This window comes from Dama dama, chromosome 5 (assembly GCF_033118175.1).
Source record: "Dama dama isolate Ldn47 chromosome 5, ASM3311817v1, whole genome shotgun sequence".
Lineage (NCBI taxonomy): Eukaryota > Metazoa > Chordata > Mammalia > Artiodactyla > Cervidae > Dama > Dama dama.
Window position 1 is genome coordinate 92,827,639 of NC_083685.1, and position 273,221 is coordinate 93,100,859.

The 273,221-nt window shown below is 47.4% G+C and overlaps 10 protein-coding genes and 2 non-coding genes across 25 annotated transcripts; 4 read left to right on the forward strand and 8 right to left on the reverse strand.

Annotated features, from left to right (window-relative positions):
• Nucleotides 1-565: 565 nt before the first annotated feature.
• On the reverse strand, nt 566-39,626 carry SLC43A2 (solute carrier family 43 member 2). 4 transcript variants are annotated; one of them, XM_061143056.1, is made up of 14 exons: nt 39,541-39,626; nt 38,451-38,664; nt 29,980-30,187; nt 28,136-28,191; nt 26,940-27,016; nt 14,273-14,365; nt 12,690-12,823; nt 12,404-12,606; nt 11,862-12,008; nt 8,945-9,083; nt 7,186-7,315; nt 4,252-4,325; nt 2,918-3,041; nt 566-2,214 (listed from the first exon to the last, which is right to left on the reverse strand). In XM_061143056.1, exons 2-14 carry the CDS (start codon nt 38,608-38,610, stop codon nt 2,053-2,055), a joined length of 1,707 nt encoding a protein of 568 aa, XP_060999039.1. In that variant the 5' UTR covers nt 38,611-38,664; nt 39,541-39,626; the 3' UTR covers nt 566-2,052. The 4 variants fall into 4 exon arrangements, with proteins under 4 accessions (XP_060999039.1, XP_060999040.1, XP_060999038.1 ...); XM_061143057.1 differs by lacking the exon at nt 39,541-39,626 and adding an exon at nt 39,479-39,501; XM_061143055.1 differs by lacking the exon at nt 39,541-39,626 and adding an exon at nt 39,057-39,382.
• Nucleotides 39,627-45,248: 5,622 nt separating this feature from the next.
• SCARF1 (scavenger receptor class F member 1) lies at nt 45,249-55,624 on the reverse strand. The gene is made up of 11 exons (XM_061143054.1): nt 55,492-55,624; nt 55,195-55,256; nt 54,824-54,925; nt 53,446-53,971; nt 51,511-51,729; nt 50,993-51,121; nt 49,992-50,095; nt 49,252-49,372; nt 47,833-47,957; nt 47,602-47,748; nt 45,249-46,939 (listed from the first exon to the last, which is right to left on the reverse strand). Exons 1-11 carry the CDS (start codon nt 55,590-55,592, stop codon nt 46,083-46,085), a joined length of 2,493 nt encoding a protein of 830 aa, XP_060999037.1. The 5' UTR covers nt 55,593-55,624; the 3' UTR covers nt 45,249-46,082.
• Nucleotides 55,625-56,016: 392 nt separating this feature from the next.
• On the reverse strand, nt 56,017-60,202 carry RILP (Rab interacting lysosomal protein). Its single transcript, XM_061143059.1, has 8 exons — nt 59,737-60,202; nt 59,570-59,663; nt 59,377-59,483; nt 59,043-59,288; nt 58,645-58,790; nt 58,151-58,273; nt 57,436-57,525; nt 56,017-57,184 (listed from the first exon to the last, which is right to left on the reverse strand). Exons 1-8 carry the CDS (start codon nt 59,962-59,964, stop codon nt 57,040-57,042), a joined length of 1,179 nt encoding a protein of 392 aa, XP_060999042.1. The 5' UTR covers nt 59,965-60,202; the 3' UTR covers nt 56,017-57,039.
• Nucleotides 60,203-60,743: 541 nt separating this feature from the next.
• PRPF8 (pre-mRNA processing factor 8) lies at nt 60,744-93,944 on the reverse strand. 2 transcript variants are annotated; one of them, XM_061143060.1, is made up of 43 exons: nt 93,840-93,944; nt 93,541-93,651; nt 92,830-92,998; nt 90,490-90,654; nt 90,185-90,403; nt 89,837-90,049; nt 89,499-89,624; nt 89,299-89,404; nt 88,024-88,214; nt 87,776-87,895; nt 87,503-87,692; nt 87,250-87,369; nt 87,005-87,139; nt 86,531-86,660; nt 85,958-86,154; nt 85,653-85,859; nt 85,363-85,526; nt 84,807-84,933; nt 84,513-84,705; nt 84,072-84,259; nt 83,681-83,919; nt 83,324-83,470; nt 82,934-83,144; nt 82,621-82,737; nt 70,369-70,616; nt 70,091-70,270; nt 69,754-69,889; nt 69,502-69,671; nt 69,037-69,166; nt 68,781-68,927; nt 68,425-68,585; nt 67,928-68,119; nt 67,049-67,286; nt 66,784-66,912; nt 65,853-65,966; nt 65,597-65,770; nt 65,153-65,346; nt 63,209-63,448; nt 62,970-63,111; nt 61,821-61,961; nt 61,557-61,696; nt 61,252-61,454; nt 60,744-61,078 (listed from the first exon to the last, which is right to left on the reverse strand). In XM_061143060.1, exons 2-43 carry the CDS (start codon nt 93,638-93,640, stop codon nt 60,924-60,926), a joined length of 7,008 nt encoding a protein of 2,335 aa, XP_060999043.1. In that variant the 5' UTR covers nt 93,641-93,651; nt 93,840-93,944; the 3' UTR covers nt 60,744-60,923. The 2 variants fall into 2 exon arrangements, with proteins under 2 accessions (XP_060999043.1, XP_060999044.1); XM_061143061.1 differs by having other exon boundaries at nt 93,826-93,906.
• A 969-nt stretch (nt 93,945-94,913) lies between these two features.
• TLCD2 (TLC domain containing 2) lies at nt 94,914-118,018 on the reverse strand. 2 transcript variants are annotated; one of them, XR_009692958.1, is made up of 6 exons: nt 117,685-118,018; nt 117,400-117,482; nt 116,621-116,703; nt 115,652-116,057; nt 110,315-110,447; nt 94,914-96,803 (listed from the first exon to the last, which is right to left on the reverse strand). XR_009692958.1 is itself a non-coding variant. In XM_061143062.1 (4 exons), exons 1-4 carry the CDS (start codon nt 117,858-117,860, stop codon nt 115,605-115,607), a joined length of 795 nt encoding a protein of 264 aa, XP_060999045.1. In that variant the 5' UTR covers nt 117,861-118,018; the 3' UTR covers nt 112,380-115,604. The 2 variants fall into 2 exon arrangements, 1 of the variants encoding a protein (XP_060999045.1); XM_061143062.1 differs by lacking the exons at nt 94,914-96,803; nt 110,315-110,447 and having other exon boundaries at nt 112,380-116,057.
• LOC133058158 (small Cajal body-specific RNA 18) lies at nt 99,519-99,601 on the reverse strand. The gene has a single exon (XR_009693266.1). It is a non-coding gene; the product is annotated as a small Cajal body-specific RNA 18 (non-coding RNA).
• LOC133058178 (small Cajal body-specific RNA 17) lies at nt 99,677-99,818 on the reverse strand. Its single transcript, XR_009693286.1, has one exon. It is a non-coding gene; the product is annotated as a small Cajal body-specific RNA 17 (non-coding RNA).
• Nucleotides 118,019-129,902: 11,884 nt separating the features above from the next.
• WDR81 (WD repeat domain 81) lies at nt 129,903-142,059 on the forward strand. Of its 5 annotated transcripts, XM_061143064.1 has the most exons (11): nt 129,903-133,824; nt 134,741-134,848; nt 135,101-135,291; nt 135,401-135,591; nt 135,848-136,013; nt 136,093-136,258; nt 136,948-137,637; nt 138,698-138,843; nt 139,142-139,321; nt 140,675-141,001; nt 141,804-142,059. In XM_061143064.1, the coding sequence occupies exons 1-10, from the start codon at nt 130,143-130,145 to the stop codon at nt 140,993-140,995; spliced, it is 5,841 nt and encodes a 1,946-aa protein (XP_060999047.1). In that variant the 5' UTR covers nt 129,903-130,142; the 3' UTR covers nt 140,996-141,001; nt 141,804-142,059. The 5 variants fall into 5 exon arrangements, 3 of the variants coding, with proteins under 3 accessions (XP_060999047.1, XP_060999046.1, XP_060999048.1); XM_061143063.1 differs by having other exon boundaries at nt 129,904-133,824; nt 140,675-142,059; XR_009692959.1 differs by lacking the exons at nt 140,675-141,001; nt 141,804-142,059 and having other exon boundaries at nt 129,913-133,824; nt 136,948-137,651; nt 139,142-139,275.
• A 767-nt stretch (nt 142,060-142,826) lies between these two features.
• On the forward strand, nt 142,827-150,598 carry SERPINF2 (serpin family F member 2). Of its 2 annotated transcripts, none has more exons than XM_061143066.1 (10): nt 142,827-142,939; nt 144,077-144,143; nt 144,293-144,334; nt 144,453-144,515; nt 144,792-144,993; nt 145,581-145,724; nt 145,880-146,083; nt 146,845-146,987; nt 148,652-148,856; nt 149,481-150,598. In XM_061143066.1, the coding sequence occupies exons 2-10, from the start codon at nt 144,081-144,083 to the stop codon at nt 149,891-149,893; spliced, it is 1,479 nt and encodes a 492-aa protein (XP_060999049.1). In that variant the 5' UTR covers nt 142,827-142,939; nt 144,077-144,080; the 3' UTR covers nt 149,894-150,598. The 2 variants fall into 2 exon arrangements, with proteins under 2 accessions (XP_060999049.1, XP_060999050.1); XM_061143067.1 differs by having other exon boundaries at nt 144,296-144,334.
• Nucleotides 150,599-158,689: 8,091 nt separating this feature from the next.
• On the forward strand, nt 158,690-170,616 carry SERPINF1 (serpin family F member 1). The gene is made up of 8 exons (XM_061143070.1): nt 158,690-158,808; nt 163,297-163,382; nt 164,769-164,967; nt 165,493-165,648; nt 165,988-166,191; nt 167,713-167,855; nt 169,359-169,569; nt 170,232-170,616. Exons 2-8 carry the CDS (start codon nt 163,305-163,307, stop codon nt 170,489-170,491), a joined length of 1,251 nt encoding a protein of 416 aa, XP_060999053.1. The 5' UTR covers nt 158,690-158,808; nt 163,297-163,304; the 3' UTR covers nt 170,492-170,616.
• A 1,701-nt stretch (nt 170,617-172,317) lies between these two features.
• SMYD4 (SET and MYND domain containing 4) lies at nt 172,318-212,443 on the reverse strand. 4 transcript variants are annotated; one of them, XM_061143072.1, is made up of 11 exons: nt 212,192-212,443; nt 211,275-211,420; nt 194,667-194,811; nt 189,785-189,874; nt 187,261-188,425; nt 177,772-177,954; nt 177,075-177,238; nt 175,706-175,838; nt 174,751-174,867; nt 174,423-174,546; nt 172,318-173,158 (listed from the first exon to the last, which is right to left on the reverse strand). In XM_061143072.1, exons 2-11 carry the CDS (start codon nt 211,406-211,408, stop codon nt 173,005-173,007), a joined length of 2,409 nt encoding a protein of 802 aa, XP_060999055.1. In that variant the 5' UTR covers nt 211,409-211,420; nt 212,192-212,443; the 3' UTR covers nt 172,318-173,004. The 4 variants fall into 4 exon arrangements, with proteins under 4 accessions (XP_060999055.1, XP_060999054.1, XP_060999056.1 ...); XM_061143071.1 differs by having other exon boundaries at nt 177,075-177,265; XM_061143073.1 differs by lacking the exon at nt 189,785-189,874 and having other exon boundaries at nt 177,075-177,265.
• A 162-nt stretch (nt 212,444-212,605) lies between these two features.
• RPA1 (replication protein A1) lies at nt 212,606-256,926 on the forward strand. The gene is made up of 17 exons (XM_061143075.1): nt 212,606-212,758; nt 217,040-217,090; nt 218,781-218,859; nt 219,523-219,631; nt 231,264-231,352; nt 238,947-239,039; nt 241,300-241,432; nt 242,856-242,958; nt 244,190-244,258; nt 244,411-244,603; nt 245,097-245,236; nt 245,645-245,793; nt 248,244-248,376; nt 250,652-250,828; nt 251,377-251,484; nt 254,383-254,469; nt 255,924-256,926. Exons 1-17 carry the CDS (start codon nt 212,726-212,728, stop codon nt 256,026-256,028), a joined length of 1,851 nt encoding a protein of 616 aa, XP_060999058.1. The 5' UTR covers nt 212,606-212,725; the 3' UTR covers nt 256,029-256,926.
• Nucleotides 256,927-273,221: the final 16,295 nt, after the last annotated feature.

Consider the following 273,221-nt stretch of genomic DNA (forward strand, 5'->3'; position numbering starts at 1 on the left):
AATGTTCATTTTATGCTCTCTCCTTTTTAAAAAAATTTGTTTAAAACAAATACCTGCGTTTGAGTATTTGAGTGGATGAAGCCTAGGGGGATGAGGTGAATTTCAGGGGCTCAACTGTGACCAGCAGCGCAGGTCGGGGCCTGCGTCTGCCCCTTCCTGTCACCACCCATTCCTCCTGCCACATCCTGCTCCTGCTGTCTTTGAGGCTGCGGCTGGTCTGGGGTCACCCTGCGTCCTGAACCCAGGAGGAATCCCAAGTGTGGCTGAGTGGTGACAGGAAGCCTGAGCAGGGATGACAGGGGGTCAGGATTAGCCTGGCTGGCTGGGATAAGCAGCAGAGGAGGGGGTGGCCACACTTCTAAGGTGTCTGCACAGGCCTGATGTGTTAGGGCTGGAGCAGGGGAAGAAGGTGTTTTCCTGGCCCACTGCCCCCCCAAGACGGCAATCACACCCAGAGAGAGACGGTACCGAGTCGGCAGCTGGGGACAACTGGGGCTGGCCAGTGGCAGAAAACTTTGCCCTGCTTTTTCTTTTCAAGCTCAAAACAGGCACATGGAGTCATGAATTGATATGCTAGAAGGGGGCATCCCTTACCAGTAGGGAAATGGATTTATTGCTTTATAAAAAGGAGTCTGATAAAACTTAAAACAAATAACCTAAAAACCCACCCACCCCTCTCAGAACTCCCAGGAAGCCTCAGACACATTTCTGAGCGCAGTCAAGGTGGGTGAGTTGGTAAGCCAGGCCCGCCTGGCAGAGGAAAGGTGGCCTCGCCCACGTTAACAGCTCCAGGGCCCCTGGGAGAGTCTGCCAGCAGGGGGCACTGTGGCCCTGCAGCCTCAGACAGGCTCTGGGCCCTGAGCGGGGCTGGCTCCCGAGCGCGCTGGGCTTGCTGCGGGCCTGGCCAGCTGGGGGCAGCTCTGGGAGGGTAAGTGCAGACACCCAGGGCCCCACCCTGCCACCTCCCCCCCACACATCTCTCATACACAGCACATGCACACACAGCCCACACATCCACACCCCCAGGCCTCTCACAAATTCACCTCCCCACCCAGGCCTGGACCTCCAGGACTGTCAGCTGCAGCCTCACTTCCACCCCCTACAAAAACAGCTGCGTGTGTGTGTGTGTGTGTGTGTGTGTGTGTGTGTGTGTGTGTGCGCGTGCGCGTGTGTGTGTGTGCGTGCGCGTGTGTGATGCCCAGCTGGTGCCCCCTTAATTCCCTTCAGGTCACAGCCTGGACAGAGGGTGGTGGTGGACACATGCCCCCACTCATGCCCTGAGGGAAGAGGGAAAGGACCGCTCCCCGGCCTTGTCCATGGCTCCCACATGACCATCCCGCCCTCCAGACCCTTCCCAGGCTAAGCCGGGGGGGACAGGGGGTGGGGGGGGCACTTCCCCACAGGCCTCGAACAGGAGGACAGGCCATGGACAGGCCACAGGAGGCTGGAATCACAAAGGAGTTAGCACCAACAACAGGAAGCGGGTCCTTCCTTCCTCAGGCAGCTCAGACTGGCCAGGGGAGGAGGTGAGGGGCCAGGCCGGGGGTGGGGGTGGGGGGTGTGCAGACAGTGCAAGCCTTTGTCCTCAGGCAGGCGTGGTCGGTGGACATGCAGCTGAGGGGCAGGAGGTGGGCAGTGGATGGCAGACCCCTCTGCTTTGGCTAGAGGCAGAATCCGGACACACTTCGGGGGAGAGGGTCTGCCAGCCTGGGGGGGGTCCTCCTGGCTCCTCCCGCAGGCACCACGGAGCCCCGAGGCTCAAGGGCCCCTCGAGGGTGGTGGAGTGAAGTCCAGAGCCTCCCTGCCTCCAGCAGGAGGAGAAGCGCGTGTCTGGGCCCTCTCCCATCTGTCTGTCCACCGCAGAGCTCCGAGGCAGGACCAGGGCCCTGGGAGGGAGCATGGACTCCAACACAGTGAAGGACAGGATCCTGGGGTTGGGGGCCGGCGGGCAGGAGTGCGTGGAGGTCCTCTGCGGGGGCGGGGGGGGGGACGAGGACTCTGCGAGTCACTGAAGCGAGAGGGCGGGAGCCCATGATCCCGAGACGGCAGGCGCTACACAAAAGCCTCCCGGTTGGACGAGCCGTTGAGCTTGAGGAAAAGCTTGTCATCCTCTCTCTTCTGCTCGAGCTGCCTCTCCAGCTGGCGCCGGTAGCAGATGAGGTAGAGGGGGAGGCAGAAGCCCAGCATGCTCAGCACCAGCAGGCCCACGTTCACCTGGGGAGGCAGGAACGAGAGTGGCCGTCATGAGGGGCAGGGACCACAGCACGTGTGGCTGCCGTCCTTGTGGCGCCAGACCCTTCCTCGCTCTCAGGTTTGGGGTTGAGGCGAAGGTCACAGGAGGGGAGAGGAAAAACAAAGGAGGAGTCTCAGGAGGTCCAAGGGCCTGTCATTCCACATTCTCACATCAGGATTCCCCATGGTCCACGGGCCACACCAACGTGCTGATCTGAAGGTCCAGGGGTGTGGTGGGATTGGGACAAGCTCACAGCACCCGGTTATGAATCCCAGCCTCTGGCAGGAGGGGTAGGGACAGCAACTTGGTTCCATTTACCCCAAAATCAGGTCCAGAAAGGACACTCTTGGGAATTCCCTAGCAGGTCCAGTGGTTAAGGCTCGAGCTTCCACTGCAGGAAGTGTGGGTTTGATCCTTGGTTGGGGAACTAAGATCCCATATGCAAATAACATAGCCAAAATAACAACATAGCCAAAATAAATTTTTTTTTAATAAACAGGTAGAAAGGATACTCTTCCTCTCCTGCTCCCCAGTCTATTCACAGGGATCCCTGAACTGACCCTAACCAAAGTTCCAAACTGCCTGTCCTGTGGTCCTGGAACACGTTGTGATGCCTCCTGGCTCCCAGTCAGCAGAGTAGAGTGGATGCCCATAACCCAGCGCCCCGCCCCTGACCCTTCTTACCCATAGAGGGTCTCCCTGGAGGGGACCCATCATAGCCAGAAACAGGGGCTGCTGCAGGAGAGCGAAGAGGGCGCTGATCAGGGACTGCAGGCCTGTGAGGCTGCCAAACTGTGTGGAAGGGTACCTGACAGGACAGGAGAGAGCCTGTCACCGCGGGGGCCGCTCTCCCGCTTCCCAGATGCTCCTCGGCCTCGGCCTGGCCCCAGCTACCGGTGCCCCCAGGCTGCAACTTGCGGTGTCAGAGGAGACATGGGAACAGCTTCAGAGGACAGTCGGGTGTCCATCTTTGGACTGCTTCGTGCTGAGCAGTTCCACGCAGAGAATTTCCCTTTTGACCAGCATGAAGCCCCTGGGGCCCACGGGTGTCTGGCTGAGCCGAGTGGACAAGCTGGCAGGAGTCTGTGGCTCAGGAACTAGGCCCAGGGAGCAGGTGGGAGGCTGGGCCGGGCTTGGCTGCACCCTCATCCAGAGGAGCGTTATATAATCACGGAAACACAGTATCACAGCCCTCGGGCCGACTCCCTCAGACTCTGCCAGTGTGGCCTCAACTTCCTCTAGGCCTTGGGGGGCAGGTGGTGCAGGCAGGGGTGGAGCATGCAGACCTGGAATGACCCCCATGGGATGCTCTTGGGAGCCGGGAGAGAGTTTTGGCATAATCTCAGGACATTAGGCATTGTGGCTTAGCAAGGAATGGCTGCAGGAATGAGCCTGTCTTTGGTCAGAGAGACAGCGGATGGTGTTTGGGTTCTGGTGTTTGAGCCAAGCCCCAGCCTGAGGAAGAGGAACAACTACAGTTCCTTAGGTGTGTGTGGCCTCTTGGAAAAGGAGGCAGGTTTCATTTTAGCCAAGGCCTGTGAAAACTGCGGGCAGGCCAGCCCTTTGAGGCCCTAGGTGGGCTCTGTTAGGTACATTCTGGGCTCAGTTATTTATGTCGCTGCTGCCACTGAAGGCCATTTAAAGGTCAACATTCAGGTGTACACAGCCAGAACTCAGCCCTGCCCTTCCCGTGAGCAGTCAGCGGCAGCCGCAGGACTCAGCTGAGCAGCAGCCCCTGAGGCCATAACGATACCGAGCTGCACCCTGGCCAGGGGAACTGACTTCGTGTTAAACGCCAAGGCTTGTGGGCACCCAACCGTCTGCCCACTGACCCGTTCCCGCTGAGTATGGCCTTCTCCTGACACACCCAACAGAAACCCTAATATCTAAGGCAAGAGGAGGAATCTCAGGTGGACAAGATGGTCCCCTTCAGGCCCTCAGCCCCACCTGGAACCTCCCTCAGGTCATCCATCCTCTCACCCCCGGCCACCAGGCCACCGGCAGCTCCTAGGACTTACACTGCAGCGTACAAGCCCCCGACGGCCGAGTGGATGAATCCTCGCACGATCGTGTGCAGGATGAAGGAGAGGATCTGTGGTGGGGAGAGCAGAGTGTGAGCAGGAGTCATGGAGGGTCTCCCTTTGTACCCCTGCTCCAGAGCTCCCAGGGTCCTGAGTGGTGGGAGCACTGGCCCAGGGAGCCAAGTGTCTGAGTCGTGGAGCTGACACCTGGAGTTGGCTTGGCCAGCTCGCCATGGCCAACTCCTGAATGCCAAGAATTCTGAGCCAATTGCTCAACACAGTCATTACTAACAATTCCACTGCATTAAAGGTACAATTTAATTACAATGGACCCTTGGACAATGTGGGGGATTAGGGGTGCTGACCCTCTATGCATCCATAAATCCACATTAAACTTATAGTCTGCCCTCTATATCCACAGTTTCATATCCTCTGATTCAACCACCCATGGACCATGTGGTAGGTATTTATTATTGAAAACAATCTAAGTACGAGTGGAACCGCACAGTTTAAACTTGTGTTGTTCAAGGATCAACTGTACACTGAAAACAAAGTTCGTGAATACTCAAAGCCCATCACACCTTAATTACTTTATTCTGTTTTACTATTACCTCTAGTCTTAAGGCTTGAGTCTACTGCAGATATTGGGTTGGTTAGGGTTTTCCCCTGAACATCTTAAGGAAAAACTCTAACAAACTTTCTGGCCAATCCAATATATGATGGGCTTCCCAGGTGGCACAGTGGTAAAGAATCCACCTGCCAATGCAGGAGATGCAAGAGACGCGAGTTCGATCCCTGGATCGGGTAGATCCCCTGGAAGACGAAATGGCAACCCATTCCAGTATCTTGCCTGGGAGATTCCATGGACAGAGGAGCGTGGTGGGCTATAGTCCGTGGAGTCTCAGAAGAGAAGGACACGACTTAGCAACCAAGCATGCATAATATACATATGATGGAGTGTTATTGTATGTCTTTCCAACTCCACAGTCAGTGACAATGGACAATGTATTATTTGATACTAGCGATGATGAACGCACTTACACCATGGAAATCGCCAAACGTGACAAACCAAGGCTCCCGCTACCCCACTCCCATCTAGAGTCTGCTATTAAGTGTATGTATGGACACGGCACTAGGCCGTGTGGGTCACTAGGCCGTAGGAAGCACTCATCATCACTCCCGCCTTTTCGGACCCGAGGGCCGTGCCCTGGTCTCCCAGCCTGGTCCTCCAGGCCCTGTTGGCAGATGGCTGTCCCCTCTCCTCTCACTCTGCTTTCCTAAGGAAAGGCCACTGCTGGCAGGCCAAGCAGGCCCTTGTTAACGATTCCTGAGAGCCACGAGCTGTCTACTTTGCTGCTGGGACCCTTTGTTTGTTCTCTGCACACAGCCTGTCATCAGGCGCAGCAGCCAAGCCCTGTTTCTGGGAATGCGGGCGGCGGAGGCAGTGGGACTGCTCTCTGTGGTGCTGTGCGAGGGCTGTGCCCGAAAACACACACATCCTTTACAGGCTCCCCCTTTCCACCCCAAATGCCTTGCTGCCTTTTCACAACTTGCCTTTCAGTAAGAACTGGTTAAAAGAAAAAGCAGATCGCGGTCCTCACTGACCACCACCCCGTGACTGGACAAGGTGGTCAAGGCAAGGGTCTGCCGGTCTTGCAGAGAGGGCCACCACCGCCAGGAGGCTGGGAAGGCACCAGGGGTGTGACGGCACTCCCATCTGGAACCGGCGTCGGTCTCGGGGGTTTACTCCAGCTGCACGCAGTGCGGGCTCAAACACGAGACAGCACCCGTGGGTGGTGCGCACCTGGGGTGCCCTGAACTGCTACGTGTGGCCACTTGCAGCAAGAAAGGGACTCCTGCTTTCCTCCTGGACTTGGTCCAAGACACCACCTGGACTCGGGTCACACCCATCCGGGAGCAATGCCGTCACTTGTATCCCTTCCTTCAAAGTTCATCAGCTTGAGGACTGGAACTAGAACCCTTCTGTGGATCTGAGGGTGGAGCCAGGCAGGTAACACAATCTACCTTTCTTGAGCTCTCTGCCAAAAGTCAGGTTCCAAAAGCATTGGAAATCTTGTGCAAAGGAATTAAACTTTTGAACCCGGATACCAAGAGCTCATCATCAGAGGCTTTCTCTTGTGGCCGTCCTGAACCAGAAGAGCAAACGCTCCCATCAATGCCACAGACTGGCCAGACCTCTTAGGATGTTAGATCACAGCTGTTTGAGCAAAGGCAAAACAATTAGCTACACAAATATACCACATGACCCCAGAAATGGTAAGATGATGGTATTCATGGTGTGTAAGATACCCCAAGACCAAGAAGAATGATACACTTTCATAGGGAAGGGTCTACTGTGAAAGGAAATCTCAGTTCCATTTACAGCTTGCTCTTAGAACTGTGATGCTGGAAAAGATTCTGGAGAGTCCCTTGGACTGCAAGGAGATCAAACCAGTCAATCCGAAAGGAAATCAACACTACATATTCATTGGAAGGACTGATGCTGAAGCTGAAGCTCCAATACCTTGGCCACCTGATGCCACGAGCTGACTCATTGGAAAAGACCCTGATGCTGGGAAAGATTGAGGGCAGGAGGAGAAGGGGGCAGCAGAGGAAGAGATGGTTGGATGGTATCACCGACTCAATGGACATGAGTTTAAGCAAACTCTGGGATATGGTGAAGGACAGGGAAGCCTGCGTGCTGCAATCCATGGGGTCACAGAGAGCTGGACATGACTGAGCAACTGAACAACAACTCCACTTTGCGCACAGAGCCTAGCAGATAGAAGACCCTTGATAAACCAGGGTGGGCTGGTTGACTGGTCTGGCTGGTTGGATTAAATGAATGAAAAGTCACTGTTCTCTTTGCTAATGGCTCCCCCATGAGACATCAGGCCCTCTCTCCCTCATCATCGCATCCCCCACACCCACCTGGAGAGGCAGGTTGGGAATGAGGCAGGTCACCCCGAAACCCACGAGCAGCAGGTTGGTGAAGGCGAAGGCCCGCATGGCATTGGTGATCTTCTGGATCTGCCGGTCCCGCTTCTTCTTCTTCTCACCTCTGTGGGGACACAGAGCACGGAACATAGGAGCTGGGGTGGGCTGAGGGGTGGGGGTCCCTGGAGAACAGACTCTCCCAGGACGTCAGGCCTGGGGAGTCACAGCTTTCGGACAATGTAAGACCTAGACACCACCGCCAAGCAAGTGCTATCTGGGGACTGTGGGGCTAGCCCATCATGAGGAACACTCCCCACAGCGACCCTCTGGACTGAGCGCAGAGTGTGAACCTCAGTGGAGAGGTCAGATATGAGAAGATAGGCATCAGTACCCTGCATTGGAAGGACTGATGTTGAAGCTGAAACTCCAATACTTTGGCCACCTGATGCGAAGAGCTGACTCATTTGAAAAGACCCTGATGCTAGGAAAGATTGAAGGTGGGAGAAGGGGACGACAGAGGATGAGATGGTTGGATGGCATCACCGACTCAATGGACATGAGTTTGGGTAAACTCTGGGAGCTGGTGATGGACAGACAGGCCTGGTGTGCTGCAGTCCATGGGGTTGCAAAGAGTTGGACATGACTGAGTGACTGAACTGAACTGAACCCTGCACTATTTCAGTGAAGACTGAGGTCAGGTCCCCAGTGATGGGGAGGGAGGAGGAGGTGGCGCCCAGGTCAGGATGTGGCAAAGCCTCCTTCACTGTTGGCTCCAGCTTCACCCAAATCCTGCAGGGAGCTGATGCTAAGCCAGAGAATAAGCCAAATAAGGGAGCAAGTGGGGTTCCCCTTGGGGGGCAGGAAGGAGTGAAGAAGAAACGAGCATGCGGCAGATGGAACTGGAATGGGCACCAACCGCCTTCTGGCTATAGGACCTGACCTAGATAACAGAGCATCTATGTAATTATCTCCCTGTGAATTCACTACTACTGATTCCAGTCTCACCACCCACACAGATGCCTGACATCCAAGGGCTCAGAGATGTGCAGGGAGGCCCAGACCCACCACTTTCTCCCTGTGTGACCTCAGGCAAGCCACTCCAATGCCTAGGTTCAGTTCCCTCATCTGTAAAATGGGTATAACTCATCAAGGTGTTGGGAGGCTTCCCTGAGAGATTGTGCATTAAGTGCTTGGCACAAGGCCTGATACAATCAAGAGCAGCTTATTACATTAAGGTGAAGTCAGAGAAGGCAGCATTTAACTCATCCTCTGATCTTACAGCCCAACCCTTCTATAAAGAAAGGGCTCCAGTTCCTCGTTTAATTCTCACAGTCATGAACAAAGCTATTAACACGTCTTAAGGTTATAGCTGTTTACGACTCACGCCCAGTGAAACAGGCCTTGCAGGCAAACTGACCGCTCTAAGCCTCTCTGCCCTTGTGCTAATTGTGCTGAGGATCTGAGTGTGGTCCTAAAGGCAGGTGTTTGATAGTTACCAATCTGGTTTCTCTCCTCTCTTCTAGCTTGGCGCTTCCCAAACTTCTATATACAAAAGACTTTTCCAGATAGAAGCGACAGACCAGTACATCGTGTGATGAGCTGAGCAAGGGCCAAGAGTGGCTTTGAGCACGGCCCCTTCTCGCCTCTCCTCCTGACTTTACAACCCAACGCCCCACCCACCCTGGAGCCGCCTAACACCCGCCCGGTGGGCTGCTCCCTCTGGGGACGCGGGGCACGGGTTCGGCCTACGCACTGGTTGGTGTCTTTCTCCTCGGGCTCCTCGGAGGCATCCTCACACTCCTTCAGCCTCCAGTCCATGATGTAGCCAATGACAGGGGCGGTGAGCAGGCACAGAAGCTGGAGCACCCCGAAGATGGAGGTGTAGAGGCTCACTGAGGAGACAGAAGGGACGGGTCACAGAGCGGAGTGGGGGGCCTGCCCGCTGAGGCCTGGCGAGGGGGCTGGGCAGAGTCTGTGACTCCATAAGCCCTTCTGGGTTTTTTCCCCCCAGAAACCGCTCCCCCCCCCCCCACCGACCCCATCCCTGTCACCATGAGTCATGATGGGAGACAACCTCTGAAATCAAAGTCTGAGAAAGGGGCAGGACACCCTATTCTTCCCTCCGAATCCCTTGCCTATTTCCAAGAAACAGCTACCAAAGTCCAGTATGTCACAATGACCTTCCCCAGAAGCTCCAGGAGGTCTCTATGACTCTGGGAACCACAAGATTACCGAGACCCAGGACAGAGCGAGGCTTCGTGTGTTACCGGCCGGCCGTGTCCTGCCCCTCAACACACTGAGAAGGCCCCACTCACAGGGGCCCTGACGTAAGGGCTCCGGTCATCAGAGAGCCTTAAAATTATGATGAGATTTCTCAAACAGAAGCTGAAGGCTGGCTGAGGGGTGATGTGCGGAGCTCAGGGGGGCGTCTGGAGTTCAAGGACAGGTGCGTCTTAGTGGGGCAAGCTCTGGCCAGGAGCGGACGGCCTGTGTTCCCTGATGACCCCCTCCCCCCGGCCTCCACGGGCTTACCGGTAGCCATCACTGCACCGAGAAAGCAAAAGTGACAAAGCAGAGAGGAGTGAGGTTAGCAGCAGAAATGTCAAAGGTTGTCACAGAGAGAGGGCTGTGGAGGCAGCGAGCTCTGGGCCCAGCACCCACACCACTTCCCACAGAGCCCTGACTCTCAGAGTGCCCTGCATGGGTGTCTGCTGACGGTTTCCTGCCTGCTGGGGCCTCGGTCATGTGCGGCTGGGGCTTCGTCACAGATGGGCTGTGAATCAGGCCTGTGGCACTTGTGGGGGGACCATGATGGGGAAGTGGTGGGGGTGTAGAAGATCCAGCAGCACGAGGGCTGAGAATCCACCCCACACCCAGCCTGAGCGTCTGACCAGCCAGGGCTGCCAGCCCCCTGATCCTGACGTCCAGATGTCCGTGTGTGCGTGTGGGTGTATGTGTGTGAGCTCTCAGGCACAAGTGCTCAGAGAAGCAGGATGGGGAAAACCAATGCCCTGTCAGCTGTGGACTGAATTTCCTGGCCCAACTTCCTCTACTTCTTGAAACTGACTTTTGAAAGAGGGAAACAGAAGGAAAAAAAAAAAATGCCTCTTGGGCAGCAAAAGATTTCTCAGAGAAAGCAAAAGAGAAGGCCATGACTCAGCAGCAGCAGGAAGATTTGCCTTCCAAGGGCCAGTAAGGGCCTTTTCTCTATACTCATCAGGGTCTCTGCCTGTCTGGGCCTCAGGGTTTGTAATAAAGGGCCTTTAGGCAGTCTAGATCAGCTCTCCTCAAAGTACGGTGGACAGATTTTAATGAATGTTACATAATAAAATGGTTCCAGCAGTTGAAATTTAGGGGAATATCATTGAATGAAATGAAGCCAAACAGGGTATTTTTCCTTCCCCCCATCTTTGTGTTTGCTATGAATTTCTGCAAGGACACATAATAGGGATTTTCCATGTTGCTTCATGTCTGAACACCCATTTTCAGAATAGAACCTGCATTGTCTGTGTCCCTTAGTCTCCTTCCCCTTTTGTTACAGCTGAGTTTCTTATCCTTTTTAGAAACATACAGGACTTCCCTGGTGGTCCAGTGGTAATGAATCCATCTGCCAACACAGGGCAAAAGGGTTTGAACCCTGGCCAGGGAAGATCCCACATGCCACAGGGCAATGAAGTCCATGTGCCACAACCATTGAGTCTGCGCTCTAGAGGCCGTGCTCCACAGCAATAGAAACCTCCACAGTGAGAAGCCCCTGCACTGCAAGGAAGAGCAGCTACCGCTTGCCTCAACTAGAGAAAATCCCCATCCAGCAATGAAGACCTAGTGCAGCCAAAAATAAAATTAAAAAGAAAACAACAACAAAAACCCTTACATTGCCTGGAATATCTTTCCATGAAGAAAAACAATTAAGCCAACTCCAAAAGTTGCACACCAATGAGACTGCCAATAAAAAGGATTTACCCAATGTGTTTGTCCTGCTTTTGGATGACTAAAGCTGACTCAGCTCAGGCCCTGAGGAAGTGCCGACTTTCTTTGCAGAATCAAAACCTCTAATCAGCTTGTGTGTTCTTTTGGAAAAGTGGGCAGGTGGGTTATCAGTTGTATTTACCAGAAGTAACAAGCCTGGACCGGATTACATAAGAGGAAGGCTCCACCTGGCCTCGCTTCCCAGTTCAGGGCACAGATCCTGGGAGACCCCGTGTCCAGCCGCAGTGGCCCGGCCCCCACCCCAGTCCCCAGCCTCTCCACGCGCTACCCCTGTGGTTTCCCGGAGGATTCTTGGCATTGGGTTTGACGGATTGTCTTTCAACAGGCTCTCAGGTGGAGTACCGTGTTCTGTGCAGTGTCTTCTCTTATAAACACACACGTCAACCGTCCCCCTCAGGCAACGAAAAACACACCCCACACCCCAAACACACATAGTTATTTCAGTCCTCTCCTCCCTCCTAAACCGGGAAACTCTGGCAGGGACGTGAAAGAACAGTTGGGCCCGGCTGTGATGAAACGGCTCTGACGCACCATCAGGTCCTTGGATTCTGCCATTTCACTGCCCCGCTGGCCCAGCCGAGCCCCACGCCCTCCGGCTGGCCAGGCGGTGGACTTGACCTCAGGCGGGCAGAAGCGACCACTGTGCGTGGGCTGTGCCCCAGGGCTCGGGGGCCACCTACCTACGGCCTGGTCGCCGCTGACCAGGAACTGGAGGATGTTGTTCATGGCGCCCATGTAGAAGATGAGACGCAGCTGCGTGACGCACATGGTGACCAGGCTGAGCAGCAGGATGGGGCTGAACACGCTGTGCATGAAGGAGGGGGCCGCTGCGGGGAGAACCGGGGGTCAGGGAGAAGCGGGCAGTATCCCCAGGGCCCACGGCCCACCTACCATCCAGGGCACGCGTGGGGCCGGGAGGCCCCCGTCACCCCCCACCAGATGAGGCAGACGGCTGGGTGCAGGAGTGGGGTCACCCAGCTGTACGAAACACGCTGGGTGAATCCCTCACCTTCTCTGAGCTTCGTCTATAAGGCAGGATGGATGGTGCTGCCTGCCCTTGTGGGATGACGTGGGGATGAAGGGAGGCGGTACCTAGAGAGCCCTCAGGGGGTGCTGGACCCCATCGGTGGCCCCATCTGGACTGGACGCCCCCTCCTTGTCACTAGGCTGTTGATGGCTCAGGGCAGGCTTGGGAGGTGAGGGGCCACGTGCGGGTGGGTACCTGTGGCATCGGGCTGGCACTTGACCTCCAGGTCGACGGTGGACAGGCACAGCTTGTGGCCCTCCTGCAGGGCCGCCTGCTCCTTGGCACTCCGCATGGAGCTGCCCACGCTGAGGCGGCGTCCCACCGTGGTCACCTGCTTGTAGAACTGCTTCCCTGTGATCTTGTGGTCGAAGCCCAGCCAGCTGAACTTGATCTTCACCCTGGAGGCCACGGGAGAGTGTCTGTCATGCTGCCCAGGCCCCTGGCCGGCGTGGGAGTGGGGGCAGACCGCAGGTCCACTTACGTGTAGTCCATGTCCTCTGGCCCTGGGAAGGGCTCCAGGGGCCAATTAAAGAAGCAGTTGAGGAAAACCAGCCCAGAGCAGCCAGCCCAGACCACGAGGATGACAATGAAGGAGGCGCCAAAGTCATAGATGACCTGAGAGGCACAAAGGGGCAGGGGTCACAGTCAGGGTGGGGCAGTTAGCAGAGAAAAGCTGGAGTGGGCAGGGGGCACCTGGCAGTCCTGGTCTCCCTGTTCTGAGCTTCAAGGGGTGGACACGGCCCGTCAGCCTGGATGTTTGCTTACCAGGCACCTGCATTTTAATTCTCTCCGCTCGCCCTGGACCACATGCCTGCAGTTTGGACCAAACGTCACCTCCTTGGAGAGGCCTCCCCCAACCACCCATCACTGTCACAGTGAACAGTCCTGGCTGAGATTTATTTTTTTTTTCTGGCTAAGATTTTTGACTTATGATTCATTTCCTCATCCATTATCAGTCCAGCTCCCTGGAGATAGGAATCTCTAGATTTGTCCACTGATGTTTCTCTAACACCTTGAAGTGTATACCCGGCAGGTGCCAAAAAAATACTCGGGGAATGAACAGTTCAACGGTTCACTTTGCTCTTCTGTGAAATGGGTCTGACACTGGCATGTACCCTCCTGGTGTTGAGGTGCGGCTCAGTGGATGTGACCCCAGTAGAGGGCCCAGTACAGGGCATGGTAGGTGGGAAGCCTGCCAGACTGTTACTGTAATTTTTGCCATTTATTTCCAGCCCAAGGGTCCCCAGGGCAGTGGCAGACAGCTGCCCAGATCCCCAGGGAGGGGACCAGCAGTCAGACACTGAGATGAGGAAGAGGAGGAACCTGAGGGCTCCTCTGCACTCCAGGAACGTGAGGATCCCTAACATCCAGGGACAGTGGCCCCAGCCTCTCCGGACACCTCCATGCCCGGGTGGCCGGCCCGTGTCTCTGACTCCTCCTCCTGCTCTGCGGCCTCTTCCCCTTGGACCTCAGGAAAGGGAATTTATTGGAGCTGGGGCCACCGCAGAGAAAAGCTGGTTCTGAAGCCCGTTCAGGAACAACAGGATTTAGAGCAGGAACCAGGACTGATGAGCAGTGAGGTGTTTGCTCCATCCTGACCCCGTGTGACTTCCATGGGCTCAGAATCCTGCCTGGGAGGGAAACAGCTGAACCAACTTGGCTTCGAACAGCGCTCTGGCAGTGGGGAGCAACAGCCCAATGACAACAGACCTGGGGGTGGGGGGGGGGACTGGAGCTGGATTCAGGACGGGGGACACTCTCTCAGCCCCTTTCTTCCCCCCCAGCCCTGAAATGCAAAGGCAGCCTGCAGTCACACCTTGCACAGATATGCTTGACTTTACCATCCCCACTCTCACGCCTCCACCCCCACCCCACCCCGCCTTACTCCACCCCACCCCTGGCCCAGCAAGTCTTTTTTCTTACTCCCAGAGGTGCCCAGGTGCATCCTCCCAGGTGTGGGTGGGGGGAAGGGAGGGCCCCAGCACCCACAGTGACTTCCCTCTTCAGGGAGGGCAGAAGAGTCTCCGGAGAGGCCTCTGCTCAGATGCCAGCACACACCCTCACCTTGACTCCTGGGAAGGTGACCGCCGAGGAGGCATAGGATCCAATCATCAGGGCAATAAACGTGGACCGAAGGTCACCAAACATGTTGGGCAGCTGAAAGACAAGAAGCAAGGGAAACTTCTGCTGAAAGAGGGACAGACAGGATGAAGGAGGAAGGGAAGAGAGCATGACGGCATCCTCGGGCACCTCGTCTCATCTGCTCTCCTCCCTGCGTAATTCACGAGGCATCAGTCCAGGGATAATCATTGCTAACTGCACATTTTTTCTTCCCGGACTGTGGGTGATTAAGGAATAAGGGGAGAGTAATACAGAACTCAGACTCTGCACGTGCAGACAGGACTTCCTGGCTGGCAAGCGACCCTCCTCTCTGCTCTGGCACAGGCTAGGGCCTTTGGTCTCTGCAGGGTTATAAGGAGATGCCAGCAAGTGAGGCAACCTTCAAAGGGAGCAAGTCTGTTAAAAATAAGAATCTATTTGAGGATGAAAGAATCATTTTATAAATAAAAATATCAGTGTCCCAGAACGACCAGATGTCAGCAAAAGCTGCTTTTGATTTTGAGAAGAGTAGGTCTCTGGAAGGTGCCAATCAGAATTCTACAGTCTCTGGTGTGGATGAGGAGGCTGGTCTGGGAGTCCTGTTTCTCAATTTCTAGGTTCAAGGAGGGCTTTCTCTTCCCACCTGGAAAGATCAGTGACAAGAAAAGCTCAGGCTTTCTTCCCTGTGAGGCCACTGCTCCCATCTCACAGGAGCTCGTCCTGGGCCCATTCGACATGACTACAAAGCTAAAACCCTCAGTGGGTTCCATACAAATTCAGGCATGGTAAACTATGACCACGAGGTCACGGATTCAGACAGGCATGGGGCGAAGCGCATCCTCCCCTAACTGCAGCCAGCCATGCTCTCGCTAACCTTGGGGGAGCTCACACCACGTGCTCTGAGCTTCCATCCACACCCACACGGCCCCTGGCACCGAGACTCACTCTCTGGATCTGCCAACCTGTTTTATTGAACTCAGGCTGCTTATACGGACCTAAACTACACCCCCCCTCCCCCAAGATGTCTGGACTCATACTGGGGTTTTATCAAACATGGACCACGTGATGGCTGCCTGCAAGTTAATCCGTTTGCTGAACACAGGCAGCGTGAATGTACTTACCTACCTGCCCCTCATCACTTCTGCCTGTTTTGACCACAATTAAAAATGAAAAAGGGACATCATCCAAGTGAAAAATGTTTGCACTTCAAAGGACACCATCAAGTAAATGAAAAGATGATGAGACGAAGAGAGAAAATTTTTATGAATCATGTATTGGATAGGGCACCCATATCTGTAATATATAAATAACTCTGACAACTCAGTAATAAAAACATAATCATTTTTAAAATGGGCAAACAGACATTTCTGAATAGATGTTTCTCCAAAGAAGATATACAAATAGCCAATAACCGTTATGAAAAGATACTCAGTATCATTAATCATAGGGAAATGCAAATCAAACCACAATGAGATGCTGCTTCATACCCCCTGTGCATGCTAAGTGGCTAAAATAACAATTTTTTAAAAAAGAAAACAACAAATGCTGGTGCTGATACAGAGTAATTGGAACCCTCCTACACTACTGGTGAGAATGAAAAATGGTGCAGTCACTTTGCAAAAGAGTCTGGCAGCTCCTCATTTAAACACAAAGCTACCATATGACCCAGACATTTCACTCCTAGGAATAAAAACATATGTTCACACAAAAACATGTATGTACATGACTGTTTACAGCAGCATTCTTTATAATATACAAAAAGTGGAGACAACCTTCATGCCCATCAAAGGATGACTGGATGTGCAAACTGTGGTATATCCACACAATGGAATATTACACAGCCACAGAAAGGAATGAAGAACTGATACATGTTACAACATGAATAAACTTTGCAAAATTATGCTGAGTGAAAGACACCAGTCACAAAAGACCACGTAACTGTACGATTCCATTCATGTGAAATGTCCAGAACAGGCAAATCCCTAGAGACAGAGACTAGACAAGGGGTTGTCTAGGGCTGGGATAGAAGAAGCTGGGAGGGACAGGGAGGAAATGCTCATGGTCCAGAATTGTGATTGGCGTGATACGGTTAATTCTGGTGATGACTTGGTAACTCTATAAATACACTAAAAACCATTGAATTATATAGTTTAGGTGCATTGTATGGTATGTGGATTATGTCTGAGCGTCATTATTAAAGAAAAAAAAACATGAATAAGAGACTTGAGATGTTTTGAGATCCCAGGATTAAAAAGGAGCATGAATAAATCCATAGTGTGCGGCCAACAAAGCCATCTTGTGGCATGAGGCCAGGGTGCCTCTCCAGCTTCGCCACACACAAGGAGCTCTTCTTCCAGCCCCCTCTGCCCACTCAGGCTTCTCAGAGAGGGTCGGAGGGAGACAAGGAGCATACGAAACTTCCCCAGCAGGAGACAGAGGAAAGGTGACCTGCTCATGGGCACCCAAGCACACCCAGGTGAGCATGAAAGCTGCCCAATTTCACCCTTTGCACACCTGCCTCCCAGGTATGCTGTGGTTCAGAGGACACCCCTCGGATCCTGGGCTCACGTGTTTGGGCTGCACCTCACTGGCTATTCCACCAAGGCAGCTTCAGGCATCTCCAGGCCCGTATCTGCCCCAAGGAGAATCCAAAGATTAGTTTTGCTTGTGTGGAAGAAGGAATCTGTTCCAGCCTGGAATGCAGGTGAAGAAAGAAGGGATCAAAGGTGGCTTAGAGGGATTTTTCCTGCCAGCCCCGTGGTTAAGACTCTGTGCTTTCAGCGCAGGGGGCATGGGTTCGATCCCTGATCGGGGAATTAGGATCCCACAGGTAGGGAAGTATGGCCAAAGAAACAAAGCACAAAACAGGAGCAGCAGCAACAAAGAGGGCTGAGAACCCGATCAGAAAAGCAGATGGGGGACAACAGCCACTCGGCAGTCAGGCCAGGAAACGCTTCTGTCATGGTAGTCACCTTTGGGTGCAAAGTGCGTTCCAACTTTTTGACAGGGCGAGGGGATACTTCTGAAAAGCAGACAGCTCGCTTACCAGCCCTTTTCCTTCTTCCCAAACCCAAGCTAGAGGCCAACAGAACCACAGAACTTGGGGCTAGTGGGCAACTCTGACCTCATTTCCCGGAGTCTGCTCCCCAGACTGCATCTGGGACAGGCAAGATGGGAATCTGGGAGAGGGTTCTGACCTTCTATCTGACCCTGGATGAGATCCTCACCCTCATGTCTGAACAAGGGCGGTAGCCTCCCGGCTGCCCTCCTGGCTCCTCTGCCTCTCCCCGCCTGGAACATTCTTTACAACACCCTGAAAATCCTCCCCCTCCTTAACATGTTCTTTTGGTAAGCACTGGTATAGATTCCCAGGGCCTCCCAGCCGCCCTCCTGGCTCCTCTGCCTCTCCCTGCCCGGAACATTCTTTACAACACCCTGAAAATCCTCCCCCTCCTTAATATGTTCTTTTGGTAAGCATTCGGTATACATTCTCAGGGTGTACAGAGCCTCAGGGCAAACGACACTATACAGTCTCCTCAGGAATGTGTACATCTTATACTTTACCTTAGTTATTTTTTGATTAGGAAAGCAATGCATGTTCATTGTAAAATATCTAGAACAAAGTACACATAAAAAATGAAATAAAAATTCCCCTTGGGGAAAAAAGAATTCCCCTGATATAGCCACATTATCATCTTGGTGTAATTGCCTTCAATCATTTTCTTATAAATACCTATAATTTTTAACCAAACTGGAATCAGAGACTACATATTATTTTATAAACTTTTTCTTTTTTTTACTTTGTATATTATAAATACTTCCTAGTTTAGTCCTGTATTCATCTTCACATAATTTGTAACAACTATCTGAATGGCCTATAATTTATGCAACCATTTCTCTATGTTCTCAGATCCTTTTCGATTTTTATCATAAATAAAATTTTTTAATGAACATGCTTGAAGATAAACATATATGCAAATAGCTATTATTTCCTTAAGGTAAATTCCCAAAAGTAGAATCATTTGGCAAAAGGGAATCCATGTTTTGAAGTTTTTTCTGATACTCTGTGACAAACTGCCTTCCAGAAAACTTACACCAATTGGAATTGAAAAAAATTATGTGAAGTAATTAGCCTCCAACTAATAAAAAAATTAAAAAAAAAATTACATTTACTGATTGCTAATGACTTTGAACATTTTTTACCTATAGTTTTTAAAATCAGTCACTTACATTCCTCATTTGTCCTTTCTTCTTAAGAGGAGGTTAATTCGTTCATATTAATTTGGTATAGGTTCTTTATACATTAAAGACCCTCACACACACAAAAATAAAATAAAATAAAATGAAGACCCTCACAGTTTGTTCTTATACAGTAGGTATGTTTCCCCAGTTTGTCCTTTAATGTCATAGTTGATGGTAGGGTTTTTCTGACCAATCTAAGTGTTTAAATAGGTAGTCAAAATATTTCAGCTTTTAGTGACTACCTAACATTCGTGTCAGGGCTTCCCTGGTGGCTCAGTGGTAAAGACTCTGCCTGCCAATGCAGGAGACAGGTTTGATACCAGAGTTGGGAAGCTCCCGTGGAGCAGGCAACGGCAAACCCACTCCAGTATTCTTGCTTGGGAAGTCCCATGAACAGAGAAGCCTGGCAGGCTGCAGTCCATGGGGTTGCAAAAGAATCGGACATGACTTAGAGACTAAACAACAACATCTGTGTCAGATGAAATTTCTCTGAAAACAGTATCAAGGATGACCTTGACCAGAGAAAGCTAAAGCATAAACATCCTGGCAGTGGTCAGTGTGTGGTCACAAAACAGCAAACACAGGCGAAGAGAAGTTCTCCCTGGGGGCACTAATTATTTTTCAAATGTTAACACTAATTGTGTTTTATCCTTTAAGCCACTTCCTTCCCTTCCTCCCAAAGCTGTCATGCCTGCTAGAGGAAATTTCCCCCATTTACTTTACCCAGGAGCAGCTTCATCAGAGGATTTTTCCTGATAATTAAGTTATAATATATGACAGCATACACGGTTATGTTAATACATTAAATAATATAGCAGCATTATTATTATAACAGAAAATATTATTATGCTAAAAACCCTCATAACATCCTTACCAAGAAAGTGTCACTCCTTACCCTCACTTAATGGTTACAAGACTTCAGGATTAGAAAAGTCAAGGGGATGTCCCTGGTGGTCCAGCAGTTTAAGAGTCTGCCTGCCAATGCAGGGTATACAGGTTCGATCCTTGATTCAGGAAGATCCCACATGCCATGGGGCAACTAAGCCTACGTGTGCCCCAACAACTGAGCCCTGTCCTAGAGACTGTGCTCCGCAACAGAAGAAGCCACTGCAAGCGTGGGCCCCGCGTGCCGCAACTCGACAAAGCCTGCACGCAGCAATGAAGACCCAGCGCCACCAAAAATAAATAAAAGCTCTTAAAAAAAAAATAGTCAAGGGATCCCTAAGCTGGTAAGGGTCAAAACTAGAATTCAAAGCAGGTCATGTTGATGTGCATAGCCACTGGGCTACTCTGTCTCCTGGAAAACACACATGTGGCCCCTGAAGGGTCCACACTTGATTTGGAGGATCAAGGCAGTTACCCTTACCTCTCACACCTCTTTCTGTTCCTTATTAAGCATTGTTTGCTCTCCCCACTGGAAATTTCTTACACCCTCTCCAAAGCTGCTTTTAGACCTACCTGCCTCCTCCCTCCCTGACCTCCCCCGGCCGACCTCCCCACAGTCCGGGGCGCACTGTCAGGATGACCTGCCCTTGGCCGCAGACTCTCCTTTCATCTTCTCTGGGTCTCCTCCCCCACTGGTCTTCACATCCCCCTCCTCCCTCACTCCTCCTGCCTCTGCCCGACCTCAGCCGCACATAATGGCCACTCAGAAGCCCTGGTGATGGAGTGAATGGCGGCTGAGGACCGAGCAGAGCGCCTAGTGCCGGCTGGAGGGCCGGGCGGAGGGGGAAGAACCACGACTGCTGCCAAGTAGGAAGCTGCAGCCGAGCTGCAGAGACAGATGCGAGGAAAACACTCAGCAGGGGCGGTTTCCTGACCTTGGGTTCCCAACTGCGCTCGCAGCTTGGGTGTGGGGGGCAGCGCACTGGCCCCCTTCCTGGCTCTGGGGGGCTTCCCACCACCACCACCATTAATGCTGTTGCTGCCCCTGGGGTAGGATGGGGGCTGGAGTGGGCTCAGCCAGGCAGAACCCGTCCTCCGAGCCGGCCTCGGAATGCCATCCCTGCGCGAGCTGTGGTGACTCATTCGCTCAGCCCCTGGGCTGCACTGTAAACAGGCCCTGGCTCTGTGACCTTCCCAGAGGGGAAAACAGCAGCTGCAGACGGCCCCTCCCCTGGAGTGCTGGTCTCAGAGCCGGCTACTGGCCGAAAATCGCCAGAAGCCTAGGCTCCAGCAGTGAGGATGGGTGGCCCTCCTTGGAGGACCCTCTTTAAGATGTCTCTCTTCCCAGGAGCCCCCAGGACAGGCCTGGGGCTTGCTGGCAGGCAGGGACAGAAGAGCCATCTGACACCCGCTTTCCAAATCAGTGATCTCCGGAGCCCACCAGCTAGGGGGCCTCACCCTGGCTCTCGGGGAGATGGCACAGGCCATCCAGGGTGGGGGTGGGGCGCTGGCATTTGGGCCCTCGGGCCCCTTTCAGAGGTGACCCTTGTCCTCAAGTGGTTGGTGCACACACCCAAGAGCCCTGTGCAACCTGAACAGGCCAGGATCCAGGTGCCAGTCTGGACAAGTGGACTCAGCATAGCTGGGCTCTTTTCTAACCCTGCACGACCGGCAGCTCCAAGCATGTGCTGCCAGGTAAAGGCCCTTGTGGTCACCTTTCCGCTTCACTGCTCAAGGGGTGGGGAGGCGGAGCCCCACTTCCCTAGCCACTTCGTCCACTTTCCCAGCCAGGTCCAGCCCTCCCGAGGCCCCAACTACACGTTCAGTCCACCCCTGAACCAGTCACGTGCTGGGGCAACTTCACGGGGTGGAAACCCTCTGATGGGTGGACTTTTCCCGGGCCAGTGGTGATGGGCTGACAGCTTTGGGCTCTCAGAGCACACAGCAGAAACCCAGAGGCAGAGCTGGCTGGGGGCAGCAGGTGAGCCCTGCTTACCTGGCACGTGGGGCACGTGGGATGCCGTGGGGACCCTCTCCTGGCCATAGAAACAGGTCACCAGAGCAGGAATGCAAAACTCCACACACACCCCTGGAGGGGGCCATCTGTTTCACTGCTATATCCCGAATCCTCTCCCTCCCCTCCTTCCAGGTGTTCGAAGATGGACATTTACTCTGTTCTCTTCAAACTCAGATCCCAGCTCCCGTGGGACCATTTCTTCCTCAGGCTCCAAGTAAGACTCCCATGAGTCAGATAGGGAAAGCCCACAGAGAAATTTTTTCATTAAGGAGCCTGGCAGCGCTTTGCAATCACTTTTCTGGGAGGGTTTCAACAGCTCAGAACTCCCTGTCCCGCCCACGCTCACAGGGGTCAGAGTAATGAAGTGGAAAAGACATGTTCACAATGTTGGCGGCATCCACTCCCATCTCTAAGCAACCCCGGCCCCGGATCGTCGGGTGGTGGCCCCCAGACGCCACCTCAGCCGCCGGCCGCTGTTTTCCTCCAGCCGCTGAAGCGAGTTAAAGACTTGAACAAATGCGAGGCAGTGAGCAAACAGACCTGAGTGTGCTGTGCAGATGCCCACGAGGAGGCTGAGGCTTGGCACCTTGGGGTGTGCCCTGACCCCCGGTGACCTGCACCCTCCCCCTCTGATGGTGTTGCATCGCCCAGGACCCTCTGAGGCAGGGACCAGGGAAAGCCAGCCTCTGCTCATAGGGGTAGGATCACCCATGGGTATGCACACCTCCCTGGCTCTGTAAGGGGAAAAGGTGGTGGGGAAAAGGCATTCTACAAAGTCAGGGCCCGTTTGCTAGCACCAATGGGGATAGCAGTTCACAGTCACTGGTCATCCTTATTTATACCACAACCCCTTGGGACTCATAAAGTCCCCCAATTAAGGTTTCCCTGGCAACACAACCCTGCTCCCCCCAGATTTCTAGGTTGTCACGGAGTGATTATCCATGGCCCCAGAGCTGTTGATTTAGGAAGCTCCTAAAGGTGACCCTGAAGACTCCTTTGTCCCCCGAATGAGAGCACGGCTGGGAGACCCAAACAGAAAGTGCCATTCTGCTGCTGGCTTGGCACCTCCGGGAGCTGATCCTGATGCTTCTGCTTTTTAAAAGGTCTGGGCTGTGTCAGGACTAGATTCAGCTCTGCTCAGCAGAAGCCCCCACGGCCCCAGAACATGGCCCAAGAGCCACGGCCTGCCCTCACTGACCTGCGTCTCTGTCCCCTTTCGAGGTCTGATCTAGAAAGGCTCCTTATCTGAAGCCTTGTGGGACAGAGGACTGCCCAAGGAGGTCCCTCGGGCCAGGGCACAGAGGAGGAAGCCGATGACATGGAAAGTGCTTGAGGAGTCGGGTCACATAACTAGAAGGGAGAGGGTCAGCAAGGGCTGGGGGCGGGGTGGGGGGGGGAGCCCCTGCCTTCTGATGGAATCATGACTGAGCAGCTTCTCGGTGCTTCTAGACCTGAAGCTGTCAGACTTCCCCTGCCAAGGGCCAGAGAACCTGCAGGTTTTGCAGGCCATGTGGTCTCCATGCAGTGAGGCTGTCACTGCCATTCCCTCTGCTGCCATCAGTACAAAAGAATCAAGTGGGAGCGGTTCTGTGCCGATAAAACTGTGTGCACAGAAGCCTGCAATGGTCTGGATGTGGCCTGGGGGCAGCAGACTGCTGACCTCTGCTCCAGACCCAAGAATGGGAGCCTTAGAGGGACAAGCCACCAGGCTATCTTACAACAGATGCCTGCTAACCAAATGCTTCAGGTGATGATCAGACGGTTTTCTTGTCTGGTCACCGTCTGGCCTGTGCAGCCTTTACCTCCCTGTGGGAGAGCAAGGAGTTAAGAGAAACACTCCTACTTCAGTGCGTTCAGCTTCACACAGATCTACTAGAAGCTGGTGAAAGCCACGGACCCTCCCCTAGAAAAACGCACCTGTCTGGGCACACACATGCACAATTTGCTTTTGGAGAATTTCAAAGAAATGCCCAGCCCTCCTGAAGCTTACTCATGGACTACACAGGGGCCTAAAAAACTTAGGGTAAGACCACTGTTCACTCAGATAGAGAACTATTTTGTATGTGTGTATGAAAGAGGGCTTACAAAACACAATTTAAAAAAAAGAGAGAGAAACAACCCTGTAGAAAAATAGACAAAAGACACAAAGGAGCAATCCCAGAAGAAATACAAGTGATCATCAAAAGTAGGTGGAGAGATGCCCCATCTCACTAACAATTAAAGAAAGAAATTTTAAATAGTAACATATTATTTTTCACCAGATTGGATTGGCTAATGTTTACAAGAATCTGGACAGGGTGTTGGAAGGGGTGTGGAAGAAAACTTCTCAGATATGGTGGAAGGCCAGCAACTGTGTATACCCTTTTGGGAAGACCATTTGACAGTCTACATTAAAATTTAAAACATGCTGAACTTGGGGCCTGGAATTTATTTTATCGAAATACATGTACAGAGATGTTCACTTCGGCAGAATCATAAAACAGAAAGATTGGAAACCAACCCAAAAGTCCATTAGCAGGAAACTGGTTAAATAAATCATGGCAATCTATATTGGAGAATCACATGGAACTGTCTAATTATGAAGTGGGAGCTCTAGAGTTTAAAATAATAAGGTAGATTTCTAAGGACTGGCAGGAAAAGACATAAGAGATACATTGTCAAGTGAAAAAGGCAAGTTGTAACAGTGTTTCTTTTGAAAAGAACTTCAGTATATGTAGATTCCTTTTTTAAAACTAAAGAGTTACATTTTAAACTGATGAAGTTAGGCTTATAGGATTTTACAGTTCACATTGTACATTTCTCAAATAGTTGACTTTTTAAAATCAAACCTTTTTGTTTTATAATCATTAAGAAGAAAAGAAAACAAAAAGAATCCTTATGACCCTCCCAGCCACCCCAAAAGGATTTGTGGACCACAACTATGATCTTATTTTGAAGACTTCCCTAAAGGGGATTCATGGTGAGGAGGTTTTTAATCTGTTTTAGGCTTATAACAATAGAGCACCTTTCTGTATTTCAGAGCATATACTCAAATTCAAGGACCATCTCTTTCTTTTATCCTGAAATTCAGTCAGAACTGCCATGACATAGACAGTGTGGCCCAAATAATGGGGGTGAGGCCAGATTTTCATTTTTCATTTTGATGAAAGAGTTGGTCATGTTTACGCTGTCAAAGAACAAGCAGAACTGTGGCTCCTGCTTTGCAGTGGACACAGCTGAACAGAATTGGTGCGTTTGACAGTTCTAACATGCTTTGTACAGCTTCAACATGTGTCTTCCCCTGGGAATTTGAGAGGGTGGGAGATACATCCATTAAAAAAAAAAAAATCTATCTGGTTGGGACTTCCCTAGGGGTCCAAGGACTAAGACTCCTTGCTCCCAAAGCAGGGGGCTGGGTTTGATTCCTGGTCAGGGAACTACATCCCATATTCTGCAACAAAGACCTGGTGCAGCCAAAGAAATAAATAATCTACCTGATTAAAAAAATAAATAAAAATGCACAAGAGAGTACAAAGTCAATCTCCTTCACACTACCAGGGCAAGGCAACCAGAGACCCTGGATAGTTGAGTCCCCCACGCTGGAGCACACGATGTATGCAGTCCTGGGCAGTGCCTCTCTCAACCTAACACAGACTCCACTGACTGCTCCATTTCCACGGACTTAGGCCCTGGTAGTTCACCCTTCCCACCTGGATAAAGTTAATAAATTGAGAAAGCACAGGAAGGCTGAGAAGAGGAATTGGACCCAACCGGGCCTCTGGCTCACAGCCTGCAGGCTAGGGGTCACAGGAATGTTAGTACCTCCTCAAGTTCCTTAGAAGAAGACCAACAAGGTTCCAGGGCTCCCTCAAAGCTAAACGAGGGCCCTTCAGCAGCCTGATGCCTGACTCATTACTGGAAAGAGAAAGCAGAAGCCAATGCACTGCAAATAAACAGGGCTGGGAGGCACTGTGTCATTAAAAACTTTCTCGAGGGGAAACTAAGGCAGGCGAGACTTTCCTGTTGGACAGAGAAATCTTTCGGGAAGCCTCGCATTCTCACTACTTTCCCAGGGGCCAGCTCTGAAAGGCACCCCTGCCTGACCAGGTGAACCTGCAGACAACTCCCTTCTTCCTTCTGGGGAAAGATTCTTTGGACTTTTTTGGACTTTCTTTCAACCGAGATCTTCAGGCAGTCTCATTCACTTCCAAAAGAAGCCCATTCTATGGTGTTCTGGGGCTACCATAAGAGAGTGCTCGGCATCCCAAGAAAGGATCTCCCTCCCTTGGGAGATGGGCTCCCTGTGCCTTGGCATTTAGAAAACCAAGCAGGACTTCACTGGTGGCTCAGGAGTAAAGAATCTGCCTGCCAATGCAGGAGACACAGGTTCGATCCCTGATCCGGGAAGATTCCCACATGTGACTGGGCCTGTGTACCACAACTATTGAGCCTGTGCTTAGAGCCCCGGGGGCCACAATTACTAAAGCCTCTGCAGCCTAGAGCCTGTGCTCTGCAACAAGAGAAACCACTGCAATGAGAAGCCCAAGCACTGCAACTAGAGAGTAGCCCCGGCTCGCCACAACTAGAGAAAAGTCTGAGTGGCAATGAAGACCCAGCACAGCCAAAAATAAAATAAATAAATAAAAATTATTTTTAAAAAAAGAAAGAAAGAAAACCAAGCAGAGGGGCAGGCTCTGTGATTCCCCAGAGTTTTTCATTCAGTTCTGAACAAAGCAACAGCTAGAGGGAGGGTGATTCCAACAGAGGTTTGTTTTTAGGTTTCACTGTTAGCCAGAGCTGCCATAGAAAATAAGAGAAAAGAAAGTAGGTGGCAGGTTATTTTTCTTCCACACAGCTACTAAGCTGGCTTCCTCGGCGCCTGAGTCAAGGTCAGGAAGCAGGAGACAGGCTGCTCTGAGACTGACTCTGCTGCCTTCCAGTCTGCCTGCAGGACTTCCCCAGCTTGGGAGCCGGAAATAGACTTTGCTGCCACAACTTCACCAACAACAACCCTCTACTGCTTGGGATACCCCAGCAGATGCAGGTGAATGGAAGGCAAGCAAATTAGAGTCAATAAAAGCTGCCTCAGATTTGCAAAAAGATGACTGAACTAGAAAGTGAAAGTGTTAGTTGCTCAGTCATGTACATCTCTTTGTGACCCTGTGGACTGTAGCCCGCCAGGCTCCTCTGTCCTTGGGAATTCTCCAGGCAAGAACACTTGAATGAGTTGCCATGCCCTTCTCCAGGGAATCTTCCCAACCCTGGGATCGAACCCAGGTCTCCTGCATAGCAAGCAGATTCTTTACCATCTGAGCCATAAAGGGATGTCCACAGAGATCTTCTCAAAAAAACTGGTACTGGGCCTTCTCTGATAGTGCAGTGGCTGAGACTCTGCGCTCCCAGTGCAGGGGGCCTGGGTTACATCCCTGGTCAGGGAACTAGATCCCACATGCCACAACTAAGACCCAGCAGAGCCAAATAAATATCTTTTTAAAAAATGGTACTTACTGTTAATGAGGTAAAAGTCATGCACATCCCACCAAAGCCATTCAGAGCCAGGGCGATGAAGATGAGCACAGAGAGAGCTGGAAGGAAGCAGAAGGCTGGTAAGAGGGGAACCACGCCTGAGCCCAACCCATTGCTGCCGAGGAGCTTGCTCTGAGCAAATGTTGCTAGTGATGACAAGTCATCAGGCATTAGTGCCGGACATCTGGGGAGCTTGCCCAGCCTCTGCCTCATCCTCCTCTTGCCTATTTTATGGAGTTTGGGCTCTTGCAAAAGGTGTATCTCCATACCCCTTTCTTCACTAACCTTACCCACAAGTGGTGGTGTAGTTGCGAAGTCGTGTCCGACTCTTGCAACCCCATGGACTGTAGCCTGCCAGGCTCCTCTGTCCATGGGATTTCCCAGGCAAGAATACTGGAGTGGGTTGCCATTTCCTTCTCCAGGGGATCATCCCGACCCAGAAATCAAACCCAGGTTTCCTGCATTGCAGGCAGATTCTTTACCAACTGAGCTACGAGGGAACCCCTTTACCCACAAGGGAGACGTCTAAAAAAGCTGTTCGCTGAAACCAAAAATACAGGTACCTCCAAATCAGGAGAGGAGCCTGGATAAGAGTCTAGTGAAACACGGGACTCCCCTGGTGGTTAAGACTCTGCACTTCCAATGCAGGAGGCACAAGTTCAATCCCTGGTTGGGGAAATAAGATCCTACATGTGCAGTGCAGCCAAAAAACCTCAAGATTTTGGTGAAAGTCAAGCCCTATTTTGGTGTTTGTTCCAAATGTCCTTGCAGCATCAGCTCCACCTGAGCAGAGTTAGGGACCAGGTGGTTTCTGGGCCATCTTAAAGTGCAGGCCTGGGCTGCTCCGAGCGGTTCAGCTCACGACCTCTGCACACATTCCTGCAGCTGGCCTGGTTCTCAAGTTGGCATCAGTGAGTCCGTCAGGGACTGGCCTGGCTCAGCAATGAGATGGGTGTTTCTCACCCTCTGGGAGCTTCTCTTAGACATTTGTCTGGGGCCATTTGCTTATCCAGCCACCATCTGAATTAAGTCACTGGGTAAAGGTCTAACAAGTGTCCCTCTAACTCGAGTAGTGAGCGCAGGCCTGGCCCAGCTTCCTAGAGCAGGTGGGCCTGCGAGAACGTCTGGGTGCTGTCTCCCCAGTCCCTGACAAAAGGGCAGAGGAAAAGCATACTCACAGTTTGGGTTACTTGCTCCATACGCAATCAGCAAGCAGGAGACAGCAAAGCAGGCACTAAAAAGAAAGAGAAATAGTACATTACTGGTTATTATCATTATTGATAATACTGTTTATATGGAGGTATTTGCTACATGTCAAGACGCTTTCAGAAAATTTACATACATTCTTTTGCTCAACAGTTCTAAGGAGCGTAATTGGCTCTATTTTACTGATGAGAAAAATAAAACTCAAAATAACAAAAATAAAACAACAAGGTCCTACTGTATAGCACAAGGGATTATATTCAATATACCAGGACAAACCATAATGGAAAACAATACAAAAAAGAGTGTATACATACAAATGTGTAACTGAATCACTTTGCTGTATAGTAGAAATTAGTAAACATTGTAAATCAACTACATTTCAATAAAATAAGTTAAAAAAAAAACACACACACAGAGATTCAAATACCTAAAAATAAATAAAATTTTAAAAACCCAACATAGAAACAAAAATGAAATTCTCCAAGGTGTCCTAGCTAGCAGGTGGCTAAGCTGGAATTCAAGCCCCAAAGCCAGACCTGGTAAACACCCCACTGCACTGCCCGCTCCATTCCCCAGACTGGACAGAGTCAAGTCTGTGAAGCGAGAAAGGACACAACCCATCCCCAGGCTCCTGTGTCCGCTCAGTCAGGGGACAGAAAGAACCCCACAGGGCAAGGGGTGATGACTGGCAGCTTTCAAATCCCCTCTACTTGGCTCTGAGCTGGGGACCAAGCCTTTGTAAGCTCCAAAGAATGAATGACACTGATCCCCCACTGATTCCCTTCAGGGCCACGGGCCTTGCTCATGGCCAGCCACTGCCCTGCACAATGCTCATTCCCATTGGGACTGGCTTGGGGAGGACCCTGGCCAGACAGGGCCAGCTGCTTGGCAGACTGACCCTGAGACTGGCAGACTGGAGTTTTATAGCCTAGGAACACACCCTAGGAGGTGCATTAGATGACCCACTAAGGTGCCTGGGGTAGGGAAATACTATTTTACAATTTTAGAAATTTTATAATTTTCCATTTTGTAATTTAAAATCTCAGCCATTTTATCTCTTTTGTATATGTATCACAAAGCAGATAAAACACTATATGAGATGGTAGATGTTCCCTAAGCTCCCTGTGGGATTCATTTCATGATGTATGTAAATATGACCATTATGCTGTACCTCAGTCTTACATAGGGCTGTACATCAATTAATATCTCAATAAAACTGGAAGAAAAAAACTAAGCACATTAAACAGTAAGAATGACATACGTATATGCTCGTGGGCTTAGTTGCTCAGTTATGTCCAACTCTTTGCGACCCCAGGGACTGTAGCCCGCCAGGCTCCTCCGACCATGGGATTCTCTAGGCAAGAATACTGGAGTGGGTTGCATTCCCTTCTCCAAGGGATTTTCTTGACCCCTGGATCGAAGCCTGGTCTCTCATACTGCAGGTGGATTCTTTACCATCTAAGCCACCAGGGAAGCCCAACAGATGTGTATATGATTGATGATTCCATGTGCTTATATTAGAGGTATGTGTTCAAAATCTTTTTATCTCACAGAGGTGGAAGACGAAAAAGACCGGAAATCATAATGACAAGCAGGTCCTCCTAGGCAGGCCTGAGTCCTGTGACTTTTCTATGCAGATCGGAATAACACAATGATCACAGCAGCTATTGATGGGGCAGGAGCCCCATCCTAGGTGAGCATTCAGGGGGCGCCACAGTACACCTCACCACAGGATACCAGGATCCCCTACAGTGGGGAATCTTGGCTCAGGGGCCCCCTGCCCACCCCGCCCACCTGCCTCCCCCCCAGAACTGACCTGCCCAGCAGCCTGAGCTTCCTTGGGCCGTACTTGTCCATGACGATGCCCAGGGGCAGAGTGATGGCACTGAGCAGGAAGGAGCCCACGGTGAAGGCCAAGTTTAGCATCTCATCCTGGGCCTTGCAGCTGAGCCAGCCATTCATCCGGCTCACCTCCTCAGGCTCCGGTTCTGCCGTGGCCCCCACTGTGACGTTGGTGACATTCTCTGTGTGTAGAGGGAGGGGAACCTGATCATAGGGTCATGGCAGGGATCTCCAAAGACCAGAGGGGCAGGTGCCCACCCAGAGTCAGCCCACTGAGGCAGCCAGGGCTAGCTCTGGGCCCCTTCAGAGCTCTGAATACCCCCAGCAGGCTGGGATGTCCATGTGGCCAAAACTCCCTGAAGTGATAATACAGAGATTCTTAACTTTTTTTTGCAGGGGGAGGGGGGAGTCACCTTCCCTTTGAAGAATCCAATACAGAAAGTGCCTCTATTGCTCCTTAGAAAAGTCTTGCCCACAGTCTCAGGGCCTTCTTGTGTCCTTTGCAGCACCCACAAGCCCCAGGTTGGGATTCCCATTTATTTATTTGGCTGCACCAGGTCTTAGTTGCGGCATGTGGGATCTATTTCCCTGATCAAGGATCAAACCTGGGCCCCCTGCATTGAGAGCTCAGACTCTTAGCCGCTGGACCACCAGGGAAGTCCCAGGATTCCAACTCTAGAGTAAGCGACACCTAGAATAGCACACTTTGGGACCCAGCCTGGGCTGTGGGTTCCCCAAGCTGGCTGGAACTCTGCAGCTCTGTCCATGGAAGCAGTCTGTGGCCAGCATACAGGAGGGGGACCCTAGACCACTTGGGAAGGACAAGCTGCTGGTCTCAGCTGCTGTGAGTCAATCGAGGAGAAGGTTTCCTTTAACGCCTAATACATCAGATTTCTCAAAGACACATCCCCTGTGCTAAATTCTCTCTCATGTTCTCATAGCATCAACTACTACATATCCTGAGTCACGGAACCCCCTTGGGAAAGGTTTTTTGTTTAATAAAAGAGTGCCAAATAACTTGCTTTCACTTGTCGAAGGGCACCTATCTTCTTTTTCTCACTGGGGTCACGATGTCACTGTCTCCAGTGGCCACACCTATGCCATAATCTAGTCCTTAATGATCCTCTCCAAAGTCCACCCAGCCCCAACACAGCAAAAAAGAGGGAAGGAAAAAGTGCTGTGGCAGCGAGGGGCGGGAGGGTGGAGGACGGGCTGGCACACAGCGGTGAATGCGCTCTGTTCCTCCTCTTGGGACTGCTAGTTAAGAGATGCTGACTAATCCTGCAGAGAGAGGAGCAGCCTCTGATTAGACGCGAGGAGGTCACGCTGGGAGACTCAAGGAAATACCTCTCAGCAGATAAGTGCTGTCTCCTACATGCGGCCCTCTGGCGCCAGGGCCGTAAAGCTGAGGTCGGCAAGGCCTGCCTGGGCCTCTCTTGTGGGGGGGGGGGCGGTGGTGAGCCAAGGTCACGGAAGAAGATGCATGTTGGGTGAATCATGTTCTGTGCCAACCTCTGACCAACAGGTCCTGGTGGGGGATATGCTGAGGGTGGGGGTGCTGGGATCTGGGCTCTAGGTTCCAATTCTGATTTCTCTACTTGCTATTTTATCACCCTGGAGAAGTGACTTCATCTCTATCTCAGTTTCTTTATCTGTAAAATGGGCATAAGGTAATAAAAATATCTACGTCTCTAGAATTTGGGGTAACAGAGAAAATCCAGATAACATTTTAGTGCTCACAAAAGCATAGGAAGTGTTCATAACCAATAGCTAAAAGTTATTACTATTATTAGGAGCTTACTATGTGGTGCCAATGGTAAAGAACCCACCTGCCAATGCAGGAGGCATAAAAGACATGGGTTCAATCCCTGGATTGGGAAGATCCCCTGGAGGAGGGCATGGCAACCCGCTCCAGTGTTCTTGCCTGGAGAATTCCATGGACAGAGGAGCCTGGTGGGCTACAGTCCACGGAGTCGCAGTCAGACACGACTGAAGCGACTTAGTACTTATTATTGTTGTTACTGTTATTGTTATTGTTACTACTACTATTCTGGTGGGAGACTTGGAACGAGGATAATAATGCAACTGGTGGGGAGCAGAGCGGGATGCTGTAACTGGAAGCAGAATTCCATAACTGATCATTCATCCATAGCATGAATTCATGTCTAGCCTCCCACTGGGCTAGGACAGGGACTGTGTTCCAGTCACCCGCGTCCCCAGCACCTCCCCTTGGTCCTGGCACACCGTCGCTGTTTACTGAATGAATGAAAACAGTGGCATCAGATCACCTTGACCAAAAGGATCCAGAAAGAAGAAATGAAACAGGATGCATGGCACCAACTTGAAGCCAGAGGGCATTGAAGGAGATCACAGCCACAGTGTCACCCCCTGAAGCCACAGAGACAAAACCTAACAAGTCAGATTTCCATCCCCTCGTCCCCGCCACCTTCTCTCAGCTTCCCAAAAGATGTCTGCACACACTGGCAGCCAAAACACATGACAAACAGGGTCATCTGAGCCCAGGAGTTTCCAGCTCAGAACTGTCACACACACGGCCTTGGCCAGCACGCCGGAGCTGCTTGTCCACGGTGGGGCTCACTTCTGGAAGACCAGAGCTGCTTCACAGGTCGCCGCTGGTTTCGGGTGTCAGCTCTGCTAGCAGCAACAGGGACTGAATGTGAAGCGGGAGGGACCAGGCAAAGCAACGGTCACCTCCGGGCTGGTGTGCAGGTGTGCGCAAACCAGCCCAGACGCAACAGAGTGGATGGAGATGGGAGGGGACAGCTGTGGGTCCCAGATCGCTGGCTTGTGAGACCTAACCGTGGCCATGTAGGGTCTGGAGCCCATCAGAGAACACAAAATCACTTAGGGCTGGCAGTGCCGCGGGCTCGGCTGTTCCAAGCAGGGAGCCGTGACCGAATGGGGAGGGAGCGAGGTACTGTCTCTGATCAGAGGCACCAGGGCACCCTGCTCCTGTCTTCCCCAGAGCTGGACCTAAAACCACGGCTATACTTCCCAAGAGAGGGAAGACAAAATCCCAAGGCAACATGTATACTCAAGGCAGACACCCTGGTTCGCTCTTAGTTGAAGATGGGGACAAAAAAAACATCTTGGATTGTTTAGATATCTGGTTACCTTATAACTAGACAGGAGGGGCTCCAGGAGACAGAAGTCAGAGTGGAGAGAAGGGAATCTTCCCTCCCATCTTTCATCCTAGGGCCGCTGCAACAGAGCAGGACCCTTACACTTTGGGCCACCAGCCTTCTCTTAAATCCCTGCCAATGGGGCCACCTGGCCGTCTGCCCTCCGAGCTCCGGGTAGTGATGTCTGGAGACAGATGAGCCGGGGGGTGGGGAGGCCTGAGCGGCCTCTCACCGGCCCAGGGAGCAACGTGAGAGTGCCCCATGCCCCAGACGGAACGAAACCTTCCGTGAGCCCGAAGCTTTGTTGGCAGTAAACAGCCCACACACATAATCACAGATCCAGCAGATGCCCAAACACCGTCACACCCAGGCTGCTCCTCTCATTCTGCTCCCACCTGGGCCACTGTGGGCCGGAGAGACACAAAACAGATAAGCACCCAGGAAGTGCCGAGCCCCTGGGGTGCCCCTCTGCTCCCGGCCTAGAGCTCAGCCCTCCCCCAGCCCAGCCTGCTCTGGGTCTCACCTGCACTTGTTTATCACAGATGCAGCCAGAGCAGCCCAGCCCAACCCGGGAAGGTGAACCAAGAACAAACAGGCAAGGAACTGGTGTGTCCGGAGTGTGCAGGGAACGGGCGTGAGGCTGCTTAGGAGGAGACCCGGGGCAGGGAGCAGGGAACAATGCCTGCTCTGTTCGGCCCCACTCACAGAACCCGGCACTCAAAACCCTTAGCAAGAGAGCAGGGGAGAAAAGAAGGTGCTGTGACCCCACTCAGGCCCCCCTAACCGCCCTGGATCAAGGAGGGGGCTCCCCCTACCGTAGGGCAACAAACCAGAACAGCTGATCAGACGAGGCTTCTTGAGGAGCAAGGGGCTTCAGGCTGGAGGCCCCCCTAAACTTGAGCAGCCCCCTGCCCCACCTGCCCAATACTGGCCCCTGGACTTCCCTGCTGATGGTCACTGCCCCAGGATCTCCTGTCTCTCTCAAATCCTTAGTCTATCCGGCAACAGGAAGCAGCATCTCCGTCTGGCAAGGGGTATGTAGGCGAGAGGTCAGCCTCACACACAGCCAGCCCGAGGCAGGACACAGACAATCAGAGGACCCCGCGCTGGCCAGGCCAGGGCCTGGCCCCCTAGTTGTGGTCACAGAGGGCCGGTGCGCGCTGGCCACTGTGTTCCACGCTAGTGGTTCCTGTGTCACTGAGCACCTCCCCCTCAACTCACTAGTTCACATCTGGATATCTGGAGTATCCAAACAGGTAAGTCACTTCCCCGAGGTCTCACAGGCAGTACATGGGGAAACCGGACTTGAATCCAGGCGGCTGGACCTCAAAGCTCCTCCTGACCTTCAGGCTGTACTGATGCTGTACCAGCTGGGTCAGAGGCAGTTGAGAGAGAAAATGCTTAGAGAATAAAAGACACACGAGGCTGGCAGTGTCAGGGACCACGCCAGGTGGCCCTTCACGTCACCTAGCGAGAACGGGAACTGCCCACGAGATGCTCCCACGAAGTCCCCGAAAGCCAACCAAGCTGGACAGGACCTTCATGGGCCGCCAAGAAGGCAGGTGGGGCAGGCGGCTGTGGAGGAGGAGAATTAGGTCACGGGAAGGAGGAAGGCGGTTGGTGCGGAGGGCCGAGGGCATCAGCTCCTCTGTGACACATCCTGAGGCTGGAGGCCCCTGCCTGCAGGCCTCCCACCCCAAGTATAGAATTAAAAAAAAAAAAATCCAAAATAAATTGGGGTTACAGGGAGGGGGGAGTGAAAACAGGCCTATTCACAGCAATACAAGTGAAAGGACGGGTTTGCAAAAGCTACCACCAGTGACGTCTGAGACATACCACCAGTGGGAGAGACAGAAAAAGGGAGGGCCGTGAAGTGGCAGGGTCCGTCTCAAGTCCACTTCTTCAGCCTCAGCCCAGTCTGGTGGGGACCAGACCTGGCCCTGCCCTCTCACTGTCCCGGGGGCCAGCTTCCTGCTTTGTTTCAGTGAGGGGTACAGCCCCTGGTCACCGAAAGAGAGTCACTGAGGAGGTCAAGAGCACAGAGCTGGGGGCTGCCTTGGGGCCCATGGTTGGGCTGGACCAGAAGCCACGTCTCCCATCTCCAGAGCCGCCCCCCGCCCCCCCATGATCCCACCCAGCACCTGGCATGTGGCAAACCCTCAATAATTCCTAAGAAGCTAATAGGTGAATCTGACCATCTCTTCTGCCTCGGGAGCTTCTTCCTGCCTTGAAAAGGAGATCTAATCTCCCCAAGGCCCTGCAGGCTCCTTCCCATCTCTCCAGTCATCTACCCTTCTGTCCTTTCCCTCCTCTCTTTTAGCACACAGCCTGCTCCAGGGGCTCACTGCCTCTGTCCTCTCCTGACTCACCCCTTCTGGCCCTCCACGCTTCTGCCTAAGCATCAGAGAGCCCCCCACCCAAGCTGAACCAGATCCCCACGGCTGCTCTCCGCCCCCCGGCACCCTGCTCTCTGTTGGGGTCTGACCACCAAGTGGGATCGTGGGATCGCATAGGTCTGTGTGTGGTGACTCTTTGATGCTGGCTGATTGCAGACCCCCCGAGGGCCTGGATTACTCTGCGCCCAGCACAGCATCTCAGAAAATGTTTCCTGAGGGTGTGGGTCAGATAAAAGAGATTAAACATCCACAGGGAGCACCAGTCCCCTAAGCTGAGAGAAAAATGAAGAAAGGGGTTGGGTGGGGGGTGGGGCTGGTGACAGTGGCCATCCAGAGGCCAAAAGGACGCAGGTCTGGGAAAGCCGGGGCTGGGAACCCAGCTGGTCTCCTGCCCACACCAGGGGGACTGGGGAGGCAAAGCCAAGTGCCAGCCCAGGTCCCCAGCCCCTGACGTCCACCCTGACCGTCGGGTGGACAGGGATTAAAGAGCTGAGGGGAAACGGAAAACCCAGCTCTTTGTTTCTTTGTCCCACCTCGCCACGCTGGAACCCGACACTGTGTCTGTGACCGGATCCTGGCTGGAGTCCCGAGCAAGAGTTCTGAGGACCTTTCAACAGGTTCAGGCAAATTTTCTTTCAGGAACAAACCAAAGCATCGGTCCTAAAAGCCACAAAACGCTGACAAATTTGCATCTCAATCAGCTGTAGACTGGTCAGCTTTTCACAAGCCTCATTCAATAAATGTAATAAATGGCCAAACTGCTGCTCTGCAATTCAGCTGTCCCCCAAGTTTGACAATATTAGGCCTAAGCAGAAATCTTGACCCTCAAATCCTCCAGGTACTCCCAGCCAGGCAAGACACGGGGATGCCAGGCCCCGCAAGGCAACAGGCTGCTCAGACTTCCAAGAAACAAGGAGGCCAGAAGAGATAAGCCCTGTGGGATCAGCAGGCCTGCCCGCCATGGATGCTGGGTCAGCGGGTTTGCCAGATAGTCAGAAAAACCAAAATCAGAGGCAGGAACAAAAGGCACAGGATAAGAAGTTGATGTTCAACCCACAATCCTGACCCTTCACCTTCACTTTGGTTTGCAGGAGAGACCAGGCAAGCCTCGGAAGGGCTTAAACACCAACTCAGCACTGTTGTGGGCACAACTGCTGGGACTCCTCCCACTTCAACGAAGGAGGCAGCCAAGGCTGGGGCAGGAATGAAGTGACCAGCCTCGGCGCTGCCAAGACCATAAAATAAATTAAATCAGTGGACAACGTGGGGAGGGGGGAACACCCTAGAATCTGACCTTCTGACGCCACAGTAGGACAAAAAAAAAAATTGACCACCACAGTCCTCCAGTCTGGATGAGATGCTAAAAGCTTCATCTGGAGATGATGGTTTTTTCTGTTCTTTAACCCCTCTATGCAGCCAGAAGGAAGCCGTCAGAGGCAAGTAGGAAGGGTCATGATCCAAAAGAAGAGAGGAGGTGCCAAATGCTCCAACCTGTTCCCTTCCTGTCATTAATCTCCTAACATCTCTTGGGCAAAGCAGAAAGCTTGTTCAAGGAACAAGGTCTGAGTGACTCTCCCATCTCCCAAGGTTTCTTGCTGATGTGGGGAAAGGTCTGCCAAGAACCCTTAGGCTATTAGGAAATATTTCTGAGTGGCTGAAGGCTAAAGGTCATACATAATATACTCTGCCCTCTCTCAGGCAGTCTCAGCATCTCCTCCCTTTCTCCTGTCCTTAACCTCTTTCAGCTGAAGCTTCCCTAGTAACTGGAATGCTCAGCAACCTCCTGGGAAGATCATAGTAGGAAAACAAGGATTCTACACCAGCTTACAAGCAGCATGAGCCGGTCCAAAGCTTTCTCTTCCCTCAAAGTTAGCAGTCTTGGGAGGAAAAAAATGGCAAGCTGGTGGTGTGATGCAGGAGGTCAGACTTGGGTTATCTCCATCCAAGGGAACTGGGGCGGGGGCTGGCTGTCAAAGGTACCGGGGAGAGACTCTACTCACTTCAACCATTAGGAAGTGACAGAGGGCAGAACAAAACATTTATTATCAAGGTTGTTGAGGAAGGGGGATAGAAGGGTAGAAAGTGAGAGCCACTTGGGTCCCACCCTTAGGCTGAGTCCCACTGACCTTCAGCAATCAGAATCCTCAAACAAGGTCATCGGGTGTGACCACAGGGGTGGGGGTGAGATTTCTTGTAAAGCTGACAGGCATCCTCAGCTTTAATTCAGTTACACCAACATGTGGCAAAGGGAGAGGACAGCCCCAGTGCCATTTCCAGAAATACCCCCTTCCCCTCCCCCTCACAGGGGAAGAAGGCCACTGAGATGTTCTCACAGCTTGTGGGAGGAAATGTCCTTTGGAAAATTAGAAAGCAGCAAAAATAGACAAGAAATTGTATCCGACAAGCCCTTTAGAGACTCAAGGCCTGACTGAAAAACATCTAGATTCTAGATGAACCTTCCACGGGGTGGAGGCCAAGCCACTTCCTCTCTCTTGCTGCACCCCAGTCACTGAGTCAGGAGTTCCTCTTTCTTACAGTCAGAGAGCAACATGTTTACTGCAAGGCAAGTGATGTGCCAGGCACTGGGAGGAGAGGAGTCCAGTCATGTTCCCGGGTGGTGGAAAGAACACCCTGGACTTGGGGGTTCTGGATCTATGACAGTCTCCAGCTGTGAGGCCTCATGCAAGTCAGAAGATCTGTCTGAGCCTCAGTGTCTTCAGCCAAAACACAGGGACGATGATCTGTACCCAGCAAAGCTGGAGGGGGGAGGAGGTTTAAACGGGCCTTCTGCTAACTAGGAGGAGTTGCGCAGTGAGGTGGTCTTGCTGGTTGAGTATACACCGCCCTCCGTCCCCTCCCAAAGCCCGCATTCCAGGAACGACCCCCAGCCCGGGTATCCGTCTCACCTGGCTCAGTACACAGGTAGGAGTAAAAGCCCTCCGACTTGAGCATGATGAGCAGCGAGCCCCAGCCCAGGAGGACTGCCGAGAAGAGGAGGTTTTCCACCACGGCCGTGCAGGCCATCCACCAGCGGCGCCGATGGGCAGTGGCCAGGGTGGGAGCCATGGCGAGGCGAGACGCGGCGACCCGGCTCCGGCTCGGGCTCCTCTCTGCAGCCACCTGCGCGCAGACCTCGGCGTCAGCGCCCGGCCCTACCTAGCCGGGGCGGCCAACCCGGGCCGCTGCCGCAGCGCGCGCAGCTTGTCACCCCCTCCGCAGCGCGGGAGGCAAGTGCGCGCAGCAAGGAAGCCCCAGCCCTGCCTCGGCCCTGGGCCACCCTCTCGGCCGCTGGCTCATCCGCCAGCCCGCAGCTCTGGGAGAAGCCGACCCCGGTTAGGCAGGGAGACTTCTCTCTCTCGGCTCACTCGGAGGGAAACTGAGGCACAGAAACACGAAGGGAGAAACGCGTGCTCAGGGACGTGGAACTAATGCAGGCTCCCAGCAGGACTGACGCAGCTTGGGAGCTGTCAGGAGAGGCAGCCGGAGGTTCAGATACCTGGGCAGGGACATACCTTACGGCTGCCACTCCCTGGGACCCTCACCGGAGCCCGCCCGCCCGCGCTCACTGGAGACCCTTCCCCAGATCGGGCTCCCTTAACCACAAGATCAGCGCACGGAGCTCCGGAACGGCCCGCCCGCGGCCCGTTCATTGGCCTGACGGCACAGGAACTGCCACGCCATTGGCCGCTGTCTAGGTCGCTAGGCGCTGCGGCCACGCGAGCCCCACACGGGAGAGGCGAAGCCGGTTCAAACCGGCGGCGCGAGCTCCCGCGCGACCCCCGTCTGGGGTCGTTTCCTCGGCAATTAGCTCGTTTCTATGGAAGCGAACCCTGGTCCTCCATCCCCTAGCTTGCTCCTGGACCTCTCCCCCGGCGGCTCCTCATCCATTCAGTCTCTCGTCCCTTATGCACACATCTTCTCCCTACGCCCTTACTCCTGCGCCTTCCTCTCCCCAGCACTCAAGCTCGGGACCCGGGTCCCCAGGATCCTTCTCACCCGGCTCCTACTGGTGTGTATCGGGCCCGGCCGGCGCCTTTTCTGCCCCCCCCCCCCTTTTATTCCAGCCCTTTTATTCCGACCCCTAGAAGAAAACACTGCCGCACGCTGATTGGCTGAGTCGGGGCTGGAAACAGGCGTTAACCAATCGGCAGCCACCCGCCCTCCCCGCGGCAAGCAGAAGCCGGTTCCGGCCGGACTGGGAGACAAACAAGAGAGCTGGGGGGGCCAGGGGCTGCTTGCGGCTGTGCGGTAGGTCTGCGCTTAAAACTGGAGTCATACTCTGGCTGGGGAGCTCCAGGGGCATTCCCCCATCGCCTCTTACCCGGAAACCCTGTCCCTGAATTGAGCCCTCTGCTCGCTGTTCCGGAGCTCTCGGACTTCCCCTAGCTGCACGCGGGTCTCCCTCCCGAAGCCCGCTTAGCTCCCTGGCTCAGTTCTTCCTCCGGCCCGCTTCGTAGCCCCCAGCTCTCACTGTGTGCTGAGCACCACGCCCGATGCTCTGGCTCCGTGTGGGTCGTTCTGCCTCCCGCCACCTCCCCACGCGATGCTGCCATCCTGTCTTTCTTGGGCTTTGTGTCCTGAATCCTCGCTCTCCTGCCTCCAGTACCCCGTCCAAGCGCTGTCTGCACATTCCGGATCCCCGGAGCTCTGTCCAGGCGTGGTGTGCTTCTTCCCTTCTTTCCTGATTCACGGCCCGCACTTCTGGGTGTCATCTGTCCGGTCCCTGGAAGTTTTCCCTCGGGGTCTCCACGTGGGAGTCTGGGGCTTGTCTGTCTCCTAGGATGTCAGGTACCTCCTCCAGACTCTGACCCCCCAACCCATTCCCACTGCTGGCTGCCACCTCTACTCCCTTTCGCCCTGTTCTCCTTCAGGTTAGAAGCCTCTCTGCAAGGTAACGAGGTGGGCAGAGCAAAACCACTAGCAGAAGTCAGGCCTCCGGGAAGACGCGTGGGGTCGGGAGAGCTCTAGGCTCCTGGTCTGATGAAAGACCTGGACAAGCCCCCAAGGAATTGCCAGGGCAGGGGGATGGAGCCTGGGCCCAGGAGTTTTAGCTCCAGTTGGAGGTTCTCCCCCATCGAAGGCACAACCCGGCGGAGGGCCCTCTGTCTCCCGGCGATTCAGCTTGGTCTCTTTGACACACTGTGGGAGCCCCAGCAGCCTAGTGCTCCTAGACCCTGAGTCCAAGTGCGCCCCCTGCCGCCATCAACCCGCCCCTGGCAACCTTGCTCAGACCAAGCCTGACACTGTGTGGTCTTAGAGGATCCTGGCTGGTTGCCTATCTGGTTGCCCCACCCTGAGAATCTCACCCACTCACTTGACAAACTTCAATCTTTCCCTCTCTCCCTCCCTCCTAGAACCACCTGCTTGAGGGCTGTCTCAGGCAGTTGTTCCATACACATTTCTAAACTGTTTCAAACACACCTGTAAAGTAATTCACTTTCCCCCCCCCAACAAAAAACTGTACCTCCCAGATCATAGCATCACTGCCTACTGAAGTTAGATACCGTGAAACACCCTTTCAGTATTTGTTGGTCACCAGCTGTAATTGTCCCTCGCCATCCCACCGCGACCCCACCCATAGAATCTGTATCTCCTAAGTGTTTATCTGATTTGCCCATGTGTGTCCATAGGACTGCAGCTGCTGTTCATCGAGGTTCTAATCTCAGCCACTCAAATCCATCTCTCCACCCCCATTCCATCCCAGTGAGCTTTGAGAAATGCAAATCTAACCTTGGTAAATCTGACCTCTGCTAAAACACTTCGGAAACTCTTTACCATTGGCACTGCAGGATAAAGTTCAAATTCTCCAAGCTGACCCACACAGGCTCCTCCCCCACGGTGGTTGACCTGCTCTTAGTTGCTCCAATCACATGGAATTGCCTGTAGTTCCTGCAGATGCTGCTCTCTCACCTCTGACCCTCAAACATAGTCCCTCCTGGAACAGCATGTCCTCCAGGAAGTCTTCCCTAACTACTCCCAGTGATTGTCTCCATTATCTTTCCGTTTTGTAATTATCTATTCATCTGTTTGACTTCCATTTTTCCCATTGACTATGAACTCTTTGGGGGCATGAGCCATGCCTTATTCAGCTTGCTATAACCAGCTCTTGATACAGAAGTACAAAGTAGATGCATAATATGAGTTTGTTGAATGAAAACATAAAAAAAATAAATGAAGAGGTGAAAGTTGTCAGCTTCTAGGAATAAAGGACTCAAAGCTGGGAGAATGCTGTAATGCCGATAATAATGACCCTTTTTTGAGGGTCAAAAATTTACTAGGTGCTTGTGTGTGTGTGACACATACTGTGTCATTTAATCCCTACAATAACCCTGGAAGATAGCCACATGCCCATTTTCCAGATGAAAAAACAAGCTTTAAGTAACATTTCCAAACAAGTATGTCAGAACTGAGATTTGAATCCAGGTCTAATTTGAATGAAATTCTGGGTTTTTTCTGTTCGTTTGTATTCTGTGTTTTTTGGGTTTTTTTGGCTGTGTCTTGTGGCTTTAAAGATTTTAGTCCCCCTGTCAGGGATTGAACCTGGGCCAGGGCAATTGTAAGCACCAAGTCCCAACAACTGGACCACCAGGGAATTCCCTGGGTTTGGGTTTTTTTTTCCAGTCTTTTTGTCAGGAGTGTTAAAGACCCCACGTCAGCACTGCTGGCAAATCGTAAACAAATTATTATACCTAAAATAAGCTACAAGGATATGTTACTCAACACCAGGAATATAGCCAATATTTTATAATTATAATTTAAAAATTGTGAGTCATTATAGTGTACACGTGTAACATAAAACATTGTACATCAACTATACTTCAATTAAAAAATCATAAATAAAACCACTGGAAAAAAAAAACCACTGAAGTACTAAAAAAAAATGTAAAAGATTATTTTACTGACTTTAAGGTAAAAAAGGCTTTTCCATCTTTCCATTACACATGACATTAAACCCAGAAGTGAAAAAGAAAAAGACTTGTCTAAATTTAAATTTTTAATTTCTGTAGGGAAAAGGAGAAAGAAACTATAAACAGCATTAGAAGACCAATCACAAACTGGGCAAAGAATTAATATCGTTGATATAAAGTCACTTATAAATCAATGAGAAAAAGATGAACATCTCAACTGAAAATTGGGGAAAGAATATAACCAAATCATTTATAGGAAAAAATACTAATAACTGATAAAGATATGAAAAGAAGTTTGGTCTTAGAATAATCATAGAGATTCACTCTAAAAAAGTTTTTCTAATGTGGGACATTTTTAAAGTCTTTATGGATTTATGGAATCCTTTATGGATTCCTTTATGCTAAGGAAATAGCAACCCACTCCAGTATCCTTGCCTAGAGAATCCCATGGACAGAGGAACCTGGTGGGCTACAGTCCACAGGGTAGCAAAGAGTCGGGCATGACTTAGTGACTAAACAACAATTGAATCTGTTACAGTATTGCTTCTGTTTTGTGTTTTGGCCCCAAAGCATGTGGGATCTTAGCTCCCTGAGCAAGGATAAGACCCACATGCCCTGCCTTGGAAGGTGAAGTCTCAACCACTGGACCACCAGGCAAGTCCCAGAAATTCACATTTTAATGATACTATGTTTTTCATTTTTTTAGTGATTCCATTATATATATGTTTTTGTTTTTTGGGTTTTTTTTGAGTCACGGAGCAAAGCATGTGGGATCTTAGTTCCTTAACCAAGGATCAAACCCATGCCCCATGCAGTAGAAGCATGGAGCCCTAACCACTAGGCCACCAGGAAGCTCCATATATGTATATATGGAGTTATATATATTTCATTGTGGTTTATTACAGTTATATCTTTCTCACTGTAGTTTATTACAAGATATTGAATATAGTTCCCTGTGCTGTATAGTAGGTCCTTGTTTATTATCTATGAATATTTTATATATGTTAATCCCATACTCCTAATTTATTCCTCCCTCCCTCTCCTTTGGTAACCATAATTTTGTTTTTTTAATGTCTGTGAGTCTATTTCTGTTTAGTAGATAAGTTCATTTGTATCATTTTTTTAGATTCTGCATGTAAAGTGATCTCATATATTTGTCTTTGACTTATTTAGTATGATAATCTCTAGATCCATCCATGTTGCTGCAAATGGCAATACTTCATTTCTTTCTTATGGCTGAGTAATATTTCATTGTATGTGTAGACATATCTTTATCCATTCATCTGTTGATGGATACTTATGTTACTTCCATGCCCTGGATATTATAAATAGTGCTGCTATGAACATTGGCTGCATGAATGATAATGTTTTTTATAGCATTCATATCAAAATATCATTTTTTTGAGTTAAAAAACTCAACTTTTATCTGGGGAATTCCCTGATGGTTCAGTGGTTAGGACTTTGTGCTTTCACGGCTGAGGGCCCTGGTTCAGTCTCTGGTTGGGGAACTAACCCACAAGCTGCATGGCATGGCCAAAAAAAAAAAAAAAAAAAACCTCCAAAAACAAAACACTTATCTGTACAAAGAGTTTGACTTTTTAAGAAGCTTTAACATGTTACTGCTTTAGAGATTTTTTTGTGTGCTAAAATAATAATTATACCACCTTTAACCTATCAGATTGGGTGTGGGGAAACAGATACCAATATAATTTATGAGAACACAAAGCCATTCAGCTCTTTTTGGGGGACCATTTGGAGTAAATACTCAAATGTTTAATATTCTCACCCCCTAACCCAGTAATTCCACTTCTAGGAATCTCTTCTACAGAAAAACTAGCACTAATGCAAAAAGAAATGTAGACAGATTTGGCTACTGCATCATTTACTGGATCAAAATAATTAGAAACAACCCACATCCCCATAGGTAGGGGATGGCTTAAATAACCTGTGTTATTTCCCCATGATGGAATCTCATTTTTTATAAAAAGAGGTATTTTTATATTAACTAACATCAAAAGATAGCCAGGATATATTGTTAAGTAAAATAGCAAATTGCAGAATGAGATGCTCTTTTGTTTTCATGTGCACAGAAAAATATCTGAAAGGCAGCATCTAAACTGTTCATGAGCTTCTCTACACACTGGGACAGAAGGGTTTGAGCTTTATTTCCTATCTGGGTAATGCAAATACGTGAGGAAAGAATTCCGGACTAGACCAACAGGCATTCCATGAAAATTAAGTCTGGCCCCTCCCTCATCCCGCAGAATCCCTTGGGGAGAAGGGAAATCTGATTTTTACTCTAGACATGTTTATAATGTTAGTACCTTTTACTTATTTTTAAACTTTTGTTTATTTTTGGCTATGCTAGATCTTCATTGCTGCACAGGCTTTTCTCTAGTGGTGCCGAGTAGGGGCTTCTCTCTAGTTGCTGTGCGCAGGCTTCTCATTGCGGTGGCTTCTCTCGTTGTGGAGCACAGGCTCTAGGGCACGTGAGCTTCAGTAGTTGTGGTGACTGGGCTTCGTTGCTCTGCAGCATGTGGCATCTTCCCAGATCAGTGACTGAACTCGTGTCTCCTGCCTTTGCAGGCAGATTCTTTACCACTGAGCCACTAGGGGAGGCCCAGTACTTTTTAACAAATAACATTGCTTGTTATAATATTAAAAATTCAACCTAGTGAGAAAAGTGAAAAAGAATGTCCACTGTAGGAAATTTGCAAATTATGTCTAAATTTAAGAAAATATCTGCCACACTCTCATCTCCCGGAAAAAAATGCCATTTGATGCCTTCCTCTCAAATGTTTTTTACGCACATCCATCTTTTTTATTTCTTTAAAAAACATTTATTGATTCGGTTATGTCGGGTCTTAGCAGCACATGGAGTCCAGAGTGGGCAGGCTTCAGTAGCTGCTGCACTCGGGCTGTCTAGTTGCGATCCGTGGGCTTAGTTGCTCTGCAGCATGTGGGATCTCATAGGTCTCTGACCAGGAATGGAACCCAAGTCCCCTGCATTGCAAGGTGGATTCTTAACTGCTGGACCACCAGGGAAGTCCCCCTCACATCTTTTTTTTTCTTTTTTAAGTCTATAAAACAGTCACAAAATAAACACAAAATGGAAGAATTCTAAACATGTATTCTGAGGCCAAAAGGAATGAAATTTGTAAAAAGGAAACATGATTTACATGTAGCAGGATAGCATGAACAAGCTCCCATATTCTTACACAACCTGATTTATTTGGTTGGTTAGGAACCTTTCATAAGGAATATCTCTTTAATCTTTTATCATCAGTTAGGTTGTTTCCCATTTCAAAAAAATGTTTTGCAAATGAAGGAAAGAAGAGACTGGGGCTAAACAGAGCCCAGGACAACAGAGAAAAAGTCCCTGCAGTCATCTCTTCCCCCTTCCTGACCCCATCCAGTGGGGTCTCTGCCCAGGCCTTCCAGACCCACTCCCAGACCTCGGCTAGGACCCAGAGCCAACTGGCCTCCAGCACTGACATTTCCCGGTGAAAGCGAAAGGGGGCATGTCTTTCTGGCCCTGGGATCTTTTCCCAGCACAAAACACAATCTGATGGGGGCAATCTGAGGCCCAAGCGCCATCCACAGTCTTACCACTCACAAAATTCAAGATCCTCAGGGTTCCGGTGGCCCAGAGATGGGTACAACATTTTCATACTGGGGCTCCTCCTGCCCTTCCTCGTCAGCCACCTTCTGGGGATCCTGTACTAGGGGACCATCCTCAGGGGCCAGCTCCTGGCCACCCCCCGAGCTCTTGATGCCGCCCCCCAGGCCCCTGGCCCCTTCCTCTGACCCAGTCCCTGCAGACTCCAAGGTCCCAGTCAGTTCCTCCTTCATGGCTGAGCTGGGGCTCTGATTGGCAGAGCCAGAGTCCAGCCTGGGGCTGCCCTTGTTCCGACTCAGGGCCCGACGTGGAGGCTTGGGGATGGCACTCTTGACCTTGGGTTCTGCCTGGCCTTTCTGGAAGCTACCAAAACGGCGGAGGACAGATCGGACGGGGCCCTCAGGTCCCCGGGGTGTCCCTGCCAACATGTAGATCGTGGTGACCGGGCCTGAGCTTTCCTGGACGCTGCCCTCAATGGCTTCCACACGCTCAGCCACTGTCCGGCCACCAAGTGGGAGCCGGCGGCGACCAACAGCTGAATCCCTGGGGCTGGCAGTACCAGGAGGGGCCCCATCTGTTTCCACTTGTGGACCTGTGGACTCCTCAGTCTCCTGGCTTTCGGGACCTGGCTGGGTCCCCCGGGAGAGCCTCTTGGGCTTTCGGAGCGGGCTGGAGAGCTCCCCGGAGCCTCGGCGACTCTGTGGTGCAAACTTGGTGCCTTCAGCAAAGGAGACTGATGGCCGCTTGGCCCTAGCGAGGCTGGATGTGCGCGGGATGGCAAACGGCGTGGAGGCATCCTCGGGGGGAGGGAAGGGACCTCCAGCCAGGCTGGCCTCTGAGGATTCCGCTGGGGCCACAGGGACCATCCCTGGCAGAGGAGACAGAAGTGCTTGACCGAACCTGGGCTGGGCTCTCCAGTCCATCTTACTTACCCAGCTCAGCATCTTTTGGGAGGCTCCCAAGATGGAGCAAGGGAGAGGGTGAGGATGCAGAGAGCCAGGGGAAAGGGCTATTCAGGCAGAGACTACCGCCGGTACCCTCCATTCTCACTGTTCTTCCCAACTTTGTGATAATGCCACACTCCAACCACGCTAACACTCTTTCAGCGCCACATGGCCATGTCCTTCTTACTTACTGCCCTTTGTGTACACCGTCCCCTCTTCCTGGAATGTCATTCCCATCTCTCCCTGTCCCTGGGCTAACTCCTACTGATTCTGCCAGATTCAACTCCGATACCACAAACACCTAGACATCGTCTCTGACCTCTGTCACCCCTGACGTGCTGGATTACGAGCCCCTACTCGCATGTCCCCCGTGAAAGCACGTATCACTCTGTCCTACCACCCACTGTCTCGTAAACTATAAGCTCGGGGAGGGCAGGCGTCTCTCTTGTTCTTGACTGCATCTCACAACCAAGAACCATGACGGGCACAGAGTGGGCGCCTGCTACACGTCTGCTAAAGGAATAAAGAAGAGGGTGTGATGAGCAGGCTGGCTCAGGGGGCGGGGGGGGAGCTGTTTGGGGGCTACCTTCTTGGGGTGGCACGCAGTAGGCAGGACCCTCGTCCTCTTCTCCAGACTCGGAATCGGAAGAAAAGGAGTCGTCCGAAGCCCAGCCGGCGGAGGGCGGCTCGATGAAGCTGTGGTTGAAGGGGATCTCCGGGTCGTGGTGCGAGACTGTGGGGGAGGGGCTCTAGGTCAAGTGTAGCGCCCAAGGGGACACCTCGTCCTGGCGACCCCTGACCCTCAGCACCCACTTACCTGTCACCCAGGGAAGCTTGTGGCTGCCTAGGGTACCGCAGGGCAGCGTAGAGCCCAGGCTGGAGGTCAGGGCCCCCCAGACCTGCAGCTTCATCCTGGACATGGCGGTCCCATCTCTCACTGGCCTGAGGGCAAGGGCATGGGAGAGCAGTCAGTGTGGGAGAGCCCTGACTGAGGCGGGAGAAAAGGGCCAGGACCATTCTGATTCCACGGTTCATGGGACAAAGTGACCATGTCTACTTCAGTGACTCTCTGTGATTACACAGTAAAATCCAAACTGAGATCTGGAGATATATATATATACACATATATAAAATATTGACTTCGAGATCCAAGCCTGACACAGAGGGCAGCGTGGCTCCAGATCACGAGGTGGGCAATCTGGCTCTGAGTTAGCCTCTCTGGGCCTCAACTTCCTCATCTGTAGAATGGGGACAACAACTCCTATCTATCAGAGCTTTTTTTCAGGACCCAGCATAGCACCAGCCACACAGAGGGCTGCCCCCAAATGCAGCGATGTGTGATTATCATCCTCGTTGAGCCCCAGCTCACCGATCTTTCTGGAAGTGACACCACCTCTGGGAATCCCACCCTTGTCCTCACCCCCAAGCTGGAAGCAACTGCTTCACTCATTGCTATTCCTCAGACAGACTGTGCACAAGTCCTGGTTATTGAGTAAGGGGCTTCTCCTTGTCCCCGAGATCTAGGTCCCCAGGGTAGGGCCTCCTAGGTCTGCTGCTCTGACGATGCCCCCACAGACAAGAGTGATATGCTCAAGGGGTAGTGAGTGAACTAATAGCACACCAGATAAAACAGAGTCCAGAAAACTGGGCACGGGCTTCATGCGGGCCAGCGACTATCAGGGTCACCTTGGGTCTGTGTCCTCCTGGGAATTAAGAAGGCAAATCCCCTGCCACCAAGTGCCTTGCTCAAAACCTCCATCCACACTGCTCTGAGCTTCCAAGGGGCCAAGAAGTATGAAGACGTTTCATAAAGGAACAAAGCTCTTGTGCAAAGAGTGTTCTCCGCAGCAGCCCTCAAGCCTCAATCCCTTCTCACCTCTCCTTTTCTCGGAAAACCACGCCCTCTGCTGAACCCTTGCACAGGCTTTCACGGCACTCTCCCTTCTGAGGCCTGGTCTCTTTGCCTCCCCGCCCAGAGCTACCCTGCTGCTGCTTCTGCCTTCTGCCAGCCTGGTGCCTGCTCCCCCACACCCTCCACCCCCAGAAGCATCTGAGGAGGTCAGGTGGCTGACCTGGTGTCTCCAGGCCACGGCCATGGCCAGCTACTTCATTACCTCTGACCTATGCGTGTGACAAGGCCAGCCTATCTCCATCCCAGAAAGGAAACCATAGATACCACCTTGCTTCCACCCACGGCCTGAGCTGTAGGGTCGGGAAGACAGGGGCCTGTGTTCACCTGTCCTTGGGGTCCAGCCGGGCAGCCCAGCAGCAGCAGGCACAGCAGGCGATGGCCAGGAGGAGCAGCAGCAGAGGTACGAGGATGCCCGCGATGAGGGCGGCGTCCTGACTATGAGATCCTAGGGAGGGCGGGTGACGGACACATATTCGGGGCCTTCTTGTCTCCCACACATCATGTCTCATCTCTAGCTCTGCATTGCTTTCTCCCCAGAATCTCCCACCTGTGGGGCCCTCCCCCTCTTCTGAGAGATGTAGACTCAGCTTAGCTTGGAGGCCCCCTCCTCCAGGCAGCCTCCCTACTGGTCTGTCCCTTCCTGATGGTCCCCAGCCTATTCCACAAACTCTTGCCCCAATTCTCAGGCCTGATGAGACACCCCAGTATCCAGCCCTGTGTACCCATCTCCTGGGTGCTAGCTTGTGTTCTCATGGGACCAGTGCTTTGTCATGTCTTTGGGGGGGCCCCATAGCACCCATACAGATTTCAGGTAGACAGAGCATCTCTGAAGTGGGCTTAGCCTTTCTAGCAAGTAAGGAAGCCCCAGAGCCTGTGTCAAGGGCCATTCTTTCATGACTTCCCTGGCAGACCAGTGGTTAAGACTCCAAGCTTCCACTGCATGGGTCATGGGTTCGATCCCTGGTCAGGGAACTAAGATCCCATATATCACGCAGTACAGCCAAAAAAAAAAAAGGCCACCCTTCCCCCAGCTACTTCACCCTGTACTCTTTGTTCCAGCTTACCCAGCTGGCAGGCCCCAGAGACAGGGTCGCAGTTTCCCTCTGGACATTGGCAGGGAACAGAGCAGTTGTTTCCATGGAAGCCAGATGGACATGAAGTGTTGCAGCTTTGGGGAAACAGGAGAGATAAGTGGGAGGGTGGCTGAGAAGGCATGGAGGTGGGCAGGGGAAGGTAGATTTCTGGGCACTGCTCCCTACCCCCTGCCACACAGACTTCCCCTGAAGGGTACCCAGCCAGACTCCTTTGACCTCTGAGCCACATTCTAAGTACCCCACCCCTGGCAGTGTTTACAAGAATCCCTTAGCCCCTAAGCCCATCTTCCAGAGAGACCATCCACAAACTGCCCCCTGGCTCCCAGGCCCCCAGGGTGAAAGACTCAGGCAGGGTCCACTTTTCAAGATCTTCATTCCTTGTCCACTTGGCGCTATCGTTGAACTAAGCAAGATGCCAGTGGAATCCAGAGACACTTCCTCAGAGTCTGGAGGTCTGAGCAAGGCCCACTCCGCCCTAACTCTCTGGGCCTTGGTCCTCTCTTCTGTAAAATGAAATCTCTTCCAGTTAATACTCTCTTCTGTCCCACAGGTGGGAGAACCTGATATTGGCGACACTGACATTTCCAGGTGGCACTGTGGTAAAGAATCTGCCTGCCAAGGCAGGAGGTGCAGGAGATGCAGGTTTGATCCCTGGGTTGGGAAGATCCCTTGGAGATGGAAATCGCAACCTGCTCCAGTGTTCTTGCCTGGGAAATCCATGTTCTTGCCATGGACAGAGGGGTCTGGCAGGCTACATACAGTCCACTGGGTCGCAAAGAGTCAGACACGACTGAGCTGGTTCTACTTCTACCTCTGATCCCCCTTTGGAAGATGCAGACCCCACAACCAGAGGAATAACTTCCTAGTTATGAGGATGCTGGGTGGGTGGGGGAGAAGCCCAGGCGGGGAAGTTTAGGGAGCAGACTGCACAGAGGCCTGACCTAGGCCCCTCCTCCTCCCCCCGTCCTCACCTGGGCCCCCAGTAGCCGATGGTGCAGACACACTCCCCGGTCACAGCATCACAGGCCCCCTGGACACAGGTGGGGCAGGTAGAGCCGCAACCCTCCCCAAAGGTGCCAATCAGGCAGGGGTCTTCGCACCTGAGGTGAGGGGAGACTCAGAATGGAGAGCGAGGCAGGCCTGACCCCCGCCCCCAAATGGGCTCCACCCATCTTCCCCCTATACTTCTAGATTCAGAGACCCCAGCATCTACTCATCCAGCAGTGAAGCTCAGGTGCAAACAGAGCCTTGAATCTGAGGTCAGACCCAATAGGTGACAGACTATAGATCCCTGGAGGGAGGTAAGAGTGGGAAGCCTGAGTAGTGGGGGGGCCTGCCCAGGGCCCCATCATCACCCATTTCTCCTGCCTTGGTTTTCACCCAGAGGTGGGCCCCACGGGGTTGTGTGACTATATGCTTGGGAGAGGGAGCAGCTGGGACAAGCATCTAGAAGGAGGGATGCCCCACCCTGAGCAGGCTGGCCCCTCACCTGGGCCCCCGCCAGCCAGGCTCACAGCGCTGACAGTGCCCGGTGTCTGGCTGACAGGCCTCCCCAAGCCGGCAGTGGGGGCACTGCTGCCTGCAGTTCTCGCCAAAGGTGCCAGGAGGGCAGGGCTGGTGGCACTGGGTCCCGTTCCAGCCCGGCTCGCAGGCCTCGCAGTTGCCTGTGTCTGCAGAGCATGGTTTATTCTGCTTGCAGTGGCCACAGCTGGGAAGAGAAGCAGTCCAGGGAGCCCTGAGAGGCGGACGGATGTCGCATCCACCCAGGCCTCCGGGGTCTAGAGCACATCTTGGTTCCAGCAGGGCCATTCTGGCAGGTTTGAGCCTCAGTTTCCCCATGTTGTACAACAAAGAGGCTGGACAGACCATCTCTGCGGCTCTAGTAGGATTCCAGCCCTTTCTTAACCCCCCATTCTGAACCCCATCCTTCCCTGGATCCCAGGGTCCCCAGGAGTTCCCAGCCCAGCCAGGGAAACCAAGTTACCACCCCTACCTCTGCCTCCCTTCTGCCCAGGGTTTCCTCCCTTCCCCTTTCCCCTTCCTCCCTTCCACCCTTGCCACCTCAGAGGTCTGGCATGAACAGGCCTCAGTAGTTTAGCTCCTATCCCATTTAATGCGTTATAAAAATGCATCAAGTGCGTGTTTTCACCACTAGCATTTTATCTTTAGATTTTTTCAGGTTTACTGAGTTATCATTGACATACAGCACTATTATGAATTCAAAGTGTGCAGCATAATGACCTCATATATATAGTGTGAAATGATTACCAAGTCTAGTTAACACCCATCATCTCATATTGATACCAAAAAATAAAAAGTTTTTTTTTTTCCCTTATGACAGGAACTCTTAGGATCTACTCTTTTAACAACTTTTCCAGTAAGGCTTATCTTATCTTAATATAGCCTTCATCCTTACTTGAACTTTCTCCCTCCAGAGACTTAATTATCTGGGATCACTCGGATCAGACTCGTTAGTGGGAGAAGAGGAGTTCATAAAACCAATTTAACAGATCCTGACTAAAATTTAAAAAGAGAGAACAGAAAACATTTGGGTGTATATATATGCATATGTGCGTGTGCTGTCAGCTTAACTTTTTACTTCAGTTAATATATAGCCCATCATATACATGTATGATATATATGTATATCATACGTATTAATAAAGAAATAAGTGGACCATAAAGAAAGCTGAGAGCCTAAGAATTGATGCTTCTGAATTGTGGTGTTGGAGAAGACTCTTGAGAGTCCCTCAATCCTAAAGGAAATCAGTCCTGAACATTCATTGGAAGGACTGAGGCTGAGGCTGAAGCTCCAAGACTTTATCCACCTGATGCAAAGAACTGACTCATTGGAAAAGACCCTGATTCTGGGGAAGATTGAAGGCAGGAGGAGAAGGGGATGACAGAGGATGAGATGGTTGGATGGCATCACCGAGTCGATGGACATGAGTTTGAACAAGCTCTGAGAGTTGGTGATGGACAGGGAGGCCTGGCATGCTGCAGTCCATGGGGTCGCAAAGAGTCGAACACGACTGAGCACTGAATTGAACGGAATACATACATGATAGAATGTAAAACGTTTCTTAAAGTGGGTGGACCTGGTCAAAGTTTGAAAACCCCTGAGAGTTTGAAAACCCCTCCCTGCAATAGCCTTTTTGCCATGTGATTCCTTGTGTTTCTTTCGTCTTGTTTCTACGGCTTGCTAGGAGTATTTTGTTTAACAGTAACCAGATGAAAGTGGTGGGCGAGGCTGGACTCAGGGGCGTCGAGGGTCTCTTTGCCCCCTTTCACCCCACCCTTGTCTGTTTCTGCGCAACCTTCTTCCAGCGGCCGCCACCTCCCCCACTTGCCCTCTCATTCTCTCCTCCTCCTTCGCTCGCCCTCCTCCCTCCCTTCTCACCCGCACCCCCGTCTTTCCGGCTCACCTGTCGCGGCACTGGAGCCCGTACCGGCCGGCGGGGCAGGGCAGCTCGCAGCGCACGCCGCGGAAGCCGGGCGGGCAGGCGCACTGGCCGGAGGTGGCGCTGCAGCGGCCGCGCACGCACTCGCACGGCTGCCGGCACTCGGGGCCCCACCAGCCCGGCCGGCAGGCGCAGCGGCCCGACTCCTGCGCGCACGGCGAGCCGTGGCAGGCGCAGCGGAAGCTGCAGCGGCGGCCCCACCAGCCCGGCTCGCACAGGCAGGAGCCGGTGGCCTGATCGCACCGCGCCGCCGCGGGGTTGCACTGGCATGGGCGGCGGCACGTGGACGACCACCAGCCGGGCTCACAGCGGCACGCGCCGGTCTCGGGGTTGCAGCGGCCGTGGGGACCGCAGGTGCACGGGAACTCGCAGCGGTCGCCCCAGTGGTCGGGTTGGCAGTGGCACACGCCGGTGGCCGGTTCGCACTGGCCGTGCGGGTGGCAGGTGCAGACCTCCCTGCAGTCGGGGCCCCAATACTGGCCCGGGCAGCCTGTGGCAGGGCAGGGGGGCGACGGAAGAGGGTCAGAGGGCTCGGGGTTGGGCACGGATGCTCGCCGCGCGCCCCCTTGTGTGCCAGGAGGGACCCTGGGACAAGGAAGTGTGTGTGTGGGGGAGCGGGCCCACCCTCCAAGAGCCGGGACGGCCTGTCCCCTGGGGCACAGCTCACTTCCTGCCCCCGGCTCTGAACCACAAGGCTCCTTAGCACTGGCCCAGCCTCCCACTTCCACATTCCAGAACACACTTAAGAGTGGGAAAGGGCCTGTCCAGAGCCACACCGAAGTGGGTGGGCCTGCATTCAGGCCCCTCCTCCCTCTCCTTGGGTTCCCCCCCCCCACCCCCCAACCGTGTCTGTCCAGGCCTGGAGGCTGCCCTTGGGGTCGCGGAAGAAGCCACACCCCCCAGCGTCTCCTCTCAACCCCGACCCCTGGCGGCTGGCTGCCCTCTGGCTAAACTGGCCACCAACCACTTTGCCAAGTCCCTCTTTGTGTCAGAGAAGGTGGACACTCCAGTCACCCTCCAGACTGGCATAAGGTGTATGAGACGAAGAGCGCATTCATTTTGCAGTTAACCGGGATCTCCAGCGTCTTTCAGGAAATTGAAAGGGAAGATGAACAGCCCACAACTGAACCTGTGGGAAGACTTTGAAGATGGGGTAGAAACCAGATGACTCAGGGGATCCCCGGGAGTGCGTCACTTCCTGTCTCCAGACCTCAGTTTCCTCAGCAAAGCTTGGAAGGACTCTGGCCCTGCTCTTGTAAGATTTCTTTGCTACCTGCTTCGCCTCCCCTCTCCCCCAGTCCTGCCCGGCGCCTTCATCCTTCAGGAGACACTCAGGACTCACGGGAGTTGCACTGGGCTCCGAAGAATCCAGGTTTGCATCGACAGAGGCCTGGTTTCACACATACCTCGTCTTCCCGGCAGGCGTCCAGCCCCTCGCAGATGGCTGAAAAACACCCCACCCAGGTTGGAAGGACAGGGGTGCGGCCAGGGGACGCTCAGTCCCTCTCACTGGCTCCTGCTGCCCCTGCCTCCCTCAAGAGCTGTTTCCTTGGGGCCGGGGGGGTTTGGGTCACAGGAGGCACCCTGGCACAAGGACTCAGGAGGGCAAATAGACCCCAGGGTGGGTAGGAAGGAAGGGTCACTGGGCTCTGTCCTCCTTTCTCCTCCAGTGGCGGGTGGGATAGGGTGGGTGGGACCATCCTGGCTACTCACGGATGGTGCATTCTCGATCTTTCTGCCTCCAGCCTGGGCAGCACTGGAGCTCAGCAGAGGGGCTGTGGGGCAGAAAGGGGTCAGCTGGGGGGCAGCCTGGCCCTGCAGCTGGATCACTGTCGCTGGCCTCAGCCCCATCTGGTGGGCCTGGCCAAGGGTCACAGCCCCACGTCTGCAAACCCTTTCCACTGTCCCTGGCCATCCTACCGCCCTCCAGGCTGTCCCCGGACCCCTCTGGCTTTAGCCCCTCTTTCCTCCTGTCCTCCTCCCTCCTCGTCAGACGCCCACAAGACCCACCTGCTGGCATTGCAGACGTGCCGCCCCCCGGCGTCCAGCTCAGACCCCGGGGCCTCCAGAGCCCCAAGCAGCAGCAGAGGGAACAGCAGCCCCGGCCCCATGGCGGCCAGTGCAGCGGGAGGGCTTGGGTCAGTCTGGCCCCCACAGCTCCCAACCCCCTTCCTGCTTCCTCCCCAGGCTTTTCCTGAGGAAACCAGGCTAGAGGGGCGGGCTGCCACGAGGCACCTCCCTGAGGCGCTGAGGCGCAGACACCAGAATACTGAAAGGAAAGGGAAGGCCAATGGGCTCAGTGGAGGCTTCCGGGCAGGTCTGAATCCGGAGAGGGCAGGAAAGTGAGGCTCTAAGTCCTGGGTCCTGGACAGGCCAGTGGGTAAGTCACGGAAATCCATTAGGTCACATTCCCCGAGGAAAGTAGGAGACGGGAGAAGCACCCCCCCCCCCCCACACACACACCAGTGACAACCAAGGGGGCCGTCCTGGCAGAGCTAGGCAGGGGCAGATCCCTGACAGACAGATGTGGAGCCATTTCTGGTATCACGGGCAGTTGCTTTATTCCAATAGCTCAGGCCATCTGTACAAACACCTGGGAGGGGGGAAGTCAGCTCTCCGTGTCACGGATGGGGAAACAAACTCAGAGAAGCAGCACTTTTATCTGGCCCCCGAGGCTTGGCACAGAGGTATAGGAAGGACAGCATATTAAAAAACAGAGACATTACTTTGCCAACAAAGGTCCATCTAGTCAAAGATATGGTTTTTCCAGTAGTCATATATGGATGTAAGAGTTGGACTATAAAGAACTGATGCTTTTTGGAGAAGGAAATGGCAACCCAGTCCGGTATTCTTGCCTGGAAAAGTCCATGGACAGAGGAGCCTGGCGGGCTGCAGTCCATGGGGTTACATGACTGAGCATGTGTGCACGAGGGTGGAGGGAGATGGGTTGGTAGCAATAAAGTGGTAGAACTGAAAAAAAAAAAAAAAAGAATTGATGCTTTTGAACTGTGGTGTTAGAGAAGACTCTTGAGAGTCTGTTGGACTGCAAGGAGATCCAACCAGTCCATTCTAAGGGAAATCAGTCCTGAATATTCATTGGAAGGACCGAGGCTGAAGCTGAAACTCCAATACTTTGGCCACCTGATGGGAAGAACTGACTCAGTGGAAAAGACCCTGATGCTGGGAAAGATTGAAGGCAGGAGGAGAAGAGGACAACAGAGGATGAGATGGTTGGATGGCATCACCAACTCCATGGACATGAGTTTGAGTAAACTCCCGGATGGACAGGGAGGCCTGGTGTGCTGTAGTCCATGGAGTCGCAAAGAGTCGGACACCACTGAGCAACTGAGCTGAACTGATAGGAAGGAAAGTAGGCTGAGCTCCCATCAGACCCCGGCTCGGACCAGGATTAGAGAAGAGCCTGGGAAGGGCAGGGAAGGAGGAAGCCCAGTCCTCATTTGAGGTCACACATCCAACCATAGACAGATTCCAAAGTCAGGCCTCTGGGGCAGCTGAGACCCCAGACAAAGATGTTCACTGAGAGCACAGCAGGACCCGTCAGGAGTTGGGGGCTGTTGGGCTGCCCACCGGCTCCAGGTGGGGTGGCTGCGGGGTCTCCTCTCCTCCCTGTAGCTGGCTGGGAGCCACACTGCTGGTCTCAGTCCCAGGGGCCTCTGCTTCACCCCGATACCACTGGCCAAAGCTGGGGGGAGAGCCAAGAGGTGCTTTGAGCCTGGCTGCCAGGGAGGTCAAGGACAGGGGCTGAGGGTGGCAGGGGGAGCTGTCAAAAGGGGCCCCAGAGCAAGAAAGGGCAGCATGAGGCAGGGGGCGGTAAGGGGCCACCAGAGGAGCAGGAGGGGATGGGCATGCTACTCACTTGGGGCAGCAGGAGGGAAGGTGGGCCCCTCCACCCCCACCCCTACCACATTTGTCCTTCCTCTTCCCTCAACATACAAACTCCGTATTCTGGACTCAGGGGCTGGGGGTTCAGAATGGTCTCCCTTATCGCTGGAGAGCAGGAGCCATGAGCCATCCTCATCGTCACTGAGGCAGAGAAGAGAGAAGAGAGGAGAGGAGACGTGAGGGTCCTTCATCAAGGCCCTGAGGGCCAAGGGGAGTCCACTGTGTTCAGTCTTCCGTGTAGTCCCGAGGAGCAGGAAGGGGAGGACAGAGCGACTTTGGGGCCCCCACAGCTGGAGTGAGGGAAACTGAATCACTTTGCTGTACGCCTGAAACCATCACACAACACTGTTAATCCACTATACGCCAACATAAAAAGTTAAGGAAAGCTAGAGAGAAGGAAAATCTGGGGAGACAGAGGACATCTTGAGGCTTTTATTTTCTAGCCAGATACATAGCAGGCCGCGGACAGGGTCTGCAGCTACAGCCTTACCTTTACCTGTCTGAGAACAAACATGCAGCCAAGACAAGAAACCAAAGAAAGTGAAAACCGACTGTGGAGAAGCAGAGTCAGGATGTGCAGCGAGCAGGGCAGGTGGGAGCACCTGTGATCCAGGGAGAAGGCGGTGGGCTCAGGACAGCAGGCTTGGGGAGGTGACCAGGCCAGGTTAGCAGGTTCCAGAGGTGGCTAAGCTAGGTGACAAGCACAGTCTGAGGCAGTGGGTTCAGAAGGTGACCAGGCTCGGTGGGAACGGAGGCCGGGCCTTACCTGCTCTCAGCTTCCTCTGGAGTCCCTAACATTTTGGCCTTGATCTTCTTCCGCTGCTTCTTGACAGCTACCTTCATGGCTTCAAGCAGAAGCCCAGGGACCCGGTGGTCTGTGAGCAGCTCCCTACAGAGGAGGAGGAAGGGCAGAGACAAAGCAGTGGGGATGCTAAGAATAGGTCTGGACCCAAGTACTGTGCATGTTGTTGCCCCTTTTGGGAACACTCTGCCTTGCCGCCCTAAGCTCAGGTGTCACCTCTCCTCGGAGTTCTTCCTTGACAGCCACTGCTGCTGACCCTCAGCACTGGCCCTCCCCCGTGTGGAAGAAGATCGGGGAGGGCAGGGGCTATATGACTCACGTCCTCCAGTGCCCAGCACGATGGGTGGCACATGACACCCTGGACATATCAACCACTCAAAGAATGAGGCGGGTGAACCGAGGCCAGGGAACAGGTGCACCTGGCGCCCCCGCCTCCGGGCCCTGCCCGGCGGCCTCACCGCTGGAAGTAGGCCAGCTCCTCCTTCAGCAGGAACACGTTGGCTTTGAGCTCATTCCGCTCCTGAAGGATCTGCTGAACCTCCTCTCGACTGAAGCCGCACTGCCCTGCCTTGGCGGGGAGCCCTGGCGGCGGCGGGGCATCCGCCTGTGGAAGGACAGGCTTGGTCAGGGGGCGCCTCGGTTGGACAGCGATGCGAGAGGACTGGCAGGGAGACTTGGGAGGCCAGGGCGCTACCATGGGTGCCAGGCCGGGGCTCTGGCTGAGAGTAGGGGCGGAGGCCGGCTGGCGGCGCACACTAGTAACCACCTTCCAGCTAGCCTGTTGGCCCTGCTACGTACAGCAGAACTTTCCCGAGTGCCCACCGAGAGCCGGACTGGTCCCTCATCGGGCACTCACCGGGTCCTCGGGGGTCCCCGGGGCTCTTGTGCCCGCGGCCGCTCGCTCGGACTCCCGCCTCTGCTCGCACCCGGGCCCCGCGGCCTGGCCCTGCACCGGCTCCGGAGGCGGCTCCATGGCCGCTTCGCGCCGCTGCTCTCGTTCGCTCTCGCGGTCCCGCGCAGCGCGCAGCTGGGCTTGTACCGCGGCCAACTTCTGCCGCAACTCCGCATTCACCAGCAGGAGGCGCTGCAGCTGCTCCTGCAACTGTGGGCGGAGCCAAGGGGCTGGTGGGCGGGGCGCCCGAGGGCCGGCAGGGCCCCGCGCCCCGCACGTTGCCCCGCCCCGCCCTCACCGCCTCGGTCTCCTGGCTTCGCTGCAGCAGGTCGCGGTTGTACGCCCGGAGTTCGTCCCTCTGGCGGTCGGTCACCTCTTTGAGCTGCCGCAGCAGAGCGTGCTCCTCTGAGGAAGGGGAGTTCTCAACAGCGGGCCCGCAGGGGGAAGCCCTGAGCCGCCCCGACCACGGAGCCCCGCAGGCCGGCACTCACCCTGTGGTCTAGAGCGCAGCTCTCTGTGGAGGCGCTCGTTCTCCTCTCGTAGCCGCCGCAGCTCGAGTTCTGCCTGCTGCGCGGATACCTGCAGCTGGGGAGGCGACGCTGTTAAGGTCAGCCCCCGCTGGCCCGGCGGGCGCCTGGGGAAGGGCGCCGTGACTCACCGAGTCTGGGGCGGGCCCCACGGCCGCCTTTTCCAGGAGCTCCAGCGCCTGCACCACCAGCGGCACGAGCCCGGCCGCCGCCTCCGGCCCGAAGCGGCGCGCCAGCTCCTGCAGCTCAGCGCCCAGGGCCCCCGCTAGGTGGTACACGAGCTCCGCGGCCGTCCCCGACCCCGCGGCCACCCGAGACCCCCAGCCATGCGCCCCAGGCACCGCCCTTCTGGGCTCCATGTCCGCCGTAGGCGACCAGGGGTGCGACACCCTCCTCCCTCAACTGGGGCAGGAAAAAGCCAATCAGTCCAGGCCCAGGAAGCAGCTTAGGACAGTCGAGGGCGGGGTAGAAGCGACAAGGGAGGAGCGATTCAGGGAAAATGCTGGAACAGACTCAGGGCTCTGGACCCTGTCCTGTTAAAGCCCCCAAGGTCACAGGAAGTAGGACATTCCGGCCAGGCGTCCAGGAGCTGAGGCCCAGGGCTGTAAGTGGTCACTTCTGTCAAGCCCTCCCCAGTGTCCACACCAGGCTCCACCCCTGTGTCTAGAGTCATGGGGCCTGACTTGGCTGCCAGCTCTCCGCCAAGAGGTGAGTGGTAGGAGGGCTGTCACTGACCTCAGCCAGTGGCAGTCAACTGTCCAGCCACGTGCCTGTTTCCAGGACAGGCTGAGAGTCACACAAAGCTTAAGGGGCTAAGCTGGGCTCTACAGCTACCGAGAACAAGCCAGGAGCTTCTACACTCAAGAGAGTGACTGCTCCAAGAGATGCTGAAAAGCGGTGAGGGTTTACAATGCTGAGGGTTTACAAGTATCTGGGGGAAAACTGGCAAATGTGGTCACAGCAGCAGGGGTGTGAAAACCCAACTCCCCTTCAGCTCACTGAGCTTAGAGGATATTTATGCCCACAGCTCCGAACAGGGGGCCTCAGGGCTCAGTCCAGCAGCTTGCTGTGAACACGTCCAGCCTCTGCCATCCCTACACCCAGAATCTGAGCTCAGGGGAAAAGAAGCTTCAAAACCTCCTATTTATACAAAATTTATTATTATCCTTTTTCACAATTACAAGTCACCAGGAGGTCAACAACATCACAAGCACAAAAGAGAGGAAAAAAGGGCCAAGCTGCTGAATGTCACCAGCTTGTCTGTGGGGTCACAGGCTCTAGCCCTGACCAGAGGCTGGAGCAGGAGATGAGGAGACGACTACGCATAGAGGTCCTCTCGGTCCGCAGAGTAGACCTCGCCCTCCTGCAGGAGAGCGAAGTTAAGGAAGTGGGAGGGCCGGTGCACCTCGTGGTAGAACTCTTTGGGGTTTGCCAGCTGCAGCTCGTACTTCATGTTGGGATCATGCCGGACACCTTGGAGTAGAAGGAAGAGGCCAGCGTTGACAAGGTCCACCTGCCTCACCCAGCCTGGGTCCCTGGGCCATCTCTAAACCAGAATCTGGGCCCAAGTGCTAAGGGTGGTGGCCTAACCTCATCCCCACTTTCCTGTGCACCCCTGCCCCCACCGCACACCCTGGCCCACATACCCATGAAGTTGTAGTTCCACGAGGACTGGGCAGGGACCATAAAGAAGCCAAGGAAGCGATCCGACAGTAGCATCTGGACTCTCTCGTAGTGCGAGGGTAGGTAGCCCTTGGGGTTGTTGCCCTTATCTGTGTTCTGGCGGCCCCATTCATAGCCACTGGGAGTCAGCTTGTAGGCTGTCAGGGTGCAGGACCCTGGTGTGAAGCTGGAAGAGGAATGAGGACAGAGTCAGAGCTAAGGCCACCATTCTGGGCCCTGGCCCGCAATGCCTCCCATCACCCTTCCTCCCAAGGGGGCTCAAGCCCACCTGCAGGTGATGATAATGGTCTTTTCGCCATCCCAAGATGGGTTGTCGGCCATGATCTTGGCATGGGTGGTGACATCCTGGGGTGACAGCTGGGGAGACTCGTTGGGCTGAGTGTGGATCCAACCTAAAGGTTCCATCTCCTATAGGAATAGCGAAGGAAAGCTACTTAGGGCCCAGGAACCCCACCCATGAGAGTAAAACCTCTGCCTTCCCTCCACCACCCTGAGAGCAGGAAGCCGCAGCCCTCCCACTTCCTCCACTAACCTTGAGGTACTCGTGCTGGGGCAGCTGGCCAGGCAGGTGCACCGTCTGGTGCGTGCCCCACTGTGGCACCATCACGATGCAGCGGATCTCCTTTACCTGGGGGTTATCTGGTGGGCTCACCCCATACAGGTATCCTGCAATCTGGAGACAAGGGGGTCAAGAACCAAAGAGATTCTTAGTACCAGCTTTGTGCTTAATTCCCTTCTCCAGGACAAGGACAGAGTTCCTCAAAATGTGGCCAGAATCTCCTGCATTAAAAAAGCCTGGGGGTGCTTATTCAAAATGTTAAACACGGACCTCATCTCAGACTTAATCACATCAGAATCTTGAGTGGGGTCCAGGAATCGGCACTCCTCACACATTCCCCAGTTGATTATTTAAGTATTTAAGTACAGTATCCATAAACAAATGAGCACACAAGCACATAGCTCAGGCATTCAACAAGTTGTACACATCTGTAAATCCACAGCACTGTTTCCACCACCGGTTTCTCTTTAAAACTACCTTGAAACTCTTTGCTCAGTCTTTTAGTTATCTTTTATTTCTTCCTGTTTTTGTCTTTTGTGGTACTCTTTGTCACACACAAGTTAATCATTTTGATGATGCTTTTGTGCTGTGTATCTTATTTAAGATTATTCCATCACTAAAACAATATTTTCTTCTAATACTATACTAGAGTTTAGTATTTTATATCCAGATTTTTATTCCACCTGGATTTTACTTCTGTAAGTGCTACAAAGTAGGGATCAAGTCTCCTTTTGCTGATTATTTCAATGTCATAAAACACAATCCCACAGATGAAGTGGAATCCTCAAATGATACACCTGATTTATTGTATACACATGAATCTTTTTCTGACTATATGATACTTCATTCTGTATACACATTGAATCTGGTTCTGACTATATGATACTTCCTTCCAATAACTTCTAGGCCAATCACACATCATCCTCTCAATTGCCACAGCTTTATAATGCTTTGGTATCTGGTAGGGGCCAAAAGCTTCCTCCCTGTTTTGGCTATCCTTATATATACTTTACTCATCCATGAATTTCAAAACATCACCTCCAGTTCCAGGAAATCTCAGGTGAGTTTTAGGCTCATAAATGCTTAGCACACACTGTGGCCTAGTTGGACAAACATACTCACCTGGGCCCGAAGGTCAGATATGCAGATAAACTTCTTAAGCACGTTCTTGGGAAGGATATAGGTGTACCCAGTCTCCTTGATGTCATCAGATGAAACATAGATGTGATTGGTCCTTAGGTGCAGGTTGGCGGCAGAGATGGCCCTAAAAACAGGCAGGGAATGTTGGCATTTCTCAACTCAAGCACCTCATGCAGCACCGACAGGCCTTCCCATCCCCACCCCTCTGCCCCGTGCACTACCTGACCCTCCATTCAGTCTTAGAGGAGAAAGTCTGGGTCTCGTAGTTGCTGGTGGTAGAGGTGATGATTTCGTCACCATGCTTGTTGACAGTGCGAGTCTGGGTTGCAGTCAGCTGCGACTGTTCCTTGGTCTGCTTCTCAATCTCAGCGATCTGCTGCCGCTGCTGTGATGGTGCTGAGATCTCCATCCCCAGGATGATGTCCCGAATTTCTGACTGTGTCAGCGATGCCACATTCACACTGTGGGGACAGTGTGAGTCACACCACAATGATCCCTTCCCTTGGTCACTTATACCCCTAACTGCAAGCTTGTTAACTGGGTGAGAAACGGAGCCCATACGTACCCTGACCCCAGACAATCCTAAGTGATGCTTATACAGCAAGTGTGAAGTGGAAATACACTAATATGGATCAGATTTGTCACATCCCAAGCTGACCCTATGCCTGTACACCTTTTGATCATGCTCAAACCAGATTTAGCATCCACACCTCCCACTCTACCTCAACAAAAAGTGCCCTGAAACTGGAAAAACTTTCAAAAACGAAAATGCTGGAACAAGTTCTCAGAGTTGACACGTCAGTCACCCTTACCAATGTCTGGAAATCTATGGACATTTTTGGTTGCAAAAATGACAGGGAAAGAGAAAGAAGGAAAGTGTGTGTGTGTTTTATGAGCTGTGGTACTGAGGGGTCTAGGATGTTAGAACTCCCTCTACTGACTGTGTGTGTGTGTGTGTGTGTGTGTGTGTGTGTGTGTTGAGCTGTGGTACTGAGGGGTCTAGGATGTTAGAACTCCCTCTACTGACTGTGTGTGTGTGTGTGTGTGTGTGTGTGTGTTGAGCTGTGGTACTGAGGGGTCTAGGATGTTAGAACTCCCTCTACTGACTGTGTGTGTGTGTGTGTGTGTGTGTGTGTTGAGCTGTGGTACTGAGGGGTCTAGGATGTTAGAACTCCCTCTACTGACTGTGTGTGTGTGTGTGTGTGTGTTGAGCTGTGGTACTGAGGGGTCTAGGATGTTAGAACTCCCTCTACTGACTCTGTGTGTGTGTGTGTGTGTGTGTGTGTGTGTGTGTGTGTGTGTGTGTGTGTGTGTGTTGAGCTGTGGTACTGAGGGGTCTAGGATGTTAGAACTCCCTCTACTGACTGTGTGTGTGTGTGTGTGTGTGTGTGTGTTGAGCTGTGGTACTGAGGGGTCTAGGATGTTAGAACTCCCTCTACTGACTCTGTGTGTGTGTGTGTGTGTGTGTTGAGCTGTGGTACTGAGGGGTCTAGGATGTTAGAACTCCCTCTACTGACTGTGTGTGTGTGTGTGTGTGTGTTGAGCTGTGGTACTGAGGGGTCTAGGATGTTAGAACTCCCTCTACTGACTGTGTGTGTGTGTGTGTGTGTTGAGCTGTGGTACTGAGGGGTCTAGGATGTTAGAACTCCCTCTACTGACTCTGTGTGTGTGTGTGTGTGTGTGTGTGTGTGTGTGTGTGTGTGTTGAGCTGTGGTACTGAGGGGTCTAGGATGTTAGAACTCCCTCTACTGACTGTGTGTGTGTGTGTGTGTGTGTGTGTGTGTGTGTGTGTTGAGCTGTGGTACTGAGGGGTATGGGATGTTAGAACTCCCTCTACTGCATGGACTGTGTGTGTGTCTGTGTGATGAGCTGTGGTACTGAGGGGTCTGGGATATTAGAACTCCCTGGACTGCATGGACAGTAAAGAAACACCCTGCTCAAAATGCCAACAGTGCCTCTGCTAAGGAACAGTGTCCAAGAGTCAGCTTGAGCCCTGAGACATGGACACTTCCTACACCATCAGAAGACACCACCTATAGGCATCTCCATGACAATTTCTTGAGAATCGTCTTGGCTTAAAATGTTTCGAAAATCCCAGAAAGTATATACTGAGCCGCCTATTTCACCCCTTGTGGCTCTCATCGGTAGCCCCCACCACCACTCACTTGTTTTTCTTGCCGTAGTCAGCCAAGATAAGGTCCTTGAGCTGCACCTCCACCTTGATCCACTCCTCGTCAGTCAGAGTGGGCCAGATATGGTGCGGTTCTGTGATCGTAGTCTTGTCTGGCTTCAGGATCACCTTTGCACGGTCGTTGTTCACGTGCAGGGCGCGCAGAATCAGGATGAGGCGGGAAAAGGCCTGGGGAGAGGTATGGTGGCAAGAGAGGTCAGCTACTGGACATTCTTCCCTCTCTGCCAGCCCATCCCTTTGGAGACTCACACCCTAAGGTGTCCCCCTCACCACAGGCAGGGGCACTGGCCCATCCACAGGTGGATGAGGTGAAAATAGCCCCCCAAGAGGCCTGTGGAGAAAGTTAAGGCACAAGACTTTCTTGTGACTCCAAACCCACTCCTCTCAGAGTGGCACTCCTAGCAAGGTGGTTTCATACCGTGTAAGATGAGATAGTCTTGAGCCAGTCATCATAGAGGTTAAAGAGAACCATCTGCGGCTCAGTGGCTTTAAGGATGAGATCCCCAAACTTCTCCACCTTAAGGCAAGCCTGGAAGGGGAGCTGGAGCTCTGATCCTTTAATCACAATATTGGGGAAGTCCAGCAAGTGCACCTGAGACAAGATCAAGTCCAAGTTTAGAAACAGAGCCAGCAGGTCACAGCCCTCTTTCCTTCTACCTCATTCACCACCTCACCTCCAGTGGATCCAGCATGCCTTTCCTAGTGACAATGATCTGCTTGGGCTGCTCCTCCACGGGCAGAGACCGGATCAGGGCAGCCACCTCCTCAGCTGTCTTCCATTTAGCCAACTAATAAACAAGAGAGGAGGACAGAGAAATTGAGTCTCCGCCCTCCCAGGTCAGCTAGAACAGAACATCCCAGTCTTGAAACACTTACCCTATGTCTCTACTGCATGCTACTAACTGTTAGGTGCTCAAGAGCTATAGAAAAATGTCCAATTGTCTTGCCCCAAAGGATGTTTCAACCTAGCTGGCCAGACAAAACTCATACAGCCTAGTGTTTGATTATACACACATTATGTCAGCAACAAAAGAAATTAAGGCTAAAGGTCACAAAAAGCTGCACAAAGAAAGAAGTCTTGAGGAATGAGTAAGACAGTGATTAACAGAGCTAAGAGAAGAGTTCATTCTAGCAAAGCCACAGAGGCGGAGATGTTCACCAGGGTTTGGGATACCAGGATCCTGGACTGACTGCCAGAGGGCACATGCTACAGAGGAAGAGAAACTGTGGCTGGACAAATGACAGCCTACCTAGATATTAAGTATCTAGAAAACCAAAAAGTTAACTTAGTAAGAAGTAAGGGGTTACCAAAGGCTTTGAGGTAGAGAAGAGATTTGGTGAAACCGACATTTTAAGAGTGTGTGTTCCCTTTAGAAAGATGATTTCCCATAGCCTTCTTCAAGATAGGTTAGAGACCAATTATTCTTGGACTTCCTACAAGAAGAACACTTCTCAAGTTAAGTAATTCAGGGGGAAAAGTGTAAATGAGATACCCTCAAATTTGCAAAAAGAGAAATACAGAGATTCTCTCTCACACATCCACCCAATACCAAAGAATAAGAGGCAGCAAGGTTCTACAGCCTCTCTACCCTTTAACAGGCTCACCTGCCCCAAACGCTTCTGTCCAGCCCACACAGATGTGTGAATTATCTTGAGAAACAGCTGCCCTGTGCGTGGGTTGAAGATGAAGATGGCCCCATTGATGGGCTTGGTGGTCAAGTTCCCTTCAAAGGTCTAAAGAATGGTTACATCAGTTAGCACAGTCTAGACACAATCAGCCTGCCTTCCTTCCAGTATGCACACATTTGCCCAGTCACCCTCCCATAGGCATATACAAAGCCCCACACATCCACATGCGTCTAACTCTCACCTTATGGATAGTCACTCTGTAGACATTAGTGTCATCCACAAACCAAATAATCTGGTTGGAGAAGAGCTCACCGTAGTTCTGAGAGGACAGATAGGGCTCAGTGGGCTCAGAAGAATAGAGCTGCAGCCCCTTACGGATCCGTTCACGTAACACATACAAGGCAGGATTTGCCTTCATGATCTTGGCCATGGCCTGCTGTATGAGAGGCTTGCTGCCGGGGAACCAGTTTCCATAGGCACTGTGAAGGGGGAAGAGGCAAGAGAGATTAAGACCAGACGAGAAGTCCCAGGAACAAGGCAAAATGCAACTACTGAGGAAGAAAAGACTGTTCGCCAGGCTGAGATGAAAGTGTCTGCTCATGTACACAGAGGCAAGGAAGAGTCAGTGACCCAGATGAGCAAACCGGCACCTCACCTGGGCAAACCAAAAAGCACATGTATACTGAAGTATGGGGTGGAGGGAGGGACAAATTAGGAAGCTGATGATAACATATATACCCTACTGTACATAAAACAGATAAATAACAAGGACCTACTGTATAGCACAGATAACTCTACTCAAGACTGTAATAACCTATATGGAATCTGAGACTGAAAAAAGCTGACACAGGCGCATGTATAACTAAGTCACCTTGCTGTGTGCCTGACATGAACACAGCACTGTCCATCGACTACAACAGAAAATAGAAATTAATTAATGGGGTGGGAGAGGGGTTCAAGAGGGAGGGGCCACACAATACCCCACGACCAATTCATGTTGATGACGGCAGAAACCAACACAATGTTGTGAAGCAATTACCCATCAACTAAAAATAACTTTTAAAAATTAAAACAAAGTATGGGGCTGATGAAAAACACATGTTTTTGAGCCTCAACTTACCTATGCAGGTTATATGCCAGGTCAATGGCAATGAGCACACCAGTGGGTGAAGGGTAGATACTCATGTTGTCTGTGGTGTAGTCCAAGAACTTGGCCCGGGCATAACGCTCGATGTCATGGGAATCATAGTCCCCCCAGCGCAACTGTATGTCAATCCAATACTTCTGAGTGGTGGTGCTATCCATCACATCCCTGAAAGTGGAGAGGGGTCAGGAGTCTAGGCTTCCAGGAAGACATTGGCACAACCAATATCTCCAGAACATCAAGAACTCTCAATTGCTCCGTCTACATCTTAAAACCAACCCCTCCTATTCCAGATCAGCAAGATGCACCAGACAAGCAGCAGACCTGGCTGAAGGTGTTGACAGAATCAGGGGGTAGCACTGGCTTCTAATTAGAAAGAAAGGCAGCCAGGGACAATTTCAAAAGTAGTGCTGCTAGAAAAACAGTAAAATGAAGGTTCCCAGATGCCCAGCGTTGGGTCAAAAGGCACTTACTTAGAGTCAGCCAGCAATGAGGGCCGGGAGACATTCCACTTATAGGATGCAAACAGCAGGATATCTGCACAGGAAGAATTCATCTTATAGGACTTTCGGGGGTGGATTGTCTCCTTCTGAACTGTCTCAATTTCCAGTGCATCCAGTTCCTGATCAAATACCTGGAGGCGAAGGTGGAAAGGTTATGACTGATTATGGAAGCCCGCTTGGAATGGGGGCTGACAGAACTGAAGATAATGGGGCAGCTGGGACCACAACAGAAGTCTCATCCTTGGAGCTGAGGGTGGATTTCCACACCCAAAAAAGCGAGGAAACTGGACTTTCTGTGGCATCCTTTCTCCTCAATTCGGGCGCACCTGACACAAGTCCATAACGATGCTCTCGTGGATCTTCTGCCACAGGTGAGCTCGGAAGATCTGGATGAGAGAGATCTTCAGCGTGGGGATCTTGCCATGCATAAAGATCCCGGTCAGGTCCAGCTGCACCTGAAAGCCCACGTACACCTGACGCGAGAAAGAGAGGTAGAGACTGAGACTCTGGTTCTCAAGAGGTTGAGGAGGGAGAAACCCCTGCTTTTAGCTTCCCATTCCCATGTCTACCAATCACACTCACGTTGGCTCGGTTGATGGTTGGGGACCACCAGAGGGTGAATCTACGATTGGGAATCTGGTTCAATCCTGATCGCTGAGCATTGGTGAGCTTCTTCCACTTCATGGACTCCTCAAAACCACTGGCCTTCTCCCTGGGAAACAGAAGAGATCAGGTAAAGTGATGTCCTGCCATTCCCCAAGAGCACTGCTGACCTCCTGGGGTCTTTGTCTGGGAAACACCACAGTAGGAAACAAAGGCACACGAGGGATGAACTCAAGAGAGCTGTGACATGTCAGAGATCACTGCAGAGAGAAAAGGGGTTTCCCTGGTGGTCCAGTGGTTAAGACTCCACACTTGCAATGCAGGGGGTGCAGGTTTGATCACTGATCAGAGAACTAAGATCCTGCAAGTCCCGTGGCACTGCCAAAAAATAAATTAACGAATAAAAACCAACTAGCAACTGTAAGGAGAGAACAGAATACTCACCAGAAAAGCCCCTCCCAGGTAGGGAAGTAAGTGCCCTTGAAGAGGGTGTGTTCGAGAATGCCTTCCACACCGCCCAGGGCCTGGATCATGTCAGTACGGTAGTTGTTCAGGTTCCAGAGCTTCCCATCATGCCGCTGGTGTGTCCACCAGAAAGGGTTCTGCTTCAAAACCTATAAGGCAAGGCAGATCCAGTCAAGCTTTCAGGAGCCCACTGCCCCAGGTTCCCAGAACAGCCACAGTCCCCTCCAGTACCTGGTACTGTTTAAAGTCAGTTCGAACACGCCAGCCCTTATCATAAGCCAGTGTGTGCCTGTCCTTCTGGAAGAGAGTGTTGATTCGAGGAATGCCACGATCCCATGAATCTTCCAGATCTTCTAGGGTCAGTCGTCTGCCAAGGAAAAAAGATCAAACTTAAATACATATATGAAAAGTTCAGCATTCTTCCCTAGCCAAGGATAAATATGGTCAGATATAGAACCCACTTCCTTGACTCCACACAATACGGCATGCTCTCCCCTGACCTTTAGGCAGGGCTCAAAGGTCACCCCTCCTCCCCTGACAGAACTGCTATACCCTCGTGGATGCCCACCTGTTCTGGGCAATGGCCTCTTGTCTCTTGAGTGCATACTCAGCCCAGACCCGCTGAGAATCAATGAACTCACTCTCCCATGGCTGTATGTAGCGATACAAATTGGGAATCAGCTGGTCTTCTTCATGGCTCATTCCTGAACGGAAGTGTGTGATACCTACATCTGTCTGCTTGGACCACCTGTTGGGGGGCACAACCAAGATTAGAAGAAAAACAAAGGCTAAAAATAAACATCCCCTTTCCCTCAGGGTCTAGCAAGATTCTTAGCAAAGTCCTACCTGAGGTCAGACTGGGGAATGAGCACATGGCCCATTGAGAGCATGCCAAGTCCACCCAACTCCTTAGGCGTGTAGAAAACGACAGGGGGGAATCGACTCGGCATCTTGGAGTTGAGGCCAATCTTGATTCGTGTCTGGATCTTGTTCTCACACTTCACCAGCAAGTCCAGGAGCTCCTGGGTGTTTACCACAGCCTCTCGAAAGTATGTCATAAGGCCAATAAGAGCTGTGTTCCACTTATTCACAATCTGAAGACAGTGAGAAGAAAGTAAATTATCAATAAGTCATTGCAGGGAGAGGGTGTGTGGCTGGGAACCACCAGATACAATTAGCTATATTCTTTTTAGTTCTCAAGAAAGAGTTGAGCTCAATGTCATTAGGGAAGTGTGTATAAATCAAAATCACTATGAGATATACTTAACACCCACTGGAAAGGCGATGAGTGAGTGACAAGTATTAGCAAGGATGTGGAGAAAATACACTTATCATATACTACTAGTGGGAATGTGAAATAGTATAGCCACACTAAAACAGCCTGGCAGTTCTCAAAAGGTTACACAGAGTAACTGTATGACCCAATAATCCTACTCCCAGGTATATACCCAAGAGAAATAAAAACTTATGTCCACACAAAAATGTGTACATGGACTTCCCTGGTGGTCCAGTGGTTAAGAATCCGCCTGCCAATGCAGGGCCCAAGGGTTTGCTCTCTGGTCCAGGAAGATTCCACATGCCACAGGGCAACTAAGTCCATGCGCCACAACTACTGAGGCTGAGCTCTAGGGCCCAAGCTCTGCAACAAGAGAAGCCTCCGCAATGAGAAGCCACACACAACCAGAGTAGCCCTAACCTGCTCCAACTAGAGAAAGACCATGCACAGCAGTGAAGACCCAGCACAGCCTAAATAAATACATTAATTAAAAAGTCACATTAAAAATGTGTACACAAATTGTTCACAAAGGCATTATTCATAATAGCCAGAAAATAGAAAAACCCCAAATGTCCATCTACTGACAAACAAAATGTGGTACAGCCATATAACGAAATATTATTTATCCATGAAAAGGACTGAAATACTCATACATGCTACAACATGGATAAACCTTGAAAACATGCTAAGTGAAAGAAGCCAGATGAAAAAGGTCATATACATGATCCACTTACATTAAACATCCAGAATAAACAAATCCATATAGACGGAAAATAGAGGGACTTCCCTGGTGGTCCAGTGGTTAAGAATTCACCTAGCAATGCTGCATATGAGGGTCTGAATCCTGATTGGGGAACTAAGATCTCACATGCTGTGGATCAACTAAGTCCCAGTACTACAACTTTTGAGGCCACATGCTCCAGAGCCCACAGAATGTAACTACGTGCACCACACGAAGAGCCCGAATGATGCAACAAATGCCATGTGCCGCAAAAAATGCCATGTGCCGCAACTAAGACCCAGAGCCGTAACTACCAAGCCTGCATGATGCAATACTGAAGCCCACGGGCCCTAGAGCCTGTGCTCCACAAAAGAGAAGACACTGCAGTGAGAAACTCACCCACCTCAACTAGAGTAGCCCGTGCTCACTGCAACTAAACATAGCCTACAGAGCAACGAAGACCCAGCACAGCCAAAAATAAATTAAACAGAAACAGATGATGGAATTAGTAGACAAAGACCTACAGCATTTATAATTATGCTTGAATATATAAGATAAACATGAACATAATGAGGAGAGAAATAGTTGTTAAAGACCCAAATGAAAAAACTTCTAGAGATAAAAATTTCAGTATCTGAAAATTTAAAATATATTGATGGGATTAACAACATTGTAAAGCTTCAGAAGAAAATAATGAAGGCAAAATAAATACTTATCCTGACAAACAAAAGCAGAGCATATTCACTGCCAGTAGACACTTAATACAAGTGATGTTAAAGGAAATTCTTCAAGCGGAAAGAAGTACCAGATGGAAACATGGATCTACATAAAGTTATGAAGAACACCAGAAACAGTATGTGGATAAAAAGCTATTTTTTTCTCATTTTGTAATTTCTATAGAAGATTAAAAGGCTGTTTAAAGCCAAAAGAGCAACAATGTATCACTGTATTTATAATATAGGTACAATTAAAACTACAAAGAATAAGGGGAAAAATGAAAGTAAACTACTGTAAGGTTATCATACAATATGTAATGTAATAGACTAGGGTCATAGTAAGACAGAGGTGTACACCGTAAACCCTAGAGCCACCAAAAAAACCAAAGAACCGTAGCTAATAATCAAAGAGTGGAGATAAATGAAAATCATACCAAAATCCCCACTTAATCCAAAAGAAACTTGGAAAATTAGTTACTCAAGTTTTCCTGGGTCTCTTTCACAGATTTATGTTATGAAACCTTTGTTTTTCTCATGTTTAAAAAATAAGTTAAAAAGAAGGCAGGAAAAGAGGAAAAAACCAGAACAAAGAACAGATGGCAGATTTAAACTCAACCATATGGATAGTTATCTCAAACTTAATTGGAGTGTTTAGACTACTCATATGGCAAAGACTGTTCAAGTAAATTTAAAAAGCAAGAACCAACTAAGTGCAATCTGTAAGAAGTTAACTTTAATTATAATGACATAGGTTAAAAGTAAAAAGATGGAAAAAGACATCCATGTACACACAAAACAAAGCTAAAGGGGTGGTACTGATACCAGACAATGTAGACTTTAGAGCAGAGAATATTACAAGGAATAAAGGACATTTCATGATGATAAAGGAGTCAATTCATTAAGAAGATATGATAATTCTAAACATACTGCATACTTAATAACACAGCCTCAAAATATATGAAGCAAAAAAAATGATGGACCTGTTGAAACATTAAGACTCAAAAAAAAAAACCAAAGCATATAATTATGCCCAAGGGTATGAACTATATATATTCCTTGTGAGAGTGTCAACAGTGCTGTTTCTATCTACTGAAGTGTCTGTGTGCACTAGTTGTTAAGTTAATTTCTAATTCCAGCTGTATCTTCAGGTACATGATAACAGCATTCCACCTGGCACACTCCTTGATCATCACTCATATGCAGGTTTCTGAAGAAAAAAGTCTGTCTCAGTGAGATGGCTCCCTACTCCCCTAAACCTGCTAATCTCCTGATGACTCATTGGTTTTCCATCTGCAAGCCAAGTATGTTTGTCCAACTTTCACTAAATATTTAAAAGATAGCAGAGCAGTATGAATTTTAGACATCCTTTGATGCTCAAAAAAAGTATAAATTTCTGGGAAAATGTCATGTGTCTTTATATTATAAGCTTAGATGAGTTTAATAAAGTGAATGGTATCTCTGAAGCCAAAAATAAAAAGAGGAACCTGGAAGGGAAAATAAATCCACGACTTCCAACACTCTTCTTTCAGTATTGACAGAAATAGACAAAAGAAAAAAAAAAAAAAAAAAGACTAATTAAAGGCCTTGAACAACAGAACTTACAGAACCTAAATGACATCTGTAAAACCCAACAATAGCAGAATACAGATTCTTTTTCAAGTACACAGGAGACAGTCACCATATAGGCTAAACCATAAAACAAGTCTACATTTGAAAAGCTAAGATCATAAAGATCTGACCACAACAGAATTAAACTAGACACTAATAACATAGAAGTACCTGGAAAAACATCTCAATATTTGAAAATTAAACAGCATACTTGTAAGTAACCTATGGGTAAAATAAAAACTCACAAGGGAAATCAGAAAACATTTTTAACTGAATGAAAAGGAAAACCTATCAAAATTTGAGGGATGCAGCTAAAGCAGTGCTTAAAAGGAGATTTTTCAGCACTGAATATGTCCATTAAAATGAAAGGTCCAAAATTGTCATTTAATCTTTACTTTAACAGACTAGAAAATGAAGAGCAAACTAAACCCAAAGTAAGCAAAGAGCAGAACCAATGAAATAGGAAAGAGAAAAATAAAATTAAACAAAATCAAAAGCAATTTTTGAAAAAGATCAATAAAAAAAGAGAATAAACTGCAAAACACCAAAAGATATAATCAAGGTTTTAAGGTAAGGAAAGTTTGTCAGGCAATTGTTGAAGTGAAAGATTACACTGGCTGGAGTTATCATAGGCATCAGCCTTGAGCAAACAGTATTCAGGACAGGCAGTACAAAGTGACCCCAGAGTGAGGTAACAGCCTGAACCAAGTCACAGAAGCAAAACCAAGCATCTGAGCAATAGACCCATTATAGAAGCAGCTGGGGGCCAGAACGAGCTAGATCTGGGAGTAAAGCAAACAGACTTCAACAAGATACCTGAGGCTTAGTAATAAGTTCTCTGACTGTATTTGGCCCTTGGAATCACAAGCTGCACGGTCTGTATCACAGAACACCCCAGTTCTGCTGTAGCTACTAGTGCTGTATTTCCAGTAGGGAATAAGTATGAATTCCCAGACAGTGTCATGTTCCTTTAAGAACAGCAAAAGTTTCCGGGGATGAGAGGAAGCAAAAAGGAAATAACACTGAGTGATTCCATGTTCTATGTACCATGGTTAAGAACTTCACACATATTATGTCTTCATAAATGAAACAAATTCAACGTACATAACCTGCCCATCATAATACATGACCAACTTGGAGTGTAACGGGGAAAAATAAAACTGATGTTAGGACAATGGGATTGTTGGTGTTTTCTGGATTTTGTTAGTATTCAATTTCATTTTCCTGTAAATGAAAACATAACTATTAGAGAAATTAATAACTTTTACTGTATCCTTTTAAACCATGATATAGAAGAGAACAATTTTTTTCTATTTAAAACTAAACATATGGCTGGGGTGGGGACAGGGGAGACAAAGAGGAAGAGAGGGTTTTTTAGGGCATGAAAATTGTATGTTATTTTAGCAATGGATATGTGTTCTTATGGGCTTCCTAAGTGGCACTAGTGGTAAAGAATCCATCTGCAACCCCTGGGTTGGGAAGATTCCCCAGAGGAGGGCATGGCAACCCACCCCAGTATTCTTGCCTGAAGAATTCCACAGACAAAGGAGGGTGGCGGGCTACAGTCCATGGGGCTGCAAAGGGTGAGACACAACTAAGTGACTGAGCACAAGTATTCTTATACACTTTTTCAAACCCAGAGAATATACACCACACCAAGAGTGAACCCTAAGATAAACTTGGGACTTTGGATGGTCACAATATGTCAATGTAGGTTCATCTGTGGTAAATATGTACCACTCTGGTGAGGGATGTTAACAATAGGGAAGGCTCTACATGTACAGGCACAGGGATTTTATGGGAAATGTTGGTACCTTCCTTTTGATTTTATTATAAACCTAGAACTGCCCTAAAAAATGTTTATTAAAAATAAATAATGTAAAATAAAAATCAAAACAAAAAAGAACAGAGAAATACACCTACTGCTGGGCAAAGATGTTTGTTTCTTCTTGGCTTTAGACTTTAAGTCATCTACACATGCTTAAAGGGACTCCCTAGTGAGAGGGAGAGAAGACAGGGAACTCGACAGGAGTTCCTGATGGTCCTCCAGAAGCTAAAGTTAAGTAGGTTGTACCTCATAGGTCAGGTGCTTGAGCATGGTATGTTGCTATTTTCCTTCTGTTATTTCTGGCACTTACCAGTCTTGTTTAAATCTTCCAGTCTTATTTCAAAGCCACTACTAGGATTGAATCAAGGCAAATTGGAAGTGGTCAAACAGGAGATGACAAGCGCGAACATCGACATTCTAAGAATTAGCAAACTAAAATGGACTGAAATGGGTGAATTTAACTCAGATGACCATTATATCTACTACTGTGGGCAGGAACCCCTTAGAAGAAATGGAGTAGCCATCATGGTCAGCAAGAGTCCGAAATGCAGTACTTGGATGCAATCTCAAAAATGACAGAATGACCTCTGTTCGTTTCCAAGGCAAACCATTCAATATCACAGTAATCCAAGCCTATGCCCCAACCAGTAACACTGAAGAAGCTGAAGTTGAATGGTTCTATGAAGACCTATAAGACTTTTTAGAACTAACAGCCAAAAAAGATGTCCTTTTCATTATAAGGGACTGGAATGCAAAAGTAGGAAGTCAAGAAACACCTGGATTAACAGGCAAATTTGGCCTTGGAGTACGGAATGAAGCAGGGCAAAGGCTAATAAGAAGTTTTGCCAAGAGAATGCACTGGTCAAAGCAAACACCCTCTTCCAACAACATAAGAGAAGACTCTAAACATGGACATCAACAGATGGTCAACGCCAAAATCAGACTGATTATATTCTTTGCAGCCAAAGATGGAGAAGCTCTATACAGTCAGCAAAAACAAGACCAGGAGCTGACTGTGGCTCAGATCATGAACTCCTTATTGCCAAATTCAGACTTAAATTGAAGAAAGTAGGGAAAACCACTAGACCATTCAGGAATGACCTAAATCAAATCCCTTATGACTATACAGTGGAAGTGAGAAATAGATTTAAGGGACTAGATATGATAGACAAGAGTGCCTGATGAACTATGGACGGAGGTTCATGACATTGTACAGCAGACAGGGATCAAGACCATCCCCATGGAAAAGAAATGCAAAAAAGCACAATGGCTGTCTGAGAAGGCCTTACAAATAGCTATGAAAAGAAGAGAAGTGAAAAGCAAAGGAGAAAAGGAAAGATATTCCCATTTGAATGCAGTTCCAAAGAATAGCAAGGAGAGATAAGAAAGCATTCCTCAGTGATCAATGCAAAGAAACAGAGGAAAACAACAGAATGGGAAAGACTAGAGATCTCTTCAAGAAAATCAGAGATACCAAGGGAACATTTCATGCAAAGATGGGCTCAATAAAGGACAGAAATGATATGGACCTAACAGAAGCAGAAGATATTAAGAAGAGGTGGCAAGAATACACAGAACTGTACAAAAAAGATCTTCACGACCCAGATAATCACGATGGTGTGATCACTCAGCTAGAGCCAGACACCCTGGAATGTGAAGTCAAGTGGGCCTTAGAAAGCATCACTATGAACAAAGCTAGTGGAGGTGATGGAATTCCAGTTGAGCTCTTTCAAATCCTGAAAGATGATGCTGTGAAAGTGCTGCACTCAATATGCCAGCAAATTTGGAAAATTCAGCAGTGGCCACAGGACTGGAAAAGGTCTGTTTTCATTCCAATCCCTAAGAAAGGCAATGCCAAAGAATGCCCAAACTACCACACAACTGCACTCATCTCACACGCTAGTAAAGTGATGCTCAAAATTCTCCAATCCAGGCTTCAGCAATACATGAACCGTGAACTTCCAGATGTTCAAGCTGGTTTTAGAAAAGGCAGAGAATCGCTTCTCGGCCTTTTGGCTAAGATCAAGTGTAGAAAAGGCAAAGGAACCAGAGATCAAATTGCCAATACCCATTGGACCATCGAAAAAGCAAGAGAGTTCCAGAAAAACATTTATTTCCGCTTTACTGACCATGCCAAAGCCTCTGACTGTGTGGATCACAATAAACTGTGGAAAATTCTGAAAGAGATGGGAATACCAGACCACCTGACCTACCTCTTGACAAACCTATATGCAGGTCAGGAAGCAACAGTTAGAACTGGACATGGAACAACAGACTGGTTCCAAATAGGAAAAGGAGTTGAGTACGTCAAGGCTGTATATTGTCACCCTGCTTATTTAACTTCTATGCAGAGTACATTATGAGAAACGCTGGGTTGGAAGAAGCACAAGCTGGTATCAAGATTGCCGGGAGAAATATCAATAACCTCAGATATGCAGATGATACCACCCTTATGGCAGAAAGTGAAGAGGAACTAAAAAGCCTATTGCTGAAAGTGAAAGAGGAGAGTGAAAAATTTGGCTTAAAGCTCAACATTCAGAAAACTAAGATCATGGCATCTGGTCCCATCACTTCAAGGCAAAGAGATGGGGAAACAGTGTCAGACTTTATTTTTTTAGCTCCAAAATCACTGCGGATGGTGAATGCAGCCATGAAATTAAAAGACGCTTACTCCTTGGAAGGAAAGTTATGACCAACCTAGACAGCATATTAAAAAGCAGAGACATTACTTTGCCAACGAAGGTCCATCTAGTCAAGGCTTTGGTTTTTCCAGTGGTCATGTAGGGATGTGAGAGTTGGACTATAAAGAAAGTTGAGCGCCAAAGAAATGATGCTTTTGAACTGTGGTGTTGGAGAAGACTCTTCAGAGTCCCTTGGACTGCAAGGAGATCCAACCAGTCCATCCTAAAGGAGATCAGTCCTGGGTGTTCATTGGAAGGACTGATGCTGGAGCTGAAACTCCAATACTTTGGCCACCTCATGGGAAGAGTTGACTCATTGGAAAAGACCCCGATGCTGGGAGGGATTGGGGGCAGGAGAGGAAGGGGACGACAGAGGATGAGATGGCTGGATGGCATCACCGACTTGATGGACATGAGTTTGAGTAAACGGTGGGAGTTGGTGATGGACAGGGAGGCCTGGCGTGCTGCAGTTCATGGGGTCGCAAAGAGTCGGACACGACTGAGCGACTGAACTGACTGACTAGGACTAAAGGCGTCCTGGCTCCAAGCTTGGGCGAGCAGACTGCCCGTATATAAAGCAAGAATGAATGGTGCACCTAAAGCTGTAGCATCAGTAATGATTACAAGTGAGTCCCCCATTTTACAGATGAGGGAACTGAGGCCCACAGTGGGTAGGTGACTTAACTCAGATCCCAACTAGTAACATGGGAAAGCTAGGACTGCTGAACCTAGTTTGACTCCCAAACCATTATTCTAACAACTACATCACACTGCCCCCCTGACCTCTGGCTCTAACCTCTCACACATCTATTCCCTCGAACCCTGCCTTTTTCCCCCAGGGCCACCCATCTCTTCTGGTCTCTTCCTTCTCCCCCCTCCCAATATCTAGGATTCCAAAGGGGCCAGCACCTTTGACTCCCTGCATCTGGTCCCTCATAACTCCACAACAGCCCTCTGACAAAGCCCCAATCCTAAATCAGCACTAGAATTGATCTACTTTCTCCAGCCCTTCGCTGAGTGCTTGAATAGCTGAGTCCTTCTGGAAAGATGTACTCACTCACAGTTGTCTTCACTCTCTTAAAACCCTCAGTGCAGTTTCTTCAACAACTGAATCACACCCTCACTGCTGTGCTCAAGTCCAACATCCTATGCCCCTCACTCCAGCCCTGGCAAAACTGAAAAAAGCAAGATTTGTTACAGCTTCCCACTACACTTATCTACGTTCACATCAATACCGACCTCTTTCTACTAGGTTCAGAGGATGCTTCCCTCTTCCTATTCCTGCTAAGCGGACACCACTCCATCACTTATCACACGTCTCTGCTGCGCTCAGAACGCTGCTGGCTCCCTACTGTGCAGACTCCCATCACTGCCATTTAAAATACCTGCCGTGGCTTCTCTCTCCCTCTAGGCGGTGTCTCCTGTCCCTCCTCCTCCAGCTGCTCTGGCAAACTGACAGTCCCTGCTGTCTCCACTCCCTCACTTCCCATAAAGCCTCACCCACTGCAATCTGGCATCTCTCCCCACTATTTCTGAAACAGCTCTCCCTAAGGTCACCAATGACGTCCTGACTGCCAAATCCAATGGCTACTTGTCAGGCCTTATCTGACTGAAACACTTTTAGGCAACTGACACTGTTAAGTGCCTGTCCCGATTCCTGACAGGCTTGGCGCCCAGGGCCCGGCACTCGCCCAGTCTGGCCACACTGCTGCTCCGTGTTTCCTAAGGTTTCAAGCTCATCCCTCTGCTCTTCTCGCTCCTTACACTTTCCCCAGATAATCTTGCTCATCTTGAGCTTTCAACCATCGCCTTTATGCCGACAGGCTTTTTTTTTTTTTAAGTTCTACCACTTTATTGCTACCAACCCATCTCCCTCCACCCTTGTGCACACATGCTCAGTCATGTAACCCCATGGACTTCAGCCCGCCAGGCTCCTCTGGTCCATGGACTTTTCCAGGCAAGAATACTGGAGTGGGCTGCCATTTCCTTCTCCATGCTAACAGGCTCTTAAACCTACACTGCAATCCAGGTATCTTCTCCAAGCTCCAGGCTGCAAAGTTATCTCCACCTGGACATCCTATAGGAACCTCTAAGTTCCCCCTAACCTCTTACTTTCTAGTCTCATTTCTCTCCCTGGAGCTTCAAACCTGTAATACTTTTTTTCATCAAATCTAAGAGATACCACTAAGAGGGACAAAATACATACACTTATATATGGATATATTTACCTTGGAACTGAAGAAATGTGATTTCAGTGTCTGCTGGAACCTCTATCTGGATGTTTTCAAGAACATCAAACTTCTTACACCCTCAACTAAATCCATTTATCTTCTCTCCTAAACACACTCTTCTTCCTGTAGTCTTCCAGTTGGTGGCTCCATCATCCATCCAGTCACCCATACCAAAAACTGAATGTTACTTTGACTTCCTTTCCCTCTGGCATGTCACCACAATGAAGCTTTGCTGACTTTTATCTACTAACTACTTATCAAATCTCTTCCCCCTGTCCCTCTACATTCACTGTTCCCATCATTTTTATCTGGTCTTCAGCAGAGTCCCCAAACCTCATCTTTATTCCTACTCTTCTGAATCCATCTTCCCCACAGCTGCACAAGTGAACCACCTAACACAGAAACCTGAAAGTCACTCCCATGCTCAGGACCCTTATGGGATTAATGAGGTGGTGATGACCTCCATAATTTAGCTCTTGCTTATCTATTCAGCCTCCACCTCTTCCACAATTCTACTGCCCCAAACTTTTTATGGCCCCACAGACACTACGCTTGCTACCTCTTCAGACCTCTGGCTGAAAGAATGCCCTCCCTCACCTGTCTCTCACACGTTATTTCTTTCGGGAAGTCTTTCTCCCTTTCCCAGGCTGGGCTAGAGTCAAGAACTCGAGGACTGTGACTGATCCCCAAACAACACGAGAGCTCTAAAAACATATGGTACTATAGTTCTCTTGACTATGCATGTAGGCAGTGAGCTCTAGGAAGGCAGAGATTCTCTCACAGGCAGTGTGTGTGTATGCCTTGAACACATGGAATGAATGAGTTACATAACTCCTGTCATCTGACTCTAGATGATATAAACCAACCTAAGAAGACAAACAGCTTTACCTTGCACTATACCCCCCAAAAAAATGTATCATGAGGGTTTTGAGATAAGGAGTTATCATTAAAAAAAATGTATCCTTAACAAAACTATTAAAAAAGTATACTAAAAAACTGAAAGCCTTCTTTATTACATATTTAAAGGGATAGGAAAGCCAGAAGGGGAGAAAATGCTACAGCTAAGAGTTATTCTAAGACAAGTCAGGAGGAGGTGATTTTTTTTTTTAATCCACTGGGGCATTTTATTTCTATGTATGTATTATATGCATTGAAAAAGAATCCCAGGTTATCCCCCCATGTTTTTATGTCTTGCTTCTTTGTGGCCCACGATGCCAGCTGAGTTGTCAGTATAATGAATCCAATCTGATGGGGCAAGAGCAGAATATTCTGCCGTCTTTCTAAATTTTTGAGTCGCACAGCAAATCTGGGGCTGATCACGACAGTTGTTTAATCTGCCTGTGAAGTTCCCAATTTTGCCTGCTTTGTGATCACTAGTGATTTCAAATTCACCAGTATCACCCTGCCTCATCCCCACAGTTAGAAACTGGACAGTGACTCTGAAACACAACCTAGTAAGAACCTAGACTTCCCTTTCTTTTTGGTATAACTGATGCTCTTGAGAGCAACAGCCAGGACATTCATGTGCACCATTTCTAGAATGGGAAAACAGCAGAAAGAGCAAGACGACTTTTTAAACCTTGAAAAAACTTAAGCACACACAGTTAAGTAATCTTCAGATTACTCTTTCTCAATTCCAGTTGCCTTCCAAATGGGTGGAGTGGGGGGCTTTGGAAGCAACTGAAGAAGAAATAAACAAAGATACCTTGTTATACTTGCTTTCTAACATGCAAAAGATTAAATGTATGGCCCGGATAACAAGCCTGGGGAAGACGCAAAAATGGTGATTTTTGTCCAAATTTAAAAATCCCACTTCTACTCTCACCTTAATTCAGAAGCATCGCAACTACACAGATGCAGGCTACAGAATTCCTACAGGGAATTCTCAGGACGCCACTGTGAGCTGATCTGACACTTCAAGCTGCTGTACCATGAAGCAGGGAGACTGCACACTGAGCACAGCTGGGAAAGAAGGAGGAGAAAGCAGGGAAGGGCTGAAGGGATGAGACGGACAGAGGACACGACTGCTATGTGTACCTTCGTGAAGGTGGTGGAGCCGGAGGCCATCAGAATTTGACGCACGCGGTTGTGGAAGCGCTGCATTGACTCATCATCCACACGCAGGAAACACTGAGCCGTCCGCTCTTTAGTAACCTAAATCACAAGCTCAAGGTTAACTACCTCTGGAAATGCCAGAGGAATAAGAAACAACTCTGACCACCATTAAGCCCTAGCCTCCCAGTAAGGCCCAGCGGATTGACGATGAAAAGATGTGCCACGTCTCTCACCCCTCATCCGTGAGGATGGAGGTGGGCCTACTCCTACCATCCGGCCCCACTCCAGACTGTACCTCGTTCTGTAGGTTCCAGACCCCATCCTTGTGGGTGAACTCCTCATAGCTGGTTCGGCACTTAGGCAGGATGCGGCACTCAAAGCCACACATGTTGAACAGCAGGTTGGGGTTGTCCTTACTGTACACGGACACGAAGCTGTTCTCCCACTGGACTGTCGTCACTGAGCGTGGCAGGCGGTTCTTGATGTCCCAGAACACTGCCCGACCCCTGCCCACAGAGCGCACAGGGTCACGTCGGAGCTTCCCTTCAAAGGCCAGCCAGACTGATGACGTCCCGACAGAGCACACCCTCCCACCTAGGACACCCCTCATCAGTTCCCTTTAATCGTCCTCTGGGTCCCTCAAGCTGACACTCTTCCAGCTCCCACAGCCCCAACTTAGACTCACAGGTTGACATCATGCTTCATGAGGCGCATGCGGGCGTCTCGGGGCCAGCACTTCTTGTTATTGTAGCCAACGATGTTTTCGTTATTGGGGTCAGGGTGCTCTGTCAGGTAACGCTGGATCAGGTCCCGAGCCTCATCTGCTGTGAACCTACACAGACAAGGTGAGTAGCTGAGGCCCAAGGACACTGGGATCTCGTGAGGCCTATGGCTCCACCCCAATCCCCACCCTACTCACAGGACCTCATCCCATTTCAGAGCGCCAACCCGGCAGCAAGTCAACTAAGGGACAACAGCTGCTTCAGAAGCTGGGCATGGACCTCAACACCCTGTAAGGGTAAGACTCCAGGCAAGCCCTCACCTGAAGAAAATATGGATGCGATCAATGTATCTGCAGAAGAGACGGATGGGGTGGGCAGCCTCAGTGGCTATGTCTTGGAAACTGAGAAAATCATTTGGCATCTGAGGTGGCCCGGCCATCTCACTGGCTCGGTGCAACCCCAACACAAGCAAGTCCATCACCAGGCCATAGTACTGTACAATGAAAGAGGCAAACTGCAGGCCTCTGATGATCCCGTATGAATTTGTATGGTTCATGTCCTAGAAAGAAAGACAATTCTTAACCACAGCCAAGTCTCGGGGTTTTCAGGGCCCATCCTCTTTTGCCTTCCCCCCACCAAGGAAATCCCAACTCAGTGGGCCAGACCATCCCCTGCTTCCATAATTCCTTGCCACCCTGCCCCAAGACACACCTTGTAATTGATAACGACGTTGTTCTTGGCGGTCATGTAGTCAGCTATATTGTGGTCTACAATGAGACGCAGCAGCCTATTGAGCAAGGTCAAGTCAATCTTCTCATACATCTTCTCAAATCGTGACTCCAGCATGACATTGCACTCGCCCTCGCTTGTCTCCCACACATCCTGCAGGTTATTGATGCCTGAGGGGGGAAGAAACACAAAGCTCTAGCAGGTTAGAAGTTCCCTTTCAGGACTAGTGCCTACAGTAGCCATCACATTCCTATCCAGATCTTACGACCACTCCATTCATTCACCTGGACTGCTAGCAGAGTCAAATTGCTCAGTGTAACATCAACACCATTTCTTTGGGATCAGGCATCAAGAGAGTAAACTAATTATGCTATCTGGATGAGAATCTCAATGTAAAAATCAAGGCATCTGCCTTCCTTTTACCTTGGCACCACTTGTAAACAAGCAGAGGTGGCGGTTCTGTGTCTGCAGGCTTGATCCAGGGTGGAAACAGGCGGCGCTTGTCAGCTTCGTACCACAGGTACTGGTCCAGGTAGGCATCAGTGATCTTCTCCAGTGGCTCCACATCATACACTGGCACCAGGTGGCTATATAGGTCCATGAACTCAATGCCCACCTGTGGGACAAGTACGCTGGCTCACACCAACCCATCAAACACCCTGGGTGCCATGAATGAATCACACAGCCAAAGGAAAACATGTGGGGCATCTCACTCACTTCTTTAAAGGCTCTCTGTGTGAGGAGGTGACGCTTGATGCGGGACAGCGCCTCATGGGGGTTGTCATAGGCCTGCTCGATCAGGCCTAGCTCCTCCCTCTGGGACTGGTTTAACCGAGACTTCACACTGACAAGGCAGAAGAAAAGGTGAATGAGGGCACTTCCTTAGCGGTCCAGTGATTAGGAATCCACTTGCCAAAGCAGGGGACATGAGTTCAATCCCTGGCCTGGCCAGGAATATTTCACATGCCATGGGGGTAACTAAACCCATGGACTGTTTACTTCTGAGCCCGAGCTCCAGAGCCCATGCTCCACAAAAGAAACCACCATGATGAGAAACCCACACACTGCAAGTAGAGCAGTCCCTGTTTCCTGAAACAAGAAAAGGCCCAAGGGCAACAAAGAAGACCCAGTGCAGCCAAATATTAAATTTTAAAAGTCTGAATGGGAAAACCAAGAGGAAGCCATCCCCAGAAAGGCCTTCTTTGGACTCTAAAGATGATGCCACTCTGTGTCCATCACCTCCCTACAGGAACCTGTCTACTCTACTCCTCACCTGTAAGCTTCCTTGAGCCGCTCCAAAGCCAAGATCAGCAACTTGGTGTCATGCTTGTAGGAGAGCGGGGGGAAGGGGATGGGCGAGAATCTACGGCTTTCCAGCCAATGCACAGTAGTGGTATACACTGCCACAGCTTCCTCTGCTGTGATGTAAGGACCGTCCTGCAAGGTGGACATGAGAATCAGCTTCCCACTGCAGCCTCATCCCACCAGGGCCAGACATGGTCCCAACTTTAGTCTGACCTCCTGCTCACCCCCGTGCCCCTAGCCCAGCCTACTCCACCTAACCTTTAGGTAGTTGTGCTGCCGCTCCTGTTCTGCCTTCAGGTAGAGCCGAGTCAGGCGGCCCAGGTTCTTTTTGCACACAGTTTTGTCTACAGTGGCCCCGCGGCGGATGCGTTCTCGGTTGTAGTGGGCAGTGTTGGTCCACCAGTCCGCCTTGGCCTTCACATACCGAAGAATCATATTCTCTATCGGTGTTGGCAGCCCAGGGACCTGAAAGAGCAAAGGGCACGATGAAAAAGTGACGGGGGCTAAAACAGTCCAGGGGTGGTAATCTCCAGGCCCCTCCATGAGCCGGGGAGACCACCCACCTTCCAGGGAATGTTGGCCTTCCAGCAGCGCCAGGCCTCGCTGAGGTGCTGCAGGATGGTCCGGGCCTTGTTCTGCTTGATCCCCTCAGGCATCATGTCCAGGATATCATGCATCACAGCGGCCCGAAGTTCAAGGTCAAAATGCGACTCCACTCGCTGCTTTGTTACTGTCTTGGCCACCCCCTTTGAGTGCCGGCCTAGAAGTGAAAGTGGTTAAAAGCAAGACTTGTTGTTCCTACTAAAGTCTCTGCTTTCATGTCCGTTGATAACCATGGTTACAGTGAAATCAGTAAGCATGAATAAAGCCCAGCACATGCAAGACACAATATGTCTGAAAAGATTCACAACAATTCTTCTGAGGCATTTCCAACCTGTAGATGCTCGCTGGCCTTAAGGCCCCACAATGAAGCCCAAGAAAAGAGAACACTAGGTCAGATTCATTAGATACTGGGCCTTAGAGGTGATCCGACAGGAAGGGATGCTCAGTCTCAAACAAGGACAAGAGAAGGATCAGGAGCACACGTGACCTCTATTCTTGAATGGGAGAAGTCAGACATGGAGAAAACCACTCACCTTCAAACTGCCGGGCCAGGAGGTTGCCCAGCCATCGCTCCAGCAAAGGGGTGATGCCACGCATGAAAAACAGCCAGACCCGCCAGCCAGCAGCCCAGAAGCCACAGCCAGGGCCCTTCCCTACAGGACCCTAGGATCCCAAGCAAAAGTCAAGAACACAAGTTAGTACTTCATTCAGACAACAACAGAACACTGGGCAGAGGTGGAGCAAAGAGCACAGGTATGGCAATAAAGGGGGAAAAAAAGCAAACTCTTTTAAGATCTCAATATTTAAAATGGAGTAAATGAGGAAACCAGCAACTGAGATTTTCTATTTAGAACTAAAGGTGGGCTCTGGGGAGAAGTGTTGAGATCTACAGGACAGCAGTAATAACACTCAGAGCCTCTCTCCAAATAGGTCCTTTGAAAGAGCCCTGACCGATGTAAAGACTAAGATGGATCTGAGAATATGAATGCACAAGGGCAGGCTCCTACCGTGTTGAAGCGATAATAGATTAGGTGCTTCAGGTCCTTGCACATACGAATCTGCCGCATCAACTTGTATTTGTAGCGGTACATGCCCGTCAGCTGCCCCACGTGGGCGAAGATATATTGCAACCCATCTGCCAGCTGTAACACAGTGGCCCCAGCAGGCTTTAAGCTAGAGCCAGCTCCATGATCAGCCCAGACTTCACCCAGCTTCCCCACATGGGGCAGGGCCTGGGGATTCCTAGCCTCACCTGGAAGGCATCCACATTGCCCAATCGATACTGCACATGACTGTCCACCACCAGCTTAGTTAAACGCAGAACTTCTCGACACAGATGGAAAGCATTTCCAAAACGAGATTTCTTTCTTTCCTGGAAAAAATGCCAAGGACAGAAACAACACTAGTCAGAAATGCTCTGGACTAGATGCACGCCTTCCCAAGAGGCCAGGGCAAAACCAGTCCATCCCTCAGCCCGGGACCCTCTTAAGGTCCAATGCAGGTACCTTGGTGGTGAGCGTCTTAACAGGTTTGAGGTTGAAGTTGTAATCCAGGTGCAAATAGTTGAGGTTCTTACGGTGAATGAGGAGGTTGAGCATGTTGTAGCCCTGGCGGCAAACCTGTAGCCCCACCTCCACCCAATCCAGCTTGGTAGACTGGAAGAATTTGGTGGCTTTGAAGGATCGGAATAGATACCTGGGATGGGAATAAGGAGTGAGAGTGAGCCTCCTGATCACCTCTGGAACAGAAGGCTGAGCAGGGGCCCAAGGGCACCTCACCTCTTCTTTTGGGCTTTCGGGGGCCGGTGCTTCAGGGCATTCAGCACATAGTACTTAAGCAGCTTCTGGTAGGAAACCCTCACTTTCACAGGCTGCCCAGCAGGACAATGCTCCCGATACCTGAAAAATCACACCCATTAGAGCTTGGCCCACCTCTCCCTCCAGCAGCCCTGCTAAAGGCTGTATGCCCACCCAGCTGGAGTCTTTAATCCTATACATCCACTACTCTCCCCAGGTAGAAGCCTTACCAGTTCTTAACAAGGGGGATGTCTAGGGCCCGGCGAGTGCGACCAGAGCGTAGGTTGAAGGGCCGGGGGGCCCAGAGCAGGGCGATGCCATTGGCTGTATTGTCTGTATAGAGGGGTGTGTCCTTCAGAAAGGGCTCCACAAACTCTGGGAGCTCGAACTCCTCATCATCATCTGGCAATGGTTCCTGGCTCTGAAAGAAGAACCCCCAAGGGTTTAGCTCCCGCTGAATTGGGCAGAGACCTGGGATGAGAGAGAAACTCTCTGGGGCCAAACACAGTGGCTACATCTGCTATGGAAACTAGGCTGCCTGACAAGAGAAGCCCTGAAGAGCCAGAGCAAAGGCGGCCAAGGGAGCAGAGAACAGGGCAGGGCCAACTGGGCAAATAAGCAGCACTCCTCTCACCCCAACTGGCTCTCTACCAACGGCCTCCCAGGGGAGCCCCCAATACCAGGGAGAGGTAAACATGCAATCACCTCCTGTCCGAGCTCCAAAAACTGGGCCTGGGGAAGGAGATCTATTTACGTTAAGAACATGATGGAACATGAATCAACATCAAAAACACTGTGCCAAGTATAAGAGGCCAGCCACAAAAGACCACATACTGTACAATTCTATCTATACGACATGTCCAAAATAGGCAAATCGATAGAGACAAAAAGCAAATTAGCAATTGCCTAGACATGGACAATTCAAGGGAAATAGACACTGACTACCATGGGAAACGAAAATGTCCTAATAACTGTGGTGATGGTTGCACAGCTCTGTGAATAAACTAAAACCACCGAATCATACACTTTAAATGGATGAGTTGTGTGGTAGTGAATTACAGATCAAAAAAAGGATTTAAAAACACACTAGAGAGACTTCCCTGGCGGTCCAGTGGATAAGACTTTACACTTCCAATATAAGGGACGCAGGTGTGATCAGGGAACTAGATCCTGCATGCCACAACTAAGGCCTGGTGCAGCCAAATAAATAATAAACAAAATATTTTGAAAAATAAAAAATTTTTCTAGAAACAGACCAGAATAAGATTAGAGTCCCAGAGGAGAAACAATAAAGCCCAGATGGGTAATCACAGAAACCAAGATAATATCAATTACTTGGTTTGAGTCAAGTGTCAAACTCTCACATTACAGTTCCCCTCTTACAGCTCGAGGGGAACACTTCAGGATGGAAATCATGTCTCCCTCTAGCTGAACTTTCATCTAGTCATGCTTCTGCCCAGTCAGGAAATCTCTCTTCAAGAGCTGAGCATGTCCCTTCCTCTCACCTTGACAGAGTGTCTGTGGGAAATTGGGTTGATCAAAGGGTCAAAGTAGAAAGCTGGCAAATCAGGATCCTCAGTTTTGATGAACACAACATTAGGAGTGTGGTACCTGCAATGAAACAAGAGCCAGCCAAGGTTCTCCTCCCGGGCCCACCTGAAATGCCTGCCACCCCTTTCACCCAGTTGGGCTCCAGCTCTCTCACCAGGTGAGGTGCACGTGGTGCGGCAGGTTGTTGTACAGGTAAGGAAACGCGATCTTGTACTCGGTGCGGATAGGCTGCCGGATGATGATCTTGTTAATGTCATTGAATTCATTCCAGTCTTCATCCCTAGGGCACAGAATCAAGAGTGAACAGCTGGGTTGGGCAGTTTGGAAACTACAATGGGATCTAAAGGATCAAGATTAGATTTTACAATGGCTGTTTCATATTGATGTTGGGCAGAAACCAACACAATTCTGTAAAGCAATTCTCCTTCAATTAAAAAGTAAATTTAAAATTTATTTTTTTAATTTAAAAATACTCTACTCTCTCCAACTTACTGTAGGTTGATGTCTCGGACAAGAGGCTCAAATTTGGGGCCTCCAGGAATGGCCATATTAAGTGCCTTGGATGTAAAAAAGGCCTTCAGATCAAACAGATAGAAGTAATTGTCATCAACCAAGTCTGTCAAGAGCTGATTGGCCAGGCGGTAGAGAGTAGACATCATAGGCAATGTGAACTGCCAGCGCTGATAAGTGGAACCATTTACATACCTAGGGAAAAAAGAGAGGCCCATGTAAGTCCAAGTAGGTGTACTAGCTAACCAGGTCATGCTACCTACTGGTCTCCCAGGACCCCCTCTGGAGTTCCAAACCCTCACAGGAGTGGTAACTCCAACTATCACTTACTTCCGGCTATCCCTTAATGGCTGGTGGTCATAGAACCAGTCCAACACAGGGGCATCCTCCTCAGGGTCCAGCTCTAGCTGAATGGCTTCCAGTGGCTCAACATCGAGGATATTGTCAGCATAGTCCAAAGGTGGCTCCTCATCATCAAAAGGGGGGAAACGCATCCTCTTGAAATGCCTCCTGTCTCTTTTTTCCCGACGCATCATAATCCACATTGACCTGGAAGTCGACAATGTCATGCAACCATTTCTGCATAGTGCCCCCTCAACCACCACCACCAAACCCCACATTCCAGTCCTTCTCACCCCCACTGGGAGATGTAGACAGGTTCAATGACCCAGGGGATCTCATTGACAAAGGAAATGGCTCCGGTAATGTGGTACAGCACAGGCACATCCCGAATCTGCTCCCAAGGCATAGGCATGTTCTCCAGGAGCTTGAGGACTGCATGCGGCATGTACTTGAGGGCACTGTAACAACAGGAAGAGAGATGATTAGAAATGACAAGGTGTTCTGCTACCTGAGCCATGCACAGAAGTAACAAGGTATCACATTCCACACAAAACTGGCCTTACAGTCTAAACTCCTAAACATAGTACACAGGCCCTCTGTCACCAGGAACTCTGCCTCCCCACCTCCAACAGTGCCACCTTTTTTCTTAAACATCATTGTCCCACAATACTGGGTTTCAGTCCCTCTAAATCACCAGCGATCTCCCTAAAAACAACTTTTAAGTTATCTCACATTCTATTCTCTCTGTACCTTTCACTAAGTAATAAAATATTCACTACACTTTATTTTAACCATTTGTCTGTTATGTAAGTAGGCCATAAGCTCCAGAAAGGCCGTTACTTCCTGATCATTGCTATATCCCTGCCACCTAGCACAGTTCGCAAATACTTTTAAAATAAACACAACTTCCATTGCTGTCTTGGACTAGTTCATTAAGTGGCTAACACTTCTGTGTAAAAATGAAAAAGGATCTGCTAAGGTATTTGTACCTGTACTCACCCACCTTGGGAAAACAAAAGGATACAAAAACCTCAGGAAGTAACTACCCTGGAACCTGAAAATTCTTGTCACTTAGGAGTTACAGGCAACAAGAATATACAGGTGTCCTGCTCTGGGCTTTACTTCACTCAAATATAGAGATGTCTTATCATTGTATCAACAGGACAAATTAAAAACTCCTGTCCCAGATCAGGGAAAAGAATCAGAACAACAAAGAACATAACTGAGAACATCCTACATTGTTGGTAGTGACATAAATTGTTAGTCACTAAGGAGATTATGGAGGTTCCTTAAAAAACTAAAGAACAGAGCTACCATATGAGCCAGCACTCCTACTCCGGGCATATATACAGAGAAAACCATAATTTGAAAACAAACATGAAGCCCAGTGTTCACTGCAGTACTACTTGAAACAGCCAGAACATGAAAACAACCTGAATGCAAATCAACAGACAAATGGATAAAGAAGGTGTAGTACATATACATTAATACAGTGGAATATCACTCAGCCATAAAAAAGAAGGAAATAATGCCATTTGTAGCAACAAGATGGACCTAGAGATTGTCATACTGAGTGAAGTCAAAGAAGAAATATCGTATGACATCCCTATATGTGGAATTTAACAACAAATAGAATCTACATTGCTGGGAGAAATATCAACAACCTCAGATACACAGATGACACCACCCTTATGGCAGAAAACAAAGAAGAACTAACTAGCCTCTTGATGAAAGGGAAAGAGGAGAGTGAAAAAGTTGGCTTAAAACTCAACATTCAAAAAAAAATTCAGAAAAAAAAAAACAAAACTCAACATTCAGAAAACTAAGATCATGGCATCTGGTCCCCATCACTTCATGGCAAACAGATGGGGAGACAATGCAAACAGTGAGAGACTTTATTTTCTTGGGCTCCAAAATCACTGCAGATGGTGACTGAAGCCATGAAATTAAAAGATGCTTGCTCCTTGGAAGAAAAGCTATGACCAACCTAAACAGCATATTAAAAAGCAGAGACATTACTTTGCCAACAAAGGTGCACCTAGTCAAGGCTATGGTTTTTCCAGTAGTCATGTACGGATGTGAGAGTTGGACTATAAAGAAAGCTGAGCACAGAAGAATTGATGCTTTTGAACTGTGGTGCTGGAGAAGACTCTCGAGAGTCCCTTGGACTGCAAGGAGATCCAACCAGTCAATTCTAAAGGAAATCAGTCCTGAATAGTCATTGGTCCTGAAGCTGAAACTCCAGTACTTTGGTCACCTGATGTGAAGAACTGACTCACTGAAAAAGACCCTGATGCTGAGAAAGATTGAAGGCAGAAGGAGAAAGGGACGACAGAGGATGAGATGGTTGGATAGCAGCACCAACTCAATGGACGTGAGTTTGAGCAAGCTCTGAGAGTTGGTGATGGACAGAGAAGCCTGGTGTGCTGCAGTCCATGGGGTCACGACTGAGTGACTGAATTAAACAACAAATGATACAAATGAACTTTATTTAAAATGTATAGCCACCCAGATGTGCTGTGTGAGAACATTAAAAGTCCCAAAATGACAGCAGCTCTCCAGGACTGAAATATAAGAGACAAGAAGGAAAAGGGACCAAATTCCAAATGAAATAATTCCAGGATGTTCCTTACCCCAAGTACACCCTTTTATCATGCCGAAACTTCCTGTTGGTCATGTCTCCATGGTCTCGGATGATCTTCCTGACATGTTCTGGAGGCATGTCTTCCTTCTGTGCATCTACAAATCCAAACTTCCGCTTTTCCGCATAGCGCTTGGCCTGCAATTGCTGCCATTTTCGGGCTGCAAAAACACCTCAGTTTCAAGACCTGCACATCATTAGCTTAATCCCACCCCCACCTTTCATCCTAAACTGAGCTTCTGTCAGGATGACTGACAGAGGGTGGGCATCCAGAAGGAACACTCCCTGACAAATTCTCTTGTCAACTTGCTCTGCTTTACTTTTTTTTATCTTTGCCAGCTATTTATCAATACCTAGTATTTTTGGTACAACTAATTAAATCTTTTTTTTTTTAACTATGTTTCTTTGCAATTTAAACCCTGTAAGGGAAAGGGTTTTGTCTGCATCACTATTGTATCCCCATTGTCTGGATCAATGCCTACAAGTAATAGGCACTTAAAAAAAAAAAAAAAAAGGATGGTTTCAGAAACTCGATTCGATGAAAAAATAAATGGAGGCTAATAAGTGCACTAACATCTAATGTTTTGACACCTGACAAAACAGGGAAATGGGGCAAACCCGCTGCGCGCAGGCGCACACCGGCACACCCGCCCCCCCCCCGCCCCCCGCCCCCGCCGGCGCCGCTCCCGTACGCTTTCTTCACCTTTCTCCTGCAGCTTCTCCTCCGACATGTAGTCTGGCAACGGGGCTAGAGGGCCAGGCACCGGGTTGCCCGGCCCTCGGTAAGGAAATACTCCGGCCATGCCCGGAGAACCTGGGGAGCAGCGGAAGAAAAAAAATTAACGAACAAGGCCCAGGCCCACAAGAGGGGCCGCAGAAATACGTCGAAACCCCCGCCTGCAGTTCCGCCTCGCTCAGAGTGCGCCGGCCCAGTCCGTCCGGCCGCTCAACCCCACCCTAACCTCCCCTCCGGCAGCCTGGCCCTTACAGTCCGCCACGCACCCCTACAGCCCCTCACACAGACGGCCGCTTTTCAGCAAGGCAATGGCGGCAAGCCTACGTCCGCTCCGCGTTCCCAAAGCCAGGAAGTACGTAACCCAGGTTCAGCGGTTGACCCAATAGGCGCCAAAGTACTGAGGCGGTTTGGCGAACTCACCAATTAGAGTTGCAATTCGGGCAGGAAGGGGCGGGACCAAGAACGGAAGTATTGAGCGCGAGGGGGTGTGGTCGGAATGGATGCAAGCCCCTCCTTCCGCTTTTTTGGAACAGTTTCTAGGGCTTCAGCGGCTAGTGACCCGAAAGTGAAAGTGTTAGCTGCTCGGCCGTGTCGAATTCTTTGAAACTCCACGGACTGTAGCCCGCCAGACACTTCTGTTCATGGGATTCTCCAGGCAAGAATACTGGAGTGGGTTGCCATTCCCTTCTCCAGGGGCTCTTCCTGACCCAGGGATCGAACCCGGCCTCCTGTATTGCAAGCAGATTCTTTACCGTCAGAACTACCGGGGAAGCAACTTTGCGACTCGTCCGGGGCCACTGGAAACCCAAGCTTCCAGAATTTTAATCAATTTGTCGAAATTTGGGGCTTCCCAGGTGGCTCAGTGGTAAAGAATCCGCCTGCCAATGCAGGATTGGCAGGGGACACGGATTTGATCCCTCGGTTGGGAAGATCCGCTGGATGAGGAAATGGCAACGCACTCCAGTATTCTTACCTGGAGCATCCCATGGTCAGAGAAGCCTGACGGGCTACAGTTCACGGGATCGCAAGGAGTCAGAACGACCGAACAAGCATGCACGTGGAAATTTGAACTTTGCTCTATGTCTCGGCTTCTGTATTTAGACTTGACGTGCAGTATTAGCTCCGAGTCAGGCAGTCTTTTGTTCATGCCTTCCGTCGTTAATTCAGCAATCATTTATTGAAGGCTCACTAATATATCAGGGGGGTGGGGAGAGGGAAAAGCCAACCACAAGGAGCTCAAAGGTAGCCCTGAGGTAGACAAGAACCCAAGCTCTTGTGATGCTCTGTGATAGGAATCCTGGGGGAGGGTATTTAACCCTTTGTTGTCAAGGAGGAGTTAGTCAATGAACCGTCAAAAATAAAAGGTGGTGGGGAACTACATTGCAGAAAAATTTTTCCCCCTCCCTCTTCATTGCTATTTTCTGTCTCTGGCAACCCTATGGAGTGCATAATGAATACCCTATAACTGCTTCTTAACTCAGGCTCTTTAGTTATGTCTTTCTGCTTGAATTGCCCTACATCTTGCCTTCCTTGTTTTATGTTTCATCCCTCTTGCTCCATTTTTGGTAACAACTTTGAATCTGACTTAGATTAGTTTGTTCAAACACTCACCAAGTTTATTGCGGAGGATGCAGAGGACTTGTAATCCTTACAGCTTCTTCATCTAGATGGGAATTTAGGACTCACAGGAGAAAGTGACACCTATGCAAAGGAGAGTCCAGGCCATTGCAGGCTGGTGTGAAGGTTTATGTAGTTCAAAGAAGAGAGGAGCAGTAAGAGACGTGTTGGAGATGGGTGATATAAGGGATTTGAGGAGGTGAAGAAAGAGAAAGGAAAAAGGAATCCCAGGTGGTGGTAATTGCTAAGGTTAGAGTTTGGAAAGAAAGAAACATGGCATTTTATGAAAGCAACCAACAAATCAACCTGGCTGCAATAGAAAGTCCAGTATCATCTTTATTATGTTCTTCATTGTCAGTGTCATGAAGTCCTTAGAACTTGTATAAGGGTCACTGTGTGCCAGGCACTATTCTAAAACCTGCTAAAATTCTAATATCGTCTGCTTTAGTTAATGATATTGTACCAATGTCAGCTTCCTAGTTTCGATTGTCCTACTACTGTTATGTCCTGTTGCTATGTAAGAAGTTCTCAAGTGGGTGAAGTGTATACAGGGACTCACTGTACTATTTTCTAAATGGCATTATTGAGAAATAATTTGCATTCCAATAAGTTCACCTGTTTAAAGTATACAATCCAATGGCTTTTAATATATTTACGGAGTTGTGCAATTATCACTACCTAGTTCTGAAACATTCTCAAAAGAAACCATGTACCTATTAGCATTCACACCCCATTTCTTCCCACCTCCTTCTCCTCAGCCCTTCAATTCAGTCACTCAGTCATGTCCAACTCTTTGAGATCCCATGGACTGAAGCACACCAGGCTTCCCTGTCCATCACCAACTTGCAAAACTTACTCAAACTCATGTCCATCGAGTTGGTGATGACATCCAACCATCTCATCCTTGTAGTCCCCTTCTCCTCCCACATTCAATGTCTCCCAGCATCAGTGTCTTTTCCAATGAGTCAGTTCTTCACATCAGGTGGCCAAAGTAGTGGAGTTTCAGCTTCAGCATCAGTCCTTCCAATGAACACCCAGGACTGATTTCCTTTAGGATTGACTGGTTGGATCTCCTTGTAGTCCAAGGGACTCTCAAGAGTCTTCTCCAACACTACAGTTCAAAAGCATCAATTCTTTGGTGCTCAGCTTTCTTTATGGTCCAACTCTCACATCCATACATGATTACTGGAAAAACCATAGCTTTGACTAGATGGACCTTTGTTGGCAAAATAATGTCTCTACTTTTTAATATGCTGTCTAGGTTGGTCATAACTTTCCTTCCAAGGAGTAAGCGTCTTTTAATTTCATGGCTGCAATCACCATCTACAGTGATTTTGAAGCCCAAAAAATAAAGTCTCTTGCTGTTTCCATTGTTTCCCCATCTGTTTGCCATGAAGTGATGGGACCAGATGCCATGATCTTAGTTTTCTGAATGTTGAGCTTTAAGCCAGCTTTTTCACTCTCCTCTTTCACTTTCATCAAGAGGCTAGTTAGTTCTTTGCTTTCTGTCATAAAGGTGGTGTCATCTGCATATCTGAGGTTATTTATATTTCTCCCAGCAATCTTGATTCCAGCTTGTGCTTCATCCAGCCCAGTATTTCACATGATGTACTCTGCATATAAGTTAAATAAGCAGGGTGACAATATACCCAGTTGTGGATGTGACTGGTGATGGAAATAAAGTCTGACAATGTAAAGAACAATATTGCATAGGAACCTTGAATGTTAGGTCCATGAATCAAGGCAAATTGGAAATGATCAAACAGGAGATGGCAAGAATGAACATCGACATTTTAGGAACCAGTGAACTAACATGAACTGGAATGGGTGAATTTAACTCAGATGATCCATCATATCTACTACTGTGAGCAAGAATCCCTTAGAAGAAATGGAGTAGCTGTAGGGTAAAGGAGTTAGAGAAGGCAAGGTTTGGAAAAAGAATGAGACCAGCACTTTCCAGGAACAGATCACCTTTGATGAGGTGAGAAGAGGCAGCACTCAGATTAGTGAGCTGCTGCACTAACCCAAGAAAAGAGTAAGTATATTAGGCATATATGTGGAACTGTGCTGTCTTAAGGGGGCCTGTTCTTATCCAAGGTTGTTCAGAGTAGTTATCTCTTAAACGGCTGGGGCAAGGAATTCTGGAGATCGGCCAGAGGCTGGACCGGCTGGGAGCTGGGTGTAATCAACCTTAGAGTCCATTTTTTTTCTTTGGGTGAGAGTTCTTTATTTTGCATAGAATGGTGGAGAGGACCTGGAGGGGAGTTTTAACTCCAGGCTATTTTGAGCCATGAAACTTTCCTTCAGTAGCCCTCATAGTAAACAAAAGTCTGAAATGCAGTACTTGGATGCAATCTCAAAAATGACAGAATGATCTCTGTTCGTTTCCAAGGCAAACCATTCAATATCACAGTAATCTAAGTCTGTGCCCTGACCAGTAACGCTGAAGAAGCTGAACAGTTCTATGAAGACCTACAAGACCTTCTAGAACTAACACCCAAAAAAGATATCCTTTTCATTATAGGGGACTAGAATGCAAAAGTAGGAAGTCAAGAGGTACCTGGAGTAACAGACAAATTGGCCTTGGAGTACAAAAGGAAGCAGGTCAAAGGCTAATAGGGTTTTGCCAAAAGAACACACTGGTCATAGCAAACACCCTCTTCCAACAACACAAGAGAAGACTCTACACATGGATATCACCAAATAGTCAATACCAAAATTAGATTGATTATATTCTTTGCAGCCAAAGATAGAGAAGCTCTATACAGTCAGCAAAAACAAGACCAGGAGCTGACTATGGCTCAGATCATGAACTCCTTATTGCCAAATTCAGACTTAAATTGAAGAAAGTAGGGAAAACCACTAGACCATTCAGGTATGACCTAAATCAAATCCCTCCTCAGCCCTAGACAAATACTAATCTACTTTTTGTCTCTATAGATTTGCCTGATCTGGACATTTCATATAAATGGAATCATAAGATAGTGACTTTTAGTGAAACAGATCTCCAGCCCAGGTTGGATGCATGAGACAAGTGCTCAGGGCTGGTGCACTGGGAAGACCCAGAGGGATGGGATGGTGAGGGAGGTGGAAGGGGGATTGGGATGGGGAACACATGTAAATCCATGGCTGATTCATGTCAATGTATGGCAAAAACCACTATAATATTGTAATTAGCCTCCAATTAGCCTTTCATTTATAAAAATAAATGAAAAAAAAAAAGATAGTGACTTTTAAACTTTTATGACTGGCTTCTTTTACTCAGCATGTTTTTGAGTTTCATCCTTATTGTAGCACATATATGTTTTCTTTGGAGAAATGTCCTTTCAGATCCTTTTCCTGTTTTAAAATGGAGCTCTCTCTATGTATTCAAGGTACAAGTTCCCTGTTATATATATGATATGCACAATTTTTCTCCTGTTCTTTGGATTATCTTTTCACTTTCTGGATGATATTCTTTGAAGCACAGACATTTTTAATTTGCATGAAGCCTAACTTATCAAATCTTCTACTGCTTATGATTTCGGTGTCATATCTTAATCATTGCCTAACCCAAGTCACAATAGTGCAATCCTATGTTTTCTTCCAGGAGTTTTATAATTTCAGCTCTTACCTATTTATGATTCACTTTGAATTCATTTTTGCATGTGGTATGAGGTAGGGGTCCAAATTCTTTCTTTTGCATGTAGATATCCAATTGTTTCAGCACCCTTTTTAAAAAAGACTACTCTTTGTTCTTTGTCAAAAATCAACTGACCATTTGTTTGTTTCTGAACTCTCAATTCTGTCCCGTTAAGCTATATGTTTATCTTTATGCTCTCTCTGCTATTTTTGCAACTTCCATGTGAGCCTAAAAAGTATTTCAAAACAGTTAATAAATCAGCTAACTTAATCCTCAAAACAACCTTATGAAATAGATATTATATCTCCATTTTAAAGGTTGAGTAACCTACCTTGGGGCACTTGATTAATTGCATAAACTATGTGTCAGGCTCTCTCTAACTTATATGCAACTGTTCATTTAATTGTCACAATAACTCAGTGAGGTAGGTGCTATTATTTAGCCTCATTTTGTAGATGAACAAACTGAAGCTCAGAGAAACCGAGTTTCTTGCTTAAGGCTGCACAGACAGCAAATAATAGAGATGGTAAATAATGGCTCTGAAGTTTGTGGGGTTTTTTGTTTTTTTTTTTTTGGCTGTGTTGTCAGAATCTTTAGTTGCAGTGTGCAAGCTCAGTAGTTGCTCTGCAGCATGTTGGATCTTGGATCAAACCCGCGTCCCCTACATTACAAGGTGGATTTTTATTTTTTATTTATTTATTTTTTTCGGTCTCAGCCCGTTCTCAGAACATGCTCCATCACCTAGTTCCCAGAACTCAGATTGCGCAGTGGTCACGTCATCATCGACCAGGGCTCGCAGAGCGGCAGGGGCCACCCTAACCTCACCCAAACCTTAGCCTAACTGCCTCCCCCTAACCGCCCAGCCCCCGGGTCCCTGGCCCCATTTCGCCTGACACGTTTTCATAATCCTCTCAGGCTCCAGGCCGGCGGCGCCGCCAGCCACGGGCCCGATCATATAAGGAAAATACTGAGGCCTCATCCGGGGGCTGCATCGTGGACCCGGGGGCGCCCTGTCCCCTACGCCACTCGCTACACCCACAGCTGCCAACCTCCCTGCCCCGCTTCTCGCGCCCGGACCTCCCGGGCGAGTCCAGCCGCCTGGGCCTCCCCCTGGGCTGTTCTAAGGTGGATTTTTAAACACTGGACCACCAGGGAAGTCCCTGGAACTTCTGTTCTTAACCGTACTGCTATATCATCTTCTATGTTCTTCTCAGAAACATAAATGATACAGATGAGAAAACTGGGGCCAAATCAAAGCTAGTCTTGAATTCCATACAGAGTTTTTACCTAATTGCCAACGTTTTCCAAACTTCTTCTTTTAGAGATGAAAAACACTTGTGCCAACAAAATAATTTGCAAATGAAGAAACTAAGACTAAAAGAATTAAGAACTTCTCTTAATGTCTTGTAACTGTTCAAACACAGTGTGTCTTGAGTTAATCTGTGAAGTTCAGTTGAGCAGGAAAGTGACCAACTAGAAACAGATCAGAACAGAAAATATTAGCTGCCATTGTTATTAATTGCAGCCAAACCAGTCTCCTCATTGTTTAAGAAGTTTAAAACTGGACTAGGAGGGAACTATGGGTCATCTAGGTCAGTGGTCCACAGCCTTTTTGGCACCAGGGATCAGTTTCATGGAAAACAATTCTTTCACGACCTGGAGTTGAGGGGAATGGTTTCAGGATAATTCAAGCACATGATATTTATTGTGTGTTATGTGTGTTAGTTGCTCAGTAGCATCTGACTCTTTGCGACCCCCCAACCCCCTGTCGCCCTGCTTTGTGACCCTGTGGGCCATAGCCTGCCAGGCTTCACTGTCCATGGGATTTTACAAGCAAGAATACTGGAGCGGGTCAGTTCAGTTCAGTCACTCAGTCATGTCCGACTCTTTGCAACCCCATGAATCACAGCACGCCAGGCCTCCCTGTCCATCACCGACTCCTGGAGTTTACTCAAACTCATGTCCATCAAGTCGGTAATGCCATACAGCCATCTCATCCTCTGTTGTCCCCTTCTCCTCCTGCCCCCAATCTCTCCTAGCATCAGGGTCTTTTCCAATGAGTCAACTCTTCCCATGAGGTGGCCAAAGTACTGGAGTTTCAGCTTCAGTATCAGTCCTTCCAATGAACACCCAGGACTGATCTCCTTTAGGATGGACTGGTTGGATCTCCTTGCAGTCCAAGGGATTCTCAAGAGTCTTCTCCAACACCACAATTCAAAAGCATCAATTTTTCAGTGCTCAGCATTCTTCACAGTCCAACTCTCACATCCATACACGAGCACTGGAAAAACCATAGCCTTGACTAGGTGGACCTTTAATGGCAATGTAATGTCTCTGCTTTTTAATGTGCTATCTAGGTTGGTCATAACTTTCCTTCCAAGGAGTAAGCGTCTTTTAATTTCATGCCTGCAATCACCATCCGCAGTGATTTTGGAGCTAAAAAAATAAAGTCTGACACTGTTTCCACTGACATCTATTTGCCATGAAGTGATGGGACCAAATGCCATGATCTTAGTTTTCTGAATGTTGAGCTTTAAGCCAAATTTTTCACTCTCCTCTTTCACTTTCAGCAATAGGCTTTTTAGTTCCTCTTCACTTTCTGCCATAAGGGTGGTATCATCTGCATATCTGAGGTTATTGATATTTCTCCCAGCAATCCTGATTCCAGCTTGTGCTTCTTCCAGCCCAGCGATTCTCATAGTGTACTCTGCATAGAAGTTAAATAAGCAGGGTGACAATATACAGCCTTCATGTACTCCTTTTCCTATTTGGAACCAGTCTGTTGTTCCATGTCCAGTTCTAACTCTTGCTTCCTGACCTGCATATAGGTTTGTAAAGAGGCAGGTCAGGTGGTCTGGTATTCCCATCTCTTTCAGAATTTTCCACAGTTTATTGTGATCCACACAGTCAGAGGCTTTGGCATGGTCAATAAAGCAGAAATAAATGTTTTTCTGGAACTCTCTTGCTTTTTCGATGGTCCAGTGGGTATTGGCAATTTGATCTCTGGTTCCTCTGCCTTTTCTAAAACCAGCTTGAACATCTGGAAGTTCATGGTTCACGTATTGTTGAAACCTGGCTTGGAGAATTTTGAGTATTACTTTACTAGCGTGTGAGATGAGTGCAGTTGTGCGGTAGTTTGAGCATTCTTTGGCATTGCCTTTCTTAGAGATTGGAATGAAAACGGGCCTTTTCAGTCCTGTGGCCACTGTTGAGTTTTCCAAATTTGCTGGCATATTGAGTGCAGCACTTTCACAGCATCATCTTTCAGGATTTGAAAGAGCTCAACTGGAATTCCATCACCTCCACTAGCTTTGTTCGTAGTGATGCTTTCTGAGGCCCGCTTGACTTCACATTCCAGGATGTCTGGCTCTAGCTGAGTGATCACACCATCGTGATTATCTGGGTCGTGAAGATCTTTTTTGTACAGTTCTGTGTATTCTTGCCACCTCTTCTTAATATCTTCTGCTTCTATTAGGTCCATACCATTTCTGTCCTTTATCGAACCCATCTTTGCATGGAATGTTCCCTTGGTATCTCTAATTTTCTTGAAGAGATCTCTAGTCTTTCCCATTCTGTTGTTTTTCTCTATTTCTTTGCATTGATTGCTGAGGAAGGCTTTCTTATCTCTCTTTGCTATTCTTTGGAACTCTGCATTCAAGTGGGAGTATCTTTCCTTTTCTCCTTTGCTTTTCGATTCTCTTCTTTTCACAGCTATTTGTAAGTCCTCCTCAGACAACCATTTTGCCTTTTTGCATTTCTTTTCCATGGGGATGGTCTTGATCCCTGTCTGCTGTACAATGTCATGAACCTCCGTCCATAGTTCTTCAGGCTCTCTGTCTATCAGATCTAGTCCTTTAAATCTATTTCTCACTTCCACTGTACAGTCATAAGGGATTTGATTTAGGTCATACCTGCCTGGTCTAGTGGTTTTCCCTACTTTCTTCAATTTAAGTCTGAATCTGGAGTGGGTAGCCATTCTCTTCTCCAGGGAATCTTCCCAACCCAGGGATTGAACCCAGGTCTCCTGCATTGCAGGAAGATTCTTGACCATCTGAACCACCATTAAGCATCAGATCCTGGAGTTTGGGGACCCCTGATATAGGTGAAGGAGTCTTCTGGCTTAAAATACGCAAGTGGCAGTCTAGGAACACAGAGGAGAGGTTGAACCATCAGTTCATGAGAAAACCAGGAGAAAGAATCAGTACATAGAAAAAAGAATAACAGAAAAGTGATGAGGAAGGCTGGAGAAACACATGGTCTGGAATAAGAAAAGGCCTGAAAAACCCAGGGAAGGCACAGCTGGAAAAATTGAAAGAGGCACACAGGAGGGAAAACTTTCAAGAAAAAGAAACCCTCTGTCAGGTTGAACCAGGTTCAATCCCTGGTTGGAGAACTAAAATCCCGCAAACCCACAGAGCAACCACACACACATAAAAAAATGGAGCTCCAACTCTCCCCTTAGCCTCTCATGTGCTTGTATGTGCTTCCCACTACCCCATACTCCCAATATGATTGTAACTTTAGTGAAATGATGTACGAGGTAGAAGACTGAGAAAGGATACAAGATTGATAAGAGTTTTCTGACCTAGGAGAGCAGTGTCATAAAAATAAGGGGAGAGGAAGCTTCTCAGTTGCCAGGGAGGATCATGAAACAATGGAGGAAATGGGAATCCACCATTCATTTGAAAATTTGAACATGAAAAAAGACAAGAATTTAAACCAGAAGCAAGATGGTGAAGAGAAATTGAGATGAGAAAGAAGGTAGATTAGAATCATAGAACCAACAAAGACATCAGAGATTATCGTGCCCAAACTCCTGTTCAATGCAGTATGTCTTTGCAAAGTATGCTTAACACTGAAAAGATTTCATTCTATAAAGGCTTAATGCACACCTCCCGGTGCTGGCCTTGCCAGGGTGCCCAGATATAGAGGAGAGCAGACCAAACAGAGGCCATATGTGGTGGGAGCTTGTATTCTAGATGGGAACACAGATGTTAAATAGCTAGTTATACATTTAAGATTTTCATAGTTTTTGTTGTTGTTGTTGTTCTACCAGTTTATTGCTACCAACCCATCTCCCTCCACCCTCCTCAAGCGTGCATGCTCAGTCATGTGACCCCATGGACTGTAGCCCACCAGATTCCTTTATCCATGGACTTTTCCAAGCAAGAATATTGGAGTAGGTTGCCATTTCCTTCTCCAGGGAAGATTTTTAGTTTTTACGATGTTACAAGAGGCTTATAGAACTTGTTCCAACGGTTTGTTCCAAAGCACAGCCAACAATGCTCCCTCTATTTCTCTCTCCCCAAAAGAAATCACTTTTACCAATTTTAGCTGATTATTTTGGCCTGCTTTTCCATTTCACCAAGCAATAAACTTATATTGCTATTTCTCAACTTTCTACTTTGAGGCATTATCTACTCACTTTCCACTGTAGAAAATGAGGATCCTGGGAATTCTCTGGCCATTCAGTGGTTAGGACTTTGTACTTTCATGCCGGTGAGGGGTGGGGGACAGGTTCAATCCCTGGTTGGAGAACTAAAATCCCGCAAACCCACAGAGCAACCACACACACATAAAAAAATGGAGCTCCAACTCTCCCCTTAGCCTCTCATGTGCTTGTATGTGCTTCCCACTACCCCATACTCCCAATATGATTGTAACTTTAGTGAGATTAATAATCAGGGGTTCCATAACTGTGCATGCAGTAGTAATAGCTAGTCCTTATAGAGAATTTACTCTGTGTCAGGAACTTTTCTAAGCACGTTAACATTAATTCATTTAATTCTCCTGATAATCCTATTACTTGTCCTTCCATTATACAAATAAGGGAACTGGGGCACAGAAAGGTCAAGTAACTTGCCCAAGACCATGTAACTAGTAAGTGGAAAATCTGGGATTTAAATCCAAGTATTCTGGCTGTAGAAGCCAGGACCTATTGTACCCACCCTGGCTTTCTGTGAAGGACTCAGCAGTACTGGAGTGAGTGCCCAGCCTCTGAGATGCTCAACTATTCCCTAAGTTTTCAAGTACAGTCCTACCTCCTAGGCAGACATCGCCCTTTTGCTAAGGATCCAGGCTATAGGGAGGGAAACTGCACCTTCCCTCCCTCTTCCCCAAAGTTGTCCTCTCTCCCTCCCCTCTGTCAAATGCAGTCACTTCCAGCTGGCTTCTATCGTCACTACTATATATGAAGTTAAAATGTAAAACAAACACGGTCCAGTGGTTAGGACTTCACCTTCCAATGCGGTGGGTGTGGGTTCGATCTCTGGTCAGGGAGCTAAGATCCCATGTGACTTGTAGCCAAAAAGCCAAACCAAACCAAAACGTAAAACAGAAGCAATAGTGCCACAATTCAATAAAGACTTTAAAAACGGTCCACATTAAAAAAGTCTTGAAAAAAATAAAAACAGTTACACACAAAAACTTTATTATGCCTCTCTGTTCACAGGCACCCACAGATTTGCAGCTTACTTATTCAAGTAGTAAACTTTGATTACATTTCCTTTTCTAAGCAACTGTTTATTTTTCCCATAGTTAGTAGCTGTATTTGCTTAGTTCTTTGTTGTTTTTTTTAATGGATTCTTTGCCAACTCCTGCTCTGGCTGTTTGTTAGTTTTTAAATCTGTTTTAAAATGTTCAGACATATAAGGTAGTCTATCAATTTCACCTTCCCCTACAAAAAAAGTCTTTCCCAGAGCTTCATCAACTGCTGCAGCATATCCAAGTTTCCCTCTCTATTTGTTGTATAGCTGTCTTCCTAGGATCCCCTTTCACCATCAGCCTGGGAAGTCCTATCTTCTAAGTTGGATCTCCTGTTTTCTATTAATATGTCTGGGTCTTCTTTCTTGGTTGACTTCCTTATTTTGATGGAGTGTATTTTCTAGTGACTTTCTGAGAAGGGTTCATGGTAGATAAATGTTTTTAGACTTTGCATGCCTGAAAATACCTTTATTCTGCCCTCGTACTTGATTGATGGTTTGACTGGATATCTTATTCTATTTCCTTCAAATTTTTGGTGAAGTTGTTTGATTGCCTTTTAGCTTCCAGTGTGGTGTTTAGAAGTATGATGTCATTTTCATTCCTGGTGTTTGTATGTAACATTTCTCTCTTCCCCTCTGAAGCATTTATCTCAATGTTCTGAAATTTAATTCTGTTGTTGCTCAGTGTGAATCTGTTTTCTTTCCCTCTTCTGGGAATTTCAATGACCCATCAGTATGGCAACTCATGTTCTTTGGTTTTGAAATTTTTCTTTCATGATTTCATTTTTCTTTTCTGTCTTTCCTTCCTTTTTCTCAGTCTTCTCTTTCTCGTCATTATTTTGATGTTGGGTGTCTTGGACGGGTACCATGATTGTCTCATTTTTGTCCCTAATATCTTCTTTCTGGGAGATTTTCTCAACTTTATCTTCCAACTCTTCCATGAAGTTTTCATTTCCAATATCACACTTCTAAATACTCTTTTAATTCTGATTGGATTTTAAAAAATTATGGTATCACATTATTTCATGCTTACAATATATTCCCTTATCTCTCTGAGGAACATAATGAGTTTTTCTGAAGTTTTATTTTCCATGAATAGTCTTTGCTGTGTTTTCCCTTGTTTTTCCCATTCTACATTTTTCATGTTAGAGGCTTTCCTCAAGAGCTCATAATCAGTCCTCCTATTAAAGTTGTAATAAGCACTTCCAATGAGAAGTGAGAATGTATAAGATAAAGGGGGTGGAGTAGAAGGAAGGGAGCCAGGAAGACGGAAAGAGGGGAGAATGGAAAGCCTATCAGGCATTGGGCATTGTCTGCACAAGGTCCTGAGAAAGGAAGGAGCATGGCACATTTTATAAACTGAATAAAGCCACACAAAGAGTGACACACAGGGAGTTCCCTGGCAGTCCAACGATTAGGACTCAGCACGTTCACTGCCAGGGCCGGGTTCAAATCCTGGTCAGGAAACTAGGTCTCATGGCAGGGTGGGAAAAAAAGATGCGGGGGGAGTGAAACAAAATACTATGGGGCTTCCTTGATAGTCTAGTGGTTAAGAATCCACCTGCCAACGTAGGGAACATGGATTCGATCCCTGGTCTGGGAGGTTGCGACACACAGAGAGGCAACTAAGCCTGGGTACCGCAATTACTAAAGCCCATGAGCCCTAGATCCTGTGCTCCCCAACAGGAGAGAAACCACTGCAATGAGGAACCTGCACATGGCAACTAGAGAGTAGCCCCCATTCACCGTCACTTGAGAAAGCCTGCCAGTGATGAAGACCCAGCACAGCCAGAAATAAACAAATCTTAAAAAAAAAAAAAAAAGACAGTACCACAAATCTGGACAGTAGACAAGGCTCACCATGCAGAAGCCTACAGGTCATATCATAAATTCTGCCTCTATCTGAAAAAGGAGGAACACTGGATGTATTAAGCAGAGAAGGACATGATCCAATTTGCATTTTAACAACCATAGACTGATCACTATGTGGAAAGCAGTCACCAGGACATCATCATGTCACCTAGGGTAGAGATGATGGTGACTCCAGCCAGGGTGGGATAAAAGAAATGGAAAGGAATGAATGTGAAAGCCATTCTGAACTCAATGATTAATTGGACATGTGTGTGTGTGGGAGTGGGATGACTTGAGGATGATTCTTAAGTTCCTGTCTTAACCAGTGAGTTGATGGCAGTGTTGTGCACAGACCAGGAACACAGCAAAGGGTGCAGGTCCGGGAGGAAACATCTTGGACAAGCCCTTGAATGTCAGAATGCAACAATCCCTTCCTCAACATGTCGTCAGGTCATCCTCAGTCTGTGGATGACCCATTTCTACATCCCTTACCTCTGGTTTCCCTCCTTTGGGTGACTTCTACTTTCTCAATTTCCTACCTTAAAATTTTTTTTTAATTGTTTGGCTGTGCTGGGTCTTAGTTGTGGTATGCGAGATCTTTGATCTTCATTGTAGCATGCGAACTCTTAGTTTCGGCATCTGGGTTCTAGTTCCCTGACTAGGGAGCAAACCTGGGACGCTTGCATTGGGAGTTCAGAGTCTTAGTCCCTGGACCACCAGGGAAGTCCCTCAATTTCCCACTTTAACGATATCCTCCCTGTATCTCCCTGTAGCCTGGTCTCTGTCTTGTTTACTCACTGTTACATCACCTATGTTCCAAACACATAGTAGGACCTTCATAAATACTTGCTGAAAGGAAAAATAGAGTGGTGTGTGCCAATCATAGTCAGAGCCACAAAATAAAATGGCACATTTCCGTGGATCCTAACACCAACAGTTTCACTTGACATTTAGTAAAATTTAAAAAAAAACTTTTTTTCAAGTATTACGACTTTTAAGTGATTTCAAGTGTTATTTTATATTAAAAGAGATGGGGAAAGATTTTGAAGCAGACTGCAAAGTTCACATGAATTTTTAAAATTCAATATATGTCAAGGAAAGCCTGCAGCAGCTACCCTAGGCTAGGCCCCCCTCTCTCCCTCCCCCTGTTTCCTCCATGCTCCCAGCTCCCCACCCCTGCTTGCTGCCAGGGTGGAAACATTTGGATTCTAGGAAGAGCTGGGGTTAAGGAAGGAAGGTCACGAGCGTGAAGAAAACAACGTCTGGACAAGTTGCCTAGGGAAGCTAGGGAAGGGCTGACGGGCAGTATCTTTCTGGGCCAACACGGCAGCAGGAATCTGTGGCATCCTTGTTCCTTGGCTTCTCCGTCCTCTAGTGGTGCCCTGATCTGGGATCTGGGGCACAGCAAGCCTCTGTGCCAGTCTCTCAGCCCCAGGGATTAGCAGTGCCAACGAGTGAAGTTCAAGGAGGTGAAGGAGCCCTTCCAAGGGCACAGGTTGGCAGGTCAGAGTGACAGGACAGAGTTTAATCCAAAGGAATCATTTACCATCCTTTGAATGTCAGCTACTATGCCAGAGCCTGCGTGGGGGTTGGATGGTGACAGGGTGGAAGAATCGTTGCAGGAACCTCTCATTTCACTCTGTGAGAACGACCTCCTAGGAACTTCCCTGGGGATCTGGTGGTTAGGACTCAGTGCTTTGAATGCAGGGGGCACGACTTCCATCCCTAATCAATGAACTAAGGTCCCACATGCCACGCTGCATGACCAAAAAAAAAAAAAAAAGAATGACATCCTATTCTTCTACTCTTAAAGCCCACATGGCCTGCATTCTTATCTCAATGAAAAGAGCTCATTCAGTCTGAGAATCACTTTCATTTCAGCGTCTACTTCCTGTGGAAGATCTGACCAGGGAAGGTCTGTCCCCCATCTGGTTCAGTTCAGTCGCTCAGTCGTGCCCGACTTTTTGCGATCCCCATGAACCGCAGCACGCCAGGCCTCCCTGTCTATCACCAACACCTGGAGTTTACCCAAACTCATGTCCATTGAGTTGGTGATGCCATCTCACCATCTCATCCTCTGTCGTCCCCTTCTCCTCCTGCCTTCAATCTTTCCCAACATCAGGGTCTTTTCAAATGAGTCAGCTCTTCACATCAGGTGGCCAAAATATTGGAGTTTCAGCTTCGACATCAGCTTTCAACCTTCCAATGAACACCGAGGACTGATTTCCTTTAGGATGGACTGGTTGGATCTCATTGCAGTCCAAGGGACTCTCAAGAGTCTTCTCCAACACCACAGTTCAAAAGCATCAATTCTTCTGTGCTCAGCTTTCTTTATAGTCCAACTTTCACATCCATACATGACTACTGGAAAAACCATAACCTTGACTAGATGGACTTTTGTTGACAAAATAATGTTTCTGCTTTTTAATATGCTATCTAGGTTGGTCATAAATTTCCTTCCAAGGAGTAAGCGTCTTTTATTTCATGGCTGCAATCACCATCTGCAGTGATTTTGGAGCCCCCCAAAATAAAGTCAGCTGCTGTTTCCACTGTTTCCCCATCTATTTGCCATGAAGTAATGGGACCAGATGCCATGATCTTAGTTTTCTGAATGTTGAGCTTTAAACCAACTTTTTCACTCTCCTCTTTCACTTTCATCCAGAGGCTGTTTAGCTCTTCTTCACTTTCTGCCATAAGGGTGGTGTCATCTGAATATCTGAGGTTATTGATATTTCTCCCGGCAATCTTGATTCCAGCTTGGGCTTCATTCAGCCCAGTGTTTCTCATGATGTACTCTACATATAAGTTAAATAAGCAGGGTGACAATATACAACCTTGATGTACTCCTTTTCCTATTTGGAACCAATCTGTTGTTCCATGTCCTGTTCTAATTGTCGCTTCCTGACCTGCATACAGGTTTCTTAAGAGGCAGGTCAGGTGGTCTGGTATTCCCATCTCTTTCAGAATTTTCCACAGTTTATTGTGATCCACATAGTCAAAGGCTTTGGGATAGTCAATAAAGCAGAAATAGATATTCACATGGTTAGAGGGAGGGGAAGAATGTGCTTTCAACACTGAGTTAAGTGATATTTGTGTTGTCAGGGGAATGCCGAAATGGACCTCTGACCTGCACAATGACTGCATTCCCGAAAAGTGCAGAAATCCATACCTGATGAATAGAAGTCTGGCTTTCCAGCTGAAGAAGCATCCTGATATATAAATACCACTTCAGAGGCAATTTGTCTGATTTGATTGATCTTCAGTTGTCAACTTTCTACAGGTTTCTCTCTTTCTCAGGCTTCCTATAAAGAAAGGGGCAAAATAGTGTATCAGAATGTTCCCTGGATTCTTCTGGCTGTGTCACAAAGTAGTTGGGTCTGCTTGGATAGGTTGCTTTTCTTTTTTGTTTTTAAGTAATTTTAAAATATTTATTTATTTAGTTGGGCCATTCATTCAGGATATTTAGTTGCTGTGTGTGAACTCTTAGTTGCAGCATGTGGGGTCTAGTTCCCTGACCAGAGATCTAACTCAGGCCCCCTGCATTGGGAGCACAGAATCTTAGCCACTAGATCACCAGGGAAGTCCCCTCACTTAACTTTTCTAGGCTTTAATTTTCTGCAAGGGAATTCCCTGGCAGATCAGTGGTTAGAACCTGGTGCTTTCACTGCCAGGACATGGGTTAGATCCCTGGTTGGGGAACTAAGGTCCCACAAGCCAAAAGGCACGGTCAAAAATAAATAAAATACAAATAAAAAAGGATTAAGAAATTAAATGGAAAGATAATCTTGAAGGTGATATATTAATAAAGACTCACTGTTACAAGTGAAAAAAAAATTAGTTCATACTCACTAAAGCAAATCTGGGAGTTTTTAGAGTTGTGTAACTGAATGGTCCGGGGGTGGGGGGTGGAGTTATTGCTTCAGGTAGAGCTTGATCCAGATATTTAAATGATGGTAGAAATCTCTCTCCGTATTTTGAATCCTTTTTTTCTGTCTTGGCTTCATGCTCAGGGAAGTTATCTTATATCAACCTGGACTAACAATGTTAGCACATAGTGCATCTCAGCCAAAAGTTCCAGCAGAAGGCAAGGTGTGGAGGCTCTGCCCAAGTCACAGGGTCATCTCAAGGAAAAAGGATACTGTATTCTGATTGGCTAGCCCTGAGTCACATGCCCAATGAGAGGAGAGGGACAGAGGAGCTAGGCAGGCAAAAATAGCAGGTGTTGGACACAGGCGCTATAACAGAAAATAAACATATGTATGGGCTTGAGTTCAGGCCCTGTCACCAACCAGCTAGGTAATCCTGAGTAAGCCATCTTGGTTTTCTCACCTGAAAAATAGGATGGTGACTTTCCTGGTGGCACAATGGTGAAGAATCTGCCTGCCATTTCAGGGGACATGTGTTCCATCCCTGGTCCGGGAAGATCCCACATGCTGCAGGGCAACTAAGCCCATGTGCCACAACTACTGAGCCTGAACTCTAGGGCTCACAGGTTACAACTACTGAAGCACACGCGCCTAGAATATGTGCTCCCCAAAAAGGGAAACCCGAACACCACCACTAGAGAGTAGCCTCCCCTCACTGCAACTAGAGGAGGCCTGTAAGCAGCAACGAAGACTCAGTGCAGCCAGAAATTAAATATATATATATATATATTTATGTATATAGGATGTGTCTCTATTGTGTGGGGTTAAATGAGAGAAGGTATCAAAGGTGCCTCATGTGGAAGGCTCATGACACATGTTCAGCCTAGGATGGTGTGACTTTCGTTAATGATTCTGAACAAATACTGCACTTCAGTGAAGGAGCAGCTCTTTGGAGAATAACTTCCCTTGTGTAATCACCTGCAGAGTGAGGGCTCTTAACCTTCAGCCGAACAAATCCAGATTTTACATATAACAAGGCTTTGACAACTCAGTTATGGATATTTCTGTTTGATTTTCTTGTTAACTCAGGATAAATTTAGCTAAAAGCTTCTTTTGGGTTCAACCCTTGGCATTTGAGAATCACTCTAAATTGTCTGAATCCTTTCTCTTGCTCTAAGTCCATTCTACTGAAGACGTTTGTTTCGCTTTTTCAGAGTAGAGGATCTAGGGCTTTGTAGACTAAAGAGTTAGTGCCAAGAGATCTTCTCACAGCAAAGCTTCCATGAGCCAGCATCACATTATAAACCAGGACACCTCTGGAGCCAAGAAAAGTGACTCAAAGTCACCATATTCACAAAAGACTGATGATCTTATTTACATAGCAGTTTATTAATTTTTGATCAGGATAGTGTTCTGAGACCATAAAATATCAATGCTTCCCATCCAGGACATCCTCTCCCCTATGCCAAAGGACAAAGAATTTGTCTGCCAGTAGTTCAGTGGGCATGGAGTCAATCTTTGCGATCATGTTATCTCCCCTGCCAGGTAAGCACGGAGTCAGTCTTAAGGACCACTTCACTGGGCCATGGTGAGGCCTGCTAGAGCACCGCCATGGCAACCCAACTCATTGTACCAAATTTAGCATCTGCCAACCTCCACCATGGCAACCCAACTCATTTTACCAAATTTAGCATCTGCAAACCTCTGCATTTTTTAGCTTCTCTTTTCTAGGCTCTCAACTGACTATGCCTCTTTGATTCACATCATTTATATCTGGTCTACAACATATATAACACCAGTTGATGAGATGTTCACTTACTCAATTATAATCACAGTCCAGTCCCGCTCTCCTAAAGTTTCACTGGGTCACCGTGATGGAAAATTGTGTGTGATCCCAAAATCTTCAGGTATCCACTTACATCCTGCTCCTGCCCCCACCCCAGGTAGCTCAATCACTTGCTGTGTTTTAAGAGTTAACCCATAGGAATAGCCATTTTTCACCTCATATTTCCCTCTATGATGGTTTTTCCTCTCTCCATCTTGGGCACCCTTCACAGGTACTACCAAGTTTCCCCGAGAGGGGAACTCACTTGAACCGTGAATTCATGACAGCAACTAAAGAAAAGGTGTAGGGATTGGAATGATCCAGTATTGACATCAACACATAGTTTGTGAACAGATTCCTCCCATCGTTTGTCACATTTTTCTTTGAAAGCTCAAGGCAATGTTTTTGTTAATCAAGGCATTTGGTTAAAATAACAATTGAGTTTTAAAGATACTACTATATTAAGTCTTGGGACTTCCCTTGTGGTTCAGTGGTTAAGACTCCACTCTCTCAGTGCAGAGAGCACAGGTTTGATTCCTAGTCAGGGAACTAAGATCCCGCATGCCAAATGGCATGACTGAGAAAAAAAAAAAAAGAAGTCTCTATCTCAATTTCTACACCTTTGCAACTCTGGTTTTAGTCTGACTACATTCAAACCCTCTGCTCTTATTTTCTGCCTGTGCTTACTTCCAACTGTTGCAGTTTCACCTTGTCTCTATTTGTCATTTTCCCCCTTTGTGCCTTGGTTCTAATGACTCTTTGATGGGGATATCTCACAATCCCTCTCTCTCTCTGTCCCCCTCTCTGTTTTTTCCTCTATCTATCTATATGTTCCCTCTTTTTCCTAGCTTTTTTCTTTGAATGTTTATTTCATCGTTCTGCCCCCACTTCCCCTTTTTTTCTTATTCTCTTTGGTCCCTTTGCTTTTCTTCTGTGTCATTTCACATTTCCTATTCTTACTTCTCATCGTCCTACCAGTCTCTGCCTCGCAGTTCTTGTCTCTGTGTTGTGCACTGCAGCTGTTTGTGCTTTGTCTTTCTGCCGGTCTCCAACTCAACATATTGCATGCTTTTTCTGTCAATGAATCTTTCCATTGACTGCCTCCTCTACCTTCTGTTCTGCTTCTCAGCTTCCCTGACTAATCTTCATCTCTCTCTCTCTTTTTTTGGTCACACCATGTAGCATTTGGGATCTTTGTTCCCCAACCAGGGATCGAACTCATGCCCCCTGCATTGAAGTGCAGAATCTTAAACCACTGGACCACCAGGGAAGTCCCCCACTGGTCTCTATTACCACCTCTTTCCTCTCACTCTGCTAATCTGTCAGCCACTACCACCTCTCTCCCCCGGATCTGGTGGTTCCTCCTTGTCACTCACTCACCTTATTTCACCATCCAGACTATCTGTATCTTCCACCATTGGGGTCCCTTCCCATCAGCCTTTATTTCTATTTTGCTTGTTTTCTTTATGACCATTTAAGCAATTCTATGATTTTGGTTCTTCTCAGCATCTATAACAGACTTTCTAGAAATTTCTGCCAAGGATTGTGTCTTGTCCTCTCTCTGTCTCTTCTATGCAACAAATCTTTTCCTAGCTGTCCTTCCATCTGCCTATGTCTGTTTCTTTCATTCCCTTTGTCTCTCTCTCTAGCTCAGCTTTTTGCTTTTATCTTTCTCTTGCTTTTGTCTCCTGTATCTTTCCTGTGGATAATTAAGGGTTATCTATTTCTTTCCCATTGTTTAGTGGAATTGCAACCTTCATCTGCTTATACTTCATACAACCTGGATGTTCTGCCTGCAGAGGGAGGTGTCTTGTGCAATAGAAAAAAAAAAAAAAGAAAATGAAGTAAAAGCAGCAGAGGAGAAAGGAGAGCTTGCAAATTAATCCCAGAAGAGAGTCAGATATTCCTTAATGCTTCTGCTTCCAAGTGGGAGCCTCATCTCATTTGCTTCTGCCTCTGACCTCATTCTTCCATGAAAGCCTGAGCTTGGGAAGATCCTATATGGGGCACCCAGAATGGGTGGTGGAGTTCCTGCTATGGCTCTAGACTTTAGTACAGTCTGGAGAAGACAGACCTAGACAGGTGCTCATTCCTGTAATGAATCTCAGAATTCCTCCAAGAATCTGCATTTTCTTTGAAAAGGTCCAAAGACACCAAAAAAAAGGTAAAAGGAGGATGCTGGACACAGTCAGACTAGGTTGAAACACAAACAGAATAATGTAGTTTTGAGAACCAGAAACATCACCAGTTTCTTGTCTCTTGGCAACTGTTATGTCCATCCCTACTGGTTACACATAGCACCTGTTGTACCCTCCTCCCTCTGCCATAATTTGGTCATGGATGAGGTCTCTCTTCTCTCTGATCTTCACCCCTTCTGACCAGATCTCTTTCTGATCCTAGAAGGACTTCCACTTTCCTCATCTGTTCCTGTGCTAAAGCAGAGTCTCTGTTCCCATTGGCAGTTTCATCCAGCTTCATGCCTCCCACTACCCTTTATTGGTAGCACAGACTGTACCTCTGGAATTAATTTGCTGAAAAGGGCAGTTGTCTGATGATGGGATTCAGTGAACAGTAGCCCAGGTTCCCACCCATCCATGAATATTAGCATTTCTCCTCAGATCCTAGGAATGCAGGAGTTAGCTGGAAGAGGAACTGAGATACTGAAAACCCAGTCCAGGCCTTGTCCCTGGGGGACAGTGCATTGAAGACCAGCGTCTCCTGGTCTTGGTCTTTCCTCCCCCAGGCCTGGCAGAGGAGGAGCCTGAGGCTCAGTCTTTCAGCCTTAGAGTGGAATCATCCCTGGTGATGGACTCACCATCACAATCTGTCCTGGTGCCCCTGGTTTCCTTGTTTCCAAGGATGCGTGGGCAGGGCCGAGATCGCAAAACATCACTGACCAAAATGTGGACGCCCAAATTGATGCTCATGACACCCACAGTGGCCAGTCCAGTTCCACCAAGGATGACCAGAGCAAGAGGGATCTGGTGGCGTTGCTGGAACAGCCACAGGCTCATCCATCCCAGTGGCACCAGGCGGAAGAGGGCCAGGGTGGCCAGGGTGGCCCAGCTGGTCACGCTGAAGACCAGGGATGGGGCCTGGCGAGAGAGCAGCAGCAGCTGTCGTAGGTGCAGGCAGGTGGAGTTGAGCTCCAGGAGCAGAGACACCACAGAGAAGCCCACGTAGTGGCCGGACAGAACGGCGGTGCTGAGGCAGCTCACTACCTGGGGAGCCGAGGTCAGAGGTCAGAGGACCTTCCATGACTGACCACCCATGAGAGCGCAACATGATCAGGTCCCAACATCCCAGTCCTCGAGAAGGGTTCCCAAGCATTTTGTGGCACTTCCCACACAGCCCCCAACAAAGCCAACCTTTTGTTTACCCTTATGTTAGGAGCCTGAATGGCCTTGTAACAACCCTTCCATAGAATTGAATTGGAGCAGCTTTGGCCCCAGGCTGTCTGCCCCCCACTAGTTGCATTCCTATGCTTTCACACCCCATCCCCACTCCCAGTACTGGGACTCCCCCTTCTTATTAAAGCTCCATAGTCAATGTTTCTGCAATAGACTGGACACCTGTGGGAATCCAGTCTCCTTGGGCAGTGCTGACTCCAGCTTTGGCCAGCAGTAATCCCCTCTCCCCTAGTTCAGCCCAAGGTTGGGAGGATCAAGCGCCAGCAGGGGTCAGAAACTCTGGGGGAAGTCACAGGACAGAAAGCTGATGAGAGACTAGGAACCCCCAGGCTGGGCATGCCTCCTTCCCTGTCTCGCCGCTTGCCAAGTCTCACCACCACATGGTGACAAAGAAGTTCCCAGGCCTGGCCCAAGGTCTGGTTCCAGAACAAGTCAGTCCCATCTGCCAGGAAATAACCTGTGGGCAAGGAGGGGAGGTTGGCGTTAGGCCTCCCCCAAGCCAGTGTCCAGTCTTGAAAAGAATCTCCACCCGCTCCTTTCTCTGCTCTTTAGCTTCCTCTCAGTAAAGCTGCCAGAAACATTTCACTCCATCAAGAAATGGAAGCAGGAAGGAGACCTGGAATGACTTCTGGAAGTTTGTCCCCTGCCCCAAACTGTTAGGGGAAGCACACTGATTGAAACCACCCACCCTGGCCAGGCACCATAGTAACCATCTGCATGAGTTGTTTTAGGACAGGAGGTCCTGGTAAGGAACAGGGAACTAATTAGCCTCCACCAACCAGAAGAGTTTGGGAAAGGTCAAAAGGAGACACCACCTGTCCAACCACCTCCCAGAATCCTCTCTGGCATCCATCTTAGCCGAACAAGCGTGCACCACCAGGAAGGACTCTGAGTCAGAATGATTGGCTAAGGACAACCTAGAAACGAATCCCATCAACATAAAACCCATGTGACAAGAGCAGTTCTCCTGGGTTCCCTTAACCTACTGCTCTCCACCCGGGTGCCCTTTCCCAATAAAATCTCTTGCTTTGTCAGCACATGTGTCTCCTCGGACAATTCATTTCCCGAGTGTTAGACAAGAGCCCAGTTTCGGGCCCTGGAAGGGGTCCCCTTTCCTGCAACAAAACTGGTCCAGCTTTCCCTGAAGACTCACCCACAGAGACAGCCACCAGCACCAGAGCCCAGGGAGGGTGGCCATGAATCGGGTCGGCGGACATCTGAGGGTACAGCGACAGCCTGGAGGAGACGGGAGAGCCATGGTCAGCGTCTGTGTTGACACGGATCGACAGCACCCACTCATCCACAACCCCACCCCAGCCTCAGACTCTTCGAGATCTCGCAAGGATTCTAAAGAAGCCCCCGGGTCTTTTAATCCCAGCCAGCCGCCCCCCTCCCTCGCCCTCGCCACGGTGCCTCCGAAACCTCTTAGGCCCCGCACCCGAGCAGCGCCCCGGCCCCCGTAAGCAGGCTGTGGACCAGGGAGACACAAGTGTTCCGCCACTTCCAACGGTCCTGGGCGGCAGATCCCGGCGTGGGCAGTAGCTGCAGCCCCCAGTGCAGCCCCCGGAAGGCAGCGAAGGAGGCGCCGGTGACGAGGAGCCCAGAGGGCGCCATGGCCTGGCGGGCGGGCTAGGTCCGGATCGGTCCCTGGGGCTCCCGGGCTCTCAGCCCCGACGCATCCAACACCCCGCTGCGGGGACTGCTAGCAGGCTTCCCCGCAAGGCTGGGTGCCTAGATTCCCCCGCCCGCTCCGCCTTCGGAATCGGCTTTAACTTTTCCAGGTCTCGTCCACGCCCCCAACCCCTGGCTGGGCGGTGATTGGAGAAGCGGTGGGGCCACCGCCCCTTGAGGCACCGCCATCGATCGCGTGCCGCTCTGGAGGGGGATGGAGGGTAGGGGACTTCCCGGGATCAGAACCGTAAACGGAGCTTCTGGATGTCGACAGGGGTCTTCCCAACCTCTCTGGTGTCCCCATATCCCCGCAAATCCGGAAATGGCTTGTTAATCTCACCTGACACTCTCAGAGGCCCAGCCATATGAATCTTCACCTATTTTACCTGCTCTCACCTCTCACCTGCTGGCCCTCCTGCCCGTCCTACCCACTTAGCCCTGAAGTTAGAGGCCAGGGCAAACTCACTCCTACAGGCATAAACCTCGCCATCGCTCTGCCCCATGCCCCACCCCGGTCTCGGTTGTGGAGCGGAGGGGCACCTCACTTCCTTCCAGCCACCTTCCTTCCCGAGGTTTCCAGAGCTTGAACACATTTCAGCAACCCCATGTAAACTCCAGGAGTTCTGCCCTTTGACATGGTACCTCTCATAGGGAACAACTCCCTTAGTCTCTAAGAGCGACCCACCAGAGTCCCTCCCCTAACCTCTTCGGAGGACCCTTATCATCAAGAAGGGAACCATTCAGCCTGCCCCACAGACTTGAAAAGCAGCTCCCCCCGCCCCCAGGGCTTGGTACCCATTAGGGGAGGAGTGAGTATCTCTGCCAATCTGAGGAGGCAAGGAGAGGTCACACAGGGTCACCTCAAGACTGGGGCAGAGTCAAAGGGAAAAAGCCCCATCTTGCTTTCAGAAGCAGGACTGTCAGGATTATACAGAAGCTTTCAGCTTTGGGGGCGGGGAGCTTTTCCTCTCCTGAAGAGTGACAGGTTCTTCCTGTTTTCCATTTTACTCCATCCACTCTACACCTCTTTAGGTGGCTGCCACCAAGTCAGAGCAATAGCTGTTCCCTGTACAAGGAGTGGATTCCAGCTACTCCCAAAGAATAAAATTCATAAAGCAATAGGTGCTCCCACAAATGTTCTCACAACTCCCCTCCTCCACCAAAACCCCATTAAATGAACGGGGCTGGGGGGATCCCTTCATTCTTCCACACCAACCGCTCCAGAAGTTTTAAAAATTACACTGATTCTTTTAAATCTTATTTATTATATGAAAGCCATACATGATTAATGTAGGAAATCTGGCAACTACAGAAAACCAAACAGGAAAATTACAATGACTTTATTCCAATCATCCTAAGATAACCACTATTATTAGCAATTTGTCTGCAGTCTTTTTAAACTCTTATAAGTATACGCCCATATCTAAAAAAGCAAAATTGAGATCACATAATACACACCATTTTATAACCTTTTTAATATTCAGAGAGCATTTTTCTTTCCAGTCAAATGCTCTCCTACATGACTTTTAATGGCTGCGCAGTGTTCTACCATCTGGGTGGATACATAATAATTTACTCAAGCAACGCCCTCTTGCAAATTTTCATTACAGCAGAAAAAGAAATGAATTCCCAACCGGACAGTTGGTTCTCAATTTTTCCTACTGCATTGCTGGGATGAACATCTTATAACTAATCTTTAATTATATTCTTAGGATACATTCCCAAATGTAGAATTACTAGATCAAAGGCCATGAAACTTTTAGGATGTTTGGCACACATTACCAAACTGACATCAGTAAGACTACCCATTTGTATACCTGTGTGCAACGTATGAGAGTGTTAGTACTCCTTTGTCAATAACTGGGTCTTATTTTTTTCTCTTATAGTTTGCTACAGGAAAAATGCTTCCAGCTATAGCAGCCTTTCTTTAATTACTAAAAAAGCACACCTTTTCCCATGGTTTTATCTATCGGGATTTCTTTCATGAATTTCCTGCATATGTCCTTTCACAGCTGGCTCTTGCTCCTCTAGGGTGCTTATAGACAAATTACATGGTGAGGAGAGGTGGAAGCAGGAGGATGAAGCGAAGTACACTTCCACATGGTCCCACATCTCTGAGGGAGGCAGAAAGACTGGCGAGCAATGGAGAATGAAGTAGACGGCTGGAAGCTTGTCCTCGATGGAGGGTGGCTGTCCTCCCTCCTCCTGGGGGTGCTCCTGGCCCCTACGGGCCCCCCTCTGCAGGATGTCCAGACAGGGCCCTGTGCGCTCCAGGCCTGGTCCTTCACTGGTCTTCTGTCTGCCTCTGTGTTTCCAGGCTTTTTTTCCTCATTTCTGCTCCATGATGGGTGAGGATGGCAGAGCCATGTACCCAAGGCTGGATGAAGACACTGTGGCCCGTGAAGCGAGGAGGGGAAGAAAGGATGGAAGCAATGTCCAGGGACAGAGCAACCTTTGTTGCAGCCACCCTCCTCTATTGCAGTCCACTCACATCCAGCTTAGGCTGCAGAGGGTGGGTTCAATGAGCTACTCTCTCCTAAAACTGTTCCTCAAAAGTGGAGAACAGGACCCAGTTACCTGCACAACTCCTGCTCCCAAACAGAACAAACAGCTTCCAATAACCCCTGAACTTGATTACCTTCAGGCAGAGAGACTGGGCCAAGGCTGAACCACACCAGAACATGAGCCCAAGGGTGAGATTAGATCAGGAGCTGGGGGTGGCAGGTTTATTCTGCCTGATGCCCCTAAAGCAGTCACATCTCATAACCCATCTCTTCTGGTTGCTGGAGAGAATTTCCTGCCTGCACAGGCCTGAGCTGAATCTCACACCCTATCCTTGAAGAGTAAGTGGGGGAAGTCAGCAGTGGTAGCTGGAAACCCATCAGGGCTGTGGTCCTGCTCTGGGAGGCAGGGGAAGCCTGAGCCACCTTTGCTTGGTGGGAAGTCAATGCCAAGACTGAGTTCCCAGCAGCTCCTGGCATTGGTCTAACCCTAGTCCCTCCCCTCAACCTCCAGCCCTAGCTCCACGGGTCAGGGGTGGGGGAAGGGCAACAGCTTATGTGAAAAGCTGTTCTGTTCCCACCCACAGCAGAGGATAGCTCAGGCTCTGAGTCCACACAAGTGGGCTTCTGATTCCTTCATACACGCTCAATTGTGTGATTCCCCATTTCACAGGTGGAGAAACTGAGACAGGAGGCCTAAGGGTCCCATGTGGAGGTGAGTAGCCCTGAATTTAGAGTCTGGGCCAGACTAAGGAAATACAGGGAACAGGTAAGAGCAGGGGGATGACTACTCAGATGAACAACTCAGTATGACCTTTTCCCTGAAGAAGAAACTTACTTTTGAACTTGGAAAGGCCAGTAGGAAGGAATGAGGGGCAAGGAAGGAAGGAGGATCAGGAAAGGGGATCCTTCCTGCATAAAGGGGATGGCAGGGTTTTCTTTACTCCACTTCTTCCCACTGTCAAAGACCAACTAAACTTGGGTACTCAGAGCCCTCTATTCCTCAATTCAGCCAGGGTCTCTGATCTGAAACTTTCTCTCTTGCTGGGTCAATCTGGGGCAAGGTTCTCCAACTGAATTGGGTTCCCTTCCCCAAAAGGTATCATCACTCTCGCTGTTCAGACCTTCCCAGCCCCAGTTCTGTCACCTTCCAGAGGAGGGGGAAAGCAGCTCCTTCTCCTCTTCTTCCTCGTCCTCCTCCTCCTCGAAGCCAGGGGCAGAGGGCAACAGTTCTTCAACTGGCAGCTTTAGCTGGGTCAGGACATAAAGCTTGCCACTGAAGAACTACTGCGGCTCAGCCAGGTGAGGATGTGGGAGGCACAGGTTCCTAAAAGGGAAAGGAAAGAAAAATGGGAAAGACCTGAGCAAGGCCATGTCACAGGGACACTGTCCCACTGGCCATCAAAGTCCAGCTCCAGTGGATGTTCAAGCTTCTAATGAAGGGCTTCTTGGCTCTGACCTGGGCCTCCAGTGAGGGACAAGAGGCAGCTCTGAACCTACTTCCTTGCTCCTCTTTCCAGAACTGAAAGCTGTAGAAACCTTGATGTGCTCTCACCCCATGTTGCCTTGGCTACTCACAGGGTAGCCTCCAGCCTCCTCAGCACTGAGAGGGCAGGATGTGGGAGCCTGGACACTCTCCACCAGTTACCCAGGTATTAGGTGAGAAGGCGTACCTCAGGTCCAGAAATGGGAGGGATCAGCGCAACTGACTCAGTCTCAGGGAATTCAGCAGGAACAAGAGTTTTGGGGGGGCCTACATCTGGGGAAGAGTAAGGAAGGGAGGAGGTTTAGGGTTTCGAAGAAGGTCAGCAGAGGTTCCTGGGACTGTGAGGAGAGCAAAGGGGACCAGAGGCTGGAGGAAAGGGAGGTAGGGCAGAGTGGTTGGGCAGCTTCCCCAGGACTCTTAAATGCCAGGCATTCCGCTTGCGCATTCCGGGTACATCTGGTATGAATTCCAGGCTGTCTGCCGGCCCCTCCATGTCTGAACTTTGTTCCAAGTTCCAAGCCCCGCCCCCACAGTTCCAACGCATGAATCAGCAGGAAAAGCCGGGCCCTGCAGCATGGCCCAGGGAGGGGGCTGGGGGCGTGGCAGGCTCGAAGGCTGCGAGCTTGGGAGGGTGGGTCTGTGCTGACACTCTGTCGAAGGGCATGTCCATGCCAGTGTGAGGGGTCAAGGCGGTCTTGCCTTTAGATATCTATGCTCAGAGGGTAAAGAGAGATTAGGGTGGGAGGTTTTCAAATTACAAAACCCTCTTGGGAGGTATGAACTTTGTGGCATCTTCCTTCTCTCAGGTGACCAGTTCAACTCCTTTCCACTCCTATCTGCCTGAGCAGGCTCTGTTCAGCCCATAGGACTCAGCTGCTGCTGAGAGTCTGTGCCAAGCAGGTGCCCTTGGCTGCAGGGAGGGGTGGGCCCAGGGCACTGACCCTCTGACCAGCTGCTCCATCAACCCTTTGGCACCCTGACAGCTCCTAGCTCAGTCTGACAGCCAGGATGACAGGCCAAATGAGTTGGAGGCTGGAACTAGGGCCGGAGAGAGGTGGGGGCAATAGCCTAGCCAGAGGCCACGGGGAGGGGCCAAGAGTTGGCCGAGAGGTGGGGAGAGAGGGAGCCCAGTGATGACTAACCCAGGCGCCCCACCCAGCCAGCCGGCTTCCCAGGCGGTCAGGGCCAGGCCTGGGCTAGGGGCCCCACTACCGGACAGGCTGGGGGGAGGTGCAGAGGTGACCTTCTCTCGGCCCAAGACGGCCAGTTAGGCTGGGGAGGGGGGAAGGTTAGAGTTTCCAGGCTCTCCTTCTGCCTGCTCCCCCCACCAACCCGCGGTGAAACCCTAACCTTTGGGTTGCATAAGGCCCCCGCACCGCCGCCCCCTACTCCTCTCCCCTCCCCCCTTACATAACATCCCCTGGAGGGAACGAGAGGAGGGGCTGGCCCGCCCAGAGACCCCTTCCCTGCCAGGGCGCTCAACTGGCCCTGACCCAGTGAGTGCCGGCACAGGCAAAGCACCTCCCCGCTACCCGCCCCGTCCAAATCCTCCTCAAGCTGGGAGGCCGGCTCCCGTATCCTCAGACCAGAGGGCGCCGAGGTTAGCCGCCCCCAGCCCTCCGGCCCCTCGTCTTCCTCCCAGCTACTCCGCAAAACCTTCCGCAAAGATCACTGTCCCAGACTCCTTCTTTAAACCTCCTGACACTCTACTCCAGCCAGTCAAGGCCCCTCTCCCTCCGAGCGCCCCAACCCCCGCCGCCCCCTCACCCCTCCCCCGGAAGGGCAGGGTGTGGCCGTCAGGACCCTACTTTCCCCCATTACCCCGTTAGCACGGTTCCCTCCTGTGCTGCCGGGACCCCAGCTCACACCCACCTGGTGCTGGGTGGGGGGGTGCTGAGGGTAGGGGAGCAAATCAGTGCGTCCGATCCCCACGGCCGGCGGCGCTGTCTCTTCCCAGCGCCCAGCACTCACCGGCTCCAGTCTCCGATCAGCTGGCGGCGTCGTGACGCACAAACTGCGATTGCACCGCCCAGGGCCAATCACCGCCCACTGCTGGGCAGCGTGACTACACCCACTCGGGGGCGCCAGCGCTTCGCCTTGGTCCCGCCTCCCTGGCCGTCTTAGCTCTGATTGGCAAGGAGGCCACCCCTTTGCCGAGTGGAGTAGAGCTAAGCCACGCCCACCAACTCGAGAGCTGGCCAATAGGTAAAAAGGTGTGGCTTAGCCCTGCGTCTAGGCTACTAGCTCAGAGGGGCGGTACGTCAAACCCGAGTCCTAAAGAGCAGAAGGAAGTCGAGGCGTGTGTGTTTGCGGTGCATACTGGTCAATGTAGTTCTCTGTCTGACACCTCGTTCCCAGAATCCAGCGCGCTCTGTGAGTTGGCATTTTTAAACTCATCTCTGAATCCATCCCGGCGAACTCCTTAAAGGGCTACAGCTCCTCCTTCTAGGAGCTGTTAGTGGTTCTTTTAGACAGCCCCCAAAAGGATTCACTGACCTCTTGCAGGAGGCGATGCTTCTCTCAGGAAGAGCAGGAGAGGCTGCAGGAGTGAGAACTGAAGGTGGAAATCAGCCCCAGGGCACACAGACTCTTCCTTTGAAATGAGGACTCCTGGGGGCTTTTGGAGGAGTGAGGACTGCCCACCTCGGCTGGCCTCAGCTTTCTCTTGGAAAGGTCTAATCCACTCCTCCTCCTGGAGGGTCTTCCTAATCAGAGAAAACTTCTGGTAGATGTCTTGCCCCAGTCACAGACAGACAAAGCCTGTCAAGCAGCAGCTTCCCAACGAAAGATTTATAGCACAGCCTTCACCTGAGGGTAGAAGGAAGACTTGTAGTCAGAAACTAGGGGACGGGCCGGGCCAACGTGCAACTGGCCAGCAACCCGGTCCTCAGCACGATACCCCCATTCTGTCCCGCCCCCCAGAAGCTTTTCACTGACTCAGGCCTACTTAGGGAAGAGATTTCAGAGGTGGAGACCAATGAGGAGGCTGTTCCTTCCCCAGAGGCCAATCAGAGCATAGAGGGGCGGGGACATGGGCAAAAAAATAATAATAATCTGAGAAGAACCCAATGACTTGGCAAAAGCTGCAGAACCGCTTCGTTAAAGGTTCAAGTGTGAGGTCCATCCCATCTCAATCACTCCCATCTCTCCACCACCATCAAAAAGGAACGTGTGGAGAGGGATCCGTGACGTTTCCATAAGCTCCCAATTGTGGGTGAAGGTAACAGCCTGGAGTGTGAGGCAGTTCCTTCTGTATGAAAGACGGGCTCCATCAAGGGATTGCTATGGCTCCCATGAGCTCCAGAATGCCGAACCTATGTTCATAACATTGTGCCTTTAAGGAAACTTCCTGCCTTCCACCCCGGTAACAGCTGATTGTTGGAAAGTGTGACCTCAGGGGACGAATCAGCTGTTACCACATCCTCCTCCAGTTCTGCCCTCCTCTATCCCCTTCTTCTCCGCCCTCGCCCCCCCGCCCATGGGTGGTGAGGAAAGGAAGATGAAACCCCAAATATGGGGGACCTGCTTGTACGTTCTTTCCTCTCTCACTCCAAGACTGCCTCCCTCCTCCACCCTCCCCCATCTTCTCCCTCCCCCACCCTCCCCTTCTCCGTCCTCCCTCTTCTCCTTCCTCTCCTGCCCCCAGCCTGCTGGTTAGGTCTTCAGAGGCTCTGAGCGAGGAACGAGAGGCATTTCCTGTCGGCACAGTCAGCTCAGACCCGCCCTCCCCTGGTCTAGTTGGGAGGCCAGTACTGGGGAAGCCCAGAATGGTGGCTGCCTGGGTGTGTGGGTGCTCTAGGGATGGGTACTGGGGAAGGTCCCGTGAAGCTGTGGACCAAACCTGGAGGAGAGAAATGACTGTGGAAAGGAGCCTCCCCTGTGTCAGAACTCTGCTTCCCAGGCCAGCTCCCCACTACTCCCTCTCAGGTTCCTCCCCAGACAGGGTCCTGCTAAGGAGATCCTTCTGGCTTTGCCCATTACTCCATAGACATTTTTTACACTGCTCCATTTTTTATATTTTCACTTCCCCGTCCCCTCGCCCCCGCCAAAGGTGCTAATATGGAACCTCCCAGGGGCCGCAGGTGGAGCACAAAGGCCCCAGGAACCAGGGGCTTTGGCTAGGAAGTTCTGTGCTGGAAGACCCAGGTAAATATTTTGCCCAGCCCTGAGCTGGGAGTCGGGGTCACTCCAGGACAAGCTTAGTGTGACGTCCCAGGACTGACTTGGCAAGGTTGGGAGAAACTGAGCAGGGTCTTGGCCGAGCTTGGAAGAAAGAGAAATCTCACCAGCTGCCCCCATTTACCATTATGCTTAGCACAGAAGTCCTATTCCCTTCTTCTCACCCAAGACCCTTGGGATAGGCCCTTTCCTGTTTTGCTCTAACTTACCATATCCCCATCCTGCCACCCTGTAGGGCAAAAGCAACAGGCTTTGAGTCCAGGGTTTTTGATCACAGCACTATTGACATTTTGGGCTGGATAATTTCTTGTGGGAGCTGTCCTGTACACAGTAGCTTGTTTTCTGGCATCCTCAGTTCACTAGGTGCCTTTAGCACATGGCCCCACCGCGTCCCCCACTTATGAAAATCAAAATCTCTTCTCCAGACATGATCAGATGTCCCCTGGGGGCCAAAATCGCCCACCATTTAGAACCACTGAGTTAGACAAACTTGGGTTCAAATTCCAACTCTTACCACCTGTAAGCTTGATGAAGATACACTTCACATCTCTGAGCCTCAATTTCCTCATGTACAAAATTGAATGAATAATAAAATCACGGCTTATTGTAGGGTTTTAAAAAAGGAATATGTTTGAAAACACCTAGCACAATACCTTACTCAGAGTTGGTGCACTAGACATTAGCTTCCTTCACTTTTCTCCTTGTCACACTGGCAAGAGCTGCCCTCCATCAGCATGGGCTGACTGTTGGGACTGCTGCAGGCTCCCTCCCTGACCATCCAAGCCATGACCTCCGAGAAATTCAATATGGGGTTTGGTGAAGGAGAGTCTCTGACTTGGTGCCAGATCCCCCAAAGCCCAAGGGTACTTGGGCTGGGATTCAGGGAGCATTTGGGAACAGAGTTATTACAGGACACTGTATTTCAAAATGTGGCCTGCAGATTGCCTGCATCAGAAATACCTAGTGCTTGTTAAAAACTTAAGATTCCAGAGGTCTCAATCAGAAGTACATCATAACATTTGAAAAACCATGGTCTTAGGGTGTGAATTGGGGAAGGTGTCATTACCCCAGAATTTTAGAACACCAGTGCTCAGTATTGCAAAGACATCTCAATATAAGGGATGGAAAGAACTCTTAAGAGGTAAGGTTAGTTACACTCAAGGTCATTGGTGCATTACAAGCTAAAACCACTAGAGGGCAGGGCACACACAAACTTGCAGAAAGAAAAAGGAATGCCTTCTCAGTCCAGGTAAACTGAAACCAGAGCAAAGAAGACTGCAAAATTTTGTTGGTACTAAGAAGCAGGCTCAGGTGCACTAGTGGTAAAGAACCCGCCTGCCAATGCAGGAGTCATAAGCGACGTGGGTTCGATCCCTGGGTTGGGAAGATCCCCTGGAAAAGGGAATGGCTACCCACTCCAGTATTCTTGCCTGGAGAATCCTGTGGACAGAGGAGCCTGGAGGGCTACAGTCCACCGGGTCACCAAGAGTTGGACAGGACTGAAGCGACTTATCACGCAGCACACAAGAAGCAGGTGCTACCTCCAGACCCTCCTCTGGTCTTAGGTACTCAGACCAATGTTGGGGATACAAGATTGTTAAGAACACGTAATTTCCCAGGTGAAAAAAAAACAATACTGCACGATGGTTGCTAAAGGGAAAACAGTGGGGGAGGGACAAATTAGGCGCTTGGGATTAACACACACACACTACTATATATAAAACAGATAACCAACAGAGACCTACCATACAGCACATGGAACTCTACTCAGTATTCTGTAATAATTTATATGAAAAGTATCTGAAAAAGAATGAATATATGTGTATGTATAACTGAATCACTTTGCTGTACACTTGAAACTAACACAACACTGCAAGTCAACTATTCTCCAATAAAATTAAAAAAGCAAAACAAGGGACTTCCCTGGAGACCTAGTGGTTAACTCTCTGCGCTTCTACTGCAGGGAGCACAGGTTCCATCCCTGGTTGGGGAACTGATATCCCACATGCCACAGGGCGTGGCCAAATTTTTTTTTTTTAAATTAAAAACAAAATAGTGCTTGGCCAAGGAGTACAAAGAACATTGGTTTTAGAATGAGCCAGGCCTACTATATGCAAAACAGAAAAAGAGACACAGAAATACAGAACAGACTTTTGAACTCTGTGGGAGAAGGTGAGGGTGGGATGTTTCAAAAGAACAGCATGTATACTATCTATGGTGAAACAGATCACCAGCCCAGGTGGGATGCATGAGACAAGTGCTCGGGCCTGGTGCACTGGGAAGACCCAGAGGAATCGGGTGGAGAGGGAGGTGGGAGGGGGGATCGGGATGGGGAATACGTGTAAATCTATGGCTGATTCATATCAATGTACGACAAAACCCACTGAAATGTTGTGAAGTAATTAGCCTCCAACTAATAAAAAAAAAAAATTAAAAAAAATAAATAAAGAATGAGCCAGGCCTAGATTTGAATCCTGGTTCTACCACTTCCTAGCTACCTAAGCAAATCACTTAAAGTAGTCAGCTTCCTCATCCTAAAACGGATCTAAAACTATCTTCTTAAAAAGGGTTGCAGTGAGAATTTAAAGTATGCAAACTGCTTCGCAAGATGCCTGGCTCCTGATCAGTGCTCTGTAAATGGTGGCTGTAAGTTATTACTGCTCAAGGTCATGTGACCAAGCACATCAGCGGTTCTAGCTGCCTTTTTCAAGGATACAGATGAAATCAAATTATGGCTGAGCCATTCCTGTCTCCTCTCTAATTAGGACTTTATTTTTTTCTTAAGTGCCTTTATGGAGCTCCCACACCTCCACACCAGACTCCTACATGAGGCAAACTCTCTTTCTAGGAGTGGGACTGGAAAAATAGATGGTGTCTCCCTGAAGACAATGGCCTGTCAACCCTGCAAATGAGACAGAACCGAGACCTCTTGAAGGAATCCTGTAGTTCTGGCGCCGGCTCCCTGGTTTCTGCTCCCTTCCGTGGTGCACCTTCCCCCCAGCCACTGTGGCATCTGCAAGGCTCTGACAACAGCAAGCAGGCTCTGTCATACAGCAGGGGCAGATCTTCAACAGGAGGTCTTGGGGGAACATTTCCATCCTGGCTTTTCAGCCTGGGCAACTTCTCTCCCCAAAATTGCCCAGAATTTTTATTTTATTATTAAAAAAAAAAAGCCTTAAAAGAGCTGTCAGTGGGGAGGACTCCAGAGCAGATCTGTGCCCCAGTTTTGAGTTTCCATGCTGCCACTTGGACAAGCCTCTTCCAAGGTTCTTGGTTTTTTACCTGTAAAATATGAACAATAAAAACCGCCCTTCCTAATTCACTGAGTGTTGTCAGGGCCAAATGGAATGTTATTGCTGAAACATTTTGGAAAATTAAAAGCTCTTTCTTTTGGAAGGCGGCATGGAGGCGGTGAAGGGACTTAGTGTGAAAAGTCCCAGCTCTGCTCCGGGTTTCTTATCGGTAAAACCAGAGCGAGGTGGTTGTGGTGGCGGCGGCGGCGGCGGGGGTGGTCACCTGGTTAAAGGCTGCCCTCTCTAAGGGAAACCCTCCCTAGGTCCGCGTCCCAGCGCTTGAAGGAGGAAGTAAGGAGGGAAAGGGAAGTCTCGTGGGCAGCTCATAGCCCCCACCCCTGCCCGATTCAGCCCCGGAGGAAGCGAAGCCGCCACCAGGCCTAAAAGGGCGAGGGGAAGGAGCCGGCGCCGAGGCTGGCGGGCCGTGGCGCGGCCTAGAGGAGGCGGGGTCCCCGGGCTCAGTCGAGCCACGTGCGGTTGTTTCCGCGCCGGGGCGATCACGTGAGCAGCGTCAGCTGACCCGTCACGGAGGAGCCCGGCGCTGGCGCCCCGTAACCCCCGCCCGGCCGCGCCCGGAGCGCAGGACCCTGCGGAGGGGTAAGACCGCCCCCGCGGCCCGCCTCTGTCCCCGGCCCATCCCCGCCTCCTCCGCCTCAACCCCGTCCCTCGCTCATCCCCACCCACCCCGCCTGGCATCCCGGAAGCCGAGGCGAGGGGGGCTGTGGCCGGGCTCAGCCCCGCGCCGCCCCCAGGCGGCCAAGAGGGGATGGCCCTGGGGAGCAGGGGGCGGGAAGTAGCGCTTACCGCGAAGGGTGAGGGCTGTTCACCGCCCCCGAGCCCCGAAATGGAGGAGCTGCTCCGGAGCGTGGAGAGGGACCTGAACATCGATGCCCGGCAGCTGGCTCCCGCCCCGGGGGGCGCGCACGTGGTGGCTCTAGTGCCCGCGCGCTGGCTGGCCAGCCTCCGCGAGCGCAGGCTGCCCCCGGGACCCTGTCCGCGCGCCGAAGGCCTGAGCGAAGCGGAAGTCAGGACGCTCTTGCAACGCTCCGTGCAGAGGCTGCCGGCCGGCTGGACTCGAGTGGAGGTGCACGGGCTGCGGAAACGAAGGCTCTCCTACCCGCTGGGCGGCCTGCCTTTTGAGGAGGGGTCCGGCAGCCCGGAGACCCTCACTCGCTTCATGCAGGATGTGGCTGCCCAGAATTATCGCAACCTGTGGCGCCACGCGTATCACACTTATGGGCAGCCCTACAGTCATAGCCCTGCCCCGGCGGCGGTCCCTGCCCTGGATTCAGTGCGACAAGCTCTGCAGAGGGTCTATGGTTGCCCTTTCCTGCCAGTGGGTGAAGCTACGCAGTACCCCTCATATGCCAGAGAAGGCCCCTGTGCCCCTCGGGGCTGCCCTGCCTCTCCCAGCCTTCTGAGAGCCGAGGCTCTGCTGGAATCGCCCGAGATGCTCTACGTCGTGCACCCGTATGTGCAGTTCTCCCTGCACGACGTGGTCACCTTCAGCCCTGCCAAGCTGACCAACAGCCAAGCCAAGGTGCTCTTCATTCTCTTCCGTGTGCTGAGGGCCATGGATGCCTGTCACCGCCAGGGACTGGCCTGTGGGGCCCTGTCTTTGCACCACATCGCTGTGGATGAGAAACTTTGCAGCGAGCTCCGCCTGGACCTGAGTGCTTATGAGAGGCGCGAGGAGGCGGGGGATGAGGAGACCCGGGAAGCAAGAAACGGGGCAGGCTTTGAGCCTGGCGAGGAGGGACGACGGGGACCCGGGTGTCCCACCTGCCAGGAAGAGCTCCGGGGCCTCGTGCTAGACTGGGTCCACGGCCGCATCAGCAACTTCCACTACCTCATGCAATTGAATCGGTTGGCGGGTCGGCGGCAGGGGGACCCCAACTACCACCCGGTGCTGCCCTGGGTGGTCGACTTCACCTCGCCCCGTGGGCGCTTCCGAGACCTGCGCAAGTCCAAGTTCCGCCTCAACAAGGGGGATAAGCAGCTGGACTTCACATATGAGATGACCCGGCAGGCGTTTGTGGCAGGGGGTGCAGGCGGTGGGGAGCCACCTCACGTCCCTCACCACATCTCCGACGTGCTTTCTGACATCACCTACTACGTGTACAAGGCCCGGCGCACGCCCCGGTCGGTGCTCTGCGGACACGTGCGGGCGCAGTGGGAGCCCCACGAGTACCCGGCCAGCATGGAGCGGATGCAGAGCTGGACTCCAGATGAGTGCATTCCCGAGTTCTACACTGACCCCTCCATCTTCTGCTCCATCCACCCCGACATGCCTGACCTGGATGTGCCGGCCTGGTGCCGCTCCAACGAGGAGTTCGTGGCTGCTCACCGGGCACTGCTGGAGAGCCGAGAGGTGTCCCAGGACCTACACCACTGGATTGACCTCACCTTTGGCTACAAATTGCAGGGCAAGGAGGCTGTGAAGGAGAAGAACGTGTGTCTACACCTGGTGGACGCCCACACGCACCTGACCAGCTATGGCGTGGTGCAGCTCTTCGATCAGCCACATCCCCAGCGCCTGGCGGGGGCCCCTGCCCTCGCCCCTGAACCTCCTCTCGTCCCCAAGCTGTGGTTCCAGACCATCCAGGAGAGCACAGGCCGGGAGGACTTCCCTGCACAACTTACGAATGGGATGGGCAGGACGGTTTTGGAGGCCACTCCCTGTGAGGCTGGCTGGGCCAGGGACAGGCCCATGGTAGGGGAAGATGACTTGGAGCAGGCCACAGAAGCTCTGGATTCCATCTCTCTGGCTGGGAAGACAGGTGACCAGCTGGGACCGTCTCCCTCCTCCACTTCCTCCTCCAGTCAAGCCCCACCAGGCCTCTTGCCTTTCTCAGGGGCCTCAGCCTCTCGACCAGGCCGTCGGAACAGAGCTGCTGGGGTGGACCCCGGAGAAGGTGAGGAGGGCAAGATTCTTCTTCCGGAGGGCTTCAGTCCTCTGCAGGCTCTGGAGGAGCTGGAGAAACTAGGCAACTTCTTGACCAAAGGCCTAGGGGGCCGCTTGGAGGTGCCTGAGCAGCCCCGGGTTCAGCCCCCCGTGCAGCTGCGGGACCTTTTTCATCGGGACATGCAGGCGCTGGGGGTCCTGTTGGCTGAGATGGTGTTCGCCACCAGGGTCCGGACACTGCAGCCTGATGCGCCTTTGTGGCTACGCTTCAAGGCTGTGCAGGGGCTCTGCGCACGCCATCCCAAGGAGGTCCCGGTGTCTCTGCAGCCCGTGCTGGACACACTTCTGCAGCTGAGTGGCCCTCAAGGCCCCGTGGCTGCAGGGAGGGGCAAGCTGGACCCACTGTTTGTGTACAGGCCCGTCTCCCAGGGATTGCCCCCACCCTGCCCCGCCCAGCTCCTCAGCCCCTTCAGCTCTGTGGTCCCCTTCCCCCCATACTTCCCCGCGCTGCACAAATTCATCCTCCTGTACCAGGCGAGGCGCGTGGAGGACGAGGCCCAGGGGCGGGAGCTGGTCTTTGCTCTGTGGCAGCAGCTGGGTGCCGTTTTGAGTGACATCACCCCCGAGGGCTTGGAGATCTTGTTGCCTTTCGTGCTGTCACTCATGTCTGAGGAGCACACGGCCGTGTATGCAGCCTGGTACCTATTTGAACCTGTAGCCAAGGCCCTGGGCCCCAAGAATGCCAATAAGTTCCTTCTGAAGCCTCTCATTGGGGCCTACGAGAGCCCCTGCCAGCTCCACGGCCGCTTCTACCTGTACACCGACTGCTTTGTGGCCCAGCTGATGGTGCGGCTGGGCCTGCAGGCCTTTCTTGTCCACCTCCTGCCCCACGTCCTGCAGGTGTTGGCTGGCGTGGAGGCCTCCCAGGAGGAAAACAAGGGCCTGGCGGGGGCCGCCGAGGACGAGGAAAGTGGGCTCCCGGGAGCCGGGCCCGGGTCCTGTGCCTTTGAGGAGGAGATCCACATGGATGGGGAGCCTGCCGCCGCCTCGGGCCTAGGGCTCCCGGACTACATGTCTGGCGTCAGCTTCCACGACCAGGCCGACCTCCCCGAGACGGAGGACTTCCAGGCTGGGCTGTACGTGGCCGAGTCCCCTCAGCCCCAGGAGGCTGAGGCTGTGAGCCTGGGCCGGCTGAGCGACAAGAGCAGCACCAGCGAGGCCTCCCTGGGCGAGGAGCGGGCAGCCGACGAGGGGGGTGTCCCGGTGGACAAGAGCAGCCTCAGGTCAGGTGACAGCAGCCAGGACTTGAAGCAGAGTGAGGGCTCCGAGGAGGACGAGGAGGAGGAGGAAGGCTGTGTGGTGTTGGAGGTGGGGGAGGGGGAGGGTGAGCAGGAAGAGGTCCCTGAGGCGTCCGAGCTCACGCTCTCCGACACTGTGCTGTCCATGGATACGGTTGTGGCTGGTGATGGTGGGGCCAACGGAGAGGAAGAAGAGGAGCCGCTGACCGAGCAGTCGGAGGGCAAAGAACAGAGGATCCTTCTTGGTGAGTTCTCGGGCCTGGAGGTGTTGGTCTGATGGTCATCATCTGCCGAGCCCCTACCCTGCACCGGGCAGTGGATGGAGCCGATCCACACACAGCAGAGATACAGGCCTGCCCTCCTAGAGCTCCATCTAGTAGGGGAGATGCCACGCTATAGGCAGGAGTTCTGTTAGTGCTGCGAAGAGCATGGGTGGGTACTACGAGGGAATGTAAAGTGAGGCTTAGATCTCGTTTTCAGGGGTCAGAGACTTCCTTGAAAGGAGCGCTGGTGGAATTCAATGAGGAGGAGGAAGCTGGGTAAACATGGTAGGGTCTGTGGTGGGAAGAGCATTCCAAGCAGAGGGAACAGCATATGCGAGGCTCTAAGGCTGTCATGGTTCCATTCAAGAATCTGTGAAAGGCCAGTATGGTTAGACTGAGAGAGTGAAGAGAAATGGAGAGGGTGGAGGACACCTCCTCTAGGAACTGGGGGAGAGTCACTGTAAGGGTAACCTTCCTGCAGTTAGTGCCCAAGTAGGGCTTCCCTTGTGGCTCAGCTGGTGAAGTATCTGCCTGCAATGCAGGAGACCTGGGTTCGATCCCTGGGTTGCGCAGATCCCCCGGAGGAGGGAAAGGCTACCCATTCCAGTATTTTGGCCTGGAGAATTCAGGCCAAAGGTCCTATACAGTCCATGGGGTCCCAAAGAGTTGGACATGGTTGAGCGACTTTCACTTCACAGAGGAGCCTGGAGCTGCCCCAAAGCCAGGCTCCTACAGGCAGCTCTGCTAAAGGGAGTGTGGGGCCTTGGGGCTACCATGCTCAGGCTGGGCTCCTGGGTGGAGTTGGGACCAGCGTCACTAGGTGGGGCCCATGGGGTGGGGTGGGGGAGTCGTGAGCCCCTATTATCTGATGAACTTAGGGGCTACTCCTGCCCTGCAGATACGGCCTGCAAGATGGTCCGCTGGCTGTCCGCCAAGCTTGGCCCCACTGTGGCCTCTCGCCACGTGGCCCGGAACCTGCTCCGCCTGCTGACGTCATGTTACGTTGGTAAGATCGGGCATGGGGCTTCCTTCAGCCCTTTGTCTCTCTGGCCCCCTGTAGCGGATCCTCCCCGCTCTTGTCTCAGACCTCCTCCTGGCCAGGTCCTGGGTCCCAGTCTGCTGTGAGCTCCTTCCTTCCTTGGGTCGGGCACGGGGATTCCCAGGCTGGAGTGAGCAGGAGCGGTCACTGAAGTCCCTCAAGGGCTCCTCCCTGTTGCCCTCTGCCGGCTACTCAGGACAGCTGGCCCTTCCTTGGCAGGGCCCACCCGGCAGCAGTTCACTGGGGGCAGTGGCGAGAGCCCCCCACTGAGCGTGGGCAACATCTATCAGAAGAGACCGATCCTGGGCGATGTAGTGTCGGCGCCTGTGCTCAGCTGCCTCCTGCACATCGCCCACCTCTACGGGGAGCCTGTCCTCACCTACCAGTACCTGCCCTACATCAGCTACCTGGTCAGTTGGGGTCTGGGGGTGCTGAGGAGGCTGAGGGCTGACCCAGGACCTCTGGGGGTTCCAGGGGGTCCATGGGGTCACCTGGCCCTCATCCGCTCTGTGGCCATAGGTGGCCCCGGGTAGCACCTCAGGCCCCAGTCGACTGAACAGCCGCAAGGAGGCAGGGCTGCTGGCAGCTGTGACGCTGACCCAGAAGATCATCGTGTACCTCTCGGACACCACCCTCATGGACATCCTGCCCCGGATCAGCCACGAGGTCTTGCTGCCCGTGCTCAGCTTCCTCACTTCCCTCGTCACAGGGTAAGTCTCTGCCCCCCGCACCTACCATGGAGCAGCCCAGCAGAGGGGGCTATCCCGGGGTGGGGGTGGGGGTGTCAGACCTCCTGGGACTCATCCTGGCTGGGTGACCCTGAGCAGGCCACACTTTTCTGTGCCTCCGTTTCCTCATCTGGTTGGATGAGCTGGTCTTACGGCCCCTTTCGTTTCCAGCTTGTAATAGATTCTGGACAAATCCCCTAGACTGGGGAGCGCTGGAGCTTATCAGCTCTATTTGCAGGTTCCCAAGTGGAGCCCAGGCCCGGACTGTCCTGTGTATGAAGACCATCAGCCTCATCGCCCTCATCTGCCTGCGTATCGGACAGGAGATGGTCCAGCAGCACCTGAGTGAGCCCGTGGCCACCTTCTTTCACGTCTTCTCTCAGCTGCACGAGCTTCGGCACCAGGTGGGCAGATGTGCCTGGCAGCCGCGGGCTGGCCAGTGGTTGCGGCCTCCGCTAACTCCCCGGGGCTTCCTGCCCACAGGATCTGAAGCTGGAGTCCGTGGCCCGCAGTGAAGGCCAGCTGCCAGAGGTGGCTTTCTCCGATGGGCAGCTGCGGCCGGCGGACCCCGCCCTGCTGGACGAGCTGCAGAAGGTGTTCACCTTGGAGATGGCGTACACAATCTACGTGCCCTTCTCCTGCCTGTTGGGTACTGCCGCATCGTGTCCCCTCCCAGCCTCTGCAGCTACCGTTCTTCCCCTGGGAGGGCCCCACCTCCTGTCCCTGGAGTCCATAGTGGTTATTAGGCAAAGTTTTCTGGGTCAGAGCAAAGGGGTTTGGCCTTAGACCTTTGAGTCCCAGTGACATATAAACAGAGACTGAATTCTGGCCAGTTGAGGTGGGGGGGCACAGGAGTGGCCTAGCCTGTCCCTGGGGCAGGGAGGGGAGTCAGGCTGCTAGACTGATGTCTTAGGAGCCGCCCAAGAGGAATGAGCGGCCCACCATTCACGTAGCTTCCTGTGCGGGCCTGGCCCTGTGCCGAGCGTCTGTGTATGTCATCACCCTGAAGAGTGTGAACAGCCCCGGTCAGATGTGCTGCCATCCCCACACTGATGTCTGAGCCGTGGGAGGCAGAGCATCACCTGTCTTGGTCCCCGTTCTGTTTCTGATGCCCGGTGAGGCACCCAGCACGCAGAAAAGATGCTCACGTGTCCATACTGAAGGTGTGAATCCAGGTTTTCCTGGAGGGAGGAAACCAGCTCAGAGACGAAGAGTGACTTGCTGAGAGTTGCACAGCCAGTATCTGCCCTGCTGCTGTGGTTCCTAAGCCCTTTGGGTGGGTGGTGGCAGTTGCTAGCCATCCCCCTTCACCTCAGGACCTCTCCTGCTCCCATCCAGGTGACATCATCCGGAAAATCGTCCCCAACCATGAGTTGGTGGGGGAGCTGGCGGGGCTGTACCTGGAGAGCATCAGCCCAAGCAGCCACAGCCCTGCCGGCGTGGAGCCCACCGCGCCCAGCACCGGCCCGGAGTGGGACCCCCAGGGTGGGGGCTGCCCCCAGGACGACAGCCACTCAGGGACCTTTGGGAGCGTCCTGGTTGGGAACCGCATCCAGATCCCCGATGACTCCCAGCCTGACAGCCCTGGCCCGCTGGGCCCCATCTCTGGGGTGGGTGGCGGGGACCCCGGCAGCCAGAGTGAGGACAACGCACTGAAGCGGGAGCTGCCGAGGAGCGCGCATGGGCTGAGCGGGAACTGGCTGGCCTACTGGCAGTACGAGATCGGCGTGAGCCAGCAGGACGCCCACTTCCACTTCCACCAGATCCGCCTGCAGAGCTTCCCAGGCCACTCGGGGGCCGTCAAATGTGTGGTGCCCCTGAGTGGCGAGGACTTCTTCCTGAGCGGCAGCAAGGACCGCACTGTGCGCCTCTGGCCGCTCTACAACTCCGGGGACGGCACCAGCGAGACAGCCCCGCGCCTCATCTACGCCCAGCATCGCAAAAGCGTCTTCTTCGTGGGCCAGCTCGAGGCCCCACAGTGCGTGGTGAGCTGTGATGGGGCTGTGCACGTCTGGGACCCCTTCACAGGTGAGCGGGCCCAGGTGAGGCCTGTTCTGTAGCTGCTGTCCTTTCCACCAAGGGTGGAGGGTTAGGGTGTAATGGTGTGTGGTTGGGGGTGATGCAGTGAGTCCACAGAATGGAGCATTTAGGACTTGGAATCCATCAGACCTGAGTTCGAGGGTCTGCCAGCTTCCTTGCTGAGTGACCTTGAGCAAGTCCCTCTGCTGCTGGAAGCATCGGTGTATATGTCTGGGTGTGTTTTAATCTTTTGGCCATGCTGCCAGCATGTGGCATCCTAGTTTCCCGACCAGGGATTGAATCCATGCCCCCTGCATTAGTAGCGCAGAGTCCCCAGCTACTGGACCACCAGGGAAGTCCCTGGAAACATCAGTTTTCCCATCTGCAAAATGGAAATCAGAACAAGTGCTTAAGTAGATAATGCCTAGAGGTTTGGGTTAACATGTAGCGTGTAGTATCCTGGTTGGTAAACAGTTGTTTGCTTATTTTATGTCGTCATTGTAGAGAGGAAGAAGGTTAAAAAGCAGGGATTGGGGGGATGGAGTAGTATCAAAGCAGACGGTGGAAGGTGTAGCTTTTGGCCACAATTTGCTATGTGAAGAGAGAAGCCTGGCATGGCCACAGAGATGTTAATAGAAAGGTGGAGGGGGTCAAAAAACATCCTTAGTATTCATTGAGATCTGGGATGTGGGAAGCAAGTATGGGGTGGGTAGGAGGGATAGAGGAGAAGGAAGTGGCAACCCACTCCAGTATTCTTGCCTAGAGAATCCTGTGGACAGCTGAGCCTGGTGGATTGCCATCTATGGTGTCGCACAGAGTTGGACACGACTGAAGCGACTTAGCATGCATGCATGCATTGGAGAAGGAAATGGCAACCCACTCCAGTATTGTTGCCTGGAGAATCCCAGGGACAGAGGACCCTGGTGGGCTGCTGTCCAGGGGTCACACAGAGTCAGACATGACTGAAGCGACTTAGCAGCAGCAGCAGCAGCAGCAGGAGGGATAGGAGGAGTTGGGGCTCTTGCATCAGTGACTGGAACCCCAGACCCACCATGCCTTTCCTTCATAGGGAAGACTCTTCGCACGGTGGAGCCATCGGACAGCCGGGTGCCCCTGACCGCTGTGGCCGTCATGCCCGCCCCCCACACCAGCATCACCATGGCCAGCTCTGACTCGACCCTGCGCTTTGTGGACTGCAGGAAGCCAGGCCTGCAGGTCAGGGGCGTCCTTTTTTCCAGCCCTGGCCTGGGTGCCTGGCAGGGAGGAGAGAAACCCCTTCCCCGACCCCTGCCCCCGGGAAGAGAGGAGCCCAGGGCGGAGTTTCTCATTGGAGACAGATCACCTGCAGCAGCAAACCCTCCGGGGTGGGGGTGGGACTCTGGCCTGGGATCCTGGGGGCCTCCCCTTGATGGGTAATGAGGCTCTGGGGGTTGGAGGCTGAGCTGCACCTAGATGGGGGAAACGCGGGTTGGACTGGGCTGTGGAGGCCCAGCTTGTCCTCCTCTGCCGGCAGCATGAGTTCCGCCTGAGCAGCGGGCTGAACCCTGGGCTCGTCCGCTCCCTGGCTGTCAGCCCCAGTGGCCGGAGCGTCGTGGCCGGCTTCTCCTCGGGCTTCATGGTGCTGCTGGACACCCGTACGGGCCTGGTTCTGCGTGGCTGGCCTGCCCACGAAGGGGACATCCTGCAGATCAAGGTGACAGGCCAGGGCCCCTCCCCTTCTGCCTGACTGCTCCAGCCCTCACCTCTGCTTAGGGTCCACCCAGGACGGGCCCCCCTGCTGATGTCCTTCATACCTGCCGGAGGACTGACAGGCAGGGCGGGTCAGGAGCCAGGCTGCACCTCAGGGACTTGGGCAGGAGGTGGGCCCCGGGGGCGGGAACCAGGGGGCCGAGCTGACCCTGAGCTTCCTGGAGATGTTCTAATGAGTAACCCTTGTCCATATTTGTCTTACTTGGGGGATCAGGGGTCAGGCCCTGTCCGTGACCCAGTCAGGTTAAATAAAGCTCAGCTGGGAGGCTGTTTACTGCCCCCAGACCACTGAGCAGAGTCCATGCCCCTTTCTGGGCTAACCTAGTGGGGGAAGGGGCGGGTCAGGCCTGGGAATCCTGCTCCCACCTCCACCCCCGCCCCATTTTTTCAATCACAGACCTCAGGGAGGTCCAGGCAGGGAGGCCCAGGGCTATTTGTGGGAGGGTTTTTCCAGGCAGCTGGGAGTTCCTCCCCGACCTAAGTGGCAGCCAGGGGACATGCGCTGCTGTTGCTGGGAGCTGGGCACCCCTGGCTGCCTCCAGGGCCCCCTGGGTTCTGTTGTTGTTCAGTCACTCAGTTGTGTCCAGCTCTTTGCGACCCCATGGACTGCAGCACGCCAGGCTTCCCTGTCCTTCACTATCTCCTGGAGCTTGCTCAAACTCATGTCCACTGAGTCGGTGATGCCATCCAACCATCTCATCCTCTGCTTCCTCCTTCTCCTCCTGCCCTCAGTCTTTCCCAGCATCATAGTCTTTTCCAATGAGTTGGCTCTTCACTTCAGGTGGCCGAAGTATTGGAGCTTCAGCATCAGTCCTTCCAATGAATATTCAGGGTTGATTTCCTTTAGGATTGACTGGTTTGATCTGGGTTCTCGTTGCCTCTAAATTTTGACTTTCCAAGAAAGCATCAGGAGGTCTCTGGGGTCAGCCTGGGTGTTAGTCCTGGGTCTGCCACCTACTGGCTCTGTGACCTTGTATGATGACTTCACTTTCCCGAGCCTTAGTTTTTTTTTCTCTGTAAAATGGAAACAATAGCACCTATCTCATAGAGTTGTTATGAAGGTTAATTGTGATAAGATGTTTAATGTGCCTGAATAACACCTGACATAGTAAGCGCCCAAGTTACAATGATGACTGGGTGGATGATACATTAATATATTCATATGAGCTGACATTAATATAATGTGGGAGGGTGGCAGCCTGTCCCTGACTCAGGACGACACGTCTTCCTGGGAGGAGATGTGGGAGAGAACAGGAAGACTCCGGCCCCCGCTGAGGCTCTCCCCTCTCCCTGGCAGGCAGTGGAGGGCAGCGTCCTGGTCAGCTCCTCCTCCGACCACTCCTTGACGGTCTGGAAGGAGCTGGAGCCGAAGCCCACGCATCACTACAAGTCAGCCTCTGACCCCATCCACACCTTCGACTTGTACGGCAGCGAGGTGGTGACCGGCACTGTGGCCAACAAGATCGGCGTCTGCTCCCTGCTCGAGCCGCCTTCCCAGGCCACCACCAAGCTCAGCTCTGAGAACTTCCGCGGCACGCTCACCAGCCTGGCCTTGCTGCCCACCAAACGCCACCTCCTGCTGGGCTCGGACAATGGGGTGGTCCGCCTCCTGGCGTAGGCTGAGGCGAGTTCTGGTCAGGTGGAGACGGGCACACATCCTCCAGGAAGCCGTCCCTCATCTTGTTTCCCTAGCAGCTCATTCCTGGCAAGCCCCAGGCCCCACGCCCTGGGTAGCCACGTGGCCTGCCAGCTAGGGTGGTGTGGGAGTCTGGGCTCCTGTACCCCCAGAGCCATGGAGGCCCCCAGAGGGGATCTCATTCATGACTTGGGGCCATGCTGCTTGGAGCCAGCAGGAAGCAGATGAGAGAGCCTGGCAGGGGCTTCCCTGGTGGCCCAGTGATTTAAGACTCTGTGCTTCCACTGTAAGGGGCATGGGTTCGATGCCTGGTTGAGGAGCTAAGATCCCACATACCGAATGGTGTGGCCAAGAAATAAAAATAAAAAATTAAAAAAAAAAAGAGGGAGAGCCTGGGAAAGCACCGCTGCCCTCCTTTCTCCCCAGCTCCGCCCTCTGTGTCTGCATGGGGACAGGATGCTCTGGGGAAGGGGAAGGAGACCCCCTGCTAAGCTGTCTCCACCATAGCCCGCCTCCAGCTGGCTCTCTCTGACCCTGTCCTGCAAGGATAGGGAAGCTGCCCCAGTCTAGGACACTGACGGTGCTTGGACTCCAGCCTCTAAGGGCTGACCACGGTCCAGGAGTTAAGAGCCTTGGGCTGGGCTCTTAAGTGTCCACCCAGCCAGGCCCTGGCCAGCGTGGGACCAGTAGGGGAAGAAAGAGGGCAGGACCAAAGGAGGGCAGATGGATGGGGCCAGGTGGTGCCTGCCTGGAGTGACCCCACACCTTGCCTGCCCACCCCTCACCACAGTGTTTGTGCCTTGAGCTGATGAGGCAGCCTCTGCGTCCAGAAGCCTTTGGGGAGGGGGTCCAAGACCCTGAAAGAAGGAGCGAGAAGAATCATCTCTGCATCTCAGGTCTCCCTCCCCCAGGGGGACAGGAAGACCCAGGTTTCACAGGCCCTCGCGTTCTGGAGCATAGATGAGGTCTGAGGCTGGACCCCTGCTGCCTTCTCACTATTTGCAATAGATGTAAATATGATCAATAAATCCTGTGGAAGAGCCATGGATCCGAGTGAGGCTTTTCTTGATGGTGGTGTTGTGGGGAGGAAAGGTTGGGACCCCACAGCTTCCGGGACAGGGAGGAGGAGGGGAGGCATCCTGACCATGGTTCTTCAGGCGGTTACAAGATCCATGGCTTCTGGTTCATGCAGCCCAGAACCCTCACCCTGAGGAGGGGAAGGAAACATTGCTTCCGAGGAGGTGGGATGCTAGGAGAGGCTGTGTCCCTAGCCGGCATCTTGTCTCTCCCCTCCCCCTGCCTTCTGGTCCCAGGCTGGAGGCAGCCAACCGGGAGCCGGGACATGGGAGGACCAGGGATTCGCATCCTGCATCCTGATCCAGGTCTCATCCCTTGCCTTTTGCAGCTTCCCCTTCCCTCTTCTTGGGAGGGGGAGGCAGTTCTGAGGAAGAGGCGAGGACACTGGAAGCCGGAACCTAAATGTGACTCTCAGCCCAGCTCTACGTCCTTGGCCAGGTCACACAGCTTCTCTGAGACTGACTAAAGTGGGGATAAACCCCCACTTCGCGGGTCACTGAAAGTCCTCTGTCCTTGGGTCTAACCCTCCGATTGAAGACAGCCTCTTTGTCTCCTGAATCTCCTTTCTCCAGGCTCAGGTGGGACCCACCTCTCCCGGGGTTCCAGTTGGCTGTCCCAGTATTAGATGCCCTGATGGGAAAGGGGCTTTTGGTCCCAGTATCAATGTTTAACCGGATGTGCAGGTCAATATTTACCAGAAGAGAAGGCAACTGGAACAGTGGTTGGCTGAGAGCAAAGGTCCTGGTGGGAGGGGCAGGCTCGGCTGGGCTGCCTGGAGCCGGGGCAGAGCGTGGGAGCACCAAGCGGGGCCGGAGGGACGTTGTGTACAGCAGTGAGGAGCCTGCAGAGGTAAGGGCGGGGGGGTGCCTTGGCCTGGAGCTGCCCACCTTGCTGAGGGTCTGGACTGAGTTTATTCAGGAGGTTTGTGACTCCCCAGCCTCCTGAGATGATGAGGAGCCAAGGTTGGGGCTTTCAGGGGGAGTCTCTTTGGGAAGTGAAAAATCAGAGGTCTTTTTCTTGGCAGGAAGATTAAAAAACCCAGGTTGGAGATTGGGGCCCTGGCCAAGGGTCCTTGTGTGGGATGTGGAGGGGGCCAGGGGTGAGAGAAGGACATTTGAGATGGGGGCGGGGTGGGGGTGTGTGCGAGACCCGCTCTGGGGCCAGACCAAGACCTGCCCATCCCCACCAGTCATCCTGGCTTCCCGGAGTCAGCTTGGGACTAGAGCGGGGGCTGAGGCCTGTGTTTTCCGTAAGTCCAAAGGTGGCTCTGGCCACAGTCATTCATTGGGCTCTGCCGTTGGGTCAATAAGGCCAGTCTCTGGCCCAGCTCACCCCCCCTGCTGAGACCACAGGCCTGCCCACCCTTGTGGATAAGACCAGGCCAGCCAGAAAGGGGGGTTGGATAGGAGCTCTGGGGAGGGAATTCCAGTACAGAGCAGGCTTCAGGACAGGCCTCCCAGAAGAGGGGCCTGGGGAGGCTGACAAGAGCCATCGCTGCGTGCCGGCCTGTGCAGTCAGGGCTCACCAAGACCGAACTAGGTTGGTCTCCACAATTCATGTGGGAGGAGGAAGGGGCTTTTGCCACCATTTTACAAGATAAAGCAGAGCCCAGAGAGTTTAAGGGACACGTCCTGGGTCCTCTGCCAAGAGGCGAAGCCTGGATTCAAACCCAGGTCTGACTCACAACTCCCAGCCTTGAGGAATGGGGACTTTTTCTGTTTGGGTAATATTTTCCGCCATGAACCAAAACACTTTCAGGGCATACAGTGTAAAAAACCAGAAAACACAAAAGGGGAAAAAAGCAATTCAGGAGAGAGTTGGAGCAATTCGCAGCTCAGAGAGGCACACCGTGGGCGTGGGTACTGCAGCTGGCGTTGTCCCCTCTGCAGTGATGGCTCAGGGCTCCAGCTGCCCATGAGCCCGTGGGTGGGATTCCTCGGCGGGTGTGGGGGGGAGGCAGGAACAGAGCCTTCCCGTCCCGCACAGGAACATGGCGCTGCTCTGGGGGCTCCTGGTGCTCAGCCTCTCCTGCCTGCCAAGCCCGTGCTCAGCGGTGAGCCTGGGTCGAGGTCTGGGTGGGACAGGGCAGCAGTTTTGGGAGAGGTCGAGGGTCTTGGGGAAAGAGTCGGTGGGGGGGGCGCGCTGGGTTGAGGGAGGTCTTGGCTTCAGGGGTTCCCTCTCCTCTCCCTCTCCCTCTCTCAGCAGTTCTCTCCTGTGAGCGCCATGGAGCCCTTGGGTCTGCAGGTACTGGGGAATGACAGGCAGGCTGGGGAGGAAGGTCCCCAGGGGCCTCCCCTGTGGCTGGTGCAGGGTGGGGGGCTGCGGGAAGGGCTGCTCTCCATCTGCTTCCTCCTTCCTTCAGCTAATGGGCGGGCAGGCCCAGGAGAAGCTGCCCCCACTTTCCCTCCTCAAGCTGGGCAACCAGGTACAACCAGGTGGGGCTGGGGAAGAGTGGGCGGGACCCACGGGAGGAAGGCAGATCCGAAGGGCAAAGAAACGGGGAGGGGAGGGTGGCAGTGAGGCTGAGGCCTGAAGGGAGAGGATGGGAGGGACCAGAGGGAAGGACCTAGCCCCCAAAATGCCATTGCCCATGTCTGGACCGAGACAAGGCCATGCTGTCCCCAGGGGCTTTGAAGGAAATCTTCAATACAGAGGTGACCCCTTGACCCCATTGCTCCCCCCTCCCCATCTGTCCCTGCAGGAGCCAGGTGGCCAGATTGCCCCAAAGAAGGCCCCAGGAGACTGCAAGGCGTCCCCAACCCCGGAGCAGACACGCAGGCTGGCCCAGGCCATGATGACCTTCACCACAGACCTCTTCTCCCTGGTGGCCCAAAGCTCCACCAGGCCCAACCTCATCCTGTCGCCTCTGAGTGTGGCCCTGGCACTGTCTCACGTGGCACTAGGTACTGGGGCAGCAGACCAGGAGAGCTGGGAGGCCAGTAGGAATCCGCCTCCTTCCCCAAAGCTTACTAGCGGGCGCTTCCTCCATCAGGGTCTCTTGAAAGTTTGTTAAAAACACAGATTCCTGTCTCCGTGAATCAGAGTCTCAGGGACTGGGCCCAGGATGGGCCTCTGGTGATTTTTATGCAAGAGTCTGGCAGTTCCAACGTCTCTTTTGGACTGGAGGGTCTCACGGTGGGACAGAGTCCAGAGAGGGAAGGTGATGAGATGAGGTCACCCAGACTAGCAGCAGCAGAGATGGAAGTAAAACTTGGGTGTCCTGACCCTCAGGAGGTGGGAGGAGACAGTGTGGTCTCATGGGCATACTCATTGTCGGTATGCAAGGGGGACAGGAGCACTTCCCTGGTGGTCTAGCACTTAAGACTCTGCGCTTCCACTGCAGGGGACATGGGTTCAATCCCTGGTCTGGGAACTAAGATCCTGCAATGCTGCAAGGCACAGCTCCCTGCCCCCCTGCCCCCCACAAAAAAAGATTAGGAAAAGACGTGGGGGTGGGAATGCCCACTGCTGCTGTGTCCTCCCCGCTCAGGTGCTCAGAACCAAACGCTGCAAAGGCTGAAACAGGTGCTGCACGCAGACTCAGGGCCCTGCCTCCCCCACCTGCTCAGCCACCTCTGCCAGGAACTGGGGCCTGGGGCTTTCCGGTTGGCTGCCAGAATGTACCTGCAGAAAGGTAGGTTGGGTGATGGCAGACACTCCCTAGATAGCTAAGTAGTGCTCTGGGGTGGACAGGGTGAGGGAGACGGGCATGGGCTCAGGCGGTTGGTCGGAACACTGGTGGCTCTGGAGCCCAAGTCCTGGCAACAGCTTGCGCTCCCTTCTGTGTAGGATTTCCCATCAAAGAGGACTTCCTGAAACAATCAGAACAGCTATTTGGTTCAAAGCCCATGAGCCTGACGGGAAGGAAGGGGGAGGACCTGGCAAACATCAACCAATGGGTGAAGGAGGCCACGGAGGGGAAGATCGAGGATTTCCTCTCAGATCTGCCAGATGACACAGTGTTGCTTCTTCTCAATGCCATCCATTTCCAGGGTGAGCTCCTCCCCTACTTGGGTCCCTGCCTGCAGCCCCTACCCCTGCCCTGTAGGCAGGGCTAGGCTGGGAGGCGGCGGGGAGGGTAGGAGACAGGTCACAGTGTTGCTGGGAGGAGGCCCCGGAGCTGGATGGGACTTTCGCGGAGAGTTCCCCGGGAGGAGCGCATGGCAACCCACTCCAGTGTTCTTGCCTGGAGAATCCCCACGGACAGAGGAGCCTGGCAGGCTACAGTCCATGAAGTCGAAAAGAGTCAGACACGACTGAGCGACTAAGCACAGCACAGCCTAGGAGTAGTAGTCATAGTAGCAGCGTCAGTCATGTCCAGCTCTTCGTGACAGCGTGGACGGTAGCCCGCCAGGCTCCTCTGTCCATGGGATTCTCCAGGCAAGAATACTGTCTTCAGAGGATCTTCCCAATCCGGGAATTGAACCCGGGTCTTCTGCATTGCAGGCAGATTCTTTACCGTCTGAACTATAGGGAAGTCCTCCCTAGGAGGAAATGAAGTCTAAAAAAACCTGGGGTGATGGGGGTATGTTCCTGGGAGCAGAGCAGGGTAGGGGGAATGGAAGCCCAGATTCTGCAATTGCTCCAGAGAAGACACCTCAGATCACCTGGGTATCGCCTGGCACACCACTGCCTGGTGCCTAACCCTCCACCTTTTGTCCCTTTAATGGGTTCTGGGTGGAACGGAGAAGAAGCTGGTAGTGTAGACCTACCTTGGTCCCAGTCTAAACAGCCCTGCCCTCTGTTGGATGCAGGCTTCTGGAGGAGCAAGTTCGACCCGAACCTCACACAGAGAGGCACTTTCCACCTGGACGAGCAGTTCACGGTGCCGGTGGACATGATGCAAGCCCTCACATATCCACTGCACTGGTTCCTGCTGGAGCAGCCTGAGATCCAGGTTACCCTTGACTAGTCGCTCAGGCCGGGCCTGGGTGCTGGGAGGTGGGGAAGGAACTGTGCAGCTGTGGGCCACCATAGGCCTCAACAGTGCACCCCACCTTCCTTGCAGTCTTGTCACTGGGGCAGGTGGCTCTGAAAAGTCTCTCTGGGCCCTCACCCAGAGGGACTGAGGCTTGAGTCTCTTTGAGGTTCATTCATTGGGCATTAGCTGTGTGCAGACTCTGTCCCAGGCACTGTGGTTCAGTGGAGAACAAGGAAAACCAAATCCACAGAAGACGCACAGTGCATGAGCAAACACAGATCAACAGGATAATTTCAAAGAGTCGGGGGAGGTATTTTAGCTAGAGTGGTCAGAGAGCTTTCTTTGAGGAAGGGACACTGTTGAGACCCCTTTGGCTGTGGGGATTCATTTCAAGGACCTGTGGGTTGTGGGGCAGCACAGGGCCTCAGCAACCCGAAGCCTTTGAGATGCGACTTGAGCTCTCACGCATGCTCCTTAGAAGGGAGGGTCTGATTGGGAAGGCTTCGTCAGCTTCCTGATGGAGCATTCTGATTAGAGAGAGTGCTATGCCTGGCTATCTCAGGTGCAGCCTCCCTTGCTTCTAGCCTAAACATGGTCCCCTTGGCCTGAGCGAGCACTGGTCCCTGGGCCAGCCAACTGAGATGGCAGTGTTGGTTAATTTCACAAGGCCACGACTGAGAGGGGCTGTGGGCAAGATGGGCCCCCTGGAACAGTGTTCCGGCTTCTCTCCAGTTTACCCTGACACATGGACCGTGTGGTTCACCTCCCCACCAGTGCCTTTCCTGCTGTCCTCCCCACCAGGCTGTGTCCTGCCCACACTTCCTTCACCCTTTAATTTTTCAAATTTTTTGTCTGTGCTACTTGGCATTTGGAATCTCAGTTCCTCAACCAGGCATTGAACCTTTGTACTGGAAGCACGAAGTCTTAACCACTGGACCACTAGGGAAGTCCCTTCCTTCATCCTTTAGTCTCCATCCTTTGCCCTCCTTGGCCCTCCTTTTCCTCGCGCCCTCTGCAGGCCGGCCCAGGCAGCCAGATGCTGGCACTCCCCCTCCCACCAAAGGGGTCCTGCCCCCTGGGTGCTCTGCCTGGAGCCCGAGGAATCACATCCACTAGGGCCTGTGGAGCCCACTGGTTTTCACCCTTCTTGAGCTGCAGAAACTCCCATTCACATGAAATCTTACCCCAAATCACAGTATAAATAGGCAGCCAGGCAAGTCACTGTTGGAGGAGAAAGGAATAGAGAGGGTACCACCCTCCACCAGGGAAACCTGGTCCATTGCACACAGGGAGGAAGTGAGAGGTGGACACCGGGAGTTCCTCATCCCGAGTCATGGGTTGGCTGGCACCAGAGGAAGAGAGAAAACCACCATTTACTGAGCGAGCACTGCCTATGTGCAAACACTCTGCTAGAAGCTTTAACAGTGTATCTCTTTCCGTCACATGTCAATGGGCAGTGTGGGCAGGTAGTGTTACTCTGCCCATGAGGAAGTGGAGGCTCATGGAGGGAGGGCCCCCGAGGGCCCCCCTCCCCCGACACACCTGTGAAGGATGGGCTGTCTCATAAGGGATGCTGGCCCAGCCCCCACCTGGGCCTGGGTGCTTCTGGCCCTCATGGTGTCTCCTTCTCCTGTCTGTAGGTGGCTCATTTCCCCTTTAAGAACAACATGAGCTTCGTGGTCCTGATGCCCACCAGCTTTGAGTGGAATGTGTCCCAGGTGCTGGCCAACCTGACCTGGGACATTCTGCACCAGCCCTCGCTGCGGGAGAGGCCCACCAAGGTCCAGCTGCCTAAGCTGCGTCTCAAATACCAACTGGACCTGGTGGCCACCCTCAGCCAGCTGGGTAAGGAGGCTGGGCATGGGACAGCCCCCCTCTCAGGCTAGGTGGGGCGGGTGAGGAGAAAGCTTCCAGCTGGCGGGTTAGAGTCAGAGCTAGCCTTGTATCCTGGCCTTTTCTGGGGCTTAGGGAGGTGAGAGCATTTGGCTCCTCTGTCCTGGGGAGGGGTGGGTGGCCCGGCCCTTGAGGACCTGCTCTACCCAAGACTGAGCTCTGTAAAGAATCCTGAGTGGAGAGCCAGAGTGGCACAGGAGCCTCCCTGGCTCCCCTGCAAGAGGCCATGGCAAGCCCACCACGTACAAGGAGCTCAGTCTTATGGGGTGGGCAGATGAGGAGTCAGGTACTTACAATTCAGCATAAGTGTTAAGATAGAAGGCTTCTCTCCAGTTCACCTGGGAGAACATCAAAAAGGCACCAGGCACCTGTCTGGACTTTGGGGTAGGGAATCAGGGAAGGCTTCCTGGAGGAAGGGGCCTTTAAGCTGATACATGAAGGTTAAATAGGAGTTAACTAGCCCTCTGTGAGTTCAAGGTGCTCCCTAACCAGGATGCCAGACACCCTCCCAGGCAGGTCCAGGCAGCCTGTGGGGCAGAAGGCAGCTCTGACCAGCCATCTGCTGCCCCGGGGCAGGCCTGCAGGAGTTATTCCAGGCCCCGGACCTGCGTGGGATCTCTGACGAGAGGCTGGTGGTGTCCAGCGTGCAGCATCAGTCGGCGCTGGAGCTCAGCGAGGCCGGCGTGGAGGCGGCCGCGGCAACCAGCACGGCCATGTCCCGCATGTCCCTGTCCTCCTTCATCGTGAACCGCCCCTTCCTCTTCTTCATCCTCGAGGACAGCACGAGCCTGCCCCTCTTCGTGGGCAGTGTGAGGAACCCCAACCCTGGCGCGCAGCCGGAACGCAAGGAGCAGCAGGACTCCCCCGACGGCAGGGACTCTTTCCAGGATCACAAAGGCCTCCCCCGTGGAGACAAGCCCTTCGACCCAGACTTGAAACTTGGGCCCCCCTCGGAAGAGGATTACCCTCAGCCCAGCAGCCCCAAGTGAGGGGCTGTGGCCTCTAGCAACCCGAGTCCCTGCTTGGACCAACCTCTCAACTCGTGTGACTCTTTCCAAAAACAGCTTTGTGGGATTGGGGCTGGGGGCCTGGGGAGGGCAGTCTGGGAGAAGGGAGGAAGGGAGCCATTCTCTTGTCTCCTCTTGGGGAGTTTGGGGTGGGGTAGCGCTGGGAGGAGGGTAGGCGTCAGGGAACCATGGGCCTCGGTCCCACATCGCTTCTTCCAACGGGGCCCGGAGGGTGTCCTGGTTTGGGGCTCAGACAGAGGGGCAGTGGTGGATCGTTTTGTTGGGAAGGTAGGTAGTTTATTCCCTAGGGCAGCTGTGCGCCTCCACACCTGTTTATCAGAGAGGGAGGGGCAGGGAGGAGGGGACACCCTGGCCAAGGAGAGGGGGCAGCCGTCTTGAGGTTGCACAACACGGGTGGAGGTTGAGCTCCCCGCACCACTGCCTCTGTCCGACCTGAGCTGCCCAGGGCCCGCCAGCCTCCCGCCCACTGTCACCTCGGTCTCCCTGCTGGTCCTTGGAGGTCCCAACACTGCCAAGACTCCTTCCTTCTCCCCTCTGCCCCCTCTGCGCGGCATCTCAGCGGCTGAGAGGGTGGGGGAAGTGGGGGGCATTAGCTCTCGAAGGCTCTTTTGTAAAGTTTTTGTAGTGATTTTTACACCACCTGAATAAAGAATGAATGGGCCTGTCTGCTTTGATGTCATTGTTCGGGGAATGGGTGGAAGCTCGGGGGTGCTGGGGGAAGGCGGGAATGAGGCCACGGAGCAGGCTGGGCTCTGGGGCGCAGCCCTGCCGGTGCCACGTCTGGCCTCTGGCCGCTCGCCAGCCCTTGTCCAGCGCGCAGGCCCTCTGACCTCGCCAGCCTGGCCCTGCTTTCAGCCTGGTCCTCTCTCCGGGCCTCAGGCAGCCGGCAACAAAGGTGGCCCAGAATAGCGCCAGCCTCCTGGTTTGGGAGAAGAACTGGCAATTAGGGAGCTTGAGGAATTTCTAATTACACGCCAGCCCCCTCTGTCAGGAGCTGGCGCCCGCCAGCCAGGGAGGCGGGGGAGCAGGCGGCTGGGAGCACGGGCTCCAGCTGGAGACTATCAACGCCTGAGGATTTGGGGGAAGCGACTGGGGGCTCCCGGGCGCAGGGCTGGGGCCACACGGCTGTCCACGCGGGTGGGCGCTTGTCTGGGAGTGCAGGCTGTCTGTGTGGCAGCAGCCACTTGCGGCCCTGTGGTGCAGTGGTTAAGAGCAAGTCCCTAGGACGGGCTCCAGCTTCTAACAAACCAGCAGGGTGGGGAGATGAGAAATAAGTCAACAAGTGACATATATGGTGTGTGAGAGAGGGATAAGAGCTCTGCTGAGAAGTAAAGCAGGGAAGGCCTCCCTGAGGAGGTGACTTTGGAGCAGAGACTAGAAGGAGGTGAGGGCAGGCACCAGGGGGACATCCTGAAGAAGAGCGTCCCAGGAAGAGGAGTGGGAGCTGCCCAAAAGGTTTAGGATGAGCAGGAGATCCGTGGGGCTGGGGGAGAGAAAGAATTGTAAAGAGATCATTGGAAAATTATTGGAACAAATCGGTCAGCCCACCAGCTTAATTATCCCACTCCTGAGTTTTCTTCAGTTCTCTCCTGTCTATTCAGGCTCTAGCCACCATTTGGCTCTAGTCATCACACCCAGGTTCTCCCTGCTGATGCTCTGGCTGCCTTGACTGCGTCTTCTGCCCTGTAAATACTTGTCAGGTGCCTCTGCTGGGTCCAGCAGCACCCCATGCTCTGGGGCTGCAGCGATGAAAAAGCTGACAAGATCCTCCCCTGCAGAACCTAAATCTGGTGGTGGACTGGTCTAGTCCAGCAGTCCCCCACCTCTGGGATCTAATGCCTGATGATCTGAGGTGGAGTTGATGTAATAATAATAAAGTGCACAAGAGATGTAATAATAATAAAGTGCACAAGAAATGTAATGTGCTTGAATCATCCCAAAATCACCCCCCAACCCCCTGGGTCTGTGGAAAAACTATCTTTGACAAAACCACTACCAGGTACCAAAAAGGTTAGGGATGCTGGTCTAGACAATAAACAAGTTAAAATTTTGGATTGAAGTATAGGGCTTCCCAGGTGGCTCAGTGGGTGAAGACTCCATCTGCAATGCTGGAGATACAGGAGACGCTGGTTTGATCCCTGGGTCAGGAAGATCCCCTGGAGGAGGGCACGGCAACAGTACTCTTGCCTGGAGAATCCCATGGATAGAGGAGCCAGGCAGGCCACAGTTCATAGAGTCACAAAGAATCAGACATGACTTAGCAACTGAGCACGCATGCATGCATAGTATGCTGAAGTGTAATGAAATGAGTTGGACACGACATAGCGATGGAACAACAAAAAAAGTGTAATGAATTTGTTTCATGAACTGAGCACCCCTGTGCAACCAGTACCCAGATCAAGAAACAGTACTCACTCTCCTAACTCCTGATAATAGACTAGTTTCTCCTGGTTTTGAACTTGAAATAAAAGAAGCATGCAATCCGTGCTCCCTTATGCCTGACTCTTTTTCATTCAACCTCCTGTTTGTGAGATTCATCAGTGCCATGTGGATGACAATTATTCACTCCCTGTGGAAGACTTTAATTGAGGGGTGTCATGGTCTGAAGTAAGCTCTGGAAGGCTCATTTGGCTGTTGTGTGAACAGACATCGAGGGACAAACGCAGGAGGAGGGAGGCTGGTTAGCAGGCAAGAGTCGAGTCGTAGGCGGCTTGGCCCAGGGTGCTGGCTGTGGAAATGCAGGGAAGTGATCAGGCTTCAGGTATATTGTGCAGGTAGATGTTACAGAATTTGTGCATAGATTGTACTGGAGGTGAGGGAAAGGAGAGACTCGCTGATGTGGGGTTCATGATTCAAATCCCCGATTTTTTCCTTGAGAAGATGAGATTTACTGAGATGGGAATCTGAGTGAGGGACAGACTTTAGGATTGATTGGAGATGTCCATTTTGAACATGACTGAAATGCTATATTAATACAGAGTGACCATATGTCCCAGTGTGCCCGGGCAGTTCGAGTTATGTCTGTGGTTCCAGTTTAATTCACAGCACCTATTTTTGAACTTGGAAGTGTTTGGATGATGAATTATACGCTCCTTTCACTTGCTTGACATCCATGTGGTTATGTCAAAGTCAAGGCTGGAAGTGTGTATTTGGGAACATACAGATGCTTTGAAAGTCACGGAACTGGCTGATGTCACCTAAGAGGAGATGGAGATGGAAAGAGAAGAAAGGGGGTCCCAGAATCAAGCCAGCAAGGAAGATGGAAAAGATGGGGCTTGTGAGATGGAGAAAAATAGGAGGATGTAGGGAGTCAGGGTTTCAAGAAGGAGGAAGAGTTGGCTGCCTGCAGCCAAGCAGAGATGTCTGCTCCTTTGACAGCAGTTTCAAAGGAGAGCTGGGCACAGAAGCAAGTTGGAGGTCGAGGAGGGAAAGCGCTAAGGCTGTGCAGATGCAACGGTAAATAGCTCTGTCCCATGAGGGTGGGAGGGAGGATGGAGAATTGGACAGTAGCTTTAAGTGAGGTGGCAATAAAGACAGTGCCTTTAAACAGGGGAGTAACAGAGGTTGTTTTAAGGCTGTGGAATGGTCCTTCAAAGAGGGGTACATTGATTATGCAAGAGTGGGGCGACCTATACAGTGCTGCTGTGACATTCTTGCTACGTCCTTGCTCACATATGCAGTCTTTTTGGCTCAAACACTTAGAAGTAGAATAAATGAGTTGTGGGTTGGTGTTTTCTATCTTTCACTGCCAGGGCTGCCACATACAGTCACTATTATTATTATTTTGAAATTTTGGCTGCTCCTGGTCTTTGTTGTGGCACGTGGGCCCAGTTGCCCTGCAGCATGTGGGCTCCTAATTCCCCGACCAGGGACTGAACCCGTGTCCCCTGCATCGAATCCTTTTTTTAAAAAAAATATTTACCTTGGAGAAGGAAATGGCAACCCACTCCAGTATTCTTGCCTGGGAAATCCCATGGACAGAGGAGACTGGAAGGCTACAAAAAGTCGACTGCGAAGAGTCGGGTATGACTGAAGCGACCAAATAGTCCCACATACACTAATGTATTATGTTAAAAAGAGAAAACAAGTTGAAAACCAGAAAAAAAAAATTTATTTGGCTGCGCCAGGTCTTAGTTGGGGCACGCAGGGTCTTTTAGTTGTGGCACACAAACTCTTAGTTGTGACATGTGGGATCTGATTCCCTGACCAGGGATTGAAACCGGGTCACTAAGCGTGGAGTCTTAGCCCCTGGACGGCCAGGGACGTCCCATGCTAAATACAGTTATGCACAACTTTGCCGTTTGTTGCCAGATTGTTCTTCAGAGGGGTTGTATCAATTTACATTCTCATAAGGAGGGCCCAAGAGATCCTAGCTGTCCGCATGCTTACCAGTACTTGGTATTCTCAGCCGTTTCAGTTTAGCCCATCTGAAGAGTGTGAAGTACACTCATCAAAGTATGGTTTTAATTTGCATTCCCTTGATTAGCTGGTGAAAAAAACATCTACTCGTAAGTTTATTGGACACTCAGGAGTCTTCATCTGTGAATTACCTGGGCCTGTTTTTCTGTTGAATTGTTTTTATTTATGTTTTTATTGATTTGTAATTATTGCTCTGTTACAGTTAGCAATCTTTTTTGTCAGTTATCCGTGTTACAGACATTTTCTCTTCGTGTGAGGCTTGTCTTTTCATTTTGTTTTATGGTACCTGTTCACGAGAACAAGTTTTTAATTTTAGTGCCAAATTTATCAGTCTTTTACAATTTGTGCTTCTTTTGGTCTCTTGTCTAAAAAAGCATTCCTATTTAGAGATCACAAAGAAATCCATCTATACATTTTTCTAAAATGTTTACATTTTTTTCCTGTTGTGTATTTCTGTTTGTACTTGCTTTTTTTTTTTTTAATGGAAGAGAAGGAACGAGTGCCTTTATTTCTTTGCCAGGCAAAGGGGAAACACAGTAGGCTAGTGCCTCAAGGACTGTGGCCCCTGAATTTGCTTTTTAAGCCATTAAAATTATCTTTGAAAGGATTATTATTATTATTATTATTATTATTATATGTCTCCAGGGAGTGTGGACTCAGGTGACTGGAGATCAGAGTGAAAAGAAGACATTGTCTTTAGATAGTTTTGAGTTTTGAACATATGAACAAAATACCTATTCAAAAATTAGTGAATAATTTAAATAAAAATTCATTAAAAAGGTGCTGCAAAAACAGAAATTGTTTTTCAGAAACACTTAAATCTCTAATGTACCTACAGTTAATTTTTGTGTATGGTGTAAAACAGGGATCCAACTTTAGCTTGTCCACAATGATAGTCATGCCTTCCCATATTTCTTCCTTATTATTCTTTTATTTGGGGCTTCCTTGGTGTTCAGATGGTAAAGAATCTGCCTGCCACGTGGGAGGCCTGGATTCCATGCCCGGGTGGGAAAGATCCCCGGGAGGAGGGCAGGGCAACCCACTCCAGTATTCTTGCCTGGAGAATCCCATGGACAGAAGAGCCTGGCAGGTTACAGTCCATGGGAATCACATAGAGTCAGACACGACTAAGCACATTCTTTTTTTAAATTTTTTAAGTTTTTTTTCATTTATTTTTATTAGTTGGAGGCTAATTACTTTACAATATTGTAGTGGTTTTTGCCATACATTGACATGAATCAGCCATGGATTTACATGTGTTCCCCATCCTGATCTGCCCCCCCCACCTCCCTCCCCATCCCATCCCTCTGGGTCTTCCCAGTGCACCAGCCCTGAGCACTTGTCTCATGCATCCAACCTGGGCTGGTGATCTGTTTCACCCTTGATAGTATACTTGTTTCAATGCTGTTCTCTCTGAACATCCCACCCTCGCCTTCTCCCACAGAGTCCCAAAGTCTGTTCTGTACATCTGTGTCTCTCTTTCTGTTTTGCATATAGGGTTATCTTACCATCTTTTTAAATTCCATATATATGCGTTAGTATACTGTATTGGTCTTTATCTTTCTGGCTTACTTCATTCTGTATAATGGGCTCCAGTTTCATCCATATCATTAGAACTGATTCAAATGAATTCTTTTTAATGGCTGAGTAATATTCCATGGTGTATATGTACCACAGCTTCCTTATCCATTCGTCTGCTGATGGGCATCTAGGTTGCTTCCATGTCTTGGCAATTGTAAACAGTAAGCACATTCTTTTACTTGACTTCTCCAGGTCTCAGTTGTGGCACATAGGCTCTTCCATCTTCATTGTGGCATGCGGGATCTTTTTTCTAAGTTGTGGCATATAAACTCTTACTTGCAGCATGTGGGGTCTAGTTCCCTGACCAGGGATCAAACCCAGACCCCTGCCTTGGGATCATGGAAATTTGACTACCAGGAAAGTCCCCTTCCCATGTTCCTATGATTAGCTTATTTGTATTCATCCTTCAAAACTCAACTTAGATTCATATATTCCAACTTTGCTGCCATGATAACCTATAGAGCAGTGCCATCCATCAGAAACACAATGAAAACCACACATGTAGTTTAAGATTTCTAGTGGTTACATTAAATAAAGAAATAGGGGAAATTAATTTTAACAGTATATTTATTTAATCCAATATATTAATCAGGGTCAAAATTATTGCTATTGTTCACATTAATTTTCATACTAAATATTAAAAATATAGTGTGTACTTTACATTTACAGGTGATTATAGGAGTTCTGTGGCCACCCATGGTGAGTGGTTATCATAGTGGATGGCATGGCTGTAGACAGGTATCACAGAATGTGCCACATTATACTGGAAGGATCTGGGCTCGTATCAGCCTCTGTTTTTAGCCAGTGAGCTTCTGAAGGACGGGCACCAAGTCTTAATCATCTATGTACTCCTTCTCCGTGTACCTAGCGAGCGATTTGAGTAGAGGCCCTCAGTTTTTGGTTGAAAGCATTGAACGCTGACTGCTTTTTTAAAAACTGGGGTATACTTGCTTTACAATGTTGTACAATAAAGTGAATTAGCTATATGTCTACATTTATCCCCTCTCTCTTGGCCTTCCCTCCCCCTGACCCCACATCCCACCCGTCTAGATCATTACGGAGCACCAAGCTGAGCTCTCTATGTTACACAACAGGTTCCCACTAGCTGTCTATTTTACACATGGTGGTGTGTAGATGGGGCTTCCCCTGTGGCTCAGTCAGTAAAGAATCCTCCCGCAATACGGAGGACCTGGATTTGATCACTGGATTGGGAAGATCCCCTAGAGGAGAGCATGGCAACCCACTCTAGTATTCTTGCCTGGAGAACTCCATGGACAAAGGAGCCTGCTGGGCTACAGTCCACGGGGTCACAAAGAGTCGGACACGACTGAGCGACTGATAGCACAGTGAGTTTATGTCAACCCCAATGTCCCAGTTCATCCCAGTACCCCCACCCCGTGTCCACATGGCCATTTTCTATGTCTGGGTCTCTATTTCTGCCCTGCAAATAGGTTCATCTGTACCATTTTTCTAGATTCGATATATGTGTTAATGTACGATGCTTGTTTTTCTCTTTCTGACTTACTTCACTCTGTATGACAAACACCTGGTTTATCCATATCTCTAGAAATAACTCACTTTTGTTCTTTTTTATGGCTAATATTCCACTGTATACATGTACCACATCTTTATCCATTCATCTGTCAATGGAGAACTCTGACTGTTGACACACTGTTCTTTACATAAATCTCAACCTGGTTCACTGGGGAGTTCTACCCAGGGGCCCTAGCTCTGCTCCCTGGAACCTCACATGAAGTGTGTGTGTGTGTGTGTGTATGTGTGTATGCGTGTTAGTCTTTCAGTCGTGTCCAACTCTTTGCAACCCATGGACTGTCACCCAACAGGCTCCTCTGTCCATGGGATTCTCCAGGCAAGAACACTGGAGTGGGTAGTCATTCCCTTCTCCAGGGGATCTTCCCGACCCAAGGATTGAACCTGGGTCTCCTGCATGGGCAGGCAGATCTTTTACTGACTGAACCACCAGTGAGGGTCCCCTAAATTTTCTCTTCTAAATATCCCAGAGTGCTTTCCCTTCCTTCTCTGGTCCCTCCTTCTCTGAACAACCACTGGGCTTGTGTCAGGACTCACAAGTGCCTGGAGAAGGTTATGGTACATTCTCTATAATCATTTCTCATGTCAGTATTTTAGGCTCACAATCACACTGCAAGTTTCTTAATGCCCCGAGGTGAGCAGAGCCTTGGAGCACTTCTCCCAGGTGAAATCTACGGTGCCCAGGTGGGTGCCAGGTACTCACACTCGGCCTTCTCTCAGGACTAATGTTTACAGTACATCTCATTTCTTCTGCTCAGATATTTTCCCCACTGCCTTGTCTCATCTTCAGAAATCAGAGCATTTCAGGGCTGAAAAAGCACACAGACATCCCAGTCCCATTCACTCACTTTTCAGTCAAGGGTAGGGAGAAGCCATGAATGATGTCTTGCTCCAAATCTCAGTATCAGAACCAAGGACCAGCAAAAACCCGAGTCCCAGTTCTGGACCAGTGTTTCCTCTATTTTGGCTTCCTCCTGGGCCTCCTCCTGCCAGATTCTTCCTCAGCCCCGCTCCCACCCAGGCTGAACAGGCTGCCCTCCAGGGATGGGGGGCACGGCCAGGGCTCCAAAGAAAGGTTTGGTGTTGCAGTCTGATGTGTGAACTGGGGGTATGTGGCAGAAGGCCAGCAATGGGTTAAAGTTAACACCAGACAATGATGCAATCACAGAGTCCAAATTGAGTGCAGGTCGCTTTAAGAAAGGAGTAGCTGTAATCTGAAGCCTGCTGGACGCTGGCTTGGGAGGCAGCAGAAAAGGCTCTGGTGCTCACAGGAGGCCCTCAGTGTGCAGACCCAGCCTGGGCGTGCAGCGGCGGTGCACCCACAGGTAAAGCAGCTCCCTGTCTGGTCCGCGTGCGTATCAGGGGATGATGGGAGGCTCCCCTGGGCTGGGGTGACCAGGGCGAGGCAGGTATAACTCCAGGGAGCAGAAAAGAGGGGTGCCAGGGAGAAGAGGTGGGGAGACCACAGTTCCTGCAGCTTGGGGACCAGGGTGAATAGGTGAGGGAGGACAGAGGGAGTTGGATGTCAGAAGGTCAGAACCCAATTATCCCTAAACCAACTGCACCACTAGAAGAAGCCAGGAAAACTCTTGAATGGAATGGGTTGGAAACAGTGGAGGAAGGAGGCAGTGGAGGGGAAGAAGCTGAGAATGTGGCTAGCTGCTGGGTCAGATCTGAGCAGCAGTTTGGGGTGGGGTGCTCTGCAACCCTGGGGGAAAGAGGCTGTTGGGTGCTGTGCCTCCACTGGGGAGCCCATCGGGCAGCCTGGCCATGGCTTAGACTCAGCTCCCTGTTGCCTTTTCAACATCAACTGGCGCCGATTTCAAAGGTAACTTCTCAACACTGCCAAGCAGCTGGCTTGCGGGGAGCCCTCCGGGGGCAGGGGTTGTGTGCTGGGATGGAGGGCAGCGAGGTCCTTCTCTCCAGGGCCCACCTGTTTTCTTTGGCCTAGTCAGCTGCCAGTACAAGCTGGGAGATCAATGGGATCTCGGCCTCTCGCAAACAATGACCGCTATTGAGTCCAGCCAGGGTATGGGATTTGGGGGCTTAGCTGCCAGAGCTGGAGAGGTTGGCCGCCTGCGCTCTCGGTGCTCCCTGGGGCCAGCCACATCGAGGGGCGGGTCTGGGCCAGAGAAGAACTTCAGGCTTCCCGGAAACCCCATCATTGTCTGGCCCATGCCAGTCCACCAGAAGTTCAGCCCCCAGGCTGGGGGTGGGAGGGGAAGCAGGCCAGGGAATTCTGTTCCCAAGACTGATCCTTCCGGGGTGTGGGGAGCCGAAACCCCTGGGTGCTCTGCCTCCACGCATTCAGGTTCCAAGACTTCAGAAAAAAAAGTTGCCTGGGGACTTGGTGGGGTCACCACGGTGGGGTGGATCCAGAGGGGACCCCTCGGGATCTCCCTCCCAGAGACAGGGAGGAGGGCGGTGGCCTTCCCTGCACTGCCTGTGAGGTCCACCGCCATGTGGCTTAAAGGCCATATGGTTCTGGGAGGAGGAGGAAGAGGAGGAGGAGGAGGAGGAGGAGGAGGAGGAGTGATGGTGTTTGTCTCACCACTGGGTTTAATCTGAAACACATGTACTGGCTCAAATGTATCCTTCCAGCCAGTAGGCAGGATCTCAAAATTGCAGTTCCTTGTGTCTCTTGACTGGGGCAATGTGGCTGAGAGGCAGACCTGAGCTTGGCCGAGCTGGGAGGAGAGTCACCTCCTCCCTGCCCCCCCGGCTTGGACACTGCCCTTTGGACTGGATGGCACCACTGTGCCTGTGCCCCTGGCCAGGTGATGGCTGCCTGGCCCAGCCCACAGAGCCGTCCCCTTGGACAAGGCACCGAGTGTGCTCAGAGGGGCCCCCCTGTGCAGAAGACCCTTACTCTCAACCCTGTCCCTGCCCTTGCAGGGGGCTTCCAAGAATCTCTCCACTTCCCTCATCCCCAGGGCTTGAGGTGGAGGGTTCAAAGAGGTACCGTTAATACTGTGTTTCCTGGCGACTGGCTCTGGCAGCTGTGGACCCGGGTGCCTTTCCCTGCCAGGGTCCCTCACCACCGCATCTTCAGTTCTCAGCCCACCCACGTGGTAACAGTGATCACATGACCCAAGGTTTGAGCTCAAACTCTGTAGGAGCTCCTATAGAGAAGATCCACCTTCAACAGCATCTGGACTTGGTTTCCTTAAACACCAGGCCAGGGTGGCATCTCTCACCTCCTCCCTCCTCCCTCGGTTCCCTACCCTGGGCCAGGGACTAGAGCTAATGGCTTTTCCTCGAGCCCTGCCGCCCCTGCATCTCACTGAATTTCCAGTCTCTGCTAAACCAGTTTGCTGGGGCTCAGGCAGGGAAGGGCCCTGCCAGCTCTGGGTGGGGCTGGCCGGGTGGAGAGAGCAGCTGTGAGCCTAGACGCTGTTACAGGCTCTATCTTGCCTGCAGAAAGTTCTTCCCGTTGCCTCAGTGGACAGTTTCTCCTTGAGTGGCAGGGGCTGCCATGCAGAAGAGCAGCTGGCTGAGAACAGAGTGGTCAGTGGAACTCACTGGGAGACACATGCTCGGGATCAGGGTTTAGAGAAAAAGCTAGGCTGGTACCCACTGGCCATCCAGCCATAAGCAGAACAAATTCAGAGGCCATCTTTTCTTTTGGTGCCTTTCACATTGTCCAGAAGATTGTGTCAGTCGCTCAGTTGTGTCTGACTCTTTGTGACCCCATGGACTGTAGCTTGCCAGACTCTTCTGTCCATAGGATTCTCCAGGCAAGAATACTGGAGTGGGTAGCCATTCACTTCTCCAGGGTATCTTCCTGACTCAGGGATCAAATCTGGGTCTCTCACATTGCAGGCAGATTCTTTACCGTCTGAGCCACCAAGGCAGACTTAATTTTAAGGACTTTGCGCCCAAATCGCACACTGCATTCTTTTTTTTTTTTTGGCCACGTAGCATGTGGGATCTTAGTTCTCCAACCAGGGATCAAGCCCAGCCCCCTGCATTGCAAGTTCGGAGTCTTAACCATTAGATACCAGGGAATTCCCCACACACTGCACTCTTAATTTTCCAATTTGTTCTGAGAAGTCAGAAAAGTGTGTGTGTTTGCATGCATGTGTACTAAGTCGCTTGAGTCATGTCCCATTCTCTGCGACCCCCTGGACTGTAGCCCGCTAGGCTCTTCTGTCCATGGGATTCTCCAGGCAAGAATCCTGGAGTGGGTTGTCATGCCCTCCTCCAGGGGACCTTCCCAAAGCAGGGATCAAACTTGCATCTCTTTAGTCTCCTTCACTAGCAAGGGGCTTCTTTACCAGTAATGCCTACTGGGAAGCCCCGAGTATGTGTTTATGGGTATACAAAAGGAAGAAACAGTTTGAGACCCTTGGCCTGTGTGTGTGTTGTAGGGGAGGTGAGAGGTAGGGAAGACAGATTTTAAGTTCTTGACTCAGCAATGTGAATGGAGGGAGAACATGGACCAGCCAGAGGTCCTGACTGCTGGGACCTTATCCCTCTCTCTAACCAGAAGGCCCTCAGAAGACCTTATTTATGAACTCCCCACTGCCTTCATCCCCTCCCACCTCCACATCCTGACCCCAAGGTTGAGCTCACAGAGGCAATGAGATGGGGGAGCCCTGCACTCAGAGTTCCCTTTGCCCTTGTGGTCCAGAGGTTGGATCAGAGTCGTGTCCAAAGAGGCTACTGCTGGGGAGGTGTAGGAATGTGGGTGGCCTTACTAAGACATGGTATTATTTAACTTGAAGGAAAGAATTCTGAGGGGTGTCAGAGCAGGTTCCAAGCTGGTAGGAGGAAGAGGACTTGGCTCCCCAAGGGGAAAGGTGGGGCCCTGAGGCTCCAGGAGTAGGGAGACACAATTTGACTCAGGGGTCATTGGAGAACTCACCTGTCTTTGGTCCTGCTGAGTGCTATGAAGGCATCACTGAATTTAATTCTCATCGCAACAGGTAAGAATTGATTTCCATTTTACAAGAGAAGACACTGAGCTTTAGAGAGGTATTAAGACACAGAACTGGGGACTTCCCTGGTAGTTCAGTGACTAAGATTGCGTTCCCAATGCAGGGGGTCCAGTTTCAATCCCTGATTGGGGAACTGGATCCCACATGCCAAAACTAAGAGTTCACACGCATCTAAAGGAAAAAAAAAGATTCCCATGTGCTGCAATTGAGACCTGGCACAGCCATAAACAGACAAACAAAAAAAGACACAGGATTGATGGGAATTCCCTGGCAGTCCAGTGGCTAGAACTCAGCATTTTCACTGCCTGGATCTGGGTTTGATCCCTGGTCAGGGAACTGAGATCCCATGATTCCCTGATGAAACCACAGTTTCCAGGGCAGAGCAATTCAAGGAGAGAGTTTGAGAGCTTCTTGTGGGGGACCTGGGGCTGGACCAGATGCCCCCATTCTCTGTGTTCTGATTCTACATCTGAGATTCTGCCCCCATGCTATTACTAGACATAGATCCAAATCCTACATAACGAGCTGGTCAGGTGCCCAAGGGGAACAGCCTTGGTGTGCATTTGGGCTGGATCACGCCCCCACACAGAAGCCCACTGCTGGGCCTTCACCATCCTGGAGGTTTAGGCCTGAAGGAGGGTCTCCTGGCACAGACCATGAATGAAAGCACAAGCTCGCCATAGGACTGTGGGCTATGAGCAGGGGGAGGGCTGGGGAGGTGCTGAGAGGGAGGGGTTAGCAAGCTGAGGGTCCACTTCCAGCCCGGGGGGAGGCTGGACGGAAGGTGCCTGGCCCTGCTCCCTGCCCAGGGCGGCTGGTGGTGCAGGGTGGTGGTGAGGGAAGCAACCTGCCTCCTCTTTTGCTCTCTTGCAGGCCCCGAGATGCAGGCCCTCGCGCTACTCCTCTGGACTGGAGCCCTCCTTGGGCTTGGCCGCTGCCAGAACGCCGGCCCGGAGACGGTCAGTAGGAGTTGGGTGCAGTGGGGGCCTGGGGCGGAGTGGGGGGGACGACGTTAGGCATCCCAGCCCCGCCTCGCCAGGCAGCACGGGGAGACTGGACAGCACCCAGGCTGCAGGCCAGGCTCTGGTCTTTCCGTCCAGACAGGGCCTTGGTTTTTCCAAGAGCAAAACAGAAAGCGTCTCGCCCTGCCTTTCAGAGGACAGGGGTTGGGGGGGGGGGTAGCGGGGGGAAGATCCAAGTACGTGAAAGGCGAAAGTCCTCTAACCAGCGCTTCAGTGAAGATTTTCTCATTACCCTGCATTACTTATGGGTCTCACTGAGGAGCTGGTGGTCTTGGATGTTTGCTCCAATCCTAACTAGGGGGCAGCAGAAATGTAAGAGCGTGGAAATGCCTCTTTCCTGTCCAGAGAGAGTACAGTCGGGTTGCAAAGGCGGATGCCAAGAAGCCTAGGCTATGTGACAGTCGGGGGTAGGGAGGTGGTGGTGACTGTCACAAGGGCGGCCAGGCCAGGTGGGGCATATTGGCAGGAGCTCTGGACTTTATTGTGAGTTCCAAGTTTGAATTCTGGTTCCACCTGTCACCAGTTTTTTTATTTTAGATAAGTCACTGTAACTTGAATCTATTTTCTTATCTATAAGACGGGATGAAAAATACCCATCCTTACAGGGCCAACATGGACAGTGACTTATTTATCTACTGAACACCCAATCTGTAGGTGCTGGGGATGGGTGGAAATATAAAAGACTCAGTTCTGGCCTTCAAGGAACTGTTTTAAGACATTAATCTTTGAGGATATCACTTACATCAACTAGTATGAAATGAAGTAACTCAAATGAAAAGAACCACCACAGAGCCTGGCGCATGGTATACACATGGTAAGTGGTTAATATGTGAGTGGTAGTTGACTCTCAAAAATGGCCAGAGAACTAAAGATGCCTTCATATTGGGGCCACCAGAGAAAGTCTGTGATGGAGGAGGTGATGTCTGATCCGGGCCAAGAAAGACAAGGAGGGTTTGATAGGAGGGTCCAGGTGGAGACCTGGGAGCAGTGGGCAAGTCTGAGCAGACAGGGAGACTCTGGCCTGAGAACAGAATTTCTTGGGAAGGGGGACTTCCCTCCCTTTTTTTTTTTTTTTTTTCCATGAGTCACAGGCCTGAAGCTCACAGGTCACTGGTGTTTAAAGCTGGCCAGCTAACCTCTCTTGAGGGTTGCCTCTCCCCAGTGGAGCACCCCCATAGGAGTAGGGGGCACAGACTCAGTCCAACAGATGGCTATACCTCTTCAGGCAGGACAGCCTTCAGGGACTAGAAGGACAGTCCCACGCCAAGCCAGGAGACCAGTCACCCCCTGCTCATCTGCACTGGTCCTTGTACTCAAATGCAGGGCTCCCTGGCCCCCGAAAGCACGGGGGCGCCAGTGGAGGAAGAGGATCCCTTCTTCAAGGTCCCCGTGAACAAGCTGGCGGCGGCCGTCTCCAACTTTGGCTACGACCTGTACCGCGTGAGATCCGGCGAGAGCCCCACCGCCAACGTGCTGCTGTCTCCGCTCAGCGTGGCCACGGCGCTCTCTGCCCTGTCGCTGGGTGAGTCCCCGGCTGCAGAAAGCCCGCCCTCTGACCTCTGTACATAGCTGACTCTAGGCCCTGGACACACTTCACTTAGGGAGGGTGATGAGGCCCGAGAGGCTGGCCCAGGGTCCTGGCATGTACGAGTGGGGGCTCAGGTTGGGGAGGGGGGCGCGGAGCACTGCCGACACAGGTGTGTGGCCTTGGGACCAACGGTCTCTGCTCTCATTTGGGCCACACAGCTGAGTTCATGGGGAAAAGTAGGAAATAGGAAGCTGTAGAACAGTCTGGTAAGTGCTGTGATGGGAGAAGTAGGGGGACTTTGAACCCTCACTCCCATCCTTTTATCTTTCCAGGCCTGATGCCTTTGGCCTACCTTCAGGAAAACCTATTTTTCTTCCACTGCCTTCAAATTCCTTCCCACCTAGAAAATCTCCAGGTACCAGGAGATAGATAGGCTCAGGGTTCAGTGTCCCCAAGAGCTTGGCTGACATGGGCCAGGCAAGCAGTTACAGAGGCTCACACGCCTGTTCCCCTTGGCAGGTGCGGAACAGCGGACAGAATCCATCATTCACAGGGCTCTGTACTACGACCTGATCAGTAACCCAGACATCCACGGCACCTACAAGGACCTCCTTGCCTCCGTCACCGCCCCCCAGAAGAACCTTAAGAGCGCTTCCCGGATTATCTTTGAGAAGAGTGAGTCACCAGAGCATGTCTGCCTGGGGCCAGGCCGGGCACTGGGGGGTGGGCAGGAAGGGGCCGCATGAGTACAAAGAGGATCAGAAAGAGGATATGGGCTGAAGGAGGCAGCGGGAGGGTTGGGGGAGGACAGTCACGTGAAGAGAAACAGCAATGAGTGAAATCTGTTGTTCCCCATCCAGTGCTCAGGGAAGCTGGCACGGAGTCCAGAGAGCTCCAGAAGGATGCCAGGCAGGGAGTCAGGGCCTGCCGAGGATCAGGCAGAGCCACAGACTGTCAGGGAGGATGCTGGGTGAGGTCTCAGAGTGCACTAACCTCTGTCCCATCTCTTCGCAGAGCTTCGGATAAAAGCCAGCTTCATCCCACCCCTGGAGAAGTCATATGGGACCAGGCCCAGAATCCTAACCGGCAACTCTCGAATAGACCTTCAGGAGATTAACAACTGGGTGCAGGCCCAGATGAAAGGCAAAGTCTCTAGGTCCACGAGGGAGATGCCCAGTGAGATCAGCATTTTCCTCCTAGGCGTGGCTTACTTCAAGGGTGAGGGCTTCTCCACTTGGCTTTCGGCCGAGGGTGGACAGTGGGTGTCAAGAAGGGGCCGGGAAGGAGGGGACGTCAAAGGCAGAGGAGGACCCTGGAAAGGTCCTTGCCTGAAGGCTGCCTGCTTGTCACCAAACCCAAGGCAAACATTGGATAAGTACCTACAAAGTGTAAGGGGTGGTGGATAAAGACCAGCAGAGATAAGGGGGCACTCCCACTCCTGTGCCTTTTTTGGAGCGGGCGTTGGTAGAGGGCCCATGCCCGGCTCTGGCTGGAGAGACCTGCATGAACTTCATAGCTTTTTTGAGCCTGTTTTCTCATCTGTCACTGGGAGACGGCAAACTGATTTCAGAGGCACTCTGTGTGTGTTGTCTCCTATCTTCTCATGGACCTAGCATCATGCCTGGGACACACAGCAGGTACTCGATAAACCAAGAGTGTGTGTGTGTGCTAAGCTGGTTCAGTTGTGTCTCTTTGCAACTCTATGGACTATAGCCCACCAGGCTCCTTTGTCCATGGAATTCCCCAGGCAAGAATACTGGAGTGGGTTGCCATGTCCTCCTCCAGGGGATTTTCCCAACCCAGGGATTGAACCCATATCTCTTACATCTCATGCATTGGCAGGCAGATTCTTTACCACTACCACCACTTGGGAAACCCTTGATAAACCATGTTAGTTCTCTAATAATGTTCTTCTAGGCCATGGTGAGGTACCCAACTATTCCACAGGCCCAGTGTGAGGCCAGCCCTATTCATGAGACTTGGGTGGGATTTGGGCAACCTCCCCTTAAAAAGCTTCACAACTGTCTATCAGGCAGTGTTGAAAGAGGACCCCTAAACCCCCAGAGAAAAGTCCTTCATGAAGCACTGAGATCCAGGAAGTGAAAGAAGCTGTCACAGACCAGTATGTTAAAGACAACGTTAAACGATCGGCTCACTGTGTGAGCACTGGCAAGTCACTTTTCTCTGGGTGTTCATGGTTTTTCATCTATGAGATGGTCCATGACATGATATCACAGTCCCTTCCAACTCTGGCCTCCCTGCAGTGTCTCCCGGACACATCACTGTAGAGTGTGTACACTCTACACCTTTCTCCTAGCTATCACAGAACTTGAATAAACCTGACAATATTTCTTTCTGAGTTTACATGTGGAAGGTAGTCAGGACCCTCAAAATATCATGGTCCAGACTGCCCATCCCAAGACAGATCTATTCCCTGATAGATCTGTGTAAGGGCCTCTGATGACTCAGATTCCTGGTGTTGTTTAATTGCTAAGCGGACTCTTTTGCAATCCCACGGACTGTAGCTCCTCTGTCCATGGGATTTCCCAGGCAAGCATACTGGAGTGGGTTGCCATGTCATCCTCCAGGTGATCTTCCCAACCCAAGGGTTGCACTCAATTCTCAGTTCTTTACCACTGAGCCATCAGGGAATCCCAAGATTCCTGTAGCTGGGCAATTTTCAGCAGTATGCCTTTCTGGTCTCCTGGGGCTCAGGGCACTCCATCTGTTTCATTCCAGGGCAGTGGGTAACAAAGTTTGACTCCAGAAAGACTTCCCTGGAGGATTTCCACTTGGATGAGGAGAGGACCGTGAAAGTCCCCATGATGTCAGACCCTAAGGCCGTTTTACGGTACGGCTTGGATTCTGATCTCAACTGCAAGGTCTGTATGGGCAGTGAGTGGCAGTGTGGGTTCAGGCAGGATGGCGCAGTGGGAATAGAATGGCCTTTGAGATCTGACAGCAGTCTGAATTATTCATTGACTTATTTACGGCTGAGCTGGGTCTTCCTTGCTGTGCAGCATGGGCTTTCTGTACTTGTGGGGTGGGCTTCTCATTGTGGTGGCTTCTCTTGTTATGGAGCTGTCTGAATTTTACCTGCTATGTGCCCTTCAGTAAGTTAAGAGCTTTTCTGAGTGGGTTGCCATGCCCTCCTCCAGGGGATCTTCCCAACCCAGGGATTGAACCCAGGTCTCCTGCATTGCAGGTGGATTCTTTACCAGCTGAACCACAAGGGAAGCCCAAGAATACCGGAGTGGGTAGCCTATCCCTTCTCTTGCGGACCTTCCCGACCCAGGAATCAAATCGGGGTCTCTAGCATTGCAGGCAGATTCTTTACCAACTGAGCTATCAGGGAAGCCCCACTAGCTAAGCCCTTTGTTTCTAAAAATGAAGGGCCATAGCTATTGAAACTTATCCTCCAACTCAGGGTTTGTCGCAAGGGTTGGTAAAGTGAAACTGAGTCCTCAAGACTGGGCACTCAAATACTGGTTATTTATTATTTGTCTTTCCTTCTCTTTTTTTGGGGAGAACTTGTATTTATAAAAATCCAAACTTTCAAAATCTGTCGCAAACTCCAAGTTGCTGGCATTCTAAGTCTCTCCTAGCTGACAAGAAAATTCTAAGTCAGTAGTTTTTTTTCTTTGGGAATCTGACAAAATGCCTGAAGCACTGGAGAGAAATGCCACATATGCATCTCTGCAGGTGATTTCAGGGGCTCTTGGGACCCCCGATGCCATCTGCCCCTTAGGTGAAAGACCTCAGCTCAGAGGGTCATTGTATTGCCGCTTCTGCATTGCTGTTCCCAGTGCCCTCATTTCTACTCCGGGGCTCTGTATATAACAGATGATCAGTAACTATTGGCCGACAAACCTTGGAAGAAAACATAGACCTGGGAATTCAATTCTGGCTCTTTAGAAAACCACAGAAGAAAATTCTTTCAGCAGATAGCTTCAGTTGGTATTCAGCTAAGAAAAGACAATGGCTTATGCTTGAAGAAACATCAGTAGATAGCTTTGATTTATTTAGTTGCATCAGGTCTTAGTTGCCTCATGCAGGGTCTTTCATTGCAGTGCAAGGACTCTCTAGTTGTGGCCCATGGGCTTAGCTGCTCTGCAGCATGTGGGATCTTACCTCTCACCCCAGGGATTGTCGGTGCCCCCTGCAATGCCAGAATTCTTTAACCACTCTACCACCAGGGAAGTCCCAGCAGTAGACATCTTGCTGCCGGAATGCAACAGCTTAGAGGGACAACTGTTATACAGACGAGGGGTGGGGGAAGCGAGGCAAGGCCTGGTCCCAGGAGAGAAGGCGGCTAGGGGTGTTTGTCCATCGCTAGGCTCCTGGGCTCCAAATGTCTAACCCATGTGCTTCCTCTGTTGTTTTAGATTGCCCAGCTGCCCTTGACTGGGAGCACAAGTATCATCTTCTTCCTGCCTCAGAGAGTGACCCAGAACTTGACCTTGATAGAAGAGAGCCTCACCTCTGAGTTCATTCATGACATAGACCGAGAACTGAAGACTGTTCAGGCGGTCCTGACCATTCCCAAGCTGAAGCTGAGTTATGAAGGCGAACTCACGAAGTCTGTGCAGGAGCTGAGTATGGCTACAACACCTCTTTGCTCTTGGGGAGGGTGGGGTTGAATCTTTGAGCCTTCCTTCCACCTTGCTACAGTGAAAGTGAAAGTCGCTCAGTTGTGCCGACTCTGCGACCCCATGGATTGGAATTCCCATGGAATTCTCCAGGTCAGAATACTGGAGTGGGTAGTCTTTCCCTTCTCCAGGAGATCTTCCCAACCCAGGGATCAAACCCAGGTCTCCTGCATTGCAGGCAGATTCTTTACCAGCTGAGCCACAAGGGAAGTCCTCCACCTTGCTAAACAGAATGCAAAGCCTCCACGGACTAATACTGGGGCCCCGGATGATTCCTTCATTCTAATAGTGCTGGAGGGGAAGGCTGAACTGCCTTCCTTATCAGACTCATTCCTAAGCCCCCAGAGCATACATCCTATAACAGGAACTCTGAACACTGCCTCTCAAGATAGGTCCCTTGACCTGGTTTCTAATCTTAACCTCATTGGCTGAGTGCTCTTAGGCAAGTCACTTAACCCTTAACCAGCCCAGAGCTCTACGTATGTCACAGACAGCCAAAAGCAGTGTTCCACCCCCACTTTGCTTGCCTTCTTGAGAATCAGGTTTGTATTCTTTCTTGTAGCGTTCACAAGGCAAGGTTTTAATGGAAATATTTCTCAATTTCTGCAGAGCTGCAATCCCTGTTTGATGCACCAGACTTTAGCAAGATCACAGGCAAACCTATCAAACTCACTCAAGTGGAACATCGCATCGGATTTGAGTGGAATGAGGATGGGGCAGGTACTAACGCCAGCCCAGGGGTCCAGCCTGCCCACCTCACCTTCCCTCTGGACTATCACCTTAACCAACCTTTCATCTTTGTACTGAGGGACACAGACACAGGGGCCCTTCTCTTCATAGGCAAAATTCTGGACCCCAGGGGCACTTAATACTCCAACTTAATGTTCAAATACCCCAGAAGAAAAAAACACTAGCGGGATGGCAGATTATATATTATATGAAGACTGCCCCTATGTTTCAATGTATACTTTGCAATAAAAGTGCTTTATCCTTACCTTTCGTTACCCTGCTCCTCCTCCTATTTTGAGCTATGTTAAATTTAATATGAAGACAAATAGCCCTTTAGGAATTTGTTGGTCTCGTCTTTATAGGCTGGGTCTATCTATACTGCAGAAAGTCACCATATGAGATATGAACTTTAGTTATCTGCACTATATAATGCTGGGACTGATTCTCTGCTCTGTGGGGGTTCACACTTTAGGACACCAATCCCCCTGGGAAGAGATTTCCTGTTTCTATAATCAGTGGAGCCAGCTCTTAAACACACACGATTTTGCATGCTAAGTTGCTTCAGTCATGTCTGACTCTTTGCGACGCTGTGGACTGTTGCCCGCCAGGCTCCTCTGTCCATGGGATTCTCCAGGCAAGAATACTGGAGTGGGGTTGCCATGCCTTCCTCCAGGGGATCTTCCCGACCCAGGGACTGAACCTGTGTCTCTATGTCTCCTGCTTTGGCAGGTGGGTTCTTAACCACTAGCACCACCTGGGAAGCACAAGACTTCAGGTTTTTTATTTTTTGGCCACACTACATAGCATGTGGGATCTTAGTTTCCCTGGGCCTCCTGCTTTGGAAGTGTGGAGTCTTAGCCACTGGACCCCCAGGCAAGTCTTGGACTTTAGGTCTTAAATCAATCCCCTTGTCAAGCTAATGTCACCTGACAACACAGGTTAACATGCAGACAGATCAGGGAGGAAGCTTGTAACTTCAGGAAATAATTCTTTATTTTATAGAGCATTTAAAGAAAGCTCTTAAGTTCACATAAAAATGAGGTCTGTGATGTAAAATTCTACCCACATTCTTTTTAAGGAAGTGGGCCTGTTTTACAAAGTACAGCAGAACCTTTTTTTCAGGAACTTGAAACGTGCCAAGTGTTTCAAGAACAGAACAACTACAGAATTGGCCACAGGACTAAATTTTTCTTCTTGAAAGTCAGCTCTACCCAAACATCTCATTGGCCATGGCCTCTGCCACAGTGAGTTAGTAGAAAGGAAGATAAACGAGATTCTGCCTGCCCTTCATTCAAAGGTTTGAGTGCAAACCGTGTTCTGAACACTCGGCTTCTTGAAAAGCTACTGCCAGACAGCTTCAAGGCCATTCAGTCCCTGATTATAAATGCCAGGGCAACCACCAGGCACTTCTTGGGCATGGATGGGGTGGGCAAGCTCTCAAAGCAGTGTGAATTCTTTTCCACTAACTCATCTGAACCACTTGGTCCCCAGTGGTGAGAGAACCCAGGGTTCAGATTAAGAGACTCTGGCCTTCTCAGGGGGTTTAGACCGGGGTCCCCAGCCTCCAGGATCTAACACCTGATGATCTGAGGTGGAGCTGATGTAATAACAATAGACATAAAGTGCACAACAGGCATAATGTGCTCGAATCATCCCCAAACCATCCCCACCCCGCTCCTGGTCCGTGGAAAAACTGTCTTCCATGAAACCAGTCCCCGATGCCAAAAAAGTCTAGACCAGTGCTATACAACCAGGTAGACAACAGTTCTCCTTCCTAGCTTGTCTCTTAGGTCTGAAACCACAAGCAGCCATGCCCACACCCTCAGCATCTTCTGAAGCTGTTTTTCCCCCTTTTCAGTACTTACATAGTCTGTATATCATTTGCCTGCTTGGGGAGATAGAAAAAAAGCAATCTCTTTTCAGGTTTGCTAATAAACATAACTCAGAAAGGATGTGTTATAAAGCCTTCGCTACAAGTTTAATTTTATTAGTGTTTGGTCAGTGAGTCAGCCAAGAGTATAGAGTGAAATCCAGAGAACAAGGACTGGAAAACTAGTAGAAAACAAATTGAGAGTTGCCATCCTAACCCAACAATAAAATGGCCCCATTTTTATTTCTCTATTCATAATTTATATGCTACTGGTTTAAACAAAGGATCTGAGGAAGCTAGATAACATAAATGAAACTGTCTCTCTAGAGGTAAGGAGCCTCACTGACTTCTGGCTTTATAACTATTTTTCAATTACAACACAACTATTAAGAGTTTAAGTTCCCACTGGAGTGGTACACAACATTTCATCACTGCTAGAAACCATAGGAATGTTCCAGTGAAGCAGACATCATCATTTAGAGAGGTGGCGCCTAGCCAAAACCCTAGGCTAACATCCAGATGCCTGCAGATCAGCTAAAATCCTTTTAAAGGGCTTAGGTTCTCCAGATACCAGTTTGAAGTCTTTTCTGGGAAATGGGAATTTGTGCTGGAGAGTAGTTAACTACTTCAAAAAACATCCATCAAAATAGGTGAGCCTGTCTCTAACCGCGATGCTGTCCAAGTCCCCCCCCATCCCATACACCAGGCTTGTGACTGTCAGGCAGATCCTGTGTTTTCAGGTGACAGCTCAGCAGCAACAGACGCTCTTTAACTCACCCCACCCTATTCCTGAGGTCCCCCAGGGATGGGCAGCAAGTCCAATAAACAGGATTTCATCTTTTGTAGCTCCTGGATCTCGTCATTCCAAGGGCCATAATGTACCAACAGGACCTTCTCTGCCTTCTGTATTGTGTTCAGAGCTTCGGGTATTGCACACCTGAATCAAAAGGAGGTAAAGAGGAGTGAACCCATGTATTCAATCAGGCAAACATTAGTGGAGGGCCTACTCACATCCTGTGAAGAATGCAGAGTAGATAACTTTTGTTTTCAAGAACCCTATAGTCTAGAAGGGCAGATAAGACTCACAAACACACTGAAAGGTAGAGTCTGAAATGAAAGTTACAAAAAAAGTACAAAGATTCCAAGATACTGAGAGACAGGCAGGTCTCAAAGTGCTCATCCGGCATTTTTGTTGTTGTTCAGTTGCTAAGCCAAGTCTGAGTCTTTGTGACCACATGGTCCTGTATTTACTCAAGGTTTACTCAGGAGTCTTTGTCTCAAGAGTCACCAGGTCCATCTGTGACCTGATTCTGCAGCTCTTTGCCCTCTCTCTGACCGAATGGGCTGCCTCTGGGTCTCGGGTATCAGGCCCACCCACCACACAGTCCCAGGACCGAGTTTCAAACATTTCACCACACCAATGGCAGCTTTATCAAGGCTGGACATATTCCATCTAGAAATACAGACACTGGGGCCTCCTATTGATCCCAGTTACAAAAGTGGATGAGGCCCTCAACTCATCAACCCCACTGTTCTTACAACTTTTAAAGTTGGGTTTTTCAACCTTGACGATATTGACATTTGGGGGCTGGGTAATTCTTAGCTGGGGGTCGTGGTGATGCCGTCTCATGCACTGTTGGATGTTTAACAGTATCTCTGGCCTCCACCCCGAGTCCTAACAACTAAAAATGTCTTCAGACATTGCCAGACGTCCCCTGGGGAGCTTGATTACAACTGCTTTAAAAAGAATAGGACCAGGAAGAAGGAAGAGGGCCTGGGGCTGAGGGTGCTGAGAATGAGTGCTGAGGGAGGGAGGGAGGAGGGGACTGAGAAGAATGGCTAAGAACTGCTATGAAGGTGGGTATGGGGAGGGGGGAGCACTGAGGCAACTTCTCCCTGGGAAACTCCCTTCAGAGCTAAGAGCTTCCCCGTTATCTCCCAGGAGGGAATTCTAAAGCGACAAATGTGTCAGCAGGACAGAAGGAAGGGATCACTCCTAAAGGGGAAATAAAGACGTTTCACTTTATTTTCATTCCGGGGCCTCGTGACCTAATTTCCTAGAGAAACTGTTCAGCCCTCATCAGAGCCTCATCTCTCTTCTACAGAGCAGTAGGGTGTTGTGGGAGCAAAAAGGAACACACAGAAGAGCCTTGTATAAAATCAGTATGTGGCCCAGCAAAGTGCTAGCAAACAAGACTTACCCATTGAAGAAGATTTGGGCCAGTTTGAAGAGCTCATGGCCCATCTCCACACTGGATGGCCCGTGGTGGACCTCCACTACTCGGAGACTCTCCTGAAGGTGGGTCGCTGACTTCTCCCAGTCCCCTGCAAAGACAGGAAGATCTGGATCCAGACGAAAACCACAGTCAGCTGTGGATGAACTTGTTCTGGGAAAGGAAAGCTGAATGGAAGGGAGAGTAGCCTCAGATGAAAGACTGAGAGAGACCCAACCAGACAAGGCCAAGGTCACGACCGCACACACAAGGCAGGCTGACTCCTCGGAGAGGAAGATGCAGACACAGGCCATACCTAAGGCAGCATAGGCCTGGGCCAAGGTGTCCTCAATTTCTCCCACCACGCTGTGGTCCGCAGACAGGAAGCTCTCGGCATCACTCTGACACCCCAGCAACAGCTGAATGGCGAGCTCTATCAATTCAAAGGAAAGTGGACTCATTACAGACACAAATCCAGTCTTAGAAATGAGATTCCAGCCCTTAAATCCTCTATGGCTGGGCCTGAATGTGGAAATCCCACTTTGTCTCCCTGGGTTGTGATCAACCCGCAATGCTGGGTCCAATAAAGCTGTTTCCTTATGCTTTCTCTTTCAACAGCACACGGTGCTGGGTGAGGCCTCCCCACACGTGCTCTAGGTTTCCAACTTCAATTTGAAGTGGGATGGCTATATTCCATGCATGGCCGTTACTTCTCTTGACTCAGAAGTCTAAGCAAAAAGGTCAACTTTCATAAAAAGTAGCGTAAGTAAATTCACATGACGTCAAGCCCCAAGGCAGAGCTTTCCAGGGTAATGAGGGGTTTTGTAACTCCCTTTCTGGAAAAAGCAGGACACTTAAATCCACTGGGCACACGCCCCACTGCTCTGTAGAAGAGAGAGAGGCTCTGATGAGTGTAGAACAGTTTCTCTAGGAAATTAGGTCACAAGGCTCCGGAACTTATATAAGTGACATTGAGCTTCTGGATATGCACAAAAGATTACAGATGTCAGAGATAACCCATTAGTCTTTAACTAACTCTCTGATGCCTAAGAGAACAACAGCTTATATCAGTTGGCTCTTTTTCAAGGACATCATGCAAGCTGAGCTGGTAAGGGTTTGGTCTCACTGGCCTACATAGCCATCTTGTGGCTGGCTGGGGGATAATTAAATTCAACGCTTCAATCTTCACTGAGTATCCTTGAGATCAAGGTGAACTCAGACTGAATAAAAGGGAAGGGGGCTGGAGGACCAAAACAGGGAGCCAGTCTCACCTAGTCTGCCGTTTCTGAGACGCTTCTGAGCCGCCCCCACCTGCCGCTGAAGGTCCTGTAGCCGGGAGACCAGGAGGTCTCTGCTGACTGATTCCGTACAAGCTGGGCCGCCACAGCTCAGAACATCATCTCCCTGCAGAAGTCAGTGTTCTCTTTATTGACCAGACTCAGCTAGCGACACTGCACGTGCTTACCCTACAGCCTCACTCCAGAACTTCTGACCCTGTGGGGGAAGGAGACTCCTGCCGTAACATACAACGACCAAGGGGGACTGGATCTGGATTTGGTTTGATGGCAGCGACTGTACTGGAAGCAGCAGCCGAGTCTTACTTGAGATTTAGCTACTGCAACCAAATTAAAACTGGTACAGACCACAGTCTCTTTCCATACTGGCATTGTGTTCTGTGTTAGTCGCTCAGTCGTGTCTGACTCTGCAACACCATGAATTGTAGTCCACCCGGCTTCTATAGTTCCTCTTACTTCTCTCTGGGGCTAGGACTTGGATGACAGACATATTTCCAGGGGTTATGAAAAAGCCACAAGGAAACCAACATGAAAAGGTTCTGGGTGAGGCCTCCCCACATTTGACGCTGGGCTTCTTGTGACTTCAGCTTTCCAACACAACCAGCTCCATGTTCTACCTACAGGTCCCCTAAGACATTTGGTGTTTTTCAGATGCCAGAATCCGTGGCTCCATTTGGTAAGAGCACCCTGACTTCTCCTGAGGGTCCTTCCTCCCCCTTCCTCAGTCAGTGCCTGGGAGCTGAGCGGGGAGCAGGCAGCTCTGATATGGCCCATCCCTCTGGCCCAAATGGCTGGAGGGAAATTCTGTGCCTCTGATTTCCCTCCAGCCACAGGTATTGGGTTGATGAAACACAGTACGATTTTTGCCCAGATCTCTGTTAGAGTCTGTATGTTTTTATCCTTCTGGACTGGGAGGGTCTGAGGCTGGGGCTAAAGGCAGCCATCTGGCCACCGCAAGGAGGAAGTCTCTCTGAGATTGGGCTAAATAACAGAGAAAATGGAGCTGAGCGGGCAGAAAGAAACACTGGGTCTTGGTGACACTTCTGAGCTCCTGGACTACAGTGTATTTGAAGCACACTTAACCTGGGGCTTCCTCGTGATTTACTGGAGCAACCCTGACTCAGTTTAGGTGGGATTTTCTGCTCTTTGCAGGAGAAAGAGCATGAATCCCAACCCTTCCCTGTGGTTCCTGTAGGGGGTGATCAAGGTGTGGGGAAGAGAGAGTATGGCTTTCAGCATCTCCAAGTCCCAACAGCATCCTGCTAAAGATTTCAGGCCTTTCAGCTGGATAACTGATGTCCCAGAAAAGCCACGAGAAGAGAAGAAAAGGGAGAAAGAGATTCACCTGCAGGAGCGCTCTGCAACGGTGACAACGAAAGGCTTCCCGACCAGGCCCCGCCGAGGGTCTCTGCCTCTCACGTTCACAAGGTGGACAGTCGCAGTCAAAGAAATACTGAGACCTCAGCTTCTGGCGCCTCTCAGCTACGCCCATCCTGCTCTCGTGCGGTCCTGCAGAAAGACCACGCTTGGCCAATACTGAAACCGAGGGAGCACCAAACACTGCTTAAAAGATTGCAGGGGACTTCCCTGGCGATCCAGTGGTTAAGACTCTGAACTGCCACTGCAAGGGACAGCGGGTTGCCTCCCTGGTCAGGGAACTAAGATCCTGCACATCCCAGTCAAAAAAAGAAAAAGATTTCAGCTTAGTGGAGGGTCTGTCACATCATGTAACAAATACCTTTTACTCAAACATGGGTGTAACTATAGAAACAGGCTTCAAAGTCATGGGGACAGGAAGAAAAAGAAGCCAAGAAATTGTTCCCAGTCCATTTTCAGAATAGGATGCTTACAGGGATCAAGCAGTGAGATACACAGCAGTGTAGACACAACAGGGCCTAGTGAGGAGCTCTGTACCGCCTCCACCAGCAAACAGACCCTCCCTGGGCAGGTGAAAGGCACCTGCTTTGTGGCCTGCCCATGCGAGTTCACCCCATCCTTTTCTGCTGGAGAAGGGTGGGCAGAGGGGAGGATGGACGGCTCACCGTAGCAGTGGAAGATCTCCTGCCCTCTTCTAATCAGCTGTGATGCCCGAATGGTGGCGATGGTGCCAATGAAGGACACGCTGGTGTTGGGGCTGCAGGAATGGTTCAGGAGGCTGACGACAGGGAAGAGGGCTGTGGCAAGGCGCACCTGCTGGGTGTCGGTAATGAGGTTCTCTTTAGATCCTGAAAGAGCAAGAGGAGAAAGGGGAAAAATGTGTCAGGACATTCATCCTGGCCTCGCCCTCCATTCCTCAGATGATGAGCTGGGTGATTGGGCCTGAGCCCGGCTGAGTCAGAGCTCCACAAGCCGGATCCGATATAAATCAGACGGAGCATGACTCAGAGCTAACTCTGGTCCCCAGGAAGCAAAGCAAATGAGCACATGAAAAGTCCACCAGAATCCCGGAACCTAACCACTGTGTCTCAATTCCCCAAAAATAATCCAAAGATTAGAATTTGTAGAAAATAATAAAAAAGGGATTATCAGTAGGGAGCCTTCTAGACAAGACAGTTGCATAATGTTCATGACGACATGGAAATCAGAGCACCTGCTGAAGTTACTTCCTAAAGACTTTTATAGTCCAAGTGCTTTGGTTTAACTGGTCTTTGGGGGGTTAATAGAACAGGTAACCTAATTGCTATCCTAAACAGGCCTGTCATCTTTTTTTTTTAATCTATTTTTTAAAAAATCAGTATTTCTTATGCTCACCCCTTTATTCTGCTCTTTGTCCCAATCTGATGGGATATCAGTCAGTAGTAGTACTCACTGAAAAAAAATCTCTGGATCACTTTTTTTTTTGGATACACCTTGCAGCATGTGGAACTTCCCTGAGCAGGGATCAAGCCTGTGCCCCCTGCACTGGAAGTGTGGAGTCTTAACCACTGGACCACCAGGGAAGTCCTTGGCTATGTCTATTCCAGTTCCATATCCCAAACAATCTCCTCTTTGAAACACAATCAGCAATTTCACCACGTGACTGAAAATTAGGAAGGAAGTGGGGGAAAAAAGCCGTGAGGCTATTTCTGCACCAAGGCTCAAGCACTTATATTCATATGTGAATTCTTCTATTCACCTGCGGGCCCACTTGCTCTTATTTTAGCGGTAACTCTAACTGGCATAGCTATTCAGCTTCTCAGCCCACAACAGTCCAGAAACAGAGAACTAATAAGATGCAGGATTTCTGACAATGGCAAAGGATACGGTGACAGACTGGGAGGAGGCAGAATTTACACGAGAATAACAGCCTTGGGGCAAACAGAAGTACTAGCACCAGTGAGTTTTACTACAACTGTACATCTGACTTAAGCAGAGGTTCTCAGACTCACACCATACTTGCACGGACTTTTGTGACGGCCATATACATTTTAGGAGAGTGCACGGCACACACAACCTTGAGTGTACAGAAAGGTTTAAGCTGTGTTCCGCAACCTCGGTGTAAGTACGAGCAGATCATATTTCCAACAAAGCTGGTTGAAATATGAAAGATACTGGTACTTGAAAGGGAAATTTCACTTTTCTAGAAAACTGATAAACCATCATTTTAATTGTGATATCACCGTACAAGCCAGGAGTCTCAATCTACCAATCACCAAATAATGTGGTGTAGGCACATATGAAATAAATAAAGAAAATATAAACCATCAAGTGAAAATGTTCTAGAAAGGAAAACATTAGCTATAGGAATAATACTGTCTCTCTGCAGACAATTCTATTACCTGCTGCCGTGGAGAGCCAGGATTAGAACAAGTAAATAAAATTCACAGGGAATCCAAATGACTCAATTTTAGTCAACAGTCCTAAACTGTATTGAAATCTTTCATTAGTGCTTCTCCTAAATGCATAACTGATTTTAGTATCCTTTCCCCTACCCTTGTCCAAGGCCCACCTTCTGGTAAATGTGCTAATGAGCAGTGGAAATGCTAAAAGGTAAGGAGGCCGCAGGAAGGAGCAGCACAGGGCACAAACAGTTTGTAGTCTGAATAATCAGCCTCTGCATAATTAAAAGTTGACTTGCATTGCCAACTACTGATAACTGGCAATCTATATTAGAACAGCTGCTAAAATTTTCCCAGAAAAAAATTATCACAATGCTGTGAGTAATGCCAGCTTCGTGAATTATTTATGGATTATCCTCTAACAGAAGTAGGCCCAGGAACTGGGTGGGGTGAGTATTTTATGTCAGAGTTGAAGCTCTCTCTAATTATCTCAACAAAATTAAGTATTGATTTTAAAAGTTATTCAATATTTTGCATTAGTCATCTATTAGCAGAGATCAGAGAAAGTGAGAATGTGTAGGTACCTTAAGCAAATCTGTGACCTTTTGTGCACAGAACAAACAAAAAAACAAAAAAAGAGGGACTGATTCTTTATTTTATGGAAAGGGCACCTCACTAATATCCTTAGTACATTTAAAATGAGATTCAAGTTTAAAAAAAAAATTCATTTATAATACTTTCGGGATATACCTCTTCTGGCAGATATTTTATGAAACAAGAAATTTCTGTGTAAAGCAAGTCATCAAGGATCCCCATGCAAGGTAGATTCCCAATGGTTGAAGAGTAAAAGGGTAGTGAACTGACCTGAACCCCTACAGAACTTCATTAATCCCCTTTATGACCTGAACCCAGACACACCACGAATATGCCAGTTTCACCCAGAAAGATCCACACATACCAAGGTCTGGAGTTTCATTGGTGGCCAGTTCTATTCCTTCAAATAAGTGCCAAAGAGAGGTTCCTGAGGAACTATGATTAAATAGGATTTATGCAAAGATAATAACATACGTTTTTATAGGTTTTTGTCAAAATCTATCCAAGTTAACACTTTAATCCTTCTTCTGAGCTACTAATGAAACAGCTGCTAATGAAATTCAATGAGAACACTAAACTGGGAGGTGTTGGAACCCCAAAGAAATAATAAAAAGGGATGAAATAAGATTAGAAATATTAGCAGACGGAGACAAAATTAGACTGACTTCAAAAATGAAAGTGAACATTGCTGGTGGGCGTGTTAACTGGTACAGCTTTCCTGGAGGGCAATTTTGCAGCATGTATCAAGTGCCTTAAAAAGTGCTCTCATCAGGTGAACTATTTTTTAAAGAAGCTAAATTACAAAAGAAATACATGGGAGTCAGAAAAAATTTACAATCTGAAAATCACAGAGAAAGTAACAGTCATTTATAATCCTCTCAAGTCAGCTATAAGGTTTTGGTGCATTATATAAGTTTTCTTTCTAGCCCTAAATATGGAATTTTTAACGTAACTAGCAACATGGTACACATAGTGATTTGTAAGTTACTTCTCTTCACTTAGTATGTCATGGCCATCTCTTTATACTCTAACCTGAGATGTATACTATATTTAAAACAACAACAACAACAAAGCAACTCTGCCAATCTGATAGGGAAAAAAAGGGTATCTTGCTTAAATTACTAGAGAGAGGTTAGAAATGATCATCTTTATTACTACTTTGATAAAGTGCTTGCTTATGTATATATAAGATTTAACTTATATACCATAAAATTCACCTATTTTAAGTGTAATTCAACAATTTTAAGGAAATTAAGTTGTGCAACCATTACCACAATCCAGTTTTAGAACATTTTCATCACTAAGTATATTTTTAAAAGTTGATTTTAAGAGTTGCACAGTTGCTGGGAATGTTCTCTCATTTTGTCACTCACATTTTCATTTTTCTTTATGGGTTTTGGGGGGTGGGGAGTGTTAAACCAACAACTATTTCATTTCTTACAATGCTGTGTGCCAAAAACTTTGCTTGAGCTCAGCTGACTATTTTTTCTGCTAGTCTTGCCTGAGATTACCTTTAGGATTACAACCATGTGCATGTGGTTGTTTGAGAGGCTAGCCCAGGCTTGTTCAGAGGCCACACCATCATTTTAAGAAGTAACAATCGCAGCTGCAAGGTCTCTTAAGGCTGAGACTCATTAAGTCAGATAACATCACTTCTACTGCATTCCACTGGAGAAACTGAGGTTCAGCAGGGGGAAACAGGCTCCACCTCTTGATGGGAGAAAAAGCAATGTCAAGTTCAAACGGAGTTAAACATATAGTGATGGGACCACAGAAGTTGTGGTCATTTTTGCAAATAGCCTCCCCAGAGGCCTTGGAGATTCACCTAGTCCTCTCATTATCCATATTAGAGTACGGACCCACACAGAGGTTGAGCAACCTGCCCAAGTTCACACTGAGAGTCAGTGGTTAGAGTGACAGAACAGGAACTCTCTGTCCCCATCCAGTGTCTTCATTCCTTCAAGGACCTCTTTCACCTACCTTCTCTATCTTCTTTTCTGATTATAATGTTTTTGAAATTTGGTATTTAAGTTAAATCTAGCTATCTTCTAATTACCGAAATTTGGTATTATAGACTTTAGAAAAGCTTCTCTGACCACCCTAAAATTATGTAAAAATTCACTTATCTTTCTCTAGATATTTTATGGTTTAATTTTTCAATATTTAGTTTTTTAATGACTTGAAGAAAGAAAGAATCTAATGCTTTTGGGGACCTATCATATCAGTACCATATTGCTTTTAATTATTGTAGCTCAGTGCTGATAGGAAACCTAGCAGTACTAAGTCCCTTCAGTACTTTTTACAACAAAAAGGCTATTCCTACCCAGTTATTCAAGAAGAAATTTAGGACACTGTCAAAGTTTAAGAAAAATCCAATCGTGATTTCGTTGGAAATGGCATTAAACTGATTAGGTCAATGCAGGGAAATCGGCGTTTTTACAGTTTTCAGTCTCTCCTTCTCAGGACATGGCATGTGTCTGCATTTATCCAAGCCTTCTTTTATATCTTTCCAAATTAAAATATCCTTGCATTTCTGAAAGAGATTCTACTTGGTTATATATGAATGTTCCTTTAATAAACTGCTGGATGTGACACAGCTTTTTTTTTCAGGGTTTAGGCATCTATATTCACAAGTGAGACTGGTCTATAGTTTTTATTCTGGGCTTTGTAAAATGAGTGGGAAAAGGTACTAGGTTGTACCCATGTTCTGGAACAGTTTATAAGGTATAAAAATGGTATAAAAATATCATTATATTTTCAGATATTTTTATAATGTTTACATTGTATAAAAAAGATATAAAAATATCTTTCTGTTCCTTGAAAGATACTTTTTAAAAGTATCTTTACTTTTAAAAGTACTTTAAAAGTTAAATATGTTCCTTAAAAGTTTTAAAGAACTCACATAGAAAAGAGTGGGTCTAGCTTGTTTTTATGGAAATATTTTGATAACTTTTTCAATTTCTTCCATAATCACTGGACTTTTGAAGCATTCTCCTCCCTCTGGAAAAATTTAGGCAATTTCTATTTTTCTACAAAGTTGTCTACTTAGTATTTTCAAATTCAAAAATAAATTTATATTCTTGGCTACACCCCTTCATTGTTTCTAATTTGGGGGCGTCTTCCCTTGGATTTCTTAATTAGATTTGTCAAACTTCTGTCTCTATCAGGAACCTATAAACTGTATAGCCTTGTGCCAAATCCTGCCTGCTGCCTCTTCTTTGTACATATGTGGCCTAAGATTGGCTTTTACATTTTTAAAAATCACTTATTTATTTTTATTTTTGGCTGCCCTGGGTCTTCGTTGCTGTGCATGGGGCTTTCTCCAACTGCAGGGAGAGGAGGGCCCACTCTCTAGCTGCGGTGAGAGGGTTTCTCATTGCGGGCACTTCTCTTGCTGCGGTATGTGGGCTCCAGGGTGAGGGCTTCAGTAGTTGTGGCCCACAGGCTTAGCTGCTCCTCGGCCTGTGGACTCTTCCAGGACCTGAGATTGAACCCATGTCCCCTTCACTGGCAGGTGGATTCTTAACCACTGGACCACCAGGGGAGTTTGGTGTTTACATTTGTAAGTGGTTCAAAAGAAAATTCGCATGAAATGAAAAATCATAAGGAATTCAAATTTCAGGGTCCATAATAAATTTTTATTGGAGCCCAGCCAGGCACACTCATTTGTATACTATTTATCATTGCTTTCACGCTACAAGTGCAGTTGAGTGGCTGCAAAAGAGACCATATGGTCTGCAAAGCCCCAGATATTTACTATCTGGCCCTTTGCAGAAAAAGCTGGCTAAACCTTGGTCTATAGGACACAAGCTTTGATGACTATATTTCTGAATTCCCTATTTTATTATGTTATCTTTGTTTCCATATCCTTATTTCGAATATATTTGATCCGAGTGGCATATTAAAGTTTCTTTTAACCATGAAGTTTTTGCCAGTTTCTCCTTGTATAGTCACTTTTGTTTTACAGACACAATCTCAATGTTCCTGAGAGCTAAGCTTGATGATATATTTCAGAAAAGTATCCTTTACAAAAATAAAATGCCTCTTTGTTTTACTAGATATCTTACCTTGGGTTCTACTGTTTTATATTAATACCCTGATTTGCTTGTGATTTCTGACATGTCCTGCCCAAACACTTCACATTGTTTCAAGTGTCCCCTGGAGAAGGAAATGGCAACCCACTCCAGTATTCTTGCCCGGAGAATCCCATGGACAGAGAAGCCTGGCAGGCTATAGTCCATGGGGTCGCAAAGAGTTGGACACAACTGAGCAACTAATACTTTTTGTAAACAGAATATAGTTGGATTTTAATCTTTTTGACCCAACCTAAAAGATTCATTTAATAGAGTTTGGTCCATTTATATTTACTGTTATAGACTCATTTTTATAATTTTCCTATCTTTTGCTTTGTGAACTATTTTTTTGAATGTTTTTCGTTTCCCTAGAATGAAGGGAAAGGTAAACAACCAATTTTAAATTTACTAGAATAATGTTACCACAGTGTGAAAGCGTGTTTTTAATTTTAAAAATACAGAACTGTTCAAAGAAAGCTGTAATCACCCATATTTCCACTTTCAGAATTCATCACTGCTAATTAAGATTTTGGTATTTTTACTTCTAGTGTTGTTTTTTCTATGTATATACATTTCAAGCATAAGTAAGAATAAATCATGCATAAAACACTAGAACCTCACAGATGAAGACAGAGTCACTAATCCTTTTCCGATCACTGCAGGTGACCAGTATTATGGTACATATCTATTTTCCTAGTCCTTTTCAGCCACAGAAGATACAAGTGTTTCTGACTATACATATTCTTCCTACCAAAATTCATTCTTAACAACTTGTGAAAAATTTTACCCAAAACTTGCTGTGTAAATAAAAAATTGACTGCAATGCAATATCATGCACAGGGAACAAAAACATTTAGGCTACGATTCTCTGACCATAACGGGGAGGCCAATGAGGGAGGGTGGACGGAAAACACGTTCGTCCCTCTGGCTTTGCCATCCTGCCTCAAGGATTCAGCCTGAGTTAGTGGTCACCTCTATTGTTTTTCCCAGACAACAGTTTCCATAGTTTTGCAAGCTACTGACATTTATATCTTTTCTCATATGTTCTACTTAGTATTTTAGAGGCAAGACACAATAGAATCAAAAGGTGGTAGCTTTCTGCTGTATAATCTGGAAGCTCCATATACTATTTTTTATATTCAGAAAAACAAAACAAAATGAAAACAGTATTTTTTTAAAATGCCAGTGAAAGCACCCAAGGGAAAACACGATTCTGGAGAAACACGCAACAGATATATTTTAGAAGGCAGCGACGGCTCAAAGCAGCAAAAGGCAGAGAAGAAAATGGAGGCTGGCATGCAGTGTGATTCTGTTGTATCATGGGATGAGGCCAGTGCTATTTTGGGATGTTTCCTGTGCTTCAGGATGGGGAATTGAGTCCTGCCCCAAAATATGTCCAATGAAATACCTATACACTGTGTAACTTGGCAGCTGAATTAAAATTAGAGATAAAAAATATAAACAAAAGGTTGACAGAATTCTACATTACCTCATGTGAGACAAAAGAGCTAAGCATATATAGTTCAGTGAAGCCACATTTAATATCTGCCTATAAATCCTAGGTGTAGATATGACCTCATTCCTCCCCTCCAGAGAGCTAATTAGGAAATTGAGAAAAGTATCGTGAGCTGATTGAATTGAAATACACTGTTAAAATGGAGATCAAACAACAGAAATGTTGGAAACACCATTTCTTTGCTAATAATAGTATCTGTTGTCAGTACAATCGTATTAGAGGTGGCACTCAGGACGCTGGGCACAGGTACCCTCCCCATCTACCTTAACAGCCTTATCTCCAGGGTCTAATTCAGGAAAACAGGGCTAGGCTGGTCTGTGTCTAGCAATGGCCCTGAGACCAAAGGCAGCTCAAACATAGATATGGTAATCCATGTTTGATTAGAAATAGTCATACAGCCCACTATAACAGTATTGCATGAAAAGCTGTGCTGGGCCAGATTCCTCTCTTGGAAATTTAAAACAGAAGAATGGAGGGGGAAATCTGTCAGGTGAAAAGAGAAGAGACAAGAATGGCTGTGTCACAGGAGTAAGTTAAGATTCTGATACTTTAATTACAGACCCTGCTCTGTCTGCAGTCTTGTTTGTCGTGATTGTTTTGTCCAGATTGTTTGAGCTTTCCTTCACAATAAAAGATTAACATTGTAGGATTTCCCTGGTGGTCCAGTGGTTAAGGATCTGCCTGCCGATGCAGGAGACATGGGTTTGATCTCTGATCCAAGAAGATTCCACATGCTGCAGGGCAATTAAGCCTGTGTACCACCCCTACTGAGCCCTCGTGCCAAAACTACTGAAGCCTATGCACCCCAGAGCCCATGCTCTGCAAGAACCACTGTACTGAAAGGCCTCTGCACCACACCTGGAGGAGCCCCTGCTCACCGCAACTAGAGAAAGCCCGTGCACAGCAATGAAGACCCAGCACTGCTGCTGCTGCTGCTAAGTTGCCTCAGTTGTGTCCGACTCTGTGCGACCCCATAGACGACAGCCCACCAGGCTCCCCCTTCCCTGGGATTCTCCAGGCAAGAACACTGGAGTGGGTTGCCATTTCCTTCTCCAATGCGTGAAAGTGAAAAGTGAAAGTGAAGTCGCTGAGTCGTGTCTGACTCTTAGCGACCCCAAGGACCGCAGCCTACCAGGCTCCTCCGTCCATGGGATTTTCTAAGCAAGAGTACTGGAGTGGGTTGCCATTGCCTTCTCCAAGACCCAGCACAACCATAAATAAATAAAATTTGAAATAAAATTAAAACAAAATGTTAACAAAAACAAAGTTAAAACAAAAAATAACAGTGTAACTGTTGGGGGGGGGGATAAGATTTTTAACTTTATTTTTACAAATAAGCACATCAGCTTCACAACTCTGTAAAGTTAGGTGAGATTAAACTACCCATTTTACAGATGAGAAAGCTGAGGCAGAGTAGGATCAAAGTAATTTAAAGTCACAGAGCTTCTAGATGGCATAAGCATAAGACAGCTGTGCCTTCCCTTAAATCACTGATTTGACTACTGTTCTCCTTTACAGTTCTTTCTCCCCTGTAAATGTTACTCTATCAAGAACAATATTGTAAGGCAGAATAAAGAGGTTTCCTCTTACCTGTGTGCTGGATGGTCGTTATTGCCTGAGCATTACACTGCAGCTGTAACATGTGTCTCAGCATGGCCACTCCCCAAACATTCAGCTCTGCACACAACACAGGAGTCTCTGCAGCTTTCAGCTTAGTTGGTTTCAGATCTGTTGTGAAGGCCTGCAAACCGGCTGCTTCGAGCTGCCTGCACAGTGCAGAAACACTTAGAGCACAGAGGAATTTGTGCTCAGGGCTATGGTTTTCAGTATGGGGTAAAAGGTGGAAGACGGCATTATAATTCCTTTCATATTTCCCATTAATATCACATCCAGGAATTGGGGTCTCAACTGCTTTATCCTTTTTTCCCCCCTCTCCTCTCAGGTCATATTTGAGTATTTGTGCTGGATCCTTGCTTTCAGGTAAGGAGATGCCCTGGTTACTCATCTCACCACAGAGTTTCTTTATGACTTTGCCAACATCCTCAAACCTAGCTAAGAGAGCCGACCTCAGGGCAACATGACAAAACACGCCCAGTGTGAGAAGCAGAGCCCCCAGAGAACACTCCACACCATGGTAGCGATCCCAGGCCTGCTGCATACACTCCTGGCTGCAATACTTGGCATAGCTGCAGCCATCACAGGGAACCGGGGCCAGAGTGCGCCTCAGACATCGGTGGCAGTGAAGGTCCCCATTGGTCACTTGGATGTCCCACTTGCTCTCCAGGCCATGACGTCGCAGTGGCATTTCTCCTGGGTTAAGGACACTCACAAAAGCATCCTCTTTCACCAGAAGCTCTCCGGGGAGGATATCTTTTGTGGCAACCAGATAGCGGCCTTTTACAGGGTCTATATGTAAGCTGACAGAAGACGAGGCACTGGGAATTTGTTCATTCTCTTCTCTTAGGTCCGCACCCTCAAAGGTTTTGGTTAGAGCCTCTGGGAAGACTTCTGGGAGATTCTCCTTTTCTTGTACCTTCACTTTCACACGACAGAGGGTTCTCTGCAGAATCTGAAATTGGGAAGCTGAGAGGGTTGGCTTGGCAGCAAAGTTACTTTCAAGATCACTGATGGTCTGGCTTGCCTCCTGTGGTCTCCCCAGGGTCACCAGACACTCTGCCTTACGCAACAGCAGCTTGGGTTGCAATCTTTCTGGATACCCGTGCGTCTGCGCTCTGACGATGTCTTTAAGGCATGTCTAAAAACAGAAAGTAGATTCCCAAATGACCGTCCGTCCCTACTCTAAAATATTCACTTGGAAGTCTTAACAAAAATCTACAAGTGAGTGAAGGATTATTAAAAATAGAGCAACTACAACCATGTGCTTATTTCTTTAAATCATATTGTACTGTGATCTTTTAGTTTAGTGATTAGAAATACATGGTGAAGGTATTCTGTTTAACTGTCATTAACTATTTTTGATTCTAAGGAAAAAAGTTTAACAGATAGAAGGGGCATATTATGGTGATTAAGAGGGCATCTCAGTACAGACTCTGCCTCTTACTAGTTGTATGACCTTGTGCAAGTGAATTAGTTTCTCAGTGTTTAAGTTTTCACATCAGAAAAAATGGGAATAATACCTCACAGGATAGAAGTAAAGACGAAAACAAGGTAATATACCTGAAGTGTTAAAAAGGTGCTTGGAAGACAGTATGTGCTTAATATACGGGAATCATTATTGTAAGAAGTAATAATACAGGGAAGATATAAAGGGCTGAACGCTTCACAAGGTCTTCCCATCACTGTCTTCAGCAGCCCAGGCTTTTCTTGCTGGGGGACTGGAGCTAGATTCTTGCTCTTCTCTTTTGGACCAAAGGGCTTAAGTGTGAACTTGTGATTACTCACACAGTTCTTTCCCCACCCCCGCCACTTTTTTATTTTCTGTTGTGCTGGGTCTTTGTGGCTGCTCGGGTTTTTCTCTAGTTCTGGAGAATAGGGGCTACTCTCTAGTTGCGGTGTGCAGCCTCATCATTGAGGTGGCTTCTCTTGTTGTGGGGCATGAGCTCTAGGGCTCAGGCTCAATAGTCGTGGAGCACGGACTTAGTTGTTGCTCTGCAACATGTGGGATCTGATACCTGACCAGGTATCAAACCTGCATCTCCTGAGTTGGCAGACAGATTCTTTAGCACTGAGCCACCCGGAAGACCTACAGGGATATTCTTAAACACACCCATCTATTTATTTAAAAAAACAAATAACCCAAACAAATAAATAGTTTGCAAACACTTAGAACCTAAAGCATTATTAGCAATGGCTGTGTATGTCACAACTGATCTTAACAGCTGAGCACTGCTGACCCACTGGATAGAGTCCACGGCCCTGGGGAACGTCCACGTCTCATTCCTGCCAACCAACACCACCCTACATAATAACCTGTGACAAGTGAAGTGAACGACGAGAAAGAACAAGTTCGGGAGGATATCCATTTGGTTCCGATTCAACCAGTTGCACAGGGCCCAATTTTAGTGTTCTGAGGTAGAAGCAAGGATGAAGGTCTAGTCCCCCCAGGAACCCCCTGCAGATCCTCTCCAATCACACCAGGCATTCTGATACTCACTTCATACTGACCCAGGTGGAAGAGGGCTGCAGAGCGATTGGCATAACACAGTGATATGTCTGTAGAGTTGGGCCCCGAATGCGATACTCCCTGAAGAACAATGAACCGGTTAAAGGTATATACATGGAAACTAGCATCTTCAGAGTTTTTTTTTTTTTCCAGATAACAGGGGCTCTGCTACAAAGGACTGTATGCAATTGGGAAAGTTACTGGATCTCTTTGTGCTTCATCTGCTTCATTTTTAAGTACCTTAGAGCAGAGCTTAGAAGATTAGGTAAGGAAATAAACATGTGAAGCATTTTGAAGACAGCAGCTTCAGACACAGTGTCGGCTACAAGACAACACTCAAGGTAAACGAAAACTGAGGAGTATAACCTGGCACATGATAAAGTGTGAGGGGAGCAAATAGAAATTCACACAAGAAGAAACACTAATGATATGTGGGAAACAATTCATAGATAGTCAAATACATGAACATGAAAGCAGATAAAGGCTACTTTCTTCTACTACCAAATTGACAAGGAATAATCATAAAGGTGGCATCTCCAATAACTAGAGAAAAGACTGGGATTATTCAATGAAAGTACTGGGACAAGCAGCCACTGAGGAAAAATAAAGTTGGTTCTCAACAGATGTTAAAACTTTCATTAGGATAAATTCCCAATGGATCAAACCTTAATGTAAAAACTGAAACTGTTAAGAGCACTAGAAGAAACTACATGAATGGTCCAAAGTGATGTTAGAGTGAGAAATACCTTTCTAATTATGATGCAAAAACCCGAAGTCATAAAAGGTTAATAAATGTGGCCACATAAACATAAAAAATTTCTTTGGAGCAAAAACCAATAACAATATTAAAAGACAAACACTGAACTGGAAAAAAATATTTGCAACTCTTATTATAGGCAAAGGGCTCATTTCTTTATGAACAGGCCTACAGATCAATAAGATGACAAGCAATAATTTAGTAGGAAAATAAGCAAATGATAGGAACAATTCTCAAGGGAAATATAAACGGCCCTTAAACAAATGAAAAATGCTCAACCTCATTCATAATCAGCAAAATGCAAATTAAAACTCTGCTGAGATGCTATTTTTTACTTATCAGATCGGCAAAGAAAAGTAAAATTGATAGGATACTCTGCTGGCATAGAAATGAGATACACTTTTTCTGCATTGCTAGTGGGAATGTAAACTAGTTGCACGATTACTGAGGCAATTCAGCAATACATATATCTCTTAATACATACATGCTGAGGCTTTCCAGTTGGTTAGTGGTAAAGAATCCACCTGCTGATGCAGGGGACACAAGAGACACAGGTTTGACCCGTGGGTTGGAGATCCCCTGGAGCAGGAGATGGCAACCCACTCCAGTATTCTTGCCTGGAAAATTCCATGGGCAGAGGAGACTAGTGGGCTACAGTCCAAGGGGCCACAAAGGCTCAGACACGACTGAGCATATACACTATATTTATATATATATATATCTGTATCTCCACTGACCCAGCAATTCCTCTCCTAGGGATTTATCCTAAAGATATAATCTCTTATTCTACACATATATGTAAAATAACATACATGAAAGGCTTCTCATCACAGAATTGTTTGAAGTAACAAAACATAGGAAACAAATATTGATCTAGAAGACACTAACAAATTAACATTACATCCATACAATGGAAGAGAAGTGGAAAAAGTGCAGTGCTTAACAGTAGAATGTTATTTACATAAAAAGAGTGTATGTGTGCAGGGGTGGCAGATTATTTGTATTTATTTATATTTGGTGAGGTACCTCTGGAAAAATACCTTTTAACAGCATCAGTGTTACTAGCTTCTGGGGATGGAAACGAGGTGGCTGGGGAACAGAGGAAGCAGACAGCACTGTATATTCTTGCACCTTTAAAATTCTAACTATGTAAGCACATTTCCTATGCCAGAATAAATAGACAAAATAATGATAATAATACCCTAACAATCAGTATTGCTTAGGATATAGAGAAATGAACATCCCATGCTCTGGTGGAAGTGGAGTAACTAGCTTTTTCCTGGAGAAAGATTTAGCATCAAGTGCCAAAGGCCTAAAAAAAAAAAAAATCATATTCAATTGACTCAGCAATTGCCCTTCAAGGAATTTATCCTGAGGAAATAATCAGGTGTGTACAAACATTTACATAGAAAGATGTTCCTTGCAGCTTTATGATACCAAACAATCTGCCAACATTAGGAGATGTTAAATCAAGTATAGTTCTCTGTAATGGAACACTAAGCCAGCCGTAAAAAATCATGTTCTAGCGGAAAATTTAATAACATGAGAAAACGGTCACAATAAATTGTTGAGGGGAAAAAAAGCAGGTTACAAAACAGTAAGTACAGCATTATCGCAATTTTGTACAAGAAAAACATATTTTCAGAGGAAAAAGAGGCTGGCTGGATGTAAGCAAAAATGTTAGCAGTGCTTTTCACTGGTTATGGGATTTTTTTCTTACTGTTTATGCTTCTCTATATTTTCCAAGTAAACATATATTACATTTACAATCAGACAAAAACAACAAATATTATTTCAAAAAAGAAAGAAAATAGCAACTCTATGAGAACACGGCAAAGTACCAAATCACCAAAATACTAGCTTCATGAAATAGGAATGCTCATCTCCCTCTGCATTCAGAGCAAATCTTAATTTTTTGTCTGATTTTACTTTTTTTAGTTTATTTTCCTTGAACAACTTCCCTGTGATCACATTTATGACACGCATGCATGCAGCTGAAGAAAGATTAGCTCTGAAAAAGAACTATTAAGGCATTTATCAGTGATCATTACATCTAGTGGGTTTTAGTTCCTTGGCAATCACTAACACGTTATTCAGATAAATACTTTCTTGTAGCATCACAAAGCAGAGCTTTTATCAATTTTAGAAGATACTGTTGTTAGTCTGATAGTTGGAAAACTAAGTCCAAACTTTAAGCATAGGTCTGTTTAAGATGCAGAGTAGGGGGTACCCACTTCAAATGCACTGGCTTCCCTGATAGCTCAGTTGGTAAAGAATCTGCCTGCAATGCAAGAGACTCCGGTTCCATTCCAGGGTTGGGAAGATCCCCTGGAGAAGGGATAGGCTACCCACTCCAGTATTCTGGCCTGGAGAATTCCATGGACTGTATAGTCCACGGGGTCGTGAAGAGTTGGACACGACAGAGTGACTTTCATTTTCACTTCAATTGCACACTCACTCTTTCAATAGACAAGGTTCACAGACCTGGTTCAAGGGATTGATACATTCTTGCTTTAAACCCATGTTTATCTCTAAAAAATTATGGAAGGAAGTCTCTCAGGAATCTTTTTCCAGTTCCTACTCTGGAAGCCTTCTCATACTGTTCATGAGGTTCTCATGAACAGTAGATCAAAACAAACTGGAAAATTCTTCAAGAGATGGGAATACCAGACCACCTGACCTGCCTCCTGAGAATTCTGTATGCAGGTCAAGAGGCAACAGTTAGAACCCGACATGGAACAACAGACTGACTCCAAACTGGGAAGGGAGTACGTCACCCTGCTTATTAACTTATATGCAGACTACGTCATTCGAAATGCCAGGCTGGATGAAGCACAAGCTGGAATCAAGATTGCGGGGAGAAATATCAGTAACCTCAGATACACAGACGACACCACCCTTATGGCTGAAAGCAAAGAACTAAAGAGCCTCTTGATGAAAGTGAATGAGGAGAGTGAAAAGCTGGCTTAAAACTCAACATTCAGAAAACTAAGATCATGGCATCTGGTCCCATCACTTCACGGCAAATAGATGGGGAAACAATGAAAATAGTGAGAGACTATTTTTTTGGCTTCAAAATTACTGCAGATGGTGACTGCAGCTGTGAAATTAAAAGACGCTTGCTCCTTGGAAGAAAAGCTATGACCAACCTAGACAGCATATTAAAAATCAGAGACTTTGCCAACAAAGGTCTGTCTAGTCAAAGCTATGGTTTTTCCAGTAGTCATGTATGGATGGGAGAGTTGGACCATAAAGAAAGCTGAGCGCTGAAGAATTGATGCTTTTGAACTATGGTGTTGAAGAAGAATCTTGAGAGTCCACTGGACTGTGAGGAGATCAAACCAGTCAATCCTAAAGGAAATCAGTCCTGAATATTCATTGGAAGGACTGATGTTGAAGCCGAAACTCCAATACATTGGCCACCTGATGCAAAGAACTGACTCCTTGGAAAAAACCTTGATGCTGGGTAAGATTGAAGGCAGGAGGAGAAGGGGACAATAGAGGATGAGATGGTTGGATGTCATCGCCGACTTGATGGACATGAGTTTGAGCAAGCTCTGGGAGTTGGTGATGGACAGTGAAGCCTGGCGTGCTGCAGTCCATGGGGTCGCAAACAGTCGGACATGACTGAGCGACTGAACTGAACCTTAATCTAAGTCACATTGGCTATAAGCTAACCTCGTGGCTAGCCCCCAAATCCAATTTCTCTCTAAACTGGAACTATCACACACTAACAGCCTCATCAGTAATTCAGACAAAAAAGGCACACAATTCAGTGAGAGCTGACAGACACCAGTGAGGGAGGCCAAGGCGTCCAGTAAGGCTTGCTACACTTGTGCCTGAGGGAATATGTGAAGAGAATTTTCTTGACGGAATTTAAGACATATAATACAAACTCTCCTTTGTTTCAGAATATGAACAGAAGCAGAGTTGTACCAGTTTTTCAAATCCAATCCAGAATTAATAGACAAAGTTACTAGTGGCTATACCACTTAGCAAGAATGACTCTATTTTTGACTGTTGAATTGTTGAGACGGCTCCTCTATTTTTTGAAGAAATATGCACTGCTGAATTGTTGAGACGGCTCCTCCTGCTCAGTTGTGGGGTGGGTCTTACCTTAGAGTACAGCACAGTGGCTCCCATATAATCCTTCTCCTGAAATTTTTTGTTTCCTTTTTCTCTGTAGAAAAGGGAAGCGTCGGGGTCCTTTCCAACAAGGTAACCTCCAGAAAGCCTTTTTAAAAACATCTCATCCTCAGGTCTTCACGAAGAAAGAAAAATCAACAATGACAAAAAAAAAAAAAAAAAAAGCACAGATTTGTTATTTCAAGGAAAATGAACCATTGCACCTGAAACAGGAGTGAGTGCCTATAAAATACTGGGACGCAAGAGGTTGGATGTGTTTTGTAATGTGACTGGGGAAAAACATCTTTGGTCTCAGAGACAAAGGGACTAGAATTTCTATTTAGAGGCCAGAATACAATTTATTTATTTTGGGGCCGTGCTGGGTCTTCACTGCGGCGCATGGGCTCTACAGCACGTGGGCTCAGTAAGCCCACACCATGTGGGATCTTTTAGTTCCCCCAGCAGGGATTGAACCTGAGTCCCCTACACTGGAAGACAGATTCTTAACCACTGGACTTCCAGGGAAGTCCCGTACACTTTTTATTCTCTATCTCATAATTACTGGCCAATAAACCGTTCCTTGGATTAATGCATTATACAGAAGTTTCGGTGTGGAGAATGACATAATACACAAGAGTCTGTACTAAGATGTAGTCTCCACCTAAACTTTATTGAAAATACCTAAGTGAACAGCTGACAGAGGGGAGACAGGGAGGAAGGGAGAGAGTGAGAAGAGGGAGGGGGAGAGAAGACTGAAGAAGAGGAAGAGAGGAGATGAATCATAAAGTCAGTGTAGTGAACTGTTAGCATCTGGAGAATCTGAAAGAAGGGTGTTGCACAGCAGTTCTTTACCTTATTTTTGCAAGTAAATCTGAAATTGTTTCAGTCTGCAAAGTGTTTAAAAGTAAGTATATGAATTCTCTAATATAGAAATATACAAACATACACCTTTCTTCCAATAAAGAAAAATAGTATAGAATAACCTAGCCTATACTCTGACTATACAGTGCAATGAAACAAAATAGGAACAAAATAGGAACTAAAAAGCCTCTTAAGCAACTCTTGGGTTAAGGGGAAATCAAAGTCAAAACTGCAGAATGTTCAGAAAACTATTTTTAAAATTTTTGTTTACAAAGATCTACAAGAAATACCTTTCACGTTGTGATTCAGTGTGATGCATCTGTGCATATATGGAAATTTCACAAAACATTATCTTTCATTTAATGTCAAATATGGTTTTATTAATATTTAAACACAATATAGAAAAATCTCAAAATAAATAACAGAGAAAGAAAAATAAGGAAAGATTTTAATTCAGAAGGTGTGCTTGCCTGTTCAAAATTTATTCCAGTCCAGAAAATATGAGGACAATAACCCACGCATATCTGATACACCACAGATCCTATTCTTTGTTCTATTTGTTTTTGTGTTGTTTTAAATTAGGTTAAATCTGCAAATCCTATTCAAACAAAAAAGTTGTGATGAACAGTAATAACAGGAAAACTCTTCTTGCCTAACAATGACTATTCTTTAATCTTAATCCAAAATGATGACAAACTCAATGTTTTTGTAATTGTTCTTCAGTGTAATTAAGAACTAAGCTGCAATAATTCATTCTTTCTTGCAGCACCAAGTTTAACTCAGTAATTAAAAGTTTTGAAAAGCAAATGGATGGTCTTTCTTTTTCTAATATTTCAAATTTTCTTTTGGAATGTTAGGATAAAAAAATGTGTGGAAGTGAGATGAAAAACGTGGTTTTTTTTGGTGGGGGTGCATTCTGTGGCATGGTAGGTTTTAGTTCCCCACCCAGGGATTGAACCAGTGCCCCCTGCTGAGGAAGCTCAGAGTCTTAACAGATGGATCACTAGGGAAGTCCGAGATGGAACAATTTGCTGGGTAATTTTTTTAAATTGTGGTAAATATTTTAAAAATTATCATTTTAACTATTTCAAAGTGGAAAGTTTAAGTACATTCATAATATTGTGCAATCGTCACCACTATCCATTTCCAGAACTTCTTCATCAGCCCAAACTAGAACTCTGTACTCATTAAGCAATAACTCTCTATTCTTCCCGCCGTCCAGCCTTGGTAACCTCTATTATACTTTCTATGAAGCAGTCTATTCTAGGTACTTCATATAAGTGGAATTGTAGTGTTTGTCCTTCTATGTCTGGCTTGTTTCACTAAGCATAACATTCCCAAGGTTCTTTTTTTCACAGCTGAATAATATTCCATTGTATGTATATACCACAGTTTCTTTACCATTCATCTGTTAGTGGACATGTGGGCTATTTTCACTCTTGGGCTATTGTGAATAATACTGCTCTGAACATTGGTGTACAAGTGAATCTGTTCAAGTCTCATTTTCAATTCTTTTGGGTATAAACCCAGAAGTGGTATTGCTGGATTACATAGTAATTCTAGTCTAAAATTTTTGAAAAACTGCCATATTGTTTCTCATAATGGCTATACCATTTTACATTCCCACCAATGGTGCACAAGGGCTCCAATTTCTCTGCATCCTCACCGACACTTGTTACTTTATTTTATTTTTGGATAGTAGCCATCTTAACGAGTATTAGGACAATAAGGTATCTTGCTGTCATTTGACTTGCATTTCTCTAATGATTAGTGATGCTAAGAGCATCTTTCCATATGCTTATTTCACGTGCTTATCTTCTTTGGAGAAATACCTATGCAAGTCCTTTGTCCATTTTTATTTTATTTTATTTTTTTTTTTATTAGTTGGAGGCTAATTACTTCACAACATTTCAGTGGGTTTTGTCATACATTGATATGAATCAGCCATAGATTTACATGTATTCCCCATCCCGGTCCCCCCTCCCCTTTGTCCATTTTTATTTAGGTTTGTAGTTGCTGTTCTTGACTCTTAGGATTTCTTTATATACTCTGGATATTAATCCCTTAGCAGCTATATGATTTGCAATATTTTCTCCCATTCTGTCGGTTGCCTGCAGATGACTGCCAACAGAATAAATACTCTGTTGGTATTGTCACTTAAGGCACTAAATATTTCACTTTTCATGAAGTCTGATTTGCTTATTTTTTCTTTTGTTGCCCACGCCTTTGGTTTCAGAGCCAAGAAAAGATGCCAAATCCAATGTCATTAGCTTTGGGCTTATGTTTTCTTCTAAGAGTTTTACAGTTTTAGCTCTTAAATCAACTAAATAACTTGAGCTTTTTTTGAGTTAGCTTTTGTACATGGTTTAAGGTAAAGGTCCAACTTCATTGGCATGTAGAGTCTAACTTGAAAGCAGATAGAAAGAACCAAGCTCTTTCCTCTAGCCATGCCTTCTCTTTCTAGAACCCTAGAGAGGTAGAGCCTCTTATAAGCTTGATAGGCAAAGCAGAAAGGTCCAGCCCCAGAAGAGAGTACAGAAGATAAGAGCTGAGAAGCTATAGCTTAATAACTAGCATCCATTCACATATGCACATTTTTTTCCTGAAAGTAAGTGTAGTTATCATGGAAGTTCACCTCTAAGTATTCCACCATGCCTCTGCTAAGAATAAGGACATTCTCCTATATCTTGATATTGCAATATCATTATCATGCCTAAAAAATTAACTCTAATTCAAATATCATTTAAAATTTCTCCATTATTCCTAATATGTCTTTTTTTTTCCCTTACCCCAACCTGATACAGGATCAAGGTTCTAATGTACTGCACTTAGTCATTATTTCTCTTTAGCCTCTTTTGAGATAGTTCCATGATTTTTGTTTTATTTTTCATGACTAAATTTTCTGAAGATTCGAGCCAGGAAAATGTTCTACATTCTGGTTTTGTCTCATTGTTTCCTCATGATTAGATTCAGATCAAACAATTTTTGCCAAGAGTACATTATTATATCACTATACTTTTTGTTGTTTCAAACCAGGAGACACATAATGTCAAGCAGTCAGTCCCACCACCACTGGGGCTGCTGTTTGGTCATTTGATTGGTGACTGTTAGATTTCCCCAATATAAAGATAACTTCCCTCTTGTAGTAACTAACATTAATAAGTAACCTGTGGGGCTACACTTTGAGGCCATGGGAATAATCTGTTTCCAGTGATCTTTCTTCTAATGGTTTTAGCATCCATTGATGATGATTGCCAGAATTTAGATATTACACTGGGGGTTACAAAATGGTGATTTTCTAATTTTATCATTATTTTTAAACTTATTAATTAGCATTCTTCTGTAAAGACAAATGTTGCCCCCTTTTCTTCTTTTACATATTTATGTATTTATTTGAATATCACCATGGACTTAAAAAAATGCATTGTTTTAAACCATTACCATCATCATACTTTTTGATGCTCATACTGTCCTAAATTTGGACAGTGGAAACTCTTCAGATTGGCTCCTATGTTATTTTTATTTACATAAATCCATTAGTCTTTGAGTATTTCCTTGATTTCTGGCAAGACAAAGTATTCCAGTTGTACCAGTATAAAATCAAAACAAATGGAAAGGCAGTGAGTACAGATAATAACTCTGTTAAGGATTCCCTAGGAGACTGCATATTATCAGTGGGAGAGGTTCACTTGTCTCAGGAGGTCTTGATATTGATAAAAGGCATCTAATTGGGGAAAATATTCCTCAAAGACTGTAAATGGCAAGAAAGAAAAGTGCATGCCTGGCTTTAAGCTTTAAAGACCCAATTCACATTTTCCTTTAATGGGCAAGCATGTGGAGATTAGAAATTTAAATATTTTTTGGCCATTTTAGATTATGATTGGCTAATTTTACAAACAGCTCTTCAGAACTAACCTGTTAAGTAAAGAAGTTTGGGGATGAAGTAGTAAGAGATACACAGAACAAATAAAGAAACAGAGGGAATAATTAACTTCAGGGAAAACAAGTTATATCAGAAAGGAAATGTAATTCAAAATATACTTTGTGGTTCACATGATATCTACACAGACATAATGATATACATAGTGAAAACTGGTTTAACCAGTATTATATTCTATTAGCTATACATCTGTGGATCACAACAAACTGTGGAAAATTCTTAAAGAGATGGGAATACCAGACCACCTGACCTGCCTCCTGAGAAATCTGTATGCAGGTCAAGAAGCAACAGTTAGAACTGGACATGGAACAACAAACTGGTTCCAAATAGGAGTACGTCAAGGCTGTATATTGTCACCCTGCTTATTAAACTTATATGCAGAGTACATCATGAGAAACACTGGGCTGGGTGAAGCCCAAGCTGGAATCAAGATTGTTCAGAGAAGTATCAATAACCTCAGATACACAGATGACACCACCTTTATGGCAGAAAGTGAAGAAGAACTAAAGAGCCTCTTGATGAAAGTGAATGAGGAGAGTGAAAAGCTGGCTTAAAACTCAACATTCAGAAAACTAAGATCATGGCATCCGGTCCCATCACTTCATGGCAAATAGGTGTAGAAACAACGGAAACAGTGACAGACTACTTTTTTTGGGCTCAAAATCACTGCAGATGGTGACTGCAGCCGTGAAATTAAAAGATGCTTGCTCCTTGGAAGAAAAGCTATGACCAACCTAAACAACATATTAAAAATCAGAGACGTTACTCTGCCAACAAAGGTCTGTCTAATCAAAACTTTGGTTTTTCCAGTAGTCATGTATGGATGTGAGAGTTGAACTATAAAGAAAGCTGAGCGCCGAAGAATTGATACTTTTGAACTGTGGTGTTGGAGAAGACTCTTGAGAGTCCACTGGACTGCAAGGAGATCCAACCAGTCCATCCTAAAGGAAATCAGTCCTGAATATTCACTGGAAGGACTGAAGCTGAAACTCCAGTACTTTGGCCACCTGATGTTAAGAACTGACTCCTTGGAAAAGACCCTGATGCTGGGAAAGACTGAAGGTGGGAGGAGAGGGGGATGACAGAGGATGAGATGGTTGGATGGCATCACCAACTCAATGGACGTGAAATTGAGTAAGCTCCGGGAGTTGGTGACGGACAGGGAGGCCTGGCGTGCTGCAGTGCTGCAGTCCATTGGGTCAGACATGACTGAGTGACTGAACTGAACTGAACTGATACATTGTAAACTATAATATAGTTATGATGACAGAATGAGGGAAAAAACAAAAATATACACTTCAATTGGGAGTAAGAGAGCTAGATTTGGCATCTAAAACTAAAAACTCAAAACTAACATTATTAGCATACTGTTTAGCAATATGAAATTAAATACTGGAAGAAACAGTGAAAATATTTTATTTTTTTTCACTTTTGCATTTTTTTTCATTTATTTTTATTAGTTGAAAGCTAATTACTTTACAATATTGTAGTGGTTTTTGCCATACAAAATATTTTAAATACCAGTGTCTGGGGAACAGAAGTGGGGAAAAGTGAGACAGAATTGCTGTTTTTCTTTATAAGCTTTGAAGTATTACTTGACTTCTTACATTTTATGCATATTCTGCTGTGTTATGCTTAGTTGCTCAGTTGTGTCCAACTCTTTGCAACCCCATGGACTGTAGCTCACCAAGTTTCTGTTCATGGGATTCTCCAGGCAAGAATACTGGAGTGGGTTGCCATGCCCTCCTCCAGGGGATCTTCCCAATCCAGGGATCAAATCCAGGTCTTCCACATTGCAGGCAGATTCTTTACTGTCTGAGCCACCAGGGAAGCCTGATATGCATATTACTCTGATAAAAAATGAACTAAAAAAGGAAAACATTTCCACTTAATAAGGTACCATGTCTACACAGTTTTACAAGATTTTCTACCAGTTTTAAAGAATCAAATAATCCCTACAATACATGAATTATTTCAGAGCACATAGAAAGATGGGAAACTCTCCAATTCAGGCTATGAGGCTACTATAACCCTGATACCAAGAGCTGACAAATAGAGCACAAAAAAGAACATGTCATCTAATACCATTTCAAAACACATATACAAAAATCCTAAAAATAACATCAGCAAATTGAATCTAGCCACGTGTTAAAAAAAAATGATAGATAATAACCAGAGTTTACCTCCAAAACAGTTCAACATTAGTACATCTACTGATATCAATTCTGCATTAACAGATTAAAGGAGAAAAAGAAAATGATCATTCCTCTTAGAAGATACTAATATATAAAAAAAGAACTGATAAAATTCAGCACTTATTTATGACGGAATGTAAGGCAACTTCCATAAACTGAAAAGGGTATTATATAATACTATATACTTGTAGCAATGTCCTAAATGGCTATTACTATTCAACATTGCACTAGAGGTCTAACTAATGCTATAATTAAAAGGTAGAAGAGGTACAAATATTGGAAATGAAGATTACTGCTTGCAGATATACTTACTAAAAATTCTAACTGGACTGGCATAAAAATGATGAAATAATGTGAAAGTACAGTTAGGTGGCCTGTTATGATTCCTAGCTTACATTTATACCATCAATCATCAGTTAGATAATTTAATTGGGGGGATAAGTCTTATTCACAAGAACAACAAAAACCTTGTAAGAGGTAAGAATAAATCTGAGAGGAAATGTACAAGATCTATATAAAGAAAATGAGAAAAAATTTTACTTATGGACATAAAAGAAGCCCTAAACATGTGGCAAGACATACCCTTTACTTGAATGAGGAAATTTAATATTGTAAAGATGTCAAATCTCCCTAGATGAATCCATAAACCCAACACAATTCCAAAAACCCAATGACACTTTTTACTGAACTTGACAGTCAATTCTGAAGTTCACATGGGGGAAATGTATATAAAAATAGCTAAGATAGTCTTGAAAAAGAAGAATGACCCCTGTATGTGTGTGTGGGAACTTGGCTTAAGAGAGAGCAAAGCCACATTTGTACCAGACTTTCCTGCCTTCAAGTGCTCCTTCTCACTATGTCTGGTAATAAAATCTCAGGGGAAACCATTCCTTGTGGTTGGAGGAGGACTGACCCCAGTTCCACAAGAGGGCTGGGCATGTGGTACAGGCCTGGACACTCAGAGGAGCCCACACCTTTAGTTGAAGGGGTATGCATGCCATCAAAGATAGGTTGATCAGAGTACAACCCAGACATTTTTTTTTTTTTTTTTTTGCGAAAACTCTTGGGAAAGATGACCTCTTTTCTTGTAGTTATTAAGCTATTTTCAGGGTGTGCTCAAGGCTACCAATGGCTATCCTGAGTACCAGGGGGAGACAGTGCCTGACAGATGAAGAGATGGGAGTCTGATGACATCTTCTGAGCTCCTGAACACAACTCTGCATAAAAATAGGTCTGCCTTTCTGCACATCCTAGTTTCATAGCCTGTAGATTTCCTAATTTGGGCTGGGTTCTGTCATTTGACTGAAAGAATTCTAATATGATACTATAAAATCACAATAATTAATACTCTTTGGTTTTGGCACAGAAATAGGGCCTAGGAACACATTTACAGATAAGTGGGAATTTAATTTTTAATAAATGTGGCATTTTGAAGCACTGGGGAAAGGATGGACTATTCAATTAAAGATGTCAGGAAATCATCTGGGGAATAAAACTTAAAACATTCCCTCACATCATATACAAAAAAAAAATTCCAGATGGATTAGAGAGCTAAAACTAAAACACAGAGCTACCAAAAAAGTTAAAGGAAAATAAAACATTTTTTATAATCCCGGGCAAGAGTAGACTACCTTAAGACACATAACCCAGAAGCCATAAAAGAAAACGACAGATATGGCTGTATAGAAGTTAAAACACATACACACAATTTACACACAAGAGACACCATGAGTAAAAATTTTAAAAAGATAAATAATAGACTAGGAGAAAAATTAGTAGCATGTACCATAAAGAGATACACAGCCAGAGTCATGAAGACTTATTATGAATAAGAGAAAGATAAATGATCCACTAGAGAAATGGGCAAAGGACAGGAACAAAAAATTAACAGAAGAAGCAAATGGGTAACATCACAAATGGTGTTACTTTAACTAGTAACCAGAAAAATGTGAATTGAAACAACGTTATTTTGCCCTTAAGGGTACCAAAACTAAAGACTGTTGCTTTCTAACACTAATGAGAATATGTTTATGGTAAATGGGTAAAGCCTTCTTGGAACACAATTTAGCAGTATTTATTAAATTTTCAATGCTCATAACCATTGATACAACAAATCCTCTTCAAACAATCCATCTTAAGTTCTAAATATATGTACAAAAACATACATATAAGCTGTTCACTGCAGCACTGTTTGTAACAGTTAAAAAAATAAAAAACCCACAATACTATTTTACCATTTCCCAAACACAAGAATCTTACAACAATTTAACACCATTTACTCATCTTGCCCTTTGAACTACTGATGTCATGTCTTTGAAATGTTTTAAATCCCATAAGATGTTATTAACATCATTGTTTTATTTTTGTCATCATTTAAAATAATTAATTCAAAACTATTTACCCACATATGTACATTTTCATTCCTTCCTGCAATTACAATGCTTCCTAATCTGAAGAACTTCAATATTTCTTAAAGCTCTGATTTGCCAAAGAAACAGTCTCTCAGATTTTTCTTTTGCATTTATTTTTGAAAGGCACTTTCATTAGGTATAGGATTCTAGGTGGGAAAGTTTTGTTTTACTTTGTTTTTCTTTCACCACTTTAAATGTGCCATTCAGGTGTCTTCTAGCTTCTATAGTTTCACTGAAAAAAACTAGCCATCAGTCATATTCTTACACCCAAAAGGACAATGTGCGTTTTTTCCTTTGGTTATTTTTCAGATTTCTTCTTTTCTTTTTTTTCCTTTAGTTTTTAGCAGTTTGAGTCTGATGTCTCTAGGTGTGATTCTATTTATGTTTACACTGTCTGGGACTTGCTGGGCTTCTGGAATCTGTGTGTTGATGTCTTTTATCAGTTTTAGAAAATTTTTGGTCATCCTTTTAGAATATAGCTTCTATCCGACTCTCTTCTTTACTGATACTCCAATTTCAGGCAAGTTAGACAACTGATTGTATCCTATATATCTCTGTATGCCATACCATTTCCCCCCATTCTTCTTTTCTTCTTGTGCTTTATTTTGTTTTTCATTAACCTGTAAACCACTTTCCTAATCTAATTTTCCACTGTGTCCAATTTTCTGTCAAGCTTAAGAATTAAGCTGATTTCAATTACAGTATGTTTTGAATTCTGAAAAGTCCATTTTTTGGCCTTTATTATTTAAAAATTATTTTTATTGTGGCAAAATAAACGTAGTATAAAATTTACCATCTCAACCATTTTAAAGTATATATTCAGTGGTATTATATACATTCATAATGTTACATAACCATCATCAACATCCATTTCCATAACTTGTAAAACTGAAACTCTAAACTCATGAAACAATAACCCTCTATTTCCCCCCACCCTCAGCTCCTGGCAATCACCATTTTATTTTCTGCCTCTGATTTTGACTACTCTGGAGTACCTAAATTTGATTTTTTTTACAGATTCTAATTCTCTGTTGCAATCTATTTTTTCATCCACTTAGTCCATCTCCTTTGGTTTCTTCACCATGTTAAGCAGAGTTATTTAAAAATCTGTCTACAAACTCCTGTATGTAGACGTCAATCAATCTAATGTTAATTTTTTTCCTCTACATTATTGGTTATTTTTCTGCCCCTCTGCATGTTTAGTAAATTTATGTTCCTGACACTGTGTACAAAAGACATAAGGAAGCAAGACAACATGTTCCACTGTGAAAGTGTCTCCTTTCCTATACCTCACAGACAATATGACGGCTGGCCTACATTTATCCAAATAAGAGTTGAACTGGATCAGTGCTGGGCTACAGGCTTACTAAAACTCAGTCCATCTGTGGTTTCCTCCTCTATCTTGGGTGTGGACCTCCTGAGCTTTTGGTTGAGAGACTAGAAGGTCTCTTGTCTCCTTATGCATGAAAGTTTTGGTCTTTGCATGTTTTGAGCTAAGATTTTCTTTTTAATAACTTTTTTTTTTTTTTTGGCTGTGCCATGCAGCATGTGGGATCTTAGTTCCCCAACCAGGGACTGAAAACACATCCCCTGCAGCGGAAGAAGAAGACCACTGGACCTTTAGGGAAATCCCTACGATTTTTTTTCCATTTATTTTTATTAGTTGGAGGCTAATTACTTTACAATATTGTAGTGGTTTTTGCCATATGTTGACCTGAATCAGCCATGGATTTACATGTGTTCCCCATCCTGAACCCCCCTTCACCTCCCTCCCCATCCCATCCCTCTGGGTCATCCCAGTGCACCAGCCCCGAGCACTTGTCTCATGCATCCAACCTGGGCTGGTGATCTGTTTCACACTTGATAATATACATGTTTCGATGCTATTCTCTCAGATCATCCAACCCTCGCCTTCTCCCATAGAGTCCAAGAGTCTGTTCTATACATCTGTGTCTCTTTTTCAGTCTTGCATATAGCGTTATCGTTACCATCTCTCTAAATTCCATATATATGCGTTAGTATACTGTATTGGTGTTTATCTTTCTGGCTTACTTCACTCTGTATAATGGGCTCCAGTTTCATCCATCTCATTAGGACTGATTCAAATGTATTGTTTTTAATGGCTGAGTAATATTCCATTGTGTATATGTACCACAGCTTTCTTATCCATTCGTCTGCTGATGGGCATCTAGGTTGCTTCCATGTCCTGGCTATTATAAACAGTGTTGCGATGAACATTGGGGTACACGTGTCTCTTTCAGTTCTGGTTTCCTCGGTGTGTATGCCCAGGAGTGGGATTGCTGGGACATGTGGCAGTTCTATTTCCAGTTTTTTAAGGAATCTCCACACTGTTCTCCATAGTGGCTATATTAGTTTGCATTCCCACCAACAGTGTAAGAGGGTTCCCTTTTCTCCACACCCTCTCCAGCATTTATTGCTTGTAGACTTTTGGATAGCAGCCATTCTGACTGGCGTGTAATGGTACCTTATTATGGTTTTGATTTGCATTTCTCTGATAATGAGTGATGTTGAGCATCTTTTCATGTGTTTGTTAGCCATCTGTATGTCTTCTTTGGAGAAATGTTTGTTTAGATCTTTGGCCCATTTTTTGATTGGGTCATTTATTTTTCTGGAATTGAGCTGCAGGAGTTGCTTGTATATTTTTGAGATTAATCCTTTGTTTCTCCGTTTGCTATTATTTTCTCCCATTCTGAAGGCTGTCTTTTCACCTGGCTTATAGTTTCCTTTGTTGTGCAAAACCTTTTAAGTTTAATTAGGTCCAATTTGTTTATTTTTGCTTTTATTTCCAATATTCTGGGAGGTGGGTCATAGAGGATCTTGCTGTGATTTATATCAGAGAGTGTTTTGCCTATGTTCTCCTCTAGGAGTTTTATAGTTTCTGGTCTTACATTTAGATCTTTAATCCATTTTGAGTTTATTTTTGTGTATGGTGTTAGAAAGTGTTCTAGTTTCATTCTTTTACAAGTGGTTGACCAGTTTTCCCAGCACCACTTGTTAAAGAGGTTGTCTTTTTTCCATTGTATATCCTTGCCTCCTTTGTCGAAGATAAGGTGTCCATAGGTACGTGGATTTATCTCTGGGCTTTCTATTCTGTTCCATTGATCTATATTTCTGTCTTTGTGCCAGAACCATACTGTCTTGATGATGTGGCTTTGTAGTAGAGTCTGAAGTTCAGGCAGGTTGATTCCTCCAGTTCCATTATTCTTTCTCAAGATTGCTTTGGCTATTCAAGGTTTTTTGTATTTCCATACAAATTGTGAAATTATTTGTTCTAGTTCTGTGAAGAATACTGTTGGTAGCTTGATAGGGATTGCATTGAATCTATAGATTGCTTTGGGTAGTACAGTCATTTTCACAATATTGATTCTTTCAATCCATGAACACGGTATATTTCTCCATCTATTTGTGTCCTCTTTGATTTCTTTCATCAGTGTTTTATAGTTTTCTATGTATAGGTCTTTGGCTTCTTTAGGTAGATATACTCCTAAGTATTATTTTATCTTTTTTCAACGGTGAATGGTATTGTTTCCTTAATTTCTCTTTCTGTTTTCTCATTGTTAGTGTATAGGAATGCAAGGGATTTCTGTGTGTTAATTTTATATCCTGCAACTTTTACTATATTCTTTGATTAGCTCTAGTAATTTTCTGGTAGAGTCTTTAGGGTTTTCTATGTAGAGGATCATGTCATCTGCAAACAGTGAGAGTTTCACTTCTTCTTTTTCTATCTGGATTCCTTTTATTTCTTTTTCTGCTCTGATTGCTGTGGCCAAAACTTCCAAAACTATGTTGAATAGTAGTGGTGAGAGTGGGCACCCTTGTCTTGTTCCTGATTTTAGGGGAAATGCTTTCAATTTTTCACCATTGAGGATAATGTTTGCTGTGGGTTTGTCATATATAGCTTTTATTACGTTCAGGTATGTTCCTTCTATTCCTGCTTTTTTATCATAAATGGATGTTGAATTTTGTCAAAGGCTTTTTCAACTTACCACAACAGAGGTGCAGAATCCAGCAAATGGCTTGAGAGGAAGACTGTATGTGTGTTTTTTGTAAACAAAAAGAACACAGGAAAGACCTATGGCCAGTGATCTGGAGGGCTTCCCTGGTGGCGCTAGTGGTAAAGAATCTGCCTACCAATGCAGGAGACACTAGAGACTCACATTTGATCCCTGGGTGGGGATGATACCCTAGAGGAGGGCATGGCAACCCACTGTAGTATTCTTGCCTGGAGAATCCTATGGACAGAAGAGGACACCACATCCCAACCACTTCTCATCCCCACTACTACCACCCTGGCCCAAATTACTATCACCTCCTCTCTCACTTGGATTAAAGCAATAAGCCTCCCAACAAGTCTATCTATTTCCATTCTTGCTCCTCCTAGGAAAGTGAAAGTCGCTCAGTCGCATCGGACTCTTTATGACCCCATGGACGATATAGTCCATGGAATTCTCCAAGCCAGAATACTGGAGTCGGTAGCCTTTCCCTTTCCCAGGGGATCTTCCCAACCCAGGGATCAAACCCAGGTCTCTGGCATTGCAGGCAGATTCTTTACCAACTGAGCTATCAGGGAAATGTTCCTCCTATAGTGTACCCTCAACACAGTGGTTAGGGCAATCGTTTAAAACAGGGATCAGCAAACTTCCTCTAGAAAGCCAAAGAATAAACATTTAGCCTATATGGGCCAAGAGGTAAAAACCGAGACTGTTACATATGTACTTATATAACAAAAGAAAAAACATGCTTTTATTGACAAAATTCAAAATATAATAGTAATAACTGAGTACATTTTTAAACAAGCTCTACTGATGAGAAAATGAAAAACAAAAAATTTTTCAAGGATCCCATTTTGCTAAACTGGAGCTCAAAGTCAATGTCCCCCATCATCCGATTGACTGCAAATGTTTATCTGTAAAAACCATTCTTAGCTGAAGGCCACACAAAAACAGGCAGTGGGATGGACTTACCCTGTGGGATGTTGTTTGCTGATATCTGTTTTAAAATATAATCAGATCATATCACTCTCATCTCAAAACTCCATGAATAGTTTTCTATTGTTGTGTAACAATTACCACAAATTCAGCAGGTTAAAACAATACCCATTAATTATTCTCAGTTCTGTAGATCAGAAGTCCAGGCAGGCTTACCTGGACTCTCTGCTTAGGGTCTTAAGAGGCTGAAATCAAGGTGAGCTCTTCTACAGAAGGTCTGGGAAAGAATCTGTGCCTAAACTCATTCTGGCCGTTGACAGAAGCCAGTGCCTTGCAATTGTGGGTCTGAAGTTCCCATTTCCTTGCTGGCTGTTAGCCAGAAAGCACTCTGGGCTTCTAGAAGCTGCCTGCATTCCTTGTCTTGTGGCTCCATCTTCAAAGCCAGCCAAAGCGCATTCAAATCTTATGCTTTGAAGCTTTCTGCTACCAGCTGGGACAAACTCTCTGCTTTTAAAGGTCTTGCTTGATTAAGGTTACGCCCACCCGGTAATTATATCTCAAAGTGAGCTGGCTTGGGACTTGCATTACATCTGCCAAATCCCTTCCCAGCAGTGTTTAGGTTAATGTTAGATTAAATAACCAGAGAACAAGAATGGTGGGGGTGAGGGGCATCTTTAGAATTCTGCCTACCACATGCTGCAATAACTTCCTATTCAGAGTAAAAAGATAAGGCACTAATAAAGGGCCCACCCGGTTTGTGCCACCTGCTCCCAACTCCCATGAATGTCCCCTTACTTCTCTGATGGTATTTCCTACCACTATCCCTCTGGCTTACTCTGTTTATTCACTACTACATGTTCACCCAACTTGCTGTTTTTTAAACCATGCCAGATACTCACCCACCTTAGCCTCTCTGCCCAGAATTCTCTTCTATCGGATATCTCCTTTGTTAACTCCTGTATGGCCAAGACTCTGCTCCACTTTTGCTCTTACAAGAGGCACATCTGATAATACCATTTAATACTACCACCTGTACTCTTATTCCTAGCACTGGCTATTGCCCCCATGCCATTCAATATTCCTTTTTTCAACTGCGCTTATCACTTTTAACATATTATATACATTATGATGCTTATTTCTGTCCCTCCTTGGTAGTAAGGATCTTTGTCTATTTTTAAAAATTCATTTATCTATTTTTGGCTGAGCTGGGTCTTCATTGCTATGTGGGCTTTTTCTCTACTCGAAGTACATGGACTTCTCATTGCAACAGCCTGTCTTGGTGCAGAGCACAGGTTAAACGAGCTTCAGAAGTTTTGGCACACAGGCTCAGCAGTTGTGGCTCCCAGGCTCTTGAGCACAGGCTCAACAGTCACGGCGCATGGGCTTAGCTGCTCCGTAGCATGTAGACTCTTCCTGACGCAGGGATGGATGGAACCCGTGTCTCCTGCATTGGCAGGCAGATTCTTTACCACTGAGACACCAGGGAAGCCCCTTTGTCTATTTTTTTTTAAATGATGTGCTTTTGGTTTACTAAGCACCTAGCACAGTAGCTGGCATGAACAGATGTTGAATAATCATTCACTGAATGAGGTTCTGGGAAATTGTTTCAGTTTCTTATACACATGTGGGTACTAGGTCGTGAGGTACAATATATTTCTTATCTAAGAGTGTAGTCAAGAGTGTTTGAAAACTACTTAGCTTAGACTATATCACCTCCATGGTTCTTTCCAAACAGGAGAATTTTTTAATTTCTATGTGCAGCTACTGAATCTGCACTGTATCCTTTGGGATATGGCAAGGTGTACAGCCTAGTGACTACTGCAAGGCATGACTACTGAGACATAATACTGACACTGACAAAGCTAACAAGCATCCATCCACCTGCCAATGCAGAGGACTCAAGAGACACAGGTTCAATCCCTGGTCAGGAAGATCCCCTGGAGAAGGGAATGGCAACCTGCTTCAGTATCCTCGCCTGTAAAATCCAACGGACAGAGGAGCCTGGTGGGCTACAGTCCAAGGGGTCACAGAGAGTCTGACATGACTGAGCACACACATACCTGTTCTATTGATATAATAGGTTAGGAAAAACTGTGGAAATAGCAAGAACTGTTGAATGACCCCCAAAGAGAAAAATCTGCACTTAACTCTTCCATCAGAAAGAGATATAATCTGAGAGGAAATCATAAAAGAGAACACTTTCCAGATCAAAACTTCCCTGACTGAAGCTTTCATTCACTTACTGAAGAAGCAGAGATGAGTGAAGAAAGAGATCGTTCAAAGTCTTTGCTGTAGAAATGGTGACCTGAATGGACTTGGGGAGCAAAGACCACTTCTGAAGTATGTATGATTTCCACTCATCCACGGGCAGATCCATGCTACTTTAGATCTAAAAAATGAATAAGAAAACAAGGAATTCAGTTTTCTACAAATGCATAGTTCCAGAAAATCAAGATTTCATTCAAGCAAGCATGAAGCAACAAAATCAAATCTTGTAGTCTCTTCCTACAGTTGTTTACATGCCAAGGAAGGATGTACCGTCTCTCGCACCAATTCACTCAACATCCCTTCATTCAGAAATATTTACTGAAAACTGACTTTGTTCCTGGCATCGTACTAGGGAACGGTTATACAATGATGAATCAGATTTCTTACACAGTTCAGTTTTTTCTTTTCAATCCCGAGGTCATTCCTTTAGTTCAAGCCCTCACCATTTCCTGTCTGGCATTCTTTCTCCAGTGTCATAATAAGTCTTCAGGCCCTCAGACTCCCCCTCCCAGTTCCCCCTTCCCAATTTAGTCCATCCTCCATACTGAGACCGATGTCAGTTCTCTGCCTTAAATTCATTGATGCTCCTCCTAGAACTTAGGGAAGCCCAGGAGAAACCCTTTATTATTTGACCCCTGGCTCACTTTCTGATCAAGTCTCGCTTTTCCTCTACACCCTGCTATCCGAATTTCCACACATCCTTCAAGACTCAGTTCAAATGGTTCCCACTCCGGGAAGCTTTCCCTGATTTTGCCACCTGTGACGACAGGCGCACACTTTGCGTCTCTCCTGGGCCCAAACCACGTCTACACTGAGTTAAGGCTACTCACAACAGAAACTCCCTCGACATACTGTGCTCCCCTCTGGGAGTTAGGGACCAGGTCTTATTTACCTTGAGAGACCCCCCACTGTGCCAAGCTCAGGGTCTGGCATCTGCGGGAGCTCAGCTCGGGATTGCTGAAAGAAGCAAGTCACCGTTTTGACTACCTTCAGTAGCAGAATTATGAGGGAACCCCTCGAACCCTCCTCTGGGCTAGCAGTCTGTGGCTGCCCGCCAAAGGCCGAGTGCGGTATGTTTCCTAGAGCCCGCGGGGAAAGGTCCCGGAACGCCTCCGCCCTGCGCCCTTGGCAGCTCTCGCGTCACGCTTCGCGCGCCCCGCGGCTCGGCGCCCCGCCCCCAGGCCCCCGCCATCCCGCGAAGAGGCCCGGGACCCGGACTCCGGTGGGTCACGTGAGCCCCGTGCCGCGCCTCAGCCAATGCGGTGGCTGCTCGGCCCTCAGACCGCCCCGTGCGGTGCGCACGTCGGGAGGCGGGGGCGGTACACGCAGCTCCCCCGGCCAATCGCCTTGGAGCGCGCCGGTCCCCGGGAGTAAAGCCAGGCTTGCGTGGGGGGAGCCGGAGCGCGGGAGTTGTTGCGGCGGAACCATGGTGGGCCACCTGAGCGAAGGGGCCATTGCGGTGAGGCGACGCCTGCGAGCTGGGCGCGGTGCGGGGCGGCTGTGGGCCCTGGGGCCGTGCGGGTGGAGAAGGGGGAGAGAACACTGGAGCCGGAGTGATAGTGGGGGCTGGGGAGGGACCGCCGGATGACTCCCTAGAATCATCAGTTAACGCATTTTTATCGTCAGCTTTTTAAACATGCTCATGTTTTTCCTGCGTAAGGAGTTGAAACAAAGTAAACGGTTGATTTTCGCCCATCTTTCTCCTGCAGCCACTCTTTCTTCTCCTCTTACCCCATCCGCAGCGAAACTTTCTCCAAGAGTTGTCATTTTTCAGTTCTTTTCCTTGCCTCACATTCCCCTGTAACCGACTCGAATTAGTTACTCCCCTTCCTGATCACTGTAACCCTGGCTGAAGTCAGCAGTGCCTCCTGGGGCTGTTAAATCCAACAGACACTTTCGAGATCTAAATTTATCAGTTCCAGCAGCGTTTGACTATTGGGCATCGCTTTCTTCCGGTAGAATCCTCTTCTTTTGGTTTCTATGGGTCAGCTTGGCTTGTCTCTACCCGTCTTACTTGCAGATCCTTCTGTAAATTTTTGTTGAATCAAGGCTCAACCCTAGGCCCTCTTCTTCCAAGACAATCAAATTACCGTCTCTATGTCAGTTGCTCACAAGTTTCTTTTTGTCCAGGGCCAACTTTACTCTGAAAAGACAAACCTCTATCGTGTACTTGATATCTCAAAAACATTTTAAATTCAACATGTGACAAACCAAATCTAATATCTTCCTAAATTTGGGCCTCTGCTGTCCCCTATCTGGATGCATGGCACCATTATTCATTAAGTTATGCTAGCCAGAAATTGTGGAATCGTTCTTCCTATAAACTCTGTCACCCTGGCTATCCAGCCCGTACCTAAGTTTTGTCTGTTATACCATCACATATGTCTCTTAAATCCAGCTTCTTCTCTCCAGGCACACTGGCACCATTACTTGTGCCTGGCCTTCTCCCTTTTACCCAGCATAATCTTACTCCTGCCATTCCCAACATAGCATATTCCTACCTGTTCTTTTCTTTTTTCCAGACTTTTTTAACGTAAATTGTAAATCCCTGGTATATTTCATACTCCTGCCTTCCACAGGGGCTTTGAACATTCTTAAACCACTGCCTGGGTGGTTCTTTTATTATTATTATTATATTTTTTATTGGAGTGTAGCCAATTAACAACGGGTTGTTCTTCATTCTTCTCTTGTTGACTAACATAATCTCCACTCAGTTACTTCCTCCAAGAACTCTTCCTTGACTCACTTTGCTAGGCTTAAGTCCTTTTATTTTCAGACCCTAATTCCTGTTTGTTCACCTGTTATCTGTGATTTCAGGCAAAATATTAAACTCTGCCTTTCCTCTTCTTTCACAGGCTTGTCATACCTAGTACATGTTGCCTCTGGTTAGTGGAACGATTAAATGAGCTGTTAATTTAAAGTGCTTAGTTCATGTGTGATACATAATAAATGTTCATTACTTGTTACCCATTATTAACAGTCACAGATATGATTTTACATTAAATATTGTTCATTTCATTAATGTTAGTTTCTTTCTGCCTCCCCCACTGGACTGTAAATGCTCTGAAGCCTGAAATCTTGTCTGGTTTTTTGTTTTTTTTTTTGCCCAACACAGTCTCCCCGATTCCTGGAGCAGTGCTGGCCAGTATGAGGTGCCCAATAAATGTTTACTAATTGTGTATGTGGAGAGGGAAATGGCAACCCACTCCAATATTCTTGCCTGGAGAATCCTGTTGACATCGGAGCCTGGTGGGCTGTTGTCCATGGGGTTGCACAAAGTAGGACATGACTGAAGCGACTTAACATGCATGCATGCATTGGAGAAGGAAATGGCAACCCACTCCAGTATTGTTGCCTGGAGAATCCCAGAGACAGAGGAGCCTGGCGGGCTGCCGTCAGTGGGGTTGCACAGAGTCGGACACGACTGAAGTGACTTAGCAGCAGCAGCAGCAATTGCATATGAGGCAGTGAAAAGAGAGGGACAGGTGGATGAGGAGATACAGTTGGCAAAGTGGAGTGAATATTTTTTTTCATTTATTTTTATTAGTTGGAGGCCAATTACTTTACAATATTGTAATGGTTTTTGCCGTACATTGACATGAATCAGCCATGGATTTACATGTGTTCCCCATTGGAGTGAATATTTTAATAAATTAAAAATAATTAACCTTAAGAAGTGATTGCAGATTGTAGTCCTTGTTTCCTTTATAGCTGCAACCCTGCGTCTTTAAGACAAATTAGGAATTGTTCTTTACTTTTAAAAACAGTGACTGAGGTATCATTTAAATAATTTGCCGAGTTAGTTTTTGTCACGTTCAAAATTTTGGAAACATTTACAGTGTTAGCTGTAGTATTACTTAGGTCTTGTTCATAAATGACAACGAAAATTTATGTGTGTGTTTCGGTAGAGAACCTTTGTCAAATTTCTCATCTAAAGCAAGTAATATTTTAGTTCGAAAGACATAGACCCCCAAGGGCAAGCAACTAACACACACAAATAGTAGGGACATTTTCAGCAAGAGGTAATGAGAGCTTATTCATGGAACTATTGTGGTAAATAGAATAAATAGTATTTTTATCTTAAGTAACTAGGTAATAGAGAGAGGAAGGGAACTAATATTTTTGACCATTTCTAATGTGCCAGATCCTTCATTATAGTGAGTACTTAAAATAACCCTGTAAGGTAGATTTTTATCTTTAACCCCGTCTTACAGACGAAGAAATTAAAATGCAGAGAAGTAGTTTGTGGACCAGCTGAGGATTTGAACACATACTTTTGAGCGTTACATTCTGTTGCTTTGCATTTTTTTTCCTTCCAGTTTTACTGAGATGTAATTGAAATACCACACTGTTTAAGGTGTACAGCATAATGATCTGACTTATGAAACCATTGCCACAGTCAGTTTGGTGAACATCTGTCACTTTACACACAGGAAAGAAAAAAGAGTATTTTGTTCCTTGTGATAAGAACTCTTAGGATTTACTCTCTTACTAACTTTCATATGTAACGTTGTTAATTATATTAATCCTGTTGTGCATTACATCTAGCCTGGTACTTATCTCACAACTGGAAGTTTGTAACTTTTGAATAGATTTTCCTCCTCCCTCCACTTCCTGCCTCTGGTAACCACAAATCTGATCTCTTTTTTTCTATGAGTTTGTTCATTTGCCTGTTTGTTTTTGAAGTGTAATTGGCCTACAATACAGGGTTAGTTCCTGGTGCACACCATAGTGATTTGACATTTCTGTACATTACAAAATGATCACCATCATTGCTTTGTATTTTTACTAGCAATGGTAATTTGGAAAATTTAAGTCAGTTCTGCCTTAAGTGTATATGTCATGTTATATGTCCCAGAAGAGTAAGTTTTAATATTCACTATTTATTAATGGCACAAATAAAAAGTAGTAAAGAAATACATGCGTTTGATTTTAGACTCAGATAGAACAGAAAGGTGCTTGATGAAATTATTGACCTGCCCCCTTCCCCCAATTCTGTTCCCCAGAAATGGCTACTTAAAAAAAATCAGACTTCCTTGGCAGTCCAGTGGTTATAGTTCTGTATTTCCAGTGCAATGCAAGGGGCTCAGGTTCAATCCCTGGTCAAAATCTAAGGTCCCACATGCTGTGGGCCATGGTCAAAACAAAGATCACATTTACTGAAGTTTAATTAGATTTACATAAAATAGGAATTATATTGCATATGGTTTGCACACTATAAGTTTGTAATACATCAAACTGTATGCAGTAGTATATCAAGCCATATGCAGTTTGGTGAATTTGGACAATTCAAAAAGTTATACGCAGTACAGGTTAAGCCTCCAAGTTGTGTCCCCCATCACCCAGTTCTTCTCACAAGAGGCAACTAGTGGTATATAAACATTTTCTGGAGGCTGCATGATATTCTGTTTTAAGGGTTTTGCTATATTTATTTGTCTGATTCCCAATTAATGAGCAGTGTAGGGAAATAAATATGCTGTTATGAATAATGAGTACATATGTGATGCCAGTATTTTATGAATACATACATGAAGTAAATGTATATTGTTGGTAAGTATGAATCCCACTTTTATGATTTGTCCAGAGTGATAACTTAAAGTGGATTCTCTGAATCCACTCTGAAAAGGGTCTTTTAATAATGTTATCTGTGGTTTATTCCAGATACCAAACTAAAAATATGTCAAGTTTTAATCATGATTTGAACACCTGTCTCACAAGAATCCTGTTTTACTTTTTTCAGGCCATCATGCAACAGGGAGATACATCTATAAAACCCATCCTCCAAGTCATTGTGAGTACCTGCATATTTTTGTCAAACATTTTTGAACTTATATATAATTATAAATTACGTTTCATAGAGGATATACAGTCCACTTTAGGAAATTTGTCTGCTGTAAATTCTCTTCATCATCACAAAATTAGTCCAGTCCATGTTGTAACTCTGAGAGAGAAACCGGGCTTTATTTTTACTTTTATGTTAGTCAGAGTTTGACCTCTGGAGGTTCCAATTTGAGGCTCTGCCTTTCTGTTCTTTCCATAATTGGTGGATACTATATTGCTACCCATTTTTATTTAAGAAAAGTATCATTTCTGTTTTTGCTACAACATGGTTGTTATTCCCACTTCATAGATGAGAAAACTGAGGCTCAGAGAGGAAGTGACTTGTTCCAGTTTATATAGCAGGAAGCAGTAGAACCCTGATTTGTACCCAGGTGGTCTGACTCCATAGCCCACCCGCTGAACCCCTACTCTTGATTATCTCATCTTAGGAACAGCTTTCTAACCCAAGTTCAGTGCGTCATCATTCCGTTATTCATAAATGTTGCCTTTGCATCTGTCATTTTTTAGCATTCTAGATAAACTATTAAAATCTTATAACAAGAACACCTACCTGTGAGCATCTGGAGATTATAGGATTCCTATAAACCCTTCAAAGTCAATAGAGCCCAGAGTGAAATAATCTCTACATAATATGGAATGTGGGCTTTCCTGGTGGCTCAGCAGCAAAGAACCTGCCTGCCAATGCAGGAGACTTGGGTTCGATCCCTGGGTTGGGAAGATCCCTTGGAGAAGGAAATGGCAACCAGCTCCAGTATTCTTGCCTGGGAAACCCCATGGACAGAGGAACCTGGCGCTAGTCAAGCCTGACTTAGCGACTAAACAACAACAACAAAAACACATCATTACTTCTGCCTCCTTGGTGGTTCTGCCCTGGGGTTTGTCTTGCTCAGACCTGCCTCATATCTGGCTTCTGGGGCTCTCTACCCAAAAAGAACTTGTCTGCTTAAAATTCTTCATTAACCCTATCAGTCATTTAAGGAGTTCGCAAATTTTGCTGAGGATTTTAAAAATCAATAGGAGCAGAATTCTGGACCATGATTGCAGATTCTGAGTCAATAGGCCCGATGGTTTGTCTCCCTGTTGCTCCCAAACTCATTGCCAGTCTTCTTAAGGCTGTTTTCGTATTTCATTTTCTTCAGAAAGCTGCCTCTGATTTTCTTCAGGCTGAAATAAATGTCTTGGCTCTGCTCCCATGTCATTATGTGCACACCTCTGCTGTTCTCTGCCTCCATCTTCACCCCAGCTGTAAGCCTCTTCAGGGGAAGGAATTCCTGCCCCCCACCCCGTTTTGTATTTTTATCATGTTTCCTACTTAGTACCTTACCTATATTAGGTGCCTTGTTGTATGTTTTTTATTTTTTTAATTAAATTTTCAATCAAATTTGAGTTAGAGAACACAAGAGTATTGGCAATTTATTTTGTTTTTATCTGTATTGTGTCTAGTAATGTTAATAAAGAGAGGTTGGTGGGAGAATCATCAAGTCCAATTTTCTTTTGCTTGGATTTAGGTATTGAGAGAGTGGGCAAGCAGCTCTATTTCTATGGGACTAACGTCAAACCCATTCTCCTGCCACTTAGGTTTACTTATCCCTGAGGACTGGGCAGACAACCTGGCTAATGAATCGTGTTTTCTCTCCTAGAACATCCGTCCCATTACTACAGGGAATAGTCCACCCCGTTATCGACTGCTTATGAGTGATGGACTGAATACTCTGTCTTGTACGTATGATGTATAAATCTAGGAGTTTGTATTTTAATAATGAAAGCACACCCAACACCCTGATTGCAGTAATTGGAACATTCCAGAAGTCTACATTTGCTTGGCTATGTCTTCAGTCAGACAGAATTGCAGTTGGCAGAGAGCATTCTAACAATAGACTAGGTCTAGTGGAAAGCTGCCACTTGGCTTAATTAATTTTCTCTAAGTGGTGCTCTGTGCTTTCTTTGATTAATTTCCCTTAGGATGATATTGACATTTAGTGGATATGATGGGTTAGCTGTCCTACACTTGTCTTTTTGGGGTTTTATTTCTGCATTGGAAGCTTTATGGGGAGGAAGAGAATTTGCAGAATATATACTTACCATCTCTAGTCCCAAGGTGAAGGACCTAGAAGAGATTTTTTTTTAGTCTTTGTCATGAAACCTGAATGATTGAAAAGATGATTTGGGGCACTTCAGGAAATACTTAATTTCATCGAAGCAGCAGGTGTTAAATGCACAGCAAATTATTACTGTTTTCTACCGTATAGAGTCTGAGTAGTTTTAATTTCAGGAATGTCTTTTAAGGCATAGTTTTTTCTTTTGCTGGTACAAGTATGATCAGCTTATAGACTGTCATGACTGAAATGTCTTAGAGACTAAAGTAATCTCTCTGCTTTTCAGCTTTCATGTTGGCAACACAGCTGAATCCTCTTGTGGAAGAGGAGCGATTGTCCAGCAACTGTATTTGCCAAATTAACCGATTTATTGTGAACACGCTGAAAGATGGAAGGTATGTGGTATCTTGGTTTTCTTTTAGTATTTATTTATTTGGCTTCATCGGGTCTTAGTTGCAACACGCGGGATCTTTCATTGGGGTGCTCAGACTCTTCAGTTGTCGTGAGCAGGCTTAGTTGCTCTGTGGTGGAATCTTAGTTCCTCAAGTAGGGGTCGAACCTGTGTGTCCTGGACCACCAGGGAAATCCCTGTGGTTTGTTTTTTTTCTGTTGTATTGTGTTGTAAAATGGGGGCTAATTTTTGAACATAGAAGTTTATTGGATGCCAGAATTCAATTAGGAATCAAAGAGGCAGTGGTGAGCTGTCAGCCAAGAGTTCAGAGCTATTGAGTTCTGAACTCAGGCGACTGAAAACGGGACACCAATAGGACAGAAATATGGAACCAAACTGGAAATTTCAGAGCAGGAAATGAAAGCCGAATGTAGAACTCATATTTCTAATCTCTTCAGCAGCACTGATTCTAGGATTCTCTCTTTAAGTGTCTCTTAATGAAAAAAGGGTCACTTTTTAGGGCAAAAGAAGATGTAATTCATTCTGTAACACTGGCCCTTTTCTGCAGTCTTGAATCTTTCATAGTAAACACTTTCTTCAGCCAACAGAGAGTACTGTAGAGTACCTACATGATGCTCCATGCTAGAGACACAGTGGTGAACAGAACTGTTAGTCACACCTGAGTAACCATTGCTGAAATACTTTTTTTTGGTGGCATGCAGAGTCATACTTGCCAAATCTAGGGCAGTTTAAAAATCAAAACTGTGAGTTTCCTGGCAATCTAGTGGTTGATGCTTTGTGCTTTCACTGCCATGGTTCCAGGTTCAGTCTCTGATTGGGGAACTAGGATCCTTCATACTGTACGGTGTGGCCAAAAAACTTTTTTTAAAAAGCCAAAGTAAGTAAAAATAGTAGCATTATAACTTATTGAATAAAGTAGGAATTCATAAGTCCATACTGAATAAATGAACACATGAAGGGGAACAGAAAGTTTTTCTTAGGATGGAATGCCATCTAAAAATGTAGATGGATTGACAGAATTAGAAAATCACCATTCGGCGACCATCATATATGCAAGAAACATTTAATAGGTGCTGTGTAAGTTTCCTGTGGCTGCTCTAGCAAAATACCACACGTTTGATGGTTTAAAACAAAGAAATTATTTCTGGAATAATTTCTGGAAGTCCGGAGTTGACGTCAGTTTTACTGGGCAGAGAGCATGGTGTTGGCTGGGCTAGACGACTCCTAGGAGCTCTATCAGAGAATCCATTCTTTGCCTTTTCCAGCTTCTGGTGGTAAATAGCATTCCTTGGCTTGTGGCTGCATCACACCAGTCTCTCCTTCCATAGTCACATTACCCCTTCTCTCGGTACCAATTCTGCCTCTACCTCCTTCTTTTTTTTTTCCTTTTGACTGCCCAGTATGGTTTGTAGAATCTTAGTTGGCCAGTCAGGGATCGATTCTGTGCCCCCTCCAGTGGAAGTGTGGAGTCCTAACTCTGGACTACCAGGGAACTCCATCTTCCCTCTTCTTAGAAGGATATATGTAGTTGCCTTTAGTGCCCATCAGATAATCTGGTATAAAATCACCACTTCAGCCCTTAATTAAATCACACCTGCGGAGTCCCTTTTTGTGGTGGAAGGTTCCATGCGTTAGGATGTGGACGTATTTTGGTCAAGGGTGTTCATTCAGCTGACCACAGATGCTGAAACAGGTGGTGAAATTTTGATGAGGAACAAGTTATTTTTAGGGTTAAAGTATATCCCCACGCCCCACACAGCATAATTATTAGTTGTAAAAGGAAAAGAAGCAATTTACAGCGGTGAAAACTGGCAGATGGCACCTTATTCCAGTTGTTGACATTAACATTACAAGTAATGGGACAAAGAGAAGTCAGCGTGTTGCCTGACTGGATGCAGTGAGAACATAGTGTCAATTCAGTTCAGTTCAGACACTCAGTCGTGTCCGACTCTGCGACCCCATGGACTGCAGCACGCCAGGCCTCCCGTTCCACCACCAATTCCCGGAGTTTACTCAGACTCATGTCCATTGAGTCGGTGATGCCATCCAACCATCTCCTCCTCTGTTGTCCCCTTCTCCTCCCACCTTCAATCTTTCCCAGCATCAGGGTCTTTTCAAATGAGTCAGTTCTTCACATCAGGTGGCCAAAGTATTGGAGTTTCAGCTTTAGCATCAGTCCTTCCAATGAATATTCAGGACTGATCTCCTCTAGGATGGACTGGTTGGATCTCCTTGCAGTCCAAGGGACTCTCAAGAGTCTTCTCCAACACCACAGCTCAAAAGCAGCTATTCTTCAGCACTCAGCTTTCTTTATAGTCCAACTCTCACATCCATACATGACTACTGGAAAAACCAAAGTTTTGACTAGATGGACCTTTGTTGGCAAAGTAATGTCTCTGCTTTTTAATATGCTGTCTAGGTTGGTCATAACTTTTCTTCCAAGGAGTGTCTTTGAATTTCATGGCTGCAGTCAGCACCTGCAGTGGTTTTGGAGCCCAAAAACATAAAGTCTGTCACTGTTCCCATTATTTCCCCGTCTATTTGCCATGAAGTGATGGGGCTGGATGCCATGATCTTAGTTTTCTGAATGTTGAACTTTAAACCAACTTTTTCACTCTCCTCTTTCCCTTTCATCAAGAGGCTAGTTAGTTCTTCTTTGTTTTCTGCATATTGGAGAAGGCAATGGCAACACACTCCAGTACTCTTGCTTGGAGAATCCCATGGACAGAGGAGCCTGGTAGGCTACAGTCCATGGGGTCGCTAAGAGTCGGACATGACTGAGCAACTTCACTTTCACTTTTCACTTTCATGCATTGGAGAAGGAAATGGCAACCCACTCCAGTATTCTTGCCTGGAGAATCCCAGGGATGGGGGAGCCTGGTGGGCTGCCGTCTATGGGGTCGCACAGAGTCGGACACGACTGACGTGACTTAGCAGCAGCAGCAGCATCTGCATATCTGAGGTTATTGCTATTTCTCCTGGCAATCTTGATTCCAGCTTGGGCTTCCTCCAGCCCAGCATTTCTCAGGATGTACTCTGCACATAAGTTAAATAAGCAGGGTGACAATATACAGCCTTGACATACTCCTTTCCCTATTTGGAACCAGTCTGTTGTTCCATGTCCAGTTCTAACTGTTGTTTATTGACCTGCATACAGATTTCTCAAGAGGCTGGTCAGGTGGTCTGGTATTCCTATCGCTTTCAGAATTTTCCACAGTTTATTGTGATCCACACAGTCAAAGGCTTTGGCCTAGTCAATAAAGCAGAAATGGATGTTTTTCTGGAACTCTCTTGCTTTTTCGATGATCCAGCAGATGTTGGCAATTTGATTTCTGGTTCCTCTGACTTTTCTAAATCCAGCTTGAACATCTGGAAGTTCGTGGTTCACGTATTGTTGAAGCCTGACTTGGAGAATTTTGAGCATTACTTTGCTAGCGTGTGAGGTGAGTGCAGTTGTGTGGTAGTTTGAGTATTCTTTGGGATTGCCTTTCTTTGGGATTGGAATGAAAACTGACCTTTTCCAGTCCTGTTATATTATTGCCAAAGATGTATAATCTGTATCCAGTCATGAGGAAGCCTAGGGTAAATTGATAGACATTTTATAAAGTAACTGATTTTCAAATTTCAAACATTGAAGAAGTCTAAAGAGATAACAGTAGTTAAATATAACACGTGATCCTGGATCCTTTCACTGTTAAGGGCATCATTAAGACATTTTATGAAGCGTGAATGAATTCTGTGGATTAGATAGAAGAATTCTTTGGTTTTCAAGTTCAATAACTTAACCAGGTCATGTCTCAATGTCAGTTGTTCCTCTTTTTTTCTTTTCTGGTACATGGTGTATGCTCTTTCAGTCTGCAGTCAGTTCTTTTTGATGAAATTTTTTCATTGTTATTCCTTAATGACCTTTTCTGTTTCATTTGAGCTCCGGTTTTCACTTACGTTGTGGATAACTTTGTTCTCCATATATGTCTTCAGATTGCTCTAGTCTTTTTTTTCTAAGGCATGCCTTGGCTTAAGATTTTCTGACACATTACATAGTTTGGTCTTTGTTAGATATTGCTTCTGTTCTCTCTTGTCCCTTAACTTTTTTTAAAGATACACACACACACACACACACACACACACAATCTTACTTATTTTTATTTTTTTCGGTTGTGCTGGGTCTTCATTGCTGTGCAAGCTTTTCTCTAGTTGTGGAGAGCAGGGGCTACTCTCTGGTTGTGCTCGGGCTTCTCATTGTGTTGCCTTTTCTTGTTATGGAGCACGGGCTCTGGGATACTCGGGCTTCTGATATTGGGGCACATGGGCTCAGTAGTTGCTGCTCCTGGGCTTCAGAGCACAAGCTCAGTAGTTGTGGTGCTGGGGCTTAGTTGCTCTGAACGTGGACTCTTTCCTGATCAGGGTTCAAACCCATCTCTTGCGTTGGCAGGCAGATTCTTTACCGCTGAGGCACCAAGGAAGTCCTTAACTTTTCAAGCCCTCTTTGCTTCTCAGTCTCTTGTTTCTTCTCATCTTTTGACTTTTACTGAATTCTTGGTCTTATTTTGCAAGCCACACTTGGAAAGTATTCCCTTTCTTGGCTTATGCTTTTTTCTGGATTGGATTCTTAATTGTCTCTGCCTCCTCTGTTCCTGTTATTTTTATGTACTGTTGTGTGTTACATTGCTACTGTGTTATTTCTTTGTGTGTGTGTGTGTGTGTGTGTTATTTCATTTTTATCTTTGCCTGCCAATGCAGGAGACATAAGAGACTGAGGTTCAGTCCCTGTCAGGAAGATCCCCTGGAGGAGGGCATAGCAACCTACTTCAGGGTTCTTGCCTGGCGAATCCTCATGGACAGAGGAGCCTGGTGGGCTGCAGTCGACAGGGTTGCAAAGAATCAGACACGACTGAAGCAGCTTAGCACACACACACATGCTTAACGTGGACAGCTCTTCCAGACTTCATTTGCTCTGACATAGTCTAGGCTAGGTCCATCTCCTTGCCAACCTTCTCACTTGGGATCTGTTATCTGCCACCCCAGGCTGCCCTGATTTGCTTGAGTGGTGCCTTCTATCCACTTTCTGTCCTCTAAAGCATGGGATAGGGGAGGGTGGAGCGCTTTGCTGTGATTGAGTACAAAAACTCAAGCTCCATTCTTTCCCGTCACGGGTGGATGCCATGTGTTCCTTCCTACCTCTGCTAAAAACCTGAGTGTGTGTGTGCGACCAGGTTTATTCCTTACCTTATTGATGGTCACTGGTTTATTCCAACCAGGGCTTTAGCAGTCATCCTTGTATATTTATCTTTACATGCTTATGCTGTTACTTCACAAGAGTTGATTACAAGAATTAGAATTGTGGGGGTCAGGGGACATGTGTTGTAGAAATTAAACCAATTAACATACTCTTGATCCTTGTATAACAGAACCTGTTTCTGAATAGGCAACAGACACGGGTTAGATTCCTGGCTCCCTGTGGTGGGGGAATGGAGAGTTACTGCCCTGGAGAACAGGGTTTCTTTTCAAGGTGGTAGAGTGATCTGAAGTTAGATCATGGTGCTGCTTGCCCAACTCTGTAAATATGTGAAAAAATACTGCTGGATTATATATTTTTAAAAATTTATTTATTTTTGATTGAAGTATAATTGCTTTCTGGAGAAGGGAATGGCCTTCTCCAGATCCCTGTGTGGGAGACAGGGATCAAGACCATCCCCAAGAAAAAGGAATGCAAAAAACAAAATGGTTGTCTGAGGAGGCCTTACAAATATCTGTGAAAAGAAGAGAAGTAAAATGCAAAGGAGAAAAGGAATGATATACCCATTTGAATGCAGAGTTCCAAAGAATAGCAAGGAGAGAGAAGAAAGTCTTTCTTAGTGATCAGTGCAAAGAAATAGAGGAAAAGAATAGAATGGGAAAGACTAGAGATCTCCTCAAGAAAATTAGAGATACCAAGAGAACATTTCATGCAAAGATGGCTTCGATAAAGGACAGAAATGGTATGGACCTAACAGAAGCAGAAGATATTAAGAAGAGGTGGCAAGAATACACAGAAGAATTATACAAAAAAGATCTTCACAACCCAGATAATCATGATGGTATGATCACTCACCTAGAGCCAGACATCCTGAAATGTGAAGTCAAATGGGCCTTAGAAAGCATCACTACAAACAAGGCTAGTGGAGGTGATAGAATTCCAGTTGAACTCTTTCAAATCCTAAAAGATGATGCTGTGAAAGTGCTGCACTCAAAATGCCAGCAAATTTGGAAAACTCAGCACTGGCCACAAGACTGGAAAATGTCAGTTTTCATTCCAATCCCTAAGAAAGGTAATGCCAAAGAATGCTCAAACTACCTCACAATTGCACTCATCTCGCATGCTTGCAAAGTAATGCTCAAAATTCTCCAAGCCAGGCTTCAACAATACATGAATCATGAACTTCCAGATGTTCAAGCTGGTTTTAGAAAAGGCAGAGGAACCAGAGATCAAATTGCCAACATTTGCTGGATCATCGAAAAAGCAAGAGAGTTCCAGAAAAACATCCATTTCTGCTTTATTGACTAGGCCAAAGCCTTTGACTGTGTGGATCACAATAAACTGTGGAAAATTCTGAAAGCGATGGGAATACCAGACCACTTGACCTGCCTCTTGAGAAATCTGTATGCAGGTCAGGAAGCAACAGTTAGAACTGGACATGGAACAACAGACTGGTTCCAAATAGGGAAAGGAGTATGTCAAGGCTGTATATTGTCACCCTGCTTATTTAACTTATGTGCAGAGTACATCCTGAGAAATGCTGGGCTGGAGGAAGCCCAAGCTGGAATCAAGATTGCCAGGAGAAATAGCAATAACCTCAGATATGCAGAAGACACCACCCTTATGGCAGAAAGCGAAGAAGAACTAAACAGCCTCTTGATGAAAGTGAAAGAGGAGAGGGAAAAAGTTGGCTTAAGGTTCAACATTCAGAAAACTAAGATCATGGCATCCGGCCCCATCACTTCATGGCAAATAGATGGGGAAACAATGGGAACAGTGACAGACTTTATGTTTTTGGGCTCCAAAACCACTGCAGATGGTGACTGGAAGCCATGAAATTCAAAGACACTCCTTGGAAGAAAAGTTATGACCAACCTAGACAGCGTATTAAAAAGCAGAGACATTGCTTTGCCAACAAAGGTCCATCTAGTCAAAACTTTGGTTTTTCCAGTAGTCATGTATGGATGTGAGAGTTGAACTATAAAGAAAGCTGAGTGCCAGCAAATTGCTGCTTTTGAGCTGTGGTGTTGGAGAAGACTCTTGAGAGTCCCTTGGACTGCAAGGAGATCCAACCAGTCCATCCTAGAGGAGATCAATCCTGAGTGTTCATTGGAAGGACTGATGTGGAAGCTGAAACTCCAATACTTTGGCCACCTGATGTGAAGCACTGACTCGTTTGAAAAGACCCTGATGCTGGGAAATATTGAAGGTGGGAGAAGAAGGGGACAACAGAGGATGAGATGCTTGGATAGCATCACCAAGTCAGTGGACATGAGTTTGGGTAAACTCTGGGAGTTGGTGATGGACAGGAGGGCTTGGTGTGCTGCAGTTCATGGGGTCGCAAAGAGTCGGACGTGACTGAGTGACTGAACTGAATTATGTTGGTTTCTGCCATATATCAACATCAATCAGCCATAGGTATACATATGTCCCCTCCCTCTTGACCCTCCCTCCCACATCCCACCCCTGAATTGTACTTTTAAAGGGTGAATTTTATGGTTATATGAGTTATATTTCAACGAACCTGTTTTTTAGGGGAAAAAATACCTATTTCCCCTTAACCTTGTTGGCATATTGTATTAGGTATTACAGATTTTTAAAAAATAATTGCTATTCATTATTTTAATTTAAAATATAATAATAAATTCTCCTGTTTGTGAGATCAAGTATCTTTTCATACATTTATTGATATTTGTAGTTCTTCTTGGAATAGCATTTGATTATATACTTTGTCTTTTGTGTGTGTGCTGAGGGTAGGGTAGGGGGAAGCTTTTTATAAATGAGGGATATCAACTAATTCTTTTATCTCACTTTATCATAGTCTGTTTATGGTATCTTATGATAAGGAGTTAATAACTTTTTTTAAATTTAGTTAGTTTTGTGCATTTTTTCCTTATGGCTTCTGAATTTTGTATTTTGCTTAGGAAACTTCCTGACTGGGTTATAAAAACATTTCTTGGCTTCAGACACTTGTGGTGAATTTTTTTAAGTAGACTTCAGTTCATCTGAGATTTTATTTTGTTTCTGCTTTTTAGTTTTAAAAGCATTTGGATTATTTTAAGTTGTTTAAGGTTTGGGTTTTTGTTATTATTGAAGTATAGTTGATTTATAATATTATTTTTAGGTGTACAACATAGTGATTTGATATGAGGTTTACTTTTATATGGGATATAAACAAAGAATTTAGCTTAGTTTTTCCCAAATGGATGGTCCATATCATGGGAGGTCTACGGTAAGGAGTTTATTCTGAGTATGATGGGAAACTATAGGCTTTTGAGTGGCAGAGTATTGGTATGATCTGATTTAAATTTTTTAAACTTTCCAAGAGGTGATTTTGATAGCTATGTGGAGAATTGATGGTTGGTGACAAAAGTAGATAGAGACTGGTATTCCATTCATCTGGCTGTGTCTGTTTACCATCTTCTCCATCGATCTGTTTGTCTAGTCCTGTGTCTGTGCCAGAGTTGGTCTTTTTCTTTCTTTCTTCCTTTCTTTTTTGTGACATCTTCTTGAGATATAATTCATACACCATACAATTTATCTATTTAAAGTATAAAATAGTTTTTATTATTCTCAGTTGTGCAGCCATTGCCACAATTAATTTTAGAATATTTTGTTACCCACCAAATAAACCCTGCACCCTTTAGCTATCACCCACAAACACCCCATCCTCCCCATCCCTAGACAACCATGAATCTACTTTCTGTCTATAGGATTTGCTTATTTTGGACATTTCACATAAATGAAATCTTGTAATATGTGGTCTCTTGTGGCTGGGAAATCCCTAGTATATATTTTTAAAAGGTAGTAGTTCTTTTTAAAAAAAACTCTTTATTTTAGTGCCTAAAATACCAAATATTTTGTCACTGTTCAGTTTCCAAGTATTCATGTGTGTGTGTGTGTGTGAATAATTTATCTGTACCAGGATCCAAAGGGAAGCTCACACTGCAGTAGGTTGATAGTTCTTTTAAGTCTCTGTGAATATAGGTTCCTCCTCCATCTCTTTTTTCTTCCCTGAGTGTTTATTTGTTGAAGAAACCAGGTCATTTGTCCTTTATCCTCATTCACTGTTTCCCACAGTCTCAGTTCTGCTGATTAGATCTTTATAAAGTCGTAATGTGTCCTTGTCATGTGTGTTTTCTCTAAGTTGGTATTGTGTGTATTCTTTACATGTGCTGCTGGATTTATCTTACTAATATTTTATTTAGGATGTATGTATATTACAGAATAAAGTTAGTGGTTTTTTTTTTTAAGTTAGTGGTTTTATTAGTTTTTTTTTTTTAGGCTTTGTTATTGGGCTAATGCTAAATGATTAACAAGCCTTCTGTTTTTTTCTGTGTTCTGGAGTAATTTGGATAATTTTGGAAGATAGTTAAATATCCACTGCTAAATACCTATCAGAGTTTTGAAATAGTGAATCTGTATGTAATATTCAGGAACAGATAGTTTCAAGCTTATTTTATTGAAGTAATATAGCCTTGATATGAAAACCTGCTAAAGGTTGCACAAACTGATGAGTTATATGTGAAAATCCAAATTACAGCAGTCAGACCATTTAAAGAATACATCACAATGAGGTTGGGCTTACTGTTGTTTAACTACTGCTCCAGACTAGCTCCCTTTTTTTTTTTTTTGCTGTGCTATACAGCATGTGGGATCTTAGTTCTATGATCAGGAATTGAACCTGTGCTCCCTGCAGTGGAAGCATTGAGTCCTAACCACTAGCCTGTCAGGAACGTTCCTTGTCTATTCTTTTTAATGTCCATCGAGACTGTGCTAATTCAGACCCCCATCAGTTCTTCTGTTTTTCTCCCTGCCTCCAGTTGTGTTCCCCTCAGAGTCTTTCATACTGCAGTTCTTTTTAAAATACGAACATAGGAGAAGGCAGTGGCTACCCACTCCAGTATTCTTGCCTGGAGAATCCCACAGAGAGAGGAGCCTGGCAGGCTACAGTCCATGGGGTTGCAAGAGTTGGACACAACTTAGCAACTAAACCAACCACCACCATTACCACAACTAGAGAAAAGCCCGAGCAGCAATCAAAACTCAGCACAGCCAATAAATAAATAAATAAAATAAAATTTAAAAAAATTAAAAAATACAAACATGATCATGGCATTCCTGTTCAAGCATGTATTGAGAACCACTGTGGACCAGTTGTTGAGGTGTACCCTGGAGGAGACCTGCCATGACTGAACAGGCAGCTTAGGAGGAGGAGTAGATAATCAATAATGAATATACAACTAAATTATATCATATATGTGAGTAAATAATCAAATGAGGAACATGCAGTTAACCGAGATATTAATCATTGTATGTCAGCCTGTGTTAATTAAACCTGAGAGAGTGATCTGAAGGAAGGAAATGATGGCTGTGGAAAGGAGTATAGCCGAAGACTGATCTAAAGCAAAGATTAAAGAGGCGTCTCTTGAAGACCTGATGTTTGAAATGAATATTAGATGAAGCAGAATGAGAGACCCTCACAATCAGAAAGAGGCACGTACAGAGGCCTGTGGCAGGAGAGAACATGACATACACCAGGAGCTGGGAGGAAACAGATGGTGGAGGGCGGGGTGCCACAAGAAAGCAAGATCAACTGGAGAGATTAGCGCGAAGCCAGAACTCAGTGAGCACGTCGGCCATGTGAAAAGGTTTCTCACTCGTGGTCATAGGTCCTTGAGAAGTTACCGAGAGGTCTTAATCAGAATGAAAGATGGACAGAGAACTATAAGTTCTTAATTAATTGTAATCACATGAAAAACATCTCTGGGGACTTCCTTGGTGGTCCAGTGGTTAAGACTTCCCCTTCCAGTGCAGGGGGTACAGGTTCAATCCCTGTTTGGGGAACCAAGATCCCACATGGCTTGTGGCCAAAGAACCAAAACAAGAAACAGATGTGACATTATAATAAATTCAAAGTACTAAAAAAAAAAACCCTTAAAAAAAAATCTATAGTCATGTTGGTTTTCACAGGGAAAGGGTAATTGTTCAGATAAGTATATGTTTCTAAAAACAGATTATCTCTTGTTGTGCCACATATTGTTGGGTTTAGTAATCTAAATTCTTATCATGTCATTTGCTCCTTGAAGATACGGTATGTAGTAAGGACACTGCATTTTAATTAAGGAACTAGATGGGAAACGAGAACCCTGCAATCATAAAAGGCCTTGATAATGATGCAGTGAAAGATTAAGGGGAATATTTATGTAAGAATTGATATCATATAGTTCTCAAGTTATTCAGTAATGAAAAACAGTTGACAAAGGGAAATAGTTTTTATCACAGTGATTATTGGGGGAAAGCTTTTAAAGTAGCTTATCATTTTAAGGGCTTCTGAATTTATTTTTTCTAACATGTTTCTTTTCCTTTGCCTTTGTAGGAGAGTGGTTATTTTGATGGAGTTAGAAGTTTTGAAATCAGCTGAAGCAGTTGGATCAAAGATTGGCAATCCAATGCCTTATAATGAAGGTAAAATGTTTTTTATAGGTTGTAACACTCAGCTGAATACCTCTTAATAGATCTGGAATGCTTCCTTTTGCTATAGTTTCATTTGTTCATCTATGGGGGGCCTTACTCTAGGAAAAAGTAACAGGTTACTCTTTCAGATTTTTTTTTTTTTAATACTGAAAAAATGATGGTAGGACTCTGTAAAGGAAAAACCTCTCTTCTGTTTTTCTCTGCACGCAACAATCATACATATTTCTGGCTGTGACCAGATGTGTGGGTTTTTTCCTCCCTAATAAGCTGTTCTCCAGTTCTCTATGGACACTAGCCGGGTCTCCTACAATTCAGTTTGGTTCTGTCACTGGGTATCTGGAGTTAGCATCAGATCTCCCAGGGTAAGGGCTCAGGCCCACCAGACTGCCTTATCCCCGCCCCTGACCCCACCACCCACCACTGCTGCCTTCATTCGAAAGTCCTGCCTGTTATCTGTGCTTCTGACCAGCTGGCTGTAAATTGTCGAGTCCTCCAATTCTCTCTTCTGATTCAGTTAGGTTAATTTTTTTTAGTTAATTAATATGTTTTTGGCTCTGCTGGGTCTCCATTGCTGTGCATGGGCTTTCTCTGACTGCAGCGAGCGGAGGCTCCTCTCTAGTTGTGGTGCTGGGGCTTCTCTTTGTGGTGGCTTCTCTTGTTGTGGAGCACAGCAGGGGGCTTGTGGGCTTCAGTAGTTGTGCGGTGTCAGCTCAGTAGCTGCAGCACACAGGCTTGATTGCTCCGCAGCATGTGGGTTCTTCCCTGACCAGGGATTGAACCCGTGTCTCCTGCATCGGCAGGTGGATTCTTTTTTTTTTTTTTGGCAGGTGGATTCTTTACCACTGAGCCACCAGGGAAGCCCTCAGTTATGTTAATTTGCTACAGTGGCTTCCAGAACCCAGAGAAACAGTTTACTTACTTTGTTGTTGTTCAGTCGCTCAGTTGTATCTGACTCTTTATGACCCCGTGACAGGCTTCCCTGTCCTTCACTATCTCCGGGAGTTTGCTCAAACTCATGTCCATTAAATTGGTGATGCCATCCAACCATCTCATCCTTGGTCATCCCCTTCTCCTCCTGCCTTCAATCTTTCCCAGCATCAGGGTCTTTCCCAGTGAGTTGGCTCTTTGCATCAGGTAGCCAAAGTTTTGGAGCGTCAGCATCAGTCCTTCCAAAGAATATTCAGGGTTGATTTCCTTTAGGATTGACTGGTCTAATCTCCTTGCTACCCAAGGGACTCTCAAGAATCCTCTCTAGCACCAGTTTGAAAGCATAAATTCTTTGACTCTCAGCCTTCTTTATGGTCTGACTCACATCTGTACATGACTACTGGAAAAACCATAGCTTTGACTATACAGACCTTTGTTGGCAAAATGATCTCTGCTTTTTAATAGCATCAGTATCAGTTCTTGGTCTATTTTAATCAGTTAATTTTTTTTCCTTATTATCAAGAATATTTTTCTGCTTTGTGTGCCTGGTAATCTTGGAATGAATTCAGGCATTGTGATTCATACCCTGTTGAGTGCTGGAAACTTGTATTCTTGAATTTTTTTCAGGGATACAGTTAAATTATTTGGAAACAGTTTTATCTTTTGGGATGTTGCTTTTAAAATTTGTTAGATGGGATCAGAGAGTGGCATTTATTCTGGCTCTGGTTATTCATAGTACAGAGGCAAGACCTGTCAGAGTATCCTACTCGATGCCTCGTGAATATGAAGTTTTCCATTCTGGCTGTTAGGTACAGGTGCTATTTCTAGCTTGTTGTGAGCATCGGACACTGATCCCCAAGGTCTTCTCAGATGGTTCTTTCTTTCCCTGGCTTCTGATAGTTTCCACCCAGAGATCAGCCAGCCAGTACTCTGCCGACTCCTTGAGGGGAAGCTTCCATCATCGCTGGAGGTCTTTCTTCGTGCAGCTCTCTTCTCTGGTACTCTGTCCTGAGAACCCATGTCTTGATTCCCCACATGCTCGATTCCATCTCCTTAACTCAGGGCTTGCTCCATGCCCACTTCCTATGTCACAGCCTGGAAACCCTCAGGGCTTCCAGTAATCTGGTACAGTCACACTCACCTTGTTTATTTCCTCTGTCTCAGAATTACTGTCCTTTGTTGCTTAATGTCCAGTATCCTGAGAATCGTTTGTCTCATAAATATTTTGCCTTCTTTTTGGTTATTTTTGGTGGGAGGGTCATCTTGGCCTCTGTTATTCTGTCATGTTCTGTACATGGTTTTACAAGTCAAATAGTTTTGCAAGTGTGTTCTTTGAAGCAACACCAAAAAAGCATTTCCCTGCCCAGCTCTTCTTGTCCTCTGGCTCCTAGCCAGGGGCAGTTTATTTCAAATCTTAGAGCTGTTTCTCTGCTTTGTGTTCACATATTTGTCCATTAAAACTTGTATACTTTTCAAAGTTGAAATGTTAAGATAGACATATTTTTTTAAAATAAACATTAATTTTTGTTTTATATTTTGAGTAGATAATATAGTTACGTCTTTCAGCAGTCAAAACTCTAAAATTAAGTATTTAGAGAAATCTTACTCCTGCCTCTGCCTCCTCCTGTCTTGTTTGTACTCACCTCTGCCCTCTATAGGTAACCAATTTAGTGGTTTCTTTTTGTCCTTCAAGGGTTTTCTTAATGAAAATATAACCAAGTACATAAATTACATATTTTCACTCATAATCCACTTTGCTTACACCAAAGGTAGGATTAAAAAAAACAACTCTGAAGAGCTAGACAAGTATGTACACTATGTTGCCTCTCTTTTCTCAGTCCTGTTTTTGTTTTTTAATTTCAGCTTAAGAGATATTTTCATATATATACTTAAAGATCTTCCTCATTTTTACTTATTTATTTATTGACAGTATAGCATATTGTGTTGTGTGACAATTCCATAGTTTAACCAGCCTTTTATTGATGGGCAGTTGGGTGTTTCCATACTCTGGCTATTAAGACAGTGCTGCAACAGATAACTTTATACATATGCAGGTATATGGGCAGAGGGGCTTTGATCGCTAAAGGTGAGATTGTTGGATCCGTGGATAAATGCTTTTGTGGTAGGTAGATATGCTTGCCTTCCCTTCATAGGATAGTATCATTTTGCCTTCCCACCAACAATATGTGAAAATACTTGTTTCTTCACAGTTGTGCCAACAGAGTATGTTATTAATCTTGATTTTTTTTTTGATCAATCTGATAGATGAAAAGTCAGATCTCAGTGTAGTGTTTAGTTTGTATTGTGAGCAATATGAGCATCCTTTTAAATGTTTAAGGGCTTTTTATTCTCTGTGAACTGTTGTCCATTTTTCTTTTGAGTTGTTTATCTTTTTCTTCTCAATTTTTAAGAGATCTTAAAAAAAAATAGAATTAGTCCTTCATCTCTGATACAAGTTACAGTGTCTTTCAGACTTTGCTTATGGTGTTTTTTTTGCTATGCAGCAGTTTTCTTTTGTTTTTATGAAGTTGTATTTTCCAGTTTTTTAAGACTTTGGATTTTCGAGCCATAGTTGGGAAGATCTTCCTCACGCCAGAGTTACAAAGGCAGTCACCCATGTTTTATTCCAGTGCTGGCGAGACTTTATTGTTTGTGTCTGAATCATCCATGCTGCTTCTCTCTTGCAGTTGTGATGTCTTGATTTGTGAGGTTTTGGGCTTCACTTTGGCATAATCTGCCACTTGTCTCTTTCCCCTAGCTTCACTAAAGATGCAGTCCGTATTTGGGATGTTCGTTTATGGTATGAGCATTCATTCCTCTTGTCACTCTGTATGATTTTTAGGAGAAGGGAAGGTTTGGGACTTGATCGTCACCATGCTTCTTTCAGAAGTAGAGCCTTCTAGATTTTAATTTTTACCTATACCAAACGTATTAATTTGGCGTTTTACATAGGAAAAGGGAAGCTGCAGCCTATTCAGGTAAAGTTTTAAGATATTAAATAGGAACATCACAGTTGTTTTGCAATGATAAAGTGTTGTTAAAACGAGCATGTAAGTTGTTCTTATTCCCAGCTTTTAGGAAGGCAAGCCAAGACAAAGCAATACTTAGCATCTCTATGAAATCTCTGGATGCTAGAGGCTTGAGGGAGAGGTGATTTGCCCAGCTTACTACCTTTGACTGAATTTCATATGTTTTTTTATGTTGTGTTTAATTGACTGGCTGCTTTGAACATGTTGTCTTTCAGGGGCAGAGTATTTGAGGTAATAAAGATGGAGTTGGAAGGGGTGAAGGATAATTACCACTTGGGGTGAGGACCATAGAACTATGAGAAGCACTCCTTTTGTCTCAGTGCTCAGTTCCACTGGCTCTTCCCTTCTTTAGGGTCTGTTAAAGTGCAGAGGAATGAGGCAGAGATTTTGCCGTTCAAGAGTATTTGCTATTGAATTTCGTTGTAACTAGATCAATAACACATTGTTACTTGGGCCATCATGAAATAGCTTTGTTACAGTGACTACTACCTTATGGGTGTATTTCACAGAAATGGTTTCTAATTGTTTATTGGAAAGCAAAGAGACTGTTATTAGTGAGAAGAGAACTAAAGTTAGATTTGTATCCTCCCAGCACCTAACCCAGACATGTAACATGTCAGGTGACCAGTAAAATTAACTCATGAGACCCAGTCCAGAATCAGGCAGAGAAATTCCAAAAGGTGCACTGAAATTGTCTCATGGTACTAGTACCACATTAAGTAAAGAGTGAAGATACTTAGAGAATTTTTAAAACATGAGAAGTAGAATTCAAACACAGCTCATGTTTCCTTCAATATTGGGTTGGATGGTTTTAAATATCCTGTCTTTACCATTATGTATTTTTTAAAAATCAGTATGTATATTAGTCTTATGTACGTGCACTATTTCTAACCATAATATCTTACTTAATATTTAAATTTCTTAATATGTTGCTTAGTTATTAGTGTCACTCATTACTGAAAGATACTAGTTGGAATTTTTTTCCAGCCTGACTCTTTATTTTCTACCAACGAGAAATTGTATTTATTGGATTGACTCTTCCTTATATTCTTTGTGGTTATTGTTAAGAAAGTAATTACTGGTAGAAACGGAGGTTTTTGTTAATCTGTATACTCCATTGTCTGTTGTCTAATTTTTCTCAGCTATTATTTTACTATTAGTGGTTTTTTGTAACTGCTGGATATTGTAGTTATTAGTTATGTTCTATATAATCATATTTCTGCCTGCCAGAATTGGTTGTTTAGGATTAAAAATTAACTAGATGATAGTGAAGTTGATTGGATCTAGTCCATACAGACCTGGGTTCAAGACAAGGTTCTGCCTCTTCCTAGCTGTGTGACTGGGCAAGTTACTTGACCACTTAAACCCACTTTTCTCATCTGTTAATTGGGTACAATAATACTGTTTACGTGGAGGGCTTAAGAGTAAGTGGAATAGTGCACTTAACCTTGTACCTGGTGCATTAAGTAAGCATTCAAAAAATTGTAGCTATTACGAACATGTCTGTTACAGGGCCTAATTGGAGTCTTGTTAAAACATACTAAATTTCATTGACTCTAAGAATCCAATGGTTATAAAACTATGCTATTATGTACTACTAAAAAGAAATTTTAACATTAATTTTAACCCATATGTTAAAATGTTTTAAAATATTGATCTCACAACAGGTAAATAGCTAAGTTACATTTTTTAAAAATTGTAGTAAAATACACATAACATAAAATCTACATCTTAGCCATTTTTAAGTGTATCATTAATGACATTCAGTCCAGTCACCCTTGTGCAGCCACTTCTATCCACCTCCAGAACTCTTCCATCATCCCAAACGGAAACCCTGTACCCATTAAACCATCTCTCCCCACTCCCACCAGTCCCTGGTAACCACCCTTCTACTACAGATACGGCATAAAGGTTAGTTACATTTTGATAGAAATTAACATAAGAGATTGGCAAGATCCTGTGACCATATCCTATTTATTAGCAGATGCTTGGAGAAGCAGGCACGGTGGGGAGGAAGGGACTTGGGAGTGTTGATGTGTTTGAGACTGTTGGAGCATGGGAGGAACTAGGGTGGGGTACAGAAGGCGTTGGTGTATCTTCATGGCTCCATGTTTGACTGTTTAAATTATTTGGTTCATTTGAATAAAATTTCCCGAAGCAGGTAAAAATACAGATTAAATTTTTTTCCCAATTATTTGGACTCAATATTGTTTGTGGAGCAATTCATCTTTTCCCTACTAATTTAAAGGAAGGTTCACTGTAGAATTTCAGAATGTTCCTTCATAAGACACACTGCCAGAGGAGAACAGTTCTCCCATGCAATCTCTTGTGACACTGGAAGTTAAGAGGTAATGGAAAAGCTGAAAAGCAGACACAAAAATTCATTGTCAATAATCTTGGCTCTTTTTTCTGTGTAAATAAGGCCTCTCCGTTCTCTCTGTAGGAAGAGCTGGAGTTCTGTTTAACCCTTTTAGTTTGATGCTAAGTTTGGTTCACTCTCATGGCACAGTTGACTCTCCTTTAGTGGTACCAGTTAGGAGGAACATTCGCAGAAGGAAATAAAATCAGTGCCCAGTACGCCTGTTTGCATTAAGGCCTTGGAAAACCCGGTAGGGAACAAACCCAGGGATGGAAGAAGCAGAGGCAAGGTGGCAGGCAGGGAGCTATTCTAGGGAGGCTCACCGTGTGTCTCTTCTTAGGCCTGTCTAGGAAATGTTTTGAGCTGCACTTGTGTGTCGCAAGCACTCTTGGTGATCAGCCCAGATTAGGTTTGACTTCTACTTTTAGTGCCACTCACAAAGGCCACATCAAATTCCATAAATCTTTTTTTTTTTTTTTTTTAATTAGCGTATTTTAACATTCTTCAGTTTCATCAACATTTGTAGAAAGGGTGAGGACCAAATAAATACTCTGATGGTGTGGCCTTTCTTATTTTCTGCTTGAGAGACATGTTTGTTTCCCCTCCTTTTTGCTTTTAATCTCCCTGTCTCCCCGACACACCTGCTTCTGAACTCCATCCTCATCTCTCCTGCTGTGACAGTTCACTCGCTTCACGGTACCTAAGGCGCTTTCAACTCTTATTTTCCACCAACTGTCAGTTGCAGAATAAGGTTGCTTTGTTTGGGAGGGAAAGGGTAGAATCCTTTCTGAATGTCTTCTTTCCCTTTGAAGCAGGAGCACTTCAGAGACAATTGAACTGCTTTTAGGTTTTTGTTACCACCCAGCTTTTTCTTCTGATAGATCCTGCCGCGAACACAGTTCTGTTGATAACATCGATTTGTTGCTATGGAAATAGTGGTAATGTCACAGATTCAGCCCAGTGACTTTACTTCAGGTTCACGCAGGAGAAATGGGCAAGGCTTTAGGGGAGAACCTCATTAAAACCGAAAGCCATCAATTATAAGCAGGTGAAAGGTAAATGGAGCCAACCTTTTAGGTAATGAAAACAAAAGTGAACCCCTAGCACTTTCACTGCATGCAATCAAGTGCCCCAGCATGAATTCCGACCCAGGAGAGTCTTTGACAAAAATCACAAATTTACACTTTCTCAGAATATTTCTTCTGCTTAAGTTTAAATCTCTTAACCCAAATTATTGGCACTAAAATGGTCTTTCCCTTTTGATCATCAGGACACGGACAGCAGCCAGTAGTTCCTCCTCCTGTCTCAGCAGCCAGTCCACCAACCAGCAGGCCCCAGCAACAGAATGGGAGCCCAGGAGTGGGTAAGGCTGCCACCCGAGGACGCGTGCTGGTTGTGTGCGGCAGGCTTTTGAGTGATGGTTTGCAATTTAATCTGGGACTACAGGGAGTTTCCAAAATGCCGCACATGACAGTTGCTTCTTGCAAATTATAATTCCAATTTTCATTGTAAAGTGTGTGATTGAAAAAAATGATTAAAGACAGTCTTTTAAAGATACTTAATATGCTTTTTTAAAAAAAATCAGAATGATACACTGTTCTCTGTTAATAATTTATCTGGTAGTTTCTCACTTAACGTCCTCTTGACTATGTGAATTACATAACTTTTAAATTCTCGCCTTTTAACTCTCTAGGAGCCACTTATTCATTTGGTTTGTCTCTCTCCAGGTTTCCCGTTTGGCGCTCTTGGGAGTATTTATCTTAGCTTGAAGACAGTATCATTTATGTTGGTCATAGGTCTTGCTTCTGTCTCATGGATGAGAAATAGTTTCTTCTTTCTGACTTTCTCTTCGGCAGGTCCTGTGAGACTATAATGGAATCACTTTGTTTACTCCCTGGCCTCTCCTTTAGGAACCTCTTCGTGTGGGATGTCACCAGTGAAAATTATGATTTGTAGAATTTGGTTGGAATTTATTTTTAGAGTTTCTTTTTTCTGTCACAGCTTCATACACACTTCCTCCCCTCCCCTCAACGATTAGTTTCTATTCCTCAGTGCTAAGGTTCTAAAAAAAAACGTAGGGTTAAAACGTCACTAACATTTCTGTGAAACTTTCAGGAGGCATGTCTTTTTCCCCACTAGTCTTTGATGTTTTTATCTGCCTTGTAATAGCTATCTTCTAGCCATCTCTCTTTACAAGTGGATCTATTTATATATAGCTCTCAAATTATGTAGTGTTGGAGGGAGATGAGGAAATAGATTATCTAAAATGGCAAGTACTCCAAAAGGATTCACTTTCTTAGGCTGAAGTACAAATAGTATGTTATACTTCTCCCCACTGTCTGACCCCTGACAGATTTATCCTCGTGTCTATCTTTGGCTTATATTGAGATCCATTAAAAAAAAAAAAAAAATCAGTTAACATTCCTTAAACACATAACTGGATGCTGAAAGGAAAAGGACTGGAAGTGTATTGAGGGGGAACAGCCAGCATGCAAACTGGATGTGTATGTGTTTTTATGATTGTGTAATGTATACTAAAGCGATATTCTACACATACACATTAAGATAGTCTACAGAGAGTGTGTGCTTCCTAGAGTTACCTTGAGGTAATTGTTACTGCTGTGTGTGTAAGTCGTCTCTTGACTCCCGAGTTAGAAAATTTTAAGATCTGGGACAGTTTTTGTCTATTTTTTATCAAGTGCTACAAAGATCCAGAATAGTGTGGTACTTCCTGTGGAAACTCAGTAAATAAATGCTGAATAATGGAAGATACACATTTCTACCCAGATGCCATGTTGAAGAAATATTTTGGTATAGAAGATAGGAAATCATTGGACTAAATTGTCGTTTCTGAACTTGGAGGGTGAATCTTCATAGAAACAGCATGCGTGTAACGGCATTTGTCTGCTTATAGGTGTTATACATAATGACATATTCTTCCCAAGTTCAAGACAGATGCATAGGCTTGGATGAAAAGGAGGCAAGAAGGGGCCACAATAGCCAGTCCCCCCCGCCCTGTTCATCTTGAATGGAAGACTGATTCCTTGCCCTTTGCTCCCAATTAAACCCAATCCCGTAAACTTCATTCTAGATGATCCGTTCCTGTAAGACCAGTTGAGAGCTGGGAGTTTTCTGGGGGTGTTTTGAGGAGATTTGTTTGTAATAGGTACTCTTCACCTCAGGTGGTTCACCCACTGTGTCCCTTAATTCCCACCCTTTCCTTCTTGCTCTTTCTCTTATGCAACCAATGGCTTGTCTTCACTTCTCAGTCAAGGTTATTTTCTTTCTCCAACCCATTATCTTGCCTACTGATACAAGGGAAAAGTTTAAAGATTCATCTCTGAAATAGCAGAGTCTGGATTCATTACCCTAATTATCTCAACCTCAGGATGTAAGTCAGCAGATAACAGTCCTGAACATCTGTACACCCAGCCTTCATTTTAGACCTCACTGTAGTCTCCTGTTTCAGTCTCTGTTTGATTTCCAGATCTCTTGATTATTTAAAAGGAAAAACTTGGCTTCTCACTTTGTATGATGTCACTCGTAAATTAAGAATTCTTACAAAACTTACCATAAAATTTAAATAAAATAATGATTGTCCTTCTTTGTATTTGATTTTAAAGCTTCCACTGCATCTAAGGCTTTTGGTGCCTCAAAGACATTTGGAAAAGTTGGCAGTACCAGCCAAATGAACAGCTCTGGGGGAACACAGGCCAAAGTGGTACCCATCGCCAGCCTCACCCCGTACCAGTCCAAGTGAGTTATTTCATAGAATAAATTTAGAAGGGACTTAGAAAAGAGTATAAGAGGTTATTATGGGCTCTTGAGTTACTCATATGTGAACTTCAGGGTTACCACACATAAAATAGGTTTCCTCTCTTTTTTTTCCCCAGAAGGGGAGGAAATTACAAATTGTGGCAACCTTTAACTATTTCATAATAAAATAATGGCAGAAAGAGCAATCAGCCATAGCCTATGGAATTTCATTCATTTTAAAAGAATTTGAAAATTAAAAGATTTAATGTTTTAAGAGGGGCTTCCCAGGTGGCTCAGCTGTAAAGCATCTGACTGCCAATGCAGGAGATACGGACGTGGGTTCAGTCCCTGGGTCGGGAAGATCCCCGAAGGAAATGGCAACCCAGTCCAGTATTCTTGCCTGGGAAATCTCATGGACAGAGGAGCCTGGGGTTGCAAAGTCCATGGGGTTGCAAAGAGTCAGATACGATTTAGTGGCTAAACAGCAACAGCAGAGTTTTAAGAACTAGTTGATAGTCTTATGAGTAAAAATAATCTTTGTTCTAATTCAGAAGGCATTTCATTTTCTCATCAAATAAATAGATGACTTTCAGTCCAAAAATTATTACTACAATTTGGTTGGCTTAAAAGAATCTGTGTGTTTGTGTCAACTGTATTCATATAAACTGAACAGATACTTCTTTTATATGATTTCTTTCCATTAAAAATTTTAGCAGTTGAAAATTAGTGAGTGCTCTTTTCAGAATTCTTTCAGATATTATTTACTTATTTATTCTTCAGTTCTTGGCAATGTGAAGAAGGTCTGTTCCCCTGTGAAATGACGAGTAGGGTAACTAATGTGTCCAGTAGCTACACATGGGATGGGCACCAGGACTGGATGTCAGACCTTGTGCCTCCCCCACCTTTCTAATGGCTTCTGTCTAAAATCATAGTGCCTGAGAGTGTTTTCTTATGGTGGCTTAACCAACACCATGTTCCATACCCTTGTGTTTACATTCCATGTGTGCTGGAAGTGAGACAGAAGTTTGACATCAGTTATATCAGTTCCTATAATTGAAAATAGCGGCAAAATATAATTGCTGGTATTACTGCATTTTCTAGCTTAGAACCTTTCATTAAGGGGATAGTGTTGCCTTGGTGATGCCTTTTGGAGAAGAGAAAGCGTTTATAAATTTACTTATTTGACAGGAGAATGAGTCAGTGTTAAATAACCTTGTGTGTTTTACTATTTGCTTATTCTATAAACTGTCAAACCTGGATGTCATCCTGGGGTTTTAATTAGCTGGATTAAAATACAGCTTCCCCTGGAAAATAGAATATGCATAAGGTAAGAAAGACTCTAAGAAGATAATAGGGAGGGAAGATTTCAGATCTTTCCCAAGTAAGACTCCCGACACTAAGATTATCCATTTTTGGTTTTTAGGTGGACTATTTGTGCTCGTGTCACCAACAAAAGTCAGATCCGTACCTGGAGCAACTCCCGAGGGGAAGGGAAGCTTTTCTCCATAGAACTGGTTGATGAGAGTGTGAGTATCTGTCGGGTGGGGAAAGAGGAGTCCTCAGCTCTGGGAAACAGAGGGCTCACCTCTGTGCAGGCCCATGAGGTGAAGGATAACAGTAGGCCAAGAAGAAACATGCTTCTTGTTGCTGTTTTTCCTCTCTTGTAATCTTCTGATGCTGTCTCGGGGCAAAGGGTTAAGTCATAAGTAAAATCCTTGGTCTCAGATGGAAGCATTTATAGCAGTTGACATTGGTTTTCTAAATGTGAGTAGCCTCACGGGCAGGGGAAATCAGAGACGTTGTCTGACTTGCCAGGAGGCTTAGTCAAAGCCCCAAGAGGTGACGTCTCCTTGGGAGCCACTCGGAGCCCTGGGCCACAACAGAGGGCACGTGGCGGCCTTGACAAGTGATAAGCGGTTGGTTTTGCGTGAGTTGCATTCTGGCAGCGCAGACTTCCTGTGCCTCATGTAAGCGAAACCAAACCATGATGGAGAGATGAACAATCCAAGTAGTGGCATCTCGACAAGCATCTTGTCATGCTATATCTGTGTCCATTCATTTTACTTATAATCCCTAGTGTATACTTCAGGCATTCTTTTCAAATGGCTGTATATTTCCTATTTGTTCAGACCTCTAAGAGGCAGAAAAAAATAGTTGGTTTGTTTTTTTATTTGTTTCTGTTTTTTTTTTGAAGATGGGATAACACCACCAATGTATTGACTGTGTCAGAATCCAACTTTTTTAAACCAAGTTATTGGTCTCATCTGTCAGTTGGCTAAAAATTCAGCTGTTAATTTAAGTTTCTTCTCCATCTGTAGCATTTTGACTGACAGGAAAATACAAGTGAAAATCCAATCACGAGCAACCTGAAAGTATGATTTATTTTAACATTTTTGGCAGTGACTCTCAAGTATGAAGTAATTCCTTGATCGGTGCAAACGCGAGGGAAGCTGATGAATCACGGTGGCCCAGCACATTTCCCTGGGGGCTTCAGTAATGTCACTCATGTTCAAAATACATTTTTTAAAGGTTTCTAACTTGAGGTTTAATGAAGCCCAATAATGGGGATCAGCTAGTTAAACCTGGATTGTTTCGCTGGAGTTAATAACTTGAATGTGTGACTGTGAACTATGTGTCTTCTATGTTGACTGTGCTACTGTTTCAAAGATGTCATCTTGACACCAAAGTGTCCCGTTTTTCACTGGCAAAACTGGAGCTCCATAGTTCTAAGCTGCTCTCTCTCACACGCTTCTGCAGGGTGAAATCAGAGCGACTGCTTTCAATGAGCAAGCGGACAAGTTTTTCCCCCTTATTGACGTGAACAAGGTATGACAGCGTGGCATCTAGACCAGAAACGGCCAAGTGATGGGGTGGGGACGTGGGGACTGCTGTCCTTTGGAGAGCAGTGTGATGGTGAAGGCTTTTTATACCTGATTTGATGGCACATCCCACGTTCCATGGCTTGGCTTCTTTTGCAGGTCTATTACTTCTCTAAAGGCACCCTGAAGATCGCCAACAAACAATTCACAGCCGTCAAAAACGACTATGAGATGACCTTCAACAGTGAAACTTCTGTCATGCCCTGTGAAGATGGTCATCACTTACCCACAGTTCAGTTTGATTTCACGGGGATTGGCGACCTGGAGAGCAAATCTAAAGACTCGCTTGTAGGTAAGTCTGTGTGTGAAAACCAAGAGTGGCCATCTTTAGTCTCATTTGCATCACACATGGGGGAGGCATGAGATGAGTGCTTGCTGTTTCACTTTTGGTTGTGCTGTCACGAGAGCCTCGACCATCTTTTTAATTTTGTTTATTTTTGGCTGTGCTGGATCTTAATTGCTGCGCAGGCTTTTCTCTCGTTGCAGAACGTGAGGACTACTCTCTAGTTGCCATGTGTGGGCTTCTCATTGCCTGGCAGTAGCTTCTCTTGCTGCAGAGCGCGGGCTCTAGGGCATGCGGGCTTCAGTAGTCGGTGGCTCATGGGGCTCTGGAGCACAGACTCTGTAGTTGTGGCGCATGGGCTCAGTTGCTCTGCAGCATGTAGGATCTTCCCAGACCAGGGATCAAACCTATGTCTCCTGCATTGGCAGGCGAATTCTTTACCCCTGAGCCACCAGGGAAACCCTTGACCATTTCTTACTAAAACACTGTGCTTGTGTCTTAGACATAATCGGGATCTGCAAGAACTACGAAGATGTCACAAAAATCATAGTGAAGTCTAACAACAGAGAAGTCTCGAAGAGAAATATCTATCTGATGGATATGTCAGGGAAAGTGGTGAACGCTACCCTGTGGGGAGATGATGTAAGTGCTCGCGTTGAGTGGCGTGAGTGTGTGGGGGACACAAAGAGCTTCCTGGGTGGTGGTCTTGCCTCGGGAGCTGTGGGGCGTTGGCCATGTCGGCTGGGTAGACCCTTCCTCGTGAAGGTTTGGGCTCTCTGGGGAATATTTGAAAGCTTTTATGATTTACTTCTGTGAGATTTGCTCTGATTTAGGTTTTACATAGTGAAATTTGCTCTTTCCTCTAACTCTTGGTTAGTTTTGATGCATCTCTGAGCAGATTCTTGTGTGTGAGGTTATCTTGTATTGAGCCCATGTAGCATTTATTGCATTCACTCTACTATTGGCTGTTTTCTTTGTTTTTTATAAAAAAAACTTTGTGTTCTTCCTGCTATTGACACTTGTTTGTTTGTTGTTTGTGTTGTTATGCAGGCTGATAAATTTGATGGTTCTAGACAACCCGTGATGGCCATCAAAGGAGCCAGAGTTTCTGATTTTGGTGGACGGAGCCTCTCTGTACTGTCTTCAAGCACCATCATTGTGAACCCTGACATCCCAGAGGCCTATAAGCTTCGTGGATGGTAGGTTTTTATGGGGCTCAACACAGGGGCTGTTTGAACCTGGGCTTGGAGAAGAACTGGTTCTTTTGGTTCCTACAATCAGCATGTGATATGTCTGCCAAGCAGAGGGCTCTGTTACTAAATGGAGCAGTTCCTATATTTCTTGGAGGCATTATGCCTTCTGAGAGGATGGTTCTAAAGCCCTTAAACTGACAAACCTGTAATCCCATGACAAACCTGGAGAGTCACAGGGAGCAATTAGGACAGGAACGCTGCCCGCCGACCTTGATCCTGCGAAGCAGGTAAAGACGGGCTGTAGCAGCTTTGTGCTGGAGCTCCGTGAGTGGAGGTGTCTTTCATTTCACGGCTCAAAGCTGTGGGTCTCTGCGGGGTGGGGGGGGGGGTAGGCGTTCTTGTTCTGTCTAGACGCCGGTGCCGATTGCATCTTCTAGTGTGTATTCACACTCTGATCGAGTGCGGTGGGCACAATGGGCTTTTGTGGGCAGTATGTTGCTATTCACAAAGCACTCAGGGAATGAGGAGGAACTACTAAAATCTCCTCACTGTGTCTAGCTATTTAGGGTGTTAAAACTCTGCCTCAATAGAGCACTTCAAACTGAAACCTGGTATGCAAGCGTTGATGTGGTCAGGGGAAAAAAAGCTCTGGAACTTGCTTAAGCTTATAATTTGTGTAGCTGCAGGTCACAGGGTGGGGGTAGGTGGGTGTTGATTTCCAACCATGTCTTAGGGTTTGAGTGACTAGAGAATTGGCTCGTATTACATATTCCCCACTTTTGTTTGAGCTTAATGTGAACCAGTAGCACTACTATTTGAATAGCTTCATGACACATCTAAGTCTTCCCTGGTGGCTTAGTCGGTAAAGAATCTGCCTGCAATGCAGGAGACCTGGGTTTGATCCCTGGGTCGGGAAGATCCCCTGGAGAAAGAAATGGCTACCCACTCCAGTATTCTTGCCTGGAGAATCCCATGGGCAGAGGAGGAGCCTGGTGGGCTACAGTCCATGGGGTCGCAAAGAGGTGGACATGACTGAGTGACTGACACATGTGACACATCTACTGGCATGACCATGTCGCTTAAGCCAGCCTTGTGCATGTGATCCATGTGGATCCATGTTTAGCTTTTCTGGTAGCTGGCTTTGCATAGCGCAGGGCCCATTCATTAACAAGCTGACCGGAAGGAACCACGGCTTTGGTTTGTCCTTACTGCTTGATTTCCCATCAGGCTCTGGCGAACGACTGCAGGTTAATTGCCCACATTAAGGTCTTCATAGTTTACTTGTCCATCACTGTGATCCCAGTCAACGTGAAAAGACATGTCTGTCCCTTGAATAAGGCAGCTTGGCGTTGGTCAGAAAGGAGCCCGGTGTGTCCGCCCCCCACCCCCGGCAAGGTCTGGAGGTGTCTGGATGTCGGCTGCAACAGTGTGGAGTTTCTGCTCTAAGAAGGGCTGCCTCTGTCCCTGCTCTGTTGACTCCTGATGAGCTGTCTTTGCTGGCAAATGTCTCTTCGGAGTTTTTGAAACTGTAAACTTGTGTTGCTAGTCGAGGTGAAACAGATTTACGGACCTTGCTGTGCCTCTGTGACGAATTTAGCTGCTTACCTGACTGAACAAAAAGGCAATTGTCTGCAGCTTAGGGCAGCATCCATTCTGTCCCATGCTCTCATTTTATGGAGCCTTTTCTGTATGTGGTTACTTTTAGTTATCCTCCTTTTGGGTGACATTGGTGTGTTTTTAATCTCAGATTGCCTCTTTCCTGACACAAGTGTGTTTCTGACAACTCCTCTTGCGTGTTCTTTCCTTCTGATAATGTGATCAACCTTATAATAATTTAACATAATTTAATTTCAACTTCCATTTTGGCATAAGTAAAATCTCACTAAGAAGGTCAGTCTACAAGGAAACAGGTAAATACCTTCTAATAAATTACTTTGAATTATATAATCTTTTGAAATTATACCAGTCTTAAAAGATCTGGGAACATTTTTTGCTACCCCATTAAAATATGTCAACTGTCCCTTTCTAGCCTGGTACTTTTCAACGATGAGAAAAATGCAGCTGCTGAGCAAGAATGAGCATCAGTAGCCCAAAGAACTACACCAGGGCTCTCCACTGTTGCTTGTTTTGTTCTTGACTTTCCAGGTTACTGTTTTTTTAGGCACTTGGGCCATCTGGCCTGTGTTGATAGCAAGGCTAATTTAAGAAAAGGTTCTGTGGTAGTTTGGCACTGTCTTTCATGACCACTGGGAGGCGTCAGAGCAATTGAGATTTAAAAGAGGTCACTCCATTTCTTCAGTAGACTTGAGATACAATGAGGAAGATGCTACCCTCAGCCCCACTTGGCCATGACCTGTGAAAAGTTGGGTGGGGAGCAAGTAGTCTGTACCTGGCATATAGAAACAAGTATCACATTCAATATACATATAAAGTGCCTGTTATTCTTTGTTTTTCAGGTTTGACTCAGAAGGACAAGCCTTAGATGGCATTTCCATCTCTGATCTAAAGAGTGGAGGAGCAGGTGGGAGCAACACCAACTGGAAAACTTTATATGAAGTCAAGTCGGAGAACCTGGGCCAAGGCGACAAGGTATTTGCATTCCTAACTTTCTCCACAAAAACATGTAGAATGTGCAAGAGGATGAGTTTTCAGATCCAGTTTCTGATAACCAGCTGTTAGACCTTAATCCAGAGCTATGATTCTTACCTGGGTGATGGTTGAGGATGCCAGCCAGAGTGAGGGAGCCATGCTTTCTAATAGGAGTATGTTATATCCCTCAGGTCAGTTGAGGCAAAAAGATGCTCAGAGCTCTGACTTAGAGAGTTGTATAGTTCTTGAAGGGATCTTAACGAAGTAGTAGTAATCAAGTTGTGTATTAACATGAACCGCGTTCAGGTCCATATTCCTTTTCTGTGATTGTTCCTGCAAACTGAAATGCCTGCAGACCAGAAAGGCAGTTTTTGAGATTACAGCTCACACTGAGCATTAGTGAGTTACAGCGTCAGACATGGAGTGATTCACGTGTACCCTCACTGGCTATAGAGGATTAACCTCTTGGGGGCTGAGCACCCCTGGAATTCTCTGACAAGAATTGACTGGTATTTGACTGGAGTTGCAACTTCCCTTTATGTTTGTGTTTAATGACCCCCGCCCCCCCATTTTGCTCTGCATCTGTATTCTGTCAGCAGTTCAAGATTTAAATCATTTATTTCTCCTTTATGCTCCCACAACCAGTAATTCCTGCTTTATTATTTTCATATTGTACAATATGGTTTTTATTCCTTACTGTCTCATTCCACAATACTTTCTTATCCATCATTGTCAATGACTGCAACTCATAATGCTGTTACACAATGTCCTGAGACTTAAACATTGGACAGATCTCTGTCATCCTGGGTTTTCTTGTCAACCAGTTTCTTTCTTAGACCTAAGGGTAGACAGTAGGTAACAAGGAATCAGGCCTAGAGAGTACCTATTCACACCCAAACTTTCAAGTCCCACTTTGAATTGGGCCTTTACCGGGAAATACAGAAAAACCCTTCAGGCATTCTCCTGGAAGACTCCCCTTCAGTAGAACAGGAGTCCCCAGCTCCTGGGCTACAGACCAGTACTGATCCACAGCTTGTTAGGAACCGGACCACACAGCCGGAAATGGGTTGCTTCCTGTTGCTCACATTGCTGCCTGAATCATCCTGGCTGTGGAAAAAATAGTCTTCCACCAAAATGGTCCCTGGTGCCGAAAAGGTTGGGGACCGCTGCTCTAGAGCCTTTTAGAGTGAGAATTCACCTGGCCCTGAGTTCAGAGTACACCCAGAGGGAACTGCCCCCCCCCCCCAATTATTCATCCTGTATCCTTTCCATGACAGTTAAAAGGCAAAGCAAATAACAGCAACAGAAAGCCTGCGCTTGTGACTTGGTCCTTGCCACATTTACTTAGCAGTGACGCCTCCACTTGGAAGGCGCTTGTTCAGTCTTTTTGCATTCTACTGAACTTGATGACTTAGACCAGGGGTCCCACGGGCCATATCTAGCTTGCCGCCTATTGTAAATACAAATGCATTGAAACCAGCCACCCGCTCTCACCTCTAGACTGTCTGTGGATGGTCTTGCACCCCAGCAGCAGGGCGAGTGTGACCCAATGGCTTGTAAAGCCTGAGATAGATACTGTCTGGCTTTTTACAGAAAATGCTTGTTGACCAAAGACAAAGTTGCATCTAGATGCTTGAAATCACTGCTATTGTTTTTAACACGGGAGGAGCGGTTGAAGATAACCATGTCTGAGCTCACTGTGTCGCTCTGTATTTCCTGGTTCTGTGACCTTCAGAGGGGCAGAGGAACAGGAGCAACGAGATCAAGATCTCTTGAAGTCTTTTCCTTTCATATAGTCTATTTCAGTTTTAATTAATTAGTTTAGTCTAATTTAGAATTAAAGACTTGCCTGGTGGCTCAGACAGTAAAGAATCCACCTGCAATGCAAGAGGCCTGGGTTTGATCCCTGAGTTGGGAAGATCTGGAAGAGAGCATGACAACCCACTCCAATATTCTTGCCTGGAGAATCCCCATGGACAAAGGAGCCTGGTGGGCTAGTCCATGGGGTCACAGAGTCAGACACGACTGAGTGACTAAGCACAGCACAGTTTAGAATTAACTTCTTTATTATTAAGGAGTAATATGCTTTAGAACTTCTAGATTTTGTAGTCAGCACAAGTAACTTCTGAAACTATAGAATGAATTATCCCTTGTGAGATTGTGAGAATATGTGACATTGTGAGAATATGCAAATACTTAACCCTCATGTCAGGGCAAGTCCAGTCCTGAACTTTGGTCTGTGCTCTTTGCCTCACATCACTCTTTTCTCCTGAAGCCTGACTATTTTAGCTCTGTGGCAACCGTGGTGTATCTTCGCAAAGAAAACTGTATGTACCAGGCCTGCCCAACTCAGGATTGCAACAAGAAAGTGATTGACCAGCAGAACGGATTGTACCGCTGCGAGAAGTGTGACAGTGAATTCCCCAATTTCAAGTACCGCATGATTCTGGCAGTAAGTAGAATGGGTGAACAAGGACCGCTCTGGTGTTTCTTGAGTTCCTGCGAAGCTCCCGGCACTGTGGAGACTAGCTTGTCTCTTAATTCAGGCTTTCAGATTGCCTGGGATGCTCAGCAGTGACTAAGAGCCGTCGTATGGAGCGCCTCCTGGTGACTGAAGGGTGTACGATTTAAAATGCAGAACATATTGGAGGCTCATTCAAAACCTTTACTCCAAAGGCCATTGCACCTGGAGGGCCACTGAGTCCAGTGTGCCCGGATCCTGCCTCTAAAGGCGATTTTTGTTGGGCTGTATCTCCCCTGAGAACTGAAATCACACGTCCACACCACATCACGTTCCTGCTGTGATCCACACTTAACATTTTGAACTTCTCTCTTGGATAACTTTTTACATTCTTTGGAAAGAACATAGCTATTTAGTGGAATCGGCTTTTTTCCCTAGAAACTCTTTTAACGAGTGGAAAAAGTCAATCTCTCAGTCTCCTTAGTGTGTCTTCCTTTTGTTATTTCTTTGGTGTAATGATGTGAAGTTGTGTTTTTTAGGTCAATATTGCAGATTTTCAAGAGAATCAGTGGGTCACGTGTTTCCAGGAGTCTGCAGAGGCCATCCTTGGACAAAGCACTGCTTATCTCGGGGAATTAAAAGAGAAGGTCGGCCATGTCCTCTATTATTACTGTAGTAGTTCCCACGCTGTAACACTTAACTCTTTTTGCTCTGATGATTTTTGGTCTATTGCTGGTGGGTGTTGTATAGCGCTTCTCACTGCTGACTGTGAGAGCTCATCTGATTCTAATTGTGTCCACCTTGGATGTGTTAACAATGAGGTGATGAAGTAATGTGTATAAAATTCTTTAAAAACAGCACTTTCTAAGTAGAAAGCACTTTCTCCTCCTGTTTCTAAGAGTTGGTGTGCCTGCAGTCACTTGAGATCTGGAAGTATCTTCTGAAGTAAGCTGAAGTCCAGATACTTTTTTTTTTTGAGTCTGTAATAATAAACTTTAAGTCCATTACGGTTTCCCCATTATTTCCCTATCGCCATAATGGGATGGTGAATAGTTCCCTGTGCTTCACAGTAGGACCCTGTTACCCACCCATTGTGTATGTGATGGTTTATATCTACCAACCCCAAGTTCCCAGTCCATTCCTCTCCACTCACCCCCACCCCTGCCTTGATAACCATAAGTTTGTTCTCTGTGTCTTGAGTCTGTTTCTGCTTCCTAGATAGGTTCATTTGTGCCATGTTTTCCACATGTCATAGATTCCACATGTAAGTAATGTTCTGTGGTGTTTGTCTTTTTCTGACTTTGCTTAGTATGATAATCTCTAGTTGTGTCTGTGTTGCTGCAAATGGTATTACTTCATTCTTTTTTATGGCTGTGTAGCGTTCCATTGTGTATCCATACCACCTCTTTATTCGATGTGCCTTTTTAAAGTGATAAACACTTTTCTGAAAAGTTGAGTCAAATCCCGGTTTAAATTCACGTGTAAGGTATGTGCTTATTTTATGTTGTCAGATGCGTTCTTACAAAGTAACTTTCTTTCTAAGGTCACCTGCTCCATTTCATTTCTTTAAAAGAGTATGTTCACATAGTAGTTTTGTTTAATTCAAGGACTAGATACTAATTATCCTAAAGTTAAGAAAGATGTTTGCTCAGATAAAACATATAAAGACCAATAAAAGCTATAGTTTCTGGGCCACACAAATTAGTATCTGTCTATAGATTTTTCTCCCCTATTGTCCTCCAAATCAGTTAGGATGCTTGTAAAAGCCAGTAGCAAAAAAGGATTTGTCATTTGTTTTGGTGTGTGTGTTTTTTTTTCTTTCCTGTCTTCTATTCTGTTCATTTAGCTCTGCCCTTTTGTCTCTTTGAAACTGTCCATGAGCTCTCTGAAAATAATCCCAACAAGCCCTTTTACAGAAATAACTGAAATTGACTTTAAAGTATGATGGTATCTTTTATCTGTTTTGCCTGGTCCTCTATTTTCATATCAGCTTTTAAGGCTCGAGGCAGCCTTTCAGGATTTTTTATGGGCTTATTACATTTGACTGGTTTTACTGCCAGTGAATGAGGACATATAGAAACTCTCCCCTCAGGAATCATAATATTCTTGGAGTATGCGCTCCATGCTTTCACTAATCTTGAAAGAATGATGACAGCTGGTACAATTTTCTGAAGGTTTAACACATTGTTTTATTTACATACCCAAAAGCCTGAGGACTGTGTGTGTGTAGTAACCTTTATACAAAGAATTCTATATATAGCAAAGCTATTTTCATGTTCTAAGTGGCTTGCAAATAATACTTGACTGATATGAACTATTAATTTTATTAAAAGTTCTTGTACATTTATTTTATGCATATTTGTGTAAAATGCTTTCTCTAATCCCTCTGTTTACCAGACTTTTTTATTTTCTTAATTCAGAAGCTTAATCAAATAGTATCTAAGAGGCCAGTAAAAAAGAGAGAGAGAACTGTGGGTTTTAAACTTCTTCCCTAACCTTTGCCTGCTTCTCCTGCCTTCTTCACTTTACCACATCTGTAAATCCAGAGGCTGAAATAATATATATATGACAACTTGAACTTTTTTCCTGAGTCCTCACCCATTCTTAATTTGTTCTGAAGATTCTGAGCCTCAGCTCTATTCCATCACAGATTTTGAAAGTTTAGAAATGTGTTTCCTAAGAGTGTTTCAGTTTTTTTCTATTGTGATAAAATATACATAAAATTTATCATTGTGAGTGAGTGAAAGTCGCTCAGTCATGTCCAACTCTTTTGCGACCCCATGGACTATACCAGTGAACCAGTGAAGTTGCTCAGTCATGTCTGACTCTTTGCAACCCCATGGACTATAGCCTACAGTCTTCTCCATTCATGGAATTTTCTAGGCAAGAGTACTGGGGTGGATTGCCATTTCCTTCTCCAGGGGATCTTCCTGACCCAGGGATTGAACCCAGGTCTCCCGCATTACAGGCAGATACTTTACTGTCTGAGCCACCAGGGAAGCCGCGTGACCTGTACAGTCCATGGAATTCTCCAGGCCAGAATATGGACTGGGTAGCCTTTCCTTTGTCCAGGCAATGTTCCCAACCTGGGGATCGAACCCAGGTCTCCTGCATTGCAGGCGGCCTCTTTACCAGCTGAGCCACCAGGGAAGCCCAAGTATGTAGGTTCAGCGGCATTAAAATACCTTCATGTTATGCAGCTGCCACCACCATCCAGCTGTAGGACTTCTTCATCCTCCTCGGCTGAAACTCTGTACCCAGCAAGCACTAACTCTCTGTTGCCCCTGGCAGCCATCATTCCATTTTCTGTCTGTATGAAATTGAGTACTCTAGGTAGAATATTTTAATTTTTAATAAAATTCTACCTAAACAGTTTTATGCTATGATATGTCACCTATATATTAGTCATTCCTAAGAAATTTCAAGCCACTGGGAGGTGATCATTTTCTCAGAGATTTTCCTCCAAGTCTTTTCAGAAACCATACAGATATTTTCAGGTGATCTGGTAGTTTCCATTCCTACAGTTTTACGTTTTGTTTCTGCAGAATGAGCAAGCATTTGAGGAAGTTTTCCAGAATGCCAACTTTCGATCTTTTACGTTCAGGATCAGGGTCAAACTGGAGACCTACAATGTAAGTAACGTCACCCGTGGTGCGTGAGGGTAGCAGCATAGAACAGCTGTTGGTTACCCACAACCCCATTACAGCGTTAGCTGTCAGTTCCTTGCTTACTGTGTTCCAGACCCAACACTTAGCACCCTGCGTTTACTACTCACTGAGTCACAACAACATTGGGGTGCTGTTATCAGCTCTGTTTTCAGATGAGCAAACAGACCAAGAGAGAGGTTAAGGCTCTTGTCCAGTATTAACATCCAAGGAAAACATGCTGTGTGGCCTTTTCAGTTAAACCTGGGGGATTTTGGTTTGTGTCCTGACAAAATGGACCCACATCTTCCACATGGTTTGGGTTCTAAAGTCAGTATATGAGAGAAAGACCACATGTGGTTAAAATTACCTTGAAAATTCCTTTAATTGCTCATAACATCATACAATTGTAAAATCATGAAACAACAGCCTTTATTGAGTACTTACTATCTGCCAGATACTGTTCCACACCCTTTGCGTGCATACCTTGTCTCCATTCATGCTGGCAGTAACCTTGTGTGGAGGAGGTATTGTTACCCCCCGTTTTGCCAGTGAAAAGCTGTAGGCATATGGAGAATTGAGTAACTTGCCTAAATTCATATGCTAGCAAGTATCAGAGCTGATAATTGCACACAGGCAGTTCAGCCTCAGAGCTCTGCGCTCAGCCAGGCTTAGAAATCTGACTGGGTTCTGTAGGTACAGAGCTGGATTGTGCAGGCCCTGAGCTGGCCTCACCCCAGTCTGCCTCTGAAGGCACTGTCCAACCTAGTGAACGGGCGACGGGAGAATTCAGAAAACTTTGCTGTTTCAGGGTTTACTCATTCTGTTTTCTTGTCAGGCCTTAACCCTAATGCCTGCTAACAGCTGTGTTTTGGTTTTATGAGCATTAAATGTGCCTCTCAAAGTCAGCAGTACGGTATCAGGGTGGGGTGGGGGGTGGTCGAGAGGGAGGGATCGAAGGGTGGCTCGGTCCCCGTGTGACATGGACAGGGGAGGTGAAGGGCAGTGAGGTCGCCTCTCGCGGGGCTGAGACAGGCCAAGGCAGGCTTCAGCCTCTGCCACGAGCACATCTCCTCTTCCCCAGCCTGCTCGCGGAGCCCGCGGTGTGTCTTCAGCAAGTCACTGTCTCCTCTGGGCTCCCGTTTCTCTCTCTGTAAAGAGAACAGATTGAACTTGAAGAGCCCTCTACGGTCCATCACACTTGGAGTCTAGGTTTCCGAGTGTTTGGAACCATGAGGAACGGGTACAAGGGCCTGCGTGGAAGGGAGGCCTTTGTTCCAGCAGAAACCCTGCCCTGAGCGCTCGTCATCACGGCTTCTTTACTGGCTTGACGGGACTCTGAACCCAGCATGTCTTTGTGCTTTCTCCTGTTGGGATCATTGAAACCAGGAACATGGCCACAGGCGTTTCTTCGTTCACAAATAGTGCTTCTCTTTTCAAAGGATGAGTCTCGAATTAAGGCCACGGTGGTGGACGTGAAGCCTGTGGACTACAGAGAATACGGCAGAAGGCTGGTCATGAACATCAGGAGGAACGCGGCGATGTGAGAGGAGCCTGCCGATGGGGCAGGAGCTTGTGGATAGAGGGCTAAAGCGAATCCCCCACCCACCACCCCCGACCTCCACCTGCACCCCCATCCCCGCCCTGACCCACAGCAGTGCAGAGCGCCCCTCTGCCACGAACTAAGCCATCGCCTCTCGTCACACCTGGGAATCCACTGGCAGCAAAGGGAAACACGCTCGTGGGGCTGTGGTGTAAACTGTGTCAGACCTCGGGGTCAGCGGCGCGGACCGTAGTACCATTCACTCCCTGTCTAGGCTTTTGTCAGTTTTACTAAGATCTCATTATCTTCAACCAGGAATTATGTCACGAGTAATTGACCCTCAATCTGTAGACAGTGAAATAAATTATGTAAGTCGGGTTCCCGCTTCTCCAGTGGTGACACCTTCTCAGCTTGGATCCCTTCCCAAGGGGGAGTGCCGAGAAGTGGTTTTGTGGAGGAACTTGAGTGTTTTAGGAAGCCTGTCTTCCTCAATTTCAAAGGCTCCCTTTCTAGAGGGGCCACACAGTTGTTAATGCCTGGAATGGCAATAGGGTAGAATTATTAATCAAAGTCATATCTTTTATATCTGAAGAATATCCTTCCTTCAGGGTTTAATAGACTGAGTCAGATGGGTCTGATATTAATCAAAATGGTCTCTTCTGAGGAAGGCTGATAAGCATTGACTTGCTGTCCCCTAGAGACATCCCAGCAACTACAAAGCATCGCTTTCGTCTCCCCTTCAATTAATGTTGCATTTCTGTTGGTATGCCTTTTCTACCTGTACATATTTCTTGCATTGGTATGTTTTCTTTTCTTGATTAAAGCTGTATTAAATAGAAGGGATTCTGGAGGGAGAAGCCCTTTGTTGCCATTGCCTTGTTTAATAAACAGTTTATTCTCTGCTTATGTATCCCACTTTCTTTGAATGCAAAGGGTTCTTGTAACTGGAAAGCAATTAATTAGCCTTCATAATAAATGTTCACTTGGGGGAGATGTTAACTCATTACAAACTCGAAGATTAATCCAAAGCATAGAGATCATTCTTCGTAATGTCTGCAACCTTGAAATACATCTTTAAAAGAATGAAAACACCAAAAACAAAAAGCCATTGTGCCCCAGAATGCTGATGATCCGGCACTTTGGGATTTTATTGATGTTTACACAGCGGTCTTAACACCAACTAGGCTTTGAAATGTGAACAGACAGTGAGCTGGTAAGAAAACAGTAATTATGCTACTGGGCTTTTCAGTCGGCAAGAACATGCTTGCTCTGTGTGTTCCTAATCATATTAATTATCTATCCGGTCGCTGTAGCCCCTCGTTTGGCATTTGCAGCACACCTCACTCCAAGCATCCAGGCAGCATTGCAGTCTTCCTGTTGTGCTGGACTCTGGTTTTTAATCTGGCGAGCGCGGCTCATGGAGGCCCTTGCTAGACCTGGGGAGTGAGCCCGTCCTACCTGTCATCCTTAGCCTTCCTCTTCCGGGAGGAACCAGCTGGCGTCAGGCAGGATGACTTCCACGGCTCAAAACCTAGGATGGCCTTCTCCCAGGCCCTCTTAATTGTCTGGACATGGTCTAGTCTCAGAAGATGGCCACTGGGCCGCACTTGACTCTCCGGCCAAGGCCTCAGCGATTTTTTACAGAAGCTCCTTTTTGTCTGACCTTGCTCGTAAAGCGCTGACTGGAAAATTACAGTCTTCAGTGCTATGGTGGATTGACAAATTGTGGGTTGGAAGTGGCAATCTAGCTTTCAGCCTGGTAACCAGTCTTTTATATCTACCGCTCCCAGCATCCCCTCCTCTCCCCATCACGGCTCCCACCCCACGAACAGCACCGACGGGCAGCGTGACCCCGACGCGCCTCCCGGAACACGGGACCAGCCGCCACGCGTTCTCCACGGCCACGCGGTGACACCAGCACGTCTCCGCGGATGTGATTAGGCACCCACAGGGGGATGCTTTGAGATGAGGTGGCTCCCTCGAGGGGGCATGTCAAGCAGATTCCCCACTAAAAGGCAGATCCCCAGCAGAGGAGCATCAGAAATTGGCTCCACTGTTAGGCTTTTAAGAGCCTCAGGTCCCTGAGGGTCGCCTAAATAGATTCTGGCCCACAGTTCTTAGAATTCTCTTGGAGATAGTTTAACCTCGAAAGGCTGTTCATATTCTATTTCTCATCTTTCACTTAGAGATCAATGTTTATTTTGCGTACACCATGACATCAGCGTTAGACAATTAGGGAAAAATCTAATCATTTCGTCTTTATTTTAAATGGCTCTTGGATCCCTTCCAGTCTCATTGTGATGGAGGCAGGGGGGGAAAAAGGGTAATAATCTGATTTCTGTCCATATTTTCTGTGTTTTATGCTTTCCATTAAGGCCTTGCTAATCTCTGGTGTGCTCATTCTGACTTTCTGAACTTCAGGATCAAAAACTTCCCCTCCCCCACGTTTTTTCCTGAGTGGCCCATCTTCGAAAAGTATAAATAATATCGATTATGGTGTTTAATACCCTAATGAAACCCATAGTTATTGACTACATAATTAATATACTGTCTAAAAGTGAAGTTTGGTAGCCCAGTCTATAAAGGTTTAGATATTGACTTGTGTTTCTTTGGCAATATGCCTTCTCAGATTTTATTTATAGAAAATGAAACTGGTTGTTCAGTCTCTTCTTGTTGTCACTTGTTAGAAACCCACTACTCCTCCTTAGTAAATTGATTATTTCCTTATCTCAGAGAGGATATCCGCCCCCCCCCATGCCCCTTTTATGTGGTTTGTTAGCTCTTAGTTTTATAATCCACTCTGCTGGTAGAGCTATGGCTTTCAGAAACACTTTTGAGAATAATTTTTTTTTTCCCCTCTCAAAAAAGACTTTAGATGTTTAATTTTCATTGTTTTGAAAAAGAAGCCAACTGAGTATGTTTTATTATTAAGCTGATAAGTATTGTTAATGTCAATAAAAAAAAAGAATGGGTACCATTTGGACCATTGATTATTTCTTAACTCAAGTAATCCATGTTCATTGTAGAAAAAATAACCTGCAGACAAGAAAAAACAAAATTGTCCTTAATCCTGCCTGTCAGCAATAATTGCTTGTATAGCTGACTACTTTTCTCCCTGCATGTATGTGTGTAATTATAGTTTTAGCTTAAAAATGGGATTATATTATGCATATTATTCTGTAATACTTTGGTCTTAGCACTAAAGAATGGACCTCTTTCCTGCTTCAATAAAAATAGATCTACATTATTTTTTGTAAATCTGCGTAATTTTAATTGGCATTTGGCTATGTGTGTGCATGGCTAGGTTTATTGAGCCAATTCTCCTACTGGCTGTGCATATTTTCTAACTTTTAAAGTTTTATTTTTATTTAGACCTAATTGGCATATAACATTGCATTAGTTTTCTTTTTTTGACTGCATTGGGTCCTCGCGGCAGTGCACCGGCTTTTTCTACTTGCGTTGGGGCATGTAGGATCTTAGTTCACCAGCCTGGGGTTGAACCCGCATCTCCTGCACTGAAAGGCAAACTCTCAACCACTAGACCACCAGGGAAGTCCATTAATTTTAGGTATACATATACTTTCTCATTGTATTTTAAATACTCAGCTTTTGAGCTTTTGATGGGCAAGAATATTCTCCTTTGCTCCACGGTGAGACTGTGTGCCTCTCTTCTTCTTCTGTGCATTTATCTGATTGTGCTTTCTTTGCCTTAGTTCAGTAAGAGCTCCTCTGAACTCCTCTTGTATACCATCAAGAGCTGGCAGGTGGTTTGAGCAGGCACTAGAATCCTCTGGAAATCAACCTGATTTAAAAAAAAATTTTTTTTGGCCACACTGTACGACATGTGGGATCCTAGTTCCCCAGCCAGGGATTGAGCCTGCACCCTTTGCCTTGAAAGCTCAGACTCTTAACCACTGGCCCACCGGAGAAGTCCCGAATTAACCCGCTTCTTATCTAAAGCTAATAAGGAATGATTATTAAAATCTTTTCATTATATTTGGGATGGCAGTTTCGAATCATTGAGAAAAGTACATAGCACCTGTCTTCATTGACCACCTGTGCCATTTTCTCCCTCTAGGTGACTTTTTTTTTGGCCACACCGCATGGCCTGTGGCATCCTACTTCCCTGACCTGGGACTGAACCCATGCCCTCAGCAGTGAAATCATGGAGTCCTAACCATTGGACTGCCAGGGAATTCCCCTAGGTGACTTTACATCAAAATACCTTGTCCCCAAGAACTGCAGTCTATTTGGAGCAAGGCTTGGGGCTAAGTAGTAGTATCACAACTCAAATTAAAATTCAGTAGATGGCGAGATCACTGGAGACTCAAGTCATCAGAAAAAATTTCACAAAGAATTAGGTGATTTGAGACTCACAAATTGTAGCCTTCATTTAGATCAGGGGCTGTCTGATCTATATGGAAAATGCGTACAACCCCTGCTAACAGCTATTCATTCTATAGTCACCACTGGCAGATGAAGCTACGTAGATGCCATTAGAATTAAGTAGCATCAAAGGACGGAAGGCAAAAGAAGGCAATGGCACCCCACTCCAGTTCTCTAGCCTGGGAAATCCCATGGACGGAGGAGCCTGGCAGGCTGCAGTCCATGGGGTCGCGAGGAGTCAGACATGGCTGAGCGACTTCACGATCACTTTTCACTTTTATGCATTGGAGAAGGAAATGGCAACCCACTCCAGTGTTCTTGCCTGGAGAATCCCAGGGATGGGGTCGCGCACACAGAGTCGGACACGACTGAAGTGACTTAGCAGTAGCAGCAGTAGCAGCATCAAAGGAAACAGGGTTCCTGTGGAAGTAATGTTTGACCATGGCTGGTATAGAAGGACTTGCTTGTACTATTGGCCAGGCCCATAACTCTTCCCAGGTGGTACAGTGGAAAAGAATCCACCTACCAATGCAGGAGACACAGGAAATGTGGGTTCGATCCCTGGGTCAAGAAGATCCCCTGGAAAAGGAAATAGCAACCCGTTCTAGTGTACTTGCCTGGAGAATCCCATTGCCAGCGGAGCCTGGAGGGCTACAGTCTATGGTGCCACAAAGAATTGGACATGACTGAGCGACTGAGCACGCATATCTTCTCTTGCATTGGGCTTGCAAGTCACATGAGTTTGTGACTTGCCCGTGAACTTGTGGCTGAGACCCAGCCCACCACCTGGCCATTTTTGCAGCCCTCCAGCTTTGCCAGGCTCTTGATAGCTGTCTCCCTGGACTGCTCCCAGGTCCTTAACTCTTGATAAATCTCAGAAAAAGTAGATTTTTCCGTATTTCTTTTTTCATCCTTGAATACAGACCACGTGAAAAACAATCCCACCTGCCTCGTGAGATATATTTATATCCAATTCAAAAGTAATCGTGTAAACTTTTAATAATTTTGAGCCATTCTTATGAAATCATACCTGCTCCCTGGGGTATTACCCGGTTGGTAATTGGAAGTTTGTGCTGTCATTAAAAATGACAGCTTCCTCAGTTAACATTCTTGGTGCTTGTAAAATGCAGATAACTCAGCCTATATTTAACTTGTGTGGGGCAGCTTCCATTCCTTGGTTAGGTAACCAGGGGCTGGTGCTGGGAAAGCAGTAGAGCTCACTGCAGGGAGCGGCAGCTTTGTGTCCATGAATGCCCTCCCCCCGAAACGCAGTCAGAACAACCAGGACTTTTTAAAAATAAGCTCGGATTGGGCTCTCATCTCCCCTCTCACAGTTGACACTGCTGTTCATGTTGAAGTTTATTTATATCTTCAGTCAGCCATGGTACAGAGGTCATTTCTATTGGCCTAAAATTTTAGAGGCTTATGTTTGCCTCGGAAAGCTGATCTCCAAAGCACTTAGGCTTGGAATGCAAAGCTGGTCTTTTGGGGAAGTTTTCTGTCTCCACAGCAAATCTCTACCCTCCCACTCCACCACCACCACCACCACCAATTTCTCTCTCCATCATTTATTTAAAATTTGAATAGCTTTCGAAGGTGCATTCCTGTAAACGAGCTCCCCACCTCTAATGGGCTCTCTCCAGGCAGCAAACCTTCCATAAAGGAGCCACTAATTAAGCAGAAAACCGTTTGTCTTGCTTAGCCATGTTCCATGACTCTAGCAGTCAATTTAGAAGATGGCAACATCCTTCTTTATGGCTATGATTTTAATAATATTCTTTTGTCTTTCTGCCAGCGGTTAGGGTGTTTATGCACGTCTTCCTCTCCATCTTGAAGACTCGTTGCCGTGGACTTTTTATGAATATCCTTATTAAAGTTACTCTTGATAGATCAAACCCTTGCCGAGCCTTCCTGGTTGGAGAGCCGGGCGGTGGGAAAGCTCATCCATTTGCAGTGAAAGCACGCACACAGGCTCCCAGGGAAGATGCCTGTCAGTCAAACGGCTCTCGAGTTGTGAGAGGCCCCCAAGGCTCTCTGGCCTTCTCCATCTGAAGGTGTTAGCAGGCTTCCCCATTGGCGGATGTGCACATCCCGGCCAAGCTGCACATGCCTCCTATTCGAACCTTTAGCTCCTGGAGCCGACTGTCCTTTTGTGTGTGTTATTCAAGTGCGAGGAGGCTAGGAAAAGCAGGGCTTTCTTAATTAGGAAGCAACATTCTTGCATAGTAGTGGTGTTCCGTTCGTGGCATAATTGTCACAGCAAATTACCAGTTAGGTTAAATATTGAGCTGGTAGTTCTCGGAGCTTCAATTATTTGCTCCACCCCGCCCTCCCCACCCGCCCCTACCCTCACCATCACCTGCTATCCTGCACTTCTGACTTGATCTTCTGCCAAGTGGTAGCTTTTAAGTGAGGCTTAGAGAAGATACGCTCTACAGCAGGAGCAATAAATCTGGCTTTGGGCAAGTTATAGGACGCCGGGAACATCTGAATGAGGGGTGCAATTTTTGCTCGGTGCGAAAGCGGGGGATAAGCCGAGTCGTCTTTCCTGACTTCTCACTCCAGCTATAAAACCACTAGGTCAGTCAGTATATCTAGCAAGGCTGTCTCCTAATGTGAAAACCCTATTTGAGATGCCATAAGAAATGCAAAGGAAATATAAGACTCAGTCCGTTCTCTCTAAATTTTCATCCGTGAGGGGGAAGGCCCACAACATGGCAGAGTACTTCTTATAAAGAAGCAAAGTAGGAGACTTCTCTGCAGGTCCAGTGAGTGGTTAAGACTCCTAGCTTACACTGCAGAGGTCACTGGTATGATCCCTGGTTAGGGAACTAGGATCCCGCAGCAAAAAAAAAAAAAAAAAAAAAAGCAAAATAATAGCTGTGGGAGAGGAGCCGGTGGAGAGGAGGGAACAGACTCTGGCGGAGGCAGTCCCAATACATGTGAGTTGTCATCGCAAGGGCAGGAAAAATGAATTGGCAGGGAGAAAAGAGATCCATCTCCAGCTGAAGGAAGGGCACACAGTGTAGGTGCAGGAGCAGGAGCAAGGAAAGTGGGTGCAGATGTTACCAAGGAAATCAGCTCGGTTCAAGGGCTTGATCTTTGTAGAGAAATAGGAAGTGAGATTGCTGAGCATCAGGAGAGCGGCCTGGACCTTGATTTACAGGGAGCTTAACATTAAGCCCTTTGGAATGTGGGTCCCAGCTAGCATCCTTTGTCTTTAATTGACCGATTGTCGGCTGCTTCCTGAGCCGGGCGTTCAGGCCAGCCAGAAACCCTGGCAGATTGCTCCAGCGCAGCCTCTCTGCTTAGCCAACTAAACCGCCAAGGAAATCCTGCAGGGGATGTTATTGGAATGTTGTACACTCCATTCCTCACCAGCTTCATGCTGGGCGGCTCATTTTCTTTGGACAGAGATAGACTGGCTCCCTCTCTTGTTGATGGAATGAAAATTCTCCCTTGCATTATGGCTCATGTGATAGCTTTGGTGGTGATGCCGTGGGGGTAATGAAGAGCTTCTTAATGGCTCTAGTTAAACCCAGTAATCTCACTCTATCAACCTGCAGCCGGCTGTGGGACTCTAACCCAGTTTTGTATTCCTTAACGCCTAACACCCGCCACTGGCATCCAGAGCACATTTATAAATGGGTGCTCATTCCTTGACTCTAGGATCATGCCTCCTTCAACCCCACTTCTTGGCTGAGGTCAATCTCTCTGAATAAATGGGGGAAGTTGAAGTGATTTTGGCCTCAGCATCACCCTTCTCAGTCTCTCAGCTATTGGCCTGCTGGTTTAGTGTCCCCAAGGCGAGAGAACTCATTTTATCCTGGAAAATGGGGAACCGAATTTGCTTCCGGACCTGCCTAGGTCTTCTAATTAGCCCGGTCTGTAAGCAGGTGTGTAAGCGCGGTCTGTAAGTGCCCTGTGTGAGGTGGTGTGTGTGCACGCGTGTGCCCTTGGCTCCAGGAGCCTGGGCTCAGCAATGGCTGCTGCTCCCTCTGGGGGGCCCACTTCAGTCCTCTTGTTCTCAAGAGAGCTGGTGCACGAGCCCACCTTACCCTGGTCTTCCTGAAATTCCCAGGTTCACCCCCAAATGGAAAAGCATTGGTGAACCTATTTGTAGGGAAAGGAATGGAGACGCGAATGTAGAGAACGGACTTGTGGACACGGTGGGGGAGAGGAAGAGTGGACGAATGGAGAAGGTGGCATCAACGGACATATAGACACTCTCAGGTGTCAGAGGGACAGCTGGTGAGCTGGCTCTGTGTAGCACAGGGGGCCCAGCTGGGTGCTCTGCAGGGACCTGGAGGGATGGGATGGGAGGAGGGGAGGGAGGGGCTGTATGTATAATTATGGCTGATTTGTGTTGTTGTATTTCAGAAACCAACACGACATGGTAAAAAAAAATTTTTTTTAATATAAATAAAAAAATGGAAAAGCAGCCAAGTGGATATGAATGTCAAGGCAACTTTCTGCTGCGCCTGAGTGAACTAGGAAATGCACCCGAACACATTCCCCCGCCCAAGCAGAGGACCGCGATGGGGCAGGAGAAAAGGTATAGGTGCGAAGAGAGGTCATTTTAACCTAAATTAAATAATGGAAATGACAATTATGAACAGCACTGCGAGCAATGACTAGGCAGCCAGGGCTACCTGACCATGACAAATGGCTCTCCGGGGTGGGGGTGGGGGGTGCAGGGCGCAGCCTCCTCTCCTGGTGGAGCCGCAAAGGGGTCGCTCCACCCGCCGGGGCGAGAGGCAGGGCGGGCGCTGCCTGATTTAGCCTGGAAGTTAAAATCGCTGGAGCAGTTTATAGAAACAGAGGAGTGAGCTGTACCGCACAATCAGTAGGCAGGATCCAGAGATGATGGCATAAACGTTTCAAATGTGCTCAGGGTAATTAGTTTTGAATTACCATGTGCATATTTTAAACATTTAAATGATCATCCCAGGTTTTCGAAAAACAGTTTCACACGGCTTCACGTCGCTCCCCCTCCCGGCGCGGCCTCCCCGCGGGAAGGCAGCCGGCGCGGGGCTGGAGATGGAGCCAGGTGGATGGAGCGGAGCGGTTCTGCGGCAGCCTCGGTGGAGAGGGCAGCGCGGGAGCCGCGCTAACCCCGCGGATCAACGGGGATTAGGCCGCAGCCCGGGTCCTGGCGCAGACAGCTCGCCCAGGACTCTCCTTCCTCCAAGCCACGTCGTCTGTGCCAGTTTTTTTTTTTTTTTCCCCCAAAACGATTTGTTCCGCTTTCACGTTTTCCATTGTGCGTGAAAATGCATTTCCATTTGGGTAGCTTTTTTTTTTCTCTCCCCATTTTATTTTATGAAGACGTGGACAGCTGGGAAACTTGAAAGATGGTTAGCCAGGTAGGAATAACATGAAGGGTTGTACACCCTCCTCCATGTCCACCATTCAACTTCCAGCAACTTCAGTCGACCCCTGTGTTTGGGCCAGAATGCCAATAGCAGGTTTCTGAAATCCCTAACTCGGTCGAAGTGGAAAGGGCAAGGGTTTTTCATGCCACAAACCTGCAGTCTCTCTCCTCTTACAGGCATTGCTAAAGGAGGTGCAGGGTGGTATCTTTCACAGGACCTTCCTAGGTCCTTCCTGTTCGGAGAAGCTGATATTTATAAAGTCAGGTCTCTAATAAAGGACCTGAATTTAGAGCAGAGGCTTAGAAAGCAGCCCCCGCATCCTTTTCTCCCTGTTAGATGCTGTTCCTCCAGCAGGGGGAGCTGGGAGAATAAAAACTAGGAGCCCTTGTCGAGGACCTTTGGAGTGGGAGCTATCTTTGCTGAGATCCTGATTGAATGAAAATTGTTCATTATGCAAACTGTGTGGTGATACACAGAGGCGGCCCCCAGGCACAAACCCCAAGTAGTTGCTTTTTCTCTCTGCAGATTAAAACATATGAATTGCTTTGATGTAATCTTATAACAAAGCCTAATAGAAATTTTATTTCTTCTGAAGTTGCCTGTCATTTCTTATTGCCCCCCTTCGTCTGTCCTATTAATACCCTTACAGTCAGGGATAGCGGCTGAGTTTAGACTGTATCCGAGGATGGGAACAGTGTTCTTTGCTTGGCAACGGCCGGGGTTATTTAAATACACGTACACTGCTTGCGATATGTTTAATCTCTTGGTTTTTCCTGCCCCCCCCCTGCTATTTATCATCTTAATGGAATGCTACAGAATATCACATTATGCAATGTGTTAAAATTGATAAATTATATTAGAAAAATATTGGATCGGATTTTTTAATGGTAAGTGGGCTTTGTAGAAATATTTCCTCATTAGTAGATCAGCTGCTTGCAGGGTAGACATTGTAAAGATTTGGGAATAAGCTATATTTACGACCTATTTGGCTAATTAAAATTAAAGCATAATTTTAGCATGAAGTTCCTGCAAGACTTTGCAGAGAGGGTGGAGGAAGAAACTTGCCCAAATCCAGTTACTTTTAAATGTCAGTTGCCATAACAACTTCACATGAGCCATATTTTTGCTTGAAAATTCCTTTTAGGATTCGGTTGCTATAATAATTTGCCTCAGCTCTTTTTAGGAGGCATATTTTCCTGTTTTCCTTTTGTGATCATTTCAAGGCTTTCAATACTGTAACAAAAATGACCATGTAAATAGCTCCACTCTTCTTTCCTTCTACAGGAGCAGAGTAAACCCCTCCCCCCCCAAATAGAAGTGTAGGCTACGGGGGATTCTTTTACAGGGAGGGGTCTCCCAGACCACAGGGAAGAGGGCAGAGTTCTAGGGCTCTGTTGCTGCAGGAGCCTGTGTCCTTGTGGTTGGGAATCATTAAGCCCACAGAATTTTCTGAAGTGTCACTCTTCAGCTTTTCTGTGTCCTGGGGGTTTTGCATAAGGCAAAAGCAGTTCTGACCCTCTGAAGGAAGTCTAGGTCCTCTCATGTATTCTGGAGGCCTGTCGCCTGCCATCAATTTGTTGTTCAGAGGAAATACTGGCATTTGATGACTGAGTGAGGCAATCCCCAAAGTATTTACTTAGAAGCAGAGTGGTAGCGGAGTCAAGTTCAGTGGCCTTTCTTTAGCTGTTTAGCTGTTAACCTTAATTCATTAGACGATGTGACCTCAGAGAAGCGCTTGCATCTGAGATCTTCTGGCCACAGGCACACCAGAGGGGACCAGTTGCTGCCAGCCTTCCAGCTCTCTCCTGGGCTGACACTGTCTTTGCTGAGGGCAAGCTTGGGGTCCCAGGGAAAAGGTGGTGTAAGTGCAAAGAATATTTAATTTCAAAAGGCTCGTGGTCCTGTCTCCTTGGAGGAGCTCTGCTGTTCTTGCTCACTTCCGGTATCCCTTCCCTGGGGCAGAAGTTGCAATCGAGTCTCTGAATTGACCCCACCATGACTTTAGTGACCCCAGGTTCTCTTCTGGGTTCTCATCATGGTCCTTCTTCCCCCTTGACATTTTTCCTGTTCTCACCCCAGCTCTTTGGCGGGATCTTGAATTGTCACATCTTTCCTGTGACTTGGAGGCTTGCAAAGGAACAGTGGGACTCCTGCTAGGAGAATAAAGAAAAGAGAGGTCTTGATGGCTCCCCTGTGGTCCCCGGGGACTCCGCAGTGGGCAGCCCGCTTGACTTTCTGCTGTCCATACCTGTGCGGCGAGGGTAACCCCTGCCACCACCCCCACCTCTTAGGGTGGAAGTGAGGATCAAAAGCAATGATTTGTGACAAAGAGAAGCATAAAACCCTCTATAAATGTGCCAGGGATAATAAGTATTATATTTTCTCCTCTGAGTGAAGCAGACTTTGGAAGTATGGAACTTATACTCTAGAAAAATCAGCTGGGCTGGAGACGTGAGCTGCTCTTTCCAGACCTTGGCAGTGCGTCTCCAAAGGAGACTTTGGTGAAGGTCTGCATCTGTTTGGGGATGTTCAACCTTTTGATTGTTCTGTACACGTTCGCTGAAATGTAATACTTGACATTTCTCTAGCACCGGTTGTGCTTTTTTTTTTTGTTTTTCAATCTGAATATAACTGAACTATACGTTCAGGGAAGTGGAAATAAAACATGATTGCTTGGTTTTGGTGTGAAGCTGGAGTTTCTGCTTCATTCTCATCCTCCTTTAAGGATTTTCATCCTTTCCTCAAGTTTCAGTCCCCAGGCACTAAAAGCAGACTGTTCCTTCACACAGGAAGAAGACAGAGGTGTGCGGGTGGGGCACAATCTGAGGACTGTGTGGTTAGATAGATATGGGTTCAAATCCCATAGCTTCCACTTATCTGATGTCACAATTCATTCCCTCATGTAAAAAGGATGTGGATGATAATCACCCACACCTTTCAGGCTGTTGTGTAGATTAGAAATAATATTTGTAAGTATCTAGGATCAGTTCAATTCAGTCGCTCAGTCCTGTCCAAGTCTTTGAGATCCCATGGACTGCAGCATGCCAGGCCTCCATGTCCATCACCAACTCCCAGAGTTTACCCAAACTCATGTCCATTGAGTCAGTGATGCCATCCAACCATCTCATCCTCTGTCATCCCCCTCTCCTCCCACCTTCAATCATTCCCAGCATCAGGGTCTTTTCAAATGAGTCAGCGCTTCCGATCAGGTGGCCAAAGTATTGGAGTTTCAGCTTCAGCCTCAGTCCTTCCAATGAATATTCAGGACTGATTTCCTTTAGGATGGACTAGTTGGATCTCCTTGCTGTCCAAAGGACTCTCAAGAGTCTTCTCCAACACCACAGTTCAAAAACATCACTTCTTCGGCGCTCAGCTTTCTTTATAGTCTCACTCTCACATTCACACATGACTTCTGGAAAAACCATAGGCTTGACTAGATGGACCTTTGTTGGCAAAGTAATGTCTCTGCTTTTTTTTTTTTTTTTTATGTCTCTGCTTTTTAATATGCTGTCTAGGTTGATCATAACTTTTCTTCCAAGGAGCAAGCATCTTTTAATTTCATGGCTGCAGTCACCATCTGCAGTGATTTTGGAGCCCCCCAAAATAAAGTCTGTCATTGTTTCCACTGTTTCCCCACCTATTTGCCATGAAGTGATGGGACCAGATGCCGTGATCTTGGTTTTCTGAATGTTGAGCTTTAAGTCTACTTTTTCACTCTCCTCTTTCACTTTCATCAAGAGGTTTTTTAGTTCCTCTTCACTTTCTGCCATAAGGGTGGTGTCATCTGCATATCTGAGGTTATTTCTCCTGGCAATCTGGATTCCAGCTTGTGCTTCCTCCAGCCCAGCATCTCTCAGGAAGTACTCTGCACATAAGTTAAATAAGCAGGGTGACAATATACAGCCTTGACGTACTCCTTTTCCTATTTGGAACCAGTCTGTTGTTCCATGTCTAGTTCTAACTGTTGTTTATTGACCTGCATAAAGATTTCTCAAGAGGCAGGTCAGGTGGTCTGGTATTCCTGTCTCTTTCAGAATTTTCCACAGTTTGTGGTGATCCACACAGTCAAAGGCTTTGGCCTAGTCAATAAAGCAGAAATAGATGTTTTTCTGGAACTCGATTTTTCAACGATCCAGCGGATGTTGGCAATTTGATCTCTAGTTTCTCTGCCTTTTCTAAAACCAGCTTGAACATCTGGAAGTTCATGGCTCATGTATTGTTGAAGCCTGGCTTGGAGAATTTTGAGCATTACTTTACTAGTGTGTGAGATGGGTGCAATTGTGCAGTAGTTTGAACATTCTTTGGCATTGCCTTTTTCTTTGGGATTGGAATGAAAACGGACCTTTTCCAGTCCTTTGGCCACTGCTGAGTTTTCCAAATTTGCTGGCATTTTGAGTGCAGCACTTTCACAGCATCATCTTTTAGGATTTGAAAGAGCTCAACTGGAATTCCATCACTTCCACTAGCTTTGTTCATAGTGATGCTTCCTAAGGCCCACTTGACTTCACATTCCAGGATGTCTGGCTCTAGGTGAGTGATCATACCATTGTGGTTATCTGGGTCATGACGATCTTTTTTGTATAGTTCTTCTGTGTATTCTTGCCACCTCTTCTTAATATCTTCTGCTTCTGTTAGGTCCATACCATTTCTGTCCTTTGTTGTGCCCATCTTTGCCTGAAATGTTCCCTTGGTATCTCTAATTTTCTTGAAGAGATCTCTAGTCTTTCCCATCCCATCCATATTGTTTTCCTCTATTTCTTTGCACTGATCATGGAGGAAAGCTTTCTTATCTCTCCTTGCTATTCTTTGGAACTCTGCATTCAAATGCAGAGTTTTCTCCTTTGCCTTTCACTTCTCTTCTTTTCATAGATATTTGTAAGGCCTCCTCAGATAGCCATTTTGCTTTTTTGCATTTCTTTTTCCTGGAGATGGTCTTGATACCTGTCTCCTGTACAATGTCATGAATCTCTGTCCATAGTTCATCAGGCACTCTATCAGATCTAATCTCTTGAATCTATTTCTTACTTCACTGTATAATCGTAAGGGATTTGATTTAGGTCATACCTGAATGGTCTAGTGGTTTTCCCTACTTTGTTCAATTTAAGTCTGAATTTGGTAATAAGGAGTTCATGATCTGAGCCACAGTCAGCTCCCAGTCTTGTTTTTACTGACTGTATAGAGCTTCTCCATCTTTGGCTGCAAAGAATATAATCAATCTGATTTCGGTATTGACCATCTGGTGATGTCCATGTGTAGAGTCTGGTCTTATGTTGTTGGAAGAGGGTGTTTGCTATGACCAGTGCGTTCTCTTGGCAAAACTCTATTAGCCTTTGCCCTGCTTCATTCTGTACTCCAGAGCCAAATTTGCCTGTTACTCTAGGTTATTTCTTGACTTCCTACTTTTGCATTCCAGTCCCTATAATGAAAAGGACATCTTTTTTGGGGTGTTAGCTCTAGAAGGTCTTGTAGGTCTTCATAGAACCATTCAACTTCAGCTTCTTCAGCATTACTGGTCAGGGCATAGACTTGGATTACCATGATATTGAATGGTTTGCCTTGGAAATGAATAGAGATCATCCTGTCATTTTTGAGATTGCATCCAAGTACTGCATTTCGGACTCTTTTGCTGACTATGATGGCTATTCCATTTCTTCTAAGGGATTCTTGCCCACAGTAGTAGATATAATGGTCATCTGAGTTAAATTCACCCATTTCAGTCCATTTTAGTTCTCTGATTCCTAAAATGTCACTGTTCACTCTTGCCATCTCCTGTTTGACCACTTCCAATTTGCCTTGATTCACGGACCTAACATTGCTCTTTACAGAATCAGACTTTGCTTCTATCACCAATCACATCTACAACTGGGTGTTGTTTTTTCTTTGGCTCTATCTCTTCATTCTTTCTGGAGTTATTTCTCCACTGATCTCCAGTAGCATTTTGGGCACCTACCGACCTGGGGAGTTCATCTTTCAGTGTCCAATCTTTTTGCCTTTTCATACTGTTCATGGGGTTCTCAAGGCAAGAATACTGAAATGGTTTGCCATTCCCTTCTCCAGTGGACCACATTCTATCAGAACTCTCCACCATGACCTGTCTGTCTTGGGTGGCCCTACATGGCATGGCTCATAGTTTCATTGAGTTAGACAAGGCTGTGGTCCATGTGATCAGTGTGGTTAGTTTACTGTGATTGTGGTTTTCAGTCTGTCTGCCTTCTGATGGAGAAGGATAAGAACCTTATGGAAGCTTCCTGATGGGAGAGACTGACTGAGGGGGAAACTGGGTCTTGTTCTGATAGGCAGGGCCATGCTCAGTAAATCTTTAATCCAATTTTCTGTTGATGGGGGGAGGGGAGCTGTGGTCCCTCTCTGCTATTTACCTGGCATATAATGGGCTAAATAAAAAAACTGCAGCAATGATTGCTGTCCATCGCTGTGGAAGGGTCAAAATTCCTTTGGTCAGTCTGCCCCAGCTGCCAGTGCCCTGTGACCTCTGGAGGGAGGGTGTATTTTTCACCCCCTCAACTGATTAGAATGAAACCTGAACTCCTGAGCCCAAGAGTGATCTTCATTTGCAGAGTTCTTGAAGGTAAATCTGGGACAGAAGGGGGACAGCATTCCAGGTAGGTCACTTAAAAAAAAAGTCATTTATTTGGCTTTGCTGGGTCTTAGTTTTGGCATATGAACTCTTTGTTGTACCATGTGAGATCTAGTTCCCTCACCAGGGATTGAGCCTTGGCCCCCTGCTTTGGGATCACGGAGTCTTAGCCACTAGGCTACCAGGGAAGTCCTCCAAGGAGGTCACTTTGAACTCAGCCATAGAAAGCATTTTGTAATGATCAGAACTAATGAATGACAGAACAGGTCACTTTAGAATATAATGAGCTTCCATCCATTTTCCATTAAGAAAAGGCTGGTAAACATTTGCAAAACCCCTGAAGGAGAGGAGCCCTGTGCTTGGCCCTTGCGGCTCAGAGCTCGGGAGAGGACAGACGGTGAGGAGGCACATTTTGGCTGCAGGGTTCAGCTAACACTTGCCTTTGATTCTCTTCCTCCCTGGGGATTCCTGTGGGGAGATGCTCTGTGGTGGGTGCCATCTTAGAAACTGCCTCCAAGGTTTCTAATGTTCTCATGGCTAAGTAACAGTCCAGGGACATGGTTTTGAAAGGTGTGGCCTGGCTCTGAGGAAAGGCTTGGTGTCGTGGTGGCTTTGTTACAGAGCCAAAGTCCCAGGCACCTCAAAGGTAGGCAGAGGGTACAGTGGGAGGTGGACTAGAGAGAAAGTTTTGCCCTGGAAGCAGTTCCTCAGATGACTTCCACTGTCACTGTGAGTTGAATGGTGTTTCCCCAACAGATATATCCAACTGAATCTGTGAGTGTGACCTCACTTGGAAAGAAGGTCTTTGCAGATGAAATTATGTGAAGGCTCTTGAGATGAG

Bases quoted from the DNA above. Each gene is read 5' to 3' on its own strand.
- SLC43A2 (XM_061143055.1), bottom strand. From the start codon at position 39,194: ATGAACGGGCCGCGGGCGGGCCGTTCCGGAGCTCCGTGCGCTGATCTT. The intron at 28,192-29,979 runs GTCAGTTCTGGG...CTTTCTTTTTAG, and splicing joins AAGCTCAGGCTGCTGGGCAG to TGCCTGCTTTGCTGTCTCCT. The intron at 12,824-14,272 runs GTGAGGGTGTGT...TGTGCCTCTCAG, and splicing joins TCACCTTCCCAGGAGTCAAG to GTCATCTATGACTTTGGCGC.
- SCARF1 (XM_061143054.1), bottom strand. From the start codon at position 55,592: ATGGGGCCGGGGCTGCTGTTCCCTCTGCTGCTGCTTGGGGCTCTGGAG. The intron at 53,972-54,823 runs GTGAGTCCTGAG...GCCCTGCCACAG, and splicing joins CGGAGCCCAGTGCAACTCCC to GCTGCCCGGGCCAGTATTGG. The intron at 51,730-53,445 runs GTGAGCCGGAAA...TTCTCTTCCCAG, and splicing joins GGGCTCCAGTGCCGCGACAG to CTGTGGCCACTGCAAGCAGA.
- RILP (XM_061143059.1), bottom strand. From the start codon at position 59,964: ATGGAGCCCAGAAGGGCGGTGCCTGGGGCGCATGGCTGGGGGTCTCGG. The intron at 58,274-58,644 runs GTGAGGCCGCCG...CCTCCTCTGTAG, and splicing joins GAGCTGGCCTACTTCCAGCG to GGAGCTGCTCACAGACCACC. The intron at 57,185-57,435 runs GTATGTTGAGGG...CTCTCCCCCCAG, and splicing joins GAGTCCAGAATACGGAGTTT to CTTTGGCCAGTGGTATCGGG.
- PRPF8 (XM_061143060.1), bottom strand. From the start codon at position 93,640: ATGGCCGGAGTATTTCCTTACCGAGGGCCGGGCAACCCGGTGCCTGGC. The intron at 70,617-82,620 runs GTACACATAGCA...CACTGTCTTCAG, and splicing joins GCTCCACCACCTTCACGAAG to ATTGTGAATAAGTGGAACAC. The intron at 68,120-68,424 runs GTAAGTGCCTTT...CTCCACTTTCAG, and splicing joins TCATTGCTGGCTGACTCTAA to GGATGTGATGGATAGCACCA.
- TLCD2 (XM_061143062.1), bottom strand. From the start codon at position 117,860: ATGGCGCCCTCTGGGCTCCTCGTCACCGGCGCCTCCTTCGCTGCCTTC. The intron at 117,483-117,684 runs GTGCGGGGCCTA...CGTCTCCTCCAG, and splicing joins GGGGCCGGGGCGCTGCTCGG to GCTGTCGCTGTACCCTCAGA. The intron at 116,704-117,399 runs GTGAGTCTTCAG...CCTTGCCCACAG, and splicing joins GCTGGTGGCTGTCTCTGTGG to GTTATTTCCTGGCAGATGGG.
- WDR81 (XM_061143064.1), top strand. From the start codon at position 130,143: ATGGCCCTGGGGAGCAGGGGGCGGGAAGTAGCGCTTACCGCGAAGGGT. The intron at 133,825-134,740 runs GTGAGTTCTCGG...CCTGCCCTGCAG, and splicing joins AGAACAGAGGATCCTTCTTG to ATACGGCCTGCAAGATGGTC. The intron at 138,844-139,141 runs GTCAGGGGCGTC...CTCTGCCGGCAG, and splicing joins GCAGGAAGCCAGGCCTGCAG to CATGAGTTCCGCCTGAGCAG.
- SERPINF2 (XM_061143066.1), top strand. From the start codon at position 144,081: ATGGCGCTGCTCTGGGGGCTCCTGGTGCTCAGCCTCTCCTGCCTGCCA. The intron at 144,144-144,292 runs GTGAGCCTGGGT...TCCCTCTCTCAG, and splicing joins TGCCAAGCCCGTGCTCAGCG to CAGTTCTCTCCTGTGAGCGC. The intron at 144,516-144,791 runs GTACAACCAGGT...CTGTCCCTGCAG, and splicing joins TCCTCAAGCTGGGCAACCAG to GAGCCAGGTGGCCAGATTGC.
- SERPINF1 (XM_061143070.1), top strand. From the start codon at position 163,305: ATGCAGGCCCTCGCGCTACTCCTCTGGACTGGAGCCCTCCTTGGGCTT. The intron at 164,968-165,492 runs GTGAGTCCCCGG...TCCCCTTGGCAG, and splicing joins GCTCTCTGCCCTGTCGCTGG to GTGCGGAACAGCGGACAGAA. The intron at 165,649-165,987 runs GTGAGTCACCAG...ATCTCTTCGCAG, and splicing joins CCGGATTATCTTTGAGAAGA to AGCTTCGGATAAAAGCCAGC.
- SMYD4 (XM_061143071.1), bottom strand. From the start codon at position 211,408: ATGGATCTGCCCGTGGATGAGTGGAAATCATACATACTTCAGAAGTGG. The intron at 189,875-194,666 runs GTAAGACCCACC...ATTGTTCTTCAG, and splicing joins CCACTGTGCTGTACTCTAAG to GGAGTATCGCATTCGGGGCC. The intron at 174,547-174,750 runs GTATGGCCTGTG...CTGTCTTTGCAG, and splicing joins CCAGGCCTATGCTGCCTTAG to GGGACTGGGAGAAGTCAGCG.
- RPA1 (XM_061143075.1), top strand. From the start codon at position 212,726: ATGGTGGGCCACCTGAGCGAAGGGGCCATTGCG. The intron at 219,632-231,263 runs GTATGTGGTATC...TTGCCTTTGTAG, and splicing joins AACACGCTGAAAGATGGAAG to GAGAGTGGTTATTTTGATGG. The intron at 251,485-254,382 runs GTCGGCCATGTC...TTGTTTCTGCAG, and splicing joins TCGGGGAATTAAAAGAGAAG to AATGAGCAAGCATTTGAGGA.